At 40.9% G+C, this 280,824-nt stretch overlaps 13 protein-coding genes and 1 long non-coding RNA gene across 19 annotated transcripts; 10 read left to right on the top strand and 4 right to left on the bottom strand.

Annotated features, from left to right (window-relative positions):
• Nucleotides 1-40,665: 40,665 nt before the first annotated feature.
• On the top strand, nt 40,666-50,012 carry efna1b (ephrin-A1b). Its single transcript, XM_058648640.1, has 4 exons — nt 40,666-40,942; nt 48,433-48,728; nt 48,824-49,012; nt 49,156-50,012. Exons 1-4 carry the CDS (start codon nt 40,845-40,847, stop codon nt 49,275-49,277), a joined length of 705 nt encoding a protein of 234 aa, XP_058504623.1. The 5' UTR covers nt 40,666-40,844; the 3' UTR covers nt 49,278-50,012.
• A 3,329-nt stretch (nt 50,013-53,341) lies between these two features.
• slc50a1 (solute carrier family 50 member 1) lies at nt 53,342-59,040 on the top strand. The gene is made up of 6 exons (XM_058646807.1): nt 53,342-53,535; nt 53,682-53,759; nt 54,789-54,912; nt 55,015-55,176; nt 57,312-57,431; nt 58,587-59,040. The coding sequence occupies exons 1-6, from the start codon at nt 53,468-53,470 to the stop codon at nt 58,692-58,694; spliced, it is 660 nt and encodes a 219-aa protein (XP_058502790.1). The 5' UTR covers nt 53,342-53,467; the 3' UTR covers nt 58,695-59,040.
• An 8,215-nt stretch (nt 59,041-67,255) lies between these two features.
• On the bottom strand, nt 67,256-75,984 carry trim46a (tripartite motif containing 46a). Its single transcript, XM_058647605.1, has 12 exons — nt 75,655-75,984; nt 74,484-74,742; nt 73,410-73,560; nt 72,353-72,551; nt 72,116-72,262; nt 71,944-72,039; nt 71,323-71,576; nt 71,125-71,246; nt 70,690-71,019; nt 69,806-70,035; nt 69,653-69,720; nt 67,256-68,909 (listed from the first exon to the last, which is right to left on the bottom strand). Exons 1-12 carry the CDS (start codon nt 75,742-75,744, stop codon nt 68,462-68,464), a joined length of 2,394 nt encoding a protein of 797 aa, XP_058503588.1. The 5' UTR covers nt 75,745-75,984; the 3' UTR covers nt 67,256-68,461.
• A 413-nt stretch (nt 75,985-76,397) lies between these two features.
• LOC131471209 (transmembrane protein 107-like) lies at nt 76,398-78,783 on the top strand. 2 transcript variants are annotated; one of them, XM_058647608.1, is made up of 5 exons: nt 76,398-76,903; nt 77,384-77,451; nt 77,526-77,626; nt 78,267-78,363; nt 78,477-78,783. In XM_058647608.1, the coding sequence occupies exons 1-5, from the start codon at nt 76,817-76,819 to the stop codon at nt 78,544-78,546; spliced, it is 423 nt and encodes a 140-aa protein (XP_058503591.1). In that variant the 5' UTR covers nt 76,398-76,816; the 3' UTR covers nt 78,547-78,783. The 2 variants fall into 2 exon arrangements, with proteins under 2 accessions (XP_058503591.1, XP_058503590.1); XM_058647607.1 differs by lacking the exon at nt 78,267-78,363 and adding an exon at nt 78,088-78,184.
• Nucleotides 78,784-79,077: 294 nt separating this feature from the next.
• On the top strand, nt 79,078-83,448 carry krtcap2 (keratinocyte associated protein 2). Its single transcript, XM_058647609.1, has 5 exons — nt 79,078-79,223; nt 80,503-80,657; nt 80,962-81,025; nt 82,808-82,874; nt 82,975-83,448. The coding sequence occupies exons 1-5, from the start codon at nt 79,220-79,222 to the stop codon at nt 83,093-83,095; spliced, it is 411 nt and encodes a 136-aa protein (XP_058503592.1). The 5' UTR covers nt 79,078-79,219; the 3' UTR covers nt 83,096-83,448.
• A 1,292-nt stretch (nt 83,449-84,740) lies between these two features.
• On the top strand, nt 84,741-88,001 carry s100a10b (S100 calcium binding protein A10b). The gene is made up of 3 exons (XM_058647610.1): nt 84,741-84,865; nt 87,495-87,649; nt 87,762-88,001. Exons 2-3 carry the CDS (start codon nt 87,512-87,514, stop codon nt 87,921-87,923), a joined length of 300 nt encoding a protein of 99 aa, XP_058503593.1. The 5' UTR covers nt 84,741-84,865; nt 87,495-87,511; the 3' UTR covers nt 87,924-88,001.
• A 5,145-nt stretch (nt 88,002-93,146) lies between these two features.
• s100w (S100 calcium binding protein W) lies at nt 93,147-94,539 on the top strand. The gene is made up of 3 exons (XM_058648686.1): nt 93,147-93,255; nt 93,578-93,726; nt 94,206-94,539. The coding sequence occupies exons 2-3, from the start codon at nt 93,586-93,588 to the stop codon at nt 94,350-94,352; spliced, it is 288 nt and encodes a 95-aa protein (XP_058504669.1). The 5' UTR covers nt 93,147-93,255; nt 93,578-93,585; the 3' UTR covers nt 94,353-94,539.
• An 11,012-nt stretch (nt 94,540-105,551) lies between these two features.
• On the top strand, nt 105,552-106,479 carry LOC131471555 (uncharacterized). Its single transcript, XR_009242001.1, has 3 exons — nt 105,552-105,692; nt 106,028-106,149; nt 106,244-106,479. It is a non-coding gene; the product is annotated as an uncharacterized LOC131471555 (long non-coding RNA).
• Nucleotides 106,480-111,080: 4,601 nt separating this feature from the next.
• LOC131471624 (protein S100-G-like) lies at nt 111,081-112,328 on the bottom strand. The gene is made up of 3 exons (XM_058648262.1): nt 112,212-112,328; nt 111,497-111,636; nt 111,081-111,392 (listed from the first exon to the last, which is right to left on the bottom strand). The coding sequence occupies exons 1-3, from the start codon at nt 112,309-112,311 to the stop codon at nt 111,279-111,281; spliced, it is 354 nt and encodes a 117-aa protein (XP_058504245.1). The 5' UTR covers nt 112,312-112,328; the 3' UTR covers nt 111,081-111,278.
• A 1,437-nt stretch (nt 112,329-113,765) lies between these two features.
• dnah5 (dynein, axonemal, heavy chain 5) lies at nt 113,766-168,799 on the bottom strand. The gene is made up of 88 exons (XM_058648438.1): nt 168,677-168,799; nt 162,351-162,485; nt 161,940-162,024; nt 161,610-161,782; nt 160,891-161,109; nt 160,619-160,756; nt 160,310-160,486; nt 160,037-160,150; nt 159,782-159,889; nt 159,398-159,520; nt 158,936-159,151; nt 158,767-158,793; nt 158,026-158,133; nt 157,748-157,833; nt 157,308-157,515; nt 157,066-157,179; nt 156,132-156,338; nt 155,369-155,449; nt 154,842-154,932; nt 154,598-154,743; nt 154,034-154,208; nt 153,667-153,921; nt 152,916-153,112; nt 152,765-152,831; nt 152,179-152,321; nt 151,939-152,015; nt 151,713-151,837; nt 151,333-151,568; nt 151,004-151,222; nt 150,751-150,813; nt 150,404-150,642; nt 150,138-150,285; nt 149,917-150,009; nt 149,313-149,512; nt 149,041-149,194; nt 148,472-148,635; nt 147,758-147,914; nt 147,380-147,592; nt 146,991-147,215; nt 145,983-146,155; nt 145,722-145,792; nt 145,282-145,389; nt 144,491-144,678; nt 143,910-144,104; nt 143,256-143,390; nt 142,565-142,672; nt 142,015-142,168; nt 141,463-141,609; nt 140,905-141,146; nt 140,000-140,176; nt 139,715-139,919; nt 139,432-139,574; nt 139,032-139,166; nt 138,675-138,797; nt 138,273-138,486; nt 137,955-138,178; nt 137,572-137,770; nt 137,302-137,474; nt 136,896-137,026; nt 136,232-136,385; nt 135,837-136,104; nt 135,583-135,706; nt 135,234-135,341; nt 134,762-134,876; nt 134,357-134,533; nt 133,328-133,531; nt 132,449-132,628; nt 132,221-132,358; nt 131,475-131,610; nt 130,971-131,152; nt 130,731-130,865; nt 129,974-130,129; nt 129,392-129,574; nt 129,055-129,159; nt 128,817-128,955; nt 128,538-128,652; nt 127,572-127,762; nt 127,241-127,362; nt 126,839-126,988; nt 126,428-126,673; nt 125,850-126,069; nt 118,820-119,025; nt 118,504-118,707; nt 117,492-117,707; nt 116,263-116,475; nt 115,912-116,064; nt 114,928-115,159; nt 113,766-114,422 (listed from the first exon to the last, which is right to left on the bottom strand). Exons 1-88 carry the CDS (start codon nt 168,776-168,778, stop codon nt 114,271-114,273), a joined length of 13,977 nt encoding a protein of 4,658 aa, XP_058504421.1. The 5' UTR covers nt 168,779-168,799; the 3' UTR covers nt 113,766-114,270.
• Nucleotides 168,800-170,144: 1,345 nt separating this feature from the next.
• Nucleotides 170,145-185,902, top strand: snx27b (sorting nexin 27b). 2 transcript variants are annotated; one of them, XM_058648434.1, is made up of 13 exons: nt 170,145-170,566; nt 174,180-174,411; nt 175,299-175,491; nt 175,684-175,748; nt 175,856-175,960; nt 176,090-176,168; nt 178,012-178,175; nt 178,259-178,348; nt 178,651-178,800; nt 178,902-179,030; nt 179,508-179,567; nt 183,423-183,471; nt 183,602-185,902. In XM_058648434.1, the coding sequence occupies exons 1-13, from the start codon at nt 170,235-170,237 to the stop codon at nt 183,667-183,669; spliced, it is 1,716 nt and encodes a 571-aa protein (XP_058504417.1). In that variant the 5' UTR covers nt 170,145-170,234; the 3' UTR covers nt 183,670-185,902. The 2 variants fall into 2 exon arrangements, with proteins under 2 accessions (XP_058504417.1, XP_058504419.1); XM_058648436.1 differs by having other exon boundaries at nt 183,423-183,485.
• Nucleotides 185,903-187,704: 1,802 nt separating this feature from the next.
• On the bottom strand, nt 187,705-195,548 carry LOC131471012 (neuronal acetylcholine receptor subunit alpha-7-like). Of its 2 annotated transcripts, none has more exons than XM_058647198.1 (10): nt 195,409-195,548; nt 193,661-193,800; nt 193,000-193,044; nt 192,398-192,507; nt 192,205-192,284; nt 191,867-192,034; nt 191,183-191,377; nt 190,622-190,708; nt 190,398-190,507; nt 187,705-189,645 (listed from the first exon to the last, which is right to left on the bottom strand). In XM_058647198.1, exons 1-10 carry the CDS (start codon nt 195,458-195,460, stop codon nt 188,776-188,778), a joined length of 1,857 nt encoding a protein of 618 aa, XP_058503181.1. In that variant the 5' UTR covers nt 195,461-195,548; the 3' UTR covers nt 187,705-188,775. The 2 variants fall into 2 exon arrangements, with proteins under 2 accessions (XP_058503181.1, XP_058503182.1); XM_058647199.1 differs by having other exon boundaries at nt 192,398-192,504.
• Nucleotides 195,549-197,077: 1,529 nt separating this feature from the next.
• Nucleotides 197,078-211,959, top strand: adar (adenosine deaminase RNA specific). 2 transcript variants are annotated; one of them, XM_058647196.1, is made up of 16 exons: nt 197,078-197,189; nt 200,765-202,511; nt 202,719-203,032; nt 203,502-203,697; nt 203,948-204,141; nt 204,747-204,882; nt 205,053-205,291; nt 205,636-205,792; nt 206,661-206,829; nt 207,060-207,153; nt 207,273-207,389; nt 207,568-207,695; nt 207,778-207,960; nt 208,126-208,238; nt 208,688-208,815; nt 209,375-211,959. In XM_058647196.1, the coding sequence occupies exons 2-16, from the start codon at nt 200,895-200,897 to the stop codon at nt 209,697-209,699; spliced, it is 4,110 nt and encodes a 1,369-aa protein (XP_058503179.1). In that variant the 5' UTR covers nt 197,078-197,189; nt 200,765-200,894; the 3' UTR covers nt 209,700-211,959. The 2 variants fall into 2 exon arrangements, with proteins under 2 accessions (XP_058503179.1, XP_058503180.1); XM_058647197.1 differs by lacking the exon at nt 197,078-197,189 and adding an exon at nt 198,319-198,655.
• Nucleotides 211,960-225,928: 13,969 nt separating this feature from the next.
• Nucleotides 225,929-274,077, top strand: kcnn3 (potassium intermediate/small conductance calcium-activated channel, subfamily N, member 3). Of its 2 annotated transcripts, none has more exons than XM_058648597.1 (10): nt 225,929-226,476; nt 227,062-228,179; nt 237,336-237,431; nt 251,827-252,123; nt 253,155-253,276; nt 254,562-254,703; nt 260,291-260,401; nt 267,410-267,537; nt 269,567-269,636; nt 270,522-274,077. In XM_058648597.1, the coding sequence occupies exons 2-10, from the start codon at nt 227,088-227,090 to the stop codon at nt 270,966-270,968; spliced, it is 2,505 nt and encodes an 834-aa protein (XP_058504580.1). In that variant the 5' UTR covers nt 225,929-226,476; nt 227,062-227,087; the 3' UTR covers nt 270,969-274,077. The 2 variants fall into 2 exon arrangements, with proteins under 2 accessions (XP_058504580.1, XP_058504579.1); XM_058648596.1 differs by having other exon boundaries at nt 225,929-226,486.
• The last annotated feature ends 6,747 nt before the right edge of the window (nt 274,078-280,824 follow it).

The raw sequence follows: 280,824 nt of genomic DNA, 5'->3' as shown, positions 1-280,824 counted from the left end.
CAGTCTCTCGAAGACGGCAGCACTGGACAGGGTCGGGGCGGGAGAGAGCATCTCAACAATGAATCATTTACTCAAGTCATTTGGGGGTGGGGGCGGGGGGGTGGAGCAAGGGAGGGGGAACTCAGACGTGCCATTGACACAAAAAAACATAATTGTTATAAGTTGCTTTTTTTTTTCCTTTCTTTATTGTCTTTGAAGTTCTTGGTTTGTCCTGTATCATCTCCAAAGTCAACTAAAGCACATGATGGCTCCAGAGCAGCCATGGATACACTGAGCAATACAGTCCTCTCTCCTCTCACTGAGCAGACCAAGGAGGAAGGACAGTCAAGCGTCTCACAAGCGTCTACGGAGACGTCCAGTCCTGGACAATAAGACACTCCCTACTGGTCCACGCTGGAGTAGCAAACGTGCTCTGCAATCTCATCTCTGTTAACTCATTTTGTCAGTTGCCACATGTGAACAGTTTTCTGTTACTGTGTGAGTCTGTTTGTTTGTGTGTGTGTGTGTGAGAGAGAATATTTGAAATGGTACTAACGACATGAAAACACATCGACATGCTGTTCATCCTTTGAGTATAAAAATGCAAAAATGTTTGAAAAAAAGTCACAAAAACACAACTAAAGCAACGAGTAATAACACACGGTGCAAACCAAGTGCTTAGGTGAGCAGGTACGGCAAATTCAGAATTCAAACAACTGTACCAGTCGGTTGCTTCAGGATGGCGTTTCCATAGCAACTAGCACCTTATTCGCCATGGTTACCCTGCCAATAATGGACTCTAGTAGGGCATGACTTACCATTGTAGCTGATAACAATGATTATGTGGTAATGAGGAGGTTTAAGACGGACTGTAAGCCGACTGTTGGCTGAGCAGGTCACACAGCACCTGTGTCAACGTCAAACTGGGACACAATGAAATTTCAATGTCTTAAAATTGCCGAGATGTAATGTGATGTAAGCCGTTTTGTTGTTTTTTTACAAAATTTAAACTCTGTTTTCTTTTCTGTTACATTTGCTTGTTTGTGTAGAATTGGGGAGATGGGGGTTAAGTGGGCCGTATGTAAACTGGACTGCACTCCAACTGTGAGTCTTTAAGCCAAGTCATTGTTCACGATTTAAAGTTATATTATCTTTTAGTCTAAAAACTATTGAAAAGTTTTGTTTCTGATCTTTTTTGGCAATTTTCTCGGCCCATTGTGGGACCTCATTAGGAGAAAATATTCAGCCGGTCATGTTGTCTGGTGCTCTGGAGGGAGCTTTTTACATTTTTAAAAGAAAGAAAATTACCCCGATTATGTCACCAGGGTTAACTTGGAAAGAAACCCTGTGTCACAAATGAAGAATTTCAACAAGAACCATGTAACTTCATGAGTTCAGTTAATATTAACAAGTTGCAAAGACCAAAAGTTGGGGTTATTTAAGTCCCTGATTTATCAGTTTTTATCACTTTACATTTCATGAGAGAGCTACACCAGAGTGCAGTGTCAAAATGAAACGAGTTAGGATGCCATTCTTTACTTTTAAGAGTCAAATGATCAAGTTATTCATTCATTCTGGATGACAAGGACGGCTGAGCAGCAAAACTACACATTTTTTAGACCCCAAGAAAATAGATGCTTGTGTCGTAACAAGAAAAAAAAAAAGAATCACGAAGCTTTGGAGCATCATTGAGAACATCGATCAGTCCAAGTGCATGTGCAGCTCATGGTGGGAGGGGGAGGTCAGAGAGGTTTGAAGAGCCGTGTGTGTGTGTGTGAGAGAGAGCGAGTGAATCACACTTCAGGAAGTTGCACTTAAGAACTTAGACATGAAGGAAAGGAAGTTTGCGTGTGTGTGTGTGTGTGAATCAGACCATTTCTCTTTTGGCTACTTCATGGATGTGTGCAGGAGCTTTAGCATGAGATGCCGTCCATCTTAGCGTGTACTGGTGTCAATGAATGTACGTGTGTGTGAGTGAATGGTTGTGTGAACAACAGTCTTTTTTTGGTTCTTGCTGTTTCCACGTGTTTGTGTGTGTGTGTGTGAGAGAGAGAGTGTATCTGATGTTGTCTGGCAAAACAACAAAAGCATTTAATAGTGTTGGAAACAACAATTTACAATCATGTTTACCTTCGACTGGAATGACTTTAAATGAACTTGAAAACAAACTGTAAACTGAACAAAACCATAACAGAGGTTATAACAGTGATCATAATAACAAAAATAATAAGCTTACAAATCTTACTTTTAACAAGACGTGTGTTTGACTCTTTATTTGCCTCCCTCTCTAATCCTGTTTCAGCCTGCCTGTTTTATCTGTATTTGAGCGTTTGATTCGAACGCATTGAACATGGAGCTAATCCAAGACAACAGATGGAGGGGTTGTGTGGGGGGGGGGGGGGGGGGTAGAGGTTTTACCTGGTATTCAGTTCTCAGTAGATAATGTCGTTTGGAAGCTCACAGATGTGATTTTCCATATCAAAGCTGGTGAGGCGACGCTTTCCCTCTGCAGTAATATCTTTACACACTCCGATTAGACGAGATAAGCGCTTCCATCAGCAGCCAAGCATTTAAATGACAACGGGACAGTCCGGTAGTATGTACCGGTATGAATGGACAGACTGATGGAGGGATAAAGCCGCCGCTGCTGATGTCAGAGCAAAGCTTGGCTCATTGTCTCTGATCTTGTGCGACATGTCTTTGTCAACTTTTGCACTGACATTAAAGAAGAAGATGGACAGATAGAGGTCAGCACAGCTCTAGGTCAGTGGGGTGGAAGGGAAATACAAAGTTTGGGTCAAATATTCAACCTCTGTAAGATTTAAAGCAGGGGGCTCAAACTCAAATGACCTTGGGGGCTCACCGGGCATCTTATCTGGCCAACTATTGAGTAGGGGTCGACAATATGATCTTAAAATGACTGTATATCACCATATTCTATCGTGATATCACAATAAAAATGTTGTGATGATAGATATTTCTCAGAATTTCAAAATTAAAGTGTCTGTGTTGACATGGAACCATATATAGAAATGTATTTTTGGTGCTAAATTGCTAAAAAACAGAAATACACAAATAATATCACGTAGCGGGCCACTTGAAATCAACTGGAGGGCCACATGTGGTCCGCGGGCTGCAAGTTTGAGACCTCTGCATTAATGTAAAGCTTTGTAAATCACCTTAATGACCAGTTACCACATTTTTGGTGAAAATCTGCAACTAAGTTAAAATGATCGGCACCGATTCCAGATGAATAACTTCAGCATATCACTGAATATTGTGATTATTTTGTAGTTTTCTTTACATCAGTGATTACGAAGACGCTTTTGAGAAATGAGCTTATTAAGAGAATGCTGTAGAACACTCTGGGAAATGAAAGAAAACTTCTAAACTATATAATTGCAACAATTCTCGCTAAGAGGAGAGTAACTTTGAGAAAGTATTATTTTGAAATGAATTTGACATCATACTCATCTCTTTCTCACATTTCTAATTTCGTGTTCAACCCAAAAATGGGTTTTTATTTGAGCTAGTTGTTTTTATTAAAAGTACAGTGCAGGTGTTTGGATTCTAAGTTCATCATCATCATCATCATTTTCATGTGGAAACAGACAGATCACCAGACCTGGATCCCGGCAGTGATTCACACACATTCACCGCATTATGAAAATGCAGCTTAAGGGATGAATAACTTGACTTGACGCCACCCAATAAACCATATTCTGCCAAAATGAAAATCTGCTTTTCCGAGAACCACCCTGACTCACAAACCCCTGAATATTTCTGTCAAAATTGAAAACAGCACCATCTTTTATTAATATCAGGTCATGATCCTTTACCAAACCCGACCCTTCACAAACTAATATCACCAGCAATGTGGGATTAGAGTCATGAGCAGAGAATAATTCATAATCCACTTTGACTTTGTGTGTTTCCATCTCAACACTCACACACTGCAGGAGCTGATGGTGACCACTTGGTGCCGCTGTTTGGTCACAGCTTGGTTGACAGAGGTACTGTGACCCACTGCCCCTACCCTGTAATCCTTTATATGAACACATAAAGTTATTAAAGCCACAATGGCGGTTGTGTAACTGTCATCATCAGGATTAAACACACTGACTTATTCATCTGAATCATGACATAACTGTTGATTTGCAGCATGTTGAAGCAAAGAGACTTTATGGAGAGGGTCCGGTTTTGTTTTTCTTTGTTTTTTAGTCCCCTGGAGACAGGAAAGTAGCTGTGCAGGGTCAAGGACTGAGCTCTCACATTATCACATACAATGTGAAATTATGCAACAACAGTTCATCAGATGCTTTTGCGACTCAAGGTCTTCCAGTCACTGACATGGACGCTGCTTTTCTGTCTGCATTCATTTATCACAAGGCAGCAGGAGAAAAATGTGAGCCTTGTCGGAATGTGTCTCTTTTATGAAAAAGCAAAGTTATGCACGCAGGCTTTGTAAACACAAAACTCTTTTCAATAGACTTCTCCTACCAACAGTTTCATACACACACGCACGCATTATGTTTTACCCCAATCTTTAACTGGTTAAGTCCTTGAATTCAACTGAAAGTATTCCATCCATATTCTATGGCTTTATCCTCCATATCGCTGACATAGGGACACAGACACAGGGACACATAGAGATAAACAACCATCCACTCTCACATTCAGACCTATGGTCAATTTAGAGTGTCCAGTTTGCCTAATCCCCAAATCTGCATGTTTTTGGACTGTGGGACTAAAAAACCATACATGGACAGCCCATGGTCTAGTGGAAAGGGAACTTGTTAGCATGTAACCAAAGGGTTGCTGGTTCAAAGGCTGGGGTATCGCTGAGCAACGCACCCAATGCCATTGATTGGGTTATTTGAACACTCTAAAATTGTCGTTAGCCACAATCGTCCAGAAGGTTGCGTCAGAAAGGGCTAAGTAAGGGTTAAAAAAAAAAAAAAAATCTCTGTCAAATCAAATATGCAAAACGCTAAACATGTGAACTGCTGTGACCTAGAAAAGGGAGAAGCCAAAAGAAAGCTCCCTGTCTAACACGTTCATCCTCGTGACACCAATAATATGACATACTTCATTGAGAAGGGCACGTTGCACTTTTAGTTATTTATTTATTCGTGCACATCACCTGTTTAGATCGCACATGGTCGATTTCCACCGCACACATTTCTCACATTTACTGCACGTTATCCGTTTTTTGGTTTGTTGCCCATGGTCTGTTTATTTAAACCTGACAAATTGCACACGGCAGTCAAATATGTCGGCAGGTCTGGTTCGTCCTTGTGCAGTTTTTCAGATGTGTGTGTTTGAGCGTTGCAAACTTGGAGCACTGGCTGACAGATAATGACAAATTGCTCCACAGTGCGCTGCCTTTATACAACAGAGCACTTTTGCCATAGTGGCATTTCACAAACTTACTTAGCTCTTGTAGTTCGAACAGTAACTCTTGCAGTGCATGTGAAAATATAACGCAGTGCACAAACCAACCTGTTAAAACCCGTCTTGAATAAAAAAGAAACGAAAAACTGGGAAGAAAACAAGTCATTAACGATGCTGATGAAGACGACTCGCACAGACTACAACTACGAGGAGTGAATCAGGTCAAAGTTGAAGCCTGTAGGCGGTGGCTGACATTTAAATGGAACAGTCTGGGCTGTAATTTTCTTGTCTGCCGCCGTTTTATTTTCCTGATAGACGTGACTAAACACTGCAGTTTGTCTGACAGCTCGTGCTTGTTGCCCCAGTGGACCTATTCTGAATGAAGATGCCATATTCACAAATAACTTGGGTGCGTGCCCTGTTTTTGGAAGCAAAAAGCACACGTTTGCCGTGCTAGTTGTAATCAACGGCAGCATTGTTGATCTAAATAATGGAGACGACCGTCCTTTGCTTCCTCAGATCTCCGGATTCACCTGGGCAGATGTGAAACAGATGACATTGCTGTGTTGAAACGCCTCCTGCTGCTGATGAGTCCTGTGACTGGAGTGTTGCGGGGAGCTGGACGACCGCCCACTGTGCCTTATGGTTCCTGTTTGAAAAACCTGCTCCCTGCCACGTGAATATTATTCATGAAAATCACCTCGCTGATCATGTGTCTAATGTGGCACTGAACATAAGGAGCAACTGCGTCAACATGTATGCACATGATGTTTGGGGCTCGTGTATGAGGTGTGTGTGTGCATGTGCAGCACCAAACCCACAGAAGGTGAAACCTCACTGTCTCATCGATGTCACGTTGAGGAAGCAGGGGCCACATTTGAAGAAATGTCACCGACTGCTCAGTCACCATGTCTGTTTGCTCATATATGTGGGCTTTGGTAATTGAAGCTCAAGTGCATCACTTTTATACACGAACAAATGCCTGTTACATTTAAACCACTGTGAGATGAGTTCACACAATGGTTTAGATACATATACAGACAAAGCTCCACATGACTCTCTTCGCATAGAGGTGTTAGGAGCTCGTGTTGACATTCCCGCACACAGGGAGTGATTCGTTAGATGTAAGCAACAGCAGCACCGTGCTAGTAAAGCAAGATGGCTGAAAACACAAAGAAGTGCACAACACAAAGTAAATTTTACCGCTTAAAACGGCACGGTTAAGTTGCATTTCCACGCGCATATTACCTGCTACCAGGTACTTTTTTTGTAGTAGCTGCTCTGGCGAGGTTCCAAGAGAGATTTGGTCTCTGATTGGTCAGAGTGCCGTCACAGGAAGAGACAATCCGACACAGAGATCAAGCCGAACAATGCCAAACTGTAAATCAGTTAAAAAGACTTAACAGTCCTACAAACGTGGGTTCATCTCCAACAATTATCAGGGAAATGTCTAAAATCTCAGTATTTAACAGAGGAGTCTGGTGTATTTAGGGACAGCACTGCTGATCGCAAGTGGCGAGCGGCATCACAAAACCTGCCACTGTATTTCAGGCCATTGATTGTGTCAGACGGAGTCTGTGCTTCGGTCATAGAGGAAATACTGAACAAATATTTCTAATGAACTGATTCTAATGATTCAGTTACACTGAAAACAACTGCTTTACAAGTCAGTCGTTTGTGTGTCGCGTGTAAAACAAAATCACCGCCCACATAGTAGGTACTTTTTTGTAGTGTAAAACACACTGCAGCTTTAATACATGTATAACTGCAGCAGGATGTTTGTGGTGTCTAGTCATGATTTTCTCTGGATTCAGAACAAAAGAAAAGTCTAAAAACACTCTCTTCTGTGCAAGGTCTTAAAAGAAATCTCCCTTTTATCCAGGGCCTAATTCCTTGTTCAGTTGATGCTGAAAACAGTTCTTTCTGGTGCGTGCAGGAATCCCACTGGGTTTTAAAGATGCAGTTTCACCGCTGATCACTGATGCTGATCATTCCCTCTCACCGCCCTCATGGTGAAAGCCTTGAAGCTAAGGTCACGTGGCATTTTAATGCAAATACAGTTTTTCCTCTATATTAAATCAACTCACCATCTGTCAGAGCAACATCTTTTAATGTTTTACTTTGTGTTTACATTCCCTGGGAATCGTGAACATGAGGTGATATGTCAAAAGTCAGGTATTTGAAAAACACAGAGGAATGACATGGACATGAAATTACCCAGAAAGAGATAAGGGAGAGAAAGAGTTGCAGCGTGTTTGCTGTATTTAAACCTTACTGGACTCAATACCTGTCCTTTTTGATGTTTGTTGCATATTTATAAAGATATCCCAGTCTTCACACGGGAGTTCCTGCCCACAAGCTTCACAGCAGACAGAATTTGGACACAGTTGAACTTCCCGTTGCCCTCAGCCATGAAAAGCCTATCTAAACTTTTGAGTCTCTCCATCTCGCATGAGCAAAACAAACGAGATTGTCAATTTAAATTCCGCCGTGTCCCGAGTATCTCACTGGATAAATAAATAAAGTGAGTGCTGTGTGGTATATGACTTGACCTTTTGTGCTGTTTGGTTTGGTGCGTCTTCTCTTCTTCTGTCATCCTCCCTCTGAACAGTTGCTCTGACGCTGTCAATCACCCCCAGATTTATACTTGTGGTGTTAGTCAAAGCCTGGCTTTCCCCCTCGTGCTCTCATCACGTGTCCCCTCCTCTCTATGCTGCTTCAGAGTATTAGGGCCAAACTGAAGAGAAAAAATGTTTAATCTCTCGAGAATAAAGTCGTAATTTTGTGAGAATAAAGACACAATGAGATTCTTTTTTTATCGATATCTAATATATTATCAAATAGTAAATAGCAACAGAACACAGATATAACCAGCATTATCTTTACAGTCAACCACTCGCAGCCATTTCCTCCTCCGCAGTCTGTGTTTGTGATTCTTTGTGATTCTGTCTTCCATACAAACTCAGTTTCTTTCACAATCTTCCTGAAGCTAAAGAAAATGTGGTGCTGATGTGACAAAAAAAGATTAAGTATTTCTCTGTTTGTGAAGCCCCAATTAAAATGTAACTTCACAAAACGCTCCACGTTCCTCATCTTGACGCAGGTTGCAGCTGATCATCTGAGATTTTGCTTGAATAATAATTATGAATTTATTCTCATAATATCACAACCTTATTCTCATAATATCAGGACTTTATTCTCTTTATTCACTGCGTGTAATGGAGCAGCAAGTGGACTCAAAATGCACGACTCTCAGATAATCAACAGTGGAGACTAATTACTGCAGGTAAGAGGCTGATAGAATTCAGGTGAGAGCATTAGAGGCGGGGGCGTGTACTGAGGCTGGTGGGGGTGGAGCAATGACAGGAAGTCAACGGGCCCTTTCCACGGTAGCATTTTGACATATATTAGCAGGAAAAGCACAGGTGTTAGTAATCACATTAACGATGAGTCAGTGAACCCTCATACGCCCGATACTGCAACTGAGGACGTCGGCCATTCAGAAGAATGTAAGTTTCAAAAATCAGACAGGAAATGGAGCAGAAAACACGTCTGGAAACAGAGAGAATGATTCACTCTAAGTCAGTGAGATTTGATCAGTGATTTGAAGTTGGAGATCCAGAGGCTCGGTGCTCAGTCCTGTGTGTTAGAGACAGGAAGATGACAGCAGGAGGAGTAGAGGCTGTGAGAAGAGGTGTGATGACGGAGCAGGTCGGTGAGGTTGGAGCTCATATATAACCAGACATACATGATGACACCAACAAGCCCTGTAAATGATGTATTCAAACACATATACAGTACTGTAATATGGAGTATGGAGTCACCCTTTTTAAGCTTTAACAGCCTCCACACTTCTTGGAAGACTTTCCTCAACATTTTGAAGTGTTTGTATGGAATCTTGTGTCCGTTCACTCTGTAGAGCATGTATGAGGTCAGACACTGATGTTGGACGAGAAGGCCTGGCTCGCGATCTCTGCTCCAGTTCATCCCAAAGGCTTTGCTTTGTGCACTGGGGCACAGTCATGTTGGAATAGAAAAAGAACCGTCCTCAAACTGCTTCGTTTTGCCTCGTCCAAACTGTCTTGGTATGCTGAAGCATTAGTTGGAGATAAGGGGTCTAGAGCCCAAAGCCTTTATTGAAACACCTGAACACCTGAATTTAAATACTTAACTTTTAAATCCTTTTGTCCATCGAACCAGGCACCTCATATCTTTGTCAACTGTTTTCAGAAAGAGTGAAGATGGTGGGTAGCTGTTGTGCCCCATACCAAAACTTGAAGGTTATACAACACTTGACCAAGTTAAGTGATTGGTATTCAGGGAGATTTTTTTAACTTACAGTCATTTTAGAACATTTATGAATGTATGAAGTTGTGAACAACACATTTGTGCTGACTCATTTCAAAGACATAATTCTCCAACTGTGTAACAAATATTGTTCTCCCAAAAAGATGAAATAAACAGCCCAAACATGACTCGGCTAAAACGCTTTTGCTGATTTTGTTTACTTTTTCACAGTTAATTTTTGGATTGTATTGAATTTTATATTTTCATCTGTCCGATATCCGATCCAGTGATTTTGACCAGTATCAGTGTGATACTGTGTATATATAAGAAGCAGAGACCATCACCATGTTTAAGGTAAAGAACACAGTTTTTACTTTTAAAAGTGAGGTTGCTGTCAAATATTACCCAGAGGCACTTTGCCGAAAGTTGACTCGCTTTGATGATTTGATTTCTTTGATGCAGTTTGATAGGTTGGATGGATTTTGTCGAAATGTTAACGTGGACCTTATCAGCGTAGTAATAGGAACAGAGGTCGTGACGTGGTAGGTCCGACAGTATCACACGCACTAATAGATTTAGGAGATGTAATTGATTAATCAGCTCGGTGATCCATGTCCTTGTTTGCTATCCTCTAATCACTAGATTATCCTCTTTAAGATTTCCGACTTGACAGACTTGTAGGCCTCATTCTTGTGATTTACTGACGACGACAACAACAAGAAGAAGTTGTTTGTCCTGTTCAGGTGACGCATGCAGTGACGAGTTCTCTCGGTACATCTGCCTCAGTATGTTTTTGTAAGTTGTCACGGAACGAAAAGGTGTCTCAAATGTATCCGTAGCATTCAAATAACTGAATCGTCTCTCGTGGAACTGGGAAAGCTCGTGAAATGACCTTTTGTCTGTATTGTTCTGTCAAAATTCTATTTACATGGTGAAGATGTAACTTTATTACCGAGTTCATGAAAAGTTCACCCGTATAATTGTTGTTTGGGAACGCAACAGTGAACCAGGCCTATTGTTTCAGTCAGGATCAGTTAAACACGTGTTGTTAATCATCAAAACAAACTCCTTTTTAAAAGGAATGAATTCCTGAGGTGCACAGGAAACTTTTCAACCAGCTCTTCTGGTTCCTGTGACACACTAACGACACGTAAACAACACAGACGCATCAGCTCAACTGTGACATGATGTGATTGAGACATACTATACTATGTGAGCCAGTGTGGCGAAATGTAATACATGACAAATATTCAATATAATATTTAAATTACATCTGTTTAACCCTTCCTCCCATCCAAAGAAATATCAAAGAACGTGACTGCACCTGTTAAAGGGCTTTAATACAATTCTTATTTATTATTTTTATTCTCAATCCATAGAGAAAAGAGGGATTTCAGTTACTTTATACACAAAAGGTAATTATTACAAACAATTATGTCAATGAAAAGGTGAGATAAGTGCAATGAAATACAGTAGATAATTATATACACTATCATATTCATATTGTATTATCATGCTATTCTATTCAGGCCTGCAGTGTTTTAATAAAAGGCTTCATAGAACAACAGATAATCCATTTTTATGGATTTTGTTCCTGAATTAATTTCATTTATTTTACTTTAATGAGGACTGGGAGTCACACTGAGATTAATATCTCTGAATTGAATTTGAATCTACATGTGTATGTGCCATTAATGTGTCTGGATACAGAGAGCAAAATAAAAGGCTTAATGTTTTACTCCTTGTTTGGCTTTGAAAATCCGCCGGGTGCACATTAGCGCGAGCCTCGGTGAAGTGGTGGATAATGGGCCACGGGGCATATGGTGTGTCGTCTAGTAGATGATAGTTTTGTCCTTAGATTTCCTCTTAATCTCCGATGTGCCTCGTTTTAGCTTGTCTGCTTAAATGTCCTGCATGAAAAGCTTGTGTTTTTTTTTATATACTCACTTCCACTTTTATACAAGTCCCTCAAATACCCAGTGACCCTGCGACAAACATCTGGCTAACACACATCCGTGCGCGCAGACACTTAGCACGTACTCAAACCGATAACCATGATTGAAGCTGTGAGCACATTGCAGAGTCCTCCTTTAGCCAAATGGAGGACTTAATGATGAAAATAGTCACAGGCTGTCCTAATGTGACACGGTGACAAAGCGTGTGTACAGTATAAGACACTGCTGACGTTGTCCTTGAACAAGTTGAGATTCTTAAAGCCGTTGTCCTTATTTTGCACTAATTGACTGACTTAAAACGTAGACTTGATTGTCTCTTCCTGTGGTATGTCATCCTTCTGTCTAATTGGGAAATATGTGGACAAATATGTGACCAAACTGAAAATGTGTCATTTACTTTTCCCCAGAGATACTGATGATGCTTCCCACTGTCATTTCATATTTAATGAACCTCAGGTCATGAGAGTTAATTGAAAAACCTTATCAGTGTCTGCAGCGAGGAGCGATATCACCAAAAAACAAGGTCTGTTTCTTTCAAAGTGGTTTCAACAGCTCAATTAGCCTCTTTAGACCCAGAGGCATCGCGGCAGGGTAGACAAAGCAGGCAACAGCCCGGGGCCACAAGCTGAGGAGGGACCCCAAAAAAGGCTTAGTATATTAATCTGCTTTCAGGCACCAACTGTAGTCAAGAAATGTTTCCTGAAAATGGTTTAGAGGCGCTGTATGTGAGAACAAACAGCTGTTCTGGACAATTCTGAAATTCTGACGTTCTACTGTTCTTTTGAATGTGTCTGACCTAGACGATCTCCTACTCTGCGTCATAGAACAACAGAAAACAGATTTCTGACATGTCTGGAAAATCAGGTCTTAACATTATATGGTGTCATAACCAAGCCCTTACTCGTGGAAAACAGAGAACACATTCTACACAGTCAACAAACTACGTATGTCAGTAAAGTCAATGATGTTGTGGACAGATGATCTCGCACTTCTTTCTTTATTTTTCTAACCTTCATAATAGTGGTGTGTTTACAAAATCAGGTTTATTCACTCCTAAATTAAAATGGGTTGCACCACTTTTACTGGCAATTGCATAGAGCGTAGTAATTATTTACATCTCATAGGTGGTGTAAGTCGAGCATAACTTTGCCAGCTGCCAGCAGAAAACAACACAAAGATAATCATGGCTCGCTTTGACAGGATGATGGCACAACAAGAGGAACCTGTCATCCGTAAAAGGGTTCTGACAGACACAATCCACCCTTTAGATGAGTACGATGACATGGACGTTTGTTAATGGAACAGATTTCAGAGTGACCAAATCATGAAAATCACAGACTTGTTATCTCTGGCAACGCTAGCACCACTCAGGGATGATTGGGGCTCTGTTCAAATTTCTGTTATTGAGATGTTTTGCTATGGGATCCATGTAGAGTTGCTGTGTTGGGGATTACTATGGAACACCATTCATAGAAAGCACTGTGTGCCGAGCAATGCGTCAGGTGACACTGGCTTTATACTGTTGCGACTAGTAACCACTGACACTCACTCGTTTATTCTCACTCATCTTCTACCGCTTTATCCTCCACATGAGGGTCGCAGGGGGCACGGGTGCCAATCTCAGCTGACATAGATGGACAGATCACCAGTCCATCACATGGACACATGGAGGCAAACAACCATTCACTCTCACACTCACACCTACAGTCAATTTAGACTAATCTGTGTTTTTGGACTGTGGGAGGAAAGCGGAGAACCTGGAACTAACCCACAGAGAACACCACTTGCACATTACTTTGAATTTACTATGGAATTGCATAAGTTGTTCTGGTGCAACCGGCATTTCAAAGTACTAGCTGCAAACTAGCTAGTGATTCTTAAGGCTTTAGTAGATTTCGTAATTACTAATTACTAAATAATACATTTAGTAGAAACCTATTCCACCCAGGTGATCCCCGTCATCGAGCTCCACCCACTTATGGCTGAGTCATACTTATCATGTTCCATCTTAAGAGCTGCTTCACATTTCCGCCTGTGCATACACGCCTATGGTTTTTGTTCATACTTAAATGAGGGTTTGCATCAGTCAGTGCTTTTGCATGTTAAAAGTCAGACTTAAATTGAGCTAGTCTTAATCGGACTGGATAATGCGAGTCATAGTCCGATTACTCCTGCATGTATGCACTTAGTCGGACTTGGCGATGTACTCATGCACCAAAATGTCCTCCCCGGTCTTTGACCTGGAAGTAGAAGGAGGCGACATTTAAAAGTACTGTTGCCCGGCATCTTTTTATGGACAACACAGCAACCACAAGAGCCACACTCCATCTAATTTATGTCACGATTAACACGTGTATATATAGAACCACAGCGTGATCCATCTCTTGGTATCTGTGCACCTCCCAACATAATCTCAAGCAAGTTTTCAGGGTTACCTGAGTCTTCCTCGTTGACTCTTTTGGCCCAAACAACGTGTCACAAACTAGACTGGAAAGTGTTGTGCTGTACGGAGCACGTGCAGTCAAACCCACCTCCAGTTTGAGTTAAGAAAATGAACGGATGATGAAATTGCAGACTTCTGCCGACATGTGGATGCAGAAAATAAGCCTGAATACATCAACACAGCATGGGTCACCACACCGCAGAACACGTGAGAAAACAGCTTCAGTCTGCAATGCAATGACAGGCTGGGTTTTATTGGTTGCATTTTTCAAAGTGCACGAAGCTATTACTTGCTTTTCTGGACATGTAGACCCCAACTTTAATTGCACATGTCATTTGTTTGCACATGGTAGCACAGAGAGAATTAGGCAAACATCCTCTCATGGCCCCAATGTTCTGGACAGACAGAGCAGTGACCTAAGCTTGTAAAATGAGAGTTTCATCCCGTGCCTCTTGGAACACAAATAGCCGCTCTCATTTAGTCGAGACATGCACTAAATCCCTGAACATCTTCTTATCTCGTGTAATTACAAATCAACATTGGCTTAATGTTGCAGGAGCTTCATTTTGAGTTTCTCAAAGCTGTTTTTCTCAAAATATCCTTTCATTTCATGGGTGCACGTTGCTCTTGAATTCTACATTTAAAAATCTCTTTTGGATTATCTTCAACTGCATCTCACATAATCTGTGCACTTTGTACTCTCTGAAATGAAGATGTGTTCTTCAGGTCGAGATTTTGGCACGTGAGGATGTGTGAGCCACATGTTTGAAACCTAAAATGTTGTCCCTGTGTTTTTTATTATTATTTTTTACAGGAAAATATCAGATATTTAAATGTTCCCCAATGATCTGCTTTAACCCAGAGACATGTTTATGTAGGTTTTTGTAATGGGCTTTCATTCTGTCCCATGGCTGATTATATTTGGTTTTATAACTTGTTTTTCAGTGCTCTGCCCTTATCTGCGCTGACCTCTCACATTCACATCAGTTAAATGCCCGAAATACACTAGCTACTGTATTTTTTTGTGACAATTGTGTAACAGTTATTACAGTAATAAACCTCTGCTGTTACGGTGAATTTAAATCACTCTGTATTTCATAATACAGATTGAGACAGGCCTTATCTTGTCTGTTCTGTCTCGTTAAAATAATGCTTTATAATATAGCGGCACTAACCCACAGTTCAAATGTATTAGAGACATTATTTTCAGCAGAAACGTGTTAGCAATCACACATTATCAAATACATTATCTTATTTAATGATCGTCTTTCCTCCGCAGTCTGTCAAACATAATTCCATTTTGATCTTTTGTAACGAGACAAAGCCTCGGGTGCCCGTGCGCTCAAATGACAGTCCATTTTCATGGTTGCTTTTTAAATCAAAAGTGAATTGTGCTGCAGATCCGTCAGAGTTAATGTGGATTTTGACAGCATCATCAGGTGTAATTATAAGTGAGTGCTGATAAATGTGGTTCCCTACAAGTTGCCCTCTGTGAATAAAACACTCACTAAAGCACCCCTTCAACTTTTCTGTCTGCGGCTGTCGTGTTTTGTGTGGTGGTGGTGGTGTCCTGCTGGTGTATGCTGTGAATCAGAAGGAGCGCTCGTGATGATGCTTGGCGTCTGTTCTGGGCCTGTGTTTTCCATGCTGGTCGTAAAAAGAAAATACGACAGCCTTTATGCATGATTGAAGTGGCACAAACAAATATCTCTCTGCCTTCACACATGCCATATCGTAAGTGGTGCTCTGATAGCCCCACGACTGCAGTTTCATCATCATCATGCAATCATTCCTTCTCCTCCTTAGACTTGGTGCAGTCTTGGTGCAGACAGCAGTACTGCAGGGAGACGAAAACCGTTCAAATGTCAGTTCTACCTTCACTGTTATTCTTTCTCCAGCAGTTGCATGTGCACTTTGTTCGAATATGAGGTAATTCTTACCAATATCAGCAACCGCTGACAGGAAATCTGCAAATATTTCCTTTTGTATCCATTCAAAAAGCAGCAGCTGAAGGACAGGTCTTTACTTTTGTTTTACAACCTCTGTTCTGAAATGTAGTTGCTTCAGTGTTTATCTTTGATAACCAGGATCTGAAAGCAAACCATACTCAAAATGCACACAATATTGTCCAACACTGGACATCAGTTTCATAACAATAGTTTCACCCGTCATGCAAATTGGATAATTATATGTAGCTGTAAGTGTTTCAGTTATTTTTTTTGTGCATCCACATTAACAGAACCATTAACCATCACTTCTGGCATTTTTAATCAGGTGCATTACATAAAACACAGACAACCACAAAGATAATGGAATCACATTTGATGGAAGTGCACATCTGGTTACTGTGTCAGTCATCATCTCCCACTAAAAGCCCGATGATGTGCATCATTACACAAAGATACCGTGCTAATAAATAATTCAGTGTTTCCAGAAACATAATTTCAGTTTACAGAGAGATATAATTTGCCCTTGGGGAAGTTTGTCTGAGACGATGTATGTTTATGTTCTGTGTTTTTTTTTTTTTTATTCTCACATCTTTGAAATGGAATGGTATGGTATTCATACCAGAGCAGCCCACACACTCAAGTGCAACCCACAAGTGGATGATATGATTGTGAGGCATGTAATGGTTTTGTTGATGCTGCATTTTAGTCGTGATGTTGATTCACTTGGTCAAAGTGAAATGCCTCCACTTCTAACAGACAAATGATGTCATGGAATTTTGTACATGATGAATCCTAATAACTTTTTCTAAGGGTGACTTTTTTTTAAATTTAATATATATTTATATTTATATTGGATTACAACAACCTTGACTTCTTGACTTTAAACTGGTGTCGTCACCAAGCCCAGATGTTGACTTTGGTGTACAATCTAATTTGAGAACAACTAATGGCATTTCACAGCTGTACGTCATGTTTAGAGCTAATTAGCTTGAGAAAGAGTTATCTCAATGCACTGCAATGTCACCTGATTTCATATCAAATGAATAGGGACGAGTGCAGTTTAGTATACAAAATGAGAGGCACATGAAAGGATTAATTTCCCATAAACAGATGCCGGCTCTCACTGCGTCTACTGTATCTAAATTATAATTCCCTACAGTCAACCAGTGCTAGAGTTTCAGTAACAAAGTCTCTAAAGTTATAATTTGGTAGCACATATGATAATAGTCATTTCAGCTGTGGTGTTAATTATATAGAAAAAACTGTGATGTGATTCAACACACTGGGGAAGGTTTAATCCCATGTTATCCCTCAGGTCTTTGCTGAGGACCAATGTAATAGTTAGTGCGGTGTATTAGACGGACACACACACACACACACACACACACACAAACCTCATTAACATACATCCTGCAGGCTGCTGTCCTTGATTCATTTTGAAATCAACAGAATATCAACACATGAATTCCAATGGGGCGTTTCACCATTCTAGTTTACAGGCTATAAATACACTCCGCAGAAGAGTCACACACATAACATGTCCAGAAATACCACATGTATCAGAGAGGAGATTAAAAGGAGCGACTGATGGATACACAAATACATAAATGAAGATGTGGCCGAGAGAGAAAGGAGATAAAAACAATGGGATTACACATATCAGCAGAAGTAAGTTAGTGGGGCAGTGGATGATGGATGATGATAGAGAGATGGAAGGATAGAGAAATGGAAATAATAATCTGGAAACATCTGGACATGCCAGTACAGAAGGTGATGTTACTCCATTTTGTCTCCACGTATATTTGTTTTAATGTCCCCCTTTTTCATATTGTCCCTCAACATATTTCAGCCTCTTTAAATCCTACATTTCCCATAATCCCTTTCACTGTTCCTGGGCAAACATGTCTGGACACATCCAGACATTAATGAGATGAAGCTGCAGTCAGCAGTTGTGACAGTGGAGGTGAAGTTGATCAGCAGGAGTTACTTGGTGAGAGTAAAAGTAAGAGCTGCAGTGCCCGTTTCTCAAAACTCAATATGTTTGATGGCAGTTCTGTGTATTATGGTCTGGTGTAGAATTAGCTACAGAGGATTCTTCCACTGACAGACAGATCCAAACGGTGAGTGGCCATCATTTACTGTTCTCACACCACTGATGTTTCACTGCATGTTTATTAGCACACAGAATACACTGTGCCATGCCTCTTAATAAAATAGTGTTACTAATAACAGTAAGTAGAATTCAGCCATTGTTCATGTTGTTATTTGAACCTGTGGTTGTCTTATAACGTGTACAATATAATACATTTGAATAAAAGCTACAAGTTGTACACTTTATTCATCACAGTCACAGCTGTTATTTATGAAACTACATACTATTGTGTTTGCAAGAGCATTTCAATACAGTTTATCACCTAAAACCGTATAATTATATCAAGGACTTGAGACTTGCTTGACAAACGTTGGTAAAAGACTCGACTTGACTTAGACTATGACCCTCATGACTTCAGACTCCACTTAGCCTCGAGTATAATGGCTCGAAATGACTCGATTTATGGAATATTTACTATTTCTATATTACAAAATTGAGGAGTTAATGTTACAATTAGTTTTTTGTTTTGTTTTTTAAATGGAAAACATTGGATGTCTGCTTGCATACAAACCTGGCAACCAAGCGACACCAACACCAGTATGGGAAATTTCATTCAACACCTCAAATCGCACAAAGGAAGGTAAGACAGGAAGGCAGTTGTTTGCTATTTTAATCTAATGCTAGTTAACATCTTGGTGGGTCAAAGGTTGGTCATGATAAGCCTAATATTAATTAATTTCCCTGGTTTAATGTAGGCCTAATTTCAATATTTTATATTTTTAGCTCTGCAGTTTTATTTATTTTCATTTTATTGATGTTAGTTGTCTCTTAACAACAATTCATTTGTATGAGACCATGAAGGAGTCCTTTCATTGTATGAGTAATACAGTGATTCTACTACAGTTCAAAAGGACTTTTTTTGAGCATACTGTATTTAAATGTGGAATATGTGTGAAATCATCTTCATCTTCGATATTCATACAACTTGACTTGTAACTTGCTCGATTAAAAGCAGACTCGACATGATTTGCTTGATTCTTGCAAGAATGACTTGAGACTTGCTTGTGACTCATAGACTATCGACTATATGTGTGACTTACTCCCATCTCTGCATGGAATGGAAGTCTATGGGAAAGTGAACCGACTTCTCACATTACCCGAGGAGTTAATGATCTCACTCACTAGTTGTGCTTCTTCTTTCCGTAATAATATTGTCCGTTTTGTGAATTATGTTCCCATTTAGTAGATGATAAAGTATGAAACAATAGGAGCGTGGTTTCAGGTGATGCCTCTAAATTTCAGGAGTCTGAATGCCTCAAAATGGGACGTCAGATTGTTATCGGTGACACACTTTACAGTCTGCGTATTAAGAATATCATCATATTCATGCCATTGTAGAGATGGAAAGGTATATGGGACTGAGATGTTCCATTTCTCTGTTTGACTCTGTTATCACTGACGATAAAATGTCATTGTGTTAACCTGATCATTGGTAATCCCAGATAAACTAGCAGCAACCTAACTTGAAAAATGCCCATGACATTTTTCTTTGTTTACGAAATGAGAAACAAGAAATATAATATATTCATTTGCAAAGTTTGAAGAATAAGTTGCTGCACAACTTAGCTTTTAATCTTTATTAGGATTTCTGTCTTGTTTTATTGTTTTTTTTTTTACATCTATAACAAATGAACAAAGCTGTAGACCCAGGGAACGTGCTGAGACACTGATGGCTGTTGTCACAGTTCATTTGACATTAATATGCAGCGAAAGCATCTCTGTACGACTCATTCCATCATGTTCAATATCATACATATTATTGCACTGCGTCTGATGTTTGAGTTTGTGTGCATGGCATGCACTGTGACCGCTGACTCAAAAAAACAAGGATTTCCAGACTGATCAAAGTGACCAGCAAGGGTTTGATAATTATTAAGCCAAAGCAATGTCTCTCTCTTTCTCTCTCTCTCTCTTGTTTTTGTCTTGAATTCCATTCTCTTTTTCCTTCCCATATTAATCTCAGATCTGCCAATTTTCTCGTTGTTTTTCTTTATATCTTGTTTGTTCCTGTCACAGTGTTTTTTTTAAAAATGCTAGGTTAATGGGTTTATTCAGCATCGGCCTTGAACACCCACTCTTCTCACAGTGGTGCACCAAACCCACCAACCCGTGCACACAAACACACATACAGTCATCCAATTGTTTCCCCTTGGACACAAACAGAATACTTTTCAGATCCATCACTGAGCAGGAACAAACACCGTTTTGACAGAAACAGACAGCTGAGCCAAACAGAGAGTGGGTGACTGATGTGTGTGTGTGTGTCTCTGTGTGTGTGTGTGTACTCCTGATAGTACAAATGTACTACAACCACGCTTTCTTACCAAGAAAGAATCTGGAAAAACTGTTTGAATCGTCATTGTTGTGTTTTATTCGAAATCACCAACAAACAGAATGTGAGAATCAACAATTGAAAAGACATTTTGAAATTGACTTTTGGACAAATCTCATTTGTGTTCTTGCTCAAAAGTTAGATTAGAAGATTGATTCCACTTTCATGACAGACTGACAGTTCATTGTTGAGCTTTAAAAACATGCTGCAAACCAGATTTTGTTACTTTTGAGCAGCAGGGAAAGACGGGGTCTCGTGTTCGTGTGTGATGTCCGTTGTCACTTACACCAATGGTTCTCAAACTGGGGTACGTGTGCCCACCAGTGGTACGCGAGGAGGTAATCAGAGATACTGTTCTACCTGGGTATGTGATCACAATGCGTACAAAATGACACAAATAACAAAAAAATAATGCATTAAATAAAAATAATTAGAGTGACCTTATCTCTCGCTCCGTCTAAATCTAATTTCTCTATAGCAGCGTGTGAAATGAGGAAGAGGAGGATGATGAGAGAGAAAATGATCTTACTGGGAATTAATTTGCCTCCTGTGACCTTTTTACACCACTGTATTTCAACGTTAGCGATAATGGGGTTAGTTTGAGAGGTGATATTTGTTATAAAAAGATTGAGTTAGACCATGTTATAAATTAAAGCTTCAGGTTTTATTGTCTATTTCACACTAAAACAGGACCATCATTTATAGAAAATGGACATTCAGTAGATAACTAGTGATTGAGAACAAAACCAACCTGTTCATTATAATTCGAGTATATAGAGTCAGCAACCACCACAGGAGTTGCCTTCTCAAGGTCATAATAGAGAACACAGGTTTCATGCACATCTACATCATGTAGATGACTCATATAATACAGGTCTATAGGTGGTAGCCTTTTTTTAGTATGCTGACTTGTATCAATCCTATTTACTTGACACGTAAAGACATTTAATGAAAATGTTTTATTTAGATTTTCAGTATTGCTTGCTGTATAAAGAAAAATGTGAGAATCATAAAACATAAAAGTGACTTTTTCACTGTAAAATTAAATCATCAAAGTGATGGTTCGGTAATCGGACAAAGCAGCAGGAACACAATGGCAGTAACTGTGGCCTTGGGTATTAAAGGGGGAAAAAGACACAACATAATAAAAGAAATACAGTACTCTCTTCTCAGCAGGAGCTACTGCAGCTGCCGCTTCATAGATTTACTGCAGTTCACTGTTTACTCAGCTCAGTCTGTTTGTCTCCTGAAACCAAATCAAACCTCCAAATAACAGCGTCTTAGCCAACGAGAACAGGCACGCTACAATTAACAGCTATACAGGAGTGGTAATACAAATGCACGATCATAGACTGTGGCGCTAAGTAGGAGGTTTCAGGTTTCAGTGCCTGGAATAATGCTGACCACACCAAGCCATCACACAAGGGTGGACACTGTAGCACACTGATGGCTGAGTCAGATGAAGGAACACAACACAGGTGGTGAAGTAAACAGGAGTAGTGTTTCTGCATGATGTCAATAGTATAGTATCAGTGAAGCGCCTTACCAGAAGGCATTATGTCACCTGGCTTACGGTCATGATAAGATTAAAAGTTGATGATTGACTTTAATTTCTACAGGGCAATAAATGATGTGGAACCTTTCAGAGATGGGTGGTGTGTAAATGAGGGTATGTGTTCTGTGATTGACAGGGTCAACAGACTTTTGCTTTCTTGCTTTCTTTCTTTCTTGCTTTCTTTCTTGCTTTCTTGCTTTCTTGCTTTCTTTCTTACTTAAAACAACTCCATCCAAGTTAATATCCAAAGTCTTGCTTTCACTATATATATATGTATACATATATATATATATATGTGTGTATATATATATATATATATATATGTGTGTGTATATATATATATATATATACATATATGTTTGGCTTGTCAGTATATACTGACTATTTAAAGTTAGACTTAAAACTTTCCTTTTTAATAAAGCTTAGAGTTAGAGCTGGTTCAGGGAAACCTGGATCATCTCTTAGTTATGCTGCTAGAGACCTAGACCGCTGGGGGATTTTCTTGTGGTGCACGCACATTCACTCTCTCACACTCAAGGTGTGAATATGACTTTTTATATGTCATTAACCTTGTTCTTTTGCTCCCTAGTTTGTGTCTTTCCTTCCTTCCCTCTCTCTCTCTGTATTCTCATCTTGCAGGTTGCAGGACCAAGATCCAGTTTTCAAGGCTATTCCTATCATACATATCATCACCATTATTATTGTGCTATAATTAAAAGTCGATATCAGTATAATTTTTTATCAACACTCTGCTGCTGCTTATATAAATGACATTGTAATGCTATAAACATGTCATCATTGACTGGATAAACTTGTAACTTGATACAGTTGTTGTGTATCTGCTCCTGGTCTCTCTTCTGTCTCTACCTCACCTCCCTCTTGTCCTTTCTCCCCCCTCTTTCTGTCCCCCATCTTCCTTTCACCCCAACCGGTCGAGGCAGATGGCTGCACATCTCTGAGCCTGGTTCTATTAGAGATTTCTTCCTGTTAAGAGGGAGATGTTTCTCTCCACTGATGCCTAGTGCTTGCTCATTGTGTGAACTGTGATTCTCTGCTCTCTTTCATGTTGTCTATGTTCAGTGCCTTGAGATAATGTATGTTATGATTTGGCGCGATACAAATAAATTGAATAGAAATGAATAATACTTTTGAAGAAAACAGAGCAACTATGTTATTCTGTATCTGAGATAATGGCGAGGACAGCATTCAGCAAATTGGATCATGCACATGATACGCGATGAGTCTGCGCACACTGTGAGCAGAAGTATACCAGGGCCTTAAGCATATACTGTATGTACATGCAGAAGTAATCAGACTATGAATCGCATTATCTTATATAAGAAAACTGCATGTAAGAGTGTCCTGCAACTGCTGTGTCTTCACAACAGCGATCAAACAATAATACTTCCGGAACTGTGAGGGACATGGAAGTTGTCTTCTGCCTCTTAAAGGGGCTGTATATTATTATATTCTTTTTTTGAGTACGAATGAACAAACCTGCTGCAACCCCTTTTGTTGCCTCCAATGGCCTGTAGACCGACGTAAAGCCTGGTTGTGTGATGTGGTGTTAGATGCACTACCATGTACCTCAGTGGAAAACATCAGTGGCTGACTTACGCCCACTGTGAGCAGTGAACTGCGAGTGAGTTGTAAGTTGAGCAGGAATTGAGTGTGCTAGTATCAACAAACAACCGGCTCCTGGCAAAACACTGCCTTCAACAGAAACCCCACAAAAGAAAGGTTTGTCAAACCAAACTGGAAAGAGGCTGACACATGTCCGTGAGAAAAAACTGCAGTCACGGTTTCGACCAGAGCCCATCATGCTCGCTGGTGGCGTCGCAAGTATAGCAAAGAGGCTGCAGTTTAGTTATGGTCATAGTTCTTTTTTGGAATGCACTGACCCTGAGCTCCATGATCTCCTCCTCCCGAAACATACTGGCATGACATTACGGATGCATGCATAAACTCACATGCTTGCATACACTACTACATACCTTGCACCACAATGCAATAACTACACACACACAGACAATAGCGGTCTGATAGAGAAACAACAGTGTCTGTGTGAGCGTTGTAAGCTTTCACTGTGCCTGTCTCTGTGGGAGTTTAATGAATTCCACTTCAGCTGGGTACAACTGGAGAGGAATGTTTTAGAGCTGAGTTTATGATGCACATTTGTCTCTTTTTTCTAAAACAACCCAACTTTAAAAGACGAGGGTGAACTTTGCACATGCACTCGTAAGATAAACTTTTTATTGATTCATGATAACACATACTGCAGTTCTCTCCCTCCCTGGTTTTATATCATATTCTCTTAGACTTTCTTATCAGTTCCTTGAACAAGGTGCAAACACACACACGTCATAATTCTTCATAAATAGTGTTCACCCTGAGCTTACACACGTAGACAGACTCATGTGACTCAACAACAGATGAACACGTTCACACAAGCACGCCACCAGAGATTATTCGTGTGCGTGATGACAACATGCAGCACTTAATAGTGTTCATTAGGACCCTTGGGTTGTAATCTGATGAGAAGAATGAGCTCTACATCCCAAAATACCACCCAGCTGTGTCTGCTGTTGCCAAGGTAACAGGGGCTGACGGGCCAGTTTGAAGCCAGACCTAATTACAATCTACCACCAACCACCATATCCCCCCCCCCCTTTTCAATCACTACATCTCTATATACAGCCTTCATCTCGCAACAACTCACCCTTGACAGAAACAAGAAAATGTGGCTTTTTGAAAGATCTGTGAGACACAGTATTTACTGTCTGCTCCCTGTTTCCCAGGCATCTGTCAATTAAATTCAGTCTGTGTGAATCTATCTGATCCTCCTGACCCACAGAGACCAGACAGTACAATCCATGTTCGACTGCACTAACAACTGAAGCCTGGGAAATAAAACGCCCTATATACAGTTTGTCCACTGACCTTCTTAATTTTTAATTCACACTTGCAAATATACTTTCTTTACTCAGACAGCTGTTTTGATGCTGTACTAATGGCACCAGCCCAACTTCTTTAAGCCGCAGAAGGTGTCCATAATGTTGTGCATAAGTACGGCTTAGCCTACTGTAAGCTGTCTGAAGCTATGGCCAATGCATTAAGATGTAGGTCAGAACAATCCCTTTGGATGGACACTGTTAAGTTATACATACCGTATGTGTACATACTCATCCTGTCTATTTTTTAATTGGGTCAGACAGACAATCCGAGCGATGCTGCTCTTCTGTAGACTGCTCCGTCTACACATGAAGTCATTCGTCGCCACCAATCCAAGAAAAACAGTGACAGATCTGACAACAAGGACTACATCCACAAGTCAAACACCCTTTTTCTCAAGTGAAAAGCATATTCACCCCACCCAAAACACACCACCCAGGCCCCAGAGACCAAAACCAAAACCACTGTATGTGTGTGTGTGTGTGTGTAGTGGGAGTATACATATCGCAAAAATCTGTGATTTCATTCATTTCACAATGTTTGTTAGCGTCACAGATTTCTCCAAATACTCATGAGTTTTAGAAGTCATATGATTTATCTTGATTCCCATATTTCAGAACCACACCTGCACCTGCCTGTGTGCACGTTCTTTTATCTTACATCAATCGTGCTGGTTCATGTGATCTATGTTGTTTAGTCAGTCATTCAGTCCTTTTTGCTTTTTTTGCTTTTTTCCTGAGTTTTATCAACGTCATTTCTTAACTGACATTTTCTTTTAGGCTTGGTCCTAACCCTAACCCTCATACTTTCCAGGTCTGTTAAGGTCTTTGTGATTTAAATGTCTTTATGACTCATTTCTACAGTGGTCCAACCAGACCCGATAATCATGGTAAAGTTCAGTTTGGTACAGTGTATGATACGCTTTGGAACGGTAAAGCCCTCGGTCACTGACTGAGATCAGTACCTTTACTTGGTACGTGCCGTTTCCCCAATGGCCACGTTGGCCATTCTTTTTCTGCTCCGTCTGTGGCTGTTTGTCTCAACGAGACGTCGAGCTTTGATTGAGAATCAGTTGCAAGGGAGTGACACTTTTCTGTCGTCCAATCAGATGACTGTCATGGGTCTAGCTCCACCCATACTGTACCATTACTCTGGTACCCCAAGTCAAAATGGGACTGTTGCAAAACATACATGTACCATACTGAACCGGACTGTTCCACTCTGTAGAAACATCATAGTTTGGACTGCATGCACTGACTATATATGCTCCCTTTAGCACAACACTTTCCAATTCTCTTGTTTTGGTCAAAAGAGACAAGAAAGAAGACAGTGAAATGAGTTGCATTATCGTTGATTATCATCAGTTTCATCATGGCACATCTTTTTAATGCTATGGAGCTAAACAACATTTTTTTTCTGGCATCTGGATCTCCACCCTTCTTTGCTAAGAGTGATAAACGTGATGACAGACACTTGTATATGACGCCACCGCCGACTCTGTTTGCTCTGCTAAATCTGCCACTAACTCTGCTACTTAGCTCCGACAGCTGTTAGCTTGTTTGTGTCCTCCATTGTCACGACAAACAATATAAAATCACTGTTGTCTTCTTCTGATGAGCAGGCACTGAACGCAGACCAAGCTGCCATCACAGTGCTCTGGCTACACAATGTTCCAACAGTGTAAAGCACGTCTAGGCTGTATGTTTTGAATTCAAACCAGTTTTAAAGGTTATCCTATTAAACCTGCCCCCACACTGGAGGATTTTCAAATCTGACGTGGTTTTAAAAACGTGGGAGACCACAGACACAACACACTTTGTAACCAATTTTCAATGTTTTAATCCTGAGAAAGCACAGACTAGATAATCCGGTCAAGATGCAGGATCACACACTTGGGGATTTCAGGGAGGAGAGTCCAGGGATTTGTGATTTTACAGAAACTGGTGTGATTTCACGTGACTTCAGAATGTAAACAAACATCGAGGCAGACTGTCTACATTTGGTTGTGATACGTCTTCCAGGACACATTAAACACACAATCGTACTGTTGCTATAAATCCAACATTTAATACTTACCATTTGAGATCGTAAAGACTCTGATGTGACTGATGACGTTAAAATCACGTCTGTTAGCCACTCACACAACCGGATAATCTGGCCAGATAATCTGTTTAAATCAGCCTAAAATCGGAAGGCACCCACGATTGTCGGAAGGGCCAGATCGGAACTAGTGTGGTGCAGGCATTAGTCCATTAATCGTTTCAATAATCAGTGACGAGTCGACTTTCAAAACAGTCATGAGTTGCAACCCAACTAGATGCTAACCCTCATTTAGTAAGATCAGAACCGAGGGCATGTACAGTCATGCAGAAATGCGAAGCAGCTCTCCACTGACACCAGCAAAGTATGAGCCAGACTTTACGTTGTACCTCTTGCTACTTAATCTACTGGTCTGTCTCATTAATGTCCTCAGCAGTGGGGGTGGCGACTGTGGATGTCAGCCTCTCCCCAGTCTGTGGATCTGCATGGTGACACAGAGCTGTTTCTGTAACCCTCTAAAATAAATTTGGCTTTATCAGGACAGAGATCGGGTTACTCCCCCAATACACACACACACACACTTCACTTCACCGCCCTATCCTTCTTTCTTGCTCTCACTTTCTCCCTGTTTCTGCTCATCCCTCCTAATTGTCAAGTCTTCAAGTCTCCCGGTTTCCTTGTTTTTTTTTGGGGGGGGGGGGGTGGAAATATTTCCTCTATTCTCTATTTCCACCATTTTATTTCCTCTTAAATTTCTCCCTCATGCTCATTTCCTGCGCGGTCTGGTTCCCATGTGGATTGGCTCTCAGTAAAGTGAGTGGCATAATTAGAATCAGACACTCTTAATTGGCTCTTTCCCTGCTCTATTCATAATAACTCCATTTAAAATCACAACTCTCTCAGGATGTGTGTGTGTGTGTGTGTGTGTGTGTCACTGGAGGCAGTAGTGTGAAAATAAGCTTGCCAGAATCCAGTAAAAGTTCAGTGAACTCTGGACACAATGTGTGTGTTTGTATGTGTGTGTGGAGCGCACTCATTAGCTCAAGTGTTCTAATGAGAACCATGGGTGGTTTAACACCTCAGCCCCATAGACGGGGGCCAGGCCATGCCAGGCTGAGTCCACTCTGATTATAATTATAGTACTAGCACTCTGAATGGACCACAGTGCATTTAAAAGCCCTCTCCCTGCTACGTCCTGTTCTGTAATTAGAAATGTCAGAGTTGACCTATTATGTATCTTTGGCCATTTCTCAGCCCTGCTTTCTGTAGAGACATGCAAGACAAACAGCTGGCATGGGAATTGAACCAGCAACCCCGTTGGCAGCCATTTGTGTGAAGGGCATTATTTCCAGTGTGGTCATGATGAAGTGGGGGCCAAGAAAGAGGTGATGCAAAGCTACAGGGACTTGTCCCATGACTAAGTGTGTGTGTATGCGTGTAACAGAAAGAGAGAGAGAGAGAGTGTAGTGTGAGTACAGTCCTGAACCACAGTGAGCCGACCACAGTGAAGGACTGCAATTAAGATTTTTCCGAGAATAGTGAGAAAACGCCAGCGCTGACCATACAGCTTATACAAACACACATCAGGGTGTTCTGCTCTTGCCAAGCTAAACTCTGTTATGTGCCAACATGAAAACATCTCGTGTTAAAACTGTTTCAAATGATTCAAATATTTAATCGCGATGAATCGCATTAAAGTCATGGTTAACTCGCAATTGAAGTAGTTGTTGCAACAGCATGTGAAAACGACTACAAAGTTTGCTCGGCCAAAAAGAACGTTAATCTTGCGATAAAAAATGTTTACGCCGTTAAATATAGTTAATAACACGTTTAACTGACAGCACTAGTTAAAACATCGCTGCAAAATCTGCATTTGTAAAGGCAGTTTAATGTTAACCTTAACTTATCATTACATTACATTACATGTCATTTAGCAGACGCTTTTATCCAAAGCGACTTACAATAAGTGCATTTAAACATTTGGGTACAAATAAGAGCTAGAAGTAAGAGCTTCAAATGAGCCAAACTATGAAGTGCTAGTCATCAACTTATCAGCAAACACACACACCTTGCAGAATTTGACAACTTTGAGAGAGTATAACCGAAGTGCTTCTCCAAGCCATCGGGGTTCACCGAATCATTTGGTACTCAGATCACCCACACAGCTTACTTTCATGAAATTTCAAGTTTGGTCCATTTTATTTCTGCTCACATAATAACGCAGTGTAGTGACGGGTGGATGCCAGCAGCACTAATCAATTTAAAATGTTGACATTCATTGAAATCTGTACCAACTTTGCTTGGTGGATCACATGAATGCTAATGTGTCTGTGTAAACTCAGACAGGAGGACGTCAACTAGTCATATTTTGCAGTGAAGAGTGATGATTTTCTCTCTCTCTCTTACTTTTTTAGAAGGAGAATTCACCCATTCATCTTACTTCCTCACTTTACTTTTCACAATTTCAACCAAATTTGCCCATAATCTAAATTCAGCAACTATTGCAGCAGCTCGGAGGCAGTTTATTCCATACTTTAATCAACTATTAATGCACAAGTGCTGTGTTCATTTATTCAGTTATGTAATGTTTGTCACATTGTAATTTGTTATTTTATCAGTATTTTTCCGCACATTCTTTTACGTTCCCCCTGGCAGCTGCAGATGTACTGTATATATAATTATTTATCAAAGATAAAAATACATTTAAAATATGCACGCTCTGAGCACGAGACAGTGTTTCTGCTGTGGCGCTGATGAGCAGCGCACTAGTTAACTTGTGTTTGTCATTTCCAAAATCTGCCACCTTTTCTTGACTTATTTAGGCCAATTCACAGACATACTTGTCACGCTGTTGTCATACTACTACAACACCCTGAAGATGAAGGAAAACACACACACACACACACACACACATCCTTTGCTAGACATGCTACTGACGTAAACCCACTTAAGTATAATGTCCAATAATGGGATTAGCTCTTTGTTGGCAGAGAGGAATAAAGAGAGGAAAGGGTTCCCACATGCACCGAGACGTCCATAAAATCTGTCCTCTGTAGGATTCACTCTAACGCTCCACTTCTCCTTCTCCACATCCTCTCCAGTTTAGGTCAAACCAATATCAGATGTTTGATTTTGGAAGTTAGGTGCTGCACAGATTAGATAACAAATATCAAGAGTGCGGGGTGATGAGCCACAGTGCTTTGGAGCTTACCGTCTTTAACTGTAAGCCTGCTATAACTCCATTACTATGCCTCCTCTTCATACCTCATCCCCCTTAAAGTTGTGGGTGCGGTAATGTGATTGGTTTTAATCGTATAAAAGTAACAACAGAGACCTTTAGGAGCTAAGTAATCCCCTCCTGTACTGTTCTATGACTGTTCTTTGTGTAACCTCCTGACCCTGTTAATCCAAACCTCCGGCAAGAAGGTTGTATCAGGTTACATGTCTCCACTACACGGACCAGGTTACTCAGGTGAACTAGGCTTTAAAGTTAAAAAGAAACTGATAATAAATGAAGGATATGAGAATGGAGGGAAACAGATAACTTTCATATTCTTAGCAGTTACTGTCTGGTGACTGTTGTAAAGACGTAGCAGTAGCAAGACACCAGGAAAAATACTTTTTATAGCTTTGTCATATGTCATAAACAACCCTGCATCAAAGATAAATTGATCATGATAAATGATAAATACATAGTGAATGTTCTTGGTTGTATTGGATGCAAAATAATGCAGTTCATGTGTGCAGTGGATTGTGAAAACAATCAATTTAAATGTGGATGGTGTCAATTTTATGTCACCATCATACTGTGTCATCACTTCTAACATCACGCTGACACATTTGAGACAAATGTTTGTCTGTTTTAGTTGGAATATTTCAAACCTTAGGTCAGCGTTACACCCAACTCTGTGAATCTGTGATTGTATGTGTAAAAACTGTGCAAACCTATTTGACAGGTTTGGCAAACAAACGTATGCAGATGGTGGTGATCAGAGCCAACAATGATCACAAAGTATTCATTTTGTCTGCACGCACCCATCCAATCTAGGCTTTGTTTTTTAGTTCATCTCTGGCCATATTCTGTCCAAATCAACTATGATTAAGGGATTTGTGTTCTTAAAAAATGTACGACAGTATTTGTTTTTTGGAGACTGCACTCGCGGTGACTCAGTGTCTGATGGTTCTGTGAAAGCCCACATCAGAAAACAACATTTTATAAGACTGAGTTAAGTCCCTGATGAAAAGGCTACTGCAAACGCACCTCCCTTCTTTTTTTTTTAGCAGCTGAATAATCTTGAAAACATCCATCACATCCCCATGAGTCTCTTTCGTTGGAGAATCAATGAGTGTTTGTGCATGTGTCTAACTGAATCAGGCTTTTTTATTCTATTAGTCCATTCTGGTAGAGGACACCATCTGTTAGCTGTTAAGAGCTCGGGAGGAGACCACTGCCCCAGCTGAACTCACTGCCTGGTTTAACTCACCCAATAACCTCTAAAATACAACCTGACCTTCCCTCAACTCATCAACGGCTGTCGTCAGAACTGGACGCACAACCTGTCCACACCTAGGTAACTTGAACAATTTCAGTGCCTGTGAGACGATAAATCACTCGAGTGAAATATGCCTCTGTGTGTGTGTGTGTGTGTGTGAAGTTTAACTAATGTGACTTCTGAGGACTTATACATTTGACAACTCACTGTTCTAATGAGGACATTTTGATTTCTGAGGACAAACTGATGAGTTCTCTTGCTAATTTTTCTATAATTATAATTTTGGTTTCAGGTATGTTCATATAATAGTTAACAGGGTTTTGTAGTAATAAAAACATATTTGGCTGTGTGAAGTTTAACTAATGTGACTTCTGAGGACTTATACGTTTGACAACTCACTGTTCTAATGAGGACATTTTGATTTCTGAGGACAAACTGATGAATTCTCTTGCTAATTTTTCTATAATTATAATTTTGGTTTCAGGTATGTTCATATAATAGTTAACAGGGTTTTGTTGTAATAAAAACATATTTGGCTGTGTGTAGTTTACAGTAAACTGAACTTGGCATTGTATTAGTAGATCCTGTTCAAGGAGATCACCATGGTGACCGCTCTGTGCCACAAACAAATACAAATAACTGGTTTGATCACAGCAAATATCAATTATTAATGGGATGTCAAGTCTCCAAATTAATTTCGAGTCGCTCTTCAAAAGCCACATGTTCCATTCTGGGGGATTTCTCTCTGTTCAACTACATTGAAATTAAAACACATAATAATAATAATAATGAGAATAACAAAAAGAGCATGAGGACTCTTAGGTGTGTGACTGTGTGTGTGGCTGTGTTGTTGGAAATCATTGTTTTTATAGGTGTTGTTTTTGTCTAGTAGCACATGAGCGTAGGCCACGGTTTTGCTCAGCAGGAAGAAAGTTGCAGAGATAACAGTTTAAAGATGATTGGATTTTGTGTGCATGTGTGTATGCACGACTGTTTTTGTCAAATGCGTTTACGCGTGAAAGAAGACAGGGACAGACCCCGTGGACATGGAAAGTGCCAGACTGAGTGTTCTTGATAATTAAGCGACTGTGCGATTATGCAACGATGGTGATAGTGCCAATGACAGACAAAGGGAAAACAGTGAGACAGAGCAGGAGGCAGATAGAACGTCGTGACAGGGGTTGGTCAAAAAAAAAAAAGAAAAGGGAAAGTGCAGAGAGAAAAAAGATGTACCACAAAGAGGGACTCAAAGATAACGCTGAATTGTTTTGTTTGGCTGAATTTGCATGGAAACTTGGTTTTTATGGTCTGTGTGTTTGGATTTATGCTGCTAGTGAACATGTTGTAAACTATATTTAGAGGAGTTCAAGCAATGTGTGTATGCATTTGGAGAATGCTCAAGTATCCGTGACACACATTCATGAACTCTGCCCTTGCACCTGTAACATTGTAACCTTAGCAGTGAGCGCGTATTTTTGTGTGTTCAAGTGTATTTGTGTGTCTGTGTGCCACAAGACCTGAACTTGGTGAGCAGCAGGGTATTAACTTCTACCCTTCTCTAACGTGTTGAATCTATCCATAGACTCATTTAGCATAGCAGACGTGTCTGTGGGTCTATGAGGGTCACATGGCTACAAATTGGTTTTGCGCAATCACTGATCAGTTACTATATTGTGTTGTAACACTTCTAAAAGCACATGCGACCAAAACAATGTTCATACAGCAACAATGTAAAATGTAGAACTGGATTAAATTAATTTCTACTGGATTTTTGACAAATAATTCAAAGATTGGCACCTATTTATCCACACAAACACTGGTCCAAACCAATTCATCCCAATGATTTTGAGTTGAGTTTGGGTCCAAACTAAAGTGCACAAGCAGAAAAACTCACATTTGTCATTTTCTGAATAGATTTCCACAATTTGAGCAGTAAAATAAGTGCTTCCAGTGCTTCCATCCACACGGAGAAGTTATATTCACATGGGACTAATCAGCAAAACTTTCACAGCATGGGGGTAATTTATGAAGACACCTGACTCTGCTCCAGTATTATGGGGCAGAGTAGTTCATGTTAGATCATGTTATCATGTTATATCCAAAATTCTTCTCAATTAGGATTTCTTCAGGCATCCTGGGTTTTTTTTGCAGTCAACAAGTAATATATCAAAGTTGTGAAATCTTACTACTAACAATAAGTGGTGTGACTCATCGCTGTGAGACAAAGCTCTTGTTCTCCTTCAACGTACTGAAACATTTTGCTTGTTTGAAAAAGCCTCTTCAACTTGGGGAAACCTGTTAAAAAAAAACAATTAAGGCCATTCCCATCAACACGTTTTGTTCTGCACTGTGTTGTTTCCTCACCCCTTCATCACCTGTGTGTGAAGTAAGACGCGCGCCGGAAATGAAACAAGTCAGCAGTAGAAAAAAATAACAACAACAGCACAATAGAGGTCTGGGATAGTTCTTACTGTTTTGCACCTTTTACTCTTTCAGTGGTTTTCAAACTCAACAGTGAGTGAACAATTTCAAGTTTCTAATAAAATGAAGTAAAATGAAAAAAAGTGCTGTCGTAAGGTTTTTACTGAAAACATAATGGCTATGCTAACAATGTCATAGCAGCCAGAATTGAAATGGCAAAGCAAAAAATGACTATATTAACCCACTCATCAGGGTCACATGGTAAAACAATAGAGGTGTCACGATTCTCCAAAGCCTTGATTTTATTGGATTTTCCATTTTAATGTCACCATTCAATTCGATTGGTTTTGGTGCCACACTAAGGCCTTATTGTCAAATTTAACAATAAGGTTAAACAACAATAAGGTTAAATCCTTGATTCCACCTTTGCTTTCAAAGGTCGAGATTGTGACATCGTAACGATCAATATTCTATTGGCTTTTTTTTGGCTTTTTGTTTTTGCCCAACAGGAATGGGGTATCACTCTCATCTGACACTGCTGTCACATCTCACTTTTCAATCTTTTCAATCACTCGGTTAATATTCAAAGGCAGGACAAATGCCTCACAACCCAAATCCTTTCCCGGCTCCAGTAAACTCTATAATTGGCTTTCCAACAGAAGGGCATCGGAGATGCATCTCATGATAACAGAGCATTCTACTGCCAGGAGAGAAACAACCAAGCTCTTTCCAACACATGTACCCCCACACATGTAGACGCCATGCACACAGGACGCATGTACCCAACAGCCATGTGTGCATGCACACACACACACAGGCAACTGCCCACGCACAGCCTTGGAAGAAGCCACTCACACTTCGCCCCCATAGAGTACATGTCAGTCCATCTGGGATCATTAACACTATGTTAATGAATATAGTGCCGCAGCCAGGGGCACGTGAGGAGAGGATGGAGAGAGGAGACAGAAAGAGACACAGAGAACAGGAGATAAAGAGGACACAGGGTGAGGTTGGAGGAGGATAATGGATATTCTCTCCTAACAAATACACTGCCCAAGGTACTTGAGGGGCGGGGGGGGGGGGTAAAAAGATTGAAAGTGTGGGGATGGAGCGAGCAGCAAGAGGATAATCGGATGACACCAACAACAAGGAAAGCAATGGAGCATAAAAAAAAGAGTAAAACAAGGAAACAAGGAAAAAAGTAAAGCAGGCAGGAGGAAATGTATTTGCCACATTCTGGCCAGGGATGGATGAGGGCTCCATGAATATGACTGAACAGATGAACAGAGGAAGGGGGACGGAAGGAAGGAAAGGAATAACAGCAGATACAACAGATGAGCCGAGAGAACAGACAGGGAGACAGACAAGCTGAAACAGTATAACAAATGATTGCAGAGGCAACGCGAGCCGAGTAGCGTGGTTAAATATTTCACTGGGGCTTGTTTGTGCCTTTGTGTGCTGCTGCGTGCACGTGTGTGTGTGTGTGTGTGTGCGCATGGGCATGTTCTGGGAGACCGAAAGGAGGACAAAGCAGCAGGGAGATACTGAACAAGTGAAGTGTGCCTGTTGACTGGGCAAGTTAATGATTTCTGTGGTCTGAATAATGAGACAGTGTTATAGTCCAGGAGTGAAGGAGGTGGCTCATTTACCCCCCACTGACACATGCATACAACATTGTTTCTGAATGTCTGTGTGCAGTATGTCTTGTTTTGATATCCAGTTAGCTCGTGTCGTGTTGGAAACAGTGTAGCCCTGCTTTTCCAGAAGATGCTCAGGGAGGAAAAACGTGCTTATTAAAAGTGTGTCATTACAAGAAACACTATTACTGGGCTAAATCTAGACACATGGTGCTCCATTAAGCAGAAGTGTGTCCTTCGTGTTTGTATGGGGGGGGGCGGGGACCACCTGTATGCAGATGAATGGACGTGAATGGAGGCTGGGGGACATGCCATTGTGGTGCCAGAGAAGGAGCAGCTTGTCGGAGTGTGCTGTTATGAACCAGAGGGCTAAGGGCCCATAGGGGGCCAGGAATAAAGGGGACAGAGGGCAGCAGGGTGACAAGCTGTCCATGTATAGATGAAACAATGCCAAGTGTTAACAAGCCTAAGCTAGCAGTAATGACAGAGGCTGAGTGAACAAAAGGCAAGTATTTGAAATGTAGTCTGCGGTCAACTAGAGTCAATATGGAGCATATTACAGTGATTTAGCCCCTTTAAGCTCTTTTAGATCTCGTTCATTGTATCGCAGAGTGGATGTATCATATGACCTTTTTTTCCAACGTTGCCAGCTTTAGGTGCTTTCTTTTGGAAAGGTTAGGGAAGAGAGAAACGAACGCTTCATCAGCAGCTGAGGTCGAGGCTCGAGGGCATGACGCGTGATGACGTGATAATGTCAGGGGGGAAAAAAGGTAGATATGTGATCAAGAAGATAACGCCTCGTTTCGCCTAATGCAGCAGCAGCAGCAGCAGATGAGGCAGCGGCATGAATTCAAAACTCTCACACACGTCTTTCCACTCCAATAAAACCCTGTGCCAGCACATGCCTGGGTTTGAGCAGATGGGTTCACAAACGCTATCATCCCTGTTTGGCTCTTGTTATGTTTCAGCGTAGCTGACGCCCAGTGTTTTCCATCTTTTACCTGTGACACCCTTTGGTCTCTGAGTTTCACTCCACCTCCACATTTTGATTGTTCGAATGTATTTTCTCCTGACTCGGTTAAATACTCCTCCTCTCCGAAAATTTGAGACAGATGGCTGACCAGCTCTGATACCTGCCTGGGGCCAATAGTACAAGATGAGACTAGAGAGGAAGAAGTTGAGAGAGAGAAGCAAAACTGAAAATTTTATAGGCTGAGGGGATTCAAGTCTACTTCTCCCATATATCCTTAACCCCTCTTATCAACACATTTATTCAAACTGTGCTGGTACTCTGACTCCATCTGTTTTGGTTTTATGGATCTCCTCCCTCTCCTATGTTGCCTCATAAAAAAATGAAAATACTTTTGCAGACTGTAGAGAAATAAGACATTGCCAGGTACAGGCAGCACCTCATGCTCTCCATGTTTTCTCTTACTTGATTACACAAGTTAGGTAATCGTGAGATTCCACAGCATGTTGGACAACTCGCAGCAGATACTGTGACGCCTAGAGACTCGTCCCCTGAAAATAAACAACTTCACTTCTGCTTTGCTGAAAGGTTTTTTGAGTGTCAGGTCTTCCCCCACTTTCCTGTAGTCCACTTTTTATAGAACTGTGACGCTTTCCATCGCCTCAAACGCTTTCTCTGAGAGTTGCTTTTTTGAGCCATACAGTTTTCTCTGACTTACTGTGATTCATAGAAACCCCGGTCTTCCCTGCCTGTGCGTGTCTACGGGGCCGTGGGAGGATCAAGTCTCACTCTGAGAGTCATCCGAGTTTCTAGTGGCAACACCGCGATTAACTGGGCTTGCAGAGAAGACCTATGTTGGTGTCTGTGTGTGTGTTTTTGTGCCCATGTATAGTGTGCAAGCAGTGTAATGTATGAGCAAAGGGTTTCCCCTGCTATCTTACTCTTGGCAGCAGAGAGGAGGTGTCTCTGTGACTTCTAAATCTGTGTCTCTCCACACATTCAGGCCATATGTTAGATGAATCATGAGGTCACCCCATGTATGAGCAGCGGAAGTCTGCTCACGTTGAGGGACACCTTGATAGTCAGCCCCAGTGTTGTGTTAGAGTGACAAGTGGCGTGTGTGGATGCTGCTGCATCAATATTTGCATTTCTGTCATTACTTAGTGCAACTCAATCATATACACAAGCTATATATATATATACACACTGGCATTAGATTGCAACATAGAGTGCAATAAAGCAGACAGCCTATAGAGATAGATCTTAGACAAAAAAACAAATAATACAAATGTGATTAGTTAAAAAAAATATTCACCTTTACTCTGAAACAGGGACCCTCACGTTGTTCTGTTCATGTCTGAAGAGACACGTTAAGTTTTGTGACATGAGGTTTGTTGTTCGCTCAGGTTGTTGAACCAGCATCCAATCAGAATGAATGTTGATATTGATCCAAAAATGCTTTTTAAGTTGGTTTAATGTACTTTAGATGGTCAGATTTGGTCCACCAGGTTTTTACAATAGACAAACTTAACATATTTTGAGTTTTGATGCTACCTAAGGCTACATAGGCCCCCTTTACACCCGACATTAGAATGTGTTTTCTGTGACCAGATTGCAATAGGATAGCACCTGACCACTTAATTACAGGTGTAAATGATGCACTGTGATCATATTGAGTCTGTGATGCTGTGAGCACAGCTAACATGAGAGCAGCAACAACTCTGTACAGTCTCATCTGCTTGTCAAAGACGACCTGTTCCCCTGCGCCGAAAAGCAAAGGCGAGTCCACACAATAGTGCGACTTCACATGCTAACGCTGTTGTTGTTGATTATGGCAGTGAACAGAGAGGGAGGTGACATAAGGGGGGGGGTGTGACTGTGATCACATAGCAATCAGATCTTGATGTGGTAACTGGAGACGCATGTTAGTACCAGTTGTAAATGCATGTAGTGAAGCGATATCTGATCACAGAGAACCCATTCTAATGCCAGATGTAAACGGGGCCAAAGTTTCTCCAACACACTTGGAAGGGAAGGTTGAGGTGAGGAGAAGGACTTTCAGGTAAAACATGCAACTTCCCCAATAATGTTGCTAAATGTTACACAGTGTCTCTTTAATTGTAAGCCTTATTGCTTGACCCGATCATTCTTTATAACACATTTTCATGTCGAGTCATTTTCTCACACTTTTTCCTTCTTGTTTCCCCCTGATTTTGTATGCAGACATTTGTGTATGTGCATTGTGTGTTTGTGAGAGGGAGAGAGAATGCCATGACGTGCATGTGCTTGTCCATGCCTAGGGACAGTATTACAACTTGTGCAGTCTACACAACACTAGGCAGACACACACACACACACACACACACACACACGCATTGTCTCCTCCTGCCTCCCTGAACGAGCTAACCCCGGGTTGGGCTGAGCTCCATCCCTGCCCGAAGGGAAACCCTGTCTCACTGGAGCCATGATCCTGTTGACACCTCATAGTCTGGACTACATCTGTGAGGTTGAAACTGAACTGAACTTACCCGTCTGGGGATGTGGCCAAGCAGAGACTAGGAGATTAGACAGTCTGATAAGATAGTAATAATTTATCTGACAAAACAAAATCAGTGTGCCCAAAGGCAACAACAACACATGAACACACACACAGTGCACAAAGAGACTCCTCAACTTCTCTATTAAGTCCTGTCTGAGCAGAATGAGCGTATTAACATGTTTGCAGGTCAGATGCAGGATGCACGGCAACAACAGTGCAAAGTGCACATTAGTTCAAAACAAATTGCATAACAATGCCTAACATCACACCACAGCACAATCACAGTTACAACATACAGTACAGTGTGTAACATAATGCAACGCTGCACAGCAGCAACACATTACACCAAAGACAATACCAACAACAACAGAAACCAGCCTATGACAATGGCAGCAGGAATTCACTTGACCACCAGCATTTTGTGGTGGATTGTAGCTCCACATTTAGACATGTACTGTGCTCTGTTACAATCTTGAGACTGAAACTCCACAGCAATTCATTTCTAAGTATCTATCTATCTATCTATCTATCTGTCTGTCAATCTATCTATCTATCTACATATCTATCTATCTATCTCTCTGCCTGCCTGTCTGTCTGTCTGTCTATCTATCTGTCTGTCTGTCTATCTATCTGTCTGTCTGTCTGTCTATCTATCTATCTATCTGTCTGTCTGTCTATCTATCTATCTGTCTGTCTGTCTGTCTTTCTATCTATCTGTCTATCTATCTATCTATCTATCTATCTATCTATCTATCTATCCATCTATATGTCTGTCTGTCTGTCTATCTATCTATCTATATATCTATCTACGTATCTATCTATTTATCTCTCTGCCTGTCTGTCTGTCTGTCTGTCTATATATCTGTCTGTCTGTCTGTCTATCTATCTATCTATCTATCTATATGTCTGTGTGTGTCTGTCTGTCTGTCTGTCTATCTACGTATCTATCTATCTATCTATCTATCTATCTGCCTGTCTGCCTGTCTGTCTGTCTGTCTGTCTATCTATCTATCTATCTATCTGCCTGTCTGTCTGTCTATCTATCCATCTATATGTCTGTCTATCTATCTATCTATCTATCTATCTGCCTGCCTGCCTGACTGCCTGTCTGTCTGTCTGTCTGTCTGTCTGTCTATCTATATATCTATCTGTCTGTCTGCCTGTCTATCTATCTATCTGTCTGTCTGTCTGTATATCTATTTACAGACACTAATCATTAATCACTAAGATCAGTACAGAACTGCTGTCATCTGACATGCATGTCATTATTAAATATGAACCAGTGTTCATGTAAAACGTGACAGTAATGACAATCTTTCTCTTGATATAGGTCAAACCTATTTGATTTATTCATGTTTATAACACCTCTAATGGCTGTAACTGCGAGGTTGTTTTTGTGTTTTTCTCTATTCGTGGTGTGAAGTGAGAGCAGGTGGAGCACGCTTCTACAGTCGCGAATGTGGGCGGGGTATTCAGATAAACCCGCCACTATTGGCTTATGTCACGGTGATGGGCGGAGCCAAAGCTTAACAAATTGCACAAGTTGCGCTCCTGTGGATCAGTCAGGAGTTAAACATCGTTTGTCAGGGAGTCAGAATTTGCCTTCAACAAGCAGCGTAAAATCCACGTTTTGGTTTCCTTGTGCGTAATTACGCATCTAGATCTTCACTTACAGACGAGACTGAGTGGCTGAACTTGTTCAAGTCCCTGCGGAGAAAAAGAAAGAAAGAAAGAACGAAAGAAGCTATGGATTTGGCGTGTTTGGTGTGTTTGGCACTGTGCGCCGGTGCTTGGTTCGTCTCTGCCGAGAGACACAGCGTCTACTGGAACAGCTCGAATGCAAAGTAAGTGCCGATATGTGCGTTTGTGCGCGCGCTTCTATGTGTTCCACACATTTGTGTTTGTGCACTGTGAGTGGATTAGTCCGTACCATGCAATAACTGCTCTCAGAGTGAGTCTGTGCGTGTTTTCTCGATGTGCACAGACTCGAGTGGATGCAAGTTGCGACTGTTAACCCTTTAGTCTACTCTCATAGTCCGCATTGTCCTCGTTTGGCTCCAAGCGCTGCTTTATACAGCTACAACTAAGCGTGTTGTGTTCGCCCGTGTTTTTAATTAAAGGTTTATGTGACGTTTCAAACCAAATTGGATTGTGGTAAACGAGTGTGAGAGCAACAGCCGGCTGCTGAGGAGGAGCTGGGGCTGGGGGCATAAATGCCCAGACAGATGGACAGATTCACCACTATATATAACCGCATCTCACACACACAGACATACTGTGGAAGAAAATAGACTGACAAGCATGAACTTGGCCAGTGACGCTGTCTGCACCTGTGTATGTGTCAACAACAGTGTGGAAAAAAAAAAAACTGCACTCGCAGTGATTTCTTTAGCACTTTTATAGAATTGACAATTCAAGAGTTGGATTATTTGTATCCATTGGGGATGATAATGAGTGTGTGTGTGTGTGTGTGTGTGTGTGTGTGTGTGAGTCACATATTGCTGTGTAGTTTGTTTTGAGGTCACAAGTGTAATGCTACCCGACCACTCAGTGGGATCGATGGCGTTTGACAGACGCGCAATAGCGCAGCGCGATTTATTGAGCTTTTAGCGTGGGGCGAGTGATCTGGGAGGACAGTATTATTTTATAGCTGAAACTAAAGCAGCGTCCTCGCCTCTCTGCCACTGAGATGGATCGATTAAATCCCGCCACTCAGCCCAAAAGGGGGCCAAAGCCATTATAGGCCTTTTCTCTTGTCTTGATTACATTACTCGCTCTCTAATTGCCCTTTAACAATGACAAAAGAACCATGCAACAAGGAAAACAATTGTCCTATAATAGTTGGATGAAGAGTCTAATGGAAAGTCCTGTCATGGGTTATTCCGTGTGTGACTCAGCAGCCTGGGTTTGGTTCACCTGAAGTTTACTTTTGACTCACTACAGACCGAGGGGAGGAACTACAGCACAGGTGACATGGAAGGTGGAAACTTAGCTTCTCAGAAGGAAATGTGAAACCTTTTCTGGTCAAGTGTGGATAAAAGAGGGAACAACAGCTCAGGCTTTTGACGCAGAGAGGGGGAATGAGAGAGAGAACTGGTGTGGTCTAGTCAGATTACTGCAGTTAAAGTGCAGAACCAAAAGAAGAAAATCCCAACACATAAGACTAATCCCTTTTACTCCATGGTTTCATGCTGACACAGACTCATGCAATTCACACACCAGCAGCAAGTCACACATTAAATTAATTGATACGACAAACACTTTATGAGGAAATAGAGAACCTTATAAAGATACTGGCTGAAAATTATATTAAGAGGATTAAGACATTATATAATATAATATATAATACAGTGCAATCATTATTCAGTATCCCCCCCCCCCCCCCCCTTCTCTTGTCCACTCTTGTGTCCCTCATTTCTTTTGTCTGTCGGTTTCCTCCAGCTTGACCAAAGCTGTGTCCCCAGTGATCAATCCGTCACCTGTTCACAGGATTACACAGATCTATCAGCTGCTTCTGATGGCAAACAACTGTGGATAATTGATGCTAATTGATTTCTCGGTGTATTTGTGAGAAGCCGTGATTTGTCTTATAGATGGAAGACAGTGACCAGATGGCAACAGTCTGGCATTCATGTCACTGTGCGTGTGTGTGTGTGTGTGTGTAATTACAATCTACTGTATAGGGTTTCTGTTCTGTAACTTAAACCAGTTTCCAATCGCAGTGGGTGTGTGTCTGTGTTTGTGTATCTTTTTTTTTTTTCTTCTGACATGACAGGTGGAGAGACGTGTTTTTCTGTCTCGTCCAGTCTTGTTATTTAACCACATGTCTCTGCCTGTGTCAACTTTATGACTCTGTGTGTGTGTGTGTGTGTGTGTGTGTGTAGGAGTAGGAGAGAGTTTGAACTCGCTGCCCCCGGCGTGCTTTAACTGGCAGAGATTTTATTTTTGTTGTGGACCGAGAGTACGTGATTATGTGTGTTTGAGTCTCCGCGTCAGAATTGAACAGGGAGTGGCCATTACGGTAAGGTAGTCTTACCAAGATGTGATAAATGTGTGAGTCACACTTGCATACACTGGGGGGCGAGAGGGAGGACATGGATGTTAATATTAGTTACAGCCAGCATTCCACCGCGCTGTTACTATCCTCAACTCTATCTCCACCTCTCTTCTTATGGATTAAGATAGGTACAGATGTGGATGCTGCCTACTCTGCTCCACTGCCTCTTTTTTAATCACTTTTGCTTTTCTTTTTCCTTCCCTTTTATTCTGTCTTTTTCCTCTTAATACTCCCACTATTGCTGTACTGCAATATTCAGTTCTATCTCTGTCTACATCTGGCTCTGTCTGCCTTTAGCTGTTATTATGGGAGCTGGGCCTGCCCAGACACATACATGTGGCCTAAGGTTTGGTGTGAGGATGGTTAATTGCCCCCCTTCCTCCTTTCAACTCATATATTTCATACATTTTGTTCCCCCTCTCTCTGGCTGTCTCTGTTTCCACTCTTAATTTACCTCCACTCATGTCCCCTCTGGTTGTTCGCCTGTAATCTCAACAGAGATTGCACATACACACACAAGCACTAATACAGACACAGGAGGTTCTTAATCTGACCATCTGACCCATAGACATAAATCCATCATCCATCTGGCTTTATTGTATATACAGATATATATATATATATATATATATGCTTCTGTGATCCTGTGATGTAACTTCTGTCTGTTTCATCACAGTACGACCTCTACAGTCTGTGCCAAGTTCGATAAAAATAAACCTAGTTGTCAGAGTGTGTCATTCCCATCATAATCTCCTGTATGGGGTCCATCAGAACAAGCAGGAAATCTCTCTTTCATTTGCTAGATCTCCTGTCCCGTCATGGCAAAAGGACTTTTGTGTGTATTCCTCGCTGATATAACTCCCCTCATACTAAACTCATAATTAAATGTTCACGGAGGCCTTTATGCATCGTGGCACACAGCAGCATCTGGAGCTTTCGATGCAGTTCGTGAACTACGTTTGTATAACTTAATATCGGGGTCACAGGCCTGTAGACATCCTCCTGCCCTGTCATCGTATCTGTGTACCTCTGTTTTCTCTCAGCTCTTCCTCTTGCTTCCTTATCTGTGGTCCAGACTTCCTCCCTCCTCCCTCCCGTCTCCCCACCAGTCTCCCCCCTCATTCTCACAGACCTTCCTCTGTTTTTGCCCCAGTAGTTTTCCACCGGAGTCAAACAGAGCACCTCTGAGCCCCGGCTCTGTTAAAGAGGCCTGCGTTATCATTGTATGTGTGGGCAAGCATGCGTGTGTGTGTGTGTGTGTGCACATATGCGTGCAGTGCTCATTCACAGCATTTCAGGCATACCTTGACATTGATGTCCACTTGTAGCTCACCATCGCCCCCTAAAGGATAGATTAAATAACAGATTAACTGCTGCATAAGTATTTTAGGGTGTTTTGTTTAATATCATTTAGTCCAGTATTTATCCCCCCCAAAAAAAGTAACGTAAAGTCTGACTTTTTCTTCCTCTCTCAGTTAGAGCGACACAGATTAACGCCCCCAAACGTATTAAACTCTCTATTCATCACGGGCAGAATGGGGGGCTACAGAATGGGGGACAGGGTGAAAAGATTTTGGGTGCAGAGAGGAGGAGGGGCCCCGGCACAGGGTGAGAGAAGGGTGAACTACAGAAAAGGATTTGTGTTGAGAAATTAGCCTGGATGAAGCGCCCTGGTATATTATGTCCGTGTTAAGAAAGAGGACAATATAGGGGATCGGTATGGGGGGGAGGGGCTACTTTTGGAGGAATAAAGACGAGACAGACGGAGGGAGGAGAGAGCTGACAGTGATGGATGAAGGGAGGGACGGAGTTTGGAATTGAATAAAGTCCGAAACGGCAGTTCTTAAAGCTTTCATCTTGCGAAGCCCAAAGGGATTCTCAGTGTCTTCTCTGTCAGATAATGTTGAATTTGGTTTTGCTGGACGACAAGATAGAGAATGATCGAAGCCGGACACTTGTCCAGAATGACTTTACAGTTGATATTAAATTAGCATTCATGGAGTGAATCCATTTGAAGTACTGACAGTTCCACAGCTCGTGTGAAACGAGGTGTGAACCTGCCATGCCACAGGAAATGAAGAGGGCATTAAATGGATATTAAACGTGTGAAGTGGCGACTGGAAATCTGATGAGTGCACCTTGTTAGAGCCCTGTTCAGCCAAACCACAGCGTGTGCACACACATACTCCTGATTACCTGCCGAGCAAATGGTGGGGGTGCATCTGTTTAGTGTTTCAGCCGTGCTGACTCGCCCAGTTAGTGTGCTGTGTGTGAGTAAAAGGAGTATCTGCAGTGCTGACTAAGATGGCAGAGTGTGTGTGTGTGAGTGTGTGTGTGTGTGTGTGAGAAGTTACGACTCTGAACTCTAACCCCTGACCCGGGCTGCCAGTTTGAAACGCTCCCAGGAGAGAGAGAGGAGCGAGTGAGAGTGAACTGACTGCGTCAGTTGTTTGACTGAAACCAGTGTGTGAGTTTGGGGGACAAATGGAGGAATGACAGTGTTGTCAGGGAGAGGTGGGGGGGGGGGGGGGGGGGGAGGAAAGAGGGAGAGCAGGAAAATGAAAGGAAGAAGGCAGTGCAAGGACAATGGACATCAAAGCTCCAGTGAGGAGAGCAAAGTGTTGAACAAATCACCTACTGACAGATCCACCAGGACTACAACTATTTTAGTTGTTTATTCCCTTACTACACACACACACACACACACACACACTGCCCACTGACGCAAAAGCTAGAGTAACATCATAGTGACAAACAGCCACCTTCAACCTGTGCTGTTTATTCACACCTCGGTCACATGCAAGAAATCACACTCACGTTCACGCACTCGAGCACACAAGAGGCTCCAGCAGGCCTTGATAAACAGATGTGTTCACCAGCCTGAGGCATGAGACGCCCTTATTAAGGGTCTTCAGAGAATCCCTCTTCCATGAAAACACACACACACACACACACACACTTACGCTGAGGCAAAACAACACACGGGAAGAGGAAGAAGCTGTGTGGAAAGTAGGTTTGTAACAACGCTCGCACACCTGGCTCTCAGTCACACAACATAGCTATCACATTATCGCGACTCTCGCTCTCCCGAGAACTGCCAGTCAGTGGAGTGGGAGGACGCAGAGGAGCGTTGGAGAGCTTTGATGTGTAACGACAGCGAAGGTAGAGAAGAGACGGGGTTCGCGTTTTAAGCGTCGACCTAGTTCACTTGGGTTTTTGCTTTTCAAAGTGTCTTAACTCCTTGTCACGTGAACACAATGCATGGGGGAAAAAGCCTAATTAAACGCACAGTATGTCATTGAGTTACATATTGTATCTTTAAAGCCTAAATAAATCTGGACAGTTATATGAGCACATACATCCGCAGCAGTTAGGGCAGTGAACGCTCCACAGGGGGTAAGGTACAAGGGTTGAAGGGGTCCTGTAGCCTTCAGGCATTCTGTCTTTAGGGAGAGGGAGAGTATAATTACACCCTATTCATTCCTCCTCCCCTCCTTTTCTGCAGAACACATTGGCCCCAGACCCCTAACAGCTTTTAATTAGCCAGACCAATGAAGGAGACGAGGGGGACTGAGGAGGTGAGGGGACGGATAAAGGGAGTTTTCTTAAACATGAGAACCATGAATGAAATTAGCAACAGAATCTGTTTCTTGTTTTGTTTTCATGCAGAGAGTAGCAAGGCCACTGACAAGGACACAGTGTGGGGTAAAGGTGCATGTCATACAATTTGAAACTATTCTTTACTACTACTAGAGATCCTCGAGCAGTTTGTTTTCCTCTTACTCTGCTATTACTGGTTTTACTCAAAGAAAACAGGGAAGAGAAGAAGAAAAAGAAGAAGGTGAGAGCGGGGATTACTTTGGCCAATTAGTTTGCAACAGATGTTTCCTCTTTACTTTCACTGTGAACGCACACGCATGTAAACACACAAGCAAAGGTGTGCACACCCACACTTTGAAAGAGCCTTTTTCTGAGAGGGAGCAGAGTTTGTAAGTGGAGGATTGTGATCAGGCTATTAGCCTTGGATAACAAGTGTAGGGCTGTGCTCGGCGAACAAAGCGTGTTTTGACAGGTAGGGTAGCGGTAGTTAATACACTCACACACACACACACAGAGGCAGGAAGGAGGGGTCAGAGGCCCACATTTGGAGCCAGTGTGTCTGTGACTAGGCCAGGGGGGCCCTGACAGAAGCCACAACAACAGGAGCCACAACATACTTTGATGCAGAGAGGCACACACTTACATCGCATGTAAACGATGGCAGACGTAGACACCTTCACTCCCTATAACACGCTTGCACACATACTAAATGAATCTTTAAAATCTCGAAAATGAATATTTTCTGGTTCCTTTGCTCCATATAACAAAGAAATCATTGAAACAAACAAGAGAACATCATCATGTGGAGGTTTGGGAAACGTTTTCTGACATTTTATGGACCAAACAAGTACTGATGAAAATAATCATTGGTTGCAGCCCTTTACACAAGCCGTCAAAAAATCTGCAGTGTGACTCCACATTTTGGAATTTATAGTTCCTTTTCACCAAGTCTACAGGACAAGGAAGAAACCGGGAGAGGAAATGAGCAAAGAGGAGACGAGAAGGCTGAAAAAGAGCCATAAAACTAAATGAAGGGAAAAGATGAAACGGGAGACAGAGAGCAGGAGTCTGGCTGTCTCCACCCACTGTGTCTCTGTCTTTGATGAAATCAACGAAATTGAGAGGCAGAGATACTGATAGACAGTAAATTAAAGTGTGCAGTCCCAACGGGAGCTTTAACATCCAGGTGATGAGAGAAGTGAGCGAGACGGAGACAGCAGCGCAGTGTAAATGAACTTGTTGTGGGGATGAGTTTGTGTTGTTTTCTGCCTTATAATCAGGTGACAAGTGAATCTGTGCTGGAGCCAAAAGGGAGGCAGAGAGGAGAATAAGTGTGCGTGTGTGTGTGGAAGATGTGTTTTTGCTTTTGTCGAAAAACAAGTGAACAAGTCCAACCTGATCAGGCGCTTTCTAATTCCATCTCAGTGATGGGTTTGCACAAGCACAGGGAAACACGTCAACACACTTGCGTGGCTCCTTATCGGCTCAGCTTGTGTTAACACATGATATTTGTCTGACTAACCCTGCTAAACCATGACTGTCCTTCATTATTATTCTGAACACATGCATGTTACACGAGCGCGTGACAAACACGTGTATACGCAGATGATATATGCTTGTGTAATTCATATGAGGTAACATGTGTCGGTAACCTCCTCTTTTCCTGTCTCCCTGCAGCTTCCTGTGGGACGATTACACCGTGGAAGTGAGCATCAATGACTATTTGGACATCATCTGTCCCCACTACACCCACGGCGAGGTGTCGTCGCACGCCGCCGAGCGCTATGTGCTGTACATGGTGGAGAGGGAGGACTACGAGGTGTGTAAACCTCACTCCTTTGACCAGCTGCGTTGGGAGTGCTCGCGGCCTTTTGCTCCCCATGCCCCTGAGAAATTCTCTGAGAAGTTCCAGCGCTTCACACCGTTCACCCTGGGCAAGGAGTTCAGACAGGGAGAGAGCTATTATTATATCTGTAAGTATCATTTCAAGTGACCCGCTGACGTTTTTATTTTCCAGACGAGTGTTTTCTCGTAATTAAACCTGTTACCTCTTTTTGACCTTTTACAGCCAAGCCAATGCATCACCATGGCCAGGACTGTTTGCGGCTGAGAGTGGATGTCGTCGGAAACAAAGGCTCTGGAAAATCTCACCTGGACAAATCCAAGACAGAGGAGACGGGGAAAAGCCAGGATGGAGGAAAAATGAAGTTCCCCGCTGCCGGGGGAGTGCACAACCCCTCAAACCGGCTCCCAGCAGGTGAGGATTCTTATACAAAATACTAGAAAGATGCAAAATAGTCCCAGCAGGGATGCGTCTAAGACAAATACCACTCTGTGTGTTATCAATGACTGAGCGATGAAATCTGAGACTGAATCTCCCTCCCTGTTTTGTTTCCTCAGATGACCCTGCTGTGATGGAGCCAAACGTCCAGAGGAGTGTGGGCAGTTCAGCAACACAGCTTGTTTCTTTTTCACTCTTCTTCACCATAATCCCAGTCTTAATAGCGCTGATGCTGCACTAAGACGAAACCACAACAGAGACAATACTAAGCCAATGCTGGTCATTGGGACCATGAAGACTCAGAGATTGTTTTTCTACAGATTTTTTTTATACAAAGCAGTGCTGTCGGCGTGTGTTCGTTTGACGTGTTTGTTTGCGTGAACGTGGAATGTGGATCGTTCCAAAGAAGAAGACCTCAAAAGTATGTGTGTGCGTGTTTGTGTTTTTGTTTTGTTTTTTATACACGAGGATGGATTTCTCATTTTTGAACATTTGAAATGCACATTTTTTTCAGTCATAATGAACAAAACTGGAAGCACACTGATCAAAACACTTGAATAACATGAATTAATGTTGGATAGCGACAACAAGAGGAGCTCGATACTTTTATCCTTTAACATGATCCGCATTGCTATACTATGCCTGGATGTTCACACCGTTGGTACAGCTGTGCATTGTATTACTGATTTCAAACGGCTAATGTCATCTTTCTTCCTCTTCATGTAGAGAAATTATCGACTGTGTATGTGAAATGTTGTTGGCTTCTGCCAAAGTGTTCTACAGTGCATCACGCCGTCATGTCTGTCATGTAGCACTTGGCTCCCTGTTGTATCTCTGTTAGTCTGGCAAAGCGTCACTTTGGCATTCACATGACAAAGCACAATGCTTCAGGTACTCTAGAATGTAAAGAAAGTACACATTTAGTTAACAAAAAAAAGCCAAAGTGATCAATAGCAAATTTAAAAGAAACGCATCACAGTTATTTGACTGTCATGGAGGCTACACAACTGTTCTCCAACCCATTTGGAAGGAAGGGTGAGGTGAGGGATAATATACATTTTACACGCTGTACCTCTTCATTTGGATCATGTTGTAAATTCCAAATCCCAGACTAGTTGTTGTGTTGAGTTGTTGGCAGTCACAACACAACTGGCAGGAGTGTCAGGGAGCTGAGCCTCTTCCCTCATGTCTGCTGTCTGTGCAGTATCATGGTATGGTACACTGGCTGGTGTTTGCAGATGTGATCAAACTTGCACATTGTCAGACCTCAAACTGAAGGGACTTCCCACAATATACACTTGTTTTTTTTTCCTTGTTAAACATACTTTGTAAATGTTCATATGTAAATTTGTACATAGAAGAAAAAACTATACGAAACTGTTTTAAGATGTTCAAAAAATCTTTGGAGAAATAAAAAACGTGATGTAATAAACAGACCTATCTGTGTTTTTCATGAGCTTGTGTGACATTTTGCCGAGATTAGAACGAATGACACCGTTTGGCAAAGCTCCTGCCAGATGAAATCTCTGGAGCCCTCTTGAGATTTCCACACTCGGGTCTTCCCCAGCTTCTATTTTCTCATCCCCACTTCTTTTTTATCCCTGGCGACAGACCTGGCCCTGGGTAAGATTTCAGTCTGAAAACCAAACACAAGATCCAAGAGGGGGTGCGATGAAGGAGCGATAGTGCGGGAGAGTGCAAAGAGAGAGGCCCACAAGCAAACTGACAACTAGGTGTAAAGGTGTCACTCTCGCCTACTCACTTTCTCCCGCCGTCTTTTTTTTTGCCCCTTACATCCTCTGTGGAGGTGAAGCCGAACATCCGTCTTACATCTGCACAGCGGTATGTTGGAATGAAGAGGTGCAGAGTGCACGGACCTCAGAGCTGACTGAAAACTGTCAAAAGTCACCATCACGTGTAAAACCATGCAACATATGCACACCAAACCAGAACATGAAACAGAGGCGTTTGTTTTTCCATGATCACGTCATACTTTAAAATTCGCTGTGTGCTGATACTACAACTTTAAACAGGAGCAGACCAAACATGGCAAGAACATGGCAAGAAGAAAGTGCTGAACACATTGAAAATGCATATGGTGGACGCAGATTTACAGACATTTCGTTTGAGAGACACTCACAGCACGTGGAAGAAAGAAATAACTTTTTTTTATATCAAAAAGGCACAAAGTATATAACCAGAAAGGTGATATTGTTCTGGGCGCGTGCAGAATTGACATTAAGAAATAATTACATGAAAATTAAATAATATGAAGAAAATAAAGGAAATGTCAAACAGAAACTTGAAGGAGAAGAAGAGAAAAAAAAAACACATTTGTTAAAGGTCGAGGCTGACTGATGTTTAAAGAAGCAATTTAAAAGAGGCAGTGGAAGGACGTTCACAGTGAGGGTTCAGGAAGCTTCATCCACCCCAGACATTTTAAGTGATTAGCATTCAATTTGAATTTACCTGGACTTTACTAAACGGTATGACAGCAGTTGATAGATGGTTTAATTCACACCTTAAAAGATTTTTTTTTCTGAATTGACGCACACAAGCTTAAAAATTACCCAATTAGACATTAGGTTATGGCTTGTCCACATTTTAAATATGACAGCCATCACACTGTAATTATGAACACAGTGAACCTGGTTGGAACAAGGGCCTTTCTGTTTGGAGAATGCATGTTCTCCCTGTGTATGTGTGGGTTTTCTCCAGGTTCTCCGGCTTCCTCCCACAGTCCTGTGAGTGAATGCTTGAATGGTTGTTTGTCTATATCTGGCCCTGCGATGGACTGGCAAACTGTCCAGGGTTTACTCCGCCTATCACCCTATGTCAGCCCTATTGGCATTGCATCCAGTGACCCTCATGTGGAGGACAAAGCGGTAGAAAATGGATGGATGGATGTATCTCATGTAACTCGGTGTAGCAGAAACACATTGTTCCTGCTCTCCTGTTCATCGACATGTTTGTTATGAGCATGTTAAAGTCCATCCATCCATGTTCTACTGCTTTATCATCCACAATTTACCTAATCTCATTATTGCATGTTTTTGGACTGTGGGAGGAAGACAAAAAAGGAGACACCCCCCCACACACACACACACACACACACACGGGGAGAACATGTAAACTCCATGCCTTGTTTCCGGCTGGGTTGCAAACTCAGGTCCTTATTGATGAGTGCTTCACTACATTTTAAAATCAGAAAATGAATAATACGATAGTACATTTTACATTTCTCAGTTTGTTGATTGGGTCCTCATTTAATAACGGATTTAATAAGCCATTTGTCATTGTAAAAGTGATTGATTAGTCTATTAAAGACAAGTAAATGTCAAATGTATTGACAATGAAAATAATTGATTTTTGCAGCCTTGACACAGATTGACCCTCAGCAAGATTGAGATCCTGGAATTGATATTGCACTGAACTATTTCAAATGTCAAACAGATTGTAATATGAACAAAGGAAGCATGGGCATAGAGTAAAGCTAACGGCCCTGGACAATTACCTGTTTGTCCATTTGGTCTCAAGCCTTGGTTCTACCAAGGAAAAATAACTTCTTGAATAAAACCACCCCTTTAACCATCTTGTGACACCACAAAAAAACACAGATGCATCAAGCGTCCAACATTTAATCATCAATATTATTTTTTCTAGAATGGCATGCCCATATGTTGCCAAAGCACAACACTAAAGACAAATGAATCAACAATTCTTCATTGTATTTGATTAACATCAAAGACACTACATCAATATGAAACAAAAGCTTTAATAAACTCATACAAATACACAGCACGAATACCACATTGAACATGATAAACCATTGTGACCCAATTCACAATATGAAACCATGACTAGATCAAATGTGTGTATAATATTATGTTTCTCAATAATTTACTATAACATCTGTAAAATGAAACATTGCATATTATTCTAAACTGATAAAAAAATGGCCATTTCCAGAAGATACATGTATTAAAAATAATCACAAAATTGGAAGCATGTTATTTAAAACACATAATAATAGAAACTTGAGATTAAATATACACTATAGGTAATATGTTTTTAAAAAATACCGAATAAAAATAAATAAAGCTAAATGAAATTGAATGCCACTCATTTTAACTACAAAATCAGGCTGGAGCTAAATTCCACATACGATAATCTCTCGACGTGATGACGTCACGCATAACGTGCTGTCGACGTGGCAGCTTCCCATTGGAGCAAATCTACCCAGCGTTGGTAGCAGCCAGCCAATCACAGTGCGGAGATCTTAAGCACACTGATTGCAAACACGGAAGTAGAGAGAAGGAGCGTTGTAGTTTTCTCCTCTGTAATTTTGTTTAGTCTGAGTGAGCTGTCGCTGTTAAAAAGCAGCAATATTACTATTTACAGTCCTTGTGTGAGACTTTTTTCACCTGTCCTATGGATTTGCTGCAGCTTTTGTCATGGGCGTGCATCGTGTTCACAGTCGGGATGTTCTCGACTGGACTGTAAGTTGTGCTGATAATTACTGACACATAACCTGTCAGGTTGTTAACGTCGCGTACATGTTGCACCACACATATGTCATTTCAGAAGAAGCCTGCTCTATGTGTGTGTGTTTTTGATCGTTTCTTTTGTCGTGTATTTCTTCCAGGACCGACCTAAAGAGGATGCGAGAATCCAAAAGTACTGACAATATCCAGTTTCTACCTTTCCTCACCACATGCCTGAAGTGAGTGAGTCTGTGTGTGTCTGTTGTAGTTTGTGAGCACACATTTTGGCTCTGTAAGGATATGTTGACAGGGCCTCACAAGTTAACTTTGAGATATAAAGGAATGTTTGCAACTTTCTGATGTCACTGTCTGACTCCTTGGCTGAAAATGTCACGAAGAAACCACAACAAGTTTCTTGTTAATCCTCATGGTCCTGCCTCGTGCAAACAGACGTGTCTTCTTCACTGTAGTGTCTATGTCACTCACTGCAGAAGCTTAAGTCCTAACGGCTTATTTTGAGCTTTTTGAAGCAGATGCTGACCTGCTGCAGTTTTGCAGCACTTTTTTCTTCTCAGTATCCATTTATGTTACAGCATTATCACTCAGTCCCACACAGAGACACATCTGCACAGACACATCTGTACAAAGAAACATCATTTTGTCCTTGCAAACAGAAATTAAATTAGTTTGTATTTTGGGCGTGGGTGTAAGATAATATTAGAAGTAGTCACATGAGATGATTGCAGCGGCAGCTTGGTGGTTAGTACTGTTGCCTCACAGCAAGAAGTTGCTGGGTTTGATTCCCAGTCTGGGACCTTTGCTGTGTGAAAAGTTCTCCCTGTGGTCAGCGTAGGTTTTCTCCGGTTTCCCCGAACCATCAAAACATTTATGAATGTAATATTTGATCTCCCTGGGTCACCACCTGAATGATCCGCATGCAGAGACTTTGTGTGCCGGATGCCTTTACTGATGCATCCCTCCAATTTAAAACTTGTTTGTTCAGCAGTTTAATGGAATAGACACTTCTGGGCCCCGCCCACCCCTGCTGCCATTCTATACACACGAACGCTCCCTCAGTCAGCTCTGAAAGTATTGTTTTCAGATGAAGGACACGGCATACAAACACTGTTTCTGCTCATAAAGACCAGATGGAGGCAAAATAACAACAGCAATGGAAGTCACCAAAAAAGTTGTGTACTGCCTGTCTTCTGAATGGGGCCTTGCTTGCCTTGTTCTCAGCATATCTGATGTTTGTCCTGTTTCCATAGTAACCTGGGTTGGTTGTATTATGGGATACTGAAGCCGGATCAGACAATTATCCTGGTCAATGTTATCGGAGCGCTCCTTCAGATCGTTTACATCATCACATACATCCACTACTCAAAGCAAAAGGTCAGTGTGTGTGTGTGTGTGTGTGTGTGTCTGCACAAAACGTACAACCGCTGTAAAATCTCTGCTCGTTTGTCCCTCAACATTTGTCTGTGTTTGTTCCAGAGGTCGGTGATGTCCCAGACGCTTACAGCAGGCGCGGTGCTCGCCGGCGGTTGGTTTTACTTTACCACGTTTCTTACTGAGGGAGACGCTCGCCTCAGCCAGCTGGGCTTAACGTGCAGCGTGGTCACTGTCAGCATGTACATGTCCCCACTCACTGACCTGGTACAGCTCACGTACATCACAGACATGCATCATTTATGCGGTTCCACACACCAACAAGAACCTAATGTGCTGTGATCTGGGATATAATTATAGCTTGATGATTGATTTTATTTAATCACAAAAATCTAAAGCAATATAGTGCTATTCATTAGTGAGTTGGTGGACACAAAGCTCTTTTATAAAACTAGCAAATATATGACTTAAAACTGGGTTTGGAAAATGTCTTCTGAACATTTTTTCTTAATTTTTAATAATTGATCAATTAGTTATTTCACTCTCATAAACTAGAGCTCATGACATGGTACTAGCATGCATGATAATGCTTCTTTTTGTGACCTTATTCGTATAAGAGTAATTATATTTATTAAATCATGCCATCATAGTATTAGTTTTAGTATAATCTAGTAGATAACATCGAACAATAACATTGAATTACATTGCTCATGCTCTACAGCAATCACTCGAACAGTGGGTCAGGATTATCTCTATTTGTAAACAGTGTAATTTAAAAGTTGTTTTTTACAAACCTGAAATCAAACTTCACAATATTTTCAGTGTGTATGACTTTAGACAACACATTTTTTTTTGGCTTCTTCCTATTTTCAACTCTGCACGTGAAGCTATTTACGAGTAAAGGAATGAATCCCCGGGTTCTCTCTCTTTCCTTTTGTGTCTTCATATCATCTTTTGGTTCCATCTACCATCCTGTTTGTCTCCTTCCTCTCATCTGCTTCTCAGTTCCCAGTGACCCCCCCCCCCCCCAGCTTCCTGCTTTTCTTTCGCTCATCTGTGTCTTCCTGTTATTCTCACTCAGTTTGTGCCTCATCTCCTTGGTTACATTGTGTTTTCTCTTGATATTTACATATTAAGATGCTGGCAATGCCCAGAATGAGTAAACCCTAAAAGCATCCATCTTTCCTTATACATTCCAACACACTCCAGATGTTTGGTATCTTAGAGAAATTCCAGGTTAAGATAATACGCATAGCCGTCATTCCTGATGGTAATAATACGCTCCTATTCACCACATGTGGCATGAGGCAGCGTCGCTTAAAGGAAATCACATGGATGAATAAACATTGGCAGTCAGTCACACAATCACGCATGCCTTAAATTCTCCATGTAAAACAAATATCACACTTTACAAGCCAGCTTCGTTCCTTATTGACCTACCATGCTTGCCATACATGTGCATGACCATGGTGTTTCCTTAAGCTAAAGGAAAGCAGTTCAATTGTTGGCTTGTTGTTGAGAAGTGTAGTCACATTCCTTACAAATTCATCTCAATGTATTTTAAAATAAAAGTCCAAATACTCAACTAATAAGTGCTTCAAAATAAAGTACTGTACTTTTGTATTTATAAATACTCAGATTCAAGAAACTATTCCTTAAGTATCTTTATTTATTTTCTTGGTGTTCAGTAACAGATGAAGCCCATCTGTTGAATCAGCAAACAATCCAAGTGTGTGTGTGTGTGTTTCATCACAGTACATCATTTAGTCTATTGATGTGTGCACACCCAAAACTAAAAATATCAGGTAGTCATATTTAAATGTAACACCCTATTACCACCCAATGCAATCATTACTTTGAAGCCAATAATCATCACATGTTGAAGTGACCCTGTCAAGTTGTCCACACCGTAGCATTTGCTGAAGGATTGAAAACATACACAAACTCACTAAATGGACAACAAATAAAATAAAATTCATTTTAAAAAGGGTAACTCAAGTGCAGTTGTGTAAGCTTGCGACTCAGTCACTGTGTTGCTATGTTGAAATGAAGGATTTTTGCTTAAAAGTTACAGTTAATCCTTAAATACAGTGTCTAAAGGTCTTAATATGGCACAGACACATTGAAGTAGACAGCTGTATTTTCTTTGGAAATGTCTTCATTATAAGAACTCTGTATCAAACATGTTTTTCACGTGCTTATTGCAACTGTACACAAGTAGCATCTGTACCTGTGTCGTCCCCCAGCTTCTTGCTACTTTAGGGACATGTGTAATATTTCTATCGTCTTTTCACATGACGCACGGTAATTTAATCCACTTTAGATATGAAAAACGTAATTGAATGCAGCTTTAAAGGTCATCTGTTTGTGTACAATCACTGTCCTTCTCTCCTCTCTTTTAGGTGAACATAGTGCGGAGTGGTGACGTGCAGTGCTTGTCCTTCCCCCTGACTGTTGCCACCTTTTTCACGTCAACCTCTTGGGTGTTCTATGGCCTACAGCTAAATGATAACTACATTGTGGTAAGATGCAGCGCTTCCGCCTGGTTTCACGCTGGATGTGTGTGTGGCGCGACTGCAGCGCGAAAACACCTTGTCTTTCATGTAGGCACACGTTAAATGACAACACAGCATGAGAATATACTGTACCTCAAGATGTTTATCTGTCACACATGTCACAAACACAACACGTCCTCTTCCTGTTTCAAAGTAAAAGCATGTGAGCCTTTCATTTACCTGATTTCATTCCAAGTTTTACTGTATGTACAGGGCCAACAGATGCACTTCTTCATACTAAAGAGTCCGGGCAGTTAGTCGAGAACAGAGGCGTATTTGCAGTATCTAAATATATGCTTTATGATTTTCAAAGACAAACTCTGTAACATATAACAGAAGCCTCACAGTAGCTCTGCAGCAGACACACTATTGGCCCTTTTCCACTATGGTCCCAGCTTGCCACGACTTGCCTCACCATGGCACGGCACGGTTTAGGTTGGTTTTCCACTACAAAAATAGTACCTACTCAACAGGGGCGGAGTCATCACTTCACGGCGTCATTAAACTGCGGTGACTTCGTTTTACACGCGACGCACACAAACGAGTGACTAGTGACTTGTAAAGCAGTTGTTTTCAGTGTAACTGAATCATTAGAATCAGTTCATTAAAACTATTTGTTCAATAATTCCTCCGCCTGACACTGGACTGAAATACAGCGGCAGGGTTTGCGATGTCGCTCGCAATCAGCAGTGCTGTTGTTAAATACACCAGACTCCTCTGTTAAATACTGAGATTTTGGACATTTCCCTGGTAATTGTTGGAGTTTAACCCACGCTTTTAGGATTGTTAAGTCTTTCAACTGAACTTACGGCAGTCTGGCGACGTCACGCATAGTATCGCCTCAGTTCACTTGGTACCTTGCCAGAGCAGGTACTTAAAAAAAAGGACCTGGTATCAGGTACTGTGCTAGTGGAAACGCAACTTAACCGCGCTGTGCTGAGGCGAGCCGGTGGAAACGCGCCATATGAGACTTATGAGATCTGTGCTGCAGCCGTCAACACTGCACACTCATCCAGTACAAACATGGTCCAAGACACACAGCCGCCCACATTTCTCCTTAACTGAAATGAAAACAAGTTTTTTCTTATGTCCTGTTTTCTTCCTGTTTTTGATCATTTCCAGGTTCCAAACACTCCTGGGATCTTCACCAGCCTCCTCAGGTTTTTTCTGTTTTGGAGATTTGCTTCTGTCAATCAAAGCTCACCTTCCTATAAGTCTATGCCATTGTAAGGGCGTTGGTTATGAAACAGATTGCACACTTTTGTTTACTGCAGTGAAACTCTGCCGTCACTCGCCATGGGTTCGGGAACAAACTGCTATTGGGTGACACTACTTATGAATTGGAGGTAACGCCTGACCTATTTTGTGTCATTTTCAGGTAGAACAATCATGAGGTCTTTAATTTTATTTATAGACGTGTTCCTTGTGTTAGGTGGTCTTTGCCGTTAGAGATTAATGCTTTTAATGCATTCATCTCACCTGATACAAGCCAAAGATTCTGTGGAATTACAAGTTGTTGTTAATACAAGTTTTCCACATCTAGTATAAAATGGTGAACTGTGTACTATATATATATATATATTATTATTATTATTATTTTATTTTTTTGTTGTTTTTTTAACCATAGTCTGGTGTGGTAATGGTGATTTAATATCTCTCTCACAGTTGGTGCTCTTGTGTGTCTGTACCACCACGTACATTAGAATATCCAGTCACATTGGTGGCAGAGAATTGTATTTTTATATATTTTTTGTATCTAAATCTTTTTGATACATAATGTGTATTTGGGGCTCACATCCAAGATTATATATTATCTACTTCTTATGTTATTTCTATTTTTCTAAAGTGCCTGTGAGATTAAATATAGGGCAGATTAACAGAAAGCACCTAAGTAATTCTTATTTTTCTGGTGGTTATCATGGGTAATGGAATTACTGTTGGTTTGTGTCTTCATTATTTTCTATAATAAGGGCATATATTATGCAAATTACACTAACTTTTGGAGGATGCAAGTGTTAAAATAAAAATAAATGTTAATAATAAGCATATCAATGGATTTTATTATACATCATAAGTAATGCATATACAAAGAACATCATGCATATCAGTTATATCAACTCATATTCATGATGTTCTTTCACATCAATGTTTTTGTGAGGCTTTTATTTTGGATGTAGTAACAAGTTTACATACTGTGTGTGTGTGTGTGCGTGCATGTGTGTGTGAATGAGTGAGTGAGAGAGATTAGGCTAGTTGTGCATGGGACAAAAAGCTTGTTTGATGGTGCAACAGTGTGAATGAGCTTGTTTGTGTGAGTTTGTTGATACAGAAAGGCCAGTGGTGGGAAAGGCCATGCCACAAGTTCTCATCCCATGTGTGTGTGAGTGTGTGTGTGTGTGTGTGTCACACTGGCCTCTCTTCCTGTGCTCAAACAGCCTACCCTGAAAGAGCACATGCAGACACAACACAGTATTGTGCTGAAACTGTGTGTTATGCAGGAGTAAAACTAAGCTGAGAAGCCTGGTGGGGTCAGAGAAAAATAAGCTACAGTTGAAAGAGAATGAGAAAGAAAGGGGGAACGCTTTGAGCAGCACATGAGAGAAGGCAGAGAGGAAGAATAAACACATGAGATACAGGTCTGAAACTGTAACACAGGGAACTATAATGAAATAGGAGCATTTTAAATTGGAGCGTGTCACATATCAATGTAAATAAAAACTCTGTTACATTAAAACATTGTCAAAGGAGCCTCTCGTGGTTTAGATCAACACAGACGGCAACACTGCACTTGTAAAGCGAGACGACTGCAAACGGGTCGGACTATGAATGAAAACACAAAGAATCGCCCATAAAAAGTGACAGACCTGAATTCTACTGCCCCAAAAACCTTGTTGTTTTTTGTGCAAATTTAGAGAGGGTCAAAGGTCATGCTAACTGTAGTGTCTGTTTGTACTAAAAGTAAGCTAAACTAGAATCAAATCGAACCATGAACGTTAATGTACATATACATACTGTATTTTGGTGGCATCATTCAGTTGTTATGCCTGACTTAATGGACCGTCATGAAAGAAACATGTTGTTTTACATGACCTCTTTGAGGGGTTTGGATTAAGGGTCTTGTTGCTATGGCCTGTATACTTCTGCACTGTACTTTATTATATCTCTCTTTTTTACTCGCCTTTAAGTTTTATATTCTGCTGTGAGATATACTGTATATCTGACATGATCTCGTTTCTGTTACTATTTATACCATCTATGCTTCTATCTTGACCAGGACTCACTTGGACCTTCCTGGCTAAATAAAGGATAAAATCAAAAATAAACCTAATGTGGCTAAAATGTGAGCATGAGATAAGAAAAACAGAGAATAAAGAAAAAAAAAACTTTGGATACGATCTTCTCTGGATTTGTCTTCTTAAGTTATAACACGGCAGATTATTAACATAAAAGATGCTTTACAGAAGAATTGGGACAGGGCTGAGTCATAGTCTCAGCTGTTTATGACTGAAACATAAACCAGTGCGTTCTGATGAATAACCGAGATACTGTCAGCGATAAAGTGGAGGCGTTGTCTTTCAGAAGGAGAAAGAAGGTGAGGGGGTTTTGTCTGTATGAAAAAAAAAGAAGAGTAAATGAAGAGCACAGGAGAAGATCAGGGAGTGTTCGGTGTTGTCAAAAGAGACAAGACATCAATAAGGTGGAGGACAATGCATGGAGACAGTCTGGCCAGACACACCCCTTATCTGTAACTATGGCTTTATTGTGATGAGACAACGTGTCGACGACGAAGCAGGAAAACAAATCACAGCCACGCTGATGTGTATACATGTGTGGTCCACTGCCAAATAGTAACATGAAGCCTGTGTGTTTCATATGTGTGTGTGTGTGTGTGTGTGTGTGTGTAGGGTTAAATGGACGGTAATCAGCTGAACAATGAGTTCAGCTCACAAACAGGATCCCTCTGTTTCCTGAAGTAGAGACTGTGTCCTTAAACAACAGAGACACACACTGGCACTCAAGCAGGCTCTTGTCCTTTTGCACACATCCTTGTGTACACATGTACAGTATATTGTCTCTCACAGTGTCTCCCCGACAGTGTCCAGCGTGGGCACTCGGATGTCTATTTTCGACGAATTCTGTTCTACGGAGTTTGTTTCCCTTGTAATTACACGCAATAGAATCTCTGCTTACATGCAGTCTGCAGACAGACACTGTGCATGCTCAGCATATAAACACACACACACACAGCACAGGCAGCAGCATGTGCACTTTCTGCCATGAGTCAAAAACACACCTGTCCCAGCTGCTGTTTTGAAGAGAGCAAGAGAGAAAGAGGGAATGTGCTTAACTCAGTTTTCCTGATGACCCCTCACCCGTCTGAGTCATCTCTGTCTCACCCTTTAACTTATTTATCTCATTCTTCCCCGTCCCATCTCATTTTTCTCCTTTTCACTGCCAGTGTTTTCTTTGTTTTTTGTTTTTTGTGTGTGTGTGTGTGTGTGTGCCTTCCCCTCCCCAATCATTTCTCTTGCTCGTGTCATATTACTCCTCCTCTTGCTCAATTTATCTGTCTCCCATTTCTTCACCTTTTAATCCTTATAAAAACACTTGGCGATCCCGTGTGCCAGCTCCCGCTTTCATGAAGTCGTCTCCCATTTGACTGCCATGTTTTGTAGCCTGCAAGTAGATCATCTGCAGTGATAATCAGGCCTGTCCCATGAAACTGTCAGCTCGTCTGAGATTTATATCGGTTTTTTTTTATACGCAGGGCTGTCTCACCTGAGATAAACGAGCACAAAAAAAAAACTCCAAGCTTGGTTGATTTCCCTGATTGACAAACCACTATACACAGAAGTCACCGTATTAACATAGAAGCTAGAAGAGGCGTTTTTAATTGGCGCACATGCATATGTATGTTGGCTCTTGTTTGTAAATGCAGAGTTGCTGTTTGCAGGTGAGGGGAACCATGTTCAGAGAGCATCAAGTGACTTCTATTCCCTTTTGTTTTCATTCTATTATCAGCATATTTTCTCCTCAGAGTCTGTGGGGGGGGGGGGGGGGAGAGCACAGCTGAGGGGCTCACAAACTCAGTGCACGCGGACCACCTTCCCCTTTTTCCACATCAAAAACACAATCACACATGCAAAAATGTGTCACCTCAGCGCTTTCATCAGTGACAGTTGGCGGTAAAAGGTCTCAGAGCTGTAATTCTGCAACGGAAATAGACGAAGAGGCAGAACCCCCTCCAACCCCCCAGTATGTCCTGTTCTGTTTCAGTCCTCCCAGAGTTGTTTTGCTGCCCCGTCCCCCTCCAGCTTCTGCCACCCTTTAGAGTGAGAACAGTGAGTGAGGTGAAATGTGGACAGCTAGTCATTAAGCTGTCAGCAGACTGCCTGTGGACCCAAACACTGTCGGGGAGAATGAACATACACATTTCAGCTTAAAGCACTTGTCAGGTGTCCTTCTGTTTTTATTCGTCATTTCATATCCGATCTCGACGGCAGTGAATCTGACAAGAGCGGTGTGACAGGTGTCAAGCACAATATCTAATTTACCGTACATCAATTAAATTGGATCACTGTGTTTTGTTGGGGTTGGTTTTTTTGATCATTTTCAAAGTTAAAAATGCAAAAAACGTTCGTCACAACACAGGTTATAGTTATGAAGAATACAATTAGGAATGGAGCCCAACAGGTGTTACAGTACAGTTAAAGATTTTATGGGCAGTCTAAAAATGACATACACTTACACAAAAATACTCACCGAGCCCTCAGGGTTATGGGCCCTGTCTGAGCACGCTTATCCACCCAGAGTACACACGTGGCAGATTTATGTGTGCGTTTGGAAGTGTTTTTCACTGGTGACCATATAATATATTGGATTTTAGGGTTGTACAGCATTATGTCTATGAAGGTCCTCACAGCAGCCCAGGTTTTGGGGTGAAAACATACCCACTGACTTTTTTAACAGCATAATGTAAGAGATATACACAATACTTTTTTTTTGGGGGGGTGATGAGCTAACAATTAAACTACTCTCTGTTGTTGCATAATGTTTGTTAAAGACACAGGAGGTGCTGAGTGTCCACTCAGTTTGCCCCCATTAAAAAAGTGGACAAATGACCCCACCCAGTGGCAGGAGGTCTCATACAACGATGATGGTATTTTCTCTATACTGCCCTTTCAAAGCACCAATATTTACTACATTGACTTTTAACTTCGTGACTGTCGACTTTAACACGGTTAACATGTGATGTATTGACAGGCGAGATCCCACAGTTCTTTGCTCTCGTCCTCTCTGTGGAGCCTGGAGCCAGAGATCATTTCATTTGCTCTCCTCCTGTCTTTGTGGAAGCAAGGTAAAACATATTTACAGTGCTAACCCTTTTTTCAAAGAATGTATTTGGTTAACAAGATGTGACACGGAAGCTTGTAGGCAAGACAAGCAGGCAGCACACATACGTGTGTGTGTGCGTGTGTGTGTGTGTGTGTGTGTGTGTAGGACATACATGTCCACTGTGATGTACAGAGGTGCTGAGGGATGACAGGAGACACAGCTGTTCAGGGAACCTGGGAACCCGTGCTTGCATTTGCAAAGCCGTCTGCAGCTTTCTGCACCGTATGCACATTTGAAAGTTCATTGCACCACATGAACTTAATCTGCGTGGCACTCAGCATTTTTATCAGCCTGCTTAATCAGTGCCAACACATAAGAGTCCAAACGGACAATGTCAGTCGATTGTATTCATAAAAAAAAAGAAATGCACATTTACCGCAATGAAACACTTTAAGACAAACACAGTAGGTGACATAGATTTAAATTCCTCCTCTGTCTGCATACATTTTAAATTTAAAAAACAATATTGACCTAACGCTGCATATTTATCTCACCCTCTGGTTGACAAGGACCAACAACACAATTTTCGTTCAGTTGAAAAGTCAGGTGACTGTCACGCCTACTCGTGTGTGTGCAAACACAGACAAACAGTGGCTTAACTTTTGTCAGGAGGAGTTGTGCAGGTAAACACGGGTAAGACACACTCAGCAGTAGCTTTAGTTTAATGATGCAACCACACTGGGGTCTGAGCCAAGACTAGATTAGAAATTAAAACAGGAAGGAAAAACACTTCCCTTGCTGTGTTTATGGAACATCAGGCAATGGAGTTTAACCGTGTTTGGATGAATAGTGGAGCTTAGACAAAGTGTTCACACATTTGTTGTGCAAATAGAAATATTCAGTCCCAGCTCATGTGCATTTTAATTCATCTTCGTTTCTATACACAATGAGTAACATACAAAACATACAAATATGTTTTCATTCATTCATTCATTCATTCATGCATTCATGCATTCATTCATCTTCTAACACTTTATCCTCTACATGAGGATAACAACACCTCAAACAACACCTCACACTCACACCTACTGTGAATTTAGAGCAGGGCTCTGCAACCTTTAGGATGAAAAGAGCCATTTTTGTTCCCTCTCCACCCAAATCAAATGAATGTGGAGCTGCATTTGACCCAGAAAATGAGAAGATAATAACACATATAAAGGTTTTTTTATGGATATACTATTATATAAAAGAATGATACTAGAAGAAGAAAACGGTTGACATTTCATTGCTGTTTATACCCAACCTCTTATAAAGTGGAGAAAAAATAAAGAAGGCTTACTGTATATAGTCCTTCCATTGGTTAAATGAATGAAATCAAAATGAAACCACTTTGAAATGAATGGAGCAATATTTGGATTGTACTGTATGTAGTTCATGCTCGCAAACTTCTTCATCTACATGTTACTGCATTACTCGCTTCACATATTTCAAACACAAGTTTGCAAGGATTTTTAATATTGTATTTGACGTAGACACTGGATGTGATGCACAAAATATTAAAACACTTGAATTTATCGCCTTGATCTCTAAAAATGTTTTTTCAAAGCTACTACTACTGCCACTGCAGAGCGGCTCGGGAGTCCGACATGTGCAAAATGGGTCACAAACCCAGGCCTCTTTGCTGCAAAGGCACACATACGTTTTAAAAATGGAAACAACAATGTGGTCCGACAGCCGTGCACACAGAGCAAGAGTGAGCTAGTGAGAAAGAGAGATTGTTTCAGGTGGAACTCAGGTGTAGCGCGAAGGAAACCTGAAAGACGCTGCAAGCTCTTCACTTGCCGTGTCAGACATGTCATCACAGCTGTGTGGCCAGACGAGTCAGTGTTGACACATTTTACACCTTTGCTTCCTGCACAAGCCTTCCTCATTATCACCACCGCCATTTTAAAGAGATCACTTTCAAAAGCCATGTGTGTGTGATGACCCTCGCGTTCTTGTACAAATAGGTAGAAATGGCAGAATGCCGATTGATGGATTGGTCCAGTTCTGCATCGGACACTGCACAAACAGTTAGATTGAATGAAAGTGCTTTGAAGAGCAGACTTGAAATACCACACGGCTGTTGTTGTGGAGACTTTGTGTTCTCCTGATCACTGGAGCCTCCGCGGCACGGCCCTCATCTGAGGCATCCAGTGTTGTAGAAAGTACCTAAAAGTGATACTTGAGTAAAAGTACAAGTATCTTACCATAAAAGTCTCAAAGTCTATGACATTTACTGTGAAATGTGCTTAAGTAAAAGTATCTAATAAAAAGTGAGGAGTTAGGATTGAGCCATAGTAGCTCAGTGGTAGAAAGAGTTGTCTTTCTACTCCAATTCCTGGCTCTGCTAGTCTATATGTATCCTTGAGCAAGACACTTAACCCCATGTTGCAGCGTGTCAATCGTTATGAAAGATGTGTAAATGGGTGAATGGCAAAACTATAGTGTAAAGCAGCTCATCAAGACGAGAAAAGCTCATATAAATATAGACCATAATACCAACTCTTCTTCTTCTTCTTCTGATTTTATTTGGTAGTAATGAGTAACAAAGACTGTTAGAGGAAATGTAGTGGAGTAAAAGTAAAAATTGCTCGAAATATAAATAACAAAGTACAGATACGTGAATTTTCTACTTAAGTAACAAAGTATTTGTTACATTACAACACTGGTGGCGTCACCTGACTTATTCTTATTTTTATTGACAAAACTGACTACATTTATTCTTCAAACCAATGTATGTATGATTGTGAAGGGCTGGTCGTCCCACACACAGTCTTGGATTGAGCTGCAATTGGCATCTCTATATATATCCTCTTTCGTACATACATATATATATATATATATATATATATATATATATATATATATATATATATATATATATATATATATGTGTGTGTGTGTCATATAACAGCGTTATGTTGTTTTGTTTACCACTTTTATATGAATTTGTTGACTGACTTTACCACGTTGTATCTCAACAGCAGCTTTATAGTTAAATGAAAAGTAAAAGCAGATAAATAAAGATAAAAATAAATACAAACTAGCTTGTTGCCCTCCTCTCATTGTTCTGTATGTGGCATCCTATAAGGTGTGTCCATGTTCTTATATTTAATCCCTGTGGAACAAAAGTTCAACTTAACCTGTTCAAGCTTGAGTGCTTAAGGGAGTGCAAAGAAGGTGGCACCAGTGTTTGCGTAATGGTTTTTACCAAAGAGATGTTTTTATATTCTCACATATAATAAGTTTCAAAAAAGTGTTTACGTTCTGTAAAGGTCAAGTCAACATGTGACGATCAGACCAACGCATTTGGCTGAGGGGTTGTAACACGAGAGCCGTAATTAAGATGCAGGGATGGATTTAAAAGTCTGCACTAAGAATAAAACAGAGACGTACACTAACAGAGCGCTGACTCAAAGTGACTCCATTTCATTTATTGTATTTCTCGTGACATGATAGAAACATTCGGCAAAGTCTAGATTTGAAGATTCTGATTTCTGAGATGTTACAGAAAAAAGTCATTCATGTGCAGTAACACAATTCAGAACACACACACACACATACACACACACATCAATACTACTAAAGTAAAATACAGTCAGAGCCAGTGGATTTGAAAATATTACAATATAGACCGTCTCTTACATTGAAGTGATACATAACTCTTACATTCTCCACACATAACCGACTCACTACATTTTGCAAATGAGTTACAGTCAGTAGCAGTAAAAAGTAATTATCTTAAAACAGACGTACTTCAGCTGTTTGCTTCGTCATCTCTTTCTTACTGACCAATAATATTGTGCAAATCACTCAAGACTCCACAGTTTAACATTGAATAAGCAGGCCATCTACATGTGTTTGTCAAAATGTGAAAAAAACAAAGGCATCCTTCTTTTAATGAGTCAACATTATTATTATTATTGTTTTTTTTCAACTCTTTCAGGTCTTTGTTGTGGTCTGACAACACAGAAGCAGCACTGACTATCTTTGTCCATCCAAAATGTCACACAGGTCTCTTTGAAATGCAAAACAGTGACTTTACAAAATGTCTGAAGTTGCAGAACTTTACAATTCCACAACCAACGAATATCCATATTCTCTAATTCCGCATTGTATGCACATTGTTAACGCTCGTTGAAGCTACATAAAAATCAAGATAGAAAATCAGACATACAGTACGTCTGAGGTGCTTTTACAAGTTGACAATCAGTTTTCTGCATATATGTTCATTATGAATGCTAGAGAGAGACACCTGCATGCAAATTTGATACCCAGCTCTTCTGGGATAAATCTAAACATGTGTAAATAGAGAGCAGAGCTTCTAATAGTGCCTGTAATACATGTGTTTGACTCACCCTGTCAACAGTATTCTGCATAGAACCATTTCAGCCACACTGTTCATAGTCAAGGAGACAAAAAAGAAGGACAAACTCAAAACTACATCAAGCGAACAGAAAGATTTGATATTTTCAAGTGCAGATGCAAACCAAAATCACACCCACAGGGAAATCCTGCCACATTGAGCAGAAACAGTCCAGTCAAGTATCAAAAGTGTCATATTATCAACTCACTGCCACATGTGTTCAGTGAGCTGCATCCAAAAACAATCCCCTTATTCATTTGCTGAGATTCGTTGCTCTTGTTTGGATGGTCACCCTCCGCGGCGGCGGCTCTTCGCTGCTCCGATTGGCCACGAGGTCCTGAAGCTGCAGTGCTCCTCCACCAATGAAGCAGAACGCCGGACACACCGGAGCTGAGCAATCCACGTGTCCGTCCCAGAGGATCCGCAAGGAGTGAGCATCGTAGAACGTGACTCGTCCTTTATCACAGTCCAGACAAACTCCCAGTCGTGGTGGCAGAGGAGCAGTGTGAGGGCGAGACAGGTTACTATGGCTACTACTATGGGAGTGCACTCCTCCATGGCTCTGACTGTCCCCCTGGCTCTGACTGTGACTCTGTCCTTGTGGAAGAAGGATCTTACCCATGCCCATAGTGAGGAAGAAGAAGGGAGGGGAGTCCTGGCCGTCCTCAGGCCCACTGTCATGGCCACTGTCTGGGTCACAACTGAGGGGGGAACAGAGAGAGGAGAAAAGTAGGTTGAGTAAGAGAAAAGCTAGGATACGAATGTAGTTAAAGTATGCTCCCTTCACATCAGCAATCAGAAGTGCACTAACTACAACTTGTTTGAAAAGACTGTGTTTTGAATCATTAAGTCATTTCTAATGTTTTAATAAGTACTGTTTTGTCTCATCAACCTCATTTATAAAAATGAGGTGAACTTGAAATCAATGGGGTGTTTACATGATGTTCTACTGCCCCCAAGTGGCCAAAACATCAATTGCAAATCAATGTATCCACAGGTAAGTGAGCGGAGAGTGACAGGCAATTCTGTCATGGCACATAATCCCAACACTTATGTGGCATGTGATTGCGTCGACATGAGCGTAACTGTAAGAGGAAAAAGTTACATTCCTAAACACAAACCTAACAACTCAGTAAAGTAATCCATCATATCTCAACTATGCAGTCCTCCCCATGGTCGACTCTAGGTATCAGCAGAGGAAGGCGCCAGACATCTTGACTTGACATCTCTTCCTTCTTTTCTCCAAAACCCTTTAAATACATTCACAGGCAGGAATGACAGAGGATGCCCAACTGTTAACTGTTCATGTTTGGCATCGTCTCAGTTCTCCTCCGATCTGAGCTGTCCGTATCATCTTTGGTCGTCTCAGAAACAAAGACTGGTCTTTGAAACGGATGGGAATTCTACAAGCTTTTGTATATTTAGCGTGCTCAGATTTAGTTACCGAGGGCTGGCGATGTCTTGAGGGAGGTGGAACCACTCTTGTAGCTTAGCCTCCTGCCCTACTCCCACCTGCAGGCAACAGAAAGCTTTGGTCAGGTCCACTCTGAGTCAGCATGTAAGGTAAAAACTCATATCAGACAAGACTTTCTCGCACCTTTACCAGGTAGGAACCAGGCTCCACGGAGCATGCCCAGTAGTGTCTACCTTGAGTGACAGCCAAGTCTGCAACCAGCAGATCAGAGGACAAGTGGCAAGACGTGAGTGTGTGGTCAGCCGCTTGCAGGAGAGAGAGGCCGGGAACACTGCGAGCATAGGTTTGGCCTTTACCGAGGGCCAGCCTGTCAGCATGCAAACACCAGCGAGAGTCCAAGGAGAAACTCAACACTGGGAGGAGGGGAGAGGAGGAATGGAGAGAGGAAGAGGGAGAAAGATGGTGAGGTGAGTAAAGACAAAGTAGTCAGGATTGGGGATCAGATTATGAAACTGGAGCAGATTTACAGCAAGTCTAATCACGTTATGGAAAAACAAGCAGAAGAGTGGGAGGACATAAAAAGGTGTGTTCATGAGTAAAACAGGAAGTGATTTTAACAGTAAATATGAGAAACAGAGGGAGGGGTAACACTGACTCACTACATAATATTCCAGCTGATCAGATAGATCAATGAAATGGACAATGGATGACGTACAGTAAATAAACCGTGCAATAAGACAGACCTGGAGCAAGAAACACAGAGGCAGAAAGAGTCTGACGAGGATGGAACTGGAATGCCAAACACAAAAAGGACTGTTTGGTGAAGATGCTAAAAACAAACATAAAAAATAAAAATTAAGAAATGAATTAATAGTGGGAATGTTCAAGTTTAAAGCAAAAAATTCAGTGTTATTACATGTTTTTATTTCTATTTACATTGCAGTTCTTTTGCGGGACTTTATTAATACTTGGATTATAAACCAGGGTTGGAAGATGAAAATACTTTTCAAGTGTATGAAATGTAAAAAAAGAATGATAATGTAATGACTCAGGTGTAAATGTCTCACCAGGCGCTGGCGGAGTGTGAAGGTACACATCTTCACTGTACTCTCCAAACCCGGCCTTGTTGCATCCTCTCACCCTGAGCACATACACGCTGTCCATCTGCAGCCGGTCAATCACGGCATTCGTTCCTCTCACTTCGTCAAGGCGCTGCCAGGACGTTGAGGTGCTAGGAGATCTGGTGCCGCCCCATGTGGCCCCAGCTCCTCCTGCTCGTCGCTGGTATTCGACAGAGAAGTGCCAAGCTGGGGCCGAGTCCTGAGGAAGGCGCCAGCACAAAAACAGCTGGTCATAAGCTAACGTCTTCTGAGTGTCAATGACTGGAGCGAGAGGGGCTGTGGGTGAATGAAAGCAAAGAACACATACAGGTTTCTATTCTTTATAAATATATATATAAATCACTTTTCAATTGTTTATACCACAGAAACAACGCAGCTCACCATGTATGAATTCCAAGCTGTTGATAATCTTGACCTCTTTGGATGCATCTAAGTGAAAATGTCTGAAGGAGGGATCAGCAGCTAGAGAGAAACACTGCAGGTGCTCTATGGCCTTCACCAGCCTGAAGAGACAAATGAGGAACGTCAGACAGAAATGAAGACAGTCTCGGAGTCGGCTTGTGTTTCTGCCACAGGTACCTGCTGTGAGTGACTCTGGCAGCCTGAACAAAGCAGGGTGCATCGGTCTCCTTGAGCAGCTCCACTGTGTATGCCATCAGACCTTCATGTTCCAGCAGGCCATGCCTCTCTGAGACCTGAGCAGACACAGCCTCCTCCCTCCTGCTCCGAGATGCCTCCAGGGCCAGAGCCGAAGCTCCCTGACGCTCGGTTACAGCTGCTCCCAGCTCCCGGATACAGTAGGTCAGTTGCTGCAGAGCCACTGAGCTGTTAGCCTACAGACAGACAGAGAGAGCTCCAGTGAGTCCATGATAGATTAAACGTGACAACAGTGAAGATGATTTAGTGATTACAGCAAAGGTTGCACTAGAGTGTTTGGCCTCTAGAGGGTGTAATAATATCACCTGTACCCTCATTTGCAAAGTTAGTTACATTACAGAGGTAAGGAAGAGACTAGGCCTGGAACCACACATTATAAAAGCATGATAATAATATCTATTCAAAATGAATGTTGTTGATCAGTGTCAAGACTATTACTTTATGGAAATGTACATGGATTGGAATTCTGACACAATCTCAGACAGATTGTGCTGCACTTGTGCAAAGACAGTGTGGAAACAAAGCAGATAAAAGCCGGTTCACCTCCATCTGTTTGATGGCAGCTTCCAGCTGAGTGATCTGGCTCTGGATTGTCTCCTGGTTGGCCAGGATGAAGTTGACTTCCTTTGTGACCTTGTCCTGTAGAACAAACGCTGTAAAACTGCATCCTGACCGATCCCCTGACATCATATTTAAACACACTTCACACTCTCACCTTAAGAGCCTGGTAGGCCTGTGCTACAGGCAACACTTTGTGTCCATGGTGGACACGCTGAAGCTTGCAGAGTGAGCACAGCAACCTGTGGCAGTTGCGGCAGTACCACTGCAATCGCTCCTGCTCGTGTTCTGTGCATGTTAGGACCTAGAGCACAGCGGTGGAGGATTAAGGCGTGAGACAAGACACTCGATGTGATGTTCCTTGTCATGAACTAAACACAAAAACCAAACAAACCTTTGGCCTGAAGTTGTTGGTGGGTAGAATGTGTTCATGCTGAGCTCGGGGTGTTCCCCATGGGTGGTAGAGTTTGAAACACTCGTTGCAGAAGTTGGACTTACAGTCAGCGCAGCCTTTAGTGGCCTCCAGAGAGTGAGGGGGCTTACAGAAACCACACATGATGGCAACGCTGCCAAGACTCATTGTGTGTCTGTACCTGTAAACACAGAGATAAGGGCGGGGCTTAGGCACTTCTGCAGCAGTAACAAAAAAAAAGAAAAGAAACCAAGACAGGAGTTTTGTAAACTTGTCTGGGTTTGCCCTGCTTTCATTTCAGTAGTTTGGAGTCCAACACTTTTAACTGCCTGGCCTGGATACATTGCCAGCACCTGTCTTGTTAGAGTGTTCTGCAAAGTAAAAAATGCACCTTCACATTTCTACAAAACCAAAATAACCACAGACTCACTGGGAAAACATCCATCCCCACAACTCTCTCTCTCTCCATCTCAGAACTATTTCATTTTGTCAATGCTGATGTGATTGCTGTACTTTTGCATTTTATTGTATGACTTCTGTGATATGTTTTTAGGTTTGTCCTGTCACTTTGATATTCACTATTTAAACTGATGACTTAAGATAATGATTGACATGTGGGAGATGTTTTGTTAATAGTTTCTTTACGCTCATGTTTGTAAGGATTTGACCATTTCACTAGAATTGTTGCTGTCCGACACTGCAGAGGTTTTTTTTTTTTTTAGCTGCCCCTGCAATCCGCTCTTAGGCTTTGCCTTTAATCTGGGGTAAAAGAGAAGATTCATGAACTCATTCCAGCAAATGATTTCCTGTCTCATGTATAAATCAGAATCGAACAGGCACTTCCTCTGCTGCCTTTATTTGTTGCTTGCAGAAGAGGTTAAAAGGGATTTTATCCAAATTTGAGATTGTTCTGTTTCTAAACTAATTATGATCGCCTGATAAAATAAAATAAAAAAGCTCCAGACAGCAGTAAAGGCTCTGTCTACTCTGTCTGCTTTAGTCTACACACTGTATTTATGGTTTTTGTGCACATGCACACCTTTCCACAATACGCTCCAGGGTGAGGTTGCGGAAGCAGTCAGTCAGGCCTTTTTCTCCAAGCTCCACATCCTGCTGACAGGAAGGACATGGGAACAGCATGGGGGGAGGGGCGATGTCCCTCCGCCTTCGCCCTGGGTATGTACCACACACTGTTACGAGGACACAGATGTAGAGGAAATGAGTGAGAAAAGGAGGAAGATGGAGTTGTAGAGGGGGGAAAATGTGTTGAATAGATGATTTGTGTGGGGATGACAGACAGTTGTGAGAAAGAGACTGGTGAGAAAATGTTAAAACAAAAGTCCCTCGTAACTCTACACAGAACACAGGGATAAATACAGGTCAGTGTACAGAAGAGGAAATGCTTTTTTTTTGCTTACTAACATTCTGAAAACACAGCTGCTCATAAAGGTCACACGGTGGAGTAGTGGTTAGCACTCTCGCCTTGCAGCGAGAAGACCCGGGTTCGAGCCCCGGTTGGAACAAGGGCCTTTCTGCGTGGAGTTTGCATGTTCTCCCCGTGTGTGCGTGGGTTCTCTCCGGGTTCTCCGGGTTTCCGGCTTCCTCCCACAGTCCAAAAACATGCAATGTGGGGATAGGTAAATTGAACACTCTAAATTGACCATAGGAGTGAGTGTGAGAGTGAATGGTTGTTTGTCTCTATCTGTGTGTGTGGCCCTGCGATGGACTGGCGAACTGTCCAGGGTGTACCCCGCCTATCGCCCGATGTAGCTGAGATTGGCACAGCACCCCCCGCGACCCTCTGGTGGATGATAAAGCAGTAGATGATGACTGACTGACAGCTGCTCATAAATGCTTACTGTCTTTCTGCCTCTTTGACTCACCCTGCTTCTACAGCCATTGTTCTGCATGCAGTTAAAGAAGCATCATTTAAATACATAGAGGTTTGTGGGCATAGCAAGATAGTGATGTGTAAGCTCGATCATTTATGAAATCCAAGAGGACAGTGACATCACTCCATGGACACTGAGGTGATTTTTTCCCCCTCTCTCACACATTCCAGCACAGCTCACTGACAAATGACTCAACGTTTCCATCTCAGTCCTTTCACTACCTGTTCTGACGACGCGTTCCAGGCGGTCAGGGGTCCTTGGTGTGGGTCTGCGTGTCTGGCGTGGAGAGCGGGTGCTGGGTGTGGAGGCTGGCGAGTTTGGCTCAGGAGGGAGATCTGGGGGAGGATAACCTCTTTGTACCAACACCTCTGCTGCACACAGCAGACACACACTGTGCTGGCATGGTAGAAGGATAGGCTGCCTCACCATCTCATCACACACTGGGCAGAGCAGCTCCTGTTCCATACTCTTCATGTTTGACTGGAGAGGAGAGAATTGTACAGGGTGTAAGACCAGATATAGGCTGAGTCACCGGTATATGGAGCTCTACAGAATCAGTTGCTGTTCAGATGTTGCACTGCTGGAAATACAGAGCACAGGAAGAGAGCAAAAGTGGAGGAAAAATATGCTGAGCAACCTATGAGATCTTTAACTACCCAGGAGAGTTGTAAAATGAAGAGCATAGTTTTTTCCTACTCTATTTGTCACCACCTCAGTTTTACATGCGTTTTGCAAGGCAAGGCAAGTTTTATTTATAAAGCACTTATGAAGCACAAAGGTATGTTCAAGGTGCTGTACAGACGTCACAACAAAAACTCACATGCAATAAAACAATAAAAATAAGTTACAAAATATAGCGTAAGGTAAAATAATACAACTAAAATGATAGGTAGTGAAGTATGGCGTCAGGGTTTGTACAATAGTTAACTTGTGACCAAGAAGTCGACAGTTGACTATGTAGGCCCTGTTCCAGTATTGCAGCTTCTGAACGCAGCATCCCGTTTCTATGACAACGCGCATCAGCTCTACCTCCCCATCATATGCGGCCTGTAAGCAGGCATTTTCACCTGCTGTAGTATATTTTGTTAATTTTGAGCATTAAACACCCTGTTTTACCTGTTAGAATGTTGAGATTATGTGGTGTGTGTGCGCGTGTGTGCTTCTACCTACGATGACAGAGCTTCGCCTAAACGCAACAATTTCTCTGGTTTAATTTAGATCCCGAAAAAAAAATCTAAACGCCTCAGGACGCAGGCTACGTGTATTCAGGGGGGTTGTCGAAATTATTGTGTGGATAAATGCGCAGACGGTGGACAAAAGACGCGCAGCTGAGCTCATTTATAGCACGCGCTGATGAAATAAACAAAAATAATGAGAATAAAATATACTTACACTAATGCGAACCAGCGCGTCCATGATGGAGGCAAAGGTTTGTAACTCCGCTTCTGCCATGTCTCCACTGTCAGCTGCTGCCTCCAACATTCACCACAGACCGTATATAAAACGAGTGGTAGGATCAGCCTGGAGCAGGATGCGTAACCTACTCATTGGCGCTGAGACAAAAGCTGCAGGCCTGGACCAGTGACTGCTGACCCTGCACAGCAGATCTGCTCCAGGTGCTTCTCCGTGTTGACTGTGAGCTGCTGCGCACACGCTGATTATGTGGCGTCGTCGTAGAAATAAGAGGGAGGTGGAGGCGCAGGCTGTTTCACACACAGACACACACACACACAGCCGCATTGACCACGAAACCAAAAATGATAACAAAATAAGAAATTATTCAATTCCTTGTGACAGCAGTCGCTATTTTGTTCTGATGTATGGAGTATGTGTTACATATTTAACAATGCACGAGCAGTGCAACCACTATTATAGCGACCAAATGTAGAAAAGATGGTGTTTATTCCATGTTTTACGCTCAATCGTTCAATCGTTTGTGGCCTATTTTTCCAAACTGCCTGTAGATGGCACTGTTGGACAAAGGGGGGGAAATGGCTCGTCCTTTCTCAAATGTCGTCCGTGTCCTGTGTTGTGTGTCTAAAGATATATCCGCGTTGAGATTATGTTTCACTATCTACTCTTATTCTGAACCCAGTCTTATCCAAAACATAACCACAGAGAGTGGGGTTTGCGACAGGAAATACGAGAGGTGCAACACATGTCTGCGAGGAAACAGCTTTCGACACAACACCGGAACCTTTAAATTCTAGTTGTTCGCCCGGTCGGTCAGTTATAAAGAATGCACCGTCTGTACGGTTGTTGTAGCAACCGCCTTTAGCGTTTACACCGTCGACGTCGTGTGTAGTGTTGTTCAAAAAAACACATATATGCGAAATGGCTTGTACGGTTTAACCTGTTGCACTTTGAAAGGGCTTTGTAAATCAAATGAATTGTTATTATCAGTTTAACTACATGTAACTCACGTTCAACCTCGACCGATGTTATTCGTGTTTGTCTGTGATCAAACTGTAGCTAAGTGTTAAAAGATTAAGAACGCGGTTATTGCTATAATACTCAACAAATAGAGAAATAAAACAGTGAGTGTTGACTCAGCATGTCGGCTGTCAGCAGTATCGTTCCTGCTCGGTTTCTCACTATCATAGCTCACCTTGTCATCGTTATCACTATCTTCTGGTCAAGGGTAAGCCACACATTTCTACGTTTTACAGTCATATATGATATATTAGAATTATTAAGGTTTTATGTGATCTGTGAACTGTTGCTTTAGTTTGTATATTTCACTCAGGGACCATCAACAAATTTGCTTTCAACGTCTATTAGGCTAATGCTAAACAAACAGGGATCGTGTCTTTTTTTTAATGGATTTTAGTGCTTATAGATAGATATACACAGTAAGTATATCAATATAAAAAAATCAATAGCCTCCTTGTCATGTGACCCAATAAATCCAAACCAATGGCAAATAGGACACTCTACTTTGCAATTGATTGTGGTCCTCGCTATACTTAATGTATTTTTATATTAAAAGTAAATGTGACAAATAAAAGTAATGCAGCTCACATTCAGAGTGTCAGTGTTATTGTCCCTAAGTAAAAGCCCTGTGTATCAAATGTCAACTGTGTGCTTTTCTCAATGAGCTGTTGTAATGTCTGTTTAACAGGACAACAATGTAAAGGCGTGCTTACCTTTGGATTTCACGCAAGAGCAATATGACACTGAAGACAGAAAGTAAGGACACATTTGACAAATGTAACACTCACAAAACAAGAAAAAACACACACAAATGTGTCACTTTGTTTCAGGTTGGTGGTGGCTTTGGGAGTCACACTCGGTCTGTTTGCCATAGAGCTGGCCGGATTCTTCTCAGGAGTGTCCATGTTCAACTGCAGTCAAAGTCTCCTGTGTATCCTTCACATCCACAGTGGGTTATGTGCTTGTAACAGGAGAGTTCAACAGTAACATATTTAATTTAAAATGACATCCATGAGTGCCTTGATATGTGTAAGGTAATTGGCTACATGTCCCTAGTTTGATTATGCACTGGGACCATTGTAGCTGCTTATACCCTTCTCACTCTCACTGAGTGTCGGTCAGTCAGTCAGTCATCATCTACCGCTTTATCCTCAACCAGAGGGTCGCGGGGGGTGCTGTGCCAATCTCAGCTACATCGGGCGATAGGCGGGGTACATCCTGGACAGTTTGCCAGTCCATCGCACACTGAGTGTCAGTGTAATGTAATTATATATATATATGTGTGTGTGTGTGTGTGTGTGTGTAAAACAGATAAAGTTATATTTAAAAACAAAAACAAAACAAAAACAATCTAGCCATCAGTTACAATTCCATGACTTCAACCTTCAAAAGCAATAGGAGTCCATGCCAGTGCTTCAGTGGCTTTGCTTTTCTTTCTATTTGAGCAGTGGGAGTGTGACATCTACTGGTGGATCCTTGCCATCTGCAGGTTAGTGTATATACAGTATACACTATAATACTGTATGTGCTCATTTTGCAGAAGTGTTTTCCCTAACAAATATTTCACCCAGCACTGGCTGTCCACTGCAGTGCAGCTGTCTCCTTGTCTTTTTTTGTATTTGAGAAGTGGGAATGCTGGACATATTGGGTTATTTTTGCAGTCTGCAGGTTTGTGGTGTGTGTGTCTGTCTGTGTGTTGATGTTTGCATTGATAAAGAGAGAAAAATCAGAAACACCAAGTATAAATAATGTCCTGTTGATCTTTATCTCTCTCCCTCTAGTGTGTTACCTGCTTTTGTGGAGATTCTTCTGTTTATTGCTGTCTTTGGTCTGAAAAAGAAGCCATTATAAAAAGACAGACGATGTCCACAAGATATGAGGAGATCCCAAACACAGTACTTTCTCGTCTCAATGAGTCAACACCTAAACCATCATATACAAGCCACTCCCTATATTTTTCATATTTGTACAATTTCTACAAAGAGAGACTTGTGAGTGTGTAAGTTGTAACTTTGAAAACAAGAAGTGCTTATTTTTTTAGTAACCACTGCTGTAATTTTCAGATACAAATACATTTTATACAAATTCTTTCTTGTTTATCATTTGACTTTTTTTTTTATTATTCTCTTTATAACTGTTTTGATACTCTCTAGTTGTGTATGCACATCCACAGATCTGGTTCTGGAGGGCAAAATATCAGAAACACTCATAAATTAATTGAATAAAATGGCAAGGTCAAGTTCCAGTGGGAAAGAATAATTTGTTTATTAAATAATGAAAATTGATATTGCTATTTTTTTGTATGTATGAATGTAAATGATCAATCATTATGTGGTCGTGATTACTTTAAATTATGATTGTCGAGGATCTGTCTCCGCCCACTGGTCCCACCTCTCATTAGGACCGGGTAGTGTAGTGAGGGTTTTCTTTTAGTTCCTAGCAGACGGGGCCATTTCCTTAGTCCAACGAAATTATACCGTATTCCCCCTTGTTTCATTTCAAGGACTCTAATTTAACATCACTCATGGGTATGTTTGCAAGATACATTTATTTGTCAATTATGTTATGACGCAAAGTTGTATTTGCATAGATATGTATGACGGTAGCGAGCAGTCCTATCTAGTCTAGTATGCTATGCTAGTCGACTGCTCTTAACTGAACCATTCTCTCCATTCTATTTCTGTAAATCTACAACATTATCCGTTTTTTGTTCTTGTTTTGTCTCCGAATGTAAAGCATTTTGTTGTTTGTGGCTTGCTTTTGACAGCAAGGGTTGTTTTAGCATAAAGCTAACGGATTTAATGTCGGACAAGGTTTGTGTGCGAACACTGACGTGGCGTTACGTTTAGAAAGAGTTCAGCGGTGAGATGAGAAGAAATCGGGTACATCTCAAAACTATGCCGGTGTTCTGACAGATTTTGCTCCTCCGTCAAAAAATGCTACCGCAGAGAAAATCAATAGCGGAGTCTATCGTATTTTGCTACCCTATAAAAAAAATGCTACCTTGTGCTTTTCCACTTCCCCTTACAGTGATAATGGAAGGAGTAGTGGTATAATATGACTACATTTATTAGTGGGAGCATTATTTGATTTGTGTTATTGGTCCATCAGAATATGCTACCCATGAAATCCTGATTACAGTTGTAAGAATCAACTAATTATACTATAAGTATAATTAAATATACTCCTAAACTTACAGTGGTAAGTAATAGAGTGAGTAGTTGTATAATATGAGTATACCATGTAATATAACTAATGTTTGTGCTGCTGAAATGTCTTTGAAGTGCTGAAAGGCTACTTCATCGTTTTTATTATTGAATTAGTTCATAACTCTGTGTGGCTTTCTAAGAGAAAAGACTTCTCGACATGAGAGACACTCACTGTATGCACAACTTTCTAATGCTACAAATTCATGTTTTTGTTGAAAAAGCTTTTAAGACACTGATAATAATTGAATAGTAGAAGATGTATTTAAGTGCCTTTATTTGTTGAGGTGTTAATATTATGTTCACCCCTGACACACACTTAATAACAGACACTTTATATGAGTTAATTTGAGTTCAAGAGCATCACAAACTGCGTCCCTTAAAATGATCATACAGTTAAAGCAATGTCTTTGTAACATTTAGCAAAATGTATTGGTGAATTTAAAAGATGATTAAAATATGATGATATAAATATAAAAGTCTTATTCTGGCGTAATAAAAAACTACAATTTACAATTTAATGAATGTAGGCTTTATTGCAGGAAGGTAGTTTCTAATAAACAGAATTTTCCTGATGAAGTTGTATTTCTTGACTTTTTAGCGGCGAACACAGGCACCTCACTCGTGCTGTCCAGTCTGCTCTCAGTGCTGGTATTTGCTGGGATGCAGATGTTCAGCAAGCAGCTGGGATCTACTGAGTGGCTCACCATTCTGGGAGGTTTCCTCGGCTCAGTCCTCTTCATCTGCTCCCTCACCGTATCCTTTCACCTATATTACACATTTATACAGTTCACTGTTAAGATTAATACTTAGTAACTGCTCCAGTTTTAACAGCAACACACATGTCGCTGGATTAAGTTAAATATTCTCTGGTCAGTGTCAGCCTTCACCATACACCCCCTGCTGCTCAGGAGTAATATATAATACAAAATACATATACATTTGTTACTGCCCTTTGTCCAGCTCAGTATTATTAAAAATATAAAGAGAACCTTTATTTTCATTTATAGCAAAGCTACAAATAACATCATGTAGTATTCTGCCTTGACCTTTCTTCCAGGCATTTAATAATCTGGAGAACCTGATGTTTGGGAAGGGATTCCAAGCCAAGATATTCCCAGAGAGTAAGTGGTGACAGTCTAACACATTTACAGTACATTTGCATGACATTAGGGGAAAAAAAGGATTTTAGAATGACTATGTAATTGGGAGTCAAGCTTCTACTACATGTACACCTTCAGTCAGGCCAGACTCAGGCGAGAGTTGGACTCACTCTGGCCTGGGGGCTCTGTGCTGTTCCACAGTTCCCACCCCCTGACTTAAACCTGTAAATAATAGAAGAAGCTGGGATAGAGACAAATAACACAACCACAGCAGAAATATGGTGAAATTCAGACTGAAGCATTGTTTTGGACTAATTATTTGTCATCTTAAAACAGGATATTTTTAAATAAATGGATGTAGTAATTCACCAGTGTTTAAAGTAATCATTCATTACAATAACTGCTGATTGCCTGATTAATTAAAGATAATGATAACAGTAAAAAGTCAAGATTGAATGCCTAGCATTTCTGCCTAAGTAAATAAATATTATGTATAATAATATTATAATAATAATAATACTGATAATAATAATAATAATAATAATAATAATAACATGTAATATATATTGTTTGAGTAGTGTAGTCACATTAACCAAAATGTTCCTAAGGCTCTTCAATCCATAGAAATCTGTATTTATATTAAAGGTAATGGGGCCATTTCATTTAGGTTGCTTTTTAAGGATGTCATCTGCTCTGCCGATCTCTGCCTTTGTGACACAACAATGGACGCTTTACGGGTCATTTATGAGAGTCAGAGCAAGTAACAACATGTACAGCATGCACACAATCCACTCTCCTAAATACTTTTCTACAACTGTCCAGTCCTGAGTATTGCAGGGCGCTAGCATGAATTAAACATTTGTATACCATCATATATGACGGCTATACATTACAAATACATTCTGGTGCAAACCACTAAAGTTATTTATTTATTTGTTATGCACCTTCTGCTGCCAATAACAGTTCCCATGATTCTACACAGCTTCACAATATCATACAACTAAACCTTTTGTTAATGTTTTAAACTGAGCGACCCAAATATTTAACACTACATTGTAGAGAACTATGTCCAAAAGATGTCACACATATTACAATGATTTATAAGTCTTGCTGTAATGTGCTCATTGTTTGGGTTGCTAGGCAACAATCAAGTCAGCCCAATAGCAGAACTGTTTGTGTTGGTGGAGCAAAATAATCAATTGAATTAAAAACAACAACAAATAAGCTATTTTAGCTCCTTACTGTCAAATAATAAAAGACTTTTGTTAAACTGTTTGTGACGGTTGTAACAACTATCCCCGATGATGTGGTTAGAGCTGCAACTAACGATTATTTTCATAATCGATTAATCTGTCGATTATTTTTTCGATTAATCGGTTGGTCCATAAAATATCATAAAACCTTAAAAAGTGTTGTGCGGAAGTTCATCAAACCTGGAAATGATGATGTTCTCAAGTGTGTTGTTTTGTGCACAAACCAAACTGATTGACTTTGAATGATTTCTTTGTTAGCCAGAGCAAAGAAATGAAGAAAATACTCACATTTAAGAAGCTTAAACAATCGGAAATCTTGTTTTTAATCATGAAAAGAGCTTCGAAGCGATTATTCAATTATCAAAATATTTGTCGATTTTATTTAATAATTGATTAATAATCGATTAATTGTTTCAGCTCTAGATGTGGTCGTAGAAGATATCACCTTTGGTTAGGGATTGCGTATACCGTCTTCTTGTACACTTGATCTGATCTGAAGTCTTGTCCAGTTCTGCTCCTCTCTTTTATTAATTATTCTCTCATTTTCCAGTTCTCCTCTGCCTGTGCCTGTCCCTGTTTGCTTCTGGTCTGGTACACCGCGTCTGTGTAACAACATGGTATGTGACAGTAATGTCTGTTTTAAATATCTACCTCAAATATCTACCTTTACAAATGAAAATGTTATTCATTTGCTTTGTTCTTCTTTTTTTTGTCCAGTCTTATCTTCTCTCTCTTCGCCTTGTACTACATCAACAAAATATCTGCTGCCCTTTACCAAGCAGCTGTTCCTGCAGTTACACCAGCCAAGGCTGCTAGCAAGGGCAAAAGGAAGAACTAATACATCTGTGTGGGATCATGCTAACCAGTCATTATCATCCACGTGCAGATGACCAGTGCAACAGTGTCGTGCAGATTTTGTCTCAATAATTTCTTAAATCAACGACCCTATTTGCAGAAAATGTGGTTTCTTTTTTTACAGTGATATAAATCTGAATATTCTTGGTATACTTCATGTAAGGCCCGAAATAGAAATACCTGAACAGTTATCTACATTCCTTTTCCTCAGCACTGTTGTTACACCGGTTGTGAAGAGATTCATCGTACCATCATGTTGTTTGTACTGTATTTTCAACGGCACATGAACTTGCTTTTTTTGTTTAATTCATTTTGTAATTAAACTCTGTAAAGGACTTTTATTGTATTGTTTTTGTTTCTTTTAAACGTGGGTCTGTTTAAAAAAAACATCAGGCCATTTGTTTAGTGGGGTGTGGCGCTTTCTTTAAAGCTGTCTTAAAAGCTGTTAGGAAAAGACAAGATAATATAGTGCAGTTCAAGTACTACTCATAGGTAGAGGAATATTGACAGGTGTTTAGATCTATTACACTGGGCTAAGTTTGCAGATACCTGAAGGTAATACTGCTGTTTGATTCATAATGTCGTTGTCATAATGTAATTGTGGTCCATCCTCTGTGAGGAGGTAAAAGATACGGAAAGTTGTATTTTCACATTCAATCACTGTATGAATCAGTATAGATAAAGTGCCAGTAAGATTCCCTTAAGCAAAAATGTAACATGCAACTGTTCAGTGGAGCAGCTCCGTGACCAGCAGATCGTTCTGGACAGCTTCCAGGTGTTACTGTCAGTGTCAACAGGGCGTTCCTGACTAAACTAAATTTCCTTAGTCAAATAAAGGCTTGGACGTTAAATATGCCCTAACTGTTTTACACTTAATGTCAAAACATTTTTATATGAGTATGCTGTTTGTAAGCAGGTGAGAAGGCTTGAAATGTAATCACTAACTAATTCAATAACTAATTCTAGAGGTTGTTCGTTCAGAGACAAAGCTGTACAACGGTATTTCCTCAGGCAGGGGTATAAAAACCCTGTCTGCTTCAGTGACAATAATGATTAACGTGACATGTATGTCATGGTTTCCCATCTTTGTTTTTGTTCGGAACATAGTCATCATCATCCAACTTAATTATGCCACAAGGAAAGGTTGATTGCAGCCAGGCAAAGGGCACATCACTATAAGAGACAATAGTACACAAAACAGAGACAAGACAACAGACGACGACTTTAGAGAATGCAATGCACGTGCAAGATCAAATTTAAACTGATGCCCAAGGCAGGTTAAAAAAAAAAAGGGTAGATTTGAAATTATTAGGTAAAACCAGCTGAATTTGAATACCTGCCAAATTCACAAGAATTAAACAATAAGGAGCCACTAACTATGTTGTTTTAAATGCAGTGTAATGTGAGCTGGTGCCACAGTAGACGTCACTGTTCAGGAAATGACTTCACTTTTGAATTCAGTGGGAAATAAAATATGATAAGAAAGTGTCATATTTAAAACCTGAAGGTCCATTTCTGTTTCTTTTTGATGGTGATAAACGGACTAACACGTCGGATGGTATTTGTGCAAGGCGTTTCTCCCTGTCTCTCTCCCATGGCTCCGTCTGTCTCTCTGTCTTTCTCACCCCTTCCTCGCTCCCTCCCACACTGGGCGTTGTCAGCTGACTATAAAAGCTTGAATAAACTTTCACCGAGGCCCTGCACTCTTCACGGAATCCCGAACCACGGTCTAGCTCTGCTCACTCGTATCCTGGTAAGTTCATCCCTGTTGTTGAATTATTTGAACGCGTCCTTCTCTGTCTGACATTGTTGTCTCGCGCGTTCTTTTGCACGAGATCATGTATAAAAACGTGACTTTCTATGAAAAAAAAGTATGTATTTGACACAGTTTCAGTGACTGAGTCGTGTGAGACTCTTGGAGGCTGCAGGAGCTGCGTCTGTTAGTCGCTTGTTTTGAGTTATAATGTGTAGTTTCTTGTTATTTTGGGGTGGGGGTCCTCACATGACGTGTACGACGTCCAGCTTCTGACAAGTAGCGACAAGCCTCCTGCTTTCCCCCCTCTAGTTATGTTCTTTTTCCACAGGGCTGTTCCCTTACAACTTGACCTAAAATAGTTTAACGTGAAGGGAGTGGTAGTGTGGGACCACACAGATAAGAATTCCATAGATGTGCCAGGAAATGATGAGTAATAACGTTCAAAGAATTTGTTCAGAGCGCCAGTTAAACAAACACTGACATCTTCACTTAATAACCTAAAAGGTGAAATACTGTGTTATGATTTTAACAATATTTAGCCATATGCTCCACACACACACACACACACACAAACACAACACTAACGCTTTCCAACTGCTTACAAGTAACTTTATGTGACAAATATTATAAAAACAACTCAGGGTTTTCTAGCTATTAACTACATTTTTCAAACATCACACATTTATTTATCTTACGACCAAATTGAAAAGGTTTAGGCTTTTGGCTAGCTTTAAGCTAAATTTTTTTTACAGAGGACAAACCACCACAACCCATCAGTAAAAGAGCACATTTGTAGATAATACATGACATTTTGGATTATTTTTAATGTCATGTCTCTTCTACCTCATACATTTTTTTTTGAATGAGTAAATTGGCCACTGAAAACATACACATTAAATACTGAAGTGGAGTAAACAGGATGTGGTGTTATATTTATAAGAGTTGTGCATACAAAGTTTACACACACTGTGCTAACGCTGGGCTGGGATGGGTCTGCTTGCTTTTTAAGTGTTGCTCAATACACATATGAAGTATGTCTCGTGTTTTATCTTTATTTTTGTGAAAACAGACGCTGCTTGTTCTCTTTTTTTGTTTCATTAACAAAGCAGATGTCGATTCACCTCCATGATCATGTTAAATGAACCTCACAGGCGATACTTTAGCTAGCTAAAGCTGCAGACTGTTCTTTATTTAGGGCCTGAGCACAGACTGGTATTGTATCTGTATTATCATCTTTTTCTTTCTCTTTCACTTTCAATTTTTGAGCACACCGTTGAGGGCCAAAAACATCAAGACCAGCAATAATTGAGATCTTTTAGGGCCAGTTGATGAATTTTGAAAGAATTATAGTTCAAAAAACATTTTGAGTTCCCACTAGCCATTCAACAGGCTCCGCCCAGACAGACTCCACCCTCACCTTCCCTTGACCTGTATGCCGGTTACCGGAGCAACCATGGTATGTTTGCCGGAAAAGCAAGCAGCAGGCTTCCACCCCCCGTCTCTATTCTTTTTCCATCATCTTTTTAGGGCCAGTCAGTCGGTCATGATAACCTATATTAATTTTAGATATCATTTTTTTTTGTTAGCTGGGCCTTTTCTAATGACCCAAGCATACATTAATTGTGCCTGGCTGCTGAATCGAGGATTATTATGACAGAAACAATGCATGTTGTGAAAAAAAACCAAGCTTCCTCATGTGGCTCAGAGATGTGGTGCCGCTTCCAATCTTACGCAAGAGGCTGAAAAATCAGCAACATTATTTGCTCCCGTACTCATCACTGTATACTTGAGGAATTAGTAGCCTCGCCCTTAGTCTCCTCCTGACACAGAGCAGAGGAGTGTGCAGCTTCACTCTACCAAGTGCTTCTCTTAGCAGGTTCCAAGGGTTTGCACAGACCTGGGGAAAGAGACCTTCTTAAACCCTGCTCACAGAATGATTTGGATAGAACTTTAAAGGTTAACCATAGGAAGATTTATTATTATTATTATTATTATTACATTATTGGTTAAAAGGTCGTAATTAGGGCTGGGAATTAAGAATCAGAACTGGAGTCGAATTGAATACCACGTGCCGGCCGGGTATGAGTAAGCGTTTAATTTTGATTCTGTAATAAAGGATTATATGTATAATACTGCAAAGACAGGGTGTGGCCACTTACGATTGTTTTATGTGTATCTGCCAGGACCTGGCACATCAAAGTCACGCATCACTGTCACAACACATGTATTTTAATATGAGCTAGGAACTGGAACTGCTTGGCAAAATCGGAATTGAAACCGCAATTGATCAAATTCAAGTGATACCCAGCCCTACGTGTAATAGAGAACTGCAACTGTTTGAACTGAACTGGATTTGTTTTCATGTACTGTATACAGTACTTGCTGTGAGTTATTTTAACTGAACTGTTATCAGTGAGCATTTGATGGGACATGGTGAAATAATTTTTACAATAAAAAATAAATATAGTCTAACATAAATGAGGTTTGCCTGTTGTAGATGGTCCAAGTACAGATAGAGATCTAAGCATGTTTTATAAATGCTCACTGGGCCAAGCTAAAACGATAGCAGCATAAAGTTAGTCTCCAATTAGTAATTCATTTGCTGATCTGTCTTTTCTCATTTCAGCACCAAATTCTGCAGCCATGACTGAGTTGGAAAGAATCATGGAGGGCCTGATCAACGTTTTCCACAACTATGGCAGTAAAGACAGCCATGGTTGGAATTTAAACAAGAAACAACTGAAAACACTAATGGAGAAAGAGGTGCCTTCCTTCCTGCATGTAAGGATCACCCAGCGGCTGTCCCATCTAATCTGTCTCATCCCATCTAATCTCTGTCCTGAGTGTCCATCAATCTCCATGCATAACTTGTCTCTCGTTTATTCTCTTTCAGACCCAGAAAAATCCACATTTTTTGGACAAACTCATGAAAGATTTGGATGAAGACAAGACTGATAAGTTGAACTTTGAACAATTCATGCGGCTGGTGGTTGGTCTTTCAGTGACCTGTGAGACGGCTCAAGTGGCCATTGAACAGGTCAAGGCCAAGAAGTGATGGGCAAATAGTAATGACGTTTTTATTTTCTTGTACCAGAAATGTGCAAGACTCCCAAATAAAGTACCTCTAAAAACATTTTTGCCTTTAATTTGTTTCATTTCTGTATATATCACACACAAGACTTCAAATTCTTACTGGACCTGTTATAGTCGAGAAGACCTCTGCTAGTGCCAGAAAAATACTTCAGAAAGTACTGAGAATATTGACGACTTCACATCTGATGCACATCATTCAACTCATAAATCCTCTTGCGATAGTTCAGCTGGGGCTGCAGTTTTTGTACAATATATAAACAGTTCAATATGAGTATGTGCTGCTATCAGACATGTCTGCTTCAAGGCTTGGATTTGGGTGTTTTCCTCTATGTCATGAGCTCACGGGATAGGGTGTGGAACCAAAAGCTCATTGCTTGCTTTTATCCCGAAACACAATAGCCAACGTGGAAGTTCATAGATTTAAGCAAGAAAATAGTACCTTAATAAATAGGTTAATTAAAGGTCAAGTGCAACCAAAAGAGGTATGGTATGCTGAAGCCTGTAAATCACTCAACAACAATAAGGTAAGGAGACAATTACAGACATTTTCAGTGTTTTATGTTCCATTTATGTGATAGTTGACATTCCGCAGCAGATCTTAGGCCAGTGGGGATGGATCACTGTGGAGATGCATACTTCACAAAAAAATAAAATAAAATGAGTACACCATTAGCATAAATAATACAATACACAGTAATTTGTCAGTTTAAAAAAAAAAAATACAGTTGCACATTGTCAGTGCCAAAAAGAAACATTTTCAAGAAATCAATGCAGGATGATAGGATCATTAATAATGTGTATTTTACAGATGTGGTTGCTTGCTTTTCTGTTTTAACCTATAACATTTTTTTGTGATAAATTATTACTGTCTTTCCTGTTAGATTTAGGCAAAACATGTTCATTCCAGTGTTATCCTTGTATGTTCTGAACAGTGGGTGTGGTCTTGTTTTTTCTGCACCAGTGTCTTGTTTTGTCCTGTTGCTTTGCAAGGTTTGTCCCATGTACTGGTTTGTCCTGTATGTGGTTATGTGCGTCTTTGTCTTCACAGAAGGTAGAGTGTGCCACATTTAGTGGCACCTAGTGGTGAAGTTTCATATTCTCCCATAGAGAGGAGTACTGACTACAGGCTATAGGTCACATGACAACACATGGGAGGACCTTTTTCTACCGTCTGTGTTTGTTTTGTCTGCTCAGGGCGACAGTAAATATGTGGCCGTGCAACATGGTTGACTCCATGCAGGAGGCTCCACTCTTCTGAAGAACTCATTCTAAGGTGACAAAACACAAGCGGTTCATTGATTATGTTTAGATGAGTATAGTATTATAGTTAATATAATAATACAGAGTTATAGTAAAATTCTCCAAAGCTGGACCATTAATTCAGAACTTAATCAGTTTCATGATATCAATTGCAATTAGCTCTTGTATCGAAATTGTAATCACAGAGCACTTTCTTCAAAAATGTTTAAATGAACATAAAAAGTTTATTTTCTTTCAACCAAAACATGGGGTCACCTGCAAGAAAAGCATGAACTAATGGAGAGAAAGAACAAGATTATTATCACGTATTAATGTCATATTCATACTCTGAGTGTGAAGGAGTGAGTGTGAGTTCCTCCAGGATTAAGGGATGGTTCATGTTAACCTGAGCCACGTTTCATCAGAAAAACACAGAGAGGGTGTCTAATGCGACCACTTTTTCAGTAAGTAAGTAATCATAAGTATGGTTTCCACCAGCAGAGGGCACTACCTGAGATCCCAAAAGTCTGCTCCAGTCTCAAATGCCGCGCTAAGATGTAACTGGATAATTATAGACTAGACCATTATTTAAGGTTAGTGCTGTTTTTGTTCTATGATGTAATCTAAAACCTGACTGGAAATCCTCAAACAGGCTGTTACTGTGCAGATATTGACATAACTGATTTACAACTGCCTCTTCTAGGATTTTAGAAATGAAGGGAAGCTTGGATATAGGTACATATACATATATACTGGTATAATGGTTTATATGGTGCTGTTAATTAAAGGGAAAGACATCTTTAAACACTTTGGTGGAGGTGGGATCTGGGATCGAGTTGATGGTTTGGATGACGATACTAGTGATGTTCATTCAGGGAGATCTGTTGGAGGGGATTGTGTAACTGCACATCTGGCGCTTCAGTAGCTACTAAAGCTCCTGTGCTAACAAAATGGGAGTTAAACCATGGTGCTATACTCGCCTCTGATTCACCACTTTCTTTTTCAATATCAATCTTTGAGAGTGGGTGTAAAATCCTGAAGACAGGTAACTTCAGGTGGACTGACATGTGGCACCGTCTCCTTGAACGTTATCAGTAGTATTAACAGACAGGCACAGACTATAGTGGTATTTTTGTTCATTATTGTACAATTAAATGTTACTAAATAGTGGTTAGTGATAGGAGAGGGTTTAGGGGGAAAATCTTTACAGTTTCTATATGCAGAGTTGTAATGTAACAAAGTACAAATACTTTGTTACTGCACTTAAGTACAAAATTCACATATCTGCACTTTACTTTATTTGTATTTCTAGCAACTTTTACTTTTACTCCACTACATTTCCTCCAACTATCTTTGTTACACGTTACTACCAAATAAAATCAGAAGAAGAAGAGTTGGTATTATGGTCTGTATTTATATAGAGCTTTTCTAGTCTCGATGAGCTGCTTCACACTATAGTTTTGCCATTCACCCATTCACACATCTTTCATACCCATTCATACGCTGCAACGTGGGGCTAAGTGTCTTGCTCAAGGACACATATAGACTAGCAGAGCCAGGAATTGAGCCCACAACCTTCCAGTTGAAAGACAACTCTTTTCTGGTAAGATACTTGTACTTTTACTCTAAAAGTATCTAATAATTTATAATCATTTATACAAGACTGAACATATGTCAGTACAAGATTGAGGCTGTAGTTTCTCCTGCTCTCCTTATATGGAATTAGATGCCATTACACATTACATGCAAAATACAAATACAAAGAACATGACCAATTATTGTCATATTGTAATACAATTTAATTAACACCTGTCTACAAGGTTTTGTGAGTGCCTGGAGAAACCTGAACGGAGAAGATATGCACGTTATTGTGCAATCAACATTCCCCCACTGCTCTGTGACTGACGGCTTTCACGTTTAGAACTTGTTTGTCCACATTTCCATGTGGACGGACAATGACCCTCCCTCCTCTTTACAGAGGCTCATTTGTTAAAACACTGTGTAACATCGCTGAAAGGGCAAGGGTCACAACTGTTTCAGGATACAACACAACTCTATCACAAGTCTCCATCCATGTTCTTCTCTCAGTGAACTGGCCGATGTTGCTAAAATGTGGAGTTGTTTTGACACGGTGTGATATTTGGATGCTTTTTGCCCGTTGTACACGTGTCTGAATCCAATAATATGAATTCAAAGACTCATATTTTGTCAAAGGTAAAATCACTCTAGGATATTTCTCTACTACTGCACAGTAGTAGAGAAAAAAAACAAATTCTTGGATGTTTTTTTTCAGTCCACCCAAACAAATATGTTTCGTTCTGTCTTTTGAAAGACACAAATGCTCTGTGTGATAGAACAATGTCACTTTTGTTTAACTGAATGCAATTGGAGATGAGTAGGTATAGAATCTGAATATGAATCTTTGTTTCCGTCACCGTCAGTCACACATCAAAGTTATAAACATGCACTAAAACCAATAGAACAAAGAAAAGTACAATTTTCTCTGTGAACGCAGTGAAAGCTGCACCAATAGGAGCGATCCAAGACAATCGTTGACAAATCACTTGTTAACCCTGTTTTTAACTTACAGTACAGAAAACAGTTTCAAGACACTTGCATTTTAATCACTTCATACACAGTACAGTTGTTTTGCTATTGCTTTAATTAAAATCACAGCAAGTACTGAAGTCCGTGATGAATGAACTGATGCTTTAAAGGTCTAATGTGTAAAATGTAGGTGGAATTCTTTGTGACCAGCTTGTATAAATTGTTGTTCGGATCCGGAACCAGGTCAGCTCTGTGGAGGCCAACCATTTTGGACCAACATGTGTTTACAGTTGGTCCTGTTTGGACCAACATGTGTTTACAATGCAGTAGCCCACAATGGACAAACTAAACATGTTTTGAGTTTCAATGCTCACTGAAGGCTACACTGAGGGAAGGGTGAGGTGAGGAATGTCGAACTGAAACACTCAACTTCACCTTCAAGTTGAGGTGAAGTCATCAATTCAACACTAGATGTCGTAATACTGTCGGGCAGGTTAGGTTAGGTTAGGTTAGGTTAGGTTGTGCATTAGCACAGATTTGAAACTTCAGGTTTCAGGTTAGCAGTTTCAGTATTTACCTGAATATTTACACTGTTGTCTCGCTCTCTGTGAAAGACTTCAGGCTATAATTACATGTAACATATGTAATACTTTTTAACACCCTTTGACTACATTAACATTGTGAATACCAGAAGGCAGAGAAACCTGAACCCCACACCTTAAGTGCTGACAGATTGCTCTGTTCTAGTTTCACATGGACAGACATACAGCACATCTCTCTTTACAGGTTTTCTTATCCTAGGCTCCATCTCGGCTCACTTGTCAAGAACAGTCTAAAACATCGCTGTAAGTTTAAGTAAATAAGTAAGTAAGTAAGTAAGGCTCACAACTGCTTCATGAGATTTCACAATTCTGTTGCTAGTCTCCGTTTCACCCCGAAATGAAAATGGAAAAAAAACAAGTTTAAAAAAGAAAATCAAATGCTTAACCTTCACTGCAACCCAAATACTAATTCCAAAACAACTGCAACTTTTCATTTATTCTGAAGCTACACAGCAATTCTTCAATCAAAAAAACAACTCAAAACAAACAAATAAACAAACAAACCAATAAAACTACACAGGTTTGCACAGCTTCAAATCACAATTCTAATCTTAGCCCCAAACCTAACCAATGCCTCAGAATCAATGAGGTTCTGCCTTGTTAGGACCAGGTTTCGGTCTCCATTAGAACAATTCGTTAAGAGATAACAAATACAAGTACATACACACACAGACACTGCAGAAACTAATAAACACTGCTTTTTAAAAAGCCGTGAGTGATTGGTTTAGGTGTGGCACATTATCACACTGTGTGTGTGTGTGTGTGTGCGTGTGTGTGTGTGTGTGTGTGCGTGCCAGAGGATTGCTATAAGAGTCCCCTCAGACTGACAAACGCAGTGTTGTATCTGGGACGAGGCTGGTGACACAGGCGTGATCTCTCTTCACTCAGTGAGCAGGAAACTCTAAGGTGAGCACTGAGTTTTGTGGTGGGAAAGAAGCTTTTAAGCCAAACTAACAGAATCTGTAGAATCTGGCCACATGATCAATTCCATTGTATTTTTTTTCTCTAAACATTTATTGAAGTTACAGATGTGTAACTTCAAACATCTGTCCGCTCCTGTTGGTATTTTGCATTTAACATATGCTTAAGTCCATAAATATTTGTTTTCATCATCCTCCATGTCATTATTGTTGAGATATTTGCGTTGAACACTCTTCAGACCTACTTAATGATATACTTTGCTTCTCAGTTAATCTGTAAAACCACAATAACATGTTTTTGTCTCCAGCTGCAGCTATGAATCGTCTGGAACAGGCCATTATAAACATTGTGGACGTTTTCCTGGAGTATGCCGCGGATGACGGCAAGAAACGTCAGTTAAACAAGGACGAACTAAAGAAACTGCTGGAACGTGAAATACAAAACCCTGAATTAAAAGTAAGCAATGTGACATGTTCATAAAAATCAGTCTTGTATAAAGTGTCTAGATTTATGACATTTATATGACTTAAGTATCAAAAGTAACTTTCTGATATAAAATGTACTTAAGTTTTTAGAAGTAAAAGTATTAAAAACAAGTGAGGAGTTAGGATTGAGCCATGGTAGCGCGGGGGTAGGGGCAGTTGCCTTTCAACTGGAAGGTTGTGGGTTCAATTCCTGGCTCTGCTAGTCTATGTCTGTCCTTGAGCAAGACACTTAACTCCATGTTGTGATGTGTGAATGGCAAAACTATAGTGTAAAGCAGCTCATCAAGACTTGAAAAAAACTCTATATAAATACAGACCATAATACCAACTCTTCTTTTTCTGATTTTATTTGGTATTACAACGCTGATAAAAAGGTCCTTAGACACAACTCATACGTGTGTATGTGTGTATTTCATAATCATCTTTTAACTGTACGATTACTCGTTGCAGGATAAAATCAGTGGAGACGACATTGACGCAGCCATGAAGACGGTGGACATAAACAGCGACGGGGAGATCAACTTTACAGAGTTCTCTCGGTGTATGTCTATGCTGCTCAAATCCTACTACAACAAGAAAATAGGCAAGAAAAACTAGGACCAAAAAACGACGACAAAGACATGACACGACTGAAGATTCAAATCCAAACCAGATGATGTTTTTCCGCACCGTGACGTGTAAAACATGACATATGCATGTTGTGGATGATGTGTGACACACAATCAGTCTATTTGCAAATCTTTAATAAAGCTCAAGTCTGTTTTTTTACGAAACATGCATGCAAGATGTGATATTCTGAGTCTTTTATCTCTCATTAAGCTCATTAAGTTTGCATTCAATACTGGGGCTTTACTGGTTTCATTGTCAAGCATCTGGAGTCATCCAGTTTTCAGTCTGTAGTTCAGGGCAAAAGTTTAACGCATGACACATTATTGATTTATTAACCTGAAAAACGCACGTATGGATCAAACCCATCTGGAATATTAACAGCATTAACACTCCTTTTTTAAATGACATACAATTCTCCTTAATATCATTTTGTATTCAGTTTTAAGACTATTTAGAATCATAACAGTAACATTACAAATATAATATATAATATCTGTTTCATCAGGTCATCTATTACAATAGGCTACAATATCTACATTATTTATTAACAACAACAGCAGCACAGTGTAAGGCACATAACAAATAAAAATAAGAGATGGAATTTAACAAGAATAAATTGTGAATATACAATGTAAGAGACTTATTCAGACAGACAGACAGACAGACAGACAGAAGACTTTATTAATCCCTTTGGGAGGTTCCCTCGGGGAAATTAACAGCTCCAGCATCCACACACAGCACTGTTAAAAATAGAGAGTAGAATAAAATAAGATAAGAATAAAAATAAAAATAAAAATAAAAATAAAAATATAAAAATGAAAGTGACCCATGCTATATATATGTATGTATACCTACATACACACAACACCTATATATATATATATATACATACATACATACACATCTACATGTATACACATACATACATACATATACACATACACACATATATACATATATGTATATACATACATAGGTACACACACACACCTACAGTTTTATTGCACATGTCTATGGTTTTATTGCACATGTTATTATGTTATTGTTGTGGTTGTACTGTTTTTTTTTTTTTTTTGTTTGCCCTCCTCCCCCCCAGTGAGGAGTTGTACAGTTTGATGGCCCGGGGGACAAACGAGTCCCCCAGCCTGTTGGTCCTGTACTTGGGGAGGAGCAGCCTGTTGCTGAGGCTTCTGTGGCTCCTCTGGCTGCTGATGACAGTGTGCAGAGGGTGGCTGGCATTGTCCAGGATGCTCAGCAGTTTGTCCACAGTTTTTCTCTCTGCCACTGTCACCAGAGGGTCCAGCCTCATTCCTACCACCGAGCCGGCCCGCCTGATGAGTTTTTCCAGTCTGTGGAAGTCTGCCTTAGTTGTGCTCCCGCCCCAGCACACCACGGCGTAGGAGAGAACACTGGCAACCACAGACTGGTAGAACATCCACAGGAGCTTTTTGCAGATGTTGAAAGATCGTAGCCTCCTCAGGAAGTACAACCTGCTCTGGGCCTTCTTGTACAGATGCCTTGAGTTGCTTGTCCAGTCCAGCTTGTTGTCCAGCCACAGCCCAAGATATTTGTAGGTCTGAACGACCTCCACCTCCTCTGCTCCTATTAGAACTGGTCTCGAACTGGGTCTGTCCCTCCTGAAGTCGATGACCAGTTCCTTGGTCTTTGAGGTGTTGAGCTGCAGGTTATTAATGTGGCACCAGACAACAAAGTTCCTCACCAGGCTCCTATATTCCTCTTCCTCTTCATTGTCTCTGATACACCCCATGATGGCCGTGTCGTCTGCAAACTTCTGGATGTGACACGTTTCAGAGTTGTAGCAGAAGTCTGCAGTGTACAGAGTGAAGAGGATGGGAGACAGCACAGTCCCCTGAGGAGCTCCGATGTTGCTGACCACCGTGTCAGACGTGATGTCCTTCAGCCTGACATACTGTGGTCTGTCTGTGAGGTAGCTGGAAATCCAAGCAACCAGGCAGGGGTCCACTCGCATTCTGGTGAGTTTTTCTTTTAGTACAAGGGGCTGGATGGTGTTGAAGGCACTCGAAAAGTCCAAAAAGAGGATCCTGACTGTGCCACTTCCCTTGTCCAGATGCGAGTGGGCTCGGTGTAGGAGGTAGGTGTAGGAGGTATATTCTGGGTTTTTTCATTTTTACGTCCAATAAATCCACTCCACAGTGTTTTTTCACCAAACTGAACTGAAGAAGCCTCTTGAATGAGAAGTGTTAACTCAAGCAAGTCCAGTTGCCTACAGCTAAACTAAAGATGATAACCTTTTTTTTTTATCAGTTTCTGGTTTGTGTCAAGGCTTCAAACATACAAGACACACATGTTTCAATTCAATTCAATTCAATTCTATATTTTACTCTCAAGGCACTGTACATACATATACTATTTATCTTATCTTATCTTATCTTATCGGCAATATCATGGAGAGCAGAGAAACCCAACAATTCACACAATGAGCAAACACTAGGCATCAGTGGAGAGAAAAAAACCCTCCCATTTAACAGAAATGAATCTCTGACAGTAGCAGACTCAAAGATTCTTGGCTGTTGTAGAAGACTAAAGTAAGTGCTGTATTCAGTGATACAAGTCATGAAATGGCCCTTTAACTGAGTGTTTGGGTATTGACACAAATCCACCACTAGATGTCCTGAAACTCCACGAAACAATTCAGACAGCCTGGCAGGTCACCTGCCCTCGAGATTCTCTTGGATGTATTTCTGAATACACTTAACGGAGAATTCAGTGACATTTCAGGTTTAGCTGCTTCTTCTGGCAATGCTTGCTGAGATATTTTCATTCATTTGTAAATACCGAAAGGTAGAGAAACCTGAAGTTTTGAGTACTAATAATGTAATGTAATGCTCTGTGACTGCCACCAGGAACTTGTTTTTCCATTCTTGGAGAGAGACAACTTTTCTTTACAGTTTTTCTAAATCTCTATGGCTCATTTGTCAAAACAAAATGTAACAGAACTGCGAGGGTGAACTGTCACGACACAAGAGCCTGACTTATTAATGTTATTTTAAGGAAAAGCATTTCCAGGTGTAGTCAGGTATGTGTGTCATGGTTGGCCGTCACATGTGGTCAATGATTCTGACAGAAAATGTTTCAAAGTCATTTAAAAATGTGCATCCTGGGAGCTGCAGTTCAAATATAACAGGCCTGATCCTTGTTGTTGAACCAGCAGACTTGTTACGTTTGTTTTAAATAAACCGTTGAAATGGTTTGTTTTACTTGTTTACGTAAAATTATTGGGAAACTGGAAAAAGGGAGTCCTATTTGTGATCAGGTTTTCCCCTCGGCCTGGTCCTAACCGAAACATTTAGCAAAAGAAAAATGTGAAAGTGAAAACTTGCCTTCCACTCACCAACATAGGAGACAAACCGAGAGGCCTGAAGACAACACACAGTTCAAATCAGTACAGACGTGAAAAAGAGGAAAAAATATATATATACAGTATACAACAAATACTATACTTTACTGTGGCTGTGGATTAAAAGCTTAGTGGTCACTTTGTGGGGTTAAAAAAGACTTATTGCACTTGGAATGAAGGACGTTATCTTTATATACATGTTTAGTTGTCAGGGGAAGTCTGCAGCGCCTTCCAGAGCTCAGAGGCTGAACCTGACTGAGGAGGGGAGGAGAGCTCTCTGCCAGGATACTCCTCACTCTTTCCTCCGCTCTTTCTGTACAGTGGTGAGTCATTTGGGGTTTATCATGTATTTTTGGTTGCTGTTAATCCTCTCTCATTGTAGAAAGCTTGTTTTTAGTCTTGTTGTTGAGGAAAGTGGAAAGTTAGAAGACTTTCAACAAGTTATTTGGACACCAGTTCTAAGATGTTCTCACACCAAGGCCCCTGAGCTTTCTCAGTAGATGTAGGTGCTGAGAGCATTTTTTAATCCCAGATGCCTGTGAATAAATGTGTTGTGCCGTTGTAGATTCACTGTGATCTTTAAGTTGTAATGCACATGTGTAAATGGTAAAGTTAAGCATAACATTCAGATTTTTCATGTGAAAAGATTCATTAAATGTAAAAACAAAGGGAAAACATTGGAGTTCTTGTTATTTAAAGGTTATTATTACTTTACTCGTATGGCCCACTTGAGATCAGACAGCTCTGTATATGGCCCCTGACTTACAATGAGTTTGACACCCCTGACCTAATGTATCCTGTAGGTTACATTCACTTGTTTGTGACTCTTTAGCTTCTGCAAGTGAACTGAAATGGATCCAGAAACCTGGTCAGAGTCCCAGTATATTTCATCTTTCACATGTAGAGTCTGACGTCTGTAACTTTTTGAGTCTTGCAAACTGTCCTAAATATCCTAGGTCATATTTTCTTTGTACTTTGATCCACAGATTTTTGTTTCTTAATTGTCCCACCTGTAGGAGCCATACATGTAAGTTTTGCTTAAGAGTAAAGAATCTGAATCCAGATATTAATATTGTGTATGAGGTTAAGGTGGCCACACAGGTGGTGTAGTGGTTAGCACTCTTGCCTTTGCAGCAAGAAGACCCGGGTTCGTGTTTGCATGTTTTCCCCGCGTGTGCGTGGGTTTTCTCCACGTTCTCCAGCTTCCTCCGACAGTCCAATAAAACCTGCAATATGGAGATTATGTAAATTGTATACTCTAAATTGACCATTGGTGTCAAAGCGATAGAAAATGGATAATAATAATAATCAGAAACAGAAAAAAAAACACATGAAAACCTAGATTTGAAACATTAGTTAAGTAATTACTTTTGAAGCATTTTAGGTGTATATTCCAATATTATGATTTTTTTTTTTTACACCATTGCAATAACCCTAAAAAATGTCATTTATTTCTGTCTTTTTCACAATATTGACTGTTGACTGGTACAAAAAAATCTTTTTTCTTCTTCTGACTGAATGCTATTGTCTCACTGAACATTTTAGAGAAAGATTTTATCGGCAAATACAGTATGACATAATAGAATGAATACTATGCCACAAAATCCTGATAACAAACGAACAAAAACACAATGAAATCTGGAATACGTGATTAAAAACAATAATAAAAAATACATATCTTCATTTCTGTAGTTATATACAGTATATATATTGTATATATATATATATATACATATAACATGTTACAAACAAATATGGAATATGAAGTGGACTATTTTAAATCCTCCTGTTTGGAGGGTTATGGTGGTCAGACTTACCACTGCACAGACACACAAACTCCCCTGCAGTGAAACTGTAACTCATACCCTCCCCAAGCGAGAGCAGAACACTGCACTTTTTTTGTAATGATCAGCACATGATCCTCCGTCTCTGTTTTCTTTTCCATCCCCTGCAAGGAGAATCTGATAGTTTTCAATAAGTGGAAGTAATATGGTCTATGTAAAGAGAAGCTCGCCCTAAACAGTTTGAATGGAGCTGAGAACGGGACTTGGCAGGAGGCGAGAGAGGGGAGAGGAGAAAAATGCTGCCTTTCAGCAGCTTTGGAACAGAGAAATGGAAAATGGTGGAGTTATATAACAGCATAGCGGGATGAATGGGAACAACTTACGTCAGATCTGAGCTGTTTACACACAGTCGAGACACTCACAAGCCTCAGCAGACTCAGCTGCTGCTGGTTTTAACTGAACTGAAGTGGACCTTTTACAGTCGCTTCATCAGTCTCACGTCCACGTCACAAACAAAGTTACACATTCATTTAAAAAGTTCATTTTCTTTTATGCCAAATTGTGTATTCATAACTTCCTCTGTGTTTACAGATGGCAAGACTTCCTTTCTTTGGTAATCATTAAAGATATTTCATATGTCTTTACATTTAGAACTGTTTACAGACATTAAAGAGACAAAAGGTTACAATTCACAACATTCATGCCATTCCAACCCTAAACCTATACATTTACTCTGGTTTACTGCAGTTTAATAACACACACACACTACGATTCTACATCAATAAATACAATGCTATTTTTACAGTATTCGATGGCACATCTGTTAGTGAGTCTGGATAGGGTGGAGCTTGGTTCATTACCCAGGCATGAATCACTTCTGATGAGTGAATGTGTGTGTGTTTCTGTGCCACATGAGAACTACTCTTCAAGAGGAAGCTTTCACCCCCGAGTCTGACAACAGTGTCTTGGAACAGGCTGGCGACACAGAAGTGATCTCTCTTCACCTGGTGAGCAGGAACTCTAAGGTGAGCACTGAAGGACAGCCTGCGGAGGGGAGGAAATCTTGTTCTGGGAAAGAAAATAGAAGCTTTTAAGCCAGACTGACAGAATGTCTATAAACTGTAAACACCGTTATTTTTCCTGCTATTTTTTTAAAACGTAACTCCTTGACGTATGTAACCTCAAATGTTTGACAACCGACTTTGTGCTGCTTTGGATGTGCTGTCTTTTATCTATGCTTATGATGTACTTTATGTTGCTCGTGTAGAGAGATTTGACACAGTTGTTTGCAGTCTGTGTATTCTGCCCTGCTTCTCTGTGGAATCCATCAGTAAAACAAATAACGATTGTTTGTCTCCAGCTGCAGCTATGGCTCGTCTGGAACAGGTTATTACAAACATTGTAGATATTTTCCTGGAGTATGCCGATGATGAAGGCAGGAAACGTCAATTAAACAAAGAAGAGCTAAAGAAAGTGCTGGAGCAAGAAATACAAAGCCCTGAATTGAAAGTAAGACACTCAGGATAAAGTTGTATGGAAACAAAGAAACGCTCCTCATTCCCTCTTCATTGGTGTGCTTCTGTGTATTTCATAATCCTAATTTAACTGTAAGATTATTTGTTCCAGGGAAACATCAATGCAGATGACATAGAAGAAGCCATGACATTGCTGGATAAAAACCATGACGGGGAGATCAACTTCCGAGAGTTTTGTCGGTGTGTGTCTGAACTGGCCAAATGTTACTACAACAAGAAGACAGGCAGGGGAGGCAAGAAGAACAAGGGCAGTGAACAAGGTGGTGCAAAGAGTGAAGATTAAATCCAGACCCTTCAAATGTTTGCTGTTAACAATAACTTATACACATAGTGTTGGTTGCATATTATTTACAAATCTTTTTTGTGTTTGAAACATGCATGCACGTTTCATAGTCTTTGTCTCTCATTAAGCTACTTTTCAGTCACATTTCCATTTCAAGACAAGTCATAATAAAAAAAAACTAAAAAAACATGACTGCTCAAGTATCTGGTGTCATTGCTGTGGAAGGAAATGTGCATGGACTCATGAATCATTCAGCAGACATCACTCACTGTGTTCTCCAGTGCACATGGCACCATCAGTGCTCCGTTTAAGGAAACGTCCGCTCAGTAACTCTTCAATCTGACGTCCAGGGTAAAAGTTTAACTCTGTGATGAGTGATGTGACCATTATTCCTTCTCCAATGATATGAAATCCTCACTGTTATTTCATGTTCAGGTCAGTCAAACAGCCAATGTTTAAAATGTTTTTCGCAGCAGGAAAACATTTTTGAATTTGAGGTCTATAGGTTCTAATCTCACCACTCACCACAGATTATATTACATGAGATATGAGGAGGGATGCTAACAGAGCCTACAGATGGATGCTGTGGTGGCTGTGAGGCTGAAGAACGGGCAGTGACTGCAGTGTGACGGCTGGTCCAAGACCCAGTCTGTCCAGAAGGAATCACCTCTTTCACGATGGATGTTTTTCCTGCCTCACTCTGTAACTTTGTCTGATGAAATGTGGCAGAAATGTAAAGAAATAAGAGCAGTGGTCTCCAAGTTACGGCCCGGGGCCACATGTGGCCCTCCAATCGATTTCATGTGGCCCTCCAAACAATATCAAGTTGTAAATTAGTTTAAATTAATAGATACATTTTGCATCATAAATATTTTGTTTTTTTATTGTGAATATTGTTCCATATTAAAACAAGCACTTCTAATTTGAAATGATCCAATCCAACTTTATTTGTAAAGCACTTTAAAACAAACACAGTGGACCAAAGTGCTGTACAGAATAATGGATAAAAGAGAGAAGAAGTAAAAGACAGAAAAGCTCACACGAGGCAATAGAGTACATACAAAAAAAGGAATCAATGCGGCATATTGATATGTCATTTTGAGCTCATATCGTCCACCGCTGGGCTTTTTTTTTTACTTGACTGGCCCCCGACTGACCAGACGAGACAGTCAGTGACCCACAGGTCATTTGAGTTTGAGACCCCTGAATAAGAGTCTTTAAAAAGTTCATTCCAAATAGTTGTAATGCTGCGGCCCCTTTAAGAGCCAGGGGAGAGAGAGCGAGCAGCGATGTGTAAGTGTGTGTGTGTGTGTGTGTGTGTGGGTGTGGTTGTATGTGGTACTGGCAGAATGTAAACACTGACTTCAGGTTGTGAAAGGACCCATTTTAATGCATGAATAATCTTACGTACAGATCACATCACCAATGTTGACACATTGGTGATGAGTGAAAACCAGATTAAGTTAAACTCAAGTTGTTGATTTACACTTCAAAATCTTTCTATCTTCTATTTTATTGCAATTTAAGAAGCAGTCTCATGCCATCTTTATGAGCCACATTAAGTCTCTGTGTGTTACTTTTTGGCATTTTTACAGCCCAGTTAAGACCACGCCCACTCAGGTGTGTCTTATGGCTATAAGAGTTGTGCTTTTGTGTCTCTTTCATTAGGCTTTCCTTAGACAGAAGATGTGATCACTTTCTTTTTTAGCAAAGACGACATTATGGTATTTCTCTTAATGAAATCTCATTCCATAGTGAACTAAACTTAACTGACAAAAGAGAAAGGAACTTGATTCGAGGGATTACAATTACATCCACTGTCGAGTATTGACAGCATTTATTACTCAGATTATTGTTTCAGCTAGTGTGATGCTACAAAAGGTAATAATGCATACAGTATAAAATCAGTCACAGATTTTATAATCTGTGTCTCTAACCACTGCCGGTCCCTCACTCTGATCGTCCGATCATTCCTGCACACAGTCGCAGGTCAGGTTGTGACTTGCAGCTGTGTTTTAACTCGCCACAGTTGCAACAATTTTAAAACAGGTTGTTAGGCTTTAGCTTCTTGTACTTCTTTAATGACTAAGTCCATCATTTATGATGCACTGCAAAGAGTCCAATTTCAAAGTTTGTCTGTTTTAAACGGCTGTAATGCAAATAGACAGTGACAGTGGCTGTTGCTGGTCTTTGAAACAGCGGAAGCTCATTTCACGCCCAGTTATTTCAGGTATTTATACATAAATTCTGCTCAGTTCCCCTGAAAGTGACAATTCTGACGCATTTATCCAATCACCATCTCGCTCACCACAGTGAAAACTGCTTTTAAGCAAACTTTTACTTATGACTTATAAATACAAAAGTACATATTTGAACATTTCTTTTAGAGGAAGTAGAGCTTCCTTTGCTGTCACCTCTGGTCTGTGTGTCATGTGCAAACATGGAAACATTGTGTTGTGCTCTGAAGGTCTCATATTTATTTACCTGTGTCCACTGGTAAGTCATTGTAAACCAAGCTGTGTGGGAGTTTTTGTTTTTGCCTTTCACCCTTTCACGCCCATTCACTCACACATAGAGAATCTGTGTGCAGCACTTTTTCTGTCACACAACTTTCATACCCATTCACACGTTGCCGGCACAGCCATCAGGAGCAACTTAACCCTCTAACACCTAAGCCTCAAAATGTCCATCTGGACTTGTTGGCTTATTTTAACCATAAAAGCACCAACACTTCTTTGCATAAATATGTTATAAGAAACACCTTAAATGGTGCAGCTGCAGCCAGGCTTGATCAGTCCCCGATTACACCATATATCGCCCCTCTTGATCCACAGCCACCTTGAGTCTTTCTCTGCTGCCTCACTGATGTTTTTGGTGGCTTTCCTGATGCTAAGGAGCCTGAATGTCCGGTGCAGACTCTGCCGTGGAACTCCCCTGCAGCCAACCTCCAAACATTCAACCTGCAGGTCTCTACCAGCTCAAGATACTTTGCCTTCATCCGCTTGTACGCCACCTCAATCCGGTCTTCCCAGGGGACCGTTAGTTCCACCAGCACCACTTGCTTTGCACTCATTAAGTTGGTTAAGACCAAGTCTGACCTGAGTGTTGTGCTCGTGATGTGCTCTGGGAACTTCAACTGCCTCCCAGGATCCACCTTCAGCTGCCAGTCACACACTGATGACAACAGCCCAGTAAACCTCTGGCAATTTAAGCAAGTCATGTTCTATTGTGAACTCAATAAATCTGCACAATAGAGCATGACTTGCTTAAATTGCCCACACACACACGCACACACCACAAGTATTTGTCAACAAAGTAAACTGGTCCCACAGAGACTGGTGAAGCCGGTTTACAGGGAGGAGGTGAGATGTCGGTTCTGTTATCAGATTGGCACATTGGCAACAGCACAACACAACACATCAAACACTGCAGAGTCACTGCAACAAAGCCAAGGAGACTGAACTTAGTGTCATATGAGGTGACGTCTCACTTCATATGTACCTCCACCACGGAACCAGAGATGATGACTAGAAAATGTCATCTACTTCCCTCCCCAACAGAACCAACATCACCACCACCTACTTTATAATGAATGTTTATACAGGCAGCCCATGGCCAAGGGGAAAGGAATTGGGCTTGTAACCAGAGGGTCGTCGGTTCAGAGCAAGGCATCCAATCCCCCATTGCTCCCCGGGCTCAGATAATTCTACCAGTATCTCTCATAGTGGCAAACCTCTACATGGAGAGAGATGGAGAGCAGAGCTTTGGCCTCCTTCACAGGATCTACACCTATAGCCAGTGAGTTATGTGGACAACACCGGGGTCAAGATCACAGCACAGGAGCTGGAACCTCATACAACGTGTCAACGATCCAAGTCCGGGGCCTTTCTGTAGGAACAAACATGCTGATTCATGTAAAATCAAAGGGAAGGGAGCTTAAACCAACCACTGAGATCACTTCTACTGGCTTATTCTTTGCATGCACTTTGTCACATTTTCTCCACAATAAGCTTATCCACAAATCATCCACCTGTATAAAAAAAAAAACACGCTTGATTGCATGAACACACCACAAGTATTGTCAACAGAGTAAACCTTTTGACTTACCCCGGTCATGTGGCAAAGCCAGTCCCACAGAGAGAGAGGTGAAGCTGGTTTACAGGGAGTGGGTGAGATTTCTATGACATTAATCATCACATTGTCCGCTGCATGTGTTGATGTTCGTGTGTGGGACATTGCGTGTGTCTGCTCCTATAAATTAAGGACCTTTCTTCATCTGCCTCAATCTGGGACCAAGCTGGTGACACAGACGTGATCTCTCTCCTCTTGCTGAACATAAACTCTAAGGTGAGTAGCTACTGATGGAAAGTAATTAGTCTTACTAGGGTATTCTTGGGATCAGCTCATAAGCAAAACTGTAGATTATTGTTTTTATATTATGTGCTATTGCAGTTACAAGTGACTTTCAGCGTTTGTCATCCTTCTCTATATGCTTACATTTCCACCTCTGATACTTTAATCCTGCCACCTTTAAATCTAACTGAGCAACATCAAACGTCAAATTAATAAATGCATTGTCTGACCCTAACCCTGTCGTTTATTTTAACTTATATGTGTTTAAAATACAGTAACTCCCGCATCTCTTTTTATGACATGAAGCTATCATTGATCTTTTACTCCAGCTGCAGCTATGGCTCTGGAAGCGGCCATTTGCCAAATCGTGGGAATATTTGAGAAACATCAATGTGATGGAAAGGTGTGCAAAGAAAAACTCATGTCGGAGATGAGTGAAGAATTCAGAAAAGTAAGAGTAATTACTCATTTAGACAAGCATTTATAACCCATTCATATGTTTCTTATTTACCGTTCACATGGACATTAATCCCTGTGTTCCCTAGGCAAAGTCATGTTCTTGCTCGGAAGAGGAGAAGAAACAAGAATCTGTTAATTTCGAGGAGTTTATGGGGTGTGTGGCTAAAATGGCCAAACATATGAAAGAAAACAAAGGATGTAAAAAGTAACACAAACGTCTGATACGACACAGAATGTGACTTTTACTGTCTCTGTACACTGTGATGCAACATGCTGTCCTTTCAGCTCTGAATAAGAAAGAATAAAACAGTTCACCATGATACTTAATGTGTTGTGGGCTTCTTTATTGAGGAAAGAATCACTGTGTTGTGGCTTGTGCTGTTTCCGGTCGGGGTCCCTCCGAGTTCTCCCTCCCACATGTCCAAAAACATGCAGAGGTCAATGGGACATAATTATTGAATTGACCTTAGGTGTGAGTGTGTGAATGAATGGTCGTCAGATTAATAAAACAATGACTTTTGCTAAAGTTCTCAGTTTTATCCAATAAACAAGATCAGTGTCTTTACAAATAAAGTTCACGTTGTAGTTTTACTAAATGTCCAAAAGAGGACGCCAAGTGCCTCCTTATAGTCTCAAGTCAGGAAGAGACAGACGGAGGGAAAGTGAGTCAGACATGGCAGCTAAAAATGAGCAGAGATCTGCATGTGCATCAGATAGTGAGACTGGAAATAAATAAAGGTTGTTTTGACTGTTTAAAATAAAGTGCTAAAGGGATAATTCCATTTTTGTCTGGGAGCTGGCAATTCCAAACCTGCTTATTATAATAAGAATAATACTAATAGTAATAATAATAATAATTAACTTTATTTGTATAGAACCTTTCATACAAGGATTGCAGCTCAAAGTGCTTCACAGTAAAAGGAAAATAGAATTTAAAAAGCAAATACAACAATAGAACACAACCCAGGGTGGAGTGCAAAGGACGAGGCTAAACCCTGTTTTAAATAAAACAAGGGTGGAGTTAGTTGACGGTTATATAAAGATAAGTGTCTTCTTTTAAAAGAAGATTAATATTATTATTATTATTATTATTATAGACTTTATAAGACTGTGTGTTAGCAACACTCGACTATTGTGAATTGTAATTATCACATGATGTTTCAAACATGCATGTTTGTCAGACACGTCCATCTTAGCATGTCATGGAAACGCCCTGACATGCTTGTCTGTCCTTTTCCCAGCTGTGTGGTGTTTTGGTTGTGGGGGGTTGGGCTTCTGGTGCTCTGTTTAAGCTTTCATCAAGCAGAAGTGGATTTTCTAGTTACACCAGGCTACAAATTATGGTTAGCACTAAAAGGTGTGTTCACATTCTCTCTTTGCAGGAGACTCACGACTGTGACATCAACTGTATCACACGTACACAGACAGTTTTTATGTCTGTCAAATTCTGTGGAATAAGAATAATAAGAATTCCAATGGTGGCCTATGGACATAACAGTCACCAATCAAAGAATGGAATCTGTGTCAGACCATCACTCCAATCATCAGACGGTGCTGCAAACAGCAGCCACAATTTAAAACTCTGACTTTAACAGCAATTTAAAGACAAGTTGTGGTTGTGAGTTTCTGTAGTCATGCATAAGGACGGAGGCTTTGGCTTCTTTTATCCTTCTGCAAAGATCCACTGCTCAAAGTGCAAACAGATAAAACAGACACGGTGTGCAAACATGGATGCCTTTACAGGTGTCATATTTCCTTGTGTCCAATGGTGACTCGTTGTAAACCAAGCTGTGTATTAACACAGAACCAGATTTGATCGTTCAGTTTCAATACTTTCAGCAAGACTTTTTTGTAAACTATGAAAGAAAACAACGGCACCATAACACGATGTGGAAGGGCCGTGAGCTTTTTCCTTTTTCCTATATGTTGACAAACACAAATTCAGTGGTAAAATCATATTCCACGTTTTTGAAACCGACAACTTGTGATAATCTTAAGCGATTAATACTCTGACAACAAACATCTGCATTTCAGCAGCAGAACGCTTGCAAACATCAGTCTACTGTTAACTTTAGACAATCTGACTGATAAGAGATTCTCATGATCATGATTAAGAACTCTATCGGCAAAATTCTTTGTTGGTGATCCAGGCCGATGAGTTGCGTAACATTCTCGGTAAAACAACCTCAGCCTGTGCCAAACATTCCTCGCTGTGAATCACGAGCCTCCTGAACCTCATCTGCCCTCCCTTCATTTGTTGTCTTCCTGAATGTAAGGACGCCTTCCTCTCACAACAGTGCCTGCCCCTTCATACGTGCTGATGTTACGGAAAAATTAAAAATGTCCCCACATTGTGGCAGTAAAATGTGTTACAGCGAAATAAACATTTGTAAATATGCATTTATATACAAGTCTGTATTATTATATAAGACTTTGGAGAAAACCAACCAAAAAACCTCCACATGTTCATGTTTATAGAGTCACAGCAGCAACGGCAGTTAAGATAAAGGTAATAAATAAGAAAAGTGCAATATAGAAAAATATATTATTCATAATAATATAGAAAGTTATTGACCTTGATGACACGCAAATGATCTCCCGAAACAAGTGTGACAACCTATCTATTCCACCAGGTTAGGACGAGGTCAGTGGTGAACAGTCTGTATTTGTGAAGCTCTTTCCAAGTCTTTTAGTTTCAAATCATCCGTTTTGCCATTCACCCATTCACACCCATTCACTCAAGCTATGATTCGATGCCTCCTCCCTACAAAAACATTTTGTAGGGACCCATTTTCCACATCAGGTTTCACATCTCATAACATTTAATGTGTGACAATTTTGAGGCATGAACTTGAAGAAAAAAAGGGAAAAGACAAAATGAGGGCGTGCTCAAGTCGATTAAAAAGGGCCGGCATCGTTCGCTTCCTCTCAGATTTTGCTCTTCAACCCTTTCCCGTCCACACCAGTGTCACATACAACTTAGGTAAGTGAAAAATATTTATTAAAATCCTCTGTTAAAAATACACACATGCTTAACAAATGTATTAGACCACCACCCAATGTACGGTTTATGCCACAGCTGCTCTAAATTAACAGCATTGGTAATTATCAATAATATTATCAATTTAATGTCAATCAGTTTGTAGAAGCTTGTTATTTTCAATGCCAAAATAGAATTACTTCGCCCCACGGAGTAGGAGAGAAGTACTGTTTTTGGTGGCTATGTCTGTCTGTGTGTCTGTCTGTCTCTTGCTTGCAATATAAGCGACAGAGGCTTGTTAGACTTTAAAAAAAAAAAAGAAAGAAAATCTAGTAAAACACTGTGAAAAGGGGGGTATTGCACCCCCGATTCACACACGGGATGGGACGCAACAAAGTGCAAAAAGCAGGACACAGCTTCGAGGGTTCAAGTGGAAAAAAATGGTGCTGGTTTATTGCCAAGTGCGCACTTGCACAAAAAATAATAACCAAAATAAAGAATAAAGAAAATACTTGGAAATCACAAAAATCAAACCAGCCCTTCATGGGCCCTTGGGAGAACTCACTCGGATAGGTAACACATCTCCAAGCACAATCATTATAATAGCCATAAAAAATAAAGTTAACACCATCATTTCCCCTCATAATACCTATAAATATCCATACATATTTACTCTTTAAATACATCACATCAGCAATAATAATGTGTTGCACGCATGAATCTGTTTCTGACTGTGGTTTGTGTATTTATTGTACGGCCTATGTGAGTATAGAACATGCCAATCAAATGAATGATGAGGGAACAGTTTCGATTCTAGTCAGTGTAAAAAATGTGACAAACAAAATTGGTGATGTGTTTTTTGTAGTCACGCCAAATATCAGCAATATTCGTTCTTGTACCATCTGATGGTCCCAAAGAAGTAGAGTCTGATAGCCAATGACTCCTGCAACAATGATCATAATCCTCAGTGGCATCCACCGTCTGCAAACATTACCACCACACTATACACATTACAGCTGGTGAATAAACTGCCTCCGTGTAATGAATGAACTTAAAAACAAAGCAAAAAAACTAAAACTGAATTGTGTGTTTACAAAATTGTAGAGAAAATGTGCTTAGTAAACCTTAAAAATTACTTAAAACTAACTCATGTTAAAAACAAAAATCCAAAACTATTACAACCTGTACCTGGACCTGTGACAAGCTGCATTTATGTTACTTGTTTTGGTTTCTTAAATACAGAAAATAAATAATAGATCATGAACGTGCCATGTGGAGTCTGTTTCTTGCATTGTCCAAAATTAAAAGACTCAAAGGTGACGACGTAGAAACAACAAAAGTATCCAGACAGCAGCAGGTGTGGTCATTATGTCGACCTACCGCATTTATTCAACCACAGCTGTTGTTTTGTTGCCGCTTCATTCATCTTCTTCATTTCTTCTCCTTTAAGAACTCACTCTTTAAATGGAGCAGGACATGTTTTTGAAAAGGATTAGAACACAGAGCATTTAGGCTGCTTTTTTTTTAATAACTGACTATATTAAAACATATATACAGAGGCTAAAAGAATGTGCATTATAGAGTGTCTTATACCATTTTTTCAGTACAACATATATCTGATGAATTTTTTGTTGTTGTCTATTTTTTTTTGGCACAGCAGCCCCCTCGACCCTCCTGTGGAGGATAAAGCAGTAGAAAATGGACGGATGGATGGATTTTAACACACCTGAGTAAAAACTACAAAATCATTTCTTACATTGATTTGAATTTGTGAAATCTGGAAAACAGTTCAAAGTTCACTTGAAAGTTCACAAATGAACAAAAATACAATAACAGTAATGACTTCAAAATATATGCGATATAAAATTAATGATAATTAATCATTAATTATTAACTATTTTTTGTATTCTATTCAAAAGCACAAGAAAAAAAAAACAAAGCACTGCTTATTTAATTCATTTATTCATGGCATGTGTCACTCACAGTCAAGGGAACACACTCAGTTTAGCACATTCCAAGTCTCATAAAGACACATACAGTACATTGACTTGAATACTGGTGCAAGTATACTCGGCTGTTTCCTTCAGAACAGATCACACAATAGAAAACTGTTCTGAAGTACTGTGTTGTTCAGTATTCACTCACAAGCCTATACCAAAGTCAATAAGAAAGATGACTGTTTCCCTGAAGTCCATAATGCCATCCATGTCAGTATCCAGCTCTTCGTAGAGTTGGTCTACTTTGAAAAATTTGGACTTAAAAAAAAGAAAAACAAGAGAAAAGGCATAAAAAATTGGTTAGACAATTGAATTTCAAAAGAGAGGCCTTTACAGCTCTGTGTTACTTCTTTTCTACTTACAACTCCCTCAGGAAGCTCTTCACGGAGCAGAACTGAGAGTTCTTTCTTGCTCAATGTGCTCTTGTCTTCATCTGTCGAAGCGTATTTATCAAAGGCTTCTTTGAGGTCTTTCAGTGCCTGCTCAAGCTTTGACATAGTGGCTGAAACAACACAATATAGTTGAGAGTGTATCTCCACTATCGATTCATTCATTCATTTAAATGACAGGGAGACTGCACACTTCACCTCATCACTCATGAATGGACTTGGAGACTTTTACACAACAGTTCACTGCAGAGTAAAAAGAGAATCTCTCTGCAGTAAAGACTAAGTGTGGTGTAACCAGAAAGACATTTCTTTCTTTAACTTTCACCACAGTATTATTATTATTACTTATTTTCCAATACTCACACTTTTCAATGTGTTTACATTGTGGTTTTAGGTCTTGTTCTTAGTGTAATCGTGTTGTTATGGTGAGTCAATTTTCCACCTCAGTGGACAATAAACAATTATTCTATTCTATTCTATTCTATAAGTACTTTTTAATGTAACATTAGCGAGTAAAAGCATTTTCATTGTCTCTTGTATATCTTCTAGAACAACATGTATATATATATATATATATATATAGATATATATATATATATATATTCATGCAGATCAATTAACAGCAAAAGCTGGTTTATAATGAAAAAGAGGGGATTTTACAAAAGGATTTGAAAACATATAAACTTACCAGAGTTGTACGACTGCTGGTGGAGCTCAAGAGGGTGGAAGTGAGGGAATTTGAGGGGAGACACTGATGCAGACCTTTTAAACAGTTCAGTTCCTCCCATATTTGTCCCCACTACTCTCTCTCTAAATTGTGACAGCTGGTCTTTCCTGCTTGCGTGCATGTCTGCAAGAAGTGGTGTGACAAGTTGCTACTGGTGAAATATGTGGTATTTGTTCAAAATGTTTAAAAACGTCTTATGTAAGAACCAAGAAGCTACATGCAAGGTATTGGTGGGAATGCTACCTGAGCTGCTTACTCAAGTTGCACATGCATGCACTTTTGTTTTGTAACATAACAGAGAAAACACTGAATCACGTTATGACACCATTGTTCTGTTAATTAGAATTTCCTACACAAGAAACCATTACTGCACTGTGTGGCTGCAGTTTGGTTATTAAATACTATTGTAACAGGGATTATTAGTTCCTGCTGCTGCAAGGCATACTAGTATAGGATTTGTACTGTTTGTTTGCTCTGTAATTCACACTAATCTTTTGTCATACTTTTGTTACGCAGCGCTTTTTCTGTCACACATCGACTCACAGCTGTCAGGGTTAAAGGCACAGTATGTAAAATTGACATTTACCGGTGAATTTGCATGTTGCAGCTGAAAATCCTTTCCTTATTGGAGAAACTATGTAGCCTTCAGTTAGCATCAAAACTCAAAAGATGTTTTGTTTGTCCACTGTGAGCTACTGTAAAAACATGGTGGTACAAATTGACTCTGCAGCAAGAACAAGGGCCTTTCTGCATGGAGTTTGCATGTTCTCCCCGCGTGTGTGTGGGTTTTCTCCGGGTTCTCCGGTCTCCTATGGGGATCAGGTAAATTGGACACTCTAAATTGACCATAGGTGTGAGAGTGGGTGGTTGTTTGTGTCTATATGTCCCTGTGATGGACTGGCGATCTGTCCAGAGTGTACCTCGCCTAGAGCCGGAACCAACATGTCATTGAGTTTTAATCAGTTTTGGCAGAGATTACATTTTGACCAGCGACTCTTTTCTGACAGTGTTTCTACTGTTTCTACTGTTTCTACACGCTACTCAGGGAAAGGGACTTCCTGCCTGTCTCTGATTGGCCAGTACTGGGGGGTTCGAGTTGTTTGGTGGCAAGAGACTCAGCCAATCACAGGCAGAGTAGGGCGCGCCTTAATTGAATAGAGGCACGGAAAACAGCTGGAACTCTTTTGACAGCCTCAACAATTGTTACCAAAGTACATATAGTGCATGTTGATAAAATGTAATGTTCTGGCCACTCACATGTATTGGTGTCCCACCTAATATTTAGTATAGTCTCTATTTTGCATTTAAAAGGACTTGTGTCGCAGTTTGGTTGGATAAACGAAAACTCACAGCTGCAGACCGAGATCAGAGTAAAAAATAATATCAAATGAATATTAACTCATAAACGTGAATACATTTAACTTTATTTTATTTGATAAATGAGAATATAAGAGTGTGGGTATGTATCATTGCAATGCAAAAGTGTAATAGTTTTAAATCAACTGGCTCTGACTGTATTTGAATATAGTCTTTTATTTTTTTCAAAAACATGCAGCGTTTAAGTGGATTGACTCCAGCTCCCCACGACGCTCATGTGCAGGATAAAGCAGCAGAGGATGAATGAAACGGCTGGAGCTTTTCTATCTGCTGCAGAACTGTGTAATTCAAAGTTTTGACAGTAAGGGGCGACATTGTCTATTGCAAAAAACCCAAAAAAACAAGGGATTGGTGATTATTATTTAGTCAACAACCGGTGAAAGACGTGTCAGCTGACGTGTCCGACCACAGACCACACCTTCTTGTGGTTTCTCTGAGTGAGGCTCTGTGGGGCTGTGACATACTGATCACATCAGTCGAACACAGCTCATACTGTAGTTCCGTTGTACTTTTTGTCCTTTTTTTTTTTTTTTTCTCAAGCAAAACAAATACAACTGATGTCGTCATTTAGAGCTTGAGGTTACAGCACTACATACAACTCCTTACGTCAGTCCCAGAGTAAAAATGAGTCCGTATGAAGAGGTCACTTGATGTCACAGAGGAGAGCCACGCCCCGGAGGATCCAGTGATCGGGAGATCGCAGAGTCTTCAGATCTACAGCCGCAATGTAATTCATGTCGGTTCTGGCGGGCTTCTTATAGACTGGACAGGAGTAGAGGCGTGGGTCCTTCACACCTGCAACATAGAAATGCATGACTGCTAGTTGCTGAGATCTACAAAACCGTTTTATTTAAAAAACTAATATACTTTTTTTTTGTTCTTCAGTATTCAGGCTCCTTCATGTTTAATTTGATCAATACATTTGCCATAGCTCTGCTTTCATTCAATCTGCGTTGACCAGCCCATAATGACTGTGTGAAAAATGAGATTGAACGAATTCCAAGGAACTCTCAAGAATAAAATAACAGGCAAAAAATCATTACACGACCACCACTATGTTTCTGTGTGTGTGTCAATGTCGTTTGATTTCCGTAAACCACTAAAAAAAGACTTTTGCTCTCTCAGCACCTTATTGTGTTTTCAGGGAGTTGCACTGAAAGCTGATTTGTTGAGCCTGTTAGCCACAACATAAAGGAGGAAAAAAGAAACAGCTTCATATAATAAACACAGGGATGAAAGTAATCTCTCTGCAGCAAGTCAACCACATGCTTGTGTTTTCAAAGACAATAAAAATTCTCACCATTGTTCTCAGCATACATCCTAATCACAGGCATCATCTCGAAGAGAACTTTGGGTTTGGATTCGATGAGTTTGCAGCTGCGACGGTCCCAGCCGGCTCCCTCCAGGTAAAGGCCATAGATGTATACTCCCTCTGTGGGAGGTTGGGTGATGTCGTCTTTCATCCACTTGGTCACCTCATTGCACAGCACCATGCGGTCCAGGGCCCAGCCCTTGTTGGCTCTCGTGATCTCCTACAAGAACAGCGACAAGTTTGGCTTGTCAAGGTTTTAGTCTTTGCATCGTAACCACTGTGAAACAATGGGCAAGTGTACATTAAAGCCAGATTCACTGCTCTGAATTTGCACTGCTCTGTTATAGCGTAAGGTCACACTTTCAAATGCAAACTAATTAAATGCTCGTTAAATACATTTGTCTTCTGTGAAGACACAAGTAAAAGCAGGATTTTTGCCTTTGAGTGAAAGTAGTGCCAGGCAGGAAAGCCCTGGTTGAGCAGAGAGTGTCCTGTAGTTGACTGTCTATGGAGAACAGGAGCGATCGGCTGAACACAATATCCATCCATCCAGCCAGTCCAACACAGGGACACACAGAGACAAACAACCGTTCACTCTCACTCTCACAGTCAATTTAGTGTGGCCAATTTACCTAAACAAACACATTGCATGAGTTTGGACTGTGGGAGGAAACCGGAGAACCTGGAGAAAACCCACGCACACACGGGGAGAACATGCAACCCAGGTCTTCTTGCTGCAAAGGCAAGAGCGCTAACCACTACACCAACCGTGTGGCCCCTGAACACAACATATCTCAGTAAATGGTATTGTCTAGACCCAGCATTTGAGAATCCCTGATCTAGGTCTTGCTTAAGTTCAGATTTACACCACATATGAAGTCCCAAGGCCACCAATCTTTATAGCTTGAGGGTTTTAATGCATGAAAAGTGTGTGCGGCTCTGCCTGTTTGTAACATGGCGGTGTGTGCGTACCTGCTTCATTGCTGTCAGGAAGCCCTGTGGGTTGAAGAAGCCTGTCATCCAGAAGCAGTTGGGACGTCCTTCGAAGATCCACGCGTGGAACTGCCGGTTCCGCTCAAGCAGCTCTGTGAACCAGAATCCCAGGGTGCTGGAGGCCCACGACGCCTGGAAAACAAAGACAGCAGACAAGACTTTTGTTCAATCATTGAAACACTAAAAAATAAAAAGTCATAATGCTCCCAAAAACAACTTGACAAAGGCAATGGTCATCAGTAACTTATTATTCATGATCTACAGATAAAATGGTGACTGTCCCCTGCATGAAGATTCTGAATTTGTCCTTTTTAATTCCAGACGACTGACCTTCTTCCAGCGTGCTGGAATGCGTGCGTCGTACATGCAGTCCAGGGCATCCCGCAGGTTCTCGCTCATGATGATGGTTCCGTCGATTGCCAGCTTGAGGTCTGTGAGGGTGTTTCGGACAAGAACTATGACCCTCTGCATCCGATCAATCTCCTGACGCAGGAAAATATTCATGGGCTGGAATGGACCCATCTTCAGGAGACGCTCTCTCACCTGGTTTCATTAAATCACATAGGATGATGGAATTTCAACACATAGATTTGTTAAAGAAACATGTTCACGCCTAGAATCACTTGCCATTGCATGTATACTTTCATCCTGCAGTACATATAACTTAACAAACCATTTCAATGCTTCTGTTGGAACAAGGTCTCCTTTTTTAAGAGACATAGCTCGCTATGTGAAAGAGCACATATCTATCTTCAAAATGAGCTATTGCTATGAGTGTAGAGCGAAAGATGTGGAAGCTACTAGAGAAGAAATTACAAAAAAAATGTGTTGGAAAACAAAGAAAAGTGTGCGTTCTCTAGAGCCATGGTTCCAAACCTGGCTTCATGGGGAACTTTGCCTGCTCTGAGGTTGTGAGGTTAAATATTATTGTTCATATTAAAGTTAGAAAATATAATCAGAACTTGGTATCACCCAAATTAAAAGCTATTTTTTGTTGGTCCACCTTCAAATTTAGTAAGCTATTTATTACCAACACCTCTGTGACATCTGAGAAATGTAAAAGTACCAAAGAATTACCTTGGTTTTGATTTCCTGGAAGCACAGGACACTTTTTATCCATAAACACTGTGAGAATAGCAACACAATCCAGCACTGCTCTTTGTTTTTGCATATAAAAAACATTTGTAATTATTCACTTTATTCCTTTTGGTGTGGACAGGGGTTCAGGTTGGGGGAAATGTTGGGAACCAGTGAATCTTACACAAAAAAGATTTTGTATAAACCATAACAGCTGTCAAAAATCAGAGTTAGTCCATTTACGTATGTCTTATGACCCATTCATGTAAACATACTGTATGTCCACACAGTGGGGCTTCAAAGAGTAGTGGGTTTTATTATTTTTAACAGTCACTTTATATTCATTAACATTGGACTATTATTATTCTTTTGCAGTTTATGATTTTACAATCACAAATTTATAACCACTCCCCTCTCACTGTGACATTGAACCCATTTTGCATGGCACACGTGGTGAGTTTCACACACACACACACACTTACTTCAAAAGGTACATAATCTGGAGGCAGTTTATCCAGCATGTCATCAGCCAGCATGGACACCACAGCCTCTCTGGTCTCCCCTCCACCCGAGGCGCTGTCTTTAGGCTGAATACTGAGGATGGTATCCAGGACGTCCTTCGCCAGTTTACTCTGGTAAGTTATGTCTGCATTCGGGTGGAGGCCAAACACCTCGGGAGTGTCATAGGCCGGCAGACCCTGACAAAAGCACAGACACGGTCACTGAATCCGACATGGGTTGTTTGGCTTGTAAAATGTGTTGATGAAGTATTTTTCTCTCTATACTGTCCCTATGTTTTTCCTCTATGTCCTGGAAAAGATATATATATATATATATATATATATATATATATATAAACATATATATATATATATATGTCACAGACATTTTTCCTTTGCACAAATACACAGAAAGGTCTCAAGACAGCAGAGGAGATCGTTTTAAAGGCATCTCTAACCACAATAGTGTATGTTTATACATAAACAGTGAATTCTGATACTTAATTTAGTACTTAAATTAGTCCATTTACTTGCAAATCTAAGTGCAATAAAATGAGGGCAATGTGCAATTTACCTCAAACTCTTCTGTGAACAACACAATAACCACTTTGTCACACACTTTACATTTTGCTCCTTAAATCACTTTGTATGGTAACGTACAGTATGGTCCCCACGCCCTGCTTTGGCTTCCTACACCACACATTTTATATTTTAAGTAGTCTGTCTGCAAGCTTTTGCTGTTTGCTTTTTATTTGGTGATATTGCTGTAGTTGTCTTGTTAGTGTATATACTCTGATTTGGTTATATTCCATCAACCTGCCTGTAGGGACTACAGATGTAAAATTGCCAATGGTTATAATCTGGCATATTTATTCATTTATTTGTCCCTGCTCAAATAAACAATCATGCAAATGTCTTAAACCATGCTGTATGACTTGTAGTAGCCAGATGACAGCATGAACCGTCAACCCTTGTCCTCCCGAGGTGGACTCACCTTAACATATGTCAGATACTCGTCGACACTGGAGCATTTTGGGATACTGTAGCCACTGTAGAAGTTGAAGGCAGGAGTAAACATGTTGTCATTGAACCACACTTTGGCAAAGGTGTTGAGGAGGCGCTTGTCAAAGTCGTCAGTCACACGGCCGCCGTACTGAATCTCTCCGATCATGTATTGCACCGTGTTCCAAGATACACCCTGAAATGAGAGATAATGGGTGTGAGAGTCCGTGGTTCTGCGCTATTTCAGCTGCATCTCACCGGTAGCTGGTTTAAAAAAAAAAAAGAGTAAGTGTAGTCACTTCTTGCACCTTTTTAATGTCAACATCATCGAGGTGGTTCTGCACAAACTGGACACTGGCATTGAAGTCAGCCTGGTTGAACTCATAGGGGATGTTCCAACCCAGAGAGCCATACTTTCTCCTCTCTTGAACTATGCTGTGGAGAAACGCAACTGCGTAGAGCATCGGCTTCCACTGCACCATGTTGCTGACATCCAACAGGTCCTGGTTTATTCCTAAAGATGAAATACATGTGTGGGCATTATGCACTGTTTGACATTTAGACTTTTGATCGAAATCTGTACAAAGGTATAAAAAACATGAAGATCAGATACCAGTGCATATTGTCTAGTCAAGGATGAACAAAAATAAGCTTTAGGTTGGTGACTCTTGATCCGACTGTGCAAAATGTGGTTTTACATATTCTAAATATAGCTTTTCTTTATGTGTACACACATTATTGTAGAGGAAATATTGCCAAGTTCAAGGATTGCTATAGAGATTGCATTTTTAGTGATCTACATAACTACCTTCCTTTCAGCCTAACCCTAACTTCTTTAAATTCATGCTAACAGTAAAGCAACTGTTTTGGGAGAATGTGGGAAAATAGCACAGCTAAAAAAAACTGCATCTCTTGTAATTTGTCTGATGAAGAAATGTAGCCAACAAACAAGAGCTAATGATGAACCATCACATTTAACTGAAGACTGCTTCAAGAACCAAACACAGACTTCCCGTTGGCTGCCGCATGGAGTAGACGCAACGCGCGAGCGCTCCCGTTTACTCTGCATTTTTCTCACTTATTCGCTCCGTTATTTTGCAAATGTACAATTTATATTGAGCTATTACCTTACATACATTTTGTTTAACATACACCTGCTTCGAAATGACTTCACATCGCGGCAAGTCGGGGAAAAGAGACGACCAAGCCTTGACCATGGAGGCTATTTCGGAGCTACTTGAGCAGCACAGGCAGTCGCTAGCCGACGACTTTAAAACATCTTTTAACCAGCTGGAAAATAAGTTTGACGAGGTTCGCTCCACAGTTGACGAGCATGGGCAGCGCCTTTCGTCGTTAGAGCTCGCTGCGGATGACCTGAGTCAGCGTGTCGGTGAGCTGGAAAGTGTCTGCGCTAACCTACAGGAAAGCAACTCCAAGCTAACGGCTAAAGTTATCGACTTAGAGGGTCGCAGCAGAAGACAAAACATTCGCATCTTGGGTCTAGCGGAGTCTATTGAAGGTGGGAAACCTACAGCCTTTTTTTCTGATTTGCTGTGCGAGGTTTTTGGAAAGGAGACGCTTCCATCTCAGCCCGAGATTGACAGGGCTCATCGCTCGCTAGCAGCAAAACCAGCCCCCGGTCAGAGACCGCGTCCTGTCATTCTCCGTCTGCACCGCTATCAGATCAAGGACCTTCTGGTCCGCGAGGCCCGCCGTAGAGGGAAGCTGGAGTACCGCGGCCAGCAAATCCGAGTTGTCGAAGACTACAGCCCTGACGTTCAAAGCCAGCGTGCCGAGTACAGAGCAGTCATGGCAGATCTCTACAACCGAGGGCTCAAACCATCTCTCCTCTATCCCGCACGGCTCCGCATCACACTTCCAAGCGGAGACAAGAAGTGGCTCCGCTCGACTGATGAGGCGCGGAAATACATCGATGGCCTGCCTCCATCTGTTCCACCGTAAATGACTGCTTGACGACTATGCCTGGCTGTTTGCAACCGCTAACATGCTATCTTTATTCTGGTCATTACCATATACGATTTCGGTGATCAGACCACAGCTGGTGTGGAGCAGCTTTCTTAATCATTAGTATTACACTCACCCTAGCTGTAAGTATGTGAGTATATCACCCAACGTTGAACTTAGTTTACTGCTACATGCCAGTGAGTACAACCTGCCAGAGTCTGTTAATTCGTTGAAGCAGCATGTTTATTTATTTTTGTTCTGCTATATAACTTTATATGTATATGCATATATATATTTGTTATTATGTTTGTACTCGTGGAATAGTTCAAATGTGGTCTTAGGAGTGTTGAGTGCATTCTAACACTTCAATAAGGAGCTGAAGATATGGGGGGTAACTGACAAGAAGTTCGTTTTTGAGGGTAAATAATGATTGCTTTGAAGAGCTTGCTGCTATGTTCTTGGGCAGCTGTCTTGTTGTGGGGTGGGTGGTTGAGGGGTTTCTTTTCCTATGCCAGTACTGGTTTATTATCCTACATAAGCTATGTACAGCTCATTCCTGGTTTATTATGTCCTTTATTCGCCTGGAGTTTTGATTTCTTCTGTGTTTATCCTTCTGCGGTTTCAGTTGTAGACAGTGGATAGGTCATTAAAATTTGTTAGCTGGAATGTAAAGGGTTTGAACCATCCTGTTAAAAGGAGGAGAGTATTTTCGCATATAAAACAATTTAAACCGGCATTTATTTTTTTGCAAGAGACACACATTCGTGGTTCTGATAACTCTCGCCTGATGTCACGGTGGGCGGGGCAGCACTTCCATTCCTCATTCCAGGCAAAGGCCAGGGGGGTTTCAATCCTTGTTGATCAAAGTATCCCGTTTGTGCATCACAATGTTGTATCAGATACAAACGGTCGTTTTATCATCGTCTCAGGGAAATTATACAATACAATGATGGTGCTGGCCAATGTCTATGCTCCAAATGCGGACGATGTGGGTTTTTTTGAACGCTTTTTTAATTCTCTCCCGGATTTGAGCTCATACTCTCTTATACTTGGTGGGGATTTCAATTGTTGGTTAGATCCCGTGCTGGACCGGTCTTCGCCCAATCCTGTCTCAATTGGTGGGTCTGCCTTATTCATTCAATCCTTTTTATCCAATTTCGGTGTCTCTGATGTGTGGCGTTCCCTCCATCCGAATAAGAGAGAGTACTCTTTCTTCTCGCACGTTCACCATACCTTCACTAGGATTGACTACTTTTTCATTGATAATGCACTGATACCTTTGGCGCGTTCTTGTACTTATCAGGGCATAGTGATATCAGATCATGCTCCTGTTGTGTTAGCTTTGGCACTGCCTGACCTTCCTCAAGTTAAAAAACACTGGCGCTTTAATTCGACTCTCCTGTCGGACAATGATTTTGTAAACTCCATGAAAGAACATATATCCTTCTTCTTTCAGACAAATACCTCCCCGGATATATCCAGTCTAGTAGTTTGGGATGCTTTTAAGGCATACCTTAGGGGGCAAATTATTTCCTACACCGCAAATATGAAAAAAAAGGCCCACCGTGAACGATTAAAATTAGCCGATCAAATTAAGGACTTAGATAATCAATATGCTCAAGTTAAAGACCCTAACCTATATAAAACGCGTGTGGAGCTTCAAACCAAATTTGATTTGGCCTCTACTTATCTGGTTGAACGCCAACTCTCGAGGAGTAAGAGTTTGTTCTATATTCATGGTGAAAAATCTGCGAAATTGTTAGCTAATCAGCTGAGAGGACTCAAAGCAAAGGGTCATATCACAAATATTAAAATGGAGGATGGTAAGGCTACTTCGGATCATGTAGAAATTAATAAAACATTCAGGAGTTACTACTCGCAGCTCTATACCTCTGACTTTTTGAATAATGCTGTATTAATGGATAATTTTCTGAATCGACTAAACGTTCCCACGCTCTCCCCCAACAGTAAGATGAGATTAGATGAACCCATAACGACAGAGGAGATAGATGCTGCCATTTCCTCACTGCAGTCAGGAAAATCCCCGGGACCTGACGGGTTTCCCACAGAATTCTTTAAGACATTTTCCTCACTACTTTCGTCGCAGCTAAGCATAGTGCTGTCTGACTCATTCAAGCGAAGTAAGCTTCCGGCATCATTTTGTGAAGCATGTATCACCCTTATTGCAAAGAAAGGCAAGGATCCGACAGAGTGCTCTTCATATAGACCGATCTCTTTATTAAATGTTGATGTTAAGATTCTGGCTAAAGTTTTGGCCCGAAGGTTGGAGAACATTTTACCCTCCGTCATATCTGAAGACCAAACTGGCTTTGTCAAGCATCGTTACTCTTATTTCAACATACGTCGGTTATTTGACATTTTATATCTCCCTTCCGGTGATACTCCTGAGTGTGTTCTTTCTTTAGACGCGGAGAAAGCGTTTGACCGGATAGAGTGGGTATATTTATTTGAGACCTTAAGGAAATTTGGCTTTGGTCCGAATTTTATCACCTGGATAAAATTACTGTACTCAAACCCCACTGCTTCTGTCCTTACCAACTCTCAGCTGTCACAACCATTTAACCTCTATCGGGGAACCCGACAAGGGTGTCCTCTAAGCCCCCTGTTATTTGACCTGGCCATAGAGCCATTGGCGATAGCAATCCGCAGTTGTGAGAATATCTCTGGTATATGGAGGAATGGAGTGGAACATAAAGTGGCCCTATATGCAGACGACTTGTTAAGTTTTATCTCACGTCCAGATATCTCTCTGCCTGCCATGTTATCCCTATTGAATGATTTTAGCCAGTTTTCAGGATACAAATTAAATCTTAATAAATCTGAACTTTTCCCTGTCAGTGAGGGGACACCGGCATCAGACTACTCCAACCTCCCTTTTAGGATTGTGGAAAACAAATTCACTTACTTAGGTATTACAGTTACGAAAAAGCACAAGTGTCTTTTCAAAGAAAATTTTCTTACCTTGCTAAACCACACAAGGCGGTGCCTGACCCAGTGGTCACCCCTTTCTATGTCTTTGGTTGGCCGAATTAATTCTATCAAAATGAATATTCTTCCTAAATTTTTGTATGCTTTCCAATCAGTACCAATCTTCATTCCTAAATCATTTTTTGATACATTGGATTCTGTTATATCATCCTATATATGGAAAGGGAAGCGTCCTAGGTTAAATAAGGTCCATCTCTATAGACCTAAGGGAGAGGGGGGTATGGCGCTACCTAATTTTCGTTTTTACTATTGGGCAGCCAACATTCGTTGTCTAACGTTTTGGTCTTATTTTTACAATCGATCTGAATGCCCTTCATGGGTGGCAATGGAGTTGGGTTCTGCTAAAAGCTGTTCAGTTCCAGCACTTATTGGATCTAGACTTCCTCTCCCACCAAATAAACCCATAGATAATCCAGTTGTCTGGCATACGTTGAGGGTGTGGGCTCAGTTCAGGAGACACTTTGGCTCCTTCGATTTTTGCCTCTCGAGTCCCATTTCTGCCAATCACTTTTTTCAACCTTCCTTATTGGACACAACATTCCAGGAATGGCGGAGACTGGGTATTGAGCGTTTCAGGGATCTTTTCATAGATAATAATTTTGTATCATTTGAGCAACTAACTGAGAAGTTTAATCTTCCAAAGTCTCACTTTTTCAGGTATCTACAAATAAGACATTTTCTTCGCTGTCAGATACCAAGCTTCCCTCAGGCACCTGATGTGAACATTGCTGATGCACTTCTCAATTTACAGCCATCACGCAGGGGTTTGATCTCAATTGTCTATAATAAACTGCTAGGTATAAGACGGGCCCCACTCGACAACATTAAAATTGCATGGGAGCTAGATCTGGGTTTGTCCTTGTCAGAAGAAATGTGGGACACAATTCTTAAATTGATAAACTCAACTTCGCTTTGTGCCCGTCACTGCTTGCTGCAATTCAAAGTTGTACACAGGACCCATATATCCAAAGCCAAATTATCTCGTTTTCGCCCAGATGTGGATCCCTGGTGCGACAAATGTAAGAGAGCAGAGGCTTCGCTCATCCACATGTTTTGGACATGTCCTAGCCTTGAGAAATACTGGAAGGAAGTTTTCCAAACCTTGTCCCTGATTGTCAATTTGAACATAGAGCCCAACCCTTTGGTCGGTCTTTTTGGAACTGTGGGTGAGGTCGATGTGCGCCTGACCCCAGCTAAACGGCGAGCTTTGTCTTTCGCCTCTCTCCTGGCCAGGCGTGCAATATTGCTGCGATGGAAAGATGCTGTCCCGCCCACCCACGCTCAGTGGTTGAGAGATGTTATGTCTTGTCTAAATCTTGAAAAAATACATTACTCAATCTGTAACTCCAAAGAAAAGTTTCAGAAAGTGTGGGGACCCTTTCTGGAATACTTTCATAATTTTAAAACAGCATAGGGACTGGATCCCTCACACCTTTCTTGTTTCGATGCTACCAATTTCAAGTGTACAAATTGGCCTGATGCCTGCTTTTGACCCATTTGTGGGTTCATGATTTGTATGTGTATATGTATATATATATATATGTATATGTATATGTGTATGTATGTTTATGTATATATTCTCTTTTCTATCTTGTTTTACTTTATTTTACTTTTTCAGAGTAAAACCCGACTTCCAGCTGTTACTTGTACCACTCCAGGAATTAAGCACAGTTGGTGTTTATTCTGTTTATTTATTTGTGAATGTGTCTGGCTAGATAATGATGTGTTCTGAGGGGTGGGCTTGGGTTAGATAAGGTTTCTTCTTTTGTGATTTTGTAAAATGTTGAAATTCAATAAAAATATCTTTGAGAAAAAAAAGAACCAAACACAACCACATCTTTTCCAATATGAGCCAGGCAATGACTGCTGGTTTATACATATTAAATACACATATTATAAATGATTCTCTTTCTCTCTTCTGAACAACAACACAAACCAACTGTTTGTGTTTCTAGCCAAATGACCTATTTAGTCTCTCTCGCTCTCTCTGTGTATTTTAATCTTTGTGAGGACCAAAAAAAAACAGAACAGGAAGCAAAAGGAAGCAGTGATTAACGTAACTGTGGGAGAGTTTGCACATTTTTGCTGGTCCTCAATATTTAAAGGGCTTTTTTTTCCAGTGCTAAGACTTGGTTTTGGTATTAGAGTAAGGATTAGGTTTACTTTCAGGGGTAGGTTTAGGCATTTAGACTTAGATGCATGTGAGTGTCCTCACTAAGATACAGTATCTGGCATGTGTGATTGACCAATATGCATTTGTGTATCTTGTATTGGATCCCCACTGAATCCACTTTCATTAGTTTTACTTAAGATGACGTATAGAGTACTGGACTTTCTTTGTCATGCTAAACCAAAGTGTCTCACCTCCATAGGTCCGTTTAAGCCCCGCTCTGAGGCCCTGAGGCGGTTCACTGGTGAACTTGATTGACATCTGCAGAAGGGTGATAGGAAAGTGTCTGTGGACCTCTGTGGTCATCCACAGCCGGAAGTTGCTGTGCACAAAGTCTGTCTCGGTCACTGTGTCCATCAGCTCATCCATGAAGTCCAGACCCAGGTGGCAGTTCTGCAGTAAGACCCAGCCACCCTGTGGACAATCAGTCATGTAATCAGTAATACAGTCAAGATCTCCAAAATAGATCTGTAGGATCCAGACTTTTAAAAGTCTGTTCTTCTTCATACACTATGCTGTGGTTGGTTTGTTTATTTGGGCTGTGTTGGGAGCCTCCAGAATTCAAGACCCTCACCCAAAGCACATCTAAAAGGCTTATTCTAAGGCTAGGAAAACCAAATGATTCCAAATTCAAAGTGATTTTACACTTATACAAACATATTTATGTGACATTTTTGCCAATAACCCTCTTAAATGTTACACGCTGGACCTTTAAGGTACCTTCATTAAACATAATGTTCTGTAAAACCGGAACCTCACACCGTGGACTCACATTAGCCATGGTCTGCTGTAGAAGCTTGCGAGCATGGACCTCTTGCCCTTGTCCCATGGAGACATTTTGTGTCTCAACCTTTAGCTTCCTCCCCAGTGCGATGATGGAGTTAGTCGGATCTGAGCCCATTGACAGGAAGCAGATGAGAGGCGTTCGTGGGTCGGACTCCTCCCACGTCTTCTCCAAGTCAAGAATCAACCCTTCCGTGTATTTCTCACCCATTGTGCTCATTATGTATTTACGGGCCTGGAGGAGAAAGGGAAAGATGTGCAGTTTGTTTATTCTTTGCTTTTTGGTGAAAAACTCCAACGTTATAAAAGCCTGGAAAATAAGTAAACATAATGTGACCAAAACTGAGTTTATATGCCCAGAATAAAGAAACAAATCACAATTAAACACGTCTTGTCTAACCTGCGCTATGGTCCTGTCAGGACACCAGCAGCGTATGAGAAGAAGACGTTTAAAACTGTCAAGGTCTTGTTCGTAGGAGTTTGGTAACACCTCCTCCTCTGGGGCCTCCTTATCAAACCATGACTTCCACTGCTTCTCGTTACGGCTTATCTGAAAGACAAACAAAGACACAGGAGCACATAAGAAAATCTAGAAGCTACGCCGCGGACGAACACATTCACAGCAGTTTCAACAATGTAAAGATCATTTGTCTCACATCTTTCTGTTACCATTTAAAATGTATTCACGATCACACCACAAATTATACTTAGAGTCCATGATAAACATGTGGCTTTCTGTACATATTGCTTTCTGTACTTGACCTCCTATTTGTATAGTATAGTATGAGCCTAGCTCAAGTACCTGATCCAGTATATCAGAGAACTGCCACAGTTTTCTGAGCTCTACAAGGTTGAGCCAGGTCATATCAGGAATCCATTTCGCTGGTTTCTGAGGACAAGCTTTCAGGTCCAAAGATGCACCTCCTGCGTGACACACAAAACGAAACACACATCAGTGAGCATATATGCAATAAACACAGAACAAAGTGGAGTCAGTTTCAGTCTAACTTCAACAAAGAATCTGTTGTGGGGTGAGTCATTGCTGCTCACGCCACTCTTTCGATATGAATGCATTTAAAATTCCATTAGTAAACAAACCAAAAGTCAACATTTTCTCAGTGAAAACAATTCACCTTTAATCAGAGTGAGAAACTCGGAGTGTTCGACCCTGTTGCTCTGCATGTCGATCTTCAGCGTCAACAGCAACGTGAACAGGAACTTGTGCTCTTCGTAAAGACCTCGCGCTGCGTACGTGTACACCTCGTAGGTCATGAACTCGATGATGTTGGTGATGCGTTTGCTTGTGAAAGGGCTTCTGGCAGACCTGTTTCCGAGAGAATTTCAGGGCACAAAACATACACAGTTTCATCCAATTTGCTTCTCACATTGTTATATATTTTAATGTCAACTCCTACGGATCGAGTAGCGATCACCGCATGTTCAGACTGCTCATGCTATTGAGCACTAAACTGTCTCTCTTTCTGGTTTATTGACTCATTCATGAACAGCACTGACTGGGAGTCTCAGTTAAATAGTGTTAAAATAGTCCATCATTAAGGATATTTATAGTAGTTAGTAGTTTGGCTTAAAGTACATCATTACTTTAGGCAAGAGACTTCTTTTAAGGGGCAGCAGCAGCAGCTGTTCGACACTAGTTTGAAGTGGTTGAAGAAGAATGACATCCGTTCTGACATGCGAAGGCCAGTGCCGTTACTCGACATGCGTGGGGAAGATATGAGGAAGAATCGACTGTTTGTCGCAATCTGTGGCCTCATTATTAAATTTTAGTAATTCTTAAACACTGAACGTGAACTATACAGCATGAGCTATCTGAGGAACTCGCAATGTATTTCCCCTATTTTTAGAACTCAGTATTTTCTACATCTGCAGTCACGTTCCCTCACATGTGGTATGACTGCACCGTTTGATGCCGATAACCCAACAAGATCTCCCAGTGAGGCTTCACAATTAGATGAACAGGAGCTGCACATTATTATTCTTTGCTATAGGCAATAAATGGCATTACTGTGTGTTTCGGCAAAGTCTCCTTATTCTCATCATAGAAAACAGTTCCACACAGAGAGCAGGAACATTCTCACCTAACCAGGGAAAAGTCAAAGAGCCCCAGGAACTGTCTCAGAGACGTCTGATACATGACGTTGACCATGCTCATTTCAGTGATCAGGAAGTACAGGATACTGCCCCTGGTGGCCACTGGAAAAACACACAGAAACATGACAGTTGGTAGAAGTTGTTGAAGCGCATGTCTGTCAATATTATTTATGAATCATAAGTGTGTAATCAAACCAAACCACCATTTTTTTTTTTATCTATGTTTTTACCCAGGAAAGTCAACATTCTGTCAGGTCAGGACCTACCAGGTCGGTACTCCTCTCGTGCTGCATTAATCTGGATTTCGGTCTCGGCAGCGATTGAAAGTTTCTGAGTGACCTCCTCAGCTGTGTTTTTGGTGTTGCCAAGGACAACAATCAGACTCTCATCATCCACCAGTGAACCCTACAAAGTGAGAGACATGATTAACCAAGATGCAAAGGCAGACAGACCTAAGGACATGTTGATGCTTAATACATCCCAGTTTTAGATGTAAGTCCTTGCCTGTGTGCTGGTCAGTCTGTAGAAGAGACTGTCCTCTAACTCCTTCATCTTTCTTTTGTTGATTATCACATCTTCCAAGAGGTCTGTTCTCGTCTTCTCTAGTTCCTGGGACATGAGATCATTAAAAACAGAAGGGTTTACATGGTAGAAGAAAGCATGACTTTAATCAGTAAATTGTATATACTCTGGTTAAAACAAACAATGTTCTTACTTGCTGCCACAATATCAACAAATTATGAAGAATATTGTGTTCATGTATAGAATTTACAATAGATTATTTTGCCTTATTGTTGTCATAATTATTGTTTTTATTTATACAACGCAAGTGCGACTCTACCTGTTTTTCAGTGAGGATGACTCTGCCCAGCAGCTGGTCCTCCAGCCCTCTCATGGTGACGGTGAAGTCGATGATGGAGGTGCGAGCACTGATTTCAGGAGTGTAAGCCGGGTTGGGCAGCTTGGTGGTTACATAGAGCCTGAAACCCTTCATCACATCCACCTCTTTGTCGCCCACTTTCACCTTCAAAAAAGGAACATGTTCATTGCCACTTAGAAATGAACTACCGTACATGGTGGATGATACAATTGGGAAGCATCATACACTGTCATTTTCCAAGTTAAATGAATGTAACTGCAACAGATTTAACTTCCCTACATAATATCATTATTTACCATATTTATTTATTGATAGATATTTTCTACAGTGTTTTACAATGTTCTTAATGTTCTCAGTACAACACAAGAATACCTCTGGCTTTAAACACGACCATTTCCATCACCGTCCTGGGTTAAACTGCTGTTCTTCACCCTTGTATTTATTTCAAATGTGTATTTTGTATATTCCTTTAAACTGATTTATGTTTTTACTCTGCTTTAATTCATCTGTTTTGTAGATTGAAACACACGTCTGCCATGTTACCTTGTAAGTGGAGCCAGTTTTGATGAAGTTCTTCTCAAGGATGTTGTCGAGCGCAGGGTCCAGCTCCTCCCCTATATCCTCAATCAAAAGTGGACGACCTAGAGACAAGCTGTCCTCCAGGTGGCTCTTGAAGTACTTGTGGTTCATGGAGGTGATCTGGGATTAAAAAAAAGGAAACTTGTGAATAAAATGTAGAAATGATCTGTACGCAATACAGTGATAAATCTCTTCCTCGCTCTGTTCCTTTGAACCTCTTTTGTTTCATTTCATTAGTTCATGAGTTTTTTTATCCACAGAATGCACCTGATCACAGCCAAGGGTCTCATGTGTACCTGCTGTTGAGAGTTTAATCTTAAGTAGTTGGCCACAGTGTGGACAATAAATAAAACAAACAAACAAAGAATGTAAAAAAAAAAATAAAAATCACTAAGACATTATGTGTCAGTGAGTGTTAACATTAGAATAAAATCTGCAACAAAAGAAGAAGGGGTTGAATACTTTCTGACACCTGCCAGTAGTTTTTTGAAGTTGTTTTTATGGTTTATTTATTTATCAATTTATTTTTTATAATCCACATGCTTGATCACAGGATTTGGGTAAAAAAAACTGTAAAATAATTTCATCTGTAGGACGATAATCATTATCACTTTATTAACAGTGTTTCATCATAAGAATTTTGAAGAACTCTTTAAAATCACAGCATTGTGCACAGTAGCAGATACGCTGTATATATGTAAGATATTAAGAAAATCCAAACCTGCATCTCATTCTTGGCCTCTTTGTTCTTTATCCAGATTTTCCCCTGCATTTGTGGGTCAATAAGAAGAGGGAAACGTGTGGCTTTGGTCACAATGATACCATTCTGGATGGATAGGTCATCACTGGGGAGCCCCTGTAGAGTGATAGATGGAACGAGTTAAAGCACCGATCCTCCTCTGACAACATACAACAGTATAAACTAACATTGATTACAATAGCATCTGTTACTAAAGCTGACCTGCAGGTTCCATTCGCTGACAGTGGGAGCATCAGCGAGCAGCTCAATCAAATTGAGATTGTTGCAGAACGGGATACAACGCTGCTGCAACTCCTGCTGCCAGTCACTTAGTAAGTGATTTCGAAACTGCTGATTGAAAGGGCCGGAGTAAGAGAGGAACGCTGTGGCAAGAAGAATATCACCTGGAGCAAAGGAGACAAAAATTATGTTGAACTTATCTTAAACAGTGCTGTGAATGCAGTACAAAAAACAGACCAATTGGGAAGAATAAACAATGCCACCAAATTCAGTTTTGGTGGTGATCTGGATCCAGGATTTTTAAAAGCATGTGTTTAGCCGTTGGCAAAGGTTTGCACTCTCTGAGTTCTTTCTCTTGTTAAGATTATTGCTTTATCATCCGACACAAATACAGTCTAATCAGGTCTACTTCAAAAAACAACGACTCAGATCATTAATCATTCAGCTGCAGAATCATCTGTCATGAGTGCTTTAATTAAAACCCACCGACAAGGCGTTTGGTTTGGGCGGCAAACTCTTTGCTCTGCTGTGTCCATCTCTCCTTCTCTCCAGCAAGGCCGCTGATGAGACTGGACGCTGTCTGCATTTTGTGTCTGCAGCGCTCAGCGTCCTCCTGCAGAGTCTGAGGGGAGGGGAGGGCGGATAAACTGTCTCTTCAACGATCAATACAACGCATTCATTCAGCCATATTTACAATTGTGTCTCTACCAAACTCAAGTCTATGGACAAAGTATCGTCAGTATCGATGTGTGGGCTCCTCCTCCTTAAAAGCATATTAAATACATGCATACAAATGTTGCTCCGTTAATCTGCCGATATTTATCACAGAACAGATCCAACACACCAACACATGGTCAAACACCAGCACTGGTGTTGCTGCGTTGATCTCAAAATGGACACTTGTCTTTTATCGAGTATTCTTAAAAATAAATAATAATGAAAAAAAAAAATAATTAAGAGGGAATTGTAGCAGGTTATCGTCACAGGTCTGCAGGTTGTGTTTAGCTTAAGACAGTCGACACGTGTGATGTGACTTTACAGACTCGTCTATTTAAATCATCAGTCATCTGAATAATAGGTTTTAATGCACCATTATTTCAATGAAATGATGTGCAAAAGATGATGTTAAAACAACAAGACTTCTGTCAATCCCTACATTCAAGAAGCACAACAAGGACATAAACTGTTATATCATCTATATCAGCAGCTGGAAGTTCAGTCACACTACGTACCTGTTTCTTCATCAGGACCTTGTCATACTCGGCCTGCACTGCATCCAGCTCTGCCTGCTTCACATCCAGCTCAGCCTGAGCTTTCTGCAGGTACACATTAGCTTTGGCCAGACGACTTTCCTGCACTGCTAAGTTAGCCTACAAAAGAAGGTAAACACAAGACATAGTCAGTTCTCAGAGAAAAGGCAAAAGAGAGGAGAACCCACAGTGATTGGAAGTGTAAGTTACCTTCATGGGCAAGACCTCCTTGTTGATGGAGAAGTAGGTGGCCATGGACTTTGTCCAGGCTGCAAGGCCAGCCATGTTGCCACATGCCTTGATTACTGTCTCGATGTCGTAGTCGGGCATTTCAAAGTAAGGCTGCAGCAGCTCCACCATTTCCCTGTTGATAGTGTCTTTGGGGAATTGCTGCGAGACAGAGAGAGAGAGAGAGAGAAAGAGCGGTAGAGAGGATGATTTTCAGTTCACAGGGTCAGAGGCGTTAGAGGGTTCAACTAAAATGACGAGTTAAAAGGCAGAGACAATGTTTTAATAAGACAAGAAGAAAAAAGGTAGAGAAATGTGGATGCAGGGGTTTGGTATGGTTGAATTTAAGAAGAAACTAAAACTGTGACTTTTGGTGGTTTTATGCCTCACTAAATATGACCTTGATTCAAACTCTCGCTCTCTTCTTAACCTACTTAAACATGTAGTGTGTCACCTTTAATTATGTTACATTCAAATCACTGTCAAATGAGTTCACTCAACACTGATCAGGCATATCGGCTCCACGCGATTCTCTCTGTGTTCCTCAGTAAAGCAAAAAGACAATTGAAGTACAACTTTGCACTACACACATCCAACTGCGTCACACCTTAGTATTTCATATTTCCTACTTTTATGCTACATATTTTGTGATTTTTAATTCATTTAATCAATTACATTTTTTATTGTGTGGCACATAATTATCTTTGTCATGCAAACAACTTCCATGCACCTTTCATAAAGGTTTATGCAATTTCATTGTACCTGTGCAATGAATCAAGAGACTTTCAGCGATGCAAGTTCATTCTGCAGCATCACCTTGATTCAATATCAACATAGTTGTGTGAAAACGAGCAAGTGCACCTGCAGACTGCCCAGGAGGTTTCCTGAAGTCATGAGTTTCTGGGATTCCTGCCACGAAGGCATAATGCAGTTCTTCTCAGGGTCGATCTCCACTGGGTTGAGGCGCTTCTGCAGAAGCAGCAGCACGCAGTCCATGATCCGCATGACCAGGTGCGGGGGGCGGCTGAGTTTTCGCACCGTGGAAATGTCGGACGGTTTGATCGTCTAAATGTGAAGAGAGAGAGAGAGAAAAATTATTTAGACTGAGTATAACAGAGTATTTATTAATGTTGGACAACTTGTCGTAGCTGAAAACAACCGTGGCTAATGATCTGTACAGTGGAAATCAGGCAGAACTGCATTATACAGTCAATCTGACTGAAACTGGTCATTGTTAGTAGATGATTAACACGTAAATAACCATATAAAGTATAATTATAATGCAATTATTACTGTGTACAGATAAAATATGTTTTAAATTAATACATATTAATCATATATATCATTTTCCTGTGAAAACATTACATTTACACCCCACATAAAACAACACAATGGTTGTTTTTTTTACATTTTACCTGTATGTGTCCAGTCAATTCAGCTCCAGTGACTGAATTTTGCTGAGCCATATTGTGGCTGCGATTACTTTTCTTTTTTGATATTTTTCAACATGTGTCACAGGTAAAACATCTAACCAATCGGAATGTGTGATTTTCACCATGTAAATAAATATAAAAATATTTAATGAGCAAATGCACACATCTGGGACTGTTCAAATCATCAGACTGTCTTCAGCTGACATCCTAAAGTCTGTTCTGAAGTCAACTGGTGAGGCTTAAGCTCCTGAACCAAGCAGGCCATCCTCTATTCTTACTTAAGTGTTGACTCCAGGTATTTTATTTTCTTTCTTCTGTAAGATGATCTGCTTTTTGCTTAATATTAGGGTGATTCCAAATTCACGCTGCGGTTAATGTGCACAGGTCTTTAAGTGTCTGCTTTTACTTTTGAGGATGAGAAGGGTAGAGAGTTGAGATAATACATTGACACTCATACCTGCAGTGCTGCCTCTGCCTCGGCGAGAGCTGGCTGTGCAGCTTTCAGTTTCTCCTCAGCGATGGCTTTATCTGCTGAGATGCTGTCTACGAGGGCCTGGGCTTTGTCCTTTACCTTCTGCACCTCCACCTTCACCCGCTCTGCTGCCTGGGCTTTTACTATCACCTCCTTTAGCACCTGTGAGGAAGCACACAAACATCACATTCATTTGGACAGCCTAAACAAAGCCTCATCACTAACCTTGACCATAACCAGTTAATGCTTTAACCGTAACATAACCACACAGAAAAATCTTAACCCTAAATTAACCTTTAGGGTCCTAAAGAGGTGATAAAAATAAAGACACACACACACACACACACACAGATACAGAGAGAGAATATCACGGTCATGTCTGAAACCTACCATATCAGCCTTGTCAGTAGCAACCAGCAACTCCCTCTCTTTCACCTCCAGCTCTGCACTGAGTGCCACGACGGACTCAGATGCTTCCTTCAGCTTCTGGAGCCCAGTTTTCATTCTAATTTTGGAAAACATCATTAGTTAAGTTAAGTCTTTCTAAGATAAATCACTGGTATGAGCTGGGCTCCTGATCGTTGTAAATGTCTAACATCTGTATAACCGTGTGAGAGTCTGAGTGAATCTTTGGTTCACTGTGCAACAGGTGGTGAAAATACAAATAGTGAAACACTCGTGGAAAACAAAGAGAATAGATGTAAGCTTCAACAATGTTATCTACGTAATCATTCATTAAACACAATTTGAACCGAAAATGGCCACTGAAACATTTTGGGGACAAGGAGGTAAGCAGTATATGTTACTATGTATACTATTACTGTGATTCACATCACAAATATTTCAATGTCAGAGTATTTACCTGTTAGCAAGGGTCTGGACTTCAGATCTCTTCTCCTTATATATAGTCTTGTAGCCTTGAATAAAGGACAGGTAGGACTTTGGCGTGACATGGGTGGAGCGTCGGTATCTAGATTCAAAGCAGATTATATTGTCGAGTTTATTCCAAGATAAACAGTCGCCAACAAAGAGGCTTTACCTTGACTTTTAATATGTACATTTTTTACAAATGTTGGTTTTTAAAAGTACTGTAAAAAGTACTGTGCGGTCAGGGCAATTATCTCACTGATCACAGACAGAAATAATGAAACATTATGTACCACAGATATACGGCCAATTTTTCTACTGCCAGCTCTCCAACAAATCCTTACCTTTGGAAGTAGTCTGCACATTTCTCTGCCACACCATCATGGAAGGAACCCATGCACTGGACAACCTCTCTTTTGACCTGCGGTGAGCAGTCGATGTCATAGACAGACAGGAAGTGCTCGGACACTAGAGAACAGGAAGGACAAGAGAATTAACTGGAGAAAAACAAAGAGTTAAGAGTGAACAAAAATATACCCCACATCATAAGGAAGTCCTAGTGTGGTCTCCTACACATATAATTGAAATGTATACATACCTGCAACAAGAGCATCCTTTGGCCAGCGGCTGAACCAGTCCATTGTGCAACCAGATATCAGCGCTGGAAACTTTAATGCGCGGTTGCGGAACTTCTCTCCAACGGGCGAGACGCACAGAACCACGTGAAGGTTTCGTCGAACCCGTGACATGAAATACTCGTACAGGTTCTCATTAGACGGCGGTCGTCTGGGAAACTCACGCTTCATGACGGGGATGAGACTGCTGAGGATCTCATCGATCTCATCACGGGCAAACAGGTTGGACACCTTGATGAGACAGAAACACACGTCAGCTCATGTCACTGACAGCATGTTCATCTCTTTATCGATAGATCTCCGATTAGTGCAAAGACGCATTAATCCGTGTGCGCTTTCTTTTGTTTGCTCTCCTGACCTCTCCGGACGACAGGACGTTGTTCAAGTACTCGAGGAAGGACTCGTCTTTGATTTCACTGTCTGTGAAGATGAAGGTGATGCCTTTCCCGTGCAGGCCGGCGGTTCTGTACAAGACTTTCAAATCCTCCATTAAGTTGGCTGTGTTGTACGACCTGCCAAAAAAAACAACATTCAAATATTTTTAAACCAATGGGATATAATGTTTGTATAATTATATATACAATGTATAATGTATGTATAGATGTAGAGATAGATGGATGTATAGACAGACAGACGAACTGACGGATGGATGGATGGATGGATGGTTTAGACAATTCAGTTTCAACTCGGACTTTCAACTCTTATCTATCTTGGTGCAAAAATAATAGAATTTAATGATACATAGTTAAATAATGACATATATTTTCTTCCACTCTCTTTTATAAACACAAATGGAAAAACATATTGCTGAGAAAACCAGGAAAAGAAACAACAATGCACATCTAATAGACGTCTTTCTCTTTCAGCTTAATGCAACCCTAGACTAATAATCGAGAACAACGACATTATTGCTGCGATACATGTGATTTAGAAACACGCTGTCTGAAATTGAGGAGGAAGAAAGACAAATGGATAATGAATAAGCACTTGTGTGTCAGTGTACCATTTGTACTGAACATTACCGTGTCAGAGTGATCTGGAAGATCTCGTATCCGGCTATGAAGGAGGCCAGTCTGGTAAGACTCTGTTTGCCTGAGCCCCCAACACCCACCAACAAGGCATTACCCCCAGGTGTCCTGATGATCCGCGACACCTACGATTTGACAGAGAGGCAGATTTTGAGGCAATGCTTGTGAAAAGGCTCAAAATCAGAGTTGTTGGCAGAATACTTTGGACGTGAAGTCTGACTAAGCATGTCTCATGACCTCTAAATTAAGTAGAAAAGAACCATACATTTGTCGTGTTCATCCAGGTCATAGTTATCCAAAAGTTATTGACTCAAAAGCTACAAATCTACAAGTCCATGTTTTTCTGGAATACATATGCACTTTTTTTTATTATACTAACTACTATACTTTTGTAAAATACCTTGACCAGGTGTATCATGGCATCCTGAAAGAAGACCATGTCCATGCCAGTTCCCCTGATGCTCTCATTGTAGTGGCTCAGGAACATGTTCAAACGGCCCTTTAAACTCTCAAAGGATTCAATGGGCTCATACACCTTTGGCAAATCAAAGTCTGAGTCCTCTGGCTCCTCCCCTGTCAGGACAGAACATTTTAAATCAAAAGGATCATCACAAAAACACAAACAAATGAAAACTTTTAGAAGAAAACAACATCGTTGATGAACCAATACCAGTAGCCTCGGGTGCATCTCGCAGGAAGTCGACAAAGTGTCTGTCTACGTCACAGTCCACCACGTTCTTGTGCTCCGCACCAAGCTCCTCCTCCACCAGTTTTGCCAAAGCCAGGTCAAACCACTCCACATCCTCAGGCATGGTAAACCTGTCAGCTATCACACGTTTACACTCGTGCTTCCACAACGACAGCAGCACCTGGAAATGACGTTTCACTGTCATTGTTTCACTGTGTTAATCTTGTTAACGTAAAACCCTATTTTTGATTTATTCCCTCACAAAACCCTGCTTTTATCCAGTAGAAATCTAGTCACGTTAACCATGTTTCATTGTTGCACTATAGACCAAGTTAAGTATGGAAACACTGCTTCAGTTTGCTCACCGAGACAGAGCTGACCACCTCAGCGCTGGTATTGAGCATGCCTTGCCAGATCCTGGACAGATCCCTCAGGTTGAAGTTGTAGTGGAATTTGGCAGGAGTTGGAAGCATCTTGACCTTGGTCAACTGCCAGAAGCAACGCGTCAGAGACACGAGGCGGCGCACGAGCCTCTGCACATCCTCAGTGAAACCTCGACCTTCGCAGAAGTGGCCCTCACCAATCACACCTATAGAAAGGTTTTTCAATTAAAGACAGCACAGATAGCTATCGTATGTATTATGTGTACAGTATGTGCATCATTTTACACTGTTTTTACTCACCAAATATTTTGTCTATGGAAGAATTGGAGGGCAGAGTACAGTTGAAAACAGAAAACTGCCTTTTCAGTCTCTGTGGGATGTCATTACGGCCTCCACCGGGATGGATCATAGATGCCAGGAACTGAACATCCACAATGTTGGTAAACTCTCCTGGTTTCTCCAAATTAAAGAAGCCATTTTGCTCCATCAGCTGTCTGACAATCTCATTAGTCACCTGTGATTAAGGACAAAAACAACTAATTCATTGTTGTTCAGCATTAACTCTTAAATACTTTTCCAGGCCATAAAACCTAAAGTAGAATCCTAACATTAATTCATTCACATTTGTGTACCAAAACTAAAGGGCGATGTTTGTGTTTTCATTCATGTAGCTCTGCTAATGATGTTAAAACAATCCCAAACCTGGTCTCCCCACTCGTTAATCACAGGCATGTTGATGTCATCAATGAAAATTGACATTTTCTTCCGAGCAGGGGGTCCATAAGTAGTTCCCATCCTCTTATCCAAATAGCTCTCCACTGTCCTCTAAAAGAGCAACATAGGGACCAAAGAGAAATATTAATCATCAAATATTGTGAAAATGAAGATGAAGTACAGGAAGGAGGATGTTGCACTCTGATATAATCAATGTCAGGGATCCTTCCTTTATATAGAACATTATTAATCTGACCAGATATTAGTTCACAATAATCCATTAACACAGATGTGGCCACAATGGGCTTTTAAATACAAAATAATTAACGGGGTTGTTTGTTTTACCTGGAACATGAATGGTGTTGTAGCAGAAGAGAAGTTGACGCTCTTGCCCATATGGTTCTCAGGATTGTATTTCGACATGTAGCTCTTGATCATCACAGTCTTAGCTGTCCCTTGCTCTCCAATCAGCAAAACAGCCTATGAAGAATTAGTAAAACAAATACATAAATGATCAGGCTAAAGTTTCATTGAAGAGAAATATAAAATGTGTATAAATGTGCACCTTTGTGTAACTAAAGGACATAATGTGCTATACACTCACAAGGCACATAAAACAGAGATTAACTGGAAAAGAAAGACAACCGTCAGCCTTATTACATTGGTTTGAGACAAATTAAGATATAGAAGATATAATAAGGACCATAATATACACAGACAAACACTATTTTGTTGATAACCTCACCTTCCCCTGCTTGGCGATGGTCTGAATGAGGAAGTCTGTCCTGACATTGTCCACATTTGGGACCAAGATGGAGCTATACTCTGGTGTGACTTCAGATGGATAAACATATTCCTCCACTCTGGTGTTCCAGTGAACCCACTCACCTGGAAGTAGGAAAAATATACACAAAACTTTTAGAGAACTACAAAATATGACCCCTCTTTCAGTTCGAAAGGTTTCATGGTACACCGGCTACCATCTATTCTACACGTGATAACATGTGTCTGTCAACATGCACCCATACCATATGCTGTGACGTAGTAGTCAAACATATTGTCCTCGCTGTCACAGGGAATGTCTGGCAAATTCAGACGGATACTGTTGTTCCCTCTGAGCCAAATTTCCATCTTCTTTCGGTCGTCCAGTTCAAATAAGGCCCCGATGCTCCACATCAGGGCGAAGACATACAGCCGCTCCAAGTGCTCTCTGGATAAATCGCCACACTGCTCCTGTACAGCAACACCCGTTCCATAGAGATTACATGTAATAGCTGGGGAATACATCAGGACTTTGAGAAATGTAACTTTACCTTAGATGGTATGAGTCCCTGCAGCATGTTGATGCACTGCATGATGACAAAGGCTTCTAGCATGTCCATCTTAGACTCCAGAGACTGCATGCTGAAGTGGTAGAGCTCAGTGAAGGAGGAGGAGAAGAGCTCCCTCAGCACCTCTGCCTCCTGTGGGGAGCGTTTCTTCAACCAGCCCTGAAAGCAGCAAGCACATAGCTGAAGTTAAGAGTTCTTGAATGAGGTCACAGATGAAACCCCTTTTTTTTTACTCTTGTGATATTCATAGGTTCAGTTAACCAAGGGAAGTGCTCAGTAGTTGTGGTTTATACACACAACAAACCATTGTGTTCACGGCACTATTTTAGGGAATGGTGACCATTAAAAAAAGGTAACACTTAATATGACAGTGCAGTAACACCATAGTAGTCTTTTTGTAAAAAGGAGGTAATATTATCTTAATATTACAGTGCAGTTACAACGTAGTAGTCATATCTTTGTAAAAAGGAGGTAATAGTATCTTATTTCTAAAGCAATTTTCAGAAGGTAATAATAACTGTAATAGTATGGTTAAAAAAACGAGATAATAGTACAGTAATGTCATGTTATTTCCAAAGTAAAATCTGGGTAATAACTTTCAGAATCATTAGGATGCCATCAGTGCATTACCTTCACATGAACATGTTAGTGAATAAAAATGTATAATTTCTATGTTATATATATATATATATATATATATATATATATATGTATATATATATATGTATAGTTGAAATTCATCCTCCTTCCACACACATATTCCATTGTTATGATGAAGCTAATGTTTTGTGATTACTGTAGAAATAAGACAGTTTACCGTAATATAATTTCCCTATTAACAAAATACATATATATATACATATATATACATATATATAAATATTCACCTCCAGTATAGGACTCCAGTTGAGCACAGAGGAGCTCATGAAAACCATGCCGTTGCGTGAAACAGTGGCTGGAGAGGCGTTGTCGATGTTATGTGGCTCAAATACCACCTTACAGTTGGGAGCCATGGGTATACGGTCTCCATTTGCCAGTGTAAGTGTTCTGTTGTCGTCCAAAACAGAATTTAGGTTCTCAATCCAGATTGCATCAACTGGTCCATCCAGAACAATCCAGATGTGTTCTCCTGAGGAAAAAAAACCCACTCCTGTTATAAGTCAAGGCCAAAGTGTCGGACTCAACTCAGGAAAGGACTGACCAACAGCATTGTTTATAACATGGGTTTGACACGTGAGTAAGCAGCAGACAGGAAAGGCAGCACTGTCCAAAAATGCAAAGCGAAAGGCAGAGTAAAGAAAAAGTACAATTAACAATGAGCATTGGAGATTGGGTACTTTGCTTAGGGGCACCCCAAGCCGGCTTGCCTGTCCACTTGGCCATGGGCTGCCCTAGTTGGTTAAAAAAAAACATGAAATGAACACTGACTGAACAACTTTCCAGACCTTTCTTTGCTTTCAGTGTTTTCCTCCATAGTGTCGAGAAGATGCCGTCAGTCCAGTCGTTCGTGGCCACATCCAAACGTCCAAACATCTGAGGGGCTGTAATGGCTTTGGGGTTCATGCGCATCTCTCTGTGTGGCTGACCACACTCTAGAAGAGGAAACACAATCTTAAACATGGAAGGTGTGTATATCCAACACACCAAATGCATTACAGCAAAAGGATGCATGCGAAAACCAACCAACATGCTTACACAGTTACTTAGGAGGCGGAATTGTAGTATGTGTCTAGCTCCTTTTGTCTTTCAGGTTTCCACAGTCAGCCATTTTATCATAATATTGTATGAATATATGAACACGAATAATCTTTATTCATCAGTAAAAATCAATTTACAATCGTTTAGGGAATCTGCTTCCAGTTGTTTTCGTGAGCTTGGGGCTAATTTCACATGCTGCAGAATCAATTTCAAAGGACCAATAGACCAATAGTTTAAAGTTCTTAAAAGATTTTGCACAGTAACTGTACATGACATATTTCACATGCACATGAACCTACCTGTCATCGCTTTTATCAGTGTGTGTATACATGTTGTCTTTCCAGAGCCACTGGGACCCAGGGCCATGATGCCGTGTCGGACCATCTGAGTCTCATACAGCTGGATTATCTTCAGCTTCCAGGGAGGATGATTGATCAGACCGGCCTCCTCAATCTGCATCAGCACAATGAGAGTGTAAAACACACTGTTTTTTATGCTGTTTCTTATCTTTATTATTTCTTATCATGACAATATTTGGATATTGAAGTTGTTAAGTTTTCAGTAGGTAAACGTTGTTCTAGTACAGAAGTTAACTTAACTTACAGTTGCGTATCTACACGGTTACACACACCGTTGAAGAAGATAAGAACTGATTAATGCAGGGAAGAGGTTTTTTAGTCATTTATAAATTCTGCCATTCTCATACCTTTCACGCATAATCGCAAGGTGTTTAAGAATGACAAAAATGTTTCTTCATTTGTTACCTCTCCCTGTTTTCCTCCATCTTTCTATCCCACTGTATTTTTTTTACATACACAGAACAAAGTCAGCCACTGCTTTGTCTCCTACCTGTTTGTCAATGGCTGCCTCTAGTTCAGGGTAGCCTGCTTTTGTAAGTTGGATGCCAGGAAAGAGGTCTTCGATCAAGCTGAGGAAGAGTGGCTCATCCTCATCAATCTAACAAACACACAAATGCATTTACAGTACATTGATCAACATTAGTAAAAAAAAAATCTATCTGATGATTACATATTCTGGTCTAGTCTTTTGCTATTTTCAATCCCATCTAAAATGTACTCTTTTTTTCTGCTTTTATTACATTTTCTGTTGTTGAGAATGTTTCAAAAGAAAAGGCCTGGATTTACCTCAGTGGTTCTTTGTCAAACCTGCAGTTTCTTGCATAAATATGAAATTGATCAATTACCTTCCACATTATTGTCTGGAAACGTGTCTATCCACTATCCACTCTCAAATAGAAAAAGGTTATATCTTGCATAGTATATTTCTAAATGTTTCTAATCACTTATATTTTTGGATTAGATTTGTTTATGTTGTGTGCAATACTTTTCATTTTGCAAGGCAATACATACACAGTATGTACACACTTGATTCATTTTCTTCTGTTGTTGCTGATTGTATAAACTAGAATTCGGCACAAAAAGCAAGTTGACCGCAAAAAAGAAGGTGGTACTTCTTTTAAACTTTGTTCTATATTATCATCTTGTGGGTTTTTTAAACTTTTATTCTCTTCTTCACTGACCAGTTTGGAGAGATTCATGTCCCTGAGGACCCTCATGACGATGGTGGACTCAGTGTCACTGGGGTTGGCGCGCTTGGCCGCTCCCAGCGTCCGCAGCACTGACAGAATGTTCCGCAGTCCAAAGTCATAATGAACCTGGAGAGTCAGAGAATATTTCACATTTTACACTTCATTCGCTTCATCTTTATGAACACACAAACCAGCCCACTCTTAATCCTAATTCTGCTTTAAGACTCTGTAAGCATTCAAAACTTTTATAGTATTTTAGTTACACAGCAAATTAAATAATAGCAAAGATGATAAAAAAACAGGCTAGTATGAAGTCCAAAAGCAAGCATCATGTTAGAACAGAGGCTTAATGTTCTTATAACAAGAAAATCCTTTATATCAACACATAATAATATTCTATGTCGTGAGACATAAAGAAATAAAATGTCTAGACGTTACAAACTACTCGTCTCACTATATTTAGTATTTTAGATCTGAAACTGCCTCTGTATTTTCTGTTGTGATGCACTCATGTACATCGATAAAAACCTTGAAATCAAAAATAAGGTTTTTAAAAATGTAAACGTGTGATATCAAACCAGCAGAAATATACAAAAGTATGTAGTTTATAACGATGATCTGATGAAGTGATTTGATTTTTTTTACCTGTTTGGAGAGTTGCTCCTCACACAGCTTGTAAAGAGTGAAGAACTTGCGGGCCAGCTCCATATAATCTATAAAGCCACAACTCGCCAGTTTGACCCCAATAATGATCTGACGGTCAGGGACTATCATGGCCACCGATCGAAAGTTGATCTTCAGGTTCTCGGGAAGCTCCTGGCGACCTGCGTAACCTGGGTTCTAATCCAGGATGAGAGAAGTAAGAATAGAGCTTTAAATTTATACACATTTATACACACCGTTTCAAATAAAGCATCAAATAGATCAAAAGCAGGTGTGTGTGTGTGTGTGTGTGTGCATTGTGATGTACAGTACAGTATGATGGGCAGTGTTTGCAGGGTTAGTTAATATTTACGGTCAGCGTGAAAAAACTGCAAAGTACATGAAATCTTAATTCGACGTCACAGAATCAATAAAGTTTAATATCAATCCTTCACCATCAGGTAGATCAGCTGTTATAGACACTGGCTGTCTCATCTGAAGAGCCTGCCTTAGTGGCTTTTTATTCTTCTGTCTCACCTCTAATGTTCTACAACAACAACCTCTCTCACTGTTGTGCTACTGACCATGGTGAGAAAGATGCCAAACTCAGGGTTCATATCCACACTATCGCCATCGGTGAAGAAAAAGTTTTGCCGGCGTTCCTTCTTGCAAGTGAGAACTGTTGCGATCTGCTGGGCGGCCACGGACAAAACCGGGAGGTCAATGCGGTTGAACTCGTCAAAACAGCCCCAAGAACCAGACTGTGCCAGACCTGCAAATGGAAAACCCATTATTTTATAGCCACTCTGATGCAAATCATTTACTGTCCAACTTCAAACTATTCAGGCTCTGCTTTGTGTGTAGTTATCATTCATGAAATTCAAAAAATACACCCTAACACACACTAACCAAACCACTTACAAACCTAAAGCTGTCATTAGGTTTTAAATGAACAACCAACATATACAGTACAATGCAGAAAAGGGCCATCAGGTTAATAAATAACGCAGGATATAAAAACCACACAATGAACTCTTCTTAAAAATGCAAGCTCTAAAATTTCCAGATCTGACTCAAAACATTTACTTCCAAATAAAATAAGGCGTTGTTTTCAGAGGGAATATATGTGTACCAAAACTACTTTTATAAGTATGTGTGTTTCAATCTGTGGGATTAAATTATGAAACAGTCTAACAGGTAAATTAAATCAGAGTAAAAACATCATTAAACGAATAATCAAAATAAAAATATTAAATAAATAGAAGGATTTAGAACAGCAGTTCTTTGTAAAGCCATATTTGTGTCGTCTATCTATAACTTTATTCTGACTGTATTTAAATCAAATATTTGCACTCATTTCCTTTGTGACTTTTACCTTTGAATATTCGGCCCAAGCCTCTGAAGTCCATCTGGTCAGAACAGTTGAAGACCACTACATACTTCCCTAGACAGCGACCCATATCTTTCACAGTCTCCGTCTTGCCTAGTAACAAAGCAAAAGCATTAAATGCTGAAAATAAAGAAGGGAAAACTGTATTTAAAACAAAATAAACACACCAACAAATAAAAACAGCTTGAAAAAATATAGCAAATAAATAGTTTCCATGTGTCAAAAGAACGCAAACAATTCAGATTCATCTTGGGCTCCTAAAGAACAGTGGTTGGTAATCAGTGATTGATTATAATACGGGAAGACCCAAGTGTTCACTTCACTCATTCACATCTTGACGAGTATCGTGTCTGTACTCCTGCCTATGGCAGTTCAAAAAAACCTGCAAGAGGAAACAAGTATTTTAAGAGATGTAACAGTCTTACCTGTTCCTGCTGGCCCAGCAGGGGCTCCACCCATACTCATACCAAGAGCCTGGGCTAAGGTGATGTAGCACCTGAGCAAACACACACACACACACACACACACTTCATGATCATAGACATTAATGATAATGATCGTTGCATTCTCCTGGTTGATCATTTGTCACACAATCAAACTGAATGTGATTCTCCACTATTAACACAGTCACTGCACAAACCTATGTGTGTGTGTGTGTGTGTGTGTGTGTGTGTTTGACTTTCTACCTGTCAGTCAAAGGTGTAATGACAAGCCTTTCAGTGCAGCCCAGGAATTCATTCTGGTAGACGAATCCCACATCTGTGATGTTGATGATCATCTTGTCCGAGTCCTCGTTGAAGTAGAAACGGCACTGCTTCAGCCACTCAAAGTCATTGGGGCTTTTGATGTGCAGCCGGCACTGGAGTGAGGACGAGAGGGAAGGAGGGAAACAATGGAGAGAGGGCGAGATTGGGGATGTGGTGAATAAGGGAACAATTCAGAATATGGTGCGAGGTAAGAGTTGAGAAGGAAGGAGATGTGAGAAGCCAGGATTTAACCCTGAGAACATTACTATGTTAAAATGTAAACACAGAGGCTCTAAGAATATGCATATATAGAGTGTCTTATATCCTTTTTTTTAACACAACCTATAGGCAATCTGATGATTTTTTTTTTTTTTATTTTTACCAACTATATAAAAAACAAAGTACGAAAACATTTTTCAAATAGATTGAATTTATGAAATTTGGAAATAGGTCACAGTTCAAATCCGCTTGTATCTTTTTTATGAACAAAAATAAAAGAAAAACTGTCTGTTTTGAGACTTCTGAACAATTATCGCTACTCCTGTTTTTTGGCTTGTTGTTTTTTGTTTTTTTTTTAAACTATGTGATATAAAATTAATCATAACTTTGACCCAAACACCCCCCCCCCCAGGATGTCCGTATAAGGAGTTGTGTATTATTACCATGGGTGCACCGATTAGTGCCATGTGAGCACCAAGCTTAAACATGTTTAATAACCGTTGTAGGTCAATGAGGCCATTTACTGAATCCAAACACAAGTTTTTCTCTACACCTAAATACCACAATGACATGTAATGTAACACTAGCCTGCCATTAAAAAAAAAGCTTTGAAGATTTTGTCAAATAGAATTGACTGCCTTTGTGTCTGATCATGCTGAACAATCCTTTCCGATACAAACTCATTGTATGTTGCACTGTAAGAGGTTAAATGATCAGCAACACACTCACCAGCTCATCAAAGATGTCCCTCTGGTGGACATGGATGGTGATGAGGGTCTCATACTTGGTCCTCTCCACTGCCCCCAGGTCTCTCGTGGTCATGTCGATCAGTGTGTTGAGCAGTTCCAGAAAGAGCTGGTTGGTTTTGGCCATAATGCGGCGATCATACCTGGCATTGTTCAGAGCCTCTTCCGAGTCCCTTGTCCATATCATCTGAATACCTAACAAGCCCACCTGGATCAAGAACACTATTAATTATTGCATCATGATCAAATGTGTTGAGGAACGTCAAACTGTCATCACAGATTTGTTGGTCATATCCATAAAATGAAACTATGTTCTTATCACAACCACAGAGTTGGACCCATGTTATGAGTTGTCTGTGGACCAGTTGTTACCTGAGAGGGGAAGGAGTTTAGGAAGTCAATGAGCTGGAAGCCTGTATCTTGGATGGCCATGGCAGCCTGCCGTATCACTGAGTGCAAAGACCTCTGGGATTCCTTCAGCAGAGCATGGAGCCAAAACTCTACATTCCCCTCTGCTGTGACTGCACGCTCCAGTTCCACAGTCTCCCCTTCCCGTGATGAAACAGCCAGAATACGGTCGTATACCTGGGAAAGATGTGTGTGTGAACATTAATTTCACTTCATTCTATATGCTGCATTTTGGTTTATCTGAACATTTAAACTCTGCAAAAAATGCCCCAAAATTTGACAGATGACAATGAAAGACAAAATGACGCACTTGAAGGTGTCCCACGAAAAAAAAAAACTCACTTTGTCATGGAATTTGACAACTTTAATGTTGTCAAAGACGTTGAGAAGATGGGCCTGGATGGTGTGAGAGTCAGAGGCCTGGCCCAGGATCTCCAGCAGTGCAGGGTCAGAGACAAAGAAGAAACGAGGAAACTGTAGACGCTTCTTCTCTAAATAGCTGTTTGAAATAAGGTTGGAAAAATAAAAGTCATTATATTATACTTGTTTGTTTCAAAGCAGCCAGGATGCATAGATAAAAAAGGACATAGTCTTCTGGTTTGACAGGTGAAGCCTAAGAACGTAGGATGCACTGTAAGTAGCAGTTAACCACCAGGGGGCGACTTCATTTGAATGCAACTCTATGGGAAAATAAGCTTTCATTTAACAATTCTGCATGGGGCTTAACAGTCTCAATCACAAGTTTCAGAGAATATAATGTCAATTTTGTATTAATTATTATTATTATTATTATTATTAATAATTAATTATTAATACATTTTTAAAAAAGGATAAATCGTGGCACATATGCGTTAAGACCAATGTGATTGACAGCTACTAACATCCACGAGGTGCCTGATGTTTCAAATACTGACATAGTACCAGACAAACTGTAAATCTTGATAATTCTTATCATCATTTTCAAGAGTCCACCACTTTGATTGTATTTGCACTTCAGATATTTCTATTGTTTTGACATATTAATCCATGATGATTTCAGATTTGACTATGACTCACCCTGTGAGTGACTTCTGGCACATCTCCAGCTGTTCAAGGAGGCGAGGAAGCAGCAGTCCCATGGTTTCGTCTCCCACACATGATTGGACCACATTTGGCATCTCATGCGCTCGCATCATAATCTTCACCCAGGATTTGTCGATGTTATAGAAACGCTTTGCTTCCTAAAGTATATTGTGCTGAAGTTGTATTATTTGCATTTTTGGATTTTTGTTTGTTAAAAAAAATACAATGAATTATCATCATCAAGTGGCTGTATTTCAAATGTGTTCCCTACAAACCAAATTTCAAAAAAGATCATAAATAAGATTAGATATGTAAATAACTTATGTTTTTTTGTATTTTGGTTTTAATGTATTATTATATGTCAAAATATTATGTTTAAATACATTCAAAAGTAATTACTAAATGAACACTGTGTTCATATCTAATTTTCAGAGAGAGTTTAAATCTGTGCCGCGTAATTTTAAAATAGGCATTACCAAATTCATTCACACAAAAATGATGAAGTGACTTCTCACAATGAGAAACTAAATGAGTGAGTAATAATGAACTCTGATGTTTTGTACCTTTGGCATCTGTTTGGCGATGTCTCCACCCACAAACACAGCCTCCAAGTAGATCCAGAGGTTCTGAACCGTCATCCAGCTTTCAATGACATCGGTGGTGTTGGAGAGATTCTGAACCCACTTCTGAATCTGGGCTTTAAATGGAGTGTTGTACCTGACAAATAACTTACATCAGTGAGTCAAGGCTGCCTTCCCCACACCTCCCGTGACAGAATATGACGTGTTGACACAAAAAAAAAGTAACAACTAACAATGTTGATTATTAGTTTCACCTGTTGCTCATAAGAGACCCCAAAACCATCAGGCTGTCCTCCATGCTGGCGATGATCTCTGATGTGCTGTCTCCTCTCAGGAGCAGCTCGCCACGAGTCTTGAAGCTGGCGAACGTGAAAGTCTTGTAGTCCCACTCAGCGATCACCTGTTTCAGCTTTTGCTCAATGTCCCGCTCTTTCACGGCACTGATACAGATATCCTGCAAAAGAAATGCAAAAAAACTTGCTCGAACAAAAGCGAGGCCAAGACCTATAAACCTTTTCACAGGATACTTTACAGTTAAGAAAGGGAATTATTACTGTATTATGTACTAATTAGTTGTGATTAATTAATAGTTGTATAGTTATTTATAAAGAAAGTTCTATGATCGCAGCAAAGCCATGATAAATGTGTCGTGATCTACTTTAATCACCACTGACTGGGACATGCATTTTTCACTGATCATAATTTACAACTATAATTAATTCTATTCACTTTTTGTGCTAGTGTATTTCTTCCTGGTCATGGATTAGTTTACTTTAATATGATATAACTGAGCAGAGGAAAGCTGTGACACACATAAAATGGATGCATTATCTGTTTTGATCTGCTGTTCATTCATACCTCAATCTCCTCTTTATACTCAAGCAGAGGAGCCTCCATAATGTTGCGCAGCTTGAATGTATCAGTTTCAACTTCAAAGTTATGGCCAGTCACCTGGTGACAAAAGCACATAGACAGGACATTAGATTGTCTTTGACCAAATGTAAACACAACAACCTCTTAATACTGAATACAGATGTAATAGCAGGTCTGGACAAAAACTCTCTCCTCGTCTTGCTGACCTCAGTGATTCTCTTCCAGTGGCGCGTCATCATTGCCTTGTTACTCATGAGTTCCAGTAGGGGGCAGCACTCACTGAATTCATCAATCGTTTTCTTAAGGTCCAAAAATGCCTGCCAGTCCTTCAGAGCTTGTGGCAGTTTGCGACACCTGGACGTGAACAGGATTAAAGAAAAGGTCTCACTGGTTAGTTTCTGTTAAGCCTGGATTATTTCAGGTTGAGTTCAAATTGGCACTTCCGTGGTATCAGATTTACAAACTGTCCAACCTTGTCTGAAAGTCCATTAGTTCATTGTTGATCTTTTCAATGTGGATGTCAGCCCACAGGATATCATAGTAACCAGTGACGGTTTCAATGACGTTGCTGTAAAGGCCATAGAGCTTCTGCAGCAGAGCCAGCTGCTTCCTTATCTCCAACAGCTGAGGATGCTGGGTGACAGGAAGTCCGAACAGCTCCTCTCCACCAGAGTAAGTGTTGTACTTCCTGAACAGGTTGTCAAACCGATTCTAAAGTAAAATAATGATTGGGGACCAGGTCAACTTTCAAATTTAAAAAGCACACTGATTGACAGGCTTATTTATAGTTATGCCCAACTCAGATCATGAATAACAAACCTGGAACATGATGAGTCTGTCACTGGCATCCTGAGGAGATAACCCCACTGCCATGGGGCCGTCCTGTATGAGAGGACAAGTAACGTAAATCAGACTAACATGTAACTAAGTCTTAAAAAGCCACTTAAAATAACTGCGGTAATTGTCTCTTTTTTGACAGGGTCCAGCAGGAAAAGCACATGTTTCCTCCCGTGACCTGTCAAAATGGCTGCTTTGAGTGTACAGCACACACAGATGTGGAACGTGTCTTTACCGTCTCGTAATCCTGGTAAAAGTTTTGACAGTCCTGCATGAAAGTCTCCACGTTGCTGAGCAGTTCCTGTCTGAAGTTTGGCTGCAGGGCCACCAGCTCGTTCTGTATCTCCGTGCTCCGGGACAGCAGCTTCTCCCACGTGTAACGCAGCGTATCCACCTTATCGGCCTCTTCTTTTGCTACCGACAGCTCATATTTGTGAAGCATGGCATACGATTCCTGTGAGAAGGAAAGAGATGCAACATCTTCTGCCTGACAGCTACAAACACTGTCACATCACACACAACTGCCATATTGTATTAAAGTCATCCATGATTCTGTTCTTTTACCTCTATGGGTCCAACTTGGAAATCAATAGATATTTGCTTCTCTCTGATCTCCTTGAGTGCTGCCATGGCGATGCGGATATCATCCAGGTCTTTAATCTGACGATTGAGTTTCTTTCCCGCTTCATCTATAAAAGCGAAGATCTGCTCCATCTCTGAACGATATTTCCTGTTACAGTTCAGTCCATAGTCCATCATCCAGTTCTTGGTTTCACAGGTGAGGGACAACTTCAGGTCCGCTACAGGAAAGAAATACAGGTGAGCTGAAGAAGTTTGATGTAGAATGATTGTCTTGTACTGTATGATTGTGTAGTGTTGTGTTTTAAACACGCATGGTCGTGGTTTCATAACAAAGGCATAAAGAAAGTGACACTTGGTCTTACCTGTGAAGAAAGCCAAAGCGCCCACTGTAAAAAACTCTGGTTGGGAGTTTATCTCTAGCTCCAGATCTCGATAGAAAAGAATCTGGCTCTCGAACTCTGATAGCAGAGGACTCTCCTGGATAAAACTGTAAAAAAAACAACAATGGTTAGTGCTGTTTGAACTTGATGAACAGAAAGCACACCGTTTTTAGTGTAACAGTCAGATTAGACAATCAGTTTCTTTTACTTTCGCATGGTCTCGTCACGGTCCTTCATCCAGATGTGATGGTAACGGTTAAAACGGTTGAGAGCAGAGGTGACTTCCTGCACATCAGCATAAACAGCAGTTATATAGGAGGTAAGAAGCATGTGAACATGATAGAAAAAGAAAAGATTAAAATACCAGGACTACATATATATAATACACTTTTTTATTGTTGAAGCAGACAGGATATAATAACAAAAATCATAACGCATAGAGCTGTACCTTTTTGGTGGAACTGATGGAGACACTGAGAACAGACACCAGTTTAACGATCTCCTTGTTCTCAGATATAGTCTTGTGGTAGTTCCTTGCTTGGAATGGAATGTTCTGAGTCGCAGTTGCTGAAATGTCTGAAGTGCTGCCATCTGCAGAGGGTTTCCAGGACATAAGAGACGTTAGATTCGGAAGCTTTTAAAGTGTTCACATTTGCGTCCCGTAGACCAAGAAGCATTTAACATGTCAAACTACTTTTCTGAGCATTTGAATTCACTTCTGAAATATCTTGTGTGTGCTTCTTTGTGTTTTCAGACTCTACTACTCCAAGCAGTTGTTTTTCCTCTTACTACCACAGAGTTGCCGTTAACTTCCACTCTCTTGACATGAAAGACTCATTTCCTGTGTGCAGAGTAAGAATGTCGCCAGGCGACACAACAATCTAAACTCGACACACAGAGAGAGTCGTGTGGAGCTGATAGGCATCATCATTATTTTGTGAACTAGTTTGACAATGGAGTTGGGCACGACAATGTCTCAAAATAAACAATGTGTTGAGTTTGTGGAGGTGCTGAGGTCGTGTTAGGCCAGTTACCAGCCACACTGCATGCTGTTGCTCCGTCCTGTTTCAGAGCCGCCATACGTCTTTCATTCATTTTTCTCTATAAATAAAGAAAACATTGTTACACTGATGCAAAAAAAAGACTTTTCACACTTAAATGCTCCCGTCATTAGGTCAACACCACCTTTGAGATCCTTTCTTTGCTCCACTGGCTGACCCCCTTGCTGACATTGACCACGCACTTTACAGCCTGGTTTAAAGCCTGCTGCACGTCTTCCAGCGCTGGAAACATGGCAACGTGTGGGATGGAGAGATTCACGTTGACTCTGAAGATTGCCGGCTGACCGCTGCTTTCGCCACAACTGGGTGACTCACTCTCAACTACAAGGGAAGAGTGAAGTATCTCTGACACAGAATGATGCGATACAGATAAACACCAACTTCACAAACTAGACTCGATGGTGCTTGATAGAACTGATATGAAGTAAGGGGTCAAATAAATGAAATAGTGGGATAAAATAGTAACTAAAGAGGCATCTAAGGAGTTGAGAAATGCAGGGATGACACAGGGATACTGGTGCAGAGAAGATGATTTCCAAAATATGTCAATATCCCTTGACGTGTTTAAATTGAAAAATGGCCATCATAGCATCTACATTTTCCGTTTTGCTTGTGGTTGGCTGCAAAATTATCTTTGATGATGAACTATGGAACAAGCTGTTTTTCTGCCTTTGCTAATGTGAGTGTATCTGCACTCGTTATGAATAAATGTGTCATAAATGGTTTCACACCCTCAGGGGCTCAAATAAATGTGTTCTTTTGTTTTGCTTTTAAGACTCAGCAACACAAAATGAAGCTTTTACTGTATATGAAATATGTTACCAAACTTGATAGTATTTTACCGAAAGCACCAAAACGGTGACAAAAAGACCCACCCAAGAAAAGCACGGGTGAGGAGCCCTGGACACGCTTGCGTAGCATCTCCAGGGTGTTGCGTGTCAGTCTAAATAAGGCATCAACGTTGCGGTGGCTGAAGTAGGAGAGCAGCTCCTGGGCCTCTTCCTCCATCACTTCCATCAGATCCCTCTTCTTCCTCCTCCTCACCAAAGGAGAGGAGGGACCAATGCTGGCAGGAGGGACCAAAGTGTTTCTAGAGAAGAGACGGCCCTCTGAGCGGCCCTCTTCTTCACCTGGGATGAAAGAGAGACAATTGGCAAGGAGACAATTTGCTGTAACACCTTATGTGCACCTAGTCATATCCTAATCACTTGGATTTAAAAAGGGGAGTGAAAGTTAACATACCCTCATTAATGTGGTCCATGATGTTGCTCTCAGTGCAATTTTCTTCCTCATCTTTTTCCACCTCCTCTCTCTGATTGTGGTCAAACTCCAGCAGCATGTTAATCACTTCATTGGTGGCCTCCTCCACTAGTGAGCTCTTAGTGTTGAGGTTCTGGGCTTGTCTTATGCACAGGTCCTACACGTACAGTATATGTACAGAAAACAAACACATTCAACTTTGCCATATACTGGTCAGGGAACTGCAGCTATGGTTGGAGGGTTTTCCCAGGGTCACATTGACAACGACAAGTCCGAACAGTCTTATTTGTCAATACACAGGGTGATTAATTAACTGGTTTTTGAGTTTATTTAAATTCTATAAACACCAAACTATGTGGAGCAAAAATCCAACTGTGTTGGCATCAATTATAATAACGTCATGTACAATTCAGAGCAGTGTTATTAACAGTACACTGCTTTTTGTGCTTGTGCAGTGAGTGCTTCAATCACACAACTTTTTTTTGTGATTAGTTCAATGGCGAGAAACTAATGTGCGGTTACTTTATTTCTATGTAATTATTTTACCTTGCTGGTCTGAATGAACTCCTCACAGGTGACTGGTTCATCCTCTGGCAGAACACACAGTGTGGTGCCACTCATCTCCTGCAGAACTGCATCTATCCTGTACTCCACCAAGTCATTCACTCGGTCCATTAACAGCTCCAGGTCAACTAGTGGACGCAAGAAAACAAGTGAGTGAGAGCGCTGTCTTAGGGTTCATCACAAGGGACAGTGGTCTCCGGCTTTTCTTTTCTTTTCTTTTGCATACCCAAAGCCTTGTCGATGTCACTCAGGTACTTCTCTATGTTCAGAGATGTCCAGTTGAGGGAGGTTAAACCTGGTTGTATGGCTCTATCCACCTGTAAGTCAGAGGTGTACATTGTTCTCTAAAAAAATGAATCTCTCAATTTGACAACTGTTTGTATCACCTGTGTATTTCCTCTTGACGTAGTGATATATTAGACATAAGAAACAAATAAAACAGTAGATCCTTGCAGATATGAAAACAAATTAACTGTATATATGTGTCCCAAATACAAAGAAGATGATCATTGTGGTTGCAATTTGCACTCCTTTTCACAAGAATAAAACAAATGCACCCTAATTCCCTACGATATTGTTTACAAGTTTACATCATTGAACTTTCAGATATGTTTTGTTCCCAGATTTTGTTATCAGTGGGACGGTATTAATTTCAACACCCCGAGTGATGCATACATCATTATTCCTTTTTTTCCACATAAAAAAAAAATCATATTAATTCATATTAAACCAGGAATGATATGCACAGCTTACCTTAGCTACATGTGGCATGGCCAGCTGTACGAAAGCAGTCTGGATCTTCGCCCGCACTCTGGTGTTCTCACTCAACATTAACTGTAGGGGACAGGTTTTTATACAACGATTACACAGTTGGTGTATTCACTCACATCAGTGCTGAAATGAACTGCTTTGAGGAGAATACTCTATATTAGTCTCAATAATATGTTTGAACGCCCTTTTCAATTTTTTCTCCCTGCACCATGTCTGTCTCAGCTACATTATTTATATATATTTGTGTATGGATTTATACAAGCTCAAATAATATTTGTGCTATATATAAAAATATCTGTATAATCCTTTGTTATATTATTATTATTATACAGTTGTTGTTTTTTGTCTTTCAGCACCACCAAGTGGTTGGTTTTAGTTGGTACTGCATCATCTGACCCACACTCCAAAACTTTAAATGAAGGCAGGTAAGCAGATCCTTTGTTTAGTAGAAGTGGAAGATGCCTCACATACTCACTCACTTGAGTGAAGACAAGAAATTCATTAACAATTATAAGCTGTTGTTTTTTAACCAAAGTCATTTAAATTTCCTCCTGTGTTTGGAGTCATTTGTTTGAGGTTTTAGTGATTTATCTTTAGCACTATTTCATCTGTGAAACAAGTCAACAAGTAAGCAACACTCAAGATTCAAGCAATTCTGGGACAAGACATGGAAAAGTGCCTCACTATCGATCTTGTCTACATAATCAGAAAAATCAACATGTGTACGGCTTTGTCAGAAATTCACCTGTAATTTGCCATAGTTCTTTTTGAAGGTGTTCTGCCTCTGCTGCAGCAGAGCAGCAAATGGCGGAATGTCCAGTTTCATCCTCGTCATGCAGTTTGTCTCCCTGATCTGGGTCCGAATCTGCGGGTCAAAGTTGACAAACAGTTCCCCCGTCTCCACAGATCTGGCCAACAGGGAGGCCTGCAAGCCAACACGAGCGTGCTCCATCTGGGTAAGAGGTGTTGAAAAAAGATGAAGAAATGAACATAAGACGAAGAAACATATATATGTATGTATATATATATATATATATATATATATATATATATATATATATATATACATATATATATGTATATATATACATACACATTTCCCTTCCCCATTCTTTTTTTCAACTGCTTGTAAAACTCAGAATCAATTAAGGGAAACATATTATTTTTTACTGGTATAATACAACAAACAGCATCATTTAAAATCATTGCAGGCCATTTATTGATGGTTATTAGGTCATTAAGTGAAAGTATAAAGTTGACTGGACTGCATTGACACTGCAAACTGAAAGCGAGCAGCAGGTTACACCCTGGACAGGTCAGCAGCCTTTCTTGCATTTCTATCTATTTGGCTTGCATTTTTATCCAAATAGTTGTGACCCGTTGGGCAGTTTACTTAAGGATCCCAGTGATTGCTTGCAACTTAATACAATTCAATAGTAGTTTACTTTTAGCCACTATCAAGTTAAAATGTTGGCTCTCTAAGGAAAAAGAAATTGAGCACCCCTGATTTAGAGTCTTCAATTAACCTCACCCCAGTATGCATGTCTTTGGACTGTGAGAGGAAGGCAGAGTTCACACAATTCAATATAAAAGCCCTGGGAATCAAACTGAAAATAACTACTGCACCACCAACAATATGAATCATTTTTGCTCAGCCTTCATCTTGGTTTTCCCCTTACCTCTTTCATCCAGCTTTGATGGTGGAATATCTCAAACTCCACCAGGACCTTTGCAACCCTATTAAAGTTCCTGATGATCCTTTTGGCCTCCGGTGTGGAAAGAACTCCAGGATGCTGCTCAGGAATAAAATGGCACTGACAATGAACTGGGAAGAGATTGGCACTGACAATAATAGTGTACATCATCATCAACAACAACATCTCTCAGCCCAAATTGAGATTTAGTTTAAGTTCAATATTACCTGTTGAAATAGATCCATAGGAACCTGCATCCTGCTGTACAGATGCCGAGCCCACATTATCTTGCCAGCCACAGGGGGAAGATCCCGGCCAATGGGAGGGTCCAGTTTATGCTTCACGTACGTACGGGACACTATTTCAATTTCGCGGCCATAGTTCTGCAGAATATGCTGATACTTCTCGTCAATGCCCAGGTCCGGGATGCCCAATCTGTTGTTTTGTCAAGTTGAAAACACAAGTAGTTGCATAATCATAAAAAAGACAACTGATATTAGAAGACTGAAATAAGGGATAAAATAAGGGATTCAATTTAAGATTAAATTAATTTAGTTTTTCTCTTCGCCATTTAATTATGACCTTGTTGTTTCAGCCTGTGATAATAATAAGCCAGTAGAATAAACAACATGCATTGAGTGGTTATTAATAATAATGATATAGTTACCTTTCAAATGTCTTCAGCACTTTTAGAGCTTTTTCTGTATTTTGAATAGTTTCGAAGGTGCTATCCATGAAGCTCTTCAGCTGATTCTACAACAAACAAAACCATTAAAACATTAAGAACAACACAGGTCACATTTATTTTCATTTACTCAAAAAGACATTTTCTCAGCACAAACATGGTGCAATTAATCTTACGACAAGCAATATAATCCCCATTAAAACTGTACTACAGTAAATAAAAAGTAATAAAGTATATGTTACTGCAACATTTTTACTTACATGGAGGTCAGATGTGCTTTTGCAGAACTGCTCATAGTCAACGTCAAAGTCAGTTCTTCTCTGGTCGAGGAAACTGTAATGTTTTTTCTTCATGTCCAGCACAATAGCCTAACACACACACACACACACACAAACACGTTATTCTTAAACATGCACCAATTCCAATGTAAAGCCTCTCAAACATCAGCTACGTTGGTCTGTCAGCGGCGAACAAATACGGAAATTATAACAGGGAAATGTTGCTTTGAAACATTCCACAGATAGAGCTGCAGTGTGTTTTAAACTTTTAAAGAATAAGAATAAGGAATTAACCCCCTTAGGTAGCGGTAGAGAGTATGGTTGGAATACGGATCTAGAGTTGTCCTTTGAGAAAGCTCTGTCTGGGGGCTAGTGACACAAGAAGTGTTTTGGCGACAGAAGTTACACACTGGAGCTTTAACAAACTTTAGGATGACATCACACTTGAAACACATCATCTTAACTGTAGTTGGGTTAGTCAAGGATAATGAAGAGAGTGTGTTGTGTTGTTACATGGACAATGGACGGACTGATGGATTTAAGGAAATGTTGCGTGGGAAAATGATTGAACACAAAAACAATGGAGCAACGAATATGAGCAACACATTCTGAAGTTGCTAGTAGCCTGGTGGGTAAAATTTCACATGGGTGAAATTTACCACTGCATGCATTCAACTTTGAAAATGGACCATGCATTACTAAAAGACTGCAGTGAGACGTTACCTCCCATTTCCCCTGCATTTCTGCAGTCTGCACATCCACGGAGGGGGAAACAAATAGATATTTAACATTATTATAAAAGAGAAAAACCAATTAGGCAAGTGTTTTTTTTTTTTATGACATGAAACAGTACCATCTGGACCACAATAATCTGATTTAACAGTATACCCACTTGAAATCTGGTAGCCATGGTCTCCAGTCCTACTATGTTGGAATCCTGCAGGACCGAGTAGGTGGAAATTGTGTGGAACATTTCCAGGATCTTGTTGAGTCGTCGCTCGAACGTGTCAAACTTCCCGAAAATGTACATCTCACTGAAGTCAAACTGTCTCTCTGAGGGAGTCTGTTCCAGCTTCTCTTTTGTTTCATGGAAAACACGCTGGTATTCCTGGAAAGACGCAGTTTGACATCCATTATGGGTTGAAATGTGGCTTTAACATCACGACAAAAGAATGGTCTATGTCTTGTAATGATCTTCATGTCATCACTGTAACACATTGTTTCAAACACCAATATTGAAATGAACATTATCTTAATCAATAATCAATACATTGAATGCTGCAAAGAAAGTCAACAGAAAAAAAGTAATTTACATTATATATTATACATTCTGTCAATAGGTAGAGTTTGGTACCTGGTTTAGGTGAATGGCAGCTTTGATTTTGTCAACAACAACTTGCTGAGGCTGGTCCCATATTGAGTTAGAGTCATTATTAGTGATGTAGGACTTGCATGCTGTTATCATCTGGTTGGTCACCTGGAGTTTTTGAGGAGTATTAGTGAAAGAATATGCATTTGAACTCTTTGTGGACCTGAACAATTTCAGACTATACATGAAACTACAGCATGAGTGCACATTCACACAGCAAGACTATCAAATTAGCAACAATATACAGTGTTTTTAATTTGCTCCCATGTATTATTTGGAAAATCAAGCCAATGTGTTGGCATCAGAAATTGAAATTGCAGTCATAATTCTTGTTTTTTCAACTCATCACAGACTGTAGACCGTTCCTACCTTAACAAAAAGTGAAGTAATCTTTTCTGATGTGTTGAAGTAGCTGGAAAAGCTGTGCATCATCCTGATGGCATTGATCAAACTTGGGACTGAATTCACCATGGATACCTGGAGTGAAACAGAAACAACAAGCTTGCAAACAGAGAATAGTCTGAACATCATTTACGTCACAATTTAGGGTCAGTTTAAGAAAAGAGAGTCAATTTGCTAAGTGATACTACTTCATCTTTTAAGCCAGTAAAGTATTTTTCTTACAGGATCACTGTTGTAAAGAGGTTCATAGTACTTCTCCAGCGTGTAAAGGTATTTGACGTTGTCCTTGCCCTCATTGGCTGCATCAATGATTCTGCTGTACAGCTCCTGCCACGGCTAGACACAACAAACAAGGATGAAATTGTGATATGATGACAGAGGGAATTTGGGGAGAAATAACTGTTCATTGAAGAAGCAGAGACGAAAAAAAAAGGAAATGTGTCGATGTGCTACATATAGTCTAAAGTTTAGGGGTGACTAACAGCCATATCTGACCTTTATAAGTTTAGATTTGGCCAACTGGAGCACGCCCTGTACGGCTCTGACATCAGGTCTCTTCAGTTGGTCCAAAAGGTGATTGAAGCGGGACATATGTCTCTTCCAGTGGATCAGCTCTGCCCGAGGGCCAAGATCATCGTCCTCCTTTCTCAACTGTTCACTCTCCACAATAACCTGTAGAGTAGACACACTTTATAGGTACGATTTGATTCTTTCTTCTTCTGCTCCTGTCTGACCTACTAAACACAAAGATTACTTCTGAACTGTGACCTAACATTAACATTAACATTAACATTAACGACTCACCTGTTCAATCTGTCTGATCCACACTTTCATGCAGGTTTCTAGCTTTTCTGTGGTGTCTGAGCTGCCGGCTGCTGCCATGTAATCTGATGGACTTTTCAACACCCGCATGTCAAATGAGTCGCAGTCTTTCAAGGTAACCTGGAGAAAAGCCACAGGATATGGTGATTTATTTTGTTTGTGGTTGTGCTAACGTGTTCACACATTGATGGAAAATGTATTAAAAAGAACAGTTCAATAATCTGATTTATTCTCGGACAGTGTCTGCTTTCTACCTTCTCTCGCAGACACTCCTGTGTTACGGCCAAAACGGACACAAAGTTTTCCAAAGATGATATGAATTCCTGTTTAACAGCCCGGGCCTGAGGACTGGCCAGTTCCCCCCAGCCATGGTTCATATTCCTCAGTGTAGGGATGAAGATGTCGGCGAGCAACTGTTCCACACTTTTTAACAAGCCCACTTCTCTTGTGTCTAACATATTGAAACTGACATCCTAGGAAAGACATAGATGCACAAATAAAACATAACATCAGTGTCCAATGTGACACAAATCTAATACACTTTGATTCCGTCTAGAGGAAAATTCAATAGTTGAAAGATTGCTGCAGTGCGTAACTTTTGGAGATTTTTGTTGTTGATATTATGTTTGCCTCAGTTTCTTACACATGAATAGAAATCCTTCATCTGAAAATACTATCAGACCTGACTGAGGGATCGTTTGTGTGTATACACCAGCACTTTATCTTATTCTGAATGTGTTCGTTGGTGCTCCTTTTGTATTTTGACAATGGTTTATATTTAAAAGTAACACACTACAGCGTTAACCTCATATCCTCATCACCTATCAAAGTAATTTTGTTAACAGAGGACATAAATTAAAGGTTTGTCTGTCAGCTTTATTCATGCAATGATGGTCAAAGGTTTATCAACTTACCCTGGAATAAGTGAATAAGTTCATGCTTATATTTTGCAAAATGGTGTAAACAGACTCACCCTGTGTATGTTCTCGGAGGTGATTGCGTGAGAAGTGCTGTCTCTGGTGAAGAAGACACACATCCCTGTCAGCGCCACATCATTCCCATCTGTCACAAACACTTTCCTGTTGCAACCAGACTGCTGAGCAACATGCTGGGAGGATGCAGGAGCTGCTGCTGCTGCTGCTGCTGCTGCTAAAAGGAGACACAAGGTGTCATCACATCCACCTTTGATAAATTATAATTCACTTTAATCCCTTTCAGTACCAATAATGTCAGGAATGTCATTATTGCCAGTGGATAATGGATAAAGACAGAATCTCAACTCTTAAATACATTATCACAGTACCTTCTTCCACTGGCTCAGTGTCCTGATAAAAGAACATGAGACTTTGAAGACCCCCGACCATAAAGAACTGCTCCATGCGTTCAATCTAAAGAAAATGAAAATGAAATTCTCAGCAACTTTAGCCCCCGGAAATGCAGAGACATTGTTTAGTTATAGTACGTACTTACTATACTACACTACTGATGATCAAACATGCACTTTGAAATAAAATGATTCCCCTTAACCCAAAGAAATCACTTCAGTATCATTCAGCACCCAAATATGATTTAAATAAAAATAAAAATGGCAATAAATATAAAAATGATGATATTTAGTCATGTTTTCCAAATGCTGCTGAAGCTGACATGTTTTGGTTTTCAGGTTCATGTGATTTTCTACAACTACACAGACATTTCTGTGAGTATGAAGTACCTGATTCCCCTCCAGGATGGCATCTTCCACATCAGATTTCTCCAAACCCACGCATGAAGCAACAATACTGAGGACGTAGTCATGTCTTCCGTCCAGCTGGGCTCGCTTGGCTTCACGCTCCTCCCTCAACCGTTGCTGAACAGAATGAACAGACTGGGTGTCAAGTTTAATTTAAAAAGATTTCAAAGGAAATTTTAATTCAAAAGGAGTAAAATGAAATTGAATTAATCCCAGACAATGTTACAGTGTATATATATATATATGTGTGTGTATAATATATCATTTTCTTGAGAAGCACTCAATGAGTTGGACCAACAAAACATACTTAACTTTCCTGGTATGTTGTGATTTCACTTTTGGCAATGACAGATAAATGAAGCGTTCTTGTGGTCCTACACTTTGGATCAGACATCCATTTAATAACAATTCACTCAAATAAATAAGAATAAGTAATTATATAACAATATTTTATAATAAAAGGAAATTAAATATCCTGTCGATCCGCAGCATTATCTTTTTCCACTTTTACAATTCAACACAAACTGAAAAATGACGCAATTTCTTTATGAATTTCCTTGATTTTCAAACCTACATGTTCAGTTTCATCCTTATGAGCAGTGGCTCTATGTCCCTCCTGTGACTCTCTTAGCACCATTCCAAATTCAACAAATTTCAGACTTGACCGACACCACAGTTTGGTCACACGCACACCAGTGTGAAATCAACAATGGGTTGCCAGGTTCTGTTGATTAGTAACATAGTAACATGATCAGCCAATAAATTACACCAGACCTATAGTGTCACATGGTGTGTGAGTTCACAACTGAGGCACGTGACTGTAGAATTTTCATGAATAGACTAAGTTCACCAGACTTAACGTTGCAAAACTAGGGATATTCATGTAATTAAAGGGGGAAAAAAACACTTCAGCCCATTGACAATGAAACACACCATGTTTACACACATCCACACACATACTATTCAAACACAAACACAGGTAGACCATGTAAAAGCACACCAATCTAGTAGTTGCTAAGGAGGACCAGCCATTTCAGACTTTCTCTGTGTCTTTGTTCTAAATTGTATGTAAATGCAACTCAGCCTTCAGCCCAGAGACAAACATACACTTATTCACAGTCCACATTCAAGATTCAAGATAAACTTTATTGTCCCTGAGGGAAATTTGTCCTGGACAGCAGTGCCACTGTGGGCGACGTCCAAATGAAAATATAACACAGGTCGCACCTAAATACCCTAAAAACAATAAGGACTGTAAAATTGCGGGAGCTTACAGTCATAGGGCGGTTTGTTTATTAAGAAAAGCGATGAAAGATGGGATAAAGGAGAGCTTAAAGTGATTAGATTTGTGTTTGATAGATGTATACCGTCTCCCTGAAGGTAAAAGTGCATATTCTGGATGTAAAATATGGGATTTATCATTCAGAATTATTTGCGCCTGAGTAAGTACAGCTTTGTCAGAGATTGAGTTTAGTGATTTCACGTCCTTGTTTCCAATAACTTTTGAAGCCACTGAACCCAATCACTATTTACTCTGCTGCCATCCCATATCTAAGAATGCTTTCCAACACTGCATTATAGAAGGAGGTCATTATCTGTGTGCTCACACCAAACAGTCAGGTGGGTGAGTTTTGCACACAGACGGTCCACATCAGTGCAAAACCTCACCAAATGTACAACTACACAAACACAAACAAGCCATGTTGAGACTGACAACCTCTACAAGAGAACACACTGTGGCTTTTTAAGCTGAAAAGAAAATAGCTGTAAAACAAAAAAAAAACTAAATATAGAGCAGGAATGTGTTGGGGTCATTTATCCAATATTTTCAGTAGCTTCAAACTTCAAACAGAGACAGATTCAGATTATCTATATCACATGTGGAGGAAAAATAACACAACACTGTTAAAAGTAGTAGAGTAGAGTGATAGTTGTGGATAAAGTTCTATATACTGTAAATCACCCTAGGGTGAGAGACACGAGTCACTCTGATGTTTGTATAATAATGAGAATTATGTGGCTGGACAGACACTAAAATAGGAGATAGACGTCTCATGACACCATGACAACAACAGTGCAGCTTGCATGATCTTACCTGAATGACCTTAGAGACTATTTGTCTCCAGAGTTGCTTTGTAAACACCTGCGACATGACAGCGCCTCGTCAATCCAACTCAAATCCTTCTACATCTTCTCTCTGACCTTCTCTATAATCTTGCTCACCTACGTGTGGCGAGGGAAGCCGTATACTCTCACCCTCGCAGGGATTAAGCCTATCAAGTTGTCAGCAGTGAACGCCGAGCCAACTGAACTGAAGCCATGCCTGTTTTATGTTTAATGGACATTCCTGTCAACAGTGTATGGGTTTTCAGAGCCTGCTGTGGTCAACGTCGCAACACAGAAGAACACCTGCAGGTTTATGACCTGATCTCCACATACAAATGCACCTCAGACAGTCGTGTATAAAAAATAAGCAGATGAAGAAAAGAGCACTAGGATTACGGAGAATTGACAGAGATATCACTGCAACAACATACTATGGTAACAAGTGCAACGTGTTTGAGGGTGGATTCTCTGCTGTTCTAGACCAGGTTATAATATACTAATTCATCTGTTGTAGCTGCAAAACCTATTTAATCCTTAAAATGAAGATAACACACTTTAAGATTTAAAAAAACACAACAACTATGTTTGTAGTAAGCAGCCTCTTGTATAACTTTTTTTATATATATAGTTATTATTATTATGTATAAAACTACAGTTTGTTGTTTATAACATTTTAACTACAAAATAAAAACTGCTGACACTTGTTTTTACCTTTTAGCTTTTTTGTGTCAAAATCCAGTTTTTGACTGTTTTTATAATGAGCTTTTTAAATATAACTTTTGCCAAAGACATAAAGATATATATGTTTATATGTATATACAACAATCTGCAATATAAGAGATAAGTAATATGTGCCAGTTGGATAGTGTTATAATGTTGGTTTTATGTTTCACTGTTATTGTTTTATTCAGTTATTAACAGTCAAGTACAGGTTTTATTTACTGTATGCAGCACCACTGAACCCAAAACAAATTTCCCCTCAAAGTTTTTTGTAATATACATTATGTTAATATGCAAATTATGACAGCAAATATCATACAACTTCCTTTTATCAAAACTAAATGTGTTAAAATGAACAGATGTTTTTTTTTACCTGAAGTTCAGTAATTAAATACAGAAATCCGCTCTGGTGTAATTCCCACATATAAAACTGCACCGTATTAAGTTTAAATTTAAACAACGATGTTAAGACTTCTCTGTGATAAGATGTTGCATGAAATGTATCTTTTTAAAAGGAATGGGACATTCTCCTTCACTGACTCTGAAATCAATCGTCAATGCTGCTTGTGAGAAGTCTTTGCTTTTACACATCAATAAAAACCCTGTTTTTCCTTAACCTTCCCCTTCATCTTGCCCTCCTCCTCCCGTCCACTTTGATACAAACACATCGGCTGTTTACTGAACGCAAAAGACATTAATGATGAATTACAGTTGGCCAATGTAGTGAGCCATGAAGCCAAGCTGCGTGTAACTTCAGAACACTTGGGTCACCTTACCTTGTTTTGATAGTCTGGTTTAAAATGCAGCATCGCGCCGTCTGCAGCCTCTCACACTGACACTCCTTTTCAAGTCATTCTGACATGGCTTTGCATTTCATGACACAAGAGCGATAACGAGTCCAGCAAATAAGACAGACCAGAGAACAAGTGGCTTTGCTACAGTATGTGAGCAACCCACGTGAGAAAGAAAATTATTATGAGAGTGTAGTTCCCAAAAGGAGACCACGAACTAGCGCGGTGTTAGGTGACCACCTGTCAGCAAGGTAATTATCAAGGGTCTGAACTCAGCTTACAAGTCTAATACAGCAATGGGATGCAGAGACAAAGGGGGAGAGTATGGATGGAAAGTTGGATAATTATTTTGAAGAGCACAATCTGTGGGTGAATTAAATTATATACATGGTGATTTGCCACCTTGTATGACAGGGGGGGGTTTCAATCAGCCTGTTTTTATGTGCACTGTATTTAGCACCATCTACTTCTTATCTCCATGACCTCATTTGCATTGAGTTACAGGATTCACATACAAAGATAAGGTACAGAGTGGACTACATGGAGCATGAATGACATGGACCCAGACTATCACAACAACTCCTGCACTGTGAGCATCAAAAACACATCCAACTACTTCTAAATCATCTGTATGTCTTCCTGTTACATCAGCTTTGTTTAAGTAACAGCATAGGACAAAGAATCAATACCTCACGTTAAAGAAGGCAACAAACCAAGTCAATGAAAACAGAAACAGTGCAAGTTAAAATGCAGAGCTCAGAGCGTGTGGATTAAAAACACATGTGTTAAGGCTCTCAGTGTGTGTGGTCAGTGTGAGCGTCGTCACGGAGAACTGTAAACCCCTCTGCCTGTTGTTTCTCTCTTTTATGTCTCACTGCAGACTCATTTATAATTTACAGTCGCTCTCCGGTCTCATGGCAGCTCACAATCAGACAGTTCATCATATAGAAAATCAGTCATGGTGAGGTGATAAAAGTGATGACTACACTGGTTTTAAAGCCAAAATGTCAATAATTTCTCCAATATTAAACCAGTAGATTGGAGAGTTGTGCTATGCTGGACAGGGAGGTACTGTATATTAATACATGTGTGTGTATACATGCATGCCTGATAAGGTTCTTTCTACTGGAGCTGCAGCTAATAAACACTTTCATTACCATATATATAAAATGTGAAAGGTCCAGAGTGACACTGTAATATTGCTTCCTTTGTTAAAACCTCTGCATAGAGGTTGTGTTTTGACTGCATCTGTCTGCCTGTCCGTGTGTTTGTGAGCAAAAGATCTCAAAAGGTAAAATATTTGATGGCCCAAAGAAGTAGATTTTGGTGGTGATCCGGACATGGCTGTGGATTCTGTTTTGTTTTTTCTCATCAGTGAGGGAATGTTTCTTTTATACTCCATCTAATATGCAGGACTTTAAGTAAAGTAAAGTTAATTGCTGTCAGATTTGACACTGGATCATGATATCTGGTAGAGGTAAATCTGTAGCAACGTACAAAAAAGTTCAAAAGTTGTATTTCTTGCTTTTAAATAACTTTACACCTTTAGAATCAAACAAAATACCTTCAAAATGCACATAGTTCCACATTAATCAAAAGACTTACATGTAAAATGCTTAAGTCAGTAACTATACTCTACCATCTAGTGGACTAAAGATCATAATACAACCAACAGTTTGCAGTCTGGAGGGTTGCTTAATCTATTTGAGTGTGTTTGCTATAAAAATGATATAAAAATAAGTTGTCTGACTTAAGCTTAAGCTTGGTAATTGTGATTTTTTTTTTGTTCCTTCATTCCTCTGTGACAGCAAACTAAGAATATTTGCTTTGAGGACAAAATATTAGGAGGATGTGACCATTTTGAGGTGTGGGAAACATGTGATCAACATTTTTAAATATGAAACAACTCAAATTTGAATCAAGAAAATAATAAAACAGATTTTGAACTGATTTACAGTATGTTAGTAGTCATAGACGTCCTTAACAGAACCTAGTCAATCCTGGTCAGAACTTGTGGAAATGTCTGTTACATCTCAAAGTTGACCATTGTTTAATTGAAAAGTGTGAATATGGGACATTTGATTTGAAATTTCTCTCAAATTGTACAGTAAAAAAGTCTGATTTAGAGTATGTTAGTGGCCATTGATGTCCTGAACACAACCTAGTCAGTCCTGGTCGGGAACTTATGGAATATGTAGTTTTTAATGATAATATTGTATGTCTGTGTCAAATACACTGTGTGTTGATGTGCTGTAGGTCTTATTCAGACTTACTTCTAAGAACTCTCTTTATACAGTAGCTCCAATTAGGTCTCTAAAACAAAGGATTTTCATTATTTTTCACATTCAAAAATGTGCTTCTTCATCAGTCAAATCAGGTGAAACAGCCTGTCATTGGATCGCATGCTTTTGTAAGGAGGACGTTAAAATACTTTGACCACGGAGTGTCAGATAACTTGACCGCAGTTGTACTGCAGGACAGCTGAATCAGACTGCATTAGTTTCAGCTAGGTGTTCCTAATAATCTGGCAAAAAAAGGGACGCTTGAGCTGGAAGATTGTGCATTACCAGTGTCAAAAAAGCAGGCACCGATTTCTGCTTTTGCAGACTTTTGTGAAGACACATAGCCAACATTCAGAAACGCCATCGCGTTCATATTAATTATAATATCACACGATGAATAAAATCGAACCTTGGTCTCCTTGACTGACTCCCCCAGGACAACAGGTTGTTGGATGGTCGTGGTCCGGTTGTTCCCGCTGCTGCTCCTGCTGCGGTGCATCGTGCCCAACATGTGCGTCACTGAAAAGTTCCTCTGATAAACACTTTTAACATTTCAGTTCCTCCTTTATGTATTAGGCTTTTGGTCCGTTGTCTGTTGCTCGTTTGGTCAGCGGTGACCCTTTTTTTATATTGTTGGTGGTTTGGTTTCCATGGTAACGAGGCAAGCTTGAGTGAGGGGCAGCAACGGGACTGGCCCTGCAGTGATTTTCCAAGTGACCAGAATGTTTTTATGACCAAAAATATTGTTTATTTACGGAAACCGAGAACAGCCATGGTTGCAACTACATTTTTTCAGTCCGTTATCTCGAGATAACGTAATAATGGATTGATAATGGCCTGTTGACAAATTGGTTGGTCTACCTGTCTACCTGCAAGTGCAAGTGTTTTAATCCTGCACAACAAATTCCAATGAATTAAGTGACTACAGGTTTACAACAGTAGTAGTATCATCCTGTGGGGCCTGGCCGTGAACAACACTCTTTCACTGTGTAAAATTCTAGCACCTCTGGTTTTCTTTTTCTGAATCCTCATCATAGACATCATCTCCTCATTCTCATCCCCTCCTGTGAATGTGAAAGCAACAGTAAAGTACCTTACTTCAATTGTCTACTTATTCCACTTGTAAGAAATGTTCTCATTTAGCTCAATATCTGTGGATGTGGGAGCCCGGGTGAGGTCAAACCTTATCCATCTCATCTTGGTTATTCTCATTAGGGTCTTTATCCTCGACATTTGTCCTTAACCTCATTTGAGCCCCGAGTGTAAACACTAAGCTGCTCGTAACATTAGGAAGAGGTCAAACACTTTCTGCTTTCGATTCTGCCATGTTTGTCATTTTGAAACTAACAAAATGAAGTTTCCGGATTTACGCCTCTTCTTTAGTGTCTCCATCTCTACCCAGTCTCTGTTCATCTTCTGTATGTCGTCCATCATTTGCAGGACATCTTCAGCAGTGCTAGTTTTAAACACAATCACATTCATCATGAAAACAGGCCATAATAGGCTTAGACCTTAATTGTGTCCAGTCAGAGTTGCACAGCAGTCCCTTGTATAAAATACTAAGCCCTATGTTTTTTTGTCACCAAGCTCACTACCTTGTTTCGATTCAAAAGATTTGACAGAAACATTTATTTTTAATTCTTTATGTATTTATTAATTCATTTATGTATGTATTTATTTATCTATTTGTTTATAAATTTGTAATTTTTCGTCCTCCATAAACCGCCCCTCAGTCACTTCATCCTGGTGCCGGGCCTGATTCCATTACTGTACTTCACCTATCCTCAGTCAAGGCTCTGAAGTAACCCACATCGAACGTATCCTAGGGCGGTCTCGCGTATCGTCGTATTCTGTCGGCTTTTTCCGGCGCATCTCGGTCGGTGAGCTAGCCAAGTTGATTAGCCTGCTACCCTCAGCTAATGTTTGTAGGATTTTATTAATGTTAGCTGACTGGATAGTGTCGAAAAATGGCGGACGACGAGGGACAAGGAATTTGTTCAGCGGTCCCTCCGTTGCCTCACCCTTCCTCTCGAAACGGCTCCGGTGGCGGTAGCGTTACACCGGGCACCGAAGGCAGCTGCCAGTCTGGAACCACCGTTACCTCAGGCCCTCGGCTTGTTCGGATAGTGAAGTCCGATTCGGGCTATGGTTTCAATGTCCGAGGACAAGTGAGTGAAGGAGGGCAGCTGAGGAGCATTAACGGGGAACTGTACGCTCCTCTTCAGCATGTCAGTGCTGTTCTACCGGGAGGTGCAGCAGACAGAGCCGGCATTTCGAAGGGGGACAGGATTCTTGAAGTGTAAGTGGCTATTTACTCAGCTTTACCAAAAAGCATTTGAGTAGTGGATGGATGACCATTTTTACCTCAGAATGACTGTTTGTGAAAAACATTGCAAACAGGACCTGTGAGCGTCACCTCTTAACCCCCCGCTGGGGGGCTGTTGTCGCCCCCCCAAGCATGTGTGTGTGTGTGTATGTGTGTTGCAGTGAGTCACATACAGGACCTCCTCCTGCAGAGCAGAGCAGCCGCTCATCCTGATGAAAGGACTGTCTGTGTGTGTCTGAGAAAAAAAACCTCCAGGGATCATTAGATATTCCCATCACACTAAAACCTATTCCTCACCATTTAACATATTCTTAGTTTATCCCTGAATCCACATCTTCCCAACATCACTGCAGCCAATGTGATAGCTTGCTTTGCTTTCATTTATCAACAGTTTAATTATTGTCATCACTATCCTTACATTTGGCCACATGTTGCTCATTTCTGAGACTCTGGTAAACAATAAGATGTTAGTGGTATGCATTAACTGTTTATATAGTTTGGGACGAGGCTTTGGTTAGGCTTTCCATATACATTGAGGTCAATGCAGCATCCTTACAAGAAAACCTGTAAGGACCTGTGTGTGTGTGTGTGTGTGTGTGTGTGTGTGTGTGGTTTGGTGATGTTGCTATGGAGAGCATCACACAGCCTACAGCCCAGGATCAGGTCTGGTGCTTCACTGTGTTTCTGTGTGTAGAATAAGGAGATGCAGAAAAGGGAGGGATGTCTTCAATTCAATTCTGATTGGCCCCACTCTGAAGAATTCTCTCAGTTTCATTGGCTGGTTGCACACTGCTTTGTTAATATATGGTCTGCAGTAACCTGGCAGTTTGTTGACCCCATTATTTTTTGTGTGCTTGTGTGAGCAGGTGGATATGTACAGTGTATGTGAATTGTTGTGTCATATACAAAGGCTAACTAACCCTTTAATTTGATTTCTGTATGTGCTATTTTGGTCAGTATTGTCCAAAGTGTAGTAACTAGTACCTTCAATGGCTGATTTGGGACGGTGTCATTTACTGTGTAATTAGATAAGAGAGTGTAGAGTAAGCACATCCCAAAAAATTATCACAGATGCTGGAACATAAAAAATCAAACGTAGGGCAGAATTGCAATTATCATCTCTTTTTATGTTGTATTTCTGCCAATGACTTTGGTGCTTTGAGATTCTCTGCCTTCCTGTCAACACACAAGGACAGTTTGTACACAGTAACTAAGTACAAACACTCACAGTGAAGTGCTTGTGTATGTACTGCAGTGGTATACACAGCCTCCTCTATTCTCAAAGTAATCAATACCTCTTTGCACATTTACACACAACTCCTACTTCCTTTGATGCAGAGAAATCTAGAGTGGTAGACAACCTTTTCCAGCCTAATGCCTCATGATGAATTAATAATGTATAATGTTACACGCTTCTCTGTTAAAGTTGTGTAGTATATATTATTTTGACAGGTTTAGCCATTTGATTGAGTGCCTTTGTGCATTTATGTAAGTAAATGTGCTTTTATTAAAATGCACCATGGAAATCAGTTAACTAGGCAGTGAAGTAATTAATCATAACCTCAAATTACCTTAAAAGATGGGAAATGTCTCTTTAAAGCTGTTTATGATGCTCAGCAGCGCTGATACTGCAAGAAGTGCAAAGTCCACTATATCAAGTGTCAATAATGTAACCATAAAGAGAGAGGTGAGAGGCTTACTCTGTGTTTTTTTTTGTTATAGAAGATATATGCTTTCTCCTCCTACACCTGCAAGATAGTTTTATTTGTGCTGCATGTCTCCCCTATTAGTCACTGTGTATTTGTATTTGTATTACCATCATCATCATCATCTCTCCTCCTCCTCACCAATACAAATTTTAGCTTTGCTGTGTAGGCCCTGGCTCAGAATTCCTCCACTGGCTCAATATTCATGTGCAGCGTTTTGTTATTAGGTATTACAGAGCTGTGTCCACTGGGCTTTAGCTCTGTGTCACCCTGCCAACATAAGCCATTCCATGACATAATGTCTGACATAACACATCAGCTGTCCGGCAGTCCCCTAGTTCTTATCTGAAACATAACTTGTCCTACTTTTTTTTTTTTTTAAATCTCATGTCCCTGTGACACAAAACTCTCGTAGTTACATCCAATAGTGCTCTGAGTATTCCGTTCAGTTTCTTCAAGCGATGTCTCCTTTGGCAGCATGCATTTAAATTTGTCACAATCCAACATACTGTTGGCAGTCAAGTTGCATTTTTGACTATTGCAGGAAGCATAAAGAGGGGGTAATGTGTAATACACATAAATCACATATAAAAAGTAGACTTAGTCTTCCAGTTTGCTTGGTAAGGCCAAACTGGTCATTAGAAAACTCTACATAGCCATCAGGTGGCGACTCTGCTGATTGCAAAAATAACTTCCTTTGTATGAAAGTCTATGGAAAAATTAGTCTATTTTTCTCTTGATTTATTATGTCTATTCACTAGTGTCAGGTCTTTTTCAATTGCACATTATCTTGAATTTGTATGTTTTAATTTAATTTATTATGAATATGAGTGGACATCTGACCTATAGTTTTGCATTGTAAGCTTAACTTAAAACTGAAAAAATATGAAAAAGAGAAAAAAAAAAATGCATGTAGGAGCTATTTATTTGATTGATGTTTAAATATTGCTTTGCAGTCATTTAAATGCATTATTTTTTTTGTTTTTACTAAAATTACATTTTTGACTATCAGTATTTAGTAGTACCCCCATGTGGAGGATAAAGCGGGAGACGATGAATGAATGATTGTATTTCGTAGTATTCTCTACAGCTACATTTTTGTTATTTAGATTGCTAGTTTTGTTTAGCATATTTTAGTTTTCATAAGTTGTTGTTATTTAACATGATTGGTTTGGGCATAGTGTGGGAATCACTTGTTATTTACTGTATATCAGATGACTGGTGAGGGACCAGAATGCACCTGGGTGGACCTATGGCTTTTTACCAGAGCAAAAGAGGCATACAAGGATTCCTTTGTTATTCAGTTTGTTTGATTGCCACACACAATGGATAACCTGGATTTGACATTATGTTTCTTTTGCATGCATAAGATTCATCCCCATGGTGAAATAGTGGTCTTTTGATTAAGTTTGACTCTCATTTGGGTTTTATTTTTGCAACAGACGACCACTACTACTGTTTTTTAAGACCAAATTAGCACATGAGTAAATAGCCAGACCTTATCCTCGAAATCACCCTGGTCTCACAGATTCCCCCTCAGAAGACCTTTGATTTATTATGTATTAGCACTGATGAACATCAGGAACACATGTGGACTCTTTGGTTACCATGTTGGTTGTTGCTCTGATGCAGAGATTATTATTTTGGTGTACTGCAGAAATTCTGCAAATTTATTTGGACTCAAACATGAGTCTCTTGCTGTGTCCCATGCGGTGGGTCTCAACACAGCCTCTGGGAATGTATGCTATAGAAAACAAGGCAACAAGTATTCATTTTCAAAACTGAATATTTTAAGTAATATTGTAATAACGGGAATGTTACTTGCAGTGTAAAATAATGATTCTTCACTTTAATATTTGCATTTTTTCTTTATCCAACAGCAATGGAGTGAATGTAGAGGGAGCGACACATAAGCAGGTCGTGGACCTGATCCGGGCCGGAGAGAGGGAGCTGGTGTTGGCCGTGCTACCCGTCCCACCACAGGAAGCTGATTGCTTGGATCCTGGAGACGACGGTTCAGCTCAGTCCTGCTATGATTACTCCGACAAGCAGGCTGTCCCCATCTCTGTGCCCAGTTTCAAGCACACTGAGCTTAACCAGGAAAAGTTTGTGGTGAGTGCACATGTGGATGAATGCATAGATAGCTAATTCAAGGGGAAGGCACTGAACTTATTTTGTTCTCATATTCCATGCTCTTCAGATCTTCTCAACATACTTTCATTAATTAAACACACACACACGCAGGTGTTGTCTTTCTTTCCCTGTCTTACTTTTTCTTTTTCATCTCTGGTTGCCTTAAGACAGCCGATCATTAACACTGTTAGATCTCAGTCAAATATATATATATATATATATATATATGTGTATATATATATATATATATATATATATATATACACATATATATATATATATATATATATCCTGTATTTAATCAGGTAAAAAGCCTCGTTGAGATTTCTTTTCCGGGCCAAGAAGGCAGCACAACTTTCACAGATTACAACAACACAAACAGACATATACAACTATCATGCACATCAAATTAATTAAACACAGCATCCAACCAATAAAATACACAACCAAGAACAAAACCAGTTATGATACAGGTAGAGTTTCTTGGAAAAAAGTTTAGAAGCAGCATCAACTCAACATCGACTTAAATTTCCCCACAGAGATCAGTTCTAACAGTTTCTTTCTCTCATCATCATCTTTAGAACAGAGTGAGAGCAAAGGCCATATTGATTTTAGCTTCTACACATGTAGGTAGACAGATAAGGAGGACATGCTGTATGCCTACTGGCGCTTTTGGTACAAAAATTTCATATTGAATAACAGCACATTGATATTGGGTGATACAGAGGTAGTTTGATTGAATGGATGACTCATTCAATGTATGTTACAACTAAGCATAACTAAGACATTTTTAGTGACTGTAATTGTACTGTGCTGCTTTACAGCATTCATTTTGGTCTTTGTTTCAACCTGAACTCTTCTTCCAGGTATACAATGTGTACATGGCAGGCAGACAGCTCTGCTCCAAACGTTACCGGGAGTTTGTGATCCTGCACCAAAACCTTAAGCGGGAGTTTTCCAACTTTGCATTCCCTAAGCTGCCTGGAAAATGGCCTTTTTCCCTGTCAGAGCAGCAGCTGGATGCACGACGCAGAGGCCTGGAAGAATATTTGGAGAAAGGTGAGAAATGTTTTCAAGAGTGTTGCCACTAGTGTTGTCTGCTGTTTGAAACACTAAAGTAATGGGACAGAAAGTGCAGAATGATGTGGGGGGAAATTATCTCGCGAGCACACAAATAAACAGTATATCTCAGCATTTCAACTCTGTTAATCAATATGCAAAGAACTGTAAATGTCTGCATTTTATCTGCAGTGTGCTCCGTACGGGTTATTGGAGAAAGTGATATCATGCAGGAGTTCCTGTCGGAATCAGATGAGGTAAAATATAAAGAAGATAAAGAAAGAAATCTGTTGTTTGTTTTTGTACTTTTGTACTCTGACTCTGACTCTGACTCACCTTTCAATCTTTGTTTCTCCTGAACTAGAACTATAATGGCGTGTCAGATGTGGAGTTGAGAATAGCCATGCCTGATAAAACCACGCTCACTGTCAGAGTTCGCAAAAATTCTACGACAGACCAGGTCTACCAGGTAAACACACACACACAAACATACACCTGTGGCCTTATTATGGTCTCCTTGCATACGCCTTTCTCTGTCTGTGTGTCTCTGTTTCACCCTCTCTCATTCTGTGTCTCTATCTCTCTCTATGTCTTTCAGGCTGTGGTAATGAAGTTAGGCATGGACAGTGTAACAGCCAGTTACTTTGCTCTCTTTGAGGTCATCAACCACACTTTCGGTGAGTGAGAGTGAACATAAAACTGAGGCATAGGATTGTGTCAGTGCTCACACTTTTCTCCGAAATTAATGTTTGAGTTTTTATGGAGAGTTCTGAGTCCTCTGTGAAACATAAATCCTTTTGGTAGATGATTTTACATGTGCCACTTGAACAGGTCCTCAGTTTTCAAGGCCTTGTGGAACAAGAATTGTTCAAAAAAAACACACACACTGAACAACTGAATTGCCTCTTAATGACGTATGTGGACTGCCTGTTACCGCATAAACAAAAGCAGCAGTACAGTAGCAGTGAAAACAAGGACGAATCTGAGAATATGAGTTTTACAAGAGGTCAACCCATTTGTTTCTGTATGCCATTTTCAAGATTAAGGATGGTTTTTCATTCCTCAAAGATATACAGTATACTATAAAGGTACAAGTATTTGAATTTCTACCATCCTCCAAAGTCTCTCTCATTTCTACTGTATGTTGTTAAACTGGAGCAGCAGCCAGAATTGTTCTAAAATCAAGATGACTAATGGCTTCTCTTCCTGTTGTTGATTTAAATATATTGTATGTAACATTTCTGCACTAAAATATCTAAAAAAAAAACAAACAAACACAAGACTCATGTTACATACATATATATGTATATATGTATATATATATATATATATATATATATGTATATATATATATATTTATTTATTTATTTATTTTTGGGTTTTTTTGAGTAGTGCACTTTCACTAGCCAAACACATTAAAAACACTCTAATACTTTACACCACTTTAAATCTATGGAAAAGGAAGTGGCCCGTTTATGCTGGTTGCCATGTAATGATTTAAGCATCTCTGTAGTTGACATATAGTGACCAGAATATGCAACAACATCAACAGTGTACTTACACTTCAGTGCGAGCATAATGTCTGTAAAGTATATAGTAAATGCACAAGGACATTTGTACACTACAAGGAAAGGAAGGAAATACTTAATACTACTATTTAAATAGTGTATTGTCTGTTTTTGTCACCAATGTATAGGGGTGGGAAACACAGGGTACCTCACGATACGAAATGCGATACATGGACGATTCTGTCATAATCAATATATTGCGAGACAATCGTATAGCGATACATCATAATATCTGTCTCACTGAAGAAAACAAAAATGTCTGTGAAAAGTTAGTGCAGGATTTCTCTATTTATTCACAACATAGAGAACTTAATTTGTTAATTAAAATATCAATATTTGCCCTGGTGTATCGATTATCCTATTGGAAGACGAAGGACAACAATATGTCTCCAAATCGATGCTCTGTCCCAGCCCTACTAATGAATCATAACTACTCACTTCCGCTTGCTGAGCGTTCTGCTGCCAACAGTTCTCAAAATGACACACTGCTGCACAACATCATCAAACTAGATCTTCAGTTTTTGTTTTGAAACCCCTACTGGCAGACGTTACATACTTTGCATTTACAAATAAGTTTCCTTTCATAAATTGCATGCACTATAACTTAGTGTATATCATCAACCATACAATTCACCAGAGGTAGATTTGGTCGTCCTCTAACCTGAAGGTAGGTGGTTCAAAGTGTCCTTGGAAAAGACACTTTACCTGTAGTGCTGTATGAATGCATGTGTGAATGTGTGGGTGGTTATTCCGTTTGAGTGTTTGTTCGAGACTTGAGAATTGTCACATGAATAAATATTCTCGACGTACACACATGCAAAGAGAATAATCAAAAATGATCTTACATTTTACAGAGAGATTGGTATAATTGTAAAGCATACAGTGCTTATATTGTTTTACAGGTAATTTTCCATCATATTCTCTTTCTTTTTATTTTATTTTTATTCTTCAGTGCGTAAGCTCGCCCCCAATGAGTTCCCCCACAAACTGTATGTACAGAACTATACCTCAGCCATCCCAGGAACCTGCCTCACCCTACGTAAGTGGCTCTTCACCACAGAGGAAGAGATTCTGCTCAGTGATAACCAGCTTGCTGTCAACTATTTCTTCCACCAGGTGTGTGCATTTTCCCTGTGGTACGTGTATTTTTAGGAGCTATTATTAGTGCAACATAAGCTTATCTGATTCTATCTTTGCAGGCAGTGGATGATGCGAAGAAAGGTTTCATCAAAGCCGAGCAGCAGTCCTACCAGCTGCAAAAGCTCGCAGAGCAGAAGAAGATGTCTATGGTCAGTCTTTTTCTGTCTAACACACAGAGAGACTGACGTGTGTTGTTAACTGTTCACTGTGTCTTGTGTACCTTACTGCATCTACCAATTCAGCTAGTAAAAACTCGGTAAATTGTACAGGGTGTAAAAGTCATTGTGGGTGTTATAAAAACATGGTGGGCCACTATGACGGCCTCTGTAAAGCTGACCTGGCTCCTGATATAAAAGGCTCTTTCTGGAGTAACATTACATCTTTTGTCACATGTGATGAAAACAATATCTTGCGTCACGTCTCCTCTGTCCTCCGCTTCTTTCTCCCTCAGTATCTGAGTTTGTTGAGGGCTTGCGAGGGCTACAACGAGATCATATTCCCTCACTGTTCCTGTGACTCCCGACGTAAGGGCCACGTCATCACGGCCATTAGCATTCACCACTTCAAGCTGCACGCCTGCACAGAGGAAGGGACACTCGAGGCAAGGGCAACTGTTTGTTTGCGTGTGTTGACGTGTATGACTGCAGTTTAGTTTGCATGTGTAACACAGGGATGTGTCATGATGCCTCGCTGTTGTTGCAGAACCAAGTGATTGCATTTGACTGGGGGGAGATGCAGAGGTGGGACACAGATGAAGAGGGCATGGCCTTCTGTTTCGAATATGCACGGGGAGAGAAGAAGCCACGCTGGGTCAAGATATTTACACCTTATGTGAGTATCACACAAACATTGCACATACTGTAGTATGTAGTCTAGACTAGTATGTAGTCTAGTATAAAAAAAATGGTCATACAGCCATAAAATCACAAAAGAAAAATGTACATTTAAGCTTCATAGGTGTATTTTGTACTGTGTGACAGAGGCAGTCTACCATTTAGTTAGGGTAGTGTCGATCTTAAAAAAGAAGATAAGAAGAAATTCACATTGACACAGCAGCTTTTAAAAGCAGTCTCCAAAATCTAAATCACAATAATAATAATGATGATGATGACGATGCATGTTATTTATAAGCGCCTTTCAAACACTCAAGGACACTTTACAGAGAAAAACATGTGAACAAGTTAAATTACAGAGAGTAGGCTCTTTTGAACAGGTGAGTTTTGAGTCTGGATTTGAAGAGGGGAAAAGTGGATGGCCTGGTGGGAGTTCCATAGATCCCAATTGTTGTTTGTCTCTTTTCATGTTCAGTTCAACTACATGCACGAATGCTTCGAGAGAGTCTTCTGTGAGCTGAAGTGGAGGAAGGAGGTATGGACACTTTGTTGTTTACTGGACATCCTTCATTAAAACACAATGCCTTCTGTCCTTTATGTATTAGTTAGGAATGTACATTGCATACCATTATATAACACATTTCCAACTACAGTGTTCCTGTTTTTGCCCTTATTATTATTGCTGTTGTTGGTAGTAGTATCATCATTATACACTGCCTGGCCAAAAAAAAAGTTGCCACCTGGATTTAACTAAGGAAATAGGTAAGGGGTTGCTGCAGTTGGTCAGGTCTAGGTTCAGCAACATTATGTGCCCGAAGAACGAGGTCAGCTATTTAATGAATGACTTCTTCTTCTTTTCCTTTCGGCTGCTCCCTTCAGGGGTCGCCACAGCGGATCAGCCTCCTCCATCTCACCCTGTTCTCTGTATCCCCCTCTCTCAGACCAACTAACTTCATGTCCTCTTTCACTACATCCATAAACCTTCTCTTTGGTCTTCCTCTAGACCTCCTGCCTGGCAGTTCCAACCCCAGCATCCTTCTACCAATATACTCACTATCCCTCCTCTGTACATGACCAAACCATCTCATTCTGGCCTCTCTGACCTGATCTCCAAAACATCTAACATGTGCTGTTCCTCTGATTGACTCATTCCTGATCCTGTCCATCTTCGTCACTCCCAAAGAGAACCTCAACATCTTCATCTCTGCTACCTCCAGCTCTGCTTCCTGTCTTTTCCTCAGTGCCACTGTCTCTAGACCATACATCATCGCTGGTCTCACCACTGTCTTGTATATCTTTCCTTTCATTCTGGCTGATAATCTTTTATCACACATTACCCCTGACACTTTTCTCCACCCATTCCAACCAGCTTGAACACGTTTCTTCACCTCTTTTCCACAATCTCCACTGCTCTGGACTGTTGACCCTAAATACTTAAAATCCTCCACCTTCTTTATCGCCACTCCCTGTAGCCTCATGGTTCCACTTGGGTTCCTCTCATTCACACACATATATTCTGTCTTGCTGCGACTAACCTTCATTCCTCTCCTTTCTAGAGCATATCTCCACCTCTTGAGCTTTTCCTCAACCTGGTCTCTGCTCTCACCACAGATCACAATGTCATCTGCAAACATCATAGTCTATGGAGATTCCTGTCTAACCTCATCTGTCAGTCTGTCCCATCACCATAGCAAACAAGAAGGGACTCAGAGCCGAACCCTGATGTAGTCCAACCTCCACCTTCTTTGTCACACCTACAGCACACCTCACCGCTGTCTCACAGTTGGCATACATGTCCTGTACCAGTCTAACATACTTCTGCCACTCCAGACTTCCTCATACAGTACCATAGTTCCTCTCTCGGCACCCTGTCGTAGGCTTTTTCCAGATCTACAAAGGCACAATGCAGCTCCCTCTGACCTTCTCTGTATTTCTCTACCAGCATTCTTAAAGCAAATACTCACAAATGCTGACTTCTGCTCTCAGTCTAGTTTCCACTACTCTTTGCCATTACTTGTATGGCTCATCAACTTTATTCCTCTATAGTTACTGCAATTCTGAACATCTCCCTTATTCTTAAAAATGGGCACCATCACACTTCTTCTCCATTCCTCAGGCATCCCCTCACTCTCTAAGATCCTGTTGAATAGTCTAACCAGAAACTCTACTGCCTCCTCTCCTAGACACTTCCATACCTCCACAGGTATATCATCGGAGCCAACTGCCTTTCCAGTCTTCATCCTCTTCCATGCCCCCCTCACTTCATCTTTACTAATCTCTGCTACTTCATGGTTCACAGTCGTTACCTCTTCTACCCTTTGCTCTCTTTCATTTTCCTCATTCATTAGCCCTTTAAAGTACTCTTTCCATCTTCCCATTACTTCTGTGGCACCTGTCAACACATGTCCCTCTCTATCCTTAATCACCCGAACCTGCTGGACGTCTTTCCCATCTCTATCTCTCTGTTTTGCCAACCTGTATAAATCATTCTCTCCCTCCTTACTTTCCAACCTAGCATACAAGTCAGCATACGCCCTTTGTTTGGCCTTTGCCACCTCTACCTTTACCTTGTGCTGCATCTCCCTGTACTCCTGTCTGCTCTCTTCCGTCTCCTCAGTGTCCCACTTTTTCTTTGCTAACCTCTTTCTCTTTATATACTCCTGCACTTCCCCATTCCACCACCAAGTCTCCTTATCTACTTTCCTTCCAGACGACACACCACATACTCTCCTACCTGTCTCCCTGATTACATTAGCTGTAGTTGTCCAGTCATCTGGGAGCTCTCCCTGACCACCCAGATTCTTTCTTAACTCCTCCCTGAAAACCATAGAACAGTCCTCTCTTTTCAGCTTCCACCACTTTGTCCTTTGTTCTGCCTTTGTCCTCTTCGTCTTCCTTGTCACCAGATTCATCCTGCAAACCACCATCCTATGCTGACTTGCTACACTCTCACCCACCACTACTTTGCAGTCACTGATCTCCTTCAGATTACATCGTCTATACAAGATGTAGTCTACCTGTGTGCTCCTACCTCCACTCTTATAAGTCACCCTATGCGCATGCCTCTTCTGGAAAGAAGTATTCACTACAGCCATTTCCATCCTTTTTGCAAAGTCTACCACCATCTGTCCCTCTGTGTTCCTGTCCTGGATACCAAATCTGCCCATCACTTCTTCATCACCTCTATTTCCTGCACCAACATGTCCATTGAAGTCTGCACCAATTACCACTCTCTCACCTCTGGGGATATTCTGCATCACTTCATCTAACTGACTCCAGAATGTTTCCTTCTCCTCTAATTCGCATCCCACCTGTGGGGCATAGCCACTAATAACATTTAACATCACACCTTCAATTTCAAGCTTCAGACTTATCAGTCACTCTTTTCACTTCCAGGACATTCCTAACAAACTCCTCCTTTAGGATAACCCCTACTCCATTTCTCTTCCTATCAATACCATAGTAGTACAACTTAAAACCTGCACCTAAGCTTCTTGCCTTGCTACCTTTCCACCTGGTCTCCTGGACACACAGTATATCCACCTTCCTTCTCTGCATCATGTCAATCAACTCTCTAGCTTTTCCCGTCATCGTCCCAATATTCAAAGTCCCTACTCTCAGTCCCAGACTCTTGCCTTTCCTCTTTTCTCTCTGTTTCTCACCCGCCTTCCTCCTCTCCTCCTTCGACTTGACCCACAGTAGCCCAATTTCCACTGTTACCCTGTAGGTTATCGGCACCAATGGCGGTCGTTGTTAACCCGGGCCTCGACCGATCCGGTATGGAAGTCATAGGTTCGACTTGGATATTTGGTTTTGGCACAAGTTTTACGCCGGATGCCCTTCCTAAAGAAACCCTCTGCATTTATCCAGGCTTGGGACCGGCTTAAAAAGACACTGGCTTGTGACCTCCTAAGCTTGAATTTATATGATGAATGACTATGACGGATTATTCCATCAATGCATTTTCTTCTTCCCTGATGACATGGGCATGTTCCAAGATGACAATGCCAGGATTCATCAGGCTCAAATTGTGAAAGAGTGGTTCAAGGAGCATGAGAAGGCTTTGCTCAGTGGCCCGACTCTCCCATCATTGATACAAGATCTTGGTGAAAAATGAATGCAACACTGGACGGAAATAAATCTTGTGACATTGCAGTAGCTTATGGAAACAATGCCACAGTGAATGAGTGCCGTAATCAAAGCTAAAGGCGCTCCAATGATGTGACCCTTTTTTTTAGGTGGCAACTTTTGTTTTGGCCAGGCAGTGTATTATTTTCATCCTTTTTTTATGTAAAATGTCCCCCTTTATTGCATTTTTCAGGTGATTTTAATGTGTGTGTGTGTGTGTGTGTGTGTGTGTGTGTGTGTGTGTGTGTGTGTGTGTGTATAGGTGGAAGAAGAGGCAACAGACAAGGACAATAAGAACTGCAGTAAAGATGGTATGTGTGGCAAGGTAAGGCTTTGCCTGCCTCTGTCCCGTGTTTGAGCCAGCTGTAACCTGGCTAAATGCCTCTGTTTTCTGACAACTGCGTGTGTCTCAGTGTCTGTTTTCCTGTTTAATCTCTGCAGAATATATTCCAGCTGCTGAGACACAGAAGGGATGGAGGCACCTAGGAAGGGAGATTGTCACCTCTTAATTACGCACTGTTGTCATCAACTCAGCTAATTTAATTTAATTTTTTGTGCAGCAACACTTGGCTATTTACAATAAGGTCTTCATTTTCACTCTGTCATCAACAACAACAACAACCTGAGGAACTTTACCTTGAACCATGAAGAATCTTCAAATCTCATAAACTGAAGCATCAAAAACACCAAACATGAAGCAGGAACTCTCGAGTCATTTATAATCTTGCAAAAAGCAGAGCCTTGTCAGAAAGAAATGAGGCCCCTAGAGACTCTACATCACAGAATTAAACTGTACAAGCGTTTTCCTCATTGAAACGGACTTGAAGTGGAATGTGACTTGGTCAATATTGGAGTATCCGCTGGAATTGTCCTAACGGGACAAGAAAGCTGGAGTAAATAGGAGTGGTGGCCTAACAAGGCAAACTGAAACCTTTTAGTGCTCACACAGGTTATTACCGATCGTCAATGATCAGCAATACTGGTGGTTTACCACAGGGAGGCATTCAGCATGTGTCCTCTTCAGTAATGCATGCAGAGAGCCCAAGAAAGCAAAGGCCAACTAGAGTGAGGCTCTGAAGTGGATCATACCATGTTCATTTTAATCTTCTTAGCACCAAGTCAGCATTAACAAAAGAAACGAATCAACGTCTTAATCAGAGAGGGAGGAGAGAAAGTAGACGCGTACGTGTAGGACATTGATGTCAACAGGAACATGTTGAACTTTGGAGTAATATTGCACTTTATCAAACAGTATTTGTAGGTAATGAAACCTAAGAAGCAGATTATGGGTATAATACTGGAATAAGGCAGGTCTTATTTAGTTTACAGTCCTTTTTGACTGACTACAGTATGATAAAGCACTGTATTATTGAGATGGTGTGTGCGGAGCCATGCATCAAACTTTTTATGTTCAATGTTTTTATGTCAAATGATTATGTTATCTGTCCATGCAAATATGTTAAAGGCTGTGGAGTTTTGAGCAGTCAGGTGGCAGTGCAGTACACCACGGTGTGTGTTGCTGAAACAAAACAGCAGGGGTCCTTCTCGCTCTCCCCCTGCCAGTGGTTCATTTGTTCCTGAGCGCTCCCTCAGGATTTATAATAGGCCTGTAATTCAAATGTCCTTTTTGCACAGCACTATGTGTCTCTGTAGCTCCTATGTTCCCGTACTCTGGAACCGCCGCTCATGCACTCCAGATTCTGGTTATAGTTGTAATGAACCTGACCTTAGATAAGGCCTTAATGTTAGTAATGAAATAATTATAATGTAATAAGGTTTAATATGATTATTATCTGACGATGCAATATAGACAGGAGTCATAAATTTGACACTCCACATGCTGACGTTTGAAATCTTGCTGATATTACATGTTAACTTTGATACCAGTGTTTAAGAGATAAGCGTATCAGGGCTGGGCAATGTGGCCTAGTGTCCTAGTGTAAAGTGTTAGTCAGTAAGGATGTTAATGAACTTGATGTCACAACATGGTTAATTTATGCAAAGTCTCAAACAAAGATGTGAGTCCCCACTATAACACGACATGTGAGACCAAACTTTAGATTCACAAAACAAATCAAGTCATAGTTTAACTTGATCTAATATGAGACACCTGTGTAATGTTATCATGACGGGGTCACATGATCACAAAAGAGAGTATTAACAGAATCTGCAAGTAAAGAGTGGTGTGGACATCAGAAGTGCTTGTTATCACGATGATGGTGCTGTGATTAATGAGCGATAGCAGACCTTTTTGGGCGTGAAGGAGATTTAACTGGAGGCCTTAAAGGCCGAACCCATTTCTTGTCTGTTCACCCGACCATGTCTGTAGCAGGTCTGATATACTGTACCTCGTGTTGTCTGTTCTGCCCGTCCTCAAGTGTGTGCTCTCTTTTTCTCACCTATCTTCTTCTCTCTCTCTCTCTCTCTCTCTCTCTCTCTCTCTCTCTCTCTCTCTCTCTCTCTCTCTCTCTCTCTCTCTCTCTCTCTCTCTCTCTTTCATTCTGAATTAATTCATGAGACCATTGCATTATTTATATCAGTAAGATACCGATTTTAACTGCGTATCTGTTGTTAAGTTTTCCCGCCTGATCTGGTTTGACTTTTAAAGATACACAAAGAAGAGGAGACTGACTGACAAGCTGCAGGTTCTTTTAAAACACTGAAATGTACAATTGTTTGGTTATGTCGCTTACTGTAAGAAATTGTAACATATTCTTTTAATAAACCGATTTATTGATGCAAGGTTTGGGGGTTTTGAGTCATTTTTGTGTGTTGGGAGCCGGAGACGCGCAACAATCGTGAAATAAACACAATTTTACACTCGTTCTTCATCCTCATTTGTGTTTGCTTTCCTCGCTTCATCTGCTCTCCCCGCTTCAAACATCTTTTAATGAGATCTGGGAAACAATTACCCAGCAGGCAGTGAAATGTCTGTTTTATATTGACCTGCATCGACTGTCTTGCACGCAGTAATTAATAGGTATCGACTGCTTGTGGTGGGGGATATAATCTTGGAATGTTTGAATTTTGAGTGGCTAAGATGTCTTCTCCTGGGAGACCAAACCTTCATTGTAATTATGTTAATGTCAGAAGACGACATCCCGCTCCAAGCAAAAGTAAATTAAAAAATGAAATCCGCCTCCACAACAAAGACGACATGGCTTAAATGCTTAATTATAGGTGAAATTGAGATTTCACAAATGTAACTGTTGCTAAAAGTAACAGTGCTGCCTCACTGTTTGTCACTGTTCACGCTGAATCTATTTGTGGTTTTCTACCTGCACTTTCCTCCTACACTGCAGAAGCACGCAGGCAGCAGAGTTGCGATTGTCTGTGGAACTTGTCTGGAATCATCCCATTCATTCTCTCTATTAACCACTGAAAAGCTTACACATCAGAAACGAGTGGGCAAACAAATTCATTTGTGCTTTGGACCGTTCTTAAATGGGTTAAACCCTTCTTACTCTGTTCTTCTGTATCCTCTCTGATCTTCTCTTCACGAGCAAATACAATACAGAAGTGACAGCACTGCAAAAGCAGCAGTTTAGGTGTGTGACAGGGAGCCTCCGGAGAATGTGCTGGTCACTGCATTAGGTCTGCAGCAGGGTCGTTACCTCACCACTTGATGTATGAGTGGACTTGTGTTCACGCTGCTCTGCGTGTGCAAATTTGTGCGACAACTGCAGCCACACATTGCAGTAACCCCTTGATACCAAAGACAGGTATTCTGCAGCAATGATTCCTGCACTGTGAGGAAGATCAGGTTCGCTTCTGCTCTGAATACACAGCACTGCGTGAGTTGTTGACTCTGGGCAGGGGGGAAGTTTGAGGTCCTGGTCAAAGAGGAGGGGGAGTATCTCAGATTTATTACCTGTGCTGTATTGCACCCCTCAGCAGAGCCACCAGTAACACAGACGGAGCTCAGCATGACACTGAACTGCACTGTGAATTTCTCCAGAATAGTGAGCTGCCTTACCAGCACATTAAGCAAAATGAATGGCCTCCGGGTTGAAGGTTTGAGTCAAGCCCTGCCAAGACACCAATTAGCCAAATTCAATTATCATAAAGTGTTTGCATCATTTCATAGTCGTTCATTTTACATGGAAGTGTTTGCTGAAAACATGTATTTCTCTAAATACAGCTCTAACAACAAGTTTAAAAGCAGCAGCACTCTAGAGGAGGAGGGACTCACTCCTCTTCCTTCCCTTCTCCCTCTCCCTTTCTTATTAATGAGCAATCAGTTAAAAAAAACTTTATTGGTCTTTATTTGGCTTTCTCAGCACATTTCCCTCAACCAGGCACCCACCCTTGTTCTTTCTGTATTGCATTCTAACTCCTCTCCATCCCATCACCATGCTCTTCCTCCCATTTTTCTTTCTGCTTCTTGGCCTCTTTATTTCTGTGCTTCATTATCCTCCTCTGTCTGCCTCATTTTTCTCTCCTACTGTGTTTTCTCTCCTCTTCTTTTTACAAAAAAAAGTAAAAGGAGAATTGAAAATCGGATGCATGGCTGGAGAGTAAAAAAAAAAAGACAAGGCTGTTTATTTGACAATTCTTTCAGCTCAATCTGCCACAACAAAGCATTCGTCCAACACTTCATTAACGTGTTTTGGGTTTTTTTTACACTCAGGACATAGATTTCATTTCTCTGTTTGGGTAAATGAAAGGATGAGGGACTGTGTGTGTTTGTAAGATTAAAATGTTCACTGCAGTGAGTCAGTGTCTGCACATGAAGACAGTAATGTTCCAGGTTATGAATGAAGCTTTGTGATATACGGTCTACTTTACCTGGGGCTTAGTGTTATATCACGATCTTCCATAACATGGGAACAGAAGGAGCCGTTCCGCCTCTTAATTCCAGATATTATCAGTGTAGTGTTTAGTTTGATAAAGAAAAAGTGGAAGAATGCTTGTGATAGGGAGATCTCTACGGTAACAATATTAGACTCACACAATTATCATTTTCAGACTTTATGAAAACATAAACTCAGTAATGTGGTCTGTCACGATCATTTTGAACATCTTCTTGAATGAAAACGTAAGAAAAACGAATTGAAAGTCCCACATCAGAGAAGAATAAACAAGTGACAAATGACTGATCTGAGCTGTCGTCAGAAATCTCTCTCCGATGATAATTAATTCAAGTCCAGTGAACAGTAAATTCGATCAGTTTTAATGAAACATTGTTCTCATTTGAATGTAAAAAGCTCTGCAGTGACTGTTTTTTTCCAGCTGAGCAACACTGTGTTGCATGTCTGAGAATAATACAAATACTTAATAAAGCTCGTAAAGTCATGCTTTACTTCAAGATCCTCATTCACAGAAGTCTTTTTTTAAGTTTCAGTCATAGATTGATTCCACCAACCATCATCCACATGTAAATGAAACATCCACAGAAACCAAAAGCCAAATGAATATGTGTCTAATACTCTGAAAGGAAGAGAATGAACTATAATATGTAGTCCACATGTGCCACAGTCCAATCAAGCTTCCTTAAAAGGAAATATTTGCTGCTATGTCCCAGTGTCCTTCACAGACAATTGTGCTTCCAATAAATCCTTATCTGTATCATGCTTTATTATCCCATTTTCTCTCAAGTCTCTGTGTTCGTCCTCTCACAGGAAGTCTTTGGATAGTGCTTCTCCAAAGTTGGGTGCAGCCATGAAAATAGCAATGGTACAGATGATGTTGAAAACACTGAATCCCACCAGGCACAGGCGGTCGATAACAGCGGCGGCAAACTGCCACTGCTCCGCCACGCTCAGCTGCCGGTCCTGCTCGCGAACACGTTCGACTAAGAACTGCACCTCCATCAGGAGAGCCTGCAGCTGGTTGTCCACGGCAACAGATCGGTTCACACTGCTGTGGGCAGACATAGCAGCCGATCTTCCTGCTCCAGCCTCTAAACCACAAGGTCCAGAGGATGTGATTAACGGATCTGGGTCTGGGGTGGCTTCCTGAGTTGAGATCCCAAATTTGGAGGATGGAAGGTGGTAATGGACTGGGGAATCTCCAGCGGGTTCTCCTCCCCCTGGTGCTGCTCCCTCTCCTTCTCCTCCACCTAGTCCACTGTTGACCCTCCCATGATAAATGGCCCTGTTCCTCTGAAATGGCTCCAGTTCTACAGTCGTCTGGAAGGTCTGGAAACCCATGTAGGGCAGATGACCGTTGGGCTGGGAGTGTGGATTGGGATCTCTGTTGATGGGAATAGGGAGGATGACAGCCTGAGAGTTGGGCCTGTGAGGTTGTGAATGTGACAGTGGGTGGCTGAGCTGAGCGAGGGTAACCTGCAGGGAGTTGAGGCTCTGCGGGAGGATGGAGGGCATTGGGGTAGGGATTGTGGCGGTGGTAGCGGTGGTGGTAGGAGAGGACATAGTCTTGCTCTGAGAGTCGGTCTGGCTGTTGGAAAGTGTGGGATCCACTCCCTCACCTGGACGCTTCATCCGCAAGAACCAAGGAACCCACTGCAGCAGAACCAAGTGCACCTGACACACAAATTGACAAATACTAATGAGGAAGTTAAGGAACACCTGAATGTGCGTTTAAGATAAAAATATAATGGGATTCTATCTCTTTTAATCCCCATCTAATCCCTTAATTAATTTCATCACCACCAAATTTGTTCAGTGTTGTTTTTAGATTTGACCAGTACTTGGTGTTAGAGTTAAAACACACTCTCATAATTAAAGGACCCATGTTACATTTCATTTAGCATCTCTGTGCTTCCTCCTTTTTTATTTTGGGACTTTTGGGACAATTTAAACCTAAACTTTTAAAGCATTTAAAGCAGAGTTTCTGGGTTAATTTCTTAATCTAAAGTTCTCTTTCAACCGGGGATAATTCCTCAGCTGTTATCCTTCCTCCTCGTGATATTAAAAATGCATCACACCACAGACATGAAGACAAAACATAGCGTTGTTTTGAGAGAAACACAGAGAGAGTCGTGTGGAGCTGATCATTGATTTATCAGCATGGCGTAAACTCATTTGACATTGGTTTGAATTTAACAGACATTTGTTTATATTTAAAAGTTACACAGCATACAACTTTAAATTGATTTTCTCTTATTTTCTATTTCAATAACTTGTTTTTTTACCAATTTAAATATTATTCCGGCTTTGTATGTAGTTGTATTGCACCATTGTGGATTGTCTATTTACTATTTATGCTGTATAGTACTTTGGATTGTTGCTGTTATTAGAATTGCTCCATAAATACAATCGTCACTGTAACTCACCCAGCGCGGCATGTGTCCACTGTTGGGGTCGTGGTGATGAAACTGCAGGACGATGACCGTAGCTACGACCGACATCCCCACAATCACCATGGTGCTGGCAAAGTACTGACCTGCGACAAAACACATTTCACTCACATGGGTGCTGACAAATTATGAGCAACGTCTCAGTGGCCTTCCAAAATCTCTTTAAACCCACAGGGCAGGCACACAGAAGAAGAACCAACCTATCAGCGGGACAGAGTCCGAAGTGGCAGGCATAATCTCTGCAACCATCAACATGAAGACAGTCAGAGACAGAAGAACCGTAATGCCTGGAGGCAGAACCGACATGTGGGATGCGGGTTGCAAAGAAAATACAAGAAGAACAAAGAATCCTTAGGAGAGTTCCTTCTGTGTACACTTAGTCAAAGAGTACATTTGGTATGCTGCATTTGACTTATCTCTACAACCATCTGTCTTCCTGACACTCCCAGGAAAACTCAATTTTACTCTCTCATCTTCCCTCCCACCTGTTCTACTGTTGTCTTTTTCAGTCTCTATTTCCTTTCATCTTGGCCCTCCTGACATCAGGCAAAATCGCTGCACAGCTGATTGAATGTTTTCCAGTAGACAGAGAGACATGGAGAGAGAACTAACATGGAGGGTGAAATAAACCAATACTTTTACAAGGATAGGGCAACACATTTGTGCTTAATAATATATTGTAAATATCTTGTTTTCCTAGGTTCTTGCTGTGTCATCCCTCAGCTCATGTCCTTCTCTTAACTCCTCGTCTTACTCCTCACCGAGGCTGATCTTCTCCCCAGAGTTTGCGGGGAGCAGGAAGACAAGCAAGGTCATGGAGGAGAGGAGCACAATTGGGATGAGGAGATTGAGAGCGTAAAACAAGGTCCTCCTCCGTAATGTGACCACAAAGGTAACATCGGGGTACGGCTCTGCACAGCAGTCATAGAAAACCTCATGACGACCCCCAGGGACCTCTGTGTGAACAGGAACAGTCAGAGCAAAGCGGTCACAAAAACCACAACCGAGAAAGCAAGAAAGTGACATACAAGACTCAGGAGCCAAATGAAACCAGTGGAGTGTCATTTGCTGAAATAAATGCATATAAAAAGCCAGACAGAGGACCAGCATCATTAAAGGTTTTACTGAGATAAAACATAGTGAAGAAAGATCCGGGTTTATTCAAATCAGCGGCTGTGGTTTTTTTTGCAGAAAGGACAGTGTTTTAGTGTAAGAACCTGAAAGCACATAAAAACATCAACGCTGTAAGTATATGGCCACTGAATTTTATTTAGTTTAACTTTTATAAGGCATACTCCGACGTCTCCTGCTACAATCTGATTATACAAAAGAAAAAATCTCATAAATCCTTAGGTCTTTGTAGTTACACGGTTGCATGACAGCGATGTAAGCACAGTTACTAAGCAACAAAGTTTATTATGCAGGGGCTACTCAACGTGTCTTACCCAGCAGGTCCCACTCTCCGTTGCGCATGTATCCTGACACATCTGCCTCCTTCATCTGGATGTCCAACAGCCAGCCATCGAATGTCCACGAGCCAAACTTCAGCTCGCAATGCTGGATGTCAAAGGGAAACCATCTCACGTCCACATTGCATGTGCTGATAAATATCCCTTTTTAAAACACAAGACAACATAGGTCACAGTCAAGTACTTTCATGTCAAGTATGTGTGATGTGTTATAGTGGGAGGAATAACATCCATGGTGCATGTGACTGGAAGTAACTCACTCTCTCTCTCAGTAAAGAATTCTTGGACTAAAATTGAGTAAAATGAAAACTCACCTGGAGGCAGATATTCACAGAAACCACTGGAGTTAACCAGCACATAGGTCTTAAAGGAGGCATCAAACTTATCATGAGCACTGAAATTAAAATAAATAAATAAATAACAGTAAGAACATGGGTCAGAGCTCAGAACATGTCCATGTATGTGTGTGTGTGTGTGTGTGTGTGTGTGATCATATCTGTCATATACCTGTTGTAAAGTAATATATCAGGTGTCCAGACCTGGTCTGGAGTGAAACGGAGGTTCTTAACTCCAGGATACTCTGACTGGTTCCACTGGAGATAGTGGTCGTACCACTGCTGGGAGACACAAACACAACACTGGTTTTACACACTGTTATACTGATTTTTCCATGTTAAATGTTGAACAATCACAATTGTTGTTTTATTCAGTTTATTCCATATACAGTAGTGGTGCCTGCTCCACCCGTGCACAATAATTCATTAATGTTTGCCCCTGCCCTTGCCGAAAGTACATATAAAATATTTATTTTGAAAACCAAACAACTTTTATTTTACTCTTATGGTAGTATATTTAATTTCTATCAATATAAAATAAACAATAAATCCCAGTTGTTACACAGTGGACCTTTTATAAAAAAAAATTCTGAACTGATTTAAGAGATAAAGGGACAACATTAAATATGATCTTTTTTATGTTCAACTTAGAAACGCTGAATGTCTATAAGTCTTACAATATCACCACACTCAATCCCAGCCAATGTTATACAGTGCGGGATGTTCACATCAAATTATCAATATCACATTATCAGCATATTCAGTTATACTCACCATCTGCAGCCAAGCATTCGTGGTGAGGATCTGATTCTTTTCATCCTTGCAAAACACAAATCAAATAACACAATGAGTGATTTCATTATTTAAGGATAGGTGCACAGCGGTTTAGGTTCCAGAACAACATTCTCTGGGCTACATGTACATTTAAAAATGACTCAGTCAATAAAAACAATACTTTCTGTCCAATTATACCTATCTAATGGAAATGTCTAATGAAACACACACAAAATATGTTTCCAAATTCAGAATCAGAATCAGAATACTTTTATTATCCCGAAGTAAGTACCAGAAAAAAAGAGCACACAAGTTAAAATTTAAAACATTTAAAAAAAGGGGGGAAAAAAAGAATTAAGATTAAAATTAAATCAAAATAGCACAAAGCCCTTGTTTAAACAAGAATAACAAAATTACAAAAATGTACAACGTGTACAGGATAAATTCAATGATTATCTTGTTTATCTATCGCAGCACTGCAGCTCAGCAAGAAAACGCTGTGCCATGGCAACACATGCTAAAGACTTTCAATCTTGACATAAAACTATTTGATTTATCCACCACGATAAAGACTCAAGACTCAAAGATAGACTATCGTTCATGTCTGTAGTTTTCTGTGTGTATCGTGTCACTGTAACTTTACATTTGTGTGAATACATACCACATCCATGACTTGTATTAGAGAGAAGGAGAACTGAACAGTAAGAGTCTGGGAGTCATTGGCCACTGGCCTCTCCATGGGGTTGTAGTCCTTCAGCAGCTCCTTGAGCAGAAAACGCTGGTGAGGTCCCTGGACTGATACTGAGGAGGTTATTAGAGGGGAAAGAGAAAGTGTGAACTTAGGCGTCAGTAAAGATCACCAGAGAGCACCGAAGGCAGAGCAATGGCAGAAAAAGCAGTGTGATGATAGTGAATTTTTCAACCCAGTAGGAGTAATTGGTTTTTATCTTTTTATTGTTTTAATGTTTTATTGTATGTTTTATTGTCTGTTGTCTAGGCCTATGATGTCATTTCTTATATTTTATTTTATTTTATTTATCGTATTTATCTCTGTTGTACAGCACTTTGTTTTTTAAAGGGCTTTATAAATAAAGTTGTTTTGGTTTGGACTGGATTGAATTTGAAAAAAAAAATGCAAGTAAAGAGGAAAGATTCAACTAAACTCAACTCAAACTTTATTTCTAGAGCACATTTAAAACAATGGGGGTTGACCAAAGTGCTGTACAGATTAGAAGCAATACAGATGATAAAAATGGCCCATACAATGCCACAGTAACAGTAACTAGAATAAAGAAATAACAAAATACATAAACACAGTGCAATATAATGAAGTTAAAATTAGGTTTAAAATTTTGCCTTAAGTGCACTTAAACTTGGTTAACATTAACAGGGTGACCTTTGCAGTTGTGACATAATACCATGTTTTAAAGATGGGGATGCTCTTGAAGAACACAGATATATATCTAGAGGAGATGACAGCTTGGGACATGAAAAGAGAACACAGAACAAAAGTGTGCAGGAGCAAAAGAGGACAGGACATGGGAAGAAAAAAAAGGACAGCAGAGGGGAAAAAAATGCACTCTTCCTAATCAATTACATCCCTGATTGATCACCTGGCGGACAGTGAGAGTCTCTCCACCGCTGTAAAAGTGTCACTTGGATTCTATGCAGGAAATAGTGAGGCCATTAAACACTGAAACACCCCAGACAGACAGACACAGCACTCACAACGATGAAAGAGAAGAACTTTCTCTCTTTGACTACGGCTGTGATTCACTCTTGATGTGCTTGTTTGTGAGTGTGTGTGTGTGTGTGTACTGTGAAGGGCGATCATTGGTGGATGCAAAAGGCATAAAAAAAGCAAAAAAAGATATCCAAAATAGTCCCACGATGCATGTACTCTGCATTTTCCCTTGCATACAACTTTTCAAAGCCCCTACAGTAAAACAGTAAGAGTGCGACAGTAAATGTGTTCAACTCCACTGTCAGATGCACTAACTAGATCACAATTAATACCAAGGACTCCACAGATGCCTGACAACAATGTCCAGCCGTAGTAAATCACCCGTATCTATCTATCTATCTATCTATCTATCTATCTATCTATATATCTATATATCTGTCTGTCTGACTAGAGAAAATGCACAGGTCAGCTTTCTAATCTGCAGTAAAGATGATTACATTTAATACAGTTGCTTGCTCATCACAAAATAAATCTATTTTTCTGTCTGCCTGCACTCCCACAGTCACTCAGCCAGTGTGAGTGTGCTGTGCACACAAAAAATACAAAAGGACAGAGCACTTGAGGCATTAAAGAGCACATATATATATATAATATATACAGTACACGCAGGACAACGCAAACACTTGTTCAGGCACAGTCTTAAAGCACGGATGAAAGTCACTCACCCTGGAGAAGAGTCATGAGTATCAACAGCCCAACAGCCACAGCCTGCCACATACTGCATTCATCTGAATTTACAGAGAAAGAGCAGAAGTGGAGAGAGAGGACAAAAGAGGAGGAGGAGGAGGAGGAGGAGGAGGAGGAGAGAAGAGGAGAAGAGAAGAGGGACTGTGGAAAAAAAATAAGTAAAGAGAGCGTGATACCAAGAGTGGTGGAGCACAGAAATGAGGAGCAGGGGAGAGTAGGAAGGAGCGGGGGAGACAAGTGTGGGTGAGAAATGCAGTGAAACGAATATTCCTCTACAGAACACAGTCCTGTGTGTTTAAGTCAATCAAGTATACTCTGACCTACAGCTCCAACTCAGCCTCCATGCTTCTCTGCTCGTACATTATATTCCTGCAGACGTCCTGATATGCAATTACCTGTCATCACACAGCTGTCATCTTAAATCTCTTTGCCATGCATTTATTTACTGTGCTTCATGAATCTAAAGAAGGGCCATTCTTTTTTATTTGCTGTGAACACATTTATCAGGGATGGTGTTGCAGTCACACAGGTATTTTAAGAGCTTAAGAAGAAGATAAAGAATTTTTTTTAATCAGTTTGTATGTATTGAAGATCTGAGGTCAGCATATTCACAGAGAAATCCTGACACCTACAGGATAAGTAGATAGAGTGCAACAAGTCACTAGAGAAACTGTGGTCTCCTCAATACTAAACTTGCTATAAGCCCCAAATTTGAAATCTGTTTACACCGGAGTATGGTGGGAATGTTATATTATTCCTTTTTATAACATTAAAGTCAAACTGTGTTGCTAAACTAATATGATACCAATGAATGAATATTAGAATCAAACTACTGAATGGAACACTTACAGTATGTTGTAATGGGGTAAATGGTTCAATGAAAAGTACATCTACAATGACTTCATGTCATACAAAAAATTATAGAAACAATGGAGACAACATGGAAATACTACCAATACAGGGTTCATTTTAAGGAGACAAAAAGACAACTTCTATTGAAGTACTTAATTTATTTAATAAGATGTTTTTGTAATAATGTAAGGATAAAAACAGTAACATTACTATTAAGCAAAGGCCGACACATTTGTTCAGGTGCATTCAGTTACTAAAATGAAATTAAGCTATTGCATGAGTCTGCTTTTACTGATTTTACATCAAATTAAACCTTGATTTCTTGGACTCTGAGTCAGATTCAAGTGATATGGACTTTGATTCTTCTTTTGTGACACAAAGTTCAACACTAGGGGCTCGAAACTTGATTATTTCATGATTTATTTCCTGAATAAAGGGGGAAGCAGAAAGTTATGTTGTTTCTGCCAAAAATTATCCACATTCAGTCATAATAATGAGAAAGTATCTCATTATTATGAGATAATAAGTCAGAATTGTAAGGAGGTATCTCATATACTTTCTCGTAATAATGACTTACTTACTGACTTACTATCTCATTATTATAAGTTAGTAATTGTTTATAATAAGTAATACATGTCATATACGTCATAATTATGACTTACTAATGTATTTTTATTACTCAAGTGGCGTAAACGGGCTCCATAGTGAGTAATATGAAGGACACAGCCGTCGGTAAAACAGCAAGTATCGGAACCTTGCCGCTGACATTGCGTCACTCATATGCGACGGGTTGCTGTTTGTGTGCGTCGCCGGCGTATGGCGTCACTTCTGCCGATCGTTCCTCTCACCGCATTAAAACATAACCACACTAACAGGATCCCACGGAGCTGAAAACCGCGAGTAGAAGGTGAATATTTCAGCCTGTGAATGGTCTGCATGATGTGTGTGGTTCTGGTGAAGAGAAGTGCATGTGTGTGTGGCGTTAGCAGACCTTTAAGGGACTGTGCTGCAGGCGCTTGTGTGGAAACGGAGAAGTGGTGCAGTGCCAGTGCAGAGCTAGCACGTTGCTGGCTAACGTTAGCTGTAGGAGGGACTTTGTCCGGCGCCACATCTTGTCCTTTAAATTTAAAAAGTCTGAACACGTTTGTCTGTACTGTTTCATTCATGTCGGGTTTATTCTGCCTCTAAGACTGTAGGCTGTAACTTTATATTTCGTCAGAGCACACAAAGGCCTTATTATCAGACAGGAGTTCACTTTAATGTTGAATAACCCAGTCTCACTCTCTTTAAATGAGTCGCAAAACAGAATAAACCTATCACATTAGAATCACCATCTCATCCCATCACATATGCCCAGTGTTTTATATAGTTTTATTTAACTGTTCAGTGTAACAGTTAACAGTCATGAACATGTATGCTACCTGCAGAAACGGGGACACTTTGTGAATTATAATTTATTTTCTTCTTTATCTTCTTTTGGTGTTTTATGACTGTTAATACCCTTAATGTTGCATCGCTTCCTCCATCTTTTCTACATATTCCACAAAGTGTGACATTAATGGGTGAATGAAGAAGACTTGCTTTTTTGTTTGTTAGATAGTTAGTTAGTCAAAGAACAATGTCTTTGCACGTGCTCAGGTAATTCTCGTATTTAACACACATTGTAGTAATGTTTTCCCCTTTATGTCATAATACTATTGCTGTTGTGAGATGTGGGCTTTTCCCAGTGACACTTTAACTGTATTACATTACAAACAAAATACAATAGTCTACGTCAGTTGTTGTTGAGGCAGCCTGGTCTCAACATCTGTATATACAGCACGTGTGAGCGAGGATGTCGCTGTAGCTCCGCACAGACAACACGCTTTACAAAGCACAACAGAGCGATGTTTTATCAAACTTAACAAACATGTCTGTACGTATGTCTGTGACTCTGCCCGCCCATGATGCGCGTCTGCAAGTCACGTGGTCCCAATAGAAACTAGAAACCTGTCCTTTCCCCCGAAAGGAAAGCGAAACTGTATTGACCCCATATTCCGTTTTCTTACACGAGGTGATGAGTGAATTTTCCCTAACTGTGGTGTAATGATTCAGCAACACATCACTGTAAACAGTTGTGCGTGGAGTTTATAAAAGGTAGCGACAGCTCTCTGGCTATTAATTGTTTTGGAAACGGAGACGTTGCTCATCCAAAGCGGAAAACGCTGCGCGTCGGATATTCGCTTTCTTTATTTGAATTATTTTATTTCATTAGACAGTTTAGGTTCTGTGGATAATAGTCATTCTAAGCTTCTGCTTTTTTTCCTACGTTGTCTGAGAATTACCACTTCCCACTTGTTACACCGCGGACACTTTGGTTTGAAGTGCATAAAGGTGAGATCCACAGTACACGGTGAGCGCACTGATCTATGTGCTGCCAGTTTAATTGGTGTGTTGCATTTGTACCAGGATTAATTCCTACTGTGCTAAATAATTCAAAGATCTCAGTGACAGATGAAGGGGTCACTTTGAACATCACAGTAGTTGACTGTTTAATGATATGACAGCATACTGTGTGTAAATAAAAGAGATGATTTGCCATCAGTTGTCTTCCCCATGCCTCTGCCCAGGCTCGTAGCAGTGCAGCATAATATTAGTGGATTTGGGAAAAGTCAGAGTTGCGATTTTGGTTGTCAACTGTTGCCTTACATCAGTGTCAAGAAAAGTCAGCTCCAGCCCCGTTTGTCCCCCAGGCTACTGGACCTGTCTGTCCATATTACAATGATACACCACTGTGTTCTCATTAAGGTCTATGTGGTGCTGACTGGACCAGAGGGGATGAAACCTGACTCTGTTTGAATGTCTAGTTGTTGTCAGTCTCTCTGATATAGACATTATTGAGTGTTGTCCGATATGAAACTTGAGTCTTAATCAATGTTTGTTGTACCATAGGAGGATATCAGGGATCAGTTTAACTATACAATCTGAAAAAGTTACAGAACTGAAAAATGCTTATCATTGCATTGATTAAAAATAAATATTTCTACTCCATTTACAACCTAATTTGTCATGTATTTATATCACAAGGTGGCAGCAGCATTAAACATTTATTCAGTGGACTGCATGTGTCTTTGCAGCAGTGATGAATGTTTGTTTCTTGAATGCATCTTGAAGCTGCTCAACGACATGCATCCATTTCACTATCTCTCAATTTGTGTGCTGGAGTGAAGTAAATATTTGAATATTCAGCAAATAATCTTATTGAATATTCGAATTGCATTTTGCGAGAAATGCCCAGCCCTGGTCAGAACTTCATTGATAAGTATACTAACATACTCCTACCTATTTAACCTTCCTCTTCTAAAAATAATTTCTAGCAGGCTGTGCACTGAGTGGTGTAATGCCGCCCTCCTCAGGAAAACATGTCATGCAGTCCTTTATGTTCTTCTGTCCTTGAATCTGTTCCTTTTGGGGCATCGGTGTGTCCAACTCCATGGATCTAGATCCAGCAATAATCTATTGTGACAGAAATAAAATGAGATGGTCACAAGCAGGACGAAAGACTGCATAATTAATCGCCGTCCTTTTACCCTGGGATTAAGTTTCATTATGGCTGGAAGAGACAGTATGTCACCCTGCAGTATCCTTCAAGTTTTGTAAGGTTATAATCTGAAAATACTCGACAGCATAGACAGCAGTGGTGCATGTCAACGTTTATCACCTGCAAAAAAAAATTCAGAACATTCTGGTATTTTTTTTCTTCCCTCCGTTTACTGCACTTCAGAAAGGCAAGAGGTGAAGGGTAATGTTAACAACCATATCCTTGAAGCTGGTATAGATTCAGTGACTTGTGAAGACACTTGAGCTGGCTTTCGGTTCACCAGCATTTCACACACTTGAATGTGTGTTTTTGGCTGGATTGATGGTGTCCCTCACAGTCTCGGCTGTCTTCACCATTCACTTATTTCTTACATATTTATAACATATTTGTGTTTACTAATTAGTTGTAATGCTGAGTCAGCATTTTGTTTGTTTGTGTGCAACTATTCTCATACTTTTTAAGGCAGACAAGGTAGCTAAAACACATTAGGTCAGGTTGGTCCCTTGTGGCAGTGTGCTCAGTCGCAGCGGCTCCAATCAACCCTCCATCTGACCTGGTAATTTTGTTGTGCAACTAAGTTGTATAATGACACAAGATCCTTTCCTTTCCCAGTTATTATCTTATTACTTTTGCTTTACTTTCTTCTTTCTCAGCTCCCACGCCACAAATTTACAATGTATGTGTGTCAGACATACCTGAGTGGAAGGATATTTTAAAAGTGGGTTTCTGTCATTATAATAAAAATTATGATAATAATAAATCATTATGCACAGTTGCTATCTCCAACTACATTTTCCAGCTGATTTCAACATAGACAGGCACACAGCAAGATGACTCTGCATTACCAACTGCATTTTCTGGTATTCTTCTGACCCTTTCCTTTTTTCTGTGTGCCTTTTTAGGTGCTCTCATTGTGCAGCTGGCCTGCCCTGACTTTCCATCAGGGTGAGCTGTTTTTGCCAAAGGACATAAACTCACACGGAAGCTGCACAGCCAGCTGCTCCGGCCCCCTTCACACTCACCCCCTGCGATATGAGCAGAGGTAGAGGAGGGCCTCCGAAAGAACAGTACCACAGATATCCAGCACCCCACTTGCAGGTTGAGGAGAATACCAGGCCTGGCCTGGCCTCACTCTACCCTAGAGCTGTCCCACAGCAGACCCAATCTTCAAATTACTACAACAATCCTGTAGCGTCCACACAGCACCCATTTACCTCTGTCATTCCCTCCGCCCCACCCATTCCAAGCCACATTAAAGCGGACCATCAATCTGTAGCATTTGACAGGTCACATAATCAAAATCACAGTCCTGGTCTCATTCCCCATTCTTTTCAGTCCAAACAGGTGGAGTTTCTGCTAGGACACATCTCTGAGGCTCCTCAATTCAGAGCCAGTCCACGAGGAGGAGGAGGCAGGCCAACCAGTTCCTCATATCAGTCCCAGTCAGGGCACATTAGCTATCCAAACCCAACCAACAGCCCATGGAATAGAGGAAGATATAGCCAAGACCAGAGTTTTGTTTATCCACCCATTGTAGGACCCACCAGAGGCCCCCAAGGCTCTCGTCACCCGAATCTAAACCAGTTACATGATCAAAGCTACAACCAGTACTCTGGCAGACAGTGGCGCAACCAGACTGACTCTTTGTCTGACAGATTTCAGAGTTTGTCTCTTCATCGGGACAGACCGAACAAAGGAGAGAGCTTTGGCAGACAGCCCAGTAGCTCGACATCTTCAAGCTTCAGTAAGATTAACATCACTCTCACTCCTGCCCACCAGGACCAGGTACACAGGGCTTTGGCTGCTTTGAGGCCAAATGAGAGCATATCTGCAAAATTGTTAGCCAAAAAGCTGCGTCTGCCCAAAAAAATTGTTAACAAGGCCCTCTACTCTTTAGAAAGCTCACAGAAAGCCTCTAAGCAAGGACTTCTCCCCCCTGAGTGGACTCTTTACAGAGAACCTCTCACATGCCAGGGCAATCAAAACTCTTTACTTCAAAGTCCACTTTGTGGCCAGTCTGTCAGTTTAGAACAACCTCTAATACCTAAATTCAAGGCTGAGCTAAAAACAGAAGCAGCAGAAAACAGGGAACAGGCCAAAGAGGAGGACTCTGACACAGAATCCAGTTTTTCCTACAGCTCTTCTTTAGAGTCATCAGAATCTGACGGATTCCAGACTCTTTCAAAGGGTCAGCACAGAGAGAAAAAACATCCCAGCTCTACCAACTCCCCTGATCAAGAAAGTCAGATTCCCATAATGACAGACCAGAAGGAACAAGTTCTTCAGTACCTTCTGAATTCAAAGGAGGCATCCGCTCTCGTCATAGCCAAAAATCTTGGTCTTAGGAATTCCAAGCATGTCAATCCAACCCTTTATGCTCTAGAGAAGCAAGGGGATGTTTCTAAGAATTCTGATGTCAACCCTCCCACCTGGGAGCTCTCCACCCACCGCAGAGAGAGGATGGAGAGGAACCTCAAAGCCACGCAAAGCACCCAAGCTGAGAAGAGTCGCATGGAGGTGGAAGTTATTAAAGAGGAGATAGTTGGAGGGTCCAATTTCCTGCCATCCTCACCACTACCACCTGTGGTAGGCCCTGAGCCAGTTGCTTTACCAGCGGCCTGGATGTTAAAGCAAAGTCACATTAAAGCAGTAGGTGAAATAATTCCCTTTTAAGGACAAACAAATCTGTGCCTCAGAAAAAAATAATAATATATAAACCGTCTTCAAAATTGTTGAACAACAACATTGAAAATCTCCAGATTATGCAGGCTATCATTGTACCTCACATTTCGCTGGGTTTAATAACCTAAGAGTTCATTGTATTTATCATTTTATCTCTTTGCTTTACCTCGTCAGGCTGACTCCTCGTTCCAGCCTCCCTCAAACCGCGTCAAAGCCATTAATGAAACAGAATGGGCCACCGACGACATCCCAGAATTCCTCAATGCCATTCGCAGGGAGACGGACGCTGAAAAACGGGCAGCAGAGGCCAATGCTGTAGGAACTGTCGCTGTATCGCTGGCTGCCCCGCCTCCCCTGAACCTGTGGGCTAAGTTACAAGAAGTGAGACTCAAAAACCCAGTCAGTGGCCTCATGGAATATGCCCAATACCTGGGCCAAAACTGTGAGTTTCAGCTACTGGACCAGTCGGGGCCTGCTCACGACCCAAGGTTAGTGACACGATATTCTCCCTTGGTGCAGGTGTTAGAATGAAAGGTTATCTAGGATTATTGTTGGCCTGTTCCTGCTGCAGTGTCAAATTTATTAGGGTTGCACAAGAGCCAATACTAACCCTGCTGAACGGATCTGATCCAAATGAAATACAGTGTAATTATACGTTTAATAAATGAAATCGCAACCTGGGTTCTGAGATACATTTTTAGTGCCATAGCAATCTTTCTACCATTAAAGTTTTCACAAACCTAAGCTTTTGAAGTTGTTGCTGTCTGTAAAACAAAAACCATTCATTCAAATTCAGTGAGAAAAAAACTGGCCTCAGTTGGAAGATAAGATGTTTCTCATTAAGAATGGAAATCATCTCGCTTGTTATGCAACACAGTGGAGTCAGATAATTGTAACTGCGTCTTTAATCATGTTTTGGACAGAGCGCTGTGTCTCATATCTGTATGTTTCCGTCAGATTCCGTATGCAGGTAATGTTGAACGAGAGGCTGTTCCCTGTCGCAGAAGCTTCCAGTAAGAAGGTTGCAAAAAAGGATGCTGCCGCAGCCACTCTGCAAATTCTTATTGGAGAGATGCAGGGAGAACCCAGCACCAAGGAAGAAGAACCCACTGACACATTGGAAAAACCCATCGATCCGCTACCAGACACCAGTGTTAGTCGTGTAAATTTGTGAATACCTTTAGGTTTTAGGTATATTAAGTATGTTGTAACCCAGTTTTCACCTTCATATTTTATTTCAAAAAATGTGCCGTTGTTCATGTTAGTCTGTAAATACAAGTCGTGTGCAGATCCCAACAAAAATACTGCAGTACAAGTAAAAGCTGATAAACATTATTTTAAATATTGCCTCCAAAAACATGCTTTAATGAATTGTATTTTATGTCTTTCTTCATGTGTACCAGGGTGCAGTTGAGAGCATGGGGGAAATATTTGAGTCCAATAGTGAGGAAATGGTGGAGGGACCTCGCCAGCCAATCTCTCGCTCTCTCCCTGGTGGCAAAAATCCAGTGTCGGTCCTGATGGAATACAGCCAACGCAGTGGAAACCCAATTGAATTCATCATGACTGGGCAGGCAGGCCCACCACATGACCCACGGTACTGCCTACGTCATCTTTCTTGGAATCTGTTCCTTTTAATATTGCTGTCCCCACACTGTTTTTTGTTATTAGCTTAATCGTGTTGTGTTTGTCTGCACTTGTTACTTAAATAAAGATGGGATCAGAGATTTTATGAACGGTTCATGCGGACAACCAGGTAATTACAAAGGAGTCGGATACTTTTTCCTGCCACCGTAAATAAAGTTTGTCTGTGGTCATATATTTTCTCCTCAGGGAAGCAGTTGATCAGTCATTTCTGTTCATTCTGTCCTCAGTGCAGTGCTGTGGTCAGCTGACAAAGACAGGAGTACCATGTGATCTAAGATCCATCCCTTTAGGCAGCTGAATGGCTGACAGATACAGTACAAATGTGTTTTCCTTCATTCTAAAAATGCCCAATGCCTCTGGTTCTTTATGCACCACAGGCTCTAGTGTTACAGTCACCCTGGCACATCTGCTTATTTATCTAAATTTAAGAAGTCTTCAGTCTGGAATAGTAACTCTCTTTAGTGCAGCATCATCTCAAATTCAGTTGCAAACCAGCTGAATTCTCTCTCTCTTTTACTCTGTCCACACCTTTTGCCTTCCCTCTCCTGTGTTTAGGTTCGTTTATAGGGTAAAAGTTGGAGAGAACTTGTTTGCTGAAGCCTCGGCTCCAAGTAAGAAGGCTGCCCGCCAGCTGGCAGCAGAGGAGGCCGTCAAAGAATTGATGGCTGACGGGAGATTACAGCTCAACAAGGTCTGGAGTGAAAAGCAGAGAATGACTGGAGTTATCTGAAATGATTTTGGAGAAACAACACTGGGAGAGAGACATTGCCATGTAACATCTATGACACTTTCCTGCTACCTTTGCCTCGTGACATTCACTTCTCTGTTTCTTCTCCCACCTCTGCCATTTCTCTTTTCCAGCCTCAGTTGCCCCTAGGCTCTTCTAGTGATGGTGATGGAAGTTGTGCTGGTACCACATGCCCCCCCTTGCCCCCTCTCACAGCAGATGAGTTGCGAGCAGCTCATGAAGCAGGGGTTGGGGACCTCATCAATTACCTGAACAACAACGCAGTGTCAGGTCTTTTGGAGTACGCCAGAGCCCGGGGCTTTGCTGCTGAGATCCGCCTGGTGGGTCAGTCTGGTCCACCACATGATCCTAAGTATGTTCTTGTTGCCTGAATGCACAGACAACCACACATTTAACATGTACTTCACATGCTCAAGAAAAAAAAGTGACTGGGTAAACATGCTTTGAAAAATATGTTCACTGTAGGATGCCCCATGGCTCACCGACCATACACTAAGGCGAGCTAGCGCCCACATGTAGGCCTTGGAGACCTTTGCTAGATGTCTTCCCCTTTTTTCCTCCCTGACCATGCTATGATCTGTCTTATCTAAGAACCTTTCTACCTATATTCAGTATATTTATGTTTTCAATTGGATCCTTGGTTCAAACCCATCAAAATCTTCTCTGATCACCTTTCTCTTTGCCTCTCCTGCTCAGGTTCACCTACCAGGCCAAGCTCGGTGGAAGGTGGTTTCCTCCAGTCTGTGCGTCCAACAAGAAGCAGGGAAAACAAGAAGCAGCAGATGCTGCTCTCCGGGTTCTTATAGGAGAAGCTGAGAGGGCAGCACGCACTGGAGAGCTTATCCCAACTGAGGTGAGAAAAAGTCACAAATCTTCAGGCTTCAATAGAGGAGTTGGCTTGCAACTGGAAGACTGTGTCCACATTCATATACAGTCATGGGAGCACATGATGAAATAAGATAAATAGTGGCAGGTTAGGAGGTTTTGTTGACCTTCATTATCTTCACCAAAAGATTTGCCTACAGCGAAACTGTAGTCATATGCAGTGACCTGGTTATTATGTGGGGAGGGCGACCGGGTGATGCCACTCTTGAATCGCACTGAGGGAGATTTTGTTTTTCATTATAATAACCCGCTCGTTGTACATCTCACTTATTACATGGCTACGTATTAAAAACAGTGACACAAAATATTGAAAAAGATTTTATTGATTTTGTGTTTGAATGAACTGTATAGAATTATGGTGGTGTTTTTGTTAAATGAACTGGTTTAAGGGGATTGCAGCTGCGACCACATCAACCTGTTTCAACCTGTCATCCATCTGTCAGTGAGCTTCACTTGCTTCTTCTGTGCTGTAGTTTTTTTGTCCACGATTTTCTCTTCATAACCAGTGAAATGTAAACCTTCAATCATAAATCCAATTTTTGAGTCTGTCCAAATGGTGTTTAGGTTTCCAGACTGTGCAGCAGTATGTTTCTGTTAACCTCCCTCAGTGGAGTAATCCATGGTCTTTTATATGATGAAAACAGTGTCTGCTTTCCATAAATAACAGATAATGGAACCTCATATTCACCAAGTTGTATAATAAGGCAATTTTATTCATATGTTCACACTCGACAACCTTTCTTTAGTGTCCGTTTGTCATTGGATGGCAAATAATAACAAATCTTTCTGTCAAATGCCTTTGCCTATTCTAACCGATCCTGTATTTGTTCCTCTAGCTTCCAGTGAGTGGCAGCACTTTGCATGACCAGATAGCAATGTTGAGTTACCAGCGTTTCAACGCCCTGACCACACGTATCCAGCACAGCCTATTGGGACGTAAGATCCTGGCCACTGTCGTGATGAGGAAGGGGGAGGGCCTGGGCACTGTTGTCAGCCTCGGGACGGGTACGTCCATTGTTTATTGTTTTTTTATGAAACAGAGAGTAAACATAATTGTGTGGGCAACAAATGAAAATGTGCTGTTACTGCATCTGTCTGTGAGATGTGTTTATGGACTTCTGAGTCATGCACTGTCAGAAAACAAACAAACCAAGGTCACTGCTGCATTGTTGTGTAATTGACATTCAAATGTCTGTGTTTTTTTGTTTATTTTTTGTCTTTTTTTTGTCTGTCAGGAAATCGTTGTGTTAAAGGGGAGGAACTGAGTCTTAAAGGAGAGACTGTTAATGACTGCCACGCCGAAATCATCTCCAGAAGGGGATTTCTTCGGTAGAAATAGATCTTACTCCTTTATCATAGTTTCTCACCTGGTCTAAAAATATCTTTGCCCAGTCCCAGTCTGCACGACATTATTTTTAGGTCTAACTCGCTGTCTCCTTTCCTCCCAGGTTTCTCTACAGTGAGCTGCTCAAGTACTATGACGGCGCAGGCGACTGTATATTTGAGCTCGGGGACGAAAACAAACTGCGGCTCAAACCTGACATCACCTTTCACCTTTACATCAGGTGGGAATACCGCATATTTTCTTTTTTGCTTGTCTCACATTCTTGTGAGACAATTCCTTGCATGGATCAGTCATTTTGCTGTGTGTCATATTAATATCTTATGTTTTGTCTTTTTTTTGTGTGTGTGTGTGTGTGTGTGTGTGTGTGTGTGTGTGTGTGTGTGTGTGTGTGTCCACAGCACAGCACCTTGTGGGGATGGGGCTCTGTTTGATAAGTCCTGCAGTGAGACTGGGGACGAAGTTGCAGGCCACCAGCCTCTATTTGAGAATGCAAAGCAGGGCAAGCTTCGCACCAAAGTGGAGAATGGTAAGAGATGAAACATAAACACCTGCCTTCATAAACAATGTGTACAAACGCATCGCATCAAGAGGTTTCTTGTCTGCACCAGGTGAGGGCACCATCCCAGTGGAGTCGAGTGCCATCGTGCCCACGTGGGACGGCATCCAGCACGGGGAGAGGTTGCGGACCATGAGCTGCAGTGATAAGATCCTCCGCTGGAACGTGCTCGGCCTGCAGGGGGCATTGCTCAGCCATTTTATGCATCCCATCTACCTGAAGTCCATTACACTCGGTAAAACAGCTGCTGTTGCACTGTCATTGTTATACACAGATGGAGAAGAGACAATGTAACCAAATTGAGAGTTGACATCTGTTCAATGAAATGAATGTCCGGGTTTACTTGACACTTCTTGTCTCACATTCCTGTTTTACAACGTGTTGTCCTGTTCCGTTACAGGTTATCTGTACAGCCACGGTCACCTGACACGTGCGGTTTGCTGTCGGCTTGCCAGAGACGGTGAAGCATTCTTCCAGAGTCTTCCTTCTCCCTTTATGCTAAACCACCCTGAGGTAAAGCACTAAAAGGTTCAGCAGCGGGAGACGATTGTCTCCAAATATAGACACAAATATTCCGTGCCAGTACAACAGATTCTTCATCGCTCATCATTAAATTTGACTTCCACCTGAGGTGTGTGTATAGTGCACCTCTGGCTTTCAAACGCTTCCCCGTTCTATCCCATTTTGGTAGACATGGATTGCTTTCAGTTACGCATCAGTGGAACGACAAACCGCCAAAAGACACACTGTGATGCTGGCATTGCACCCAAAACAACAAATTTAACACACTCTGTTTACAATAGTTGAACTCACGTTGACGTCTAACTTATGCTCTCTCTCTCTCTCTCTCTCTCTCTCTCTCTCTCTCTCTCTCTCTCTCTCTCTCTCTCTCTCTCTCTCTCTCTCTCCCCCTCCCTCCCTCCCTCTCGTCTTTTCTCCCGTACCACCTGGTTGGATTTAAGGTGGGAAGAGTGAGTGTGTACGACTCCACACGTCACACAGGCAAGACCAAGGAGTCCAGTGTGAACTGGAGTTTTCCAGACCAGAACAGTGTGGAGGTGCTGGATGGGACCAAAGGCAAACTGGACGGGTATGTAGGAAACTCCTTGGCAGCATTTTGTTTTTATTATGCATAAACTCAGATTTCCTGCATTCCAACAGTTGGTAGCAGTTAGTGAAGTAGGGTAAGAGTTGGTTCACATGCAGCACTGAAAAATGCATGAAAAACACACAGAAGAAGCCAAAGGTGTTTTCACGCTCCTGTCACATCTGCCATTACTAAGCAACCAAAACAAGTTAGCTGTTGAGATGACCAGCCTCACAGAATTCATTAACACATTACACTAAGACGAATAATCAAAACAAAGACGATGGGTTGTCAACACTGCTTTTCCCTCACAGGTTTGCTGCATGTGTGACAAAAATTTAACTGGCTCGTCTGTGTGCATCTCAACTAATTCAGGAGCTTAGTCTGGATGATGGAGTTTATTTCAGAGTCGAGAAAGACCAGTTTGAGAACAGATGCAACTGTGTTGCACGTTCACACAAATGACCCTGCATGTGAATCGCCCCTAAATGTGAAACCCTTTATTATTTAGACCAGACAAACTATCACAGTTGACTAAAGAATCCTATCGTCTGCCTTGCAGGAACAAACTGGGCATTTCCCGCGTGTCCAAATCCAACTTGTTCTCTCTGTTCCGCTCCGTGTGTCAGCGGTGCGGCCGCACAGACCTGCTCACCATGTCCTCATACACCCAGGCCAAGATGTCTGCCACATCCTTCCAGCTCACAAAGCAACACTTCTTTGAAGGTCTCAGTGCCCACGGTTACGGCGCCTGGATCAGCAAACCGCTGGAAGAGAAGAACTTTGAGTCAGGAGATGGAACCTGGAAAAATGGAGCCAGTCTTCCTATGGAATATGTCGGCAGTAGAAACGGAGCACCAGTGGAGATCAAGCAGGAAGAGGCGTAGAACAGAGCAATATAGAGCTGAAACAATTACTCGATTAATAGATTACTAAATTAATCGGCAACTATTTTGATCATCAATTAATCGGTTTGAGGCTTTTTTTTTCATGATTAAAACAAGATTTCTGATTGTTTCAGCTTCTTAAATGGGAATATTTTCTTCGTTTCTTTACAATGGCATTCCAGTGGTCATGCATTGACAGGGATTGCGTGATGTGGGTTCGTTAATGTAACGTGGGGAGTATGCTTTGTTAAGCAGTCCAGTGGGGAAGAAACTGTTCTTGTGGAGCGAGGTTTCGGTCCTGATGGACCACAGCCTCCTGCCAGACGGGAGTGATTGGAAGAGAAAGAAGAAAAGGACAATTAAACTATGCGTAGCCAGTGGCCAGAGCTGTATCGTCGGATTTGAACATAGTTAAAAGCTGTGCAGGGAGTGATGTGGAAACGTACGCGGTGAATTGAGAGGGAAACGGCAAGAGCAGAGCCTGATGGATGAATGGGATCACAGCAGACACACTGAGGCCGGGAGAGAAAATATATGCACTTCATGAAATAGGAATTGGTTTGAAGTCAGTAAATCATCACAGCAAAGGCTGCTACAAAACAGACCTAGCAAGAGTGAACCCGTCGGCTTTACTGCATTTGTCCTCGTCCTTTATGCGGATTATAACTGTACGTTGGCGTTACACTGTCGTTTCAGTTTGTCTTGTTTTGACCACTGCTTTGACAACTGTTGGTCGTCAGTTCAGCCTATGGACCATTGTAGCAGTATTTGCAGTTGTGATCGTTCCTCTACAGTCCCCTGTCATGAAGTGCTGATGGTTTTTTCGGCCGTCTGCGTTCTATGTCATCCGGCTGCTGCTTCATGACAACGGAAGAGCAGAAGGAACCAAGGATTTTCTTTTTACTTTTTTAAATAGCACTCATCCCACTTGGATGTCATCATGAGTACAATTGGAAATTGGTGTTTACTCTTGTACGTTAACAGCTTTACACAAGAACAACGTGAATAAAAACATTCACTGTTCAACTTTTCCGGTTCTGAGCTTTTACATTTGAAGGCTTCAAACCGGCCCCTTTCTAAATTAAACACGCTGTAAGAATGAACCTTACTGTACACCGTTTAGCTGCTCAGCCATCCACATAGTGTTGCTATGGTTTCCATTAGCACAGCATACTGTAGGTAAGTGCAGCCCTACCTTTAGTCCTATGGTTTCTCTCTGCTTTTGATGCTTGTATATGCAGGAAATACTGATGTCAAGATCCCAAAGCAGTACAAAATGTATTGTTGTCGTTGATTGTGTGTTTTTGAGTACGTCTCCTTGTTTTCCTCCTAAACATTTGGCCATGGTAGAAAGTCACGGAAAGTCTCCACTGACCGGCGTTTTTTTCTTTTAACGTCTCGATCCAAGAAATAAATGAAGACTTTCAGGTTCTCTTGCATGGCCAGTTGTTTACACCTCACCTGGGACTGCTAGGTGAGGACGTTTTTGTTGTTTAAGGAGAGTATGAAGTTTCTTTTTCTCTTGTTTTGGTTACATGTACATAGATGATGCAATATATACGTCAAGTTTATACAAATACATGTACACAGATGTACAGTGGGGTCCAAAAGCCTGAGTCCCTCAGATTTCCGTTGAGCTTGTGGTCTGGTAACTACAGAGAAAAAAAGCCATTCAAGTTAGCACTCCATGACACTAAACGGTCAAACATAAGGGTTTGTTTTGGTGTAGCCAAAACATAGCATGTAGAGCTATTATTTTACCAGCAGATGAATCTTTTAAATGCTTTTATGTGATGATGTTCCTCTGTAGACCAGAGTGACACCGCTCTGGTTGAAGTTTTATTAGTTCTCATTGCTGTAGTTAAAATTACCTTTCATATAAATGATCAGGAAGTTAGATGTGCGTTATCCAGCAGCTGTGATGTGAATTAAACGTAGACTCATTTTTAATCTCAGTAAAACAATTCCATTATGTTTTTTTACCTTTGTTTGACAAAGAGGCTGAAAAGAAGAACATGTATGCTTTTTGCTGCTGGACTCAGACTTTTGGATCCCAGTGTTTGTTTGAGTATGATGATATATACAGTATATATATATATATATATGTGTGTGTGTGTATTTGTATAGGTTTAATGTATATATTTTGTAAACCATCTAAATAGTTTTCTATAATTTTTCCTGATGTTTTAATCGCTGTTTTTTTTACCAATCCAGTTTGGAGAGTTGGACACAATAAAACAAGTAGTGATGTTTGAGTGGAGTCATGTGTCTGTGGTTTTTCTCGGATTGGATTCTTGTTGCGTTGTGTTGTGTGTTTTTCTGAAGCACAGGGCGTGCAGCCGTGTCGTCTGGGGAACGAGTTGGCTGAATCATATGGGACATTTCGATGTGGATTATAGATGTTTATTTTATAAAAGACGCTCTTGCTGCACCTCTGGTTCCGATTCTTAATCCGTTGTAAATCTTTGGATTACACCTCGGAAGAAGCGGTGACAGGCGAGAGATTCTTTGCTCGGGGTGCTGTTAAAATTGAGTCTGTCTCCTAACAGCTGCAGTGCCACTAAACAATCAGCAGATGGAAACATGTCCTCACCTTAAGGTTGGAGGCTGTGTGTGTGTGTGTAGTAGGTGTAAGTGGAGAAAAGAAGTAGTTTGCCACTGGTGACTTGATATTAATGGTGGATGTGAGCATTCTTCCAATCATTCATTTCATTCTTGAAACCTTTGAAATCTCTGTCCTCACAAACATGTCATTATGTCTATATTTCACAGGGACAGATTCTGCACGTAGGCGAACTGAAAACGGTACATATCATAGTTTTCATAGTGGATTCTGATTTGCAACACCTGTCCCTGAAAGGTTTTTTATGAAAATATTACATCGAGGAATAAAAGATGAGAGAGAGAGAGAGTTGAAACAAGGTAATGTAAAAGTATAGTATGGTTTAATGTATAATAGATTCCACTTTGGCATTGCACTCTGTAAGTGCTGCCACAACCAAGTAGAGCTGTCTCGTCTAATGAGAAAGCAAACTTGTAAAGAACATGTGGACAGCGAAGAATGCATGAGCGAAGAACCGATGAATCATTAGTGTGGTGAGTGAGTAATAAATCATGGGTATTAATGAGAAGGCATTAGTTATGTGTTGTAAGATTATAATACTGAATAAGTAAAGACGGCACTCTTGTAACTCACATGCAGATCAAAGACAAAAACAGAAACTGTCTTGGGCAGAGGTGACGATCATCATGAGCTGCATTAACACTGGAAATTTGGAAGAGCCATGAGAATGATGCACGGTTCAGTGCAGTCTTGTCTCCAGCCCTGAAGTATTACTGTATGTTTCCCATCAGTGAAGAAGATGATGGCAGGAACATTGCCAGCCAATCAGTGTAGTGCCTTTATAAATAGTTGTATTGATAATGCCCGTTTGACTAAAGCAGAACGCAGAGCAAATACCAACAACTACAGAAACTCCAGAGAGTGCTCAGTTTCCCCGCAGTGTCAATACTGTACACTCCTCCATCTCGTAAGGTTCACAGTTGTTAGTTGTTGTTTTGTTTGTGTGCGTCATCATGGATGAGGCCTTATAGAGTCTCTTACTGTATATCTTCAGCATGGACTGCTGTATGACTGCAGAAAGTGTGAGTGAAATGAGTAATATTTTCAATTTAGCATCGTCAGACATAATATGAAAAACCACACTGTGGGGGCCACAGTCTTGTTTGCCAACATTGAGTGCAGTTGTGTATTATTGAAATTACACTTTGTAAACAACAAAGTCTTATCATTTCTTTCTTGCCCAAAAAATTCTCTTATTATATCAAACATGGCCAAAATACATGTGTTTGATTTCACTATAATTACTATCGCCTGATTATCACTGAACTCAAATAATACAAACACAAATGTGCACAAAGACTATCTCAACCAGGGTCTCTCACACACACACACACACACATACACACACACAGCTGCATTCACACTGTCTCTGCAGTCGAGTGTTAGGACGGATGATCGAGTGAGAGGAGTGAAGCACAACGGAGGGATGAATGGACGAGTGGAAGAAAGTGAAATATTAGTCCAGACAGAAGGGCTTCAACAGTGCAATCGATGCTCGCCAATGGAAATAAATGAGAGAGGGGAAGAAGGGACAACATGAAGGGTCAGTGGGGAGAGAAATGGCTTAAAAACTTAACCTGAGAACCTGTGGAGTCTTTGCAAATTTATAACAGCAATCAAAGGTGTGTCATCATGGATGAAGCCTTATATCTTATAGCGTCAGCATGGCGTGCTGTATGACTGCAGAAAGTGTGAGTGTAATGAGTAGTATTTTCAATTTAGCCTCGTCAGCCATAATATAAAAAATGTCCCTGTTGTACTGACTGTTTATTTTGCCGTATTACAAAATAATGTATGTACAAACAGCTGTCAACAAAGCTACTGCCATGAGATACAACAGGTACAACAGCGGGGCCACAATCTGACAATCACTAAAAGAGTGTTTGACAACATGGAGTACAATCTTTGTAAACCACAGGATCGTACTTTAATATATATCTATGTCACTTTTTCATTTGAGGGATTTTTGGCGGCATGTATCTGTCACTTTGAGATATATATCAGTACAGTCATTTAAATTGAAATTGTATTATTCTATTCTCTTAATTCTTACACAGCACCTTACTTGAATTTTTAGATTTTTAGATTTTAAGTTTAAACTGTTCTTTTATTGTTTGGGCTGACCGGGTTCTGGAGAGACTGGAATTTCGTTCGAGCCTCATGTTCTAATGTGTGTTGGAATGATAATAAAGAATCCTGAATCTTGAATATAACTTCAAAAAAGTTGTAGTAGGTTGTAGCCAAAAGTAAGAATAGTTAGATTTTAGTGGTGATTACTTCACCAATTGTGCAGCTTTGGAGGAGTCAGTCTTGTATCAAGTACCTAAAAGTGATACTCGAGTAAAAGTACAAGTATCTTACCAGAATATGACTTTGGTAGGAGTTGAAGTCATTTTTTTTTTATAATATTACTTAAGTAAAATCTTAAAGTACAGTATATGACATTTACTGTACTTAAGTATTGTGAGTTGACACTTAACCAGTGTGTGAATGGGTGAAAACTGTAGTGTAAAGCAGCTCATCAAGACTAGAACAACTCTATATAAATACAGACCATGATTTTATTTGGTAGTGATGAGTAACAAAGACGGATAGAGGAAGATGTAGTGGAGTAAAAGGAAAATATAAATATAAAAAACAAAATAAAGTACAAATGCATGCATTTGAACAACATTCAGTGACAAAGTATTTGTACTTAGTTATATACAGTTTCAACACTGGTTAGAGGTTTGCATTCTTTCATAATGCTACATTACACACCTTAACTGCAGCATGTACCTGCTCACTGAGCATCTTCTCAAGTATCTGCAGGTGAAGCACTACTAGACCCATGTGCTGTCACTTATAAAACATTTTTTTTATTGTATACAGATGTGTTTGTTGATCTATGACTCACTATACATTATAAAAGTGTCACACTTATACTTAAGTCTAGAGTGAATGTTACAAACAAACAGTTTGGCCTATGATGAGTTGGCTTAAAATCGTTTTTGTCACTGTATTTGCTGATGCCTGGCTTTTGTTTTCGCACCACAAGCAGATTTACAGTTTTGTCCTTGTTTTTTTTTTGTTGTTGGTCTATTTACATAATTGCCGGATGGATAGCCATGAAATTTGGAACAAATACTTTAGAAAATCTGCAGACGTTTCCTCTTGCACCATCATGAAGTAAACATTTTTGTTTTAAAGTGAAATGTTGGACAGATTGCCGAGCGGATTTTATGGCATATGCTGATATTGTCAGTCCCCTCACAAATGTTTAGTTTTATTACGAACGGGTTCCAGCACAACAAAAGTGACGCACTTAAAAGACACAACTTTACTTTAGAGTCTTTGTGAGCCATTTTGTGCTTTTACACACTTATATATAGTGTATTGTGTTGTGATGCCTTTTTAACTACAGCAGATCATGTGGAGCAGCTATTCCCCTTAAAGGTCCAGAATTAGTGACATCTAATGGTGAGACTGCAGATCGGAACAAACGGATGACTCCTCCACTCACTCCTCGGGGAACTACGGTGGCTGGTTTGCCTCCTAAATGTTTTCATTTCTCAACTTTGCTCTGTATTTTAGCCTATTCCCCTTTTAAAATTGTCTTACTAATGCAACAGTGCTTTTTAACAAGTTTTTTTTAGTTTATATAGTCCAACATCCCAAATAGAAATTGCCTCATAGGGCTTTCAGTCTGTACAGCAAGTGACACCCTCTGTCCTTAGACCCTCACATCGAGTGATGAAAAAAAAAATGGAATGGAAGAAACCTCAGGAAGCTCTCCCAGGTCGGACAGACAGACGTGCAGTAGGTGTCACAAGTTCAGCAGATTACAGACAAAACATCACATTTACAAGAGCAAGAAAGAATGGAAAATACAGAAATGTAAAATATAGATAAATAGCAGGACTGTGTAAGAGACTGCTGACTCAGGTAGTCTGCAGTTATCTCTTTCTCTCTCACACACGTGAAACTGTTGTTAACCAGAGTTACTTTCTGAACTATTTTAACACCTCTTAAAAGTATCAGTCCAGCTGCAGGCATACTTAGTCAATTGCCTCTTCAATCAAGGCTGACACCCACACACACACACACACTGAGCGTACGATAAAGCATCCCTTTCGTCCTCAGGCTCAAGGCCTTGACTCCACTAGCACCCTGTGCTTTAAAGTGCCCTACATTTGACTGGTGGGTGCAGATCAGGGGAGTTGTCACACAATCTTGTTTCCCAACAACGTTGACTTTCCTCCCCGTGAACAGACCAGAGGCGAGTGTTCAGTGAAGAGGAGAACACGTGCAGACAGCAGGGTCATGCAGACGCTAGGATTAGAAGAGGGATGAGGGAATAGCAGACCAGATATGTGAGCTCCTGTCTATGTGTACATGTCATATTGTTCAGGGATTCAGATGGACCTGCTGTTGTGCTCATTAGCGGCTGCTGCTGCTGCTGCTGCTGGTGTGTGACAATTGGCCAATCAGTGATTTGCGGGGGGTTTACAGCGTGAAGACTGAACCGTAACTGGTGGCTGAAGAGCTTTGTGTGTCTTTTCCCTCTCCCGTGTTACCGCTCGGCTGTTATGAATGCATTAAGGAAAAAGTAGTCGTTAGGAAGGAAAACAGGCTCTGAATGCAAAAACAACAGGAGATGTGTGTAAATGGGAATCCAGCGGGGGTCAAGTTTGATAACAAGTTCTTCTTTTAAAAAGCTTATAATGATAGAAAGTTGTTGTGTGAGACAAAAGAAAAATGGAGGCAATCTTCCAGTAACAATTTAATAGGCATGAAAAGATGAAGAATAGATCTAGAGATCAAGATTATTATTTCTTTGGGCCATTGTTGATATTGTTTTTGTGTTAAAGTGGAGCCTTTCATCTACACTCTGCGTTGAATTGATTTGTATCCACAAGCCTCCAGAAAATGTGCACAAACATGGGCACATGTCCATGTTTGGACATACTTGCACAGACACAGAGGACAAAAGGTGAAAATGTTGCCAATTTTTTTAATGAAACATTAACATAAATCACTGTAAATAAAAAAAAAACTTACCTGCAATGACTGGGAAAATGCATGATCCCACTTCAGCCACTTTAAAATACACTATGTGCACACAAGTATTCAGACTCCTGACCATTCTGGTGCACCAACAGGGTCTGCACTGACATATTTCAATACACATACACTACTTTAATATGGAGTTGGTTCCCTTTTTGCAGCTTTAACAGCTTCTACACTTCTTCGAAGACTTTCCTCAAGGTTATAAAGTGTTACTATGGGAACCTGTACCCATTCATTCTGTAGAGCATTTATGAGGTCAGGCACTGATGTTGGACGATAAAACCTGGCTTAATCTCAATCTCAATCTCTGTTCCAGTTCATCCCAAAGGTGCTCGATGTCGTTGAGGTCAAGGTTCTGTGCGGGCCAGTCAAGTTCTTCCACACCAAACTCATCAAACCATGTCTTTATAGTCCTTGCTTATAGAAAATGGTTGAAGGAAGCATAGCATTGTCCAAAATGTCTTGGTACGCTGGAGCTGATTGTCCTTAATTGGAGATAAGAGGCCTAGAGCCCAAAGTGTGATTGAACCTCCTGCATTCAATACTTTTGTCCACGTAGCTTCAGAGAGACGGGTGACCTGATGTCCTGAATGTTGAAGTGACAGGAGAAGTGCGTTTGAGTGGAAATCCAACGGCGTCACTGTGCTGCTGACTCGCGGTCTTTAGTCAGCAGACAGCTGACGCAAACCCACATTCAGTACATCAGCATCACAGCACTCTGCCATCGTGCTGACACTGTGAAAGTGCAGTTTGCCTCTAAACTCTTTATAGACACTTGCATGTATTAGTAACATGACGGCTTCACACACTGCTCTGCCGTCAGGAGGGAGATGTTGTCTTATAGCATGATACCATCTCTGTCAGCGCTAGTTTGATAAATGTGCCTCAGAATAAGTCAGTGTCAGTGCGAGTCAGTCCGTTCATTAAAAGGACACGGTTGTTTTGAGGCATTTTGACACTTTAAGAGGAGAGCGGACACATTTATGCACAGCTTCGCCATCATCCCTCCAACCCTTCGGAAATCTGCTGTTCTGTATTTGATTAGTCTCTTTCAGAGATTCACATCAGAGTGCTGTTTGCTGTGCACAAATCCATCTGCACACAGCGGCCGGTTTTAGCCTGTGGGTTTGCCCACACAGCTTTAAGGCCCTTAATGTAATCTGAGCCATTAGGGTATGTTGGAGCCAGTGCAGGGCAATGATCAAAGTGAGCCGACTGCAACTGTGCAGTGCACTCACTGATCAGTTCCTCGTGAATGTCGGTGCAAAAATCTACTTCTCCGTATTCCTTTCTCCGTGCGGCGTGTCCTTGAAGTTGAGTCAGAGCAAAGCTGTGCAGTTGTATTCAGCACAGTGTTCAACACGTTCCCAAGGGGACGAGTTAAAGTATCTGAGACAAAAATCACTATAAAATACCTTTGGCGTCCTCATCAGAACAACTTAATTATCTTGAGCATTTTGCATTAAATGAGTAAGCGATTACACACACACACACACACACATACGAGTAAAATAATTAGTCTCTTGAAATGTGCGTTGATTCCATTTTCTTTGATTGGTTGTAAAGAAGCTCGGCACATGCTGCTCAGCAAACGTGATCATAGTTAAATGACACAGAATCAAACAATCTGTGTTTATTCATGTGTAAATAAAAGTACATTCATTTATACTATTTGGAATTTGTCTGTGAGCTACTCGTGGATTGTCTTCTTGCAGTAAATCAAATCAAAACATGCATTTCATTCGAGACCCATGGTTCTCAAACTGACTGGCTCCGGCTCCCCCATGACCTTCATGTGGAGGATAAAGCAGTAGACCATGAATGAATGAGTATATTTTTGTACTTTCACTAAAGGGAACCTTTCAATTCAGGGCTTTAACTTGTAATGGAAGTGTGTTTTTCATTCCGTCTTTTCCTTCAGGGAAGACTATTTGAGAGTTTAACATTTGAGTTGAGAAGTTTATGTCGTCTCACAAATGATAAGTTTAATTCCCCCTTCTTTTTTTAATGAAGAACTCTCTCAGGGCTTTTGGAGTTTCAGCTCTACTCATTAATGACAGCTACTTTAGATGAATTGCCTGTGTAACAGACTACATTATAGAATGTATTGTCACCCATGACCACAAGGTTCCACAAAATCCACATGGTCCTGCTTTACATGGGCCTTGCAATTGGGACTTTATGACTATTTGTTTTCTTGCTGTGAGTTTTATGAGAGGATAGACACTATTCTCATTTAGGCTATAACCCAAAATTAGATTAGCATGATTAGGTTGGGAGGAAATGGTGAAATTGAATTGGAAATGCAATGATTGCTATTTTTGTGTGTCTGTGTGTGCATGTTTTTCACATTTAGGACCTTTTCAGGCCATAAACCCGGAGCCCTTTTGTTAGGCTGTTGAAATCAGTCTTGTATAAAGTACCTGAACGGGGTACTTGAGTAAGTATATTACCAGAAACTGACTTTGGTAGAGGTTGAAGTCACTGTTTATTATATTACTTCAGTAAAAGTATATGACATTTACTGTACTTGAATATCAAAAGTAATTTTCTGGTATAAAATGCAAAAGTGTAAAGTGAGGAGTTAGGATTGAGCAATGGTGGATCAGGGATCTTTCAACTGGAAGGTTGTGGGTTACATTCCCGGCTCCGCTAGTCTATATGTGTCCTTGAGCAAGACACTGAACCCCATGTTGCAGCATGTGAATGGGTTTGAAAGATATGTGAATGGGTGAATGGCAAAACTATAGTGTGAAGCAGCTCATCGAGACTAGAAAAGCTCTATATAAATACAGACCATAATACCAACTCTTCTTCTTCTGATTTTATTTGGTAGTAACAAAGATAGTTGGAGGAAATGTAGTGCAGTAAAAGTAAAAGTTGCTCGAAATATAAATAACAAAGTAAAGTACAGATACGTGAATTTCGCACTTAAGTACAACACTGACTGAAATGAATGATATTCAGTGCAGGGTCTACGTACCTAGTGTCTGTGTGTGTATGTGTGTGTGTGAGGGTCCTTTGTCCTTTCCATACATTTCTACATCTACATTTTCTCCACATGTCTGGTATTACCGTAACAGCTACTCTTCAAATTCTTCTCCAGTTGTCTCGTGCTGTACGTTGTCATCTCCTATAGTGCGGCGTTTGTGAGGCTTTAAACTCAAAGCGAGACAAGACCGAGAGATTGATCACGCTCAGCAAGACCTCATCTGTATACTACATCGTTGGCATAGCAACTGCCATCCCACTTTATCACTCCTCTTTGTATTCTATTGGTAACTAGGTTGCATACCTGTTCAAAATTTAGAGTGGGGTAGGGTTAGTGCTGCGGCCACGACATCCACGCAAACCAAAGCATTTCACAGTGAACACTGTTTTCTATTATTCACATATTTGCCACAGGGTGAGACTATGGTCAAGTAACCTTTTCATTCCTCCTCCCTGTCACTCCTCTCCACTTTCATTGCTCCTAACCCTCCATCTTACTCTGCTGCCCCCTAACCTCTGCCACAATATTAAGTCTTGTGAAAGATATACAGCATGGCTTGCAACCATTGCTATTTTCTGTCAGTCCTAATAAATCCCTGGGATCCTGGCAGCCCTACACTTCATTGTATTTTACTGCGTCTCTAATCTCTTTTTTTCCTCTTTCTCTGAAAAGAAACATCTGTTTTAATGAAAGCAAATGAGCAGCCATTTTAAAGCCACTATTTGGACAATATTTTTCATTCGTCCATTTTTGATGATTAGATAGTGATCATTAAGGAACATTAAAATGTCAGATTATAACCATTGGCCAAGTGACATCTGTAGTCACTCAGCACGTTGAAGGAATAAAACCTAACACTGGAGTATATATACGACTGAGTGACAAAACAAGAACAAAATTAGCAAATATTTATACAAATACAAAATAGCAACAATATGATCAAATAAGGAGAAGCAGCAGCATAGGCTGTGTTTCACGCTATTGTCATTATACATATTGGTACAATGAAATCTTTCTCTTCATAAAGACTAGAAGAACCGCAATAAGGAAAATAGAAATATACACCGACTAATAAGAAAATAAATAATCTGAAATTGCACATGTTGTATAAAACCATCCTGTAAGAAAACTGCACATATGTAAAATTGGACATATTGTGTGAGTGCTTATTGTATTGTATTTAGACACATTTCCTTCATGTTATTGCACTTTGACTTGAAAGGAAATTGCACGTTGCCCTTTTCTATGTAGTTTCAGAGTTCACAATTTATATAAAATGGTCACATCGTGTCAAAAATGAATCAAATTCTGTAAAATGTTGAGGCACTAATTCTTATTTCATATATTTCATATTTCATACATAATCCCAGCTTTGGTAGAGCATTGATATTCTGTCACAGCAACTTGCAGTTTCTCTGATGAATCCTTTGTTTTTCTTCTTCTACTGTTATAATATGGTTATCAAAGTGTTAAGGTAATATAAAATAAATGAAATCAGTATTGTACAGAACGGTGCTGATACCTAACAACATGATAACTCTGTCGCTCTTCTACTCCCCACATAAAAGCTGTGGGAGAAGCATCAGGAGTGAGCCAATGAATTATTTGTAAATCAGCTAAATTAGTTATGTTGATGACAACGCTCGCTGTGTGCACTTGTAGCACTTCCCCCCCCCCCCCCCGCCTAAATGCAAAGATATTTAGTTAGTTTACAGGAAGAAAATCGCTCCATTATTCCTCCCCTGAGGACTTCTGAGTAATTATCAAAGCACTGCCAGCATCTCTACATGACCTACCACATCTTCTCTCTCTCTCTCTCCACACACACACACACACACACACACACAGAGAGCAGCTGCGACTGACACATGCCGACATGATGTCAGGCAGTTGTTTGGGGAGCATTTGATTTGCATTGTTTGGTGGGGGGAGCATGCATTTTCAATACAAATATTGACCCTTTAACGCCTCACCCTCAAAATGGCCTTCTGGACTTTTTTTGTTGTTGTTGTTTGTTTTGCTTATTTTAACCATAAAAGGTCCACAAAATGATCCTGTGAGCAAGTGAATACATTTCAATATCTGGCAGTTATTTACAATTTAAAATGAAGAAAAACAAAAGAGTGTGTTAAATTAGAAATTTGAACAGCTGAAAACGTATTTAAAATAACATTTGTTTGAGGTTGTGTCTCAGTTTCCAGTGGGTTTCTTAACATGTTAACATGAGCAAGAGTGAAGCAGCAAACCAGTCTGGAGGCGTCATCACTGATTCCTATTATAACATTAAACAGAGCAACAATCATCACGTCCTCTCACATGTAACGTAACAACATGTACAGGCACTCTCGCTCCTCTCTGGCGACAAAGACGCTGATTCGCCGGCTTCCTGCAACAGCACGTGTGAAATTACCGTAATAACCACATGCTGGCTTTGATGTGCAACTTCTCAGCTTTAAGAAACTGCTGGAATTTTTCCAGTCGCACAAACCGCCGCGTAATTGCGGTGATGTCACGTGTCGTCTGAGATACGCTTGGTCTTAAAGGGTTTAGATACTATTGAGATGTTCTACCCAGTGTCCAGGGGAACTTTTAGCAGTAGAATCCACTTTTGAAACTTGTTATAGGCACTTCTTTCAGCCATATTTGTGTGTGTCATTTTATTAGCACTACACAGTAGCGCTGTTGTGCTTCCACCTTGCTTCCAACAGTCTTGACATAAAATGTGTCACTCTGTGCAGCGTGGGCATGTCGTAGGCAACACAAAAACAGAACACTGCTATACTGAGAAACACGGAGAAGGTTGTGTGGAGCTGATCAGCTTTGTGTGAACTGTTATGACAGTAGTTCCAAAGTAGTGGGCATTTGTTTACGTGTAAAAGTTACGCACCGTAACTTTAAAGGTAGTTTGGTTGTATGTCTACGTCATCATGACCCCATAGGTCACAGGTTTTGGCTTCGTTTGGCACTTTTATTTGCAGTTTCTCTCCTGTGTGAGTGTCAGTCTCTCAGGTGGATGTCAGCAGCCAGGTGTCACACTGTGAGCGGCTCATTCGAAGGAGATTGGTTCACCGTGAGTGGATGAGGAGATCGGGGCCTGGAACGCAAAAACCCTTCCTCACCTGCACTCTGGGCTTCCTGCTCACCATCGTCATTGCAATCGTAGTGAGTGAAGACTGGATGATTAAGTTGAGTTTCATATTAGGTGAATTTAAGTGAATATGTTTTGCTTTTGAGAGAGGTTTTGTTTACTTCAGATAAATAACAATTGTTGTAGTGTTTGGGCAAAATTTTTCATTTCTATGTTCAATTTAAAGTTAAGGTAGTAGAAGTAGTAGAGAGAGAGAGAGAGAAGTCATTTTGTTTCACCTTTTCTTTTCTCCTGTTTTAATTTGGGAGCTTAGATACATTTTTGTCATTTATTTTCTGTTTTCTTTTTGTAGCTAAGAAGGTTAGGTCAGAAGTTTTGGTTTGTTATTTTGGCATTGTTCCTCTCCAAAATTAATAAAAATGCTACACTTGGTTGAACAGACTTTTGATTTATTTGGCTTTCGCTGAGGAAAGAGGAGATGGAAGACACACACACACACACACACGCGCGTGCTCGTTACCCCTGGTTTTGTAACAGTCTAGGTGAAAGATCCAGCTGGTGTTTATCTCAACCAAAAAAAAGCCCAAATGACATTTTTAATTGAAAAACAATACAGACGAGTAATTGACTATCTGAATAATTGAAGTTCATGGTCTGTTGACTGAAATCTCCCCGTGTCATTAAAACCTTAATCCAGAAGCATATTTTCACCAGTGACAGTGCATACATGACTTATGACCTTTCCTCGGGCGTCCAAGATAAAGTCACCGAAGCAGCGAGTCTTCCATCACTGACTCATCATGAAGCTGCACAGCATGTGTCTACATGCTCCTCACAGGGGAAGAAATGAAGAAATGAAAAGAATAGACACACAGCTAATAACTGTGACAACGGCATTAGCTTTCCTTCCCTCCGTCACATGTGTTCCAGCCATTTCTCTATCGTGTGTGTGTGTGTGTGTGTGTGTGTGTGTGTGAGAGAGAGAGAGAGAGGCGTTGGTGTTGTACAAATACTTGGAATCATCCACATGATATGATTTGCTTTACTGATGTGATGTCTGTCAGGTTACATAAGTGCAGAAGAGGCTGACCTGTTATGAGGAAACGGTCTAATCCGCTCCCACACGGCATCGACACTCATCCGATTAAGTATAAGCACATAACGCACACAATAAAAGCATAGTTTTAAACCGATTAGGTCAGGTGGAATAGTCTAATTATGCAGGATTATACCACAGGCTGTATATAGACTCTATAGAGTTGGAATTATAAATCTATTAGTCCACTCAGAGTGAAATGAGAGAATCCCCAATGAAAGACTGTGGTCACATTCATCTTCTGTAGCCTAAGATGAAAGATCAGAAATGTACTTTGACAGGATTTTCCCTCAAGGAATTCATCATTCACATGGAATTCAATACCGATTTAATGATCTCCGTAAAGGCAGTTTTTAACCTCACAGCTCTCCACGGATGCACTCCCAACACTACTGTATGAAAGAAAGAAAATGATGAATTTGGACGTCCAACATATTAGCCTATGGCATTTTATCATATAGCCTAAAGCAGTGGATTCCAAAGTGTGGGCTGCAGCCCACTGGTGGATCCTGGAGGTATTGCAGATGGGCTTTCGTCTGTACAGTAAACATACTCAAATCCCCCCAATTTATTCACACATATAGTATATTTTAAATTGTCAGAATACTGTATGTATATAGCATTTTTATATTGTTTATTTGAAATATAATAATACTAATATCCGTATGATGTTAGTTTAAAACATTGTAATTAGGATTATTTCTGATCGAAGAGCCTCAATCAAACCTGTAACGTTTAAGAAGATCTGATCAAAAGTGTAAACTGTAACTGTAAAAATCTCAAAATGCAAAAGGTCTTTCCCATCTGAGCTGGAGGAGCAGAGATGCAAAGCGACACTGCTTTTACACCCACCTCCTCCTCACCATGTGTTTTAGATCTCCCTCCCTCCCTCCCTCTCTCTCTCTCTCTCGCTCTTTCTCTCTCTGGTTAGGATAAGGTGTTAGAGTTAGGCCAGTAGAAGTTATGGTTAAGGTTAGAGTAAGTCCTCTGAAGTCATGGAAACCAGTCTCTCTCTCTCTCTCTCTCTCTCTCTCTCTCTCTCTCTCTCGCTCCCTCCCTCTCCATGTTGTAGTTTTAAAATGATAAATAACTGTAATGATGTCCATGCATGCGTCCTATGGCGCGCGTAACAGGTGCCAGGCGCGCAGAAATAGTCCAATCAGGACATACTGTCCATGGATCGCATGTTTCCTGAGACAAATGAAATGACAATTAAACCTATTTATAATAAACGAGTCGGATCAATGTTGTGGTGAATCCCGTGCCACCTGTTTCCAGCGCTGATTTCGCCTCTGACTCCGTCCAATGGGAGTGAACGGTGAGATTGAGGGCGGAGAAAAGAGGGAGAGAAGTTGGAGGAGAGAGTGAGAGACGCATCAGGGGAGATGGTGAGCTGTGTTGAGTGGAAGTCGGTGGATGAGTCGCATTTTAAATCACGGACTCCACTGTTCGTCTGAAGACTGTTACTTGGCGTGCAGCTTTACGGGGGTTTGTTTATTTATTTTTTTATGTTTCTTATGTATTTATTTGTCTCTCCCGTGTTTTTTTCCCGGGTTGATGCTCCTGCACGTTTTTGACGCGCAGCCACAGGTTGACCGATTTAATCCAGTCACCATGGATTATGATCCCTCCTCTTCATCTCGTGTCGATTGCCACTGACAGTATCGAAATGGGCACCGTCCACAGATCAGAGATGACAGAAACAAAGTGATCACACCTCGAGAGCAGACACGGAGGCAGCATCTGCGAGGAGCGACGCGCAATCTCGAGAAACAAGCGAGGACCTGTGGAGGAGCCACATGAAAGGAGGCGATTAGATGATGGGATGGCCGTGACAACATGAAAAAGAAAAAGTGTGGTGGTCTATTTTCATCCAGCCAGTGATTCAACACACAACTAACCTGGAGGACAGGGACTGAGGGAGAAGAGGTAGGAGGAGGTAGGTAGAGAAACAGACAGGGAGGAGGGGCGTGAAGGTGTCTGGTTATATCATACGGAAAGTAGGTTATTGTTTTGGATCAATCAAACGCAGACAGCTTATGCTTAACTCCAGTCAGTGCGTGCATTGCTATCAGAATGGACTGATGTGGAACCATTGTCCTTTAGTCTTTCAGCCTGATCTCATTTCCACATTGCAAAGCCAGATGATTTGCACCATTCACCAGACTAACAATGTAACACAGAGGACATTTTATGGCATAGATTGCTGGATGTATTGTGTCATATGAGAGAAGGACACTGGAGCACACACACACACACACAGAGCGAGAGAGAGAGGCTGACTGGACAGCTGACTCAAATGTGACTCAAAGAATATCATATCCCCAGATTATGGCCACTTTTCTTTAGTCTTCTGCCCTTCTTTATCAGACATCTTCTGTTTTTCCCATCATCCATCACAACACTGCCCTCCTCTCTCTCTCTCTCTTTCTCTCTCTCTCTGTACATCCTGCTTTAAATACAGAAAATCTCTATTTACAGCTCTTCTTCTCCTCTCTTCTTGTTTCTCTGTAGACAGGTGTGTGGCCACAGCTGTGACCATGGAGCCTCCCCCCTCTTTGAGCTTGGCTCTGCTAGGAGGCAGTGAGGATGAGGAGCAGCGCCTCCTCTTTCCCCTGGGCATCATATCCCATCCCTCCAGCACGGGCAACCAGCCAGGATCAAATCACTCCAACCACATGGGAGGTTCAAGCCTCGACCGCCTAAATGGCAGCACCCCATCCCCCGCCACGCCCAACTTACCTCCAGCACCTAAGTTACCCATGTCCTCCTCTGGAGTTCAGCCGCTGCCCCCTCCCATCCCCAATGCCCTGCACCCCACCAGCACCCCGTTGTCCTCCTGCTTGGGCTCACAGCACAGCCTGAGCGGGGACAACTCCCCAATCTACAACGCCCTTTTTTACTCCTCCCACTCACCCTCCATGGAACGGGACAGGGACAGAGATCGAGACAGGGACAGGGAGCGAGAGAGAGGGTGCAAGCACAGGCAGGCCAGCCCTCTGGTTCATCGTAGGGACAGTAACCCTTTCACAGAAATTGCCATGAGCTCCTGCAAGTACACAGGTGGCGTCATGAAGCCCCTGAGCCGCCTCAGCGCCTCCCGCAGAAACCTCATAGAGTCAGACAGCAGCAGTGAAACCAAAGAGGGTGGTGTTTTAGCTGTTGCTGGAGCAACGGCCACTGGGGGCCATGACCGACCAAGGGAGGCCCCTCCCACTTACTCTGTGTCCCAGTCATCCACCAATCAACCCCCAATCCAGAGCCCTCCAGAGATTGTGATTTCATCCAAGGAAGACTTGCCATACCCCAGAGGAGGCTATGACATCACTGACTCCTCATCTAACCAGATGTCCATCTACCACCAGAATCACACGTTGGTGGAGAGCAGGCGGACACAGTCAGGGGGGAGGAGCAGCAGGCAGGGAGGGAGTGGATCTACAGGCACCGGCGCCAGGGGCAGCACATCCAAGGCCCACAAACGAAAGAACCAAAATATTGGCTATAAACTGGGGCATCGGAGGGCATTATTTGAAAAGAGGAAGAGGCTAAGTGACTATGCCCTCATCTTCGGAATGTTTGGAATCGTTGTCATGGTGATTGAGACGGAGCTGTCATGGGGCGTGTACACAAAGGTGAGAGGGAAAGACCAGCTACACATGGGCACACAATGATTCAACTCAAAACACCCCCTTTTCCACCAAGCACTCCATTTTGGTTCAGTATGGTACAGCACACAATTATGAGCAAGGCACAGCGGTCCAGCTCCTACAGTTTGGAGCTAGACGCTCTTGATTTGTCGACACAGAATCATCACTTACATGAGACAGTAGGGAAAAACAGTGGTAATTTCCCCTGTAGCCACATCCTGTGTTAAACAGCCACATGTCACGCTGGATGTCCTCCATTGGTGCTCTTTGTTTACTCTAATTCCTCTTCTTTGTGGAATGTATCGTTGAGCTACGACAGTATCTTATTCACGTAGCTGACGCATATTACGTAATTAGCTTTGAAATTTGCATATCTGGCTCACACACCTCACGTTGGAAATGCATGTCAGAGTGTACAGCGCCAAACTGAGCTGAACTGGGCCTGTACTGCTTGGTGGAAACGATGCTATACAGATCACTTTAGCAGTCATAGTTATTGCTACTCAGCCTGGAAAATCAGTTTAGTGTCTTCTGGTTTTCTTACAATGTCACACTCATGTCATCAGGGTCACCTTGGCTTGAGTGTGGAGACTATACACATTCTTTAGAGTGTTAATCTTGGCAAGGGGCTAACCTGATGCTTGGTGCTATGGAGCAGAGCAGTGTGTGTCTGCCTGGCTTCACAGCAAAGAGTTACTAATGTTGCTAAAGTAATGGCAACGTAATGTCCACTGTGTCCACCATTGAAAGTCACATACAGTTAGTGCCTGTGTTATAATATTTGCACAGCGTGATATGATTGACCACAATTCACACTACTGGGAAATAGGGCTGAACAATTCATCAAGATTGCAATACGGCCAATTTTCAAAATAATGTGCGTCGTATTACCATTTAAGATTAAATTGTCTTGACCTATACACATCATATCCGACAGACTGAAGAAAAGATCTTTGTCTCTCACGGATCTGCACAAATATCACACAGTAATCATTTAAAATATATTATTCAAATGAAAACGACAATCATTATTTAAAAATTACATTACAAGTTTCAAATCATTTGATATTGATAATCATCACAATAAAATGTCAGATAGGTAAAAAAACATCCTTTAGAGATTCTGAGTTGTGTCTAACAGTTTGTTTACACAGTGCATGGACATGATATCAATGTATATTTAACCTTTGTTATATTTATTTTATTTATTAGTTTAGTTGGCTGCGCCAGAATTAGCCATTAGCTAATTTACGTCTGCTGTCCCTGGGCAGGAAACATCTCTGCTGGAGAACAGCGTAATAAAACCCCATTTACACAACAGGATCACAGCAAACGTGGAACATAATCACACATGATGACAGTGTAACAATGACGACAGTAAGACGTCACTGACATTTGAAGAAAGTTATACACCGCGATATAAATTGTTACTGAATTATTGCCTTAATCTGCTGCTCGCAAAGCAACAGTGTAGTTTAACATGTGACGCTGCCCACGTCTCAAAGCTTTTATGTTTCAAAGTGAATGAGCAGCATTCCAGTTGTGCGCAGTGTAACAAAATGGGCGCATGGCATATTCAAGGACTTTGGCATATACCAGACAGGAAGGGTCTAATCAAAGGCATTTCCATGTTGCATTATGGGAAATGTAAGAGACAGTTACCCACACTAGGAGCTTAAAGTCAGGATAAGGCAGCCCAACCTTTTCGACTGCTGTGGACGGGTCACTGGTTAGATAACTACAATCGGCTTTACTTGGTTGATAACTAAATTCATGATGGGTCCCCCCCCCCCCACGCTGTCTGACCAGCACTGTGTCCATGTTGTGATGGGGTTGTAGACTCGGCCTGACCAGGCCTGACAGTTGCTGCTTGTGGGTGATGTAATGCAACAATGTGGAGGACACAGGGATCAGGTTATCAGCAGGAGGCCAGGATCTCATTTGTCTGTGTAATGGGGAGTGTAATAAGCTGATCGGCCCCTGGCTGCTATTGTGGGTTTATTTTGGTTGTTTGTGTGTGTGTGTGTGTGAGAGAGAGAGAGAGAGTGAGAGGGTCCCACTGAGCCTCTGAGCATGTTGTACTCGCCTTCCTGATCTCAAGGTGTGTCTATCCTCGATCCACTCCTTACTTTCGCTCTGACAGATCACAGATTTGATTTTCTTTCACCTGATAAGGTGAATACACGAGTTCCACAGCTGCTGCCAGTCCTATAATGATCACTAATCCTGTGAAAGAGGATGAGGGATTGTTTTGAAATGACAGAAAACACAGGTAGTCCATTAGAATAGGCCAGCTGGGCGTGTCTCTCATCACCATCTCCCTCCTCCCTGTTTCTGGTTCAGTCAGATTTGTTGACTCTGGTCTCCGGTTGATACTTGCTTTCTCTGTTATTGCCAGTGCTAAAAAAAAAAAATCTGCCAGATCTGCTTTTTTTTTGCTTCTCTCAATTATTACTTGATTACTAAAATCACAGTTTTAGAGGCAGTCTTTATTTTATTCATGACAGTTTGTGGTTTGAATGTTTCTCAACACCCCTCTCTCCTTCCCTTTTGTTGACCTGTTCTCCTTCCTGAAGAAAATGGCCAACTCTCTCTCTCCGTCTGTCTCTTTTCTAATTCAACTCCACGCCTTCTGTCTTTTCATCTATATCTTTCATTTTCCCCCTCACTTTCTCGCTCCCTCTGCTCCTCTGCTGTTCCAGTAGGCGTCAAACTGGGGGAGTGTGATCGGAAGAGCAAAGCGGCTGTGCGAGAAATGAAACGCTGCAGAAGGAGAGGAGGGAAAAAAAAAAAGGAAATGCGATAATGAAAAGTCTGTCATAGGTTATTAACCTACAACCAAGACAATCCTCATCTGACTCAGGCAGCATTGTCGGTCAATAAGAATTGATGGACATCTGAGACCACTGTGTTTGGTGGTTTTCTAGTTATATTGATTAATGTGTGTTCATTAAGAAGTCTCGTTAACAGGGTGTGCTTGTACATTTTACACAGAGGTTAAATCCTGGAAGAGAGTTAGGTGTGTGCTTCAGCAAAGTCTAATCAAAATTCATTTTTAAATACTGAGTGCCAAGTTATATATTTTGTCTTTTTTTTTTTATGGTTGCGGATTTGGTTTGACTCCAACAGATACTGGCGCCCTATTAAACGGCTCAAGCCCTCACTTAGATAATTGAGGTGGATAGAAGCCCGCTGGTCGTGGTGAAAAACGGTCAGAGATCATGAGGATGAAAAGGAGATCAGGAAACGAGATGGATGGGAGGATCACGCAGCACTTCAAACCTGTCTAAACGGGTGGAAGCCTTGAATGATTTTTTTTCCCCCCTCTATTGATTATTGATAATCACTCACTCACACGTGCACTCTCCATCCCCACAGACTCATGTTGTACAATTACGCGTATTGAAAAATGGACGCTGACGTTCAGAGGTGCCATATTACGTGCTGTGTATTGACAGACCTCGAGAGGGGAAGTGAGAGCTTGTGGGGAAGTGTGATACTACATACTACGGAACATGTACACATCATGTATTATTTGACCACTTCATGGGACAGTGTCACCGTTTACTGCCCCTGTGTGAGTATGCATGTCCACCAAAACGCTTTTTTCAGCCAGTCCAGCTGCTCTAAGTTGCTGCCAAAAATAGAGATGAAGAATAAGAATGGGACTAAGTGGGATGGGTTGTATGCGAGTGTGTGTCTGTGACTGTGGTAGCAGGGATAAAGAAGAGATGTAAACAGAGGAGGGCAGAGCCGTCGTGACTGTGGATTTAGTGAGTAAGCATATGTACAGTATATTCATTTGCAGAAACAGGCTTCACGCCCTGTTGACAACTCATACTGGACCTTCGGCTAACACAGTCCTTTCATTGTATTTATAACCTCTGTGTTCAGTTAGTATACAGTCCAGCTTATACTAACTGAACTGTACACTGAACTGGATGTACGTGTATGCAGCAGTCTGTAGGCAGTAAATGGATGGTCTTCTAAATGGTGTTCAGCCATTTTCAGATTACACAAAGAAAATTCTAGACGGTAAAATAATTTATGAACGTGATATAATTCAATTTTTGGCCAAAGGACAGATTTGTGTTTTCTCACACAAAAAAAAAACCCCCATCCCACACAAAAGTGAAACAGCATGCAGCTTTAAGTTTGTTATCATAGTCTGTAAGATACTACAGAGATACTACAGAGATACTACAGATCTGCAGAAACTCTGCGCTGCATTTTAATGGCGACATGTCCTGTGGCCTCTCTTAAAGGACCCTGGACCATGACACTTCAAACAGTAAAAAACCCTTATATGAGCTTCTATTATTGATTTTATTAGGAACAGGTTAAAGGGGAAAGGGTCCCTGTTTGACAAGTATCTCTATCTGAGAATAACTGAGGCCGCGGGACTCCTGGGACCTTAGAATGTGGCCTGTCTCTGCCGCGTCAATATATCATTTCACAAAGACCCATTTGAAACCTCGATGAAACATGGCTATGCTGAGGGAATGCACAGCTGTTGTCAACTTCACCTGTCACACTCTCAGTAGACATGTTCGACACCTCAGCACAGAGATGAGGCTGTTATGTTTAAGCGACAAAGGGATGTGGAGTCATGTAAGAATATGTACCCAGCCTTTGTATGTTGCACACTGTTCCCTTTCTTCCATCCTACATTTACATTTAAACATTTAGCAGATGCTTTTATCCAAAGCGACTTACAAAAGAGGAATGAGCTACCTAGAGGATGTCTTGGAAATATATCCATTAGATAGGGACAGTGGACTGACAGAGGGTGACAGAGGGTGACAGAGCGTGCAGAAGGAGATTGTGCAGAGAAGGTGGGATGGTAAATGGTAAGACACAAGATGCTCTTCTAGAGCTTCTTGAAGATAGACAGGGACGCCCCGTTCTAGTAGCTTCCTTCCTTCCTTCCTTCCTTCCTTCATTCTGCCTGTAAGGAGTGTGAAACTTTAAATACATGCATTCCCCAAAGGGGCCATTGCCATCTCAGCGGGCATAAGCCATCTCCCTCATTCCCCCCACTGCTACCTCCACCTCTCCTCTCCCACCCTCATCCTCCTCCCGTGACATTTCTCACAGACATTTACTCGGAGACCTTTCTGGACCTTTCCCTGCACCGGCCACTTACGGCGGACACATGCTGCTTTTTCAGAGCAGACATGACGATCACCAGGGAATTGAACTCGCTAACTGCCAGCATATTGTCAAAAGGAGCCGTCGTCTCATCTCAATGCAAATATGCTAAATTGTTTCAGGGTAACACGGCTAGACTCCCCCTGCTAGCAGGTGTGAGGGTGTTGGTACACAAAACTTGCATCATCCGTTGGTAACAATTGACGTCACTGAGGGTATGGCATCTCCTCTGTGTATACACACCTATGGAGTGTTTGTACGTATGTGTTGTGCTTGGTCATATAGGTAATTGTGGATTGTGCATGTGTGTGTGTGTGTGTTCATAACCCCCCCTTGTCTGAATTTAATTGAGTGTATAGGGCCATAATAATGTTGTGCAGTGTGTGTGTGTGTGTGTGTGCGAGTGTGTAATTATCCTAGTAAGGTGACATCGCTCTTCTGTCTATTGCCTGTTTCCCTGGAGACTGATTGCAAAAAAGCATTGCTCTGACATGGACAGACCCCAAGGCTAACCTATTACCACACAGTCTGTGCTCGTGCACACACACACACACACACACACACACACATATTTATGTTTATTACACATATTGAGAGCAACTACGTGGGTAACGTGTTGGTTAGCGTTGTGTATATGCAATTGCGACAATGAGGGTGACGCGGGGACAGATGGGGAAAGCCCTCAGCTACAAACCAACTGGCTGTTCATGTGAGTCTAATTGGTTGATCAACAATGTAAAAAACAAAAGAAATGCTGCGTGCGCTCCACCAAGCCTTTGATAAATACAGCTGGACAAAAATAAACATAATACACACTTGCACACACACATTATACAGGGACGTGTGTGCACAACTGAGAGTTTATGGCAGTGACAGGCTACTGTGATCAAATAACAATAAAAACAATCAGTTTGCCTTTTTAGTCTCTGTTAAAAATTTGAGAAATTCCCCCAAAGTGTTCCTGAATTGTTACATCTTGGATGGACATGTGTACGGACGTAACACACAGACAGACACACAATGCTTCAGGCAACAACTGTCACTGATGGAAAGCTGTAAAATCTGAAATAAACACTACAGGTACACACACACACTCACACACTACTGTCACAGTCAAGTCATTTCCTATAAAGACAGAGTAAGTGAAGTGGAAACAGGCAGAAACAAAATGCTCTTGACAATGAGATGGGCAGAGCTGAAAAACACATCCAACAGACGGTTGGAGGTAAACGACGCAGTGAGAGAGGTGAGAGACAGAGGAAGGAAACTCGGAGCAAATCTCATTTCAGCTCTCGGGAGTGACAGTATATTTAAACAGATTTGCTCCTAAAACCCAACTCTACATTTCTCTCATTAGCAAAACAATGTTGGCTTCCATTGCACCTAGTTTGCTCCAGTGACTACAAATGAGATGTTAGCAGAGGAGAGACAGGCTGGAAAAAAAAAGAAAAAAGAGCACAAGCTAATACAGACGAGGGGACAGTTGGAGTGGTTTGGGCGCGATGAGGAAATCAGTGGCGATCTAGCTCGTCGTAGCTAGATGGTAGTTGAGAGTGGTGTGCAGCGGTCCATAATCACACTGATGGAAGCAACAAATGAACAACACTCTAATGTTCTCCTTTATGTGACTCGATGTGTTTGTGCGTTTGTATGTGTTATATAAAAGGGGAGAAAGGGCATCTACTCTCATAATCACTCATTGATAATTATGAGAAGACGGCCACAGAGGAATGCACCCGTGAGGAGTAAAGAACTAAACTGTGGGTTTGTGTGGTGTTGAATTAGCAACATTAAGGCCATGAAGCATCTTTGGGAACCCTAAACACACAGACTAACACTCTCCACTTTCCAGGAGGTGGTTTGCAATTTAAATTCATGATTTTAAAAAATGCAGCGCAAATTGCACTGCACTGTTCTTACTGTAGTATTGTTGTGACAGAAAGTTTTTGGTGATAAATGCTTAACAGCGTCTTCATTGAATCATCTCATTTGAGACGCAGCCGTGTTAAAACTGGAGTGCATGAATTTTAAATATGAATCAGTGGTGAGGCAGACAGCAAGGGAAGCTCAGCCTCCTCTAAATTGTTGTCAAATATGTACTGAGTTGTGTTTGCATTTCAATACTATACTTGGTTTTCGTATTCCCGTAGCAGCCTCCGATTAAAACCACTTGAAGCTCAGCTTCAACTGTTTTCTATGGGACGACACAGAATAGGTTTTTTTCACTGCGGTGATTGGACAAATGTGGCAAAATCGTCCCTTCCAGGGAAGCTCAGCTTCTCTCAATAGAGTCAATAGAGCAGTGGGCGGGTGCGGACGCTGGGCTTCTGCATGATGATTGGAGGAACTGTCTGAAAGGCGGAACCAGTTTTGATTGACAGCTTTGCAGAAACATACACAACAGTGGAGCCTTTTCTGCCTCAGTCCTGTGTGGATGTTGTGAGGGAAGTCTGTAGACAAATAGCTGCTCGTTGTGTGTTATTTGCTTGGTGATATTGAAAAACACTCTTAAACCATTTCAGTTTTCCATAGTTATCGTGTTTCCTTGTTCTAGTTGTTCGTTTGCAGAATTTATGTAAGAATTCATGGACAAATAACTGGGCCTGAAATGAGCTTCCCTTGTTTCAAAGACCAGCAACCGCCACTGATTCAAATGTATGTTACAGTCAAATTAGTTCACACAATGCTGATTAAACCTGTGTTTGTTTACAACCTCAGTGACACCGAGAACATCTGCATGTTGCAGCAACCCTCGCTGGAGGCAGTTGTGACTGTTTGTCCATCTGTTTGTAAAATCCACTCCTGTCTCATAAACACAATGTGACAGGCACACCTTGAAGGAATGGCAGCAAATTTCAAGTGTTCATATGTTCACTTGCACTCAAGGACGTACTCGTTATGTTGTGGTCAAAGGTCAAGGTCACTGTCACCTTGGGCTCCTGTGTGCGTGATATATTAGCAAAGAAAAATGCAAAGGTGTCATGAAATCCTTGACATCTGACACAGTAGCCATTAGAAACCATTAGTCATTAAGGTCACTCAGATGTTGACACACACACACACATTTGGAGCATATGTCAACAAAGGAATCACTAATTATGATAAGAAAAGATCAGCTTCACCATGTCAATATGATGTTCTTCAAAAAAGCTTTTCTGGTCATCAGTAAACTTCAGGAACAGAGTGGGAAACTGTGACAGGTTGTTAGAGACACACAACTGCGAGGTGGTGATTCTAGCTGCATATTCTTTCTTTCTTTTTCTGCTATTCAGAACAAAGTCCTTGAGCTGGTGTAGACAAATGAATCAGTTTAGACAGTGTCGCTTCAGAAACTGTTGCACACGGAACGCAGCTAGGTTTGTTTTCTTTGAGTCCAAAATAACTGATGCTTACTCACATTTTACTTGATAGGTTGGGTGTACCTTTAAAACCACATATTAACTCTAAAATATCATGGAATTTGATAAAAATCTAATTTCAAAGGCATTATAATAATCTTACCTTATTTCCCCTTTTTTTTTCAGTTAAATTTTCATTTAAATGCAGTGGTGTAAATGTAAATGTGTGTTTATGTGTGTGCACATGTATGATAAGGTGTTGCTGTGCTCAGACTGTGTGAGGTGAGGGGGGTTAAAGAAGCCACTGAAGTGCTATGAGTTGTATTGATCGGAAGTTCCCCCCTTCATTGATTATAAACCCTATGAAACCAGACAAGTAGTGGATTTAAAGCTTGACTGCAGAAAGTTATTGACGGATAGAATACTACCATTCTACCTCTGCTCTGCCTGTAAAACTGCTTTGTAAATGTTAGTTCTTATTGCTTAGGGTACGTGGTACACATGCCACTTTAGCTGCTGAGTGACACGGGCATGACGTGACATCTGCGAGTTAAAGCACTCATAATGTCTGTTATTACTGTATTCTGACTATTAAACTGAATTATGTATTATTTTTTGTCATGTTTATCACATTTTCTTTTTCTCTCTACAGAGTTCCATGTATTCTCTGGCCCTGAAGTGTCTGATCAGCCTGTCCACAGTCATACTGCTGGGCCTCATCATCGCCTACCATGCACGGGAAGTTCAGGTAAAACACATTCATCTGCGCCACACGCCGCAGATATAGCCTATATAAACAGTGAGAAAACCCAAGATAGGTGTTTGACATTTTGGCCGAGAGTTAGAGAGGAGGGTCGATACCGCTCAAATATTTGTGCATGAAGTATGGAGCTCAAGCTGGAAGGCAATTAGCTCAGCTTGTCTTAAAGACTCAGAGCTGAGGGAAACATAACTCTGTGCCGTTTAAAATGTAACATAATCAGCCCAAAGTAAAGCTCAGTCATTAAGATGTTATATCTTGTTTGTTTATTCTGTGCAGAAAGTATCATGAAAGAGTGAAAAACAACTGTTTGTGGTTTCACAGAGTTCACGTAACTTGACCCACTATGGGCCTGGTATTAACATCTGTCCTGAGAGATCTGATCATAAGTGAGCAGTGCGGTTGTTCACAGCTCCAGGATGTGTCTCCTGGAACTTTATAACACTTTTGTGGTATAGAATATTGAAATATTTAAAATACTTAAGAGTTAATCTCATCAGCGTCAATGAGCCAATATGCATGCAGCAGGCGGTTTGACCAAGATCTAACAGTGCTTGTAATTAGCTGTCTTGAGGCGTGCACAAAATTACGACCAGAGACGGAGCTCGTTCTGGAAAGAAGAAGAGGAAGGCAGGACTGTGAGGGTTTGTGTTGTGTTTTTAAAGGCTGGCACTTTTTTAATGAAGAACGCTATGTTGGGAAGATTTCAAGTGACACAACTGTGCCAGCTAAAAACTAAAGAATTGTCCCTTAGTGTGCAATTAAAGTAGATTTCGTAAAATTGGAATTGAAAAAGTATCATTCAGGTGTGAAATTGTGTATGAGGTGACGTTTTGTAAAGTGGCTCAAGCTGAAATAAAATCAACATTTTGCCACATTTAGCTTCAAACGATGTCTAAAAAATGACACAGTCTGATCATATAAAGCTTTTATGTTGGCCGACTGTGTGTATTTGCATATTAGCTAAATATTTGGTTTCACCCGGAACATTTAGATTTAGCATTTGTATTAACATTTAGATTCAGATTTAATATTTAGATTTGAATTTAATATTTAACATTTAATATATAGATTGAACATTTAGATTTAAATATTATATTTAGATTAATATTTAACATTAGGTGTTACATTTAATATTTAGATTTAACTGTTTAATATATGGATACGTTAACAAATATTGGTGTAAATGTGGAAATTCACAACACATTTTTAAACATTGTTTGAAGCTAAATGTGTCAAAATGCTAACGTTATTTTCAGCTTGAGCCACTTCACAAATGGCACCTCATAAGTGTGCTTTTGGTTTCAAACTTCAGACATTGCTACCGTATTTAAATGTTTGAATCAATACCCAGCCCTAGTGTCCTGTGACAACTTGACAACAATGTGATCAGATCTCATGAAATTCTCTTTGTGTGAACAAAATTGTGTTTTTAAGAACTCTGGCTGTACGTATGTGTCCACAGACGATGAATAAGGATGGATGGGATGAATCTTAAAAATAAAAAAGCACTACTCCTACAGCTGTAACATGAAAAAAAGATTTTTAAACATTAGGGAAAAAAAGAAGCCATATGGCGATCAGCGTTAATATTGTGGTGGTGGCTACTAATATATAATGTATGAGGACTGAGAAATGTAATAAAATACTGTGAAACTGCTGTGGGTCAGAGGACCTCCGCTGTAAAGGAAGTCTCTAACACGTCGTTACGATTGACTTTGGTTTGTGTTCCCAAACCACCTCTGAATGTGTTTTTTATGTTTGTATCTGACGACACACTGGTTGCATTTAGCTGTGTACTTTCAGGACAGATGTTAATATCATGTCTGAATGGAGTTTATGATGTCGAGTGGTGAGCTGGAGCAACTTTTATGGCATGATTTACAAAGCAAAACACAGATGTAAGCACTATCAAACACTTTGTAAGATACAGATACTCCCCGTATCGCTTTTACTGCTTAAATGTCAAATGTGCAAATGTGCAACATGCACCACGGATTCATGCATCAGCAGACGATGTTTATCGAAACTTTTCTATTTTTTTTGTATGGAGCATACTAATGCAAGTGCCAACTATAAATGCCTCTGTGGCTGCTCATAGGTCACATGCGACATCTGTGGAGGTCCACGCCGCCGAGCCGCACGCATGTGTAAAGACAGCAGGAAACAGAATAGACAGCCAACAGTCTATTAAGTATATCATTGTGCGTCTGAATGGCACAAATGTACACAGCAAAGAAAAAGATTCATAAAGGTTCTTTTGTCTCAGTGCAATAACTGTGATAAACCAACTGTAGTCAATTTGAATATGAGAGTGTAAGCTAAGTGTTGTGGGTATGAATGCACTGATGATGCAACATTGAGAGCCTTTGTATCTTCTTTTTTATTTTATATTTAGGGTCCGAGGCCAGGGGATCCTATTGAAACTGAAGGAGTTATTATTTTTCATATGTATTGTTCTTATTCATGTATTTATCTGATAGTGAGGTCAGCGACAATATTCCCTCGCTGGCTGGACAAGCTAACCGGCTGCTAGCTGGAGCTTCACATTTAAAAACACAAGAGCGGCATTGAGCTTCTCACCCTTGGCAAGAAAGCACATCTCCCAAATTTCCCACATAGCTCCGTCCATAGTGTACACATTATGTACGACGTCCCTCAGGCTCCAGATATAGACCAGGGGACCCAGGTGTGTGTCGGCTACAGCCAATTAATGACATTAATGAGAGTCTTTGTGGGATTGATGAAACACTCTGCATGGCTTTGCATCAAGTAGATATTTGACAAATGTTGGACACACACTCGGCCAATAGCAATCCTGTAATCCAACACACTCACCCGTGGCGTTCACAGACACACACAGACTCAACCTCTTGTAAGGGCTGAAACAAATCAATCGGAAATGCTTTCATGCTTTGTAATATCTGTTTAGCTGTTTGTCATTTCACTAATATAATGCTACCACAGTCATTCAGCCGGGGTTTTCATCTGAAGCCATTTGCGATCAATACACATTGACTATTTATAGGCGCCTTGTGGAAATCAGACCCAATGAGTGCCCCCACACCAGCTATTACTCTTAGCAACCAAATCATGGAGCCTCTCTCATCCATCTAACCACATATTAGTTTAGTGCTGTGGCTATTTTTTTCATTACATCACAGCTTGGATGTTGCTGGAAATGTCTATTAAAGTTCCAGCAGGTCTGTGGTGGGGATTCTGATGCATTCTGCTCTGAGGCTCAGGCTCTCCGTCTTTGGATCAATATCGAGATGGCTGTTGCTTATTCACTGTCATACACTGGGACTGATAGACCTGTAATCACTCCATAACATGCAAGGGGCTGTGTATTAACATGTGTGATGAAAGGCAGCCAACTCAATGTTTGTATCTTACCAGACATTGACTTTGGTAGAAGTTGAAGTCACTTTTAATATTACTTAAGTAAAAGATCTTTTATTGTATGAAAAGTAATGTTCTGATATAAAATGTACTTTTTTTTGCTCGTTTTAGAAATAAAAGTAAACATATCAAAAGTAGTGAGGAGTTATAATTGAGCCGTGGTAGCTCAGTGGACTCTTCTAGTCAATATGTGTCCTTGAGCAAGACACTTAAGCCCACAGCTAAGCGTATGAATGGGTATGAAAGATGTGTGAATGTATGAATGTCAAAACTGTAGTGTAAAGCAGCTCATCAAGACTAGAAAAGACCATTCCCAACTCTTCTTCTTCTGATTTTATTTGGTAGTATCGAGTAACAAAGATAGAGAAAACGTAGTGGAGTAAAAGTAAAAGTAGCTAGAAATCTAAATAACAAAGGAAAGTCCAGATATGTGAAATTTGTACTTAAGTACGTGACAAAATATTTGTACTTTACAACACCGTTGTGCGTGTGAGTTTTCTCCCTGTGCTCTGGTTTTCTCCCATAGTCCAGAAACATACAGAGATAAATTGGACACTCTAAATTGACCATGTGTATGAATGTGAGAGTGAATGGTTGTTCATGTCTGTGTGTTGGCCCTGTGATGGACTGGCGACCTGTCCAGGGTGATCACTGTCTTTTGCTCCATGTCAGCTGGGATCGGCTCCAGCTCCCTGTGACCGTCATGTGGAGGATAAATCGGTAGAAAATGAATGAATGAATGATAAAAAAGATCTCCTTTCTGCTCACAAGTTCGACGTCATATTCACATACATGAGTTTTTCATCCACCCACGCACACCGTGGTCGCTGCACGTGACAGACACACTAATGCTGACGGGAGAAGAAGAGATTGAGAATTGCCACTGTAAGGCTGACAGAGAGAGAGACACACACGCAGACAGATAGAGAGATAATTCCTTTTGATTAAATGAAGTTAGGAGTTTGGGGAGGGTGCTGTGAAGGTATGGGAGGGAATCACAGCAGGTTGGGGGAGGTGATGTTGGGATTTAACCCAGAATCACTTTTCATAATAACTTGGTTTTGGATGCTGATAATTTTCATTTTCAGCCCCTAGCAGCTTCCTACTTTAAAGGATATTTCTGGTTTATTACAGTGTCAGTCTCTCTTCTTCTGTTTTTTTTTAGCCGCCCTTTCCTTCAGCTACACCAGCGGTTCCCAATCCTGGTCCTCAGGGACCCACTGTCCTGCATGTTTTAGATGTTGCCCTGCGACAACACACCTGATTCCAATGGTCAGCTCATCAGCAAGCTCTGCAAAAGCCTGATAACGAGCCATTCATTTGAATCAGGTGTGTTGTCGCAGGGCAACATCTAAAACATGCAGGACAGTGAGTCCCTGAGGACCAGGATTGGGAAACACTGAGCTAATCTAACATCTTAGTCACCAGATTAGCAGCTGCTGTTGTGACCAGATGGTCAGACAAGTTCTAAAAGTTTAACCAGGTAATCGGATTTGTTTGAACAGTGTATGTAAGTGAGAGATTAAAGACCAAAATCTAGCAAAGAGTAGCGTTTTAAGTTTCCACTTTCCTATTCTTATCTTTTGTTTTGATGTTTATTCCTTATGCTTGGTTTGAATATGTCCAAATACAAATGCATTCATTCATAAACCATTCTGGAAGATGTGCATACAGCTGAATGTTCTGCACAGGATAACTGTGCGTACCGCCAAGTGAAGTTGGTGCCATCAAATGTAAAACTTGTAAGTAAGTAACTTGTGAGTAATGCTTGGAGTATTACAATTGATTGGCTATGTTATTTTCACTCATTTAATTTACATAAAACCTGTATGATCATGTGACTGCTTTGTTGTTTGGGCCCAGTGGTTATTCTGTGTAGTAGCTTTCCTGATGTGAACAATGTTAATTAGGCCAATAGGAAAAAGATGGCTCAACAAATACGACGCACACTGTAGTAAACAAGTTACCATTTACATAATTAAGAAATAGGGGCCACACAGTTGTTGTAGTGGTTAGCACTCTTGCCCTTGCAGCAAGAAGACCCAGGTTTGCGATCCGGTCAGAACAAGGGCCTTTCTGCATGGAGTTTGCATGTTCTTTCCGTGTGTGCATGGGTTTTCTCCAGGTTCTCTGGTTTCCTCCCACAGTCCAAAAACATGCAGCTTGACCATAGAAGTGAGTGTGAGAGTGGATGATTGTTTGTCTCTATATGTGGTCCTGTGATGGACTGGCGGCCTAGGGTGTGCCCCGCCTTTCACCCTATGTTGTATAGACATATTCACACTCCTTTTGTTTCTATTTGTTTTTTTACCCCACTAATATGATCTGGCTCTTTAACCCTTCTGTTGTTGTCACCAACAGAATTTGGCATATGTACTTCTCATTACCGTAACTGGGATAAAGCAGAGAAATAGAGCTTTGTGCCCATATACATACATATATATTGTCATTACGGTAGACTTCACGGACAAGATTCACCAGCACACGTTTGTGACGTCAGCTTCTCAGCACCGTATTTCCTAAACGGTTGAATAAATGCCAGATATTGAAAGCTGAAGTTATCTTGGAAAAAAAGGTTGCAGTAGCACTCACTCATTGAACATTTTTTGACAATTCTACAGCTATGAAATCAAGATAAATCCAGACGGCCTGAATATTATGTCATTAGAGGGTTAAAAGAAAATGCTACTCGACTTTCAGCTTGTCACTATAACCATGTCTGTGTGCTGTTTGAGACGGAGAAACAGTCCATTTATACTCCATTTATCATCTGCTGGAAACAATGCCAATGAAGTGAGAGGGAACCATCTGTAAAATTAATGAAATATTGATTAAGCTGCAAGAAGCTGGAGCTAGGATGTGTTTAGCCTAGCTTAGCCTAGCACAAATTAGGAACGCAAAGGCAAACAGCTAGCCATGCTGAGTTCAAAGTCACAGGGACTATAGTGAGACTTGCACATTGTATGTTGTTGTTGTTTTTAACCCATAAAAGTGTAATGTAATGTATAATGTAAAATTGACAATTTGTGTGTGAAGAAGTCACAGCTGTGACGTAGTTACACAAACTACTTTCATGAAGGCTACGCATGAATCATACGCATTACATTTTATTATTCAGCACCTGCCTTACTGGCTAACGCCTTTTTCTCATATACATGATTAGCATGGGAACGGCAGGTTTACCACACACACAAACACACACACACACACACTCACACACACACAGACACACACAGACACACACAATGAAAGGCATTCTTCAATAAAGAGCTCATTGTGAGATTATGGCACACTCTGCTGCAGCATTTTGCCCATGTAACAGGATATGACACACATGTGTATACACACACAACACACAGTCATTCATACGCACACAGCCATAATATACACACTTGTGCAGAAGGTTGGAGCGGCTGCACATCAGAATGATGTTATCAGGTTTAGCTGGCATTTATACCACCTTTCTCTCGCCCCTGTTCCCTGATCTCTCAGTTTCTCCCCACACTCGTGTCTTTTATCGCGGTATCTTTTTGTTTACCTCCATCAGTGTGCTTCTTTTTTCTTTCTTTTCCCTTCTTTCTTCTCCTGCTTCTCCATCTTTATCAGATTAGATCTGTCTCCCTTCTCCTCCACGGGGCCTAAATTCAATTTTCTTGTTGAGTTTCACATCCTTTCTTCCTGATTCTTCGCGTTCCTTGTTACTGAGCGTTCAGCTTCTCTCCTATCCAACCTTCTCCTGTTGTACATGAACACTCACCTGCACTTCTCTCATAGAAGCCACACTCAATTTCATCATTTTATGTTGCCTCCTTTTCACACAGTGGTTCTCTGCCATCTAAACTTCCATCACATCTTTCCTCTCTTCCCCCTTCACTGTCCCTTTAGTCTCTCTCTTTATGTTTCTAATAATAAAAAAAATCACACGTATTATTCCCTTGAAGACTTATTGGCTTTTTATTATCTGACAAGAACATAGAGATGATATTTTTTAAATGTTACAGCACTTCCAGCATTACAGTGGAAAGTGTTTCTTATTTAAATTAAACACATTCAGCTCAGACAAATGAAAACATTTGTGTCTTTATTGTTCAGTAGATGGTGTTTTTTAAATCATATCACAGTGACAACCTTGCTGCTAAAATACACAGCCTTTTGATTTTTATTTCTCATTCTTCCACATTTTTCTGGATGGCTTCTGATTTGTGTTTCTCTGTTCTGTGTTGTTCTCACATATCTTCTCTGATCAAAAGGTGTCTCTTCACAGAGGAAATTTTGTGTTAAGGACGCTAATTCAATTATTGATCATTGAATTAGATTTATGCAAATCACTGTTAATGTTGTTTGTGTTGTCTGTGTGTGTGTCACATGTTAAAATGACCATCTGTAAAACTCTAGAGTTTCCATAACTCATTAACAAATGTGGCAACGGTTATAATCAGAAAACTTTATTACCTCAGACATTGAGTGGTATGAATGAAGTCATTGGAGCAGTTTACAGCCAGTTTCAATTAACCGTTTACCAAACCTAGATACAAAGTCCTGTCAAGAAACTAAATTGGCCATTAGTAAAATAAATGTTGCTGTCAATATATTCAATTAAAGCTGGGTCTTATTTACCTCCAATTTAATATTGAGAATTGTAAGTTATTTTCTTTTTTTTAAAGGAAAGTGTCTCAGTTGTATCAATAGATATTAAATCTGCAACTTTTAAATTCAACCAAATGTTCCAATGTCATATGAGTTCACACAAGGCTGAAATTGAAGACAGATGGAGGCATTACATGCACATTATGCTCATAAAGCAAGACTGCCACAAACATCCACGGAAAAATTGAGAAATAAAGTCTACTGCTAAAAAAACAGTATTTTCACAGTTTTATGAGATAAATGCTGCAAACAACTACAGTGCAGTACACAATACACCGGTGTATACACCCAAACGCTCCCTCAGTCAGGGTCATATTATTGATATAATATGAAATCCTTTACCTCCACTCCCACTCATTTCAATGAATAAGGATGAGAATGCAGTGTATGTTAATTGCTAGTAGTATTTTTGTGACAGACCTGCAGAGAGATCTTATCATACAGTAACTCAGCATTTGCAATCTGACCTTGACATCACTGAATTATTTTAACTATTAATTTAACTAGGCCTCTACCTCTTTGTAGTTTTCATCTTTGTGTATTTTATGTATGGGAAGTTCTCTCCTCTTTCCTTCACTCATACAAAACACAGAAACTTTTACAAGCGTGGAAACATGAAAGAAAGTACTCTAAAACAAATGGATTCATTTTTGCTTATAAAAGAAATCAAGAAATCCAGACTTGAAGGCAAAATTGAATTGTTGTTGAAATTAATCAAATAGAAATGCTGAGAGAGTGAGAGAAGGGGATATTTCTCCAGTCCATTAGTGCACTTTATGCATTAGTGAACTGTGTTATTTGGTTACTTTTGGAGGAATTTATCCATTGATAAAGGAGACACCGGCTTGGCACTCACAGCCACTCAAAAACAGGCACGATGGCATTAGGAAAATGTGAGTGAGCAATAGTCTTCAATAGAGGAATGTTTCCTCAGGTCTTGGAATGTGTTCAACAGTCATTTTATGAGGTCAAGTTCTACAGATTCTGCATAATATAATAAACAACTGTATCCTCCGTCTACTGTAGGGCAGGGGTCTCAAACCCAAATGAACTGGGGGTCACTAATGCTGCTTTTCCACGACATGGTCTCACCTTGCCTCTGCACGGCTCGACTCTCTGCAGTTTGGTTGGTTTTCCATTACAATATAGTACCTCCTTAACGGGGGCGGAGTCATCACAGCACTGCTGAGCACCAATCAGTGGCCGGCAGTCTGATGATGTTACGCATGGTATCAACTCGCTTGGAACCTCACCAGAGCAGGTACTAAAAAAAAGTACCATGTACCAGGTACTATCGCTAATGGAAAAGCAAAATAACCTTACCGTGTCGCGCTGGCACCATGTAGTGGAAAAGCGCCATATCTAGTCTGGTCAGAAGGGGGCGGTCAAATGAAAACAGTCCCGACGTTTTAGGAAAAGACAATTGTTTAGTGAGGGTATTCAATCATGTTAATGCAATAGCAATATTTGTAATGATATTTTTCAGAATTCTCTAAATAAAATTGTTGGAGTGATTAATTGTTAATATTTTGGAATGCAAAATAAATCTATAAATAAAGAAACATATAGAAATAACTCATCATAACTTGATATTAAGTGCCACATGAAATCAGTCACCTCGAGTTTGAGACCTCTGCTGTAGGGGTTTCTTTATATCCAATATCTTGCCATTTTTAATAAAAATGTTTCCTACATTTCAAATGAAGGGAATTCCTCGTCGTAAGGCACCACAGGTGGAATCCCCCTTTTCTTTTATTGCAGTTGCTTTTTTTAGACTTTCTAGTGGCAAATAAGACAACATCTCTCATGCACACTCCACAACCACAAATCTCTCCTCATCGCTCACACTTTCCAACACTTCCTTTGCACTTAGTTGACACCTTCTCCTTCCCTTTCCGTTTCGTCTGTGCTGGGGCTGTTCTCTCCTCCCTGCATATTTGTGTGTGTGTGTGTGTGGCTTGCCCCAGTTATTTCCCTCATTCCACAGATTTCCATGCTGTAGCACCCAGACAATCCCCATAGGTGTGACTATGTGTGTCAAAGTATGTGTGCATGCTGCTCAGTGTTCATTATGTCTCCATCTCCTTCAGTGATCAGGACTGTCTGCATCCCAGACTGAGATTTAGCCTTTTTTCCCTCCCATGAGAAATGCCGACTTGTGGCAGTTTTGCCCGACTCTACCTCTTTGTAGAGTCTGTGCTGAATTTGACAAGGCGACTCGTTTTGTGTGTGTGCCCACACAGAATTTTTGCCTGCATGTCTCGCTTGTTTGCCCGTCAGATTCTGACCAGCACTGTGTCTGGTTCCATGATGAGAGACATCTGCAATAAGGGACTTAACACGATTACAAAGCTTCACCGGCCTCAGGGACTGTAGGAGGTTGAAGCACAGTTGGCACAGGAGGAACGATGGATGGGTGACAAATTTCCTGAACAGGTTACATATTGTGCCAGGAACAGAGGGAGGACAAGGGGTTTTTTGTCAGGTCGAGAGGATCCTTTCAGAACTCACACCTTTACTTGTGAAAAAACCTTTGCCAGTCTTTCCTCCTGTCATTTTCACACATTTGTCTTTTCTTTTTTTTTTTGGTCCCTTCTTGTCTCACACTGGCCTGCTCTGTGTGTTTTCTGTCTGACTTTGCCCTCTTTCTGTCCTGTCCACATTCTGTTTCCTCTCTGTTTTATTTTCCTCGTCCCTCCCTCCCCACAGAAGACACTTGTTTTTTGGGGTTTTTTTTAACCCGCCTTGTCATTTATCCTCTGGGGTTTGTTCTTTATGTCCAATTTTATTTAGTTTTGCTGTTCCCTGACCTTCCTCCCAGTCCAGTTTTTCTAATGATAGAGTTGACAGGGTGTGTCACACACACACACACACACACACACACACACACACACACACACACACACGCTTAGAAACCTTGACAATCCCTACCTACTTTTCCTCTATACCAACGCTTCCTCCTCCTAACTCCCTTCCTCTGTCCTGGTCATGTTGGGGCAGCGGCACTCACTCACTCCCATTGACAGATTACTTTCCTAATGGAATTTAATTATTTATCCCTTCCTCATGGCGATTTAGCCAGGAAAAGACCGACAGGGGGAGCGTGAGGGAGGACAGTACAGCGAGGGAGGGCAGAGGAAAGAGGAAGGGAGAGGTGCTCATTTCCTCCAGTGGCAAGAGACTGGATCATCTCTGTTTTCATTTGAAGATATGTCATTCAGATAGAAGAGACAGGAGTGTGAGTGATGTTAGAAGGAGGAAAAACAGAGAGGTGGGCAGAGATAAAAAAATAAGGGAGAGTCACGGCTGATGGAGCAGCACGGACACACAAGCTCACTGTGAGGAAAAAACTGAACAAAATACAGAAGAAAACGCGTACACGACATTTAGTGTCATACCATGTCTAACTTAAACAAGCATATGAATATATTGCTTTTTTTTTGTCACAAAGAACATCGTATTGAGTTACATTCATCCCCTGGAGATTTTTTTCCAATCTTAAACCACAAGTGTACATGCCTAACTCTAATCATTAGTCCTGAGTCTCAGTCGTTTACTCTGTGGGAATCAGATTTTTGTCCTTGATTGGGAGGAAAGTCCCTGTCGAGTAGATCACTGACGATCACTGAGTGAGAGTGACACAAACAAACACACACACTGAAAGGAACATGAGAGTGAGACAACATTTATTTCCTCTGTGTTCCTCTCCGTACTTCACCTGTTCTACACTCGTCACACACCTCTCCATCTTCTGCCTGCACCTTCTTTTTCCTTTCTTCGTCTGAAGCTGCTTCTCTCTCTCTCTCTCCCTCACTCTCTCTCACTGGGGATCCTAATTAAGCTTGGCTGCTCTTTGATGTTGTCGCCTTGGCAACAGTCACCACGATGAGGCTGGGTCTGCACACTCTCTCAAACTCACTCAGGCATACACAAATACAGTACACACAGACACACACACACACACATACAGAAAGTACTAAAGATTGCAGCCAGTGTGTGACCCCTGGTTGAGATGATAGCTAACACAATGACTCAGACATGTGCGTAGGCTTCGTGTGTGTGTGTGTGAACACGTCTTGACTACATGTGTGCACACATGTTACAACAGCAGAGCAAAGAAAGCGTCCTCCATGCTGCTGAGCTGGACACAGATAATGAAGAATTAAGCCGGCTGTATTTGTAGAAGTGGCTGAAGAAGTGACAGAGCTTCGGTTCACAGTGTCCACTGAGATGCGACGCGCTTTGTTCTGACATTCAACCTCTTACCTGTCCCTGTGTTTTGTCTTCCTAAATAAATGTTTGTGTGGGCTGAAAGCCCTCCAGATGAATCATGTGCAACTGTTAGCACTGGCTGTTACTCGAGGCAGTACATCATATGACAAACTTGTCTGACTTGTAGCAGGGGAGTTCCTCATTTTTCTCACTGAGCTCTGGCCTTTCTTCATCATCTCTGTTTTGAGCTTCTTTTCTGTCCACTGCAAAAATCTCCTATTAAGGCATCCATGTCCACGTTTGAGACGGAAAGAAGAGAAAACATGCGACTGTTTAGGAGTTTTGGGTCAATATTTCAATTTGGTTATATGTTGTCGTCCTTCCTTGTGCAATATGAGCATCGATATTTTTGATTTAATAAATGAAGGCGCTCTAAAGTAAATGACTTGATGTCTCCTTGTGGTGGCGCTGCTCAAATAATTGAAGAAGAAGAAGAGGGAGTTTACTGCAGGATCATGGTGGAGAAAGCTACATGCTCCATCCACGTTCAATACATAGACTTCATGGACTTTGTTCTCTGTGTTGTGAATAAATCGAGAAATCCTGCACTTTTAACTTTTCACAGACGTTTTGTTTTCTTCCGTTAGACAGATATTGGGATGTACCGCGATATGATTGTCTTTTGATTATGATATAATCTGTGTATCGTGATATTATTGGTATCGTGGACCGTATTGTGAGGTTCCCCTACTATTGTTGCTAAGTTTGTAATCTGTTTCCAAAGTAAATCATTTGTTCAATTACTAGTAAAAAATGATTCTTAAAGACTGTGTAAAGCAAATGCACAGTTCTACTTCTTCACACACTACACTGTTAGACAATAGGGGCTGAGAACATGTGAAAAAAAAGACAACTGTGGAGTAAAGACTGAAAACTGTTTCTCCTCAGTCTTCTGCGTCTAAAATATGGTTCAGCGACACACTGGAGTCATATAGTAAACATAACTCTAACTCAAACGCTTCACCCTCAGTTACCAGTTCACCTGTGAGTAACTGCACCTGCTCCTGCACTAGATCCTTTGTTTTGCTCACTACCTGAGATTTCTTTGTCCCAAAAATGTGTCTTACCTTGAAAGGTAATAAACACCAGAGTCCTGCTGTGAAGCTGCAGGTGCCACTGATAGACAAAGAGGCAAATAGAGGACAGGACTGTGACCAAAATGGTGAAAATGTCTCTTCTACGTGAACAGGCAGTTTGATCCCGGAGTGTTTACATTCTGTGCAAACACTGACAGACGGCGACATTCGCCTGCTTTGGTCTGTGTCTGTGTCTGTGTCTGTGTCTGTATTCGTATTCCCCAGCATTTCAGAGCATAAAATGTTGCTGAATTTTGCATGATGTGAAACCTTAGTTTTGAACACTTAGCACCTTCTTTAATCATTCAAATTTGGCAAAGTGGTTAGTAAGACGTTTTCCTGTGGGGTGACAGAGTCAGAGGATATTTTACATCGCTTTACAGGCACTTTTAAACTCAAGCTCTCAATGCTAGAAACATTTATATTTCATGGTGTCCTTTCCCCTGGTGCCCGTCTTTATTCCTTTTAATGAAACCCGATTCTTACCACTTGCTTTAAACAACGCTGCTTTGATGTTAATATAAAGAGTAACCAAAGCAATTACGAACAAAAAAAACGTCCCCATGCACAGAGACAGAAACTGCAGATTAAGTAACATTTAGTGGCGATGAGACTGGCAGAAAAACTCTTATTGTCATCGTCTTTTTTTGAATATTGTGTATGATTGTGATAAACTGGAACGCGTTTTACTCCAGAGCCGCAGCTTCTCATGACTTGGCATCTTTGGTTTAATTTAAGAGTCGTAGTTTAGATGAAAATGAGCCGACGCACTGAATGAAGACTGAATGGATTACTGATTAGATGGATGTTGTTTTACATCTCGAGAAAACAACATTTACTTCAAATTGCTTCTGGTTCCTTTAATCATCAGATCAGTCAGCTGTACTGATGAGTGGACTGTGCCAGCCGAGGATCATGATGAACGGTTGCATTAAAACAACTCCTCACCACTTTTAATTCTCCTCATGTCCTTCCTGTCCCTGCAGCTGTTTGTCATCGACAACGGAGCGGACGACTGGCGCATTGCCATGACGATGGAAAGGGTCCTGCTGATTGCGCTGGAGCTGCTGGTGTCTGCGGTGCATCCGGTGCCCGGGGACTTCAAGTTTCAGTGGCGGGCGCGGCTGGCCTTCTCGTATGCACCGTCACAGGCGGAGGCTGACCTGGACATGGTGCTGAGTGTGCCCATGTTCCTGCGCCTCTACCTCATCGCCAGAGTCATGCTGCTGCACAGTAAACTCTTCACCGATGCCTCCTCCAGGAGTATAGGTGCCCTAAATAAGGTTAGATTGCTTTGTGCTTGCAGGTATGCGTCTGTGCATTATGCATTTCAAATTTGGTTGTCAAACATTTCACTGGAAACAGGCGACATAGTTGTCAATGTATTGAGGTCAAGAGCTCTCTCTTCTGCATTAAAACTGTGCCCATGCTGTCCTTCCTTCCACTACGTCCTTCTACACACCCTGGTCCTCTTTATCTTCCACTTCAAATCCCATTTTTCTTCTTTTGCAATAATTGTCAATAGAGACTCAGATGTAAGCTATGGTTTCATAAAACAATATGAGATGGGGGCGTGAAATGGGAACAAGAAATTGCATACGGCTCAAATGGGGCATAAAAATCAAGTACGAGAATGAGATTGCTATACGAGCGCGGGGGAAACGTGCACAGAGCATGTAATAAATGATTGGTGCCAGTTTCCTAATGAGTTTAAACTAAAGACATTCCTCTGAAATCAGGAAGTGGGTGTTGCGCGTGTTGGAAATATGCCGTCTACCAGGAGTAGAGGAGAGGAGAACGGTGGAAGAGATGAAGTCAATTCCAAATGAGTGATTTAGCAGTTTGAGAGTGTATCTGCGACGGCACGATGCTGACCCGCAGGGCTGCAGTCACAGAGAGAAGAGGTGAAGTTGCCGTTGACGTGCAGCTCTAGCGTGTGACAGCATATTTATCAGCTACTTTACCCTTCCAGGGCACAACTGCTGTTCTCTGATGATCTATTTTCCTGACATGATGGTCTGCCTCTTATTGATAAATGAGCCACAAAAAGAAAAAACTGCACTAGAATGAGCCAATTACTCAGAGACATTGTATAGGTTGACCCGGGTCAGAGGACGAGCCCCGATCTTGACTCAGATGATTTCAGAGTCCCATCAAAAACTTCTCAGAAGATTAATTAGTAAAACATAAAGTCTGAGTGGGAGACTGTACACAAATACAAATGTCTATTACTATGTCATTTTTCACCTCTGGTTTTTACTAAGTGTGAGTATGTGTGTGTGTGTGTGTGTGTGTGTGTGTCCATGCATCGTAGGTGCATTTTAACACCCGGTTTGTAATGAAAACCCTCATGACTATCTGCCCTGGGACGGTGCTGCTGGTCTTCAGCATCTCTCTGTGGATCATCGCTGCCTGGACTGTGCGAGTGTGTGAGAGGTCAGTAACAAAGCTGGTCCATTTCCGTGTGTCTGTGTCTGTGTGTGTGTTTGTGTTGTGTGTCTGTTGTGTGTGCCGTAGGACAAGGAATTAAAACTCCAGTGAATTAGAATTAGTGACTAATCTAATCTAATTTTGAGACTACAGATTGTAACAAATGGAGTCCTCCATGTGTGGCCTTCACATACCAGAAGAGATCATCATTCTTCATTTCTGCATCAAAGTGCACAGCACAAAGAAATATGATTGTGCCCTGTGTAAAGCAAGGCCGTTGCCTATAGAACAAGAAAAGACTTATTCTTAGGCTATGAAAACCAAACAATTTTAAATATTTGAATATATGTTTAATATAATAAAATGATAGAACATAAACTATGGGTAGTATATTTCATTTTTACCAACACATCCTCACACTGGACCTTAAAATCAATGGTGCCTTATTAGGCTGTTTGTATGTGGTGTACAGCAAATCATAGTTTGTTAAAACTTCCTTTGACTTCCTCCTTACCTCCTTCAGTATTTATAACTAGAACACAAACACCTCAGGGGCACTCGCAGGTTCTTCAGGGAAAATCTGGTTGGGATTTGTGATGGTGGCAGAGCAGAACTGTTCCTCCAAATGTATTTCCAATAGGCAACAAATGAGATTCCCGCTCCATGCGGCTTGAGAGCTGAAGCCAGTGTGAATCCCCGTAGCACAAGGAAACGGAGCATTAAGGAAAGCAGACTGCCATAAAGTGGCCTAACATTTACTGCACTAGTCAACACAACAATGTGGCTCCAACTGGAGAAAAGAGTCTGGTGGTAAGGGCTTGTAAAGGCCAGTCATTAGAGAGTCAGAGTTACATAACTTCATTGACAGACTCTCAACCACAGACCTAAAGGAACTTTAATATATAATTGTATTGTATTTAACTGTTTTTGATATCAGTTGGGTACGAAGCCTTGAATGCATCACTGCAATGCTGCTGAAAAGCCGTCTGGCAAAACACACACATTTTCATTGACTTTTTTTCTACCAAATAGTTTTTGTGAAAACTTTGTTTCCGAACTGCACCAGGTTCAGTTACTACGGCAACCATTTTGTGTGCAGGGCAGAAATTATTAAAGGAAGAGCTGCAGTTGCATGATATGTCAGGTTAAATTGCAGGGCACGTGTTTGAGGCATTTATTTATGCAAATTTTGCAGAAATGAAAAGGCAACGTTGTTTTTTTTATCATTAATATTTATATTTGTATAAAGTTGACGACCAGCAGCCTCTGAACCTTTGATCTTTGTTTTCAGGTATCATGATGCTCAGGACGTGACCAGTAACTTCCTGGGAGCCATGTGGCTCATCTCCATCACTTTCCTGTCCATCGGTTATGGAGACATGGTTCCGCACACCTACTGTGGCAGAGGAGTCTGTCTCCTCACAGGAATCATGGTTAGTAGATTTCCTCCCCCTCTGTCCTTTCTGTCCATCTCGCTGTGTCACTCTCGCTCCCCTTGCAGCTGTCCTGGCGTCATTCAAAGGTCAGCAGATTAGAGAGCATGCTGCCATTTGGGAGAGAAATTCTGCCATTTGCGTAATTTGGGCAATCCTCTCTGAATTAGCCTGCATCTGTGTGTCTGTGTTTTGTGTGTGTGTGTGTGTGTGTGTGTGTGTGTGTTCTATAAACTGTTTCTGTCCTTATTGCATAATGAAGGTCCCTCCTTTCAGTGTGCCATGTCCTCCCACTCTCAATTTCTCTTTCTCTTTCTGTCAGTCACTTTCCTTCTGGACCGCTCTCTCATCCCTCTCTTTTTCTATACATCCATCTATCTCTTTCTTCCTCTCTGTCCGTGTCTTCTTCCCTGAGGCCATGTGTCTATTTCTATCTCCCCTCCATCTGTTATTATCAGTGTTTAAGCTACCAACTGCTACTCTGTTTGCTTCACTTCGCAGGTGTTCCTCTGTCCTCCGAACTCTTTTACGTTCAGTTTTTATTATTTTCTTCCTTCGTGTAGTGTCTTCGCCTTCATGTCTTGCCTCTTTTTGTTAAAAAAAGGAATAACCACAGGTCTTGATCTACTGGACGCTTTCAAATGCAACGGAAAATCTCTACGTCTTAATATCAAGTAATGTGTACTGATAAGTACGGCGGCTGATGAAAGACAAAGTCGGCTGCGACCTGGGAATGCTTTGCTCACAGGACACAGTGTTCCACATGTTTTATGTTGCAGAGGGAGAGAGAACAGTGAGTAATAGAAGACGAGTGGAAAGCTAGAAACTGAAAATTCACCTGAAATTACTGAATGACATAACAATTCATTATTTCCTAAATTGCAGACGTGTGTATTGCATTAGGCAAGCCACTATCACGTTTGTCAAATAAGAGTTAGAGTAGGTAGTCTGGGTATGATGTTTAGAATCTCATATTTCATTACAATGCCATTTTTTCTTATCTTTACTTATGTTGCCTTTTTAAAACTTTTTTGACTCTTAGACGCTTTTACTTTTTTTTTCACAAATCATTTTTAAACCGTCCTCGGATCAGCCCACTAATGATATATAAATCCAACAAGCAAAGCTTCCAAATTCTTTTACTTGTATCATGAAATTGTTCATTCTTGACCATGTAATTGTCAATATTATTACCACTGCTGCAGACATCCATACTCCATTTGCACACTTACATGTCTAGTACCCCCTCGAGTGTTCAGCAAATGCGTCCCTGAAATAAAGTAGCAACCGTCTTGACATCATTAAAAAACAATTAGAGGTCCAGTGTGTGACATTTAAGAGGGTTTTTTGGCAGGAGTGGAATTAAATATCCATAAATATGTTTGTATAAGTGTATAATTGCTTTAAAAATGAAAAAAAAATCATGTCGTTTTTCGTAACCTTAGAATAAAGCCGTGTTTCCCCTGAGTGGTTCGGTTCAGTACGTATTTATTTGCGTTTCCATTCGGACCAAAATAACCGGCTCCAACCATTCCATTTTTCAGTACAGTCCAGGTTAATCTAGACTAGCTCCACCCACGACAGTCGGCTGATTGGGCAACAGAAAAGCGTCACTCCGGTGTGTCCGACAGCAGTCTATTCTCATACAAAGCTTGACGTCTTGTTGCGACAAATGGCTATAAACGGAGCAGGATTGTTGTCTGTTGTGTCACGTTTGATGTCGTTGTTTTGTTGTCATCGCACCGGTACAACGTCACACTACGTATCTCGCTGACGCAGCCATCACGAACAGCACACACTCCGCCTACCGAGTAGGAAACACAAGCCTGACTGAGGGCTTTACCGCTCCAAACCGTACCTTCTACATATGCCAGAACAGACAAAAGCCAGAATATGTGTGTCGGAGTGAGCAGAGATGTACTTTGTTTGTTACAGTCTGCGGTTTCACCTTTAGATGTCACTAATTCTTACAAACAGTACCTTTAATAATCACTATTTATGGTTCAAGAAAAATCGTGAGAGAGAACTAAGGTCCTGGTACTCTTCCCAGACCAGGGGAGGGGAGTCCCTGCCCAACAGACCTCAAACCAGACGTGTCAAAGGGAGTTGTAGCATCGTTCTCTTCTTCTTTGGTAGGAATGCGTCCTATTCCCTGTGTCCAGATTTGTACCGCCACCCGATGGTGAAGTGAGATACTACAGGACCCTGACACGAGAGTATAGCAGGGTCTGCGGTATGCGACGCGCAACTCGGCACACTGTGTGTGCACAGTCACAGTCAGAAAATGTCATTTTTCTGTTCGTTGAGCTCCTGTGATGGTTGTTTCTATTTTGCATTGAAAATGATATCTCTCACTATAGTTACTTCAACCCTAAACTAAACGAAAAACCTCTGCATATTCCTCTATAATCCCTATGTCTGCATTTGTCCACGCACTTTTTCCCTAACTGAATAAACAGACACTTTAACAAAGACATACACAAATGTCCATTTGTTGAGTGAATCATCCAATCAGTGCTTTAGTGTTTAGTGTGAGAGTGAGAACACTTACTGTAATGTTAACACACTCACACACACATAAAGGAACAAAACAGGGGGTGGATACGCGGTTGTCCCGAGCCCGCTGCTACAGACTGCATCCTCCACACAACACTGACACAGAACTTGACACACACTCTTAGTATGACTCCCACACACACTCTCCTCCCCTGTCACACACACACACACACACACACACACACACACTTGCCACACTCGTCAGAGTGTTTATGAGTGGTTTATTTTCGTTGATAATCAGAGATAAAGGGAGTGAGGATGCAGGTGGAAAGGGGGAGCGGGCGCAGCAGGTTGCTGGAAGTGAAGTTAACAGAGGATTTCTTTAAAAGTGGAGAGCAGGGGTGACGGGTCGGGGGCAGAAAACAGGATGTCGGGGTTTCTTTTTTTTTTCCTTGGTTGAAAATTATTGTAATGAGTCTCTATAGGAGAAATTCTCAACCCTTGTTACTATGACAACACATGAAGGCCAATATTGTTGGAATATACCACTGCCCCGAGGCTACTTGGGGGTGTGCAAGGTGTAAGTGTGTATAGATGTGTGTGTGCTTTCATGTGTCTGTGTGGGCAGGCGGATGGTGGTGGAGTAGACTACAGCAGAACGTTTGTACTTACATAAAGCAAAAGATGACTGATTTCCAAATTAGAGCACATATCAGATAATGCACAGGGTACATGTTCACGTACTACATGTTTGCGTGGTGTGTGTATTTCCATTATGTGTCCATCCATGCATTTTGTTGATTCTTAACTTTTACTTTGACTTACTTAGCATATATAAGCAATATGTGAACATTCAGCAAATGGTTTAAAGAACAAAATAAGGTACATGCTGTCCTCTATGTGTGTGTGTGTGTGTTAATATGAAAATAATAGAAAATATTTTACTATGAGAAAGTGTAACTGTTGACAAATGCTGTACATTAATACGTTTTTATTTGTTTTATCATATTTGTATTCATGGTTGTGCAGCTGCTGTCTTTGTTAAGTATACAATGCAACACACCAAAAGTTAAGTCACACATGACTTAACTGTACATGACTCGACATACATAAGAAAATAAATAAATAAATAAGGGGACAAAAAATGAAACATTTTGGTACATTTTAATCAATTCCAGTGACCAAAAACACATCAAAATAAGCATTTCAAATGTTGTCATGTCTGTGTATTGTTACACTGAGCGTATACTTATGAGCATATACATTATAAATGCATTATAAATACATTATAAATGCTAAACATGGCATGAAGACAAAGTGTTACCATGCAAATGAGTGTTTATTGTTATGTCTTCAGCTTCCTGACACAGAAGGAAGTGAAGGAACCATTTTAAACTGTTGGGTTTTTTTCCCCTCATGAAGATGAGTAATAGATGTAATTGTTACCTGGAGAGTGTGAATTACAGAGGCAGAGATTGGTGATTCCCCATTTCTCTGACAGCTCTCTAGATGGCTGTGCTGTAGTGGAGGGAGCGAGGGAAACACCCAGGCATATGAAACAAATCACAACAGCACAGCCATCATCAGCCGTGTCGCTCTGTGGAGATTGCACAGGGAAGCCTGCTGGAATCAAATGGATGCAGGCGTCTACACAAACAAACGCTCGCTCTCTCTTACACACACGCATGCACACGCACACACTAACACACACACACACAGCGGCACATGCACACAGCCTGCCTTGACAAACCAATCAGCACCCCGCTGTTTGGACAATTTTCAACATGCTTGCAGACACGTGCACACAGCTGGAAAACAGTCAACGTGAAGAGGGATCTTTTTGCCCAGAGCACAGACTGAGGCTTTCCCATCAGTTTTCATCATATTTTATTCATAGTTGTCGAATAAACACAAATAGAGTAGATGAGTGTATAGACGTGGGCACTAATGCCTGTTTGTGCATTACATTTTACTGAACCCAGCCCAAGTTATTTCTGGCAAACCTGTGTTGTCTCTTAGTAATGTGCACGATGAAGACCTGACTATTCACCCTTCCCTTCATGCTTCAAAAAAGCTCTCCCTCTAACTCACTACGATTCTCTCCTTTATTCTCTCTCTCTCTCTCGCACTCGCTCACACTCCCTTTCTCTCCCACTGTGAGTTGCACAAACTCACAAGCAGCACTCATACATTTTCATTAAACTCTCTTAATCTTAATTCATTACTTATCAGATATGTGACCTCATTAACACGGCCTTCTTCTCTCTCTCTCTCTCTCTCTCTCTCTCTCTCTTCCTCCTCCTTGCACACACACGCCCTCTCCTCCTGCATTCATCGCTCCCTTCATGTTTCCTTCCTTCCCCATTTATATTTACTCCTAGCTCTTTGCTCTCTTTATCTTTTCTTCCTTCTCCCTTTTTTTCCACTCCATGCCTGCACCCATCAGAGGAACCGGTTAGCACTCAACAGCCCATTGAAAAATAGTGTCTAATCTGAAAGTTAATTAAGTCTGTCTTCCCCCCGTGCTCCTGCTTCTCTTCTCCTCTCAAGCATGTCTTCCTGGATGAGAGACTGCTGTCACTCTCTCCCAAATGACTTTGCCATATGTTTCATGTGGGTCAAGCTGAAAACATACAAAGCAGTCGACGCGTTTAGACTGACTTCCTGCAAACCTTGGACCTCGGTTGACAGTAGAGATTGACACCATGCACTTCAGATTGACAGCATCTAATTAAATGAAATTAGGTTGTGTCAATCTCGGGTGTTTTTTTTCTTTTTTCATCTATAAAAGGGGCATATCTTTCAGTGGTGATATAGAGAGGATCTCACACCAGATGGATTGCAAGTGAAAAATAGACTTGGCTTGCATTTCAACATGAGGAAATGTGGATCTGGAACAGAGCTATCCCTCCTAATCCTCTCCTCTCTCCCCTCTCTCCTCTCTCCTTTTCACTTCTCCTGTCTTTCTTGTATTTGTCCTTGGTCCGTTCAATCATCTGGACTAATTCCCCAGCCAAAAGCCACCGATTTACCCATTCCTCCTCTGTACCGACTGACTCAGTGCTCTGTTTTCTGCTCCTCCCTCTCTCAGGGTGCAGGCTGCACAGCTCTGGTGGTTGCCGTGGTAGCCAGGAAGCTGGAGCTGACCAAGGCTGAGAAACACGTACACAACTTCATGATGGACACGCAACTCACCAAGAGGGTGTGTAGGCTTGTGTGGTATGAATGAATATGTCGTTGTGTTTCACAAATGAGGCAAAACTACTGAATAGTTGGTGAAATAAATGGTGTGTTCTCTGTATGCAACGTAATTGAGCTCCCGACAGAACTATAATTTGTAAAACTGCCGGGGTTTTTTTTTTATCTGTAAATGCCCTTTGGAGGGATTTGGCTCTGTTGATTTGGGATATCTCTGCTGTTAGACAAGGTATTTGAAAAGTCATCTAAATGGCTTGTCCTTTCACACACACCCTCCCTCACCCCGCCCCTACCACAGCATCCCACTATCACTGTGTATTTTTGTGAGCGAGTGTCGTGAGTAAAGGCAATAAAAGGTCATTTCTTTCTCGCTCTTTCTGCTCAGCTCCCTCATTTACCATCTCCCTCTCTTTCTGTCCGTCTCTTATCTCCTCCCTCCATTTCATCCCTCGTCTGACATTTTACAGTAAACACTTTTCTGTCAGTCGCTTTCACTCCTTCCTCTTTTGATTTCTGTTTTCCTTGCCACCTCCCTCCCTCCCTCCCTCCCTCCTCACCTCCTCCTTTCCCCCCGTAGTCCTTTTCAATTTTTCATAAAGTTGAAAGACCCAAGTTTTAAAAATAGCTCCCATATCAAATATGTAGGGTACATTATGGCAGGGGGGTATCTGTGTAACTAAACAGGGCAGAATGATCAATAATTTCAGTCGGTATAAAATATCGATAGAGGAGCCTTATTAATCCTTCTCTAACAGTTCAGCCGACACCACGTCTTCCTGCATTTAACACCTTTGTGTGTGCGTGTGTGTGTGTGTGTGTGTGTGGAGAGAGAGAGGATTTGCAGACCTTTACAGATGTTGTTACGGAAGATGTTTACCCTCACTTTAAAAGGATTTCAAACGTCATTTAACAACCGTTGTTGGTACAACATTTTTTTTATTGTTTTTCCAGTGTAAGAAGAAGTGACAATTAGGGATATAAAACTTAACTTTTATATCTTTGCAATGTTTTTAGCTCAAAATCAATCTGTCAGTAGATTAAAATATCTCAGTACCTCCTGTACTGGATTGTTGGGAAACTCTGTACTAATATTTGTTGTCAGCTCAGCATGAATCCATATGACTTCTACTTTGTTCTACGGGCAGCCCGTGGCCAAGTGGAAAGGGAACTTGACTTGTAACCGGAAGGTCGCTGGTTCAAATCCCCACCCGGCCAAAAAAGGGCTGGGGTACCCCTGAGCAAGGTACCCAACTCCCAATGCTCCCCGGGCGCTACTCATTGCAGCAGCCCACTGCTCCTAATTCTAGGATGGGTCAAATGCAGAGAATATCAGTCAGTCTGAGACTGAGAGTAATTTCCCTAAGGGGATTAATAAAGTATCTAAAATTAAAAAATTAAAAATTGTTACCGTGGGCTGACATGGACTTTTAGGTAGCGGTCGACCAATATGATTTTAGATCTTTTGATGACCAATATACCAATATTTTCCCTGATAGAATATGAGTGTACAACATATAATACAAAACTAGCTTGAAAAGACTTAATTGAACAATAGTTGGGGTCTGTCTCTCCAATCTGTAGTTTGTGTCTATATATATATATTGCAGAGCATTGCCAAGATATCTGTTCTTCTACTGAAGGTAACAGACTGTTTCATTCTTTGCCATTTAATGACATCACCTGTTTTGCAGAGCTGCTGCACTGATTTACAAAGTGCTTTGACTTTGAAAATCACCTTAAATCATAAACTTTAAAATGCTACTCAGTAAAATGCCAGAGCTCTTCAGTGCGAAGCCTCTGATTTGTTGGTGCTACAAATATTTCACAATAAAAGCCTTGTTGAAAATAGTAAAGTGGAAACAGGGAAAAAATAAATGCTTGAGTGTTTTTACTTTGAAATAGGTACAGGACAGATTGTGTTTGTGGCTCATGCAACTCAGGAAGCCACTGATTACTGGTCACATCGATGTCAAGCTTTTAAAAAAAAAAAAAAACAGCTTCTTTTTGTGTGGTGTAAAAAGAAAAAGCTGGAATACAAAACCACTTTGGGGGAAAAGTCAGAGGATCAGTCACCTAATCAGAAAGTGAGCTGAAGCTCATCCTGTTACTTAACCTTTATCACATGAAAAAAAGAGAAATGTTTAAATGTAAATAAAGAATATAAGAAAAATATAAGAAATTATCAAACAGTTATTTGAAAATAATCTGTAAAAATTAATTCCTATATGTTAGAATTTTATTCTGCCAAGCAAGTTCAAATTTCCTTTAATGATTTTATTGTGTTAATATATTCATCAGCCAGAGGTTTAAATCAGTGTCTTAACAAAGACACTCATCATCCAATAAGGGAGGTGCTATTGAGTAGTTTCATTCAGCACAGTACACCATGCTGTGTGTTGACATTTCCTTCAAAGGATCTGCATTTAATGCAGTGGTAATTGTCTCCTGCCCTCTATTACTGAGAGCCCAATGATTGAAGCTGTTGTACGTATGCACTTTGATTTACATGGCTGAGGCCATTCTCCTCCATAACGCTGTAACAAGAGCGTACAATCACTCAATGTTTTATAATGAATAATGCAATGGTAGACTCAGTCACATGTGCACACACACACACACACACACACACACACACTGGCGTTCTACATCAATGAAATGAGTTTTCTTCCCTTTGAAGAATTAACAAGAATGTCAATTAAATGCCAATCAGTGAAGCTGTTAGCCAGCAGACTGTGTTTCTGCTAATGTCTGTGCTTGTCAGCGCTGTTGGAGAACAGCAATAAATCTGCACACACTCACTCCACGTACAGAGGATACTTTAAAATGTCTGACACATGTTTCAGACACAGAGTGGCACAGGCTTAAATCACCTTATCACGGAGGATGCTGCGCTGTAAAGACATCGTTTAAAGTTCAGTGCGCAGGGATAATTCTCGCGCAGTGTTCACTGAAGTGAAGTGCTCCTCTCCCTCTCGCTCTTTGATGGGATTAACATGGTTGTTAATTAAATAACAGTTAATATCCTGAACTATGCGTGTGAGGTTTAGTTGCTCATGTTTGATGCCGGGGCTTTTTGTGTCCGTGCACACAGGGTTGAAGGTGTGTTTCAAAGGCTGGCACTGTGCATGGAGTTTACAGTTTACGCTGGCGCTAAAGCTGAAGTACTGGTTAATTTAGAGCGCTGCTGGAAATCCATCTGGTCAGAATATTGCCCAGACATTCACAGAGCACCCTTGACGCTGAAAAAGCAGGACACACTTACAGTCAGTGCTAAGTTAGTGGGGTGGAGTGGTGTCTCCTTCCCCTTGATAGCGCTGTACAATGTCAATACAATGCCACTCATTCAAGCAATAAGCCTATTGACTGGGTGAATGTGGAGTCTGTTTCTGTGGACAGTGCTTTTATGTCAAGCTTTTTTCAATTGAACCTGTCAGGCCTGTGTATATATACATTTGTATTCCTGATGTGCCCTCGCTCTCCACATCGAACCACTGGTTCATTCCGAGCATTATCAGATGTCGCCGTGGCATAATCAGAGTTTCACCCTGTGAATATTCAGAGTGCACTCTGTTCTCTGGCCAAGGAGGAGATAGAGCAGTGTCTTCCAGTGTTTACACCACCGGCCAAATGGGAGCAGTCTAACCCCCGAAGAATTCGTCTTTGCTAGCTTTCACTCCACACAGTAAAAATAACTCCTCATCTGAAAGCCTTTCAATTCACACTCAAGCCAGATGGATCCTTATTAGTGCAGATGCAATTATTTTGACTCTGTGAAAAGTGCTGTGAACACATCATGAATAGGATTCTCTAGTGAACCCCTCAGCACTTGCTTTAGATGTTAGAAAATTATGTGACTGTGTGTGCGGTCATGGAACATGGCTGTTCTTCTTTGTGTGTTGGTACAGACATGGAAGTGTGTGAGACTTGTTTCTTGCCTGTTAGGAGAAGGTCACAGCAGCAAACGCTGTGTGGATCTATGGCCCCATGAATGGTGTGAGAGGTTGTTGCCAGGGTAATTGGCCTGTTTGTTTATGTTTTGTCCTCTTCTTGGGGGCACAATTGTGTCTCCAGCACCATAATTACTAATTACATACACAGGTCATTAAAGTCCTACTGTGTTCAAAGGGTCAGGTGTTCCAGTTACTGTGAGAGAAAACCTTCCCACCACTGCAGCAAAAATAAAGGGGAAAGAATACTGAATTCTCTCTTTCTGCTTTTTTTTTTAAGTATTTAGTTAATTAAATGAGTAGTTCATTCAGGATGCCAACATGCACATTGGAGTAATGAGTAAAACTAGTAAAGCGAGGTGGCTGCAAACAGGTTGGAGCACGACTGAGAACACAAAGAAATGCCCAGTGAACACTTCAATGCTGCTCAGAAAACACAGTAAATGGTCTGTATTTACAGTATATAGCACTGATGACCACTTAAAGCTGCTTTCAGTCAGGTCTGATAGTATTGCGCTTGAGTCTCTTTGCTTCTTAATGATAGTTTTGCTTGACGGAGCCCATTTTGCTCACCTAACATCATCCGTGTTCACACAGGCGACACAGAAGCAGAACTATTATTATTAACAAAAAGCTTTACTTACCATTATTACCCTACCAGTCTGTAATGCCTTCTTTACAATATTTGTACAGATTGATTTATGCTCCACAGTATGTCATTAACTGCCCAACATGCTGAGGTGTGGAGACCCCCCAATTACCATAAGGTTTGTCATGTAGGGACACAGCCAGAATAAGTCTTTGACCCAAAGCAGCCATATGGTCCCAACATGGTCGCCAAAGTACAGGCCATATGGCCCAGAAACGGCTGCTGCTGCCGTCGTTTGGTTTCTCGCGGAGTATTCTTAGCAGCCTCATGCTGAGTCTTTTACATCTCTTAATGGAGGTGCCGTCTCTAACTCAGTTTTTAAGAGAAACCCCAGAGGGAAAGAGAGGGAAAACATAAAGTGTATTATAGGGAATTGACTTTAAAATACAAACAATCCGGTGTTATATGTCCCTGTTGTTTGCACATGAAGCAGTTTCAGGGATTTTAATGAATGTTGAAGCTGTAGCATCACTTAATTAAATGTCCTGAAGCCGTGTAACAGGCTCCCTCTGCACCACTGGACAGATGTTGCGTGAACATTTCCACAGTGAGGCAGCCCAACGGACACAAGATGCCATCATTCATCATATTTCACTTACCCCACAGTGATTAATCAAATGATAAATAGGATTTGACATATCAATTTACCGATGGGCCTGTAGAAACGAGGGGTATTAAATGTGCTCTTCAGTAACCTGGCCCGTGATTAAAACTCCACGATCTGTGTTTTGTTCCAACATAATCCAGACAAATTAACTCTTTGTTCACTGTCGCTGGTGATAGATATCTTTTTCAACCGTGTGTGTATTTGGAAATGATTAAACATGTATATTAAATCCATTAAGATATGAACAGTTATGGTGACTCTTGTGCTGTTGGCTTTCTGCTGCGCCTTTAGGATCCTTGCAGCCCTGTAATCCTGTTTGTACACACACAGAGGGACATGGGATAAAACATCTTGTACCTCCTACTGCAGCTTTAGGTTTAAATTTAAATCGTATTTGTCATGGCCCTAAACATATTTCCTTTTCTTTTATATTTCATTGCGTTTCTTTTCATGAGGTTTAAATACTATATTTGAATAAACTGTCGGTAAACACGTTGAATAAAGTTAAGAAGTAATAACTGTGATGCAATTGACTGGTAATATGGCAAGTTTGCAGTATGACTTAAGCTGCTGGAGGGGTTATCATCTACATAATGTTGGCTCCGTTTGGTACGACTTCATCTGCGTTATTGAAAAAAAATGAATCTCCAAGGCTCAGGACCTCGTACTCTCTTCATCGGTAGCCAGTAGTGTGTGCACGTGTGTGTGCATATGTGTGTGCACATGTGTGTGTACATGTGTGTAGGCTCGTATGCATGTGAGCAGTTCTTGACTGTGGTGGATGGATGCTGATTAGCCAAGCTGCATGAGGTCTTTTGTGCTCCTCAGATGGGGACATAATTGTTCTTTGTTCGCTCCTCGGCTCCTCTTTGAAGTCTTTCATTCAGTTTATGTCCTTAGAATGTCTCCCGCTCCCTTCTCTACACTATCCACCCGCACTTCCCAAACCTCCATGTTGTAATTACATAGCAACCTGCAGACACATGTAATACACAGAAGCAGATATGGAGAGAGAGCAATGTACGAGAATGCTGATGATGCTTGTCCACACAGAAATCGACCGGGAGCCCACTCTGACATTTTGAGTCCGTATTTTATTAAATTATAGCAATCTCACGTTCAGATGGTATCAACTAAAAGCCTTTTTCTGACGGGTGAAATGGAGAAAAATAACTATCCTGCTATTGACTCTGATGGCTATCAACACTTTCCATATGTGAATGTTATTCCATAGTTCCACTTCTCTAATGTGTCTCTTGTGCAGGGCTGAGAAACTTAAAGAGCAGCGTCTCATTCCACTGTTGTTTCTTTCACTTGTCGTCATAATTAAATGGAGGATCATTGGTTTTAATGAACCACTGTCGAAATGTGCTGAATTACCTTCCACCATCCAAGATAATGTGGTCCACTTGAGTTAGTCCAAAACACAATGTGGCTTATAGACAAACACGCAGTGTGTGTGTGTGTGTGTGTGGAAATGAGACTCCTGTTGGTTCTCATTGCCAAATCTCCCTAAGGAGCGAGCTGTTTATGCACGCTTGAAAAGCATTGGCAAGGAAGTCGGTGTGTGTGTGTGTGTGTAGAGAGACCGAGAGAATGAGGGCATCCTTTAAGAAGAGAAAGATGGTGTATTGTTTTGTTTTAGTTTGTTTCATTTTTGCAGGGTGACAATGAAGCATGGGGCGGCGGGGGGTAGTAAGTGAAAGAGAGCAGGGTTCTACAAACCTGTTGAGTGCTTCAGCTGCCAAGGGCTTACCTGTTGCTCACAAAATGTATCTGTGTGTCTTTGTGTCTATTATCCGGGAGCAGATAAAGAACGCGGCGGCTAACGTGTTGAGGGAGACCTGGCTCATCTACAAACACACAAAGCTGATGAAGAAGATCGACCACTCCAGGGTCCGCAAACACCAGCGGAAGTTCCTCCAAGCGATACATCAGTGAGGCCACTTCTCTCACACACACACACACACACACACACAGCAGTGCTGCTGAACTGATGAAACCTTTGAAAATCAGCTGTACTTTGTATCCACCCACAGGTTGAATCAACGCTGATAATCAGATGAAGTGCATGAATCCCTAGTACACACACACACACACACACACACACACACACACACACACACACACACAATGAATCATCATCTGCGAAAGAGCAGGTTCACTACAGGCAGATACAGGTGTGGGCCTGGACTGCGTGTTACGATTAGAGATACTTTGAACATCATAAAAATACAAATAAACAGAATGACAGAAGTAAAGGTTTTGTGTGTAACATTTAGTATGTTTGCATGTGTATGGGTAGTTTGGTTTACTACCCACAAGTGTCGAATGTTTTTTTGAATAAAAATGCCCTTTTTTTGTAGCCTTAGAAAAATCCTTTCACACACACAAGAGTCTTGCTTTGTGAAGGCCACCGTCTTGTGCCTCCGTGTTTCTTCGGCAGCTTGAACTGTCAAACTTTTTGTGTAATGAAATGTAAGCTTTCCATGCAAACATGGAAGAACGTCATCCTTTGTGGTACGTGAAGGCCACCACAGTTACATGACACACGTGGGAGAGGAAGAAGTGAGCAGAGGAGTTCTTTGTTTAGCCTATTTCATACTAAACTTAGTGAGCACACCTGGGATTAGTGAACATAGGTGAACCCTCTAAAACAGTGATTGTAGTAGTAGTAGTGTAGTTTTTTCAAGTGCGCAGGAATAGTACATGGCTAGAGGTTAAATGTCTGAAGGAGTACGGGACTGTTTGGGAAGTTTGGGAACCAATGCTCTAAAAAAAACACCTTTCCCATTGTGATATGTATGATTTATGGATCGTATTAGATTTTACATTTTTATCTGCCCGTTATCTGATTCAGTGATTTTGACCCGTACAGGACTGATACTGATACTGACCGATACTGATTCCCATCCCTAATAATAACCCACATTAATTTCAGAGTCATTTATTTGACCTGTGAGTGAATGCTGATTACACACATTCCCATGGGACAAAAACCTGTTAAAGCCGTGTTTAAACAGGTTTTTAAACAGTGTGAATAGAGTATTTATTACAATCTGCAGTCTCACCATTAAATGTCACGAATTCCAACACACTGGACCTTTTAACTCCATATTGAAATGTCAAAACAATGCAACATAATACAGGAACACACTGGAACAGTATTGTTTGGTTATATTTGAACAGTTGCAACTGACAGTGAGAGGCTGAAGTTTTGCTTTGCTAAAGTGTTTTCCTGAAGCCACTTGTCATTTTTTTTTGCTTCCTCCTTCCAACTGGAACAGTTCACTCTAGAGTTGAAACCGTTATTAAGTGCCTTGAAAAGATTGTGTCAAGAGACTCTTTTAAGGTTAATCTTGAAGCATGACTGGCTGACAGCCTGATTTCATGGGGATATGAGCACATTTTCTGATACAAAGCTGTGAGACAACCTCATCTGGAGGTGGAGCATTACAAAATCACTCTGCAGTTCACTTAAATGGAAAAAGCCATTCATGAAAACACACATTAGATCTCACTAATTGTTGTATTGAGTTCACAGAGTTATCCAGGTCCAATCTTTAATTAAACCGAAGGAAAATCTATTTTATTTTTACATTTTATTTAATTCCCTTAATTGTTTCCTTAAGGTTTATGAGTACTGCTAAGGTTCATGAATATTAATGACCCTGTTTGTTTACTCTAGTGCTTAAGGTCACAGTCTACGGTAAATATGTGTATATTTTTTTTTTACCAACATTACAAAATCGCCGTGTTTCAGAGCACATAGTGCATTCATATCCAGTGACAACCTGCAGGTAGAAATGAGGCAGAATTTGGCAAGGTGACCGCTCCACTGTGTCGCTGTCTGGACCTGGAGGGAACAGCTCTCTGTACCAACCCCAATCTATTTAGCAGGTTTCAACTTTGTGTGTATGTCTGTTTGTTTAATGTGTGTGTGTGTGTGTGTGTGTTTGTTTTCAGATTACGTAGTGTAAAAATGGAGCAAAGGAAACTCAGCGATCAGGCCAACACACTAGTGGACCTTTCTAAGGTGAGACACACAAACACACACACTGTACACTCACATCCATTACGTACAACACACACTTCCCACACGTCAATACCCGTACCGTCCATACCACAACAGTCCTCCGTTTCCATGTTGACCAGCCCATTTATGTGGCATTGTGTCGCCTAGCAACCAGGAAAAAGTGTTGAAAGAGGGATGACTGAGTGAGCGAGTGAAGAGGAAATGAGAGGAGGGAGGGGAGCGCTCATGTTTTTCTGTTACTGTGTGGGTGTGTGAGTGAGAATGCTGTGTTTGTGGGTTCATGTGTGTGCATGCGTTCTTGTGCTTGTGCGTGTGTGTGAAAGAGAACAGGAGAACAGGGAATGATGAGATAGAGACTTGAAAAAGATCGATGGTGGGTGCTACTGTGTCTCTTTCCAAGGAGCAATAGCTTTAGCACCAAATATATTGCAATTATGGTATCTCAATGACTCCATCTCAATTGGCCACTTGTACGTTTACCATGGTTACGGAGGCCAGGATGTACAAGGCAGGGACACTCCCGCCTTTCTTTCATGCTCTCTTGTCTCTTATTCTCTCTTTCTTCACAACATTATAACGCCCACATGGAGACTTCCCTCCAGCCTCTTCATGATTCCAGCTCATACTCCCTGATGGACCTTTTTTTTATTATTCACTCCTCTCTAACCTTTTGCTTGCCTTTTTTTTTGCTTCATTATGAATCTGTCATATTTCATTCCACACACAAGGATTTTTTTTATAGCTTTAATATGACGCTTCCTGTTAATGTATTTGTATCTGTCTCCCCTCCTTGAATACGCTGTGTGTCACCTCCCTCTCTCCTCTCCTCTCCTCTCCTCTCCTCTCCTCTCCTCTCCTCTCCTCTCCTCTCCTCTCCTCTCACAGATGCAGAGTGTCATGTATGAGCTTATGTCGGAGCTCAACGACCGCAGTGAGGACTTGGAGCGCCAGATGCTGTCCTTGGAGCATCGGGTGGAGCAGCTCACTGCTGGGTTCAACGCACTCCCGGCTCACCTCTCTGCCACCCTCAGTGCCCAGCATGCTGCCCTGGTTCACTTGCTGCGAGAAAGAGATTCGAGGGATGGCAGAGGAGGAGGAGGAGGAGGAGGAGGAGGAGGAGGTTGTGGAGCTGTGATCCCCTTTTCCCCCGCAACTTCTTTATCTACTGCCCCAGCTTCAGTGTCTCCAATCCAGGTCACGACTCTGGCAGCACCCCCAGCCCAAGTCCCTACTTTGGCCTTGGAGTCTCCGTCTCTGTCTCCTCCTCCACTGAGTCCAGAGGGGAGTCTGGAGACAAGTCCCAACCCCAACTCCTGCACCTCCAGCTGCTGAAGACGGCTGTGAGGACCAGGAATGGACAAACCTGGGGGACAAGAGCGGAGGAGAGGACATGCTCGTCCTCTCACTTCAGACTAAAGGAGAGAAAGGAGGAGAGATGTGACGTGATCCTCTGAAACCCGTGCTCCATGAATGAGGGATGAAGACGGTAATAATGGGATGAAGATGACGGGCCAGTATGGATGACTTGACATGCTTGTGATTTTTGGGGCACTTTCCTTGATGATGGGATGGAGTGGAAGAAATTGAGATGGAATGATGACTCTAAAAGGTGTGAGGGGGAGGAAGAATGTCAAGAAGGTGAAAAATGGAGGAAGAGAGGAAGAGGAGAGAGGAGGGGAAATAACAAGGAATAATTATATGAACTCATAGCTCCTAAACGGAATCCACTCTAATTATTGAAAAAGGCCTTTTATTCTCCTTCCTCTCTCCCCCCCCCCCTTTCCTCGTCTCTCTCTCCTCCCTCCCCTTCATCAGGAATTAATGACCATGACTTTTTATCCTTATAATGTATTTTCTATATGAATGCTATTTGTGTGTTAACAAGCATCCCTTTAACAGTAGGTTCGATCATACGACCATCATTTAAAAAAACTAGTGGCATGCACTGCACGTACACACACACACACACACACACACACACACACACACACACACATCACCTTACACCACAGTACAAACACAAATACACAATCTTTCACAATGCAGGCCCTGTTTCCACTCACACAAAGAAATTAATGCACCAGCCCACGTTATAATACTTAAGCCTATACTGCCAAGCACTCAATGCACTCTCAATCTCCACAGAGCACTGCCAAGCAATGTAGACTCACTGTAAACAACAACAAAAAAAAAATGTTCATCCTAACAACTTTTCTGTCAGTGGGTGTGAGCTAATGCAGCAGTTTAGACATCGCATAATTGTGATATTTTATCTACTCAGTCAGGAGAATAACAACAGTTCACCGAGCTCCTCCAAACTGCACCTCGAGCAGGAATAAGCTGCCGAGGGATGAGTCATTGTATCATCTGTTTGTGATGAAGGTGGTAGCAGGATATTAAAAAAAATAATAATAATAATAACACAACTACAAAAGAACTTTATTGCTGTGTTGACTGATTAAGTTGAACTGATGTTTTAGTGTAACTGTAGTTTTACTGAGTCTTAAAAGAGATTAGATTTTTGTTTTTACTTCCTGTCGACATTATTAGTTAATACTGTGAGGGTTAAAGGTCCAGTGTGTAACATTTAGGAGGGTTTATTGGCAGAAATTGAATATTCTACCCATAATTAGGTTTCATTAAGTGTATCATTTATTTTCAACGCATTTGTTCGGTTTTTAATAGCCTGAGAATAAGTCTTATGAAGGGATTTACTTTATGGAGGTTTCTACAGTGGCCCAAACTGACTAACCAGCCAGTGAGCGTGCATTGTACTGATCAAGTGGCAGCTTACTATGCAACCAAAGACGACAACATCCAATAGTGGACTGTGCTTGTGAAGACCAGGGTCAAAAAAACACCCACCTCCGGCACTCATGGAGCAGGAACTTGAAGGTCTTCATCAGGAACAACATCCCTTTTTTTGGTTTGCAAAGGCCACCGTAGTTCCCCCGACACATTTGGAGAAAGTGAGGGGAGCAGTCTCACCATTAGATGTCACTCATTCTTACACACTGGACCTTTAAAAGAACAATTAGACTGTACAAACATTTATAGAATTGGCATTTCTACAACATAGAACTTAAAATGCGTTCAATGGTCCACATACAGCGAGTCTTATCTTGATGTTTCTATGCTTCTGACACAGCAGGGGCTCTCCCCAAAATAAACTGTATGTGTCGTTAATACATGATCTTTGACTCTGACAGGGCTGGTCAGTGGGGTCAAATCGACTCGGATACAATAGGAATATTTTTCAGGAGAAAGACATATGATTTATAAAATATAGATTTGACTTATTCTTACTTTATTCGATGTTGAAGATCCAATAGCGATTTATTTGTGTGATGATAGGTTTGGTGTGATCAATATTTCTGAGCGTATGTATGGCTGTGTTGATGACCTTTTATCATCCTTTTGTAGTCCCGGAACATGAATGTATTCTGTGTAAAGAAATTCACTCACTCACTCACTCACTCACTCACTCACTCCCGCTCGCTCCATCACTTAAACTGCCATGCAGACACAGGAATAGACACTCACATGCACATACACACATTTAAAATATACAGTACACGCACACACACACACACACACACACACACCTCAACAACCAAAGTGCTCTCTCTTAAATGGACTTCAATAAGAGGCAGGGAACGCTGCTGTCACTGGGGACACGAGATAGCAGGAGGCGGCGCAACTATCGTGACAATATTTCCGAGGGAATAACTGTGAAAATCTGGCCATGGACTCGTTACCGTGCTGTACATGGACTGCTCTTCATTGCTTTAAACAGGTTAAGGTGGCCAGCAAAGTGAACACAAGGGAACCCAAATAAAACCTTATAAAGGAGAATGGCCATGAAGGAACAGCTGTTCATGAAATAAATAAAACAAGAGTCTAAGTTGTATCTGAGAGGAATTATAATGGTGTGATGGGGGGGGGGGGGAGGGGGGGGCGTGACACAAGCCCTTGCATTGGAGACATATGAAAACTGTCTTATAGCGACATGCTGTGGCCGGAATACTGAATTACATACGCTTGGAATATTGTACAGTATGCTCTTAACGAAATCTAGCTTTGTATTGCTTAGTCTTTTTCTACCATTATGATTAAACACAGTTATAGCGGATATCTAATATTACTGAACTCTAGTATTCTTCTCTTTGTCATGACAATTATGATATATGTATTAAGAATATGTTAATAATAATTATGAACAAGGAAAGTGCCGTTTGAGGTTGAAATTATTTTGTAATTTTATTTTATCAGAGAGAATTAATAAAGTATATATCCATAACATGGCAGCTTCCATGTTTTCTGTGTTGCTGTTATTGCATGTTGTGTTATTTATGTTCTGATTTCTTTTATTTCTTTCCTCTTCTATTTTTTTTATTTTTTTTCATTTTTTTCATGGTGATGTGGGTTTAGGTGCAGAGACGTCCCTCACTGCAGAGCTCCCCAAAGTGAACGTTATTAAAAGATTTGTAAAACCTCTGTGGCCCACGTCCAGATTTGTATTTTAACAGTAGTGTAGCACATCACTGAAGGAAATACACTTTCTTTCTCACAATTATTGACAATTAGCATAATTTCAATACTGATAATAATAAATTATTATCATTAAAATGTGTTTAACAAAAATCATTAATAATACATTTTAATACATTTTTAACTCCAGAATAAATAATATATTTTGATTAATTTGGTGAATGAAAGTTTTTATTTTTATATTCCTGTCTGAAGCCCAACTGCAATACCTCCATGATCCACCAGAGGCCCATGGCCCAGACTTTGGCAAGTGCTGCTTTAATGTATTAAAAGTGTTCTGTGTGAAGATATGCGTGTCAGTCAATACTGCGTCAAATGCATTATGCACTAAAGCTTTTTAGGTGCTGAATACTGTTCATAGTAGGCAGCCATGAAAATGAGATGAAGTTAGTTTTTTTATTCTATTTACTTTGTCTTTCTTGTTATTGATTAAGTAAAAATGATCAACTATCTTTAGTTTCCACCCTCATCTAAAAAAGAAAGACCACACACCTATTTGTCTACATCTCAAAGCTGTTTCAATGAAAACACCTCCCTGTTAGTTCACACTCATCATGTGTAAGTAAATTCTCTTGGGCTTAAAGGCAGTTACAGCATTCACACAATCTCTTCTTAATAGAGGACATTGATTTTTTTCTTCTTTGTTTTTTTTCTTATGTTTGGTAAATTAAAAGAGTGTTATGTGGAGCCATCTTGTTGTGTGTTTAGCCCTGGGTGAAAACAAAACAGGGAAACAGAGGCTTGAAAGTCAGGCAGCCTGAGGCAGAGCTCTGCCCTGGGCACAGCAGTGCATACCCAGATGTGATGAGCTTGTTATCAGTGTTATTTAGTGACAGGTTCCACTGCCGCAGGGCTTATAGAAGTTTAAGCCCAAAGTAATGCCTGTAGTTATTTTTAATTCCACTCTCTCCTTTCCTCCACCAGCCTCTCGGCCTCTTTTCATTTCTCAGGACGACTGAGACATTTAAGATTGCTGTTTGTGTCGAGAATAGCAAAATAACCTGTAGACAGCAGCAGTCACACAAAGAGGCTGTTGTACTAAAGTGAATCGTGGGACATGCATTTTGCACATCTTATTACATTATGATAAATTAGTGCAAAAGCAGAAATAGGATGTTTATATTTTTTAATGAATATAAATGACTCCATTGTTGATTACTCAAAGCCATTTATTTTTATAAAACAAAAACCTTACTTTGTAGTTGACCTCTTTAAAGTGTGTACACATTAAAAATGTTCTGTGAGGCAGCAGCAGCAGCAGCAGCAGCAGGGTGTGAGTCACTGATTTATCCCTAGATCAATGGATCAATGCGAGGCTTCTGTCCCTGTGTTGAAGGAAGACGTTGAACCCCAGTTGTTGCTGGTAATTATATTTTGACTAGTGTCTTGCATCTTGGTGTCAAAGTCTTAAATAAGGACACTGGGTTGTTTTGCACTGTCATGCATTGTAACCCTGGTAACAGTATCATTATGGAGTATAAATAAATGGGTGAGGTGATGCTGCTGCGTTGCCCGGTGTGAGGTAAGGGCCACAGGTGTGTGTGTGTGTGCAGCCAAAGCAGAAGAGACACTGACTGGTTTACTCCTGCAGTTTGTCATGGGTGTGTGTCAGTGAATGAGCAAGAGGTCACATGAGATAAGATAATGTCATATAATAACATGATAAAATACCTTTATTGTTTTAGATATTTGAAATGTCAACGCACAAAAGATAATATAAAGACTTAAACAGAGTTAATCGCACGGTACAACTATTATTAATTATTTGCCACAACACTGTTTAATAATGTAATTAACCGCACAAAATGAAATCCTTTCACCATTGTTTGTTGCGCAAAAGCTTAGCTCACACGTTTGCGTTCACACAGATCATTTAAAAACACGGCAGTGTCGTATTTTAATGCACTTCTTCTCCAGCTGTGTTTAATTCTGCCGAGCACCTCCTGTTGCTGCGTCATCGTGCTTAAAAACACAGAGGCCAAGCTCGGCTCACGAGGCTCAGGTATTCATTGTGCATGTCTGTGTATTATTTGTCAATGGGAGTGGAGGTAGACATATGGGTGATGGAGGTCGTCCTCCATTATCTCCCCTCATTACAGCTCCACGATCATGTTGAATAACATGTCAACTGTAATCTCATCATAGCCACCGTTCCAAATGTCACCTTGTTCCGTCAGGGGGGGGGGAGAGGTGGGTGCTGGGGAGAAATGTTTCCCATCGTGACAACATCTCCAGTCTCTGACTTCCCTTTGTGGCTGAAGACACAGCACACGTGCACACAAACAACACTACTGTCAGTGTCTGTCCCTCACTTTTACTGACAGCAGAACTAATTAGATGACCTCCCGGGTCACAGGTCACCAGGAAGTGAAGAGTACGCACTCCTCAATCTTATGTCTGTGTCCTGGTGTTTCTATGGCAACCAGAAGAGCAGGTATACCAGCACATACAGGTTTTCTTCATATATAGTGTATGTATGAGGACCTTTTCTGGCATAAACACTGACTTTGTAAGGACCACTAGTCCTCAAGGAGACCAAAACATGATCCTAATGAGGCAGAACCTCATTTCCAAGGAGCTGGTTACGTTTGGAGAGCTCCCTCGTCACCACGGCAACTTCATTATCACTCTCTGACCAGCTCACAAGGCGTTTCCCGCGCTTCAGCACACACACATTTATAGAGTAAACACACATGAAAAAACAGTGGCTCGCTGTATTGTTTTTTGAACGGCTCACCCCTCACACTTCCTTAGACCTTTGCCCATCACCTGATCTTGCTGCCAGCGCACCTGTCCCTCATGTACACGGACACGGGGCAAGGATGCACTTTGCTCTCCCTCTCTCTCTCTCGCTCTCTCTCTCTCTCATTTACCATGTTGTCCCTGTTACCAGACTATGTTCATGTGCAGCAGCCATTTCCTCCTGCCTGCTCTCTGCTATTATGCTACCATGTACATGTGTCCTCTATGTCTTAGCTCTATGGATGGATGGATGGGTGGGTGGATGATATGTCCTGGCTTAAAAGGAGAGCCACGTCCATTTGCTACAGTCACCCAGCATCATGGGAGTGTTTCTAAATCATCATTCAGTCTCCAGTGTTTTAATCACATTAAATGAGCTGCCCTTATCGACCACTCAGTGAGTCACGGGTTTACTTCTGTGGTGAAAGAGGGGGAACAGGAGTGACTGACTCTAAGTCACGTCTGTGTGCACATTTGTAGTCCAGCACTTTTCTTTTACTCAGCACTGACATATTCAGTCAGACAGTTGTGAAAGAACATAACCATCGTCCCTCACTTACCCTCCACCTCACTATTTTACTCTGCAGACACTTTAACATAGAGAAGAACTGGAAGCACACAGTTAATGGCTTTAAGAAATGTATTGCAATATGCTTTCATTGTCATCTCACTCTCTCTGATCAATGAACATTTGTTACGCTAAGTCCATTAGACTTGGTGTGTTTTCTAATCTAGTGTGTTTAAAGTGTGTAGATCAGATTACAGGGTCTTAAATGTCTTACCTGATCCATTTAGGCTTTCGTGAGCAGTCAGCTTAAAACCCAGTGTATTAAAATCAGGCATATTAACATCCCTTGCTGTCTTGTTTTTTTATGTTGTATTTATTCAATCAATATGCTTTAGTGTCATTTTAATGACAAGACATAAGAAGGATGGACAGCACATACTGAGGATGGCCGTTCCTGGAAAGAGCTGACTCATTCTATGAAAGTGGGATATATGATATACTGTATGTATTCCTACACCAAGGGTTGTTTATGTATATGGTGATATTATTAACATATACATGCATTCTCTGGATATATAGATGTATAAGTTAAAAATATCCCTAATAAAATCCATATATGAACGTGAATTTGAAATATCCTAGTGCATATTTATGTGCAGAGTAGGTGCAGTGTATACATGTTATATGTGGTCTTTACTTCATATGTAAAGATATTTCATGAGTTTCATGAGAACATAATTATATTACATGTGTGCATGGGAATACAGATAAGGGAATACGATTTTTTCTGTGCACATAAATTGCAGCAATTAAATTGTTGTTATTTGCATAGATATGTGTGTGTGCATGCGCACATCTGTGTGTGTACAGTACATGTCTCTAGTAGGTTGTGTGGACCAGTTGTCAACCAATCCGAGGACATTTTGGCTGGTTCTCACAAATTTAATGGGCTTTTATGGGAGGATTAAGACCTGGTTTTAGAATTGGGTTAGGGTTAGGGTTAGGGTTAGGAGGGGCTAAAATATCCTCACTAAAATATAAAAACAGGTTTGTGTGTGTGTGTGTGTGTGTGAGAGAGAGAGAGAGAGGCAGGAAGAGAACAGAGGTTGTTAATTGACCTATTTTTCCGGGGGTGCAGGCAGTTGAATCTGATGATGAAGAGAAAGACAATTGGGTTTTTAATGAAACCACAGGGGAGCCGTGCTTCGCCTCTCCTCCTGACACGACTCCTACTATTGACACTTCCTCTGACATAACTCAGCTATCTGTAACCGCTCTGCATACTGTACTACACTCACACTGAATACCCAGTGCAGCACATTCATTTAGGTTCATGCTCTCATGATTCACTGTGGAAGTAGGCCCCAATTTGTGGAATCCACGGCTATGTGGGGGGGGGGGGGGGACAGTGGCTCTTTGAGGGATTTCTACCAATATATTAAAGGATTTTCGTTTGACAGTTATGTGAGGAACGGCCAGATGAACATACTATCAGCACTGTTGGAAGGGAAGGGTGAGGTGAGTGGGTGAGGAATTGGAAGGGTGAGGTACAGTGTGTCTGGTGAGTTAGCAAGCTAAACTAGCACCATGAGTCGACGAGGTGCAGAGATTTGTGGCCGGTGGTCACGACTAGTTTTTAACGGGGTAGAAAAGAACTACGAACTGTGGGAGACAACATTACAAGGACTAAAATACACGGGCCTGCAGATGACAAGGATGAAGACTATGAGGACACAAATGTCGAGGCTTATGCAGAACTTATTCAGTTAAAGGGCATTCAATATTTTGAGCAAAATACCTGTGTTTTGTTTGTGATGGCTTCATGCTTTAGTCTCACCTCCCTTTCTGTCCCCCACCTCTCCTCTGTCCTCCTTTTTTCCTTTCACCCCAACCTGTCTTGGCAGATGTTACACATCTTTGAGTCTGGTTCTGTCAGAGATTTCTTTCTATTAGGGAGGGTTTTTTTTCCTCTTCACTGATGCCTAGTGTTTGCTCATAGTGTGAACTGTTGGGTTTCTCTGCTCTCCATGATGTTGTAAAGAATTCTGTCTCACTATGTATGTTGAGATTTGGTGCTATACAAATAAAATTGAATTAAAAATGAAACACAGTGGTCTGAGTCTCTCGCTGTGTAAATGCTCGACTGCACTGAGTTGATGTACAGTGTTGTGGCAGGTTACCACATGAGTGTCCTTCAAAAACAGAAGAATAACAACCTTTGACTTTTCCTCCTCAAATTCTTTTCACGCACACATCTGTGGCCCACTCAATTTTGGTGCAGCAACCCACATTTGTGTTACCACCCACCATTTGAGAAGGACTGGGTTAGAGCTCTCGGTGAGCAGCTGTGGTACTTGGTAAACTGGTATTGGGTTTTTATTATGTTGTCCTTTCCCACAGCTGTCCCTTGACATCAGCACTGGGGTTGTTATTATTGTATTAACAGTGTGTATGTGTGTATGTGCAGTTGCTGGTGTTTGTCAGTGCTGAGAATTCTGGCCCCAAAGCATTAGCATTTAAGTGAGGAGAGGCTGAAAATGGCTTGTAGCTTCTTGGTCTCTGTCCCTCCTCTTTCCCCTCTTCTCCTTCTCCGTCTTCGTCCGGCCCAAACCCAGCTGTCAGTCCCTGTCCCATCGAGGTTCTTCATTCAGTTTCATTTCCTTTCCTCTCCTCTATCTTGCCTCCTTCGTGCTAGCCCTGTAATGACTTCCTCTTATCACGCTTATGCATTTCGACATAGACCGAGACGCACAAACGTGCAGACACAGACAGGATTACATTAGAATTTCATATTCTTTTGAACTCTGTTTCACACACGCACATACACACACACACACACACACACACACACACATTCACACTCTATCCCTCTGCCTGAGAAGTGGTGGTTGGTTTCCACAGCAACCATCTGTGTCTGTATCAGAGGGGTTTCCTTAAATGGACTAGAAAGGATGCCAAGCGAGGGGAGTCACAGAAACACACACACACACACACACACACATTGTGTGACTGTGATGATTAGCAATCAGCATGTCCTTCACACTGACTGTTTATTTTTAATGAGCAGAGAGAAAGCTGTTGATTGGATGATTCCAGCAGGAATCAGCTCGAGTATTTATCAAATTGGATATTCAAGTCTAAGTCTTTTCGTGGCAAATGATGTAATATGGAAGAAATCGGTGAGGGTGCTCTCAAGATTTGATTATTTTCAACTTCATACTGCACTGAACTGATGTCACTGAGCATGATATTATGATTACAATTAATTTAGTTGTGATTTTCAATTGTGGACTGATCAACAATCCCACTAGGCATTAATATATATATTATTATGTAGGATGGATACAGTGCAATGTAGTGTCTAATTTGACAACGATGTGTGGAGGC

Source organism: Solea solea, chromosome 13 (assembly GCF_958295425.1).
Source record: "Solea solea chromosome 13, fSolSol10.1, whole genome shotgun sequence".
Lineage (NCBI taxonomy): Eukaryota > Metazoa > Chordata > Actinopteri > Pleuronectiformes > Soleidae > Solea > Solea solea.
This window is presented reverse-complemented; position numbering and strand designations above follow the sequence as displayed.

Bases quoted from the DNA above. Each gene is read 5' to 3' on its own strand.
- LOC131471012 (XM_058647198.1), bottom strand. From the start codon at position 195,460: ATGTGGCAGGCTGTGGCTGTTGGGCTGTTGATACTCATGACTCTTCTC. The intron at 191,378-191,866 runs GTAAGACACGTT...CTGTTCACACAG, and splicing joins CGGAGAGTGGGACCTGCTGG to AGGTCCCTGGGGGTCGTCAT. The intron at 189,646-190,397 runs GTGAGTTACAGT...TTTGTGTGTCAG, and splicing joins GTGGACACATGCCGCGCTGG to GTGCACTTGGTTCTGCTGCA.
- s100a10b (XM_058647610.1), top strand. From the start codon at position 87,512: ATGACTGAGTTGGAAAGAATCATGGAGGGCCTGATCAACGTTTTCCAC. The intron at 87,650-87,761 runs GTAAGGATCACC...ATTCTCTTTCAG, and splicing joins AGGTGCCTTCCTTCCTGCAT to ACCCAGAAAAATCCACATTT.
- krtcap2 (XM_058647609.1), top strand. The intron at 80,658-80,961 runs GTATCCTTTCAC...CCTTTCTTCCAG, and splicing joins TCTTCATCTGCTCCCTCACC to GCATTTAATAATCTGGAGAA. The intron at 81,026-82,807 runs GTAAGTGGTGAC...CTCATTTTCCAG, and splicing joins AGCCAAGATATTCCCAGAGA to TTCTCCTCTGCCTGTGCCTG.
- snx27b (XM_058648434.1), top strand. From the start codon at position 170,235: ATGGCGGACGACGAGGGACAAGGAATTTGTTCAGCGGTCCCTCCGTTG. The intron at 175,749-175,855 runs GTAAAATATAAA...CTCCTGAACTAG, and splicing joins TCCTGTCGGAATCAGATGAG to AACTATAATGGCGTGTCAGA. The intron at 183,472-183,601 runs GTATGTGTGGCA...TAATCTCTGCAG, and splicing joins TAAGAACTGCAGTAAAGATG to AATATATTCCAGCTGCTGAG.
- LOC131471624 (XM_058648262.1), bottom strand. From the start codon at position 112,311: ATGGGAGGAACTGAACTGTTTAAAAGGTCTGCATCAGTGTCTCCCCTC. The intron at 111,637-112,211 runs GTAAGTTTATAT...GTGTTGTTTCAG, and splicing joins CCAGCAGTCGTACAACTCTG to CCACTATGTCAAAGCTTGAG. The intron at 111,393-111,496 runs GTAAGTAGAAAA...CTTTTTTTTAAG, and splicing joins AAGAGCTTCCTGAGGGAGTT to TCCAAATTTTTCAAAGTAGA.
- adar (XM_058647196.1), top strand. From the start codon at position 200,895: ATGAGCAGAGGTAGAGGAGGGCCTCCGAAAGAACAGTACCACAGATAT. The intron at 207,696-207,777 runs GTAAGAGATGAA...TGTCTGCACCAG, and splicing joins TCGCACCAAAGTGGAGAATG to GTGAGGGCACCATCCCAGTG. The intron at 208,239-208,687 runs GTAAAGCACTAA...GTTGGATTTAAG, and splicing joins TTATGCTAAACCACCCTGAG to GTGGGAAGAGTGAGTGTGTA.
- s100w (XM_058648686.1), top strand. From the start codon at position 93,586: ATGAATCGTCTGGAACAGGCCATTATAAACATTGTGGACGTTTTCCTG. The intron at 93,727-94,205 runs GTAAGCAATGTG...TACTCGTTGCAG, and splicing joins TACAAAACCCTGAATTAAAA to GATAAAATCAGTGGAGACGA.
- kcnn3 (XM_058648597.1), top strand. From the start codon at position 227,088: ATGGAGCCTCCCCCCTCTTTGAGCTTGGCTCTGCTAGGAGGCAGTGAG. The intron at 252,124-253,154 runs GTTAGATTGCTT...CATGCATCGTAG, and splicing joins GTATAGGTGCCCTAAATAAG to GTGCATTTTAACACCCGGTT. The intron at 269,637-270,521 runs GTGAGACACACA...CTCCTCTCACAG, and splicing joins CACTAGTGGACCTTTCTAAG to ATGCAGAGTGTCATGTATGA.
- slc50a1 (XM_058646807.1), top strand. From the start codon at position 53,468: ATGGATTTGCTGCAGCTTTTGTCATGGGCGTGCATCGTGTTCACAGTC. The intron at 54,913-55,014 runs GTCAGTGTGTGT...TGTTTGTTCCAG, and splicing joins TCCACTACTCAAAGCAAAAG to AGGTCGGTGATGTCCCAGAC. The intron at 57,432-58,586 runs GTAAGATGCAGC...GATCATTTCCAG, and splicing joins TAAATGATAACTACATTGTG to GTTCCAAACACTCCTGGGAT.
- LOC131471209 (XM_058647608.1), top strand. From the start codon at position 76,817: ATGTCGGCTGTCAGCAGTATCGTTCCTGCTCGGTTTCTCACTATCATA. The intron at 76,904-77,383 runs GTAAGCCACACA...TCTGTTTAACAG, and splicing joins TCACTATCTTCTGGTCAAGG to GACAACAATGTAAAGGCGTG. The intron at 77,627-78,266 runs GTATCCTTCACA...TATTTCACCCAG, and splicing joins CTGCAGTCAAAGTCTCCTGT to CACTGGCTGTCCACTGCAGT.
- dnah5 (XM_058648438.1), bottom strand. From the start codon at position 168,778: ATGTTGGGCACGATGCACCGCAGCAGGAGCAGCAGCGGGAACAACCGG. The intron at 151,223-151,332 runs GTAAAAGAACAG...TCCTTCTCACAG, and splicing joins TCCAAGTTGGACCCATAGAG to GAATCGTATGCCATGCTTCA. The intron at 136,105-136,231 runs GTCAGGAGAGCA...TGTCTCATCAAG, and splicing joins ACGTCCTGTCGTCCGGAGAG to GTGTCCAACCTGTTTGCCCG.
- trim46a (XM_058647605.1), bottom strand. From the start codon at position 75,744: ATGTTGGAGGCAGCAGCTGACAGTGGAGACATGGCAGAAGCGGAGTTA. The intron at 74,743-75,654 runs GTAAGTATATTT...TCTCCTCTCCAG, and splicing joins ACGCGCTGGTTCGCATTAGT to TCAAACATGAAGAGTATGGA. The intron at 68,910-69,652 runs GTAACTAAATCT...TTCCCCCCTCAG, and splicing joins CAAGACATCGCCAGCCCTCG to TTGTGACCCAGACAGTGGCC.
- efna1b (XM_058648640.1), top strand. From the start codon at position 40,845: ATGGATTTGGCGTGTTTGGTGTGTTTGGCACTGTGCGCCGGTGCTTGG. The intron at 40,943-48,432 runs GTAAGTGCCGAT...GTCTCCCTGCAG, and splicing joins TGGAACAGCTCGAATGCAAA to CTTCCTGTGGGACGATTACA. The intron at 49,013-49,155 runs GTGAGGATTCTT...TTGTTTCCTCAG, and splicing joins CTCAAACCGGCTCCCAGCAG to ATGACCCTGCTGTGATGGAG.